Genomic DNA, 249,443 nt, shown 5'->3' on the forward strand with positions numbered 1-249,443 from the left:
CAATTCTTACTCTGATATCACATTTACACTCGGATTTAATTTATTCTGTTTATTGTTGATATTAAACTTAACATTAAACAAGGAATTAAAGCACAAACAACACCATAAACATAAATGTAAAAAATTCATTTAAATATGCTTTGTGACAAATATATTCACGACTGAATAATAGAATATTTTTTCGAAAAGACCTGTTTAAGGGTATCTTATTAACTAATAACATTAATGATCCCAACAAAACAAGTAATATAAAGTGTTTTTTTAATACAGGTTAGTGTTTATAAGTAAATATGTACTACATTAAATTTGTCAAGAACGGTGTTCTTTTTATAAAACTATCGATTTACTTGACTGATTAAATTTAGTTGATTTTCTAAAGTTTATGTATTCATTTGAAATACTACACTTTGATTGAAAACATAAGTATGTAAGTGTTTTGAAAGGGTTTTTATTACAATAAAATAACTATACATTGTATTTAAAATGAATCGTTACACATTTGGTATAAGTTCTTCTTCATTTAATTTAGTTAACATTAACAAAATAATCAAATTTGTCTACAGCGGCGTATGCAAGTCGGCTTTTAAACATTCCCTTACTATTAATCATTCAATAAATCGACTGTCTCACTGGATCTGTTTTCCCATTTAGCTGTGGCAAAGATGTTTTTATAAAGCGTGATCTGCATATCTTTTGATTACACACGTGTGACAGCATGGAGATATCTCAAGGCCAAGCGAAAATTCCATCCCATAAAAATGCTTAACAAGTGAAAACAGTAAAAGCACTTTAAATAATTAAGGTACAACGATGCATTGAAACCCGTATTTCAATATATTCCAATAAATGCAATCTATATCGCAAAACATATTGTGATACACTGATTATGACAGAATAACTAAACAAGCAAGCATTACACACACACACACACAACAGAAAATACATATAAAATGAGGGTGAAATAAACATAATATTCTCACTATATCAATATACTTTAAGTTTAAATTTCGTAATTAAAATGCTTGCGAGGTAAGAACTGATATTTCACATTAGAATTCAAGGATGTTTATCTAACCTTCTAGATTAGTAATGAGATAGCTCATTATATTTGGAACGTTACTCATCAGTGTATTGATTTATGCTCAACATTTTCACTTTGTTTCATTCATTTTAATTTGTTATGATCAAATATTAAAACTTCATCTATATCAGATATATTATCTTATATTTTTATCCCTTGTGTAAGAACAGGACTTCATGGAAAATGATGACAACGCATGGTCGGCAGAGTATTTTTCACAGGACCGAGTTTATATATGCACATAATATTCTTAATGTCTGGCTATTGGAATATGAAACAGGTAAACCATTAAATCATTATGTAGCATTGTAAGTTAAAGACCGTATGTATTTTCAAGGCATGATTCAAGAATAAAAACAATCATATTCCTAGTTTTGTTTATATGTGTGTGCGTGTACGTGTGCTTTCGCGCGCGTGCGTGCGTCCGTGTGTGTGTGTGTGTGTTGGTGTGTGTGCGTGTGTGCGTGTGTGTGTGTGTGTGTGTGTGTGTGCGTATGTGTGTTTGTATGTCGTGTTTTGACTGGCAATTATTGGAACGTGATTGATCATGGTTTATTGATTCTAAGCATTAAAACGCCAAAACAAAAACCGTTTCAGAGGTAAGTCAATATGATTGTCTTAGCCGGACACTCCAATATTGTTCTTTAGAGAACATCCCAGATGTGTTGCTATAGTTTTTTTTTATCATGGAGAAGATGGTACCCAGTTTTTTTATTATATGTTCCAATGTATTGTTTTTAGTTTGAGTTAGTCTAAAACACCGGATGAACGTGTGCTGATTTAATGATTACACCCGCCTCCTAAAATAATAATCTACTGCCCGAGTTGAAGGCTGGTTTTTAAGTTCATGCACTTCTTCATAACATATCAGAAGTAATTGAACTATTCTTAGCTTGTAACATTGCTTTAAAAATATCTTGAAAGCAAGACAAGTTCTCCCTATTCCTCAGGCATGACAACCCAATATTCCTATAATTTGTATAACAAATATTACAAAAAGGTCACAAATTCATTGTGTGTACTATTTATATCAAAACAAAAAATCGATCAGAAACTGAAATGCATACATACATAGAGGATATTGAATGAGTGTAGTTTTATACTAAATTTATTGAACGAGTTGAATATAATCATACTATGCGAGCATCTGGCGAGCATAATATTGTTTTATTCAACTCGTTCAATAAATTTAGTATAGAATCTACACGAATTTAATATTCTTTTTATCACATACATAACAAAGGAACGGTAAACTGTTAAAAAGTGTAATTTTTCAATGACGTGCCTACATTAGCTACGCTTACATTAGCGCGCTTTAACACTATATTTCTATATAGCGCAAATGACGTCACGTCAAAGTGTTATTACATTAATGTAATATCGTTTTTATTAAATGGCTTTATTACACTCCTGCGCTGCGGTTTATGTGATAAATTGCGTTAATTATATATACTGTGACTATGCAATAGTTTTTTCCATATTTTCATAATGTGTTTTATATCAATTTGCCTTATATAGCCTTTAGAATAAAGATAAAGACAAAATAATGCGATACCTCCTTCTGTGTAGCCATTTTTTAAAATGAACATGTGTAAGTGAACGATATTTGATAACCTTAAGTTAAATGTTACATTGTTTGAACCTATTATGGAATCAGGCTGGCCTTCATTCGGATAGACAGGTTAAACTGTCTGTATAGAAGTTTAATGACAAACTTTGAAACATTGGCTTGACCTGTTTTAAAACTGGAAAATGCAAATATTTTTTTACTGATATTGTGCTACATGTATAACACTCGAAGTAACCAATAGGTTTGCTCATTTTTCTCATAGGTAAAAACATAGCTCTGTTTTATCGAAATAGCAAAACAAGTTTTAAAAACATGACATGTTTATAAATTAAATTTATCTCATTATCATTATATTTTTTTGTGAGATAATTGACATGAGGATTAAAACGATTAACAAGCAAACAATGTTTATTAAAAGCCAAGGTACACATGTATCTCCGGATTTCTTATTCACACCGATATTTTACTGCAATAGACTAATAATTACACTGCCAAAATATAAAATCAATGTCACTCAGTTTTAACATCGAGGTACCTGGTCAAACACGTGCTCAACACTACTCCTGACTATGCGAATTTCAAAGACATGCTTAGAGGAAACAGGCTTAAATTAATTAAATGAATCAAACTATAAGTAGTTTTACTGTCATACAGTTTTAACAGTTTCAAAATGACGCAGTACAATGAATATTGATTCCTTCCAAAGCTAAATGAAGACAGAAGAAAAAAAATAAAGTTAAATAAAGACAAAACAAGAAATATTACAACTCGATAGCCATCTAGGAAAAACTAACAAGTTCAGCAACAAGAAAAAGATTGTATGGATATAAATTTTTTGTTTGTTTACATATTAAACAATTTTATTGATACTTTATATAAATCAAACAATAATTTGACAGCAGTGAATCAGATGACACTGAAAATGATATTAATTTGCGTTTAAAATTCATTACAGTACAAACAAAAGGCATTGTTTAATGCCATTTAAAATGTTATCTGATACTTTGTTTTGCAATAACACGACCGTAACTAATGTTTGTTTGTTTAATGGTTTAGTCGACAATATTTATACCGACATATGTCAAACTAAGGTCAAATAAATGTCAATCTGATAATTTTAACAATATGCCGTTTTTTGTTTGTTTGTTTGTTTGTTTCATTTTACGCCTTTTCCCAACAGTAGTTTAATAATATAGGCGGGTAGTTTCCTAACCATCGTTACTGGAGAGTTACACCAGTACTAGACTACCTTCCTCCGTGCTAAACTACCAAATCATCTCCCGGGGATAGAACCCACGCCAGAGAGGTTACTGGATTAGAAGTCATCGACTTAAACCCTCGACCACGGAGGCGGTATACATCAATGTTTTAAAAACCAGTAAGCAATATGAATTTGGAGTTGTTTTTATAGTTGGAAACTTAATAGAAGGCCAGTACAAGTTATATCTTTAACGATCATGGCGATTTCAGCACTGACGAATCAGTTTATAGAAAACGATGAGCAAAGACAAATAATTTACTCCATAATGGGTTCATTGCAGTTTTTTCTGAAATGAAATTACAACAAACACAATATTAGCATTGAGTAATTATGAAGATATCCATCAAAAGAAAAGGATGTAAAAAGAAGAGCACCGTGATGGCCATGAAATCGTTCACTTGAATGTGACAAGGTACAAATAACATTGTATAATATTATCACAAAGTACATATTGCGTTGTTTCATTTAGTACATTAAATAGGTGGATAAGGCAAATGGAAAATTTGATGTTTCCCATGACCCCCGTAGCGAACGGTCAGTTAAAGTTACTGACAAGTCCCACGTTGAAAAAGTTAGGGACCTATTGAATGAAGTTCAGCGATTAACATGCGAGGAGTTAGTTGAAAATCTTGGTATTTCAGTTGGGTCAATTAATACAATTCTGTTACGTCATTTGCTAATGCGCCGAGTTTATACAAGATGGGTGCAACATCACCTCATGCAGGACTAAATGACAGACCGGTAAGTGGTTGTAGAAAATCACTTTAAAAGATACGAAAATGAATGCGAACATTGTTAAAACTGCATTGTGGCAACAGATGAGACATTGCTTCGTAGCTGTGATCCTGAATTAGTCTCATTCTTCCGAATAACACACTCCAGGGTCGCCAAGGCCTGCAAAATTTCGACAAAAACAAGGGAACCTGAAACAACAAGCAATATTAGCCTTTTATAATGCCTGTGTGTTGGCGACGGATCGTGTTCCTCTTGGACATACAATTAATGGAAAGTATTATGAAACATTTTTTTACAGAGAAATTTAGACTAACTATCAGGAAAACACTACTAGCTCTGTTAAAAGCAAGAGTAACTTAAATTTGCAGTAACCACGAAGCTTCAACGCTTCAGACGTGGTTGCCTAGCCACGGGAATTGCCGATCTTCCGAACAGATGGAAAGCGGTTGTTAGAAACAAGGGTAGTTCCTTTGAAGGAATATAGATACGGTAGGTACGTATCACTTACAGTTTTGTTGCAATAAGGCCATTTTCAATTATTAGAACTTAACTTGAATGACCCTCGAACATATGGACAATAAATCCCCCCCCCCCCGGGCGGGACCAATTTTGACCGCATATCTTTTATTTTAACAAATTTTGTAGACACACACTGAAGAAGTTTCATCTTTGATATCTCTAGCTCTTTGCTTTTTAGTTTCTTTTTACAGTTGCCATGGCAAACAGAGTTCTGCTTGAAATAAAGTTTAATTGTTTTTGAACTTTTTTTAAATGTGACCAGCAAAGGAACATTCCTGCGTAGTTTGTATGGAATTGGCTTAACAGGTTAGAATGAGATGTCGTTTAAAGTAAAAGTTTACGGACGGGCAGACACCGGACGAAAAGCGGTCCCAAGAAATCACCGTGTCACTTTGTGGCAAGTGAGTTAAAAGTGTATAGAATATCTAAGTACTTTCGGATTATAATGCTTTAGTCAGGGTTGTATCACATGTATTAAATGCTGAACTAGAAAAGTGTCAGAACGACAATGATGCCCTTCGCTATATATAATACAACATAATTGATATTTCATCATTTTTAATATAAACCATTAAATACCTTTTTAAACTGCGGGACATATAGCTGATACTAAAACAGGTTTAATGCCTTGATTTTACAGTGAGAGAGCACATGTTTCTCAGTTTAGTATGTAATGGTGCATGAAAACAACAAAAGTAGTTTCTTTGTCAAAGAAATGTAAGCTTTGATTATCACATTTGCTAGCATAAGGGGTACTCATTATGCTTAGCATTTTGCAAACTTTTTTAACATTCAATTGACCGGAAAGATTTTGTAATTGTTGACCTTTTACAAAACTTGATCTAGTATCTAGAGCCTAGGTCTTATTTAACTCTGACCTCTTCGTGTGACCATGGCATTGGCGCTAGGGCACTACATCTTGCACAAACGTCACATCATGATAATTTTCCGTTGTGTTTAAGAGCAAAAAGACGTTAATATTGAAAGAAGACTTTGTAATTATTTGTATGGTAACCTTGAGCATGAAATACTGCTAGTGATGAACTGCCGCACCAAAAACTATCTCTTTCAATTACACATCCGTCATCATAATGTTTTTTGTTTTGAAAGAAAAAATTAAATTTTAAGGAGGAGATAACTCTGGAAACAGAGATGTTAGATTAATAAACTATTATTATATAATGATGTGTGAGTTTTAATTATATCATATTAATCAAATATAAAATGAAGAAGTTTGAGCAAAATTCTAGAAAAAAAGAAACAAAGTACAAGGTGTGCATAATTCTAGACTATATTGAACTTTCTCACAAATGATTTGAGTCATAATAAGAAAGCATATATTCGAAGTTCGAGCTATTAGGATCACTCTCCGCCCGTCGTCTGTCGTCCGTCGTACGTCGTCCGTCGTCCGTTGTCCGTACACTTTTTAAACGACATCTCCTTTGCCATGGCAACCAAAAGAAAAAACTTTAAATATCTTCTTCCTTAAAAAACACAAGGAGCTAGAGCTTAGATATTTGGCATGAAACATCTTCTAGTGAGTGTCTACCAAGATTGTTCAAATAAAAGCCCTGACGTCAAAATTGGCCCCGTTCCAGGGGGTCATTGATTTTCCCTATATGCATATAGTAAAAACTTTAAAAATCTTCTTTTAAAGAACCCAAAGAGCTAGAGCTAAGATATTTAGCATGAAACATTTTCTAATGGGTGTCTACCAAGTTTGTTCAAATAAAAGTCCTGGAGTCAAAATTGGCCCCGCCCCAGGGGGTCATTAATTTTCCCTATATGCATATAGTAAAAACTTGAAAAATCTTCTTTTAAGGAACCGTAAGAACTAGAGGTAAGATATTTAGCATGAAACATGTTCTAGTGGATGTCTACCAAGTTTGTTCAAATAAGAGCCCTGGGGTCGAAATTGGCCCCGCCCCGGGGTCATTGATTTTCCTTATATGTGTATAGCAAAACTTAAAAAATCTTCTTTGAAGAAAACCAAATAGCTAAAGTTTATATACAAAGCATGAAGCCTCTTCTAGTGAGTGTCTACCAAGTTTGTTCAAATAAAAACCCTGGGTTCAAAATTAGCCCCGCCCCGGGGGTTATTCATTTTCTTTATATGTGTATAACAAAAACTTAAAAAATCTTCTTTGAAAAAACTCAAATAGCTAGAGTTTAGATATTAAGCACGAAGCATCTTCTAGTAAGTGTCTTCAAAGGGTTTTCAAGTCATTGGGTCAAAATTGGCCCTGCCCCAGGTGTGTCATTGTTTTTAACTATATGTGTAAAGAAAAAACTTGACCAGCTAGACCTTAGATGTTTAGAGTGAAACATCTTCTAATGGGTGTCTACCAAGTTTGTTCAAATAAAAGCCCTTGGGTTTAAACTGGCCCCGCTCCGAGGGCCTATATACAGGTGAGCGACTTCAGGGGCATCATGGCCCTCTTGTTTTTGTATAGATTCAGTATTTGCAATTATATCTTATAAACTGTCAACTTGTCAAACTGTTATTAAACCTTATCTTTCTATTGTACAAAAAGTAATTTCAAACTCATATATTTGTTCATCAATGAATCTATTTAAGATATTTAAGAGATCATTGCAATTTAAATTTTATTTCAAAAAATATAACTGCCATAAAAAATATTTCAAGCAAATGACCAAGTGTGTTATTTTAATAATAAAAATCTATAAACATAGTTATGTATACGCGATTTCTTTAGTATTACCTTTATAAACCTCAAAACTTACCACTTTTTAAATTAACAATTTCCAATTTCGTAATCAGGGGCTTTCGAAATGAAAATGGAACAATTTCTGTCGGAGGACAGTAACGCTTGACTATTCGAAAAAGTTGTCACAAGGGTGTTTCATTGAGTATAATATTGCCCTGGGGTCAAAATTGGCCCGTTCCAGTTGGTCATTGATTTTCCCTATATCCATATAGTAAAAACTTTAAAAATCTTCTTTTTAAGAACCCAAAGAGCTAGAGCTAAGAAATTTAGCATGAAACATCTTCTAATGGGTGTCTACCAAGTTTGTTCAAATAAGAGCTTGTCAAACTTGTCAAACTGTTATTAAACCTTGTCTTTCTATTTGTACAAAAGTAATTTCAACTCATATATTTGTTCATCAATGAATCTATTTAAGATATTTAAGAGATCATTGCAATTTAAATTTTATTTCAAAAAATATTACTGCCATAAAAATATTTCAAGCAAATGACCAAGTGTGTTATTTTGATAATAAAAATCTATAAACATAGTTATGTATACGCGATTTCTTTAGTATTACCTTTATAACCTCAAAACTTACCATTTTTTTAATTAACAATTTCCAATTTCGTAATCAGGGGCTTTCGAAATGAAAATGGAAAAATTTCTGTCGGAGGACAGTAACGCTTGACTATTCGAAAACGTTGTCACAAGGGTGTTTCATTTAGTATAATATTGCCCTGGGGTCAAAATTGGCCCCGTTCCAGTTGGTCATTGATTTTCCCTATATCCATATAGTAAAAACTTTAAAAATCTTCTTTTAAAGAACCCAAAGAGCTAGAGCTAAGAAATTTAGCATGAAACATCTTCTAATGGGTGTCTACCAAGTTTGTTCAAATAAGAGCTTGTCAAACTTGTCAAACTGTTATTAAACCTTGTCTTTCTATTGTACAAAAAGTAATTTCAAACTCATATATTTGTTCATCAATGAATCTATTTAAGATATTTAAGAGATCATTGCAATTTAAATTTTATTTCAAAAAATATTACTGCCATAAAAATATTTCAAGCAAATGACCAAGTGTGTTATTTTGATAATAAAAATCTATAAACATAGTTATGTATACGCGATTTCTTTAGTATTACCTTTATAACCTCAAAACTTACCATTTTTTTAATTAACAATTTCAAATTTCGTAATCAGGGGCTTTCGAAATGAAAATGGGAACAATTTCTGTTCGGAGGACAGTAAACGCTTGAACTATTTCGAAAAAAGTTGTCACAAGGGTGTTTCATTGAGTATAATATTGCTTACCTATATGAATAGACACAATTGTCTGAAAAGGTACAAATGCTTGTTATTAAGATTTTTTATCGAGTAAATCATTGCTTATTATGAATGCATAAAATTGTCTCAAAAAACTCTTCAGTAGTAATGCAGATACCAGCTTACACGAGGAAACTAAACAAAGAATTTCTAAGATAAAAAGGGGCATACTTATGCAAAAAAGCAAATCAGAGTTATGAGACTTGTTCCAATGAAATTAAATGATCACAGAGAACATGTGTGAAGTTTAAATCCAATCCCCTCATTAGTTATAGGATTGGACGCTAAAACTTAACAAAGAATTTCTTAGTTGAAAAGAAGGCATAATTATGCAAAAAAAGTAAATCAGAGATATGAGACTTGTGCCAATCATGTAAGATACCGGTAATAACAGAGAAAAAGTGTGTTAAGTATCAATCTATTCCCTTCTGTAGTTATGGAGATACCAGCTTACACGCAAAAACTTAACCACATGGATGCCAACGCCGACAAATGGTCGACTGCATTATCGCGATTATTCTGCGAATAGTCGAGCTAACAACCAAGATATTAACGTATGTTGAACTTTGTAACACACCTTTCTGCCACTATCCGCCTCTATATATTTCATTACACATTTGGAAAGTTTTAACAAATTAAATATGCAGTTTACACTTTCAAGTCATTCAAGCATGTTTATAGATAAAGATATCTGCTAAGCCTCTTGACCGGATGACAGTATTTACTGTTTTGATAAGGGAGTACGTTACAACCAATGCATATATCCCTGACTTTTTTAATCATACAGGATAACAAGAAAAGCATTGATGCAAAGCATCAAAGGGCGTCCAAGCAAGAAATGCAGCAAGTGAAGATGAACTAGTAGACATATGATGACAAGATATTCTTATAATCTTTTCAATGGTTTTTACCAGAATTGTTATATTACTTATGAATGAGCGGACGAAAGACATTGTTCAATTATGAACTTTGATTTGGCATGCTAGAGATTAGAAACATTACTTGTTATTTCTTTATGACCGTGGCTATTTAATTAGCAACGGATTTTGTGTGTTTGCGTTTGTTTACCCTCGCCCACTGGAAAGAGACCATATGGGCGAGCAACGGATAAATGTAAACAATCATTTACAATCCATATGTGTAACGCATGATCAACACCACACTTGTGTAATTGTCCCTTATTAATGTTATCGCTATTAGCGAAGACCCCCTCTTTTAAAAGTATCTATTCACACTTAGTAAAAAATATGGCACTGGTTATATTACCATGTTGATCATGTTAAGCATAATTGTTTATTATACAATAATGTAATATATATTAATTTTGATAAAAAAATTACAGTTTTTATGAATATTGTTTCCTTTTCTTTTTTGTGTTTTATTCGCTTTTTTATGTTTACTTTACTTTTACTTAATTTGAATTGTAAAATAAATTTTAAGAATTCAATTGTCATATTTGACGGACGATTATAAGTCAAAAATTGGAAACTGGACAAAATCTTTCAGTAAAATTAATAATGGTTTAATCTTCAATATAATAATAGTTGTTTTAAATTATTCTTATCCTCTTAAACCCATGTACATTTGTTTTTTTCTTTATCATTTTTTAATTATCAACCAATTGAATAATTCATAAAATCTAAATTTGTAACTTTTGAATAATTCCCTCGGCATCTTTACTAAACCACGAATAACAAATTAAATAAAATGTTTTCAAAGTTGATAGTGTCGTATTATTACCATAAAATGTACCCTTTTTCTCAATTATTGTACATATTTATTGTTTTTATCTCATATAGATAAAATGAAACATGTATTGTTGTTGTTCTTGTTGTTTTGTTTTTGTTTTTCGAATTGTATGTTTATGTATAATAATTAAAATCAATAAATTTTAGAGTTGATCTGTGTTCATGAATTATTGTAACCAAATTAACTGACAACTTTCATTTTGGAAAAAAGCTTATTTTATCTGGTAAAATATTTGTTTTTTTTGGTGTTCTGTAACTATATCAACATCTACTCCAAAACGGGAGAGACCGGACAATAAACGGTCACTAGTAAATCCCGGTCAAAATAGACCGGGAGAGAGCGGGGAATTACCGATAGGAGCACATCCCTCTATAAATAGATTTTCGGAATATTTAGGTCATCAACTCATCATTCTATTTACAGCTTTCGGATAAATGTATAACAACAAGTAAAAAATTGCTGGGAACTGTAGCAATATGATTGTCGCGGCGAAAAACAACAACAAAAAAAACCAACCCCCACACAAAAAAAACAACAAAAAAACCCAGTTAAATATATTGATAAGGTATATCCAAATAGCATTGTTTTGAATTGACATGTTAACTTGTTCAGAAGGTTTTAAAATATCATAATCATGTAACTTGTTACAAGAGCCATGTTTATATATAGTAGAGCAGAATAATTATCATTCTTATGTACTGCATACCTCTCGAGTGAGATTTATCCACCTATGAAGGTTCATGTTGATATCTCAAAGGCCTTTGTAGTTATGCTATGGACAAATTAAGTATGAAAAAATAACAAAGGGCAATAACTGAAAAATAATGCACGGGTAGGTTAAATGTCTTGTGTGCTGCACTCCTCCTCAATGAGATCTATCCACCTAATAAGTTTCAAGTTGATACCTCTAACACCTTTTTGAGATTATTATTATTATTATTATTATTATTATTATTGTTATTATTATTATTGTTATTATTATTATTATTATTATTATTATATACCACATTTCTATAGCACTCTTTTCATAAATTATAAATGTTCAATAGTGCTTTACATAAATCCGATAAAAACATAACCATATATATATATATAAGACATAATGAACAACATTAATTAAGTAAACCTATTAAACAATAATGATAATCTAAAACCAGTAAAGGATGGTACGAAATACAGACACATTTAGTTTAAAATCAAGGCTCAATTAATTAATAATTGAGATAAGCTCCGGACAAAAAAGTATGAAAAATAACAAATGGGCAATTACTTACAAAATATAAAGGGTATTATTCTTTGCGCACAACATTCCTCCCCAATAAAGATCTATCCACCTATAAAGTTTTCATGTTGACATTTCAAATACTTTTCAGAGATATGCTCCACTCAGGTGAAAAATTTTAGTATGGAAAATAACAAAGGGCAATAACTCAAAAATTATGAAGGTAGAGTTATCACTCTTTTGCACTGCATACCTCCTGAGTAAGATCTATCCACCTATGAAGTTTCATGTTGAAATCTCAAATGCTTTGTAGTTATACCCTGGACAAAAAATAAGTATGAAAAATAACAAAGTTTGCAGTTAACTGAAAAAAACAATTACACGGTATGTTATCATTTCTAGTGTTGCTGCAATGCTTCCCAAAATAAGATTATCCACCTATGAAGTTTCAAGTTGTTATCCTCTAACATTTTTTTTTAGTTAAGCATCCTGGACAAAAAAGTTTGAAAAATAACAAATGGCAATAACTCAAACATTATAAAGGATATAAGTTATTCATTCTTTGGCACAACCATTCCTCCTCAAAAAGATCTATCACCTATGAAGTTTCATTGTTGACATTTTTTCCAAAGACTTTTCAGAGATATGCATTCCACTGAGGTTGAAAAATTAGTGTAATGAAAAATACAAAGGGCGAATAACTAAAAATTATAAGGGGTAGCCGTTATCACTGCTTTTGCACTTCATATCTCCTGAGTGAGAATCTGTCCACCTTTGAAGGTTCATGTAGATATCTCAAAGGCTTTGTTAGTTATACTCTGGACAAAATTAAGTATGAAAAAATAACAAAGGGCAATAACTGAAAAAATAATGCACGGTTTAGTTATCATTCTAGTGTGCTGCACTTCTCATCAAAAAGAGCTATCTACCTATGAAGTTCAAGTTGTTACCTCTACCACTTTTTTAGGATATTCTCCGGACAAAAAAGTAAGAAAATAACAAATGTCAATAACTATAAAATTATAAAGGTTAGAGTTTCATTCTTTCGCACAACATTCATCCTCAAAAAGATCTATCTACTATGAAGATCTCAAAGTTTGTTTTTTTAGTTAATTTATGCTCCACTCGGGTGAAAAATTAAGTATGAAAAATAACAAAGAGCAATAACTCAAAATTTAGAAATGGGTACAGTTATCACTCTTGCATTGCACACCTCCTGAGTGAGATCTATCCACATGAATTTTCATGTTGATATCTCAAAGGCTTTTTGCTGTGGACAAAAATTGAGTTTGAAGAATAACAAAGGGCAACAATGAAATAAATATGCAGCGCAGAGTTATCATTCTTGTGCACTGCACTTTTCCTAAATATGATTTATCAACAAATGAAGTTTCAAGTTGATACCTCCACCTATGAAGTTTCAAATTGATACTTTTTGAGATATGCTCCGGACAAAAATGTAGAGTGATGGACGGAAGGACAGACGGACGGATGGAGACTAATTCTATAGTCCGTCTTTTCGGCGGGGGGGTAATAAACATTTTCTTGTTCATATCTTAAAGGAAACTCAGAATTTTTTGCTCACAATAACGAGACATGAATTCTGAATGAAGTTTGATGTTGTGTGGTAAAAACTGAATTTAAGGACCAAATTAAGTTATTTTACAACCTGGTATGGTGAATGCTAATTGTGAAACGCATATAGAAAAAACCAAGTCTCATTTTAGAGAATTGCGCAAAAAAAATGAAATTATTAAACAAGAGGGCCATGATGGCCCTGAGTCGCTGAAAGGCAAAGAACTTGCTGAAAGGCAAGTCCAGCTCTTTCGGCAGTTCAGCTCGATCAACTTTAACTTGCCCCTTTAGTAATATACTTTCACAACACTGATTGTTTTAGCTTTGTTTCTTCATAATAAACAATAGGACCACTAAGATGGCCCTAGATGACTCATCTAACCCATCATTTCATTATTCACTATAAAAATTTTAATATTTTCCCTTATATTTTTGAAAGGATTTGTTAAAAATATGTATGTTGCAAGTGTGTTCCTATGAGGACTAGTATGTAGAATAAATGCAGAACAACTGACCACTAGAGCAGGATTAATTTTGATTGGACAATTTTTTTTAAAACATTTTTTGAATGAAAACACAAAATGTCACATGCAAAACATGTAAGGTGTAGTTGTTTTGAAGTTCACAGTTTGGGACAAATTTTTTAATAACTGTACCTCAAAAAAAGACAATAGGTCAAAACATTGTAAAAAATATGAAAAGTAGGCCAGTTAATATCAAAATTCATTCAGCATCAGAAATTACACCCCTAGTCCAAAATTCAAGTCTGTATGTCAAGAACACCAAGAATGAAAGTCAAATTATATCAAAAAATATCAAAAGTAGGTCAGTTGATATCAAAATTCATTTCGACATCAGAATTTACAAAACCTGGTCAACATTTAAAATCTGAATGTCAAAATACAAGACAGTAGGTCAAATGATGTCAGTAATACCCTAAAGTGGGTCAGCTGGTATCAAAATTGAAATTAACATCAAAAATTACACAAAATTACACCCATAGTCCAAATTTCAAGTCTGTACATAAAAGACAAAAAAGTAGGTAAAGCGATATCAAATATATCAAAAGTAAGCCAGTTCATATCAAAATTCAATTCATAAAACAGAAATTAAACCCCTTGTCCCTTGTTAATTCAACAACAAAAAATGAAAAAATTACAATTTTTTACAAAAATCAATAAGAGAATTGAGCAGATAAACTCATCTTTGATAGTAAAGTACGGGAGAAACAAATTTTATGTTTCTTTAGGCCTGTTTTTTTCCTGGTTAATGACCTACAACTGACCTTACAATGATGCAGTAGTCCGAATTCCAGAGCTGAAATATATTTACACATCATGCACAGATCATGACCCAAGCCAATGAAATTTATGAAATTCTTGCTGAAAATTTCTTATTTGGATAAAAGAATGAATATACTATGTACAGGAAACTGCATATGCTATTAGAGGCAATGTAAAGATGGTCTTTTTCTATAAAAAAAAAAGAAAAAAAAGTTTTTGTAATGACACTATCATTATATTTATACTGTGACCAACGAAATAGTGTTAAGAGTTTAAAACATAACATATCTACTTTGTGTGAAGTCAAAACACGTATATTTCATATTTATATTTATAAGGAGACTGTGTATCCATTAATTGTCAATATTTTTTTTTATATTAAAATTAGAGCTTAGAATATCTTTAAACTTTAATATAAAGAAATGCTAGTGCATTTAAGCTTTAGCTTTAACAGGACCAATCAAACTAATATGAGCAAACTTGATTAAAGACTACCCAAGAATGCTACAGACAAAGTTTGGTGATCATCCATCAATTGGTTCTGTAGAAGAAAATGTCTAAAGGTTTTCTATTTTAAGCCATAGTGACCCCTAAAAGGGCCAATCAAATTAATATGAGCACACTTGATAAAAGACTACCTAAGGATGCTACAGACAAAGTTTTGGTGATCATCCATCAATTAGTTCTGTAGAAGAAGACGTTTAAAAGTATTCTATTTTTAGCTATAGCAGCCCCTACAAGGGGCCAATCAAATTAATATGCGCAAACTTGATAAAAGACTACCCAAGAATGCTACAGACAAAGTTTGGTGATCATCCATCAATTGGTTCTGTAGAAGAATTGTCTAAAGGTTTTTCCATTTTTAGCCCTAGTGCCAATCAAATTAATATGAGCAAACTTGATAAAAGACTACCTAAGGATGCTACAGACAAAGTTTGGTGATCATCCATCCATTAGTTCTGTAGTAGAAGATGTTTAAAGGTTTTTCTATTTTTAGCTCTGCTGAACCTAAAAGGTGCCAATTGAAATGACATGAGCAAATTTAGTGTGACTATCACACAAGGATGCTACAGACCAAATTTTAGTTAAATCTGCCCAGCAGTTTCAGAGAAGAAGATGATTGTTGACGCATGACGACGGACGACGGACGCCGGAGTAACCCCCTTTGATACTAATAGCTCACCTGAGCCTTCGGCTCTGGTGAGCTAAAAAAAGAAGACAATTTTAAGTTCTTAATTGCAAATATAGAAACTTAGGAATGTAATGTTCAAAGACATTTTACACGTGAAAAGATTCACTCCGAGAGAGACATAGATCCGACATGAGAACACATTAGTCAAAATACGTCGTCCCTTCGTGTTTTCGCATTTTCGCATTTTGAGGCGAAGACGCGAAAATATTTGGATGGCGTTAATCAGCCACCATACATAATCCATTCAAGGCGAATTTTCTCAAGCATGTCGAAAGGATGTCCGGAAATGTGTTAATATAAAACGCTGATATTTCGTGTGTTGATAAAAATACTGTTTAGATTCTATATGGTTTTGAAAAAAAAAACTGTTTCTATGTAACTTTTCACGGAAATGGGCTGCACAATGATTACGTAATAACAATAAAATGTCGGCTGTAGAAATCGAAAGGCATTTTGTCACGTGACTTTTGCCCATGCTACCGAAAACTACCCATCACAATATCACGGCGTTGAGACGCCGTGAAATAACATTCCATAATAACCCCCTGTGTAAATAAAAAAACCGAAGAGCGCGATTAATTGACGGAAAAGGTTATTTCATTTGAAAGTTTTTGCAAGTTCGCTTTTCATTGAACCACGGATTAATTAATAATCAAGCACCTTCATACCGTTCGGAATGATCGGCTTTTATTATGACCGACTTAAAGGCTCGAGAAGTTGCTGTCGCCCTTTCACAAAATCTGATTTCATTCCATAAAGGGGCGCCGCGCTTCAGCGCAGAAGCCAATAATCCAATAAGAATTTAAACTACGACATAAATGTTAACAAACGAGCACATGTTTATGTTTGTGGTTTTTAAATTAAAGGCCACGGTAGGGATCTACCAATAATTTATGAAACGGACAAAAATTTATTCCGGCCTAGCTTGTAAGTTTTTATGCATCTTGAGACCGAGCTGGGAATGCCCTGAATCCGTGGCCTGAAGCCGCCACTGAAGTCATGTGTGTACTCTCTATATTGTCATCTTCCTATTTTTTAAGTTTCATAAAAATGTGTCAGTACTTTTTTGAGTAAAAAATTTTTATGTGTTCCCAAAGTTTTTGTATTTTTAGTCTTTTTGGGGGCTAAAGGGAACCACAGCTGCAACATAGGAAGGGAAAAAATAAAAAAACGGCATAATTCAAACTGCATTTTTTCCCAAAAATCCCTTTTCATAAAAATTTTGGTCAGTTTCATTTTTTTCGTTATCAAGGATCCCGGGTTTGTGGTCGGCCTCCGACGAGCATTCCTGTTTTATTCAGCGAGTCCAATAAGGTTAGTATTGGATCTACACACAAATTATATTCTTTTTTATCACATTTATAAAATAAAACGGTAAAGTGTCATTTTTCATTGATGCACCCGTTGTGTAATACTAGTATTAACGTGTCTCGACGTCATGTTTATATTATTAGTTATAAAAATTGTTGACAGGTTATATGGACCTATGTAAACGGCTGTTTGTAGATATAACCCGAGCCGCTAGGCACCCTCAAAGCACGACAAATACTTTTATGTGTTAATCGATAAGTATGGTATATTTACATAAAAGTAAGAAATATTACATATACACTTAACGATTAACGCAAATAAAAGCATATGTCGTGCTTATGTGTTCAAAAATGAGAGGGTACCTGTGATATAGAAATTCAAATGAAGAGAGGTATATAACCGGGATATCCTTCACACCCATGCACCCGAAATGTAGGATCTTTTTATGCATAAAAATCAACCGATTACTACCGATCTCTTCGACAGATTTGCACGTGCCTTACGGGTTCGAGCGGAAGAAGTTCGACAGTATATTTTTGTAATCAATTACAGCAAAAGTTGTTGCAAAATTTCCACTAGCACTCCAACTTTGATAAGAAAAAAATTATGCAGTAATTTTCCGAAATATGGAAATTGCTGTATGTCACGTGATGCTACATTGGATTTGATAGAGAAAGGAACAAGGTCGATAAACGGCATGAACCTTACGGTGACTCACGTGTCTTATTGAAGACTTACTTTCTATCGTCAAATCATTGTCATAGAACTTTATACGTTTCTATGACAAAACCTGATGCCTTTTAGAAATTGAAATACCCGTTGAAACATAGAGACGACACCCACCTCATTAAATTTAGATAAAGGTAGTGCATACTACCTCCTATTTTGCTGAAAACCATTACATGCATACCGATAGCATAGTTACTTAATGTTCTCTAAAACTGCCAGGAATAATGTATATATGACGAAATCATGATTCAAAGCGTATTTTTATCCTGTAAGTAAATGCTCTACATCAAGTATGTTTACAGTCATTCCAATAAAATAAAAAAAAAAACACACAAAGACCAAAAAAAAAACACAAAAAACACAAGAAACGGAGGTAAAAAAAATATATCTTGAGCTGAAAAAAAAAACGATCAAAACCAACGTTTTATAACCAAATATTTGTGCAAATGATAAGCGTTCTATGCTTCATAATGATTAACACACTTATTGTCTAATAAAATACGCTTAAAAGCGCCGTGATTAAGCACAAAAACATACTGGCAGTAACAAAAGTTATCATTAGAACTCCAGGACATATTTTGAGTTATCACAAGAACTCCGTAACATTTGAAAAATCGGGTATTCATTTATTAGCCCGGGCTTTATGTTTGCAACTCTCCACTATAATTAGGTGATTATGTATAGCAACGAAGAAGATCACAATTGAAAAGGTCAATATGTACGAATTAGCAAGTAATTTGGAAATTTTTCTCAAAAATTCCAGATTTTTTTAAACAGCGACGAAATATGGACTTAAAGATTTGTTCTGAAACATAATACAATATGTAGGGCAAGCTTAATTATCAAAGTTTAATTTAGCACATCAAACTCCCGATTTAAAGTTAAAAATAACCATTTTTTAGGCGAGTTCTCCAAGTATATAGAAAAGTTTTCCACAGAAATCCGTAACGTTTTCCAGGAACTCCGTGACAATTATCATTAGAACTCCAAACAAGTTATCATAAAAACTCCATCCTTCGTGTAACACTTCCTCCCCCGTGATACCCTAAGGTTGATTTAACAGTATTCAAGTGAGAAATACTGAAACTTATTTTTTTTTAAGTTTGAATTACCATCTACAATTATGTATTTTGTAAGCATTTAAAAAGGTTTGTTACTTTCGTTTTCTTGGATTGAAGTTTAACTGATATTGAGGTCATGTGAACACATTTCTTCTTGCCTGTACAGAAAGACACTAGATACTTCTTTGTGAAACATTGGCACCTGACTAGAACCACCGACCTTCCGTAAACTATTTGATAGATCCTTCTAATACAAAGAATCAAACGTCATGACGTGATTTTAATCACAACAGTAAAGATTTGAAGTCGGCGACATGGTGAATTTGCTTAGAACATTAATTAATATAAGTCATGTGGAAGGTTTTGGAATTTTTGTAACAAAAAAGTGATATGTAGCTTTATATCAAGAGTTTTGTTTTTGTTAATCTGGAAAATAAACAGTCAGTGGCAACGGCTAACAAATGCCCCCTCTAGCCTCTTTAAATTGGCGTTATGTTGATTGTTATTCAAAGTTGTATTATCAAAAAATGTTAATAATTTATGCTCGTTTGAGTGTGTTAATAAGGTTTGGGCTGTGCGGTCTCGTTTTTGACTCGAGGTAACCCATTAGATTTTGATCAAGAAATCGACAAAACAGCCTTCCTGACCAATATCAAGAATATTAAGATGAAAACAGTAGACTCTAGAGTTTTAACAAGGTATTTGAATATTTAAGCTGTGTGACCTAGGACTTGACCCTAAGTGACCCATATTCGACCTTGACCTAGAAATCATTAAAGGAACATTTTCTGAAAATTTTCCAGGATATTTGGATCAAAACAGTAGAATAGAGATTGTTAAAGTTTTTCCGTATTTTGGCTGTGTAGCCTAGTTTTTTTTGACACCAGGTGTTTAATATTAAAAATTTACCTAGAAGTCACCAAAACAACCGTTTGACCATTTTACAGGTTATCTATATCTAAACAGTAGCCTGTATAGTGTTAACAAAGTTATTTCATATTTTGGCTGCGTGGGTGACCTAGTGTCGCCAGATAACCAACATTCAAACTTGACCTAGAAACCACCAAAGCAATCATGCTGACTAGTTGTTTTATTATAATCCACCAAAAACTGTGACTGCTGGCGTGCTAATAAGAAAAATGTTGACGGTACACGTCCACGGACGCCGGACATAGCTCCATCTATGGAACAGAATTAATGCATTTATTCTATCTTGCTTGATGACATTGGAACTTGCATTATGCTTAATTCCATCTTGCTTGATGACATTGGAACTTGCATTATGCTTGATTCCATCTTGCTTGATGACATTGGAACTTGCATTATGCTTAATTCTATCTTGCTACATGACATTAGAACTTGCATTATGCTTGATTCCATCTTGCTTTATGATATTTAAACTTTGCATTATGCTGGTTTCCATTTTTCGTTATTTCATTCAAACATTTCGTAGTCACCAATTCTTTCATTGAGTGATAACTAATAAACTGGAACAAGCCATTGGGAATACTAAAATGTTAAAGTCATATACCTTTATGCATAAGCTACCTTTCTTCATGCTCTATACAAACCATTTACGGTTTAGTTTTTTTGTATTACTTTTATGTATAAGTCATTTAAAATTAACTATTTAATGTTCCCTGATGGATTTTTTAAAATATGACTTATAGCTCGCATGGCGTGATTACTATTAGCTTTCGCTTATATCCATTATGCAGTGTTTATGCTTAATAAAGCTCGGTGTCTGAGGCTTTATGGATAACGTTTGATCTATCTTACATTATGATAAGCAATTAAAACTATGTACTGTTAAGGGGCGAGAACTCTGTTATCGATGTCAACGGAATTTTTTCCACGATTCGCCCTATCATCGGAATTTTTCGTATAGATACTGCGTACATGTATATATAAATACGTTCTAAGCGTTTAATACATACATTGCAGTTGAAGGAATAATAAATACAAGTAGTAAAGGATTATGCAATATAATTTTATATATGTATACAGTCTAATAGAAAATAAAATGCTCGTAAAAAGTGATGCAATGGGGCAGTGATACGTCAGTCAGTGGCGGTTTCAGGCCTGCTTAAGGGCTGCACCTACCCCCAAATATACGTGGAATATATACGTGTCAGTTTCATGCACTAGTCTTCTTAGTGTACTCGTTACCCAAACATATTATCTGTCATCCAGTTGTCTAGCACCTGCTAGGTACTGCGAAGGTTCTTATCTAAATGAAACTTGGACATAAAAACAAAAACGATGGCCTTTAACTAATAAGTCTCAGAGCACTATAGTGGCAATAGGTATAAAGCATTAAATAGACTGTATAAAAGGAAAGAAGGAAGTTTTAGTTTTAACATGTGCATAGTCAATTAACAAATAGCCGCTCACACAAAACCAACATAATGCTTTGCCGACCAGCAGGATCAGCACCAGCCCTGCGCACCCGCAGTCTATCACGATCAGGCTGTCGCCTACCATTTCTCAATTGTAAAAGAGTTGGAAACGAACAGCAGATCCGATCAACTGTGCGGACGCCGCAGGCTGGTCAGATCCATTGGTCGCAAACCCAATATGTTGTTTGTCGGACGCGGCTCAAAATTTGGCATATGCTGAATAAGATCAACACCCGCAACACCACCCACATCAATACATTGCTATCACACTTTCGTAACATATTACATAGAAATTTATTGAAATCTATGACAACTACTAAATAAGTTTATTAAATAAAAACACATACACAAAATTGTATAGGAAAATCTGCTTTCCCTTAACGGGTCAAGTAAAACGTGGTCTGTCTAAAAGAAACTTCCCCATAATTTTTAAAACACACAACGTTTACGAAGATATCATACTGCCCACTACAGTGTAAAATGAAAGCACAAATTTTGTATGAAGCCAAATATATTATTTATTACAGAAAAATCAACGTTGCAACTGTACCAACACTAAAGTCGGGCCACGATTACTAAGATCGTTTAAGTCGTGGAACGGACTAACTGTCGTGCAGACGAATAACTAAATCCAATTACACCATATCTAAACCTTAGAAAATGTTGTTAAGATAACGTGCAACATTAATTTTTTGAAAATACTGCAGTGTTCACATTTGAACTTCGATACATTGTCTCAAGATATCAGCCATAAACCAACACAATTTGACTTGGTTATAGCCCTTGTGGAATAATCAGAAGAAATGTCATTGTACGTACACGCCTGTTAAACATTTAGAGTGACTAGTCCGTTATATTGGTAGGGACATGCCCATGACAGTAATATCCAGTGAGATTTAGGCACCAGGCAACAACATCGAACACTTCATTAAAACATGTTCTGATCGATGAATGATTAGAAAGAATAAGCGTAGTTATATAACCTAAAAAAGACATAGATAACATCTAATAATTTTAGGCAATTTGGTCAGAAATCTAGGGTCACAATGACGCTAAATCTTGACCAATCAATAACTTGTATGGAAATGGTACTTTCACGGACAGGAGGAAGTAGGGGCATCCTGTTAGGAAAATTCATATAAATAGTGTAATTTGATTGTTTATTTATCTCGTTTGCACGACTTAACTTTCTCTTGCCCACCCGCCGTGGCACCCTAAAACTTTCTCGTGGCCACGACAATAGTAATTTGTTCCAACGACTTATCCTCTCGTGGCCACCGACTTAGTCATCTCGTCCCATGACTTAATTATCTCGGGCCACGACTAAGTAAACTCGTGGCCACAATATCAGTTATCTCGTTCCCTACGGGACTTAACTATCTCGTGGTCACGACTTAGTAACCCGTGGCCCGACTACAAGTATCTCATCGTGCGCACGAAATAAATAAAAACACAACACTGCACCTTTGGTGCCACCGTAAGTTTTGAGCAATAGTATATCTTAAAATTCAATTTCACTATTGCTCATACGACTTCACACACGTTTTCCCAAAAAGAAATGTAAACAATTATATAAAGGTGAGTGATTGCCACTTAGTTTAGTAAGTTTTTAGAGAAATCTATACCTTTTTTCACATCTGCGAAAAACAAAACACCACTTTTCGGTCTTCGCATCGGTTCTCTTTGTTCCCAGAAATTCCCTTCATGTCATCTCAACTAAACTGTTCTTAATACCGCCCTGTATAAGGGACGTAACTTGTTTACTCCACTCCAAAATACGGATCACCGAAAATAACGGGATGTACGATAAAGCGACCCTGCTGTCAAATACGAACACAAATTATTGCAACTCGCATTATGCTTACTGCCAATTTCTTAGTGCGTACTGAATGCGACATAATACGCTATCTTTGTCTTTCGTTGTCGATCGCATGATCCTATATTGCTTTAAATTTTTGTAATCAGTAAAATTTTTGAATCAATGAACTAAACAATCAAATTCGCCAATTTTTTGATAAAAATTAATAATTTTTTGTGACATAATGTCCCACAATATAAGCAATTTAAAAGGTCTGACAGAACAACCATGTGACTTTTAGTTATAATCAAGAACAACGCAAAGAATGTTATCTTAAACAACAAAACATATACGTTGAATCTTTAAAAAAGATGCAATAAACATATAGCAATTTAAAATATGTGATTTGATGGTTAAGTAGGGAACACATAAGGGTTGCTTTTACAATAAACGTGATTCAGTACAATAAGGCATATTAAAATTTCAGCAAAACGCGGGGTTTTCATTTTCATAACGAATATAGAAGCAATCATAATGTAAGTCCAATATCATAAAGCAAGATGGAATAAATGCACTAATTCTGTTCCATATCCATCACTATAGCTCACTTTGATGACATCGTGTTCAAGGTGAGCTAAAAAAAATAGTTATAACAAACGAAGATCTAGTCGATAACCAGAATAATATAATCCTTTGTGTTAAAAGCCAGTTACTGGCTGACATTAAATTTTGCTATCATATCAATTTGAGTTGGGTGAGAAGAGCAAAGAAACCTTTCATGATCCTCTTGATATATGATATATAGTGAAAACAGCTTAAAGAAAATATTAGTTTCTTTTATGAAAGGATACAATCATAACACACATTTATTATGTAAAAAAAACACATCGTTATTAACCTCAGTGAGAGGATGGTATCAATGAGATAAGAAATTAATTTAAAAAATCCAAAAAAATATTTTATGTAACATTAATACATTTCTAACTGCTTTAACACTTTTTTAATAATACAATTTAAAAATTTTAAAATTATTTCCCCCTTAGATAACAATAAAATTTACCCCAACATGAACCCTATTTCCGACAGGTGTTTCAAATGGAACTTATTTTAGTTTTAAAATGTGACATGCAAGTTTTTTACAAATTATATCACGCTTCAATCCTTTTTTTTTAAATAAAATTTGTAAATTGATCTAGTAAAATTTTTTTTATTGTGCATCCAAACCCATCGTTTCTGGTGTCACAAGTGGCGTTTGAACACCACCCTGATAAGGTCAAGGCTTAGTTGTTTGTTAAAAACATCAAATAATAATTTTTGTCATATGTTACAGTTCAGTTTTTCAAAAATTCCGTCCCGAGGGGACCCCCCCCCCAGTTGGCGGCAACGAGGCTTGTTGGCAGTAACAAAACATATCATAAAAACTCGAGTTCATCTTTAGAGTTATAAGATTAACTGTATGATATTTGGAAACTCTTACATAAAATTTGTTTGCCGGGGCTTTATGTTTGCAACTTTCCAATATAATTAGGTTATTATGTATTTCAATATGTACAAATGAACAAAGATTTCGGAAATTTAACTCAAAACTTTTAGATTTGAAACATAACGCGATGACAATCAATTAATGTTTGACATAATACAATATGTAAGGCAAGCTTAATCATCGATCTTTGATCGAGCACCCAAAATATGTAAAAAATATAAAAATTAAACTTACCATTTTGACGAGTGTCTCTTTGCTATATATATAAGTTGCTCGACGAACACCGTGACAGTTATCACAAATACTCCTGACAAGTTATTATAAGAACTTTACCCCTGATGTGACAGTTTTTTTTCCTGTTTACAGGTCCGCTTCAATAACTGAGTTTTGTGTATATTAAACGCTTCCTTTTGTTCATTTACTCATGTATACAGCCGATTGTTATAAACAGACGTCCTTATCATTGTCAAACGTACAATCAATTTTAGTATCGTTTGGATTATTGGTCCGGAACGGTTAAGTAAAATATTGTATAGTTTTTTTTTCTTTAAAAGGTTCCGATTACCGATGTTTACAAACAAATATATCAATGTCAAACTGAACAAACTATATTGATCGGAGGATCAACGGACATTGAAGAGTATCGAATTTTTAATGACTAAACAATGCATTTTAAATAATTTTCGTATTGTTGATTAACGATTATAGATTTTGGACATTTTATACATGATTTGAACACTTATGTAAATGATATAATTTTTCAATGTTATTATCTACATTATAATGTGCATGCCAATTAATTGCTTGTTTATAACTAAAGAATGTCGACTATCAAAACAAAAACTAATTTTAAAATTAAAAAATCCTTTGTAATACAATGAGATATAGAGTCATTTTAACTGGATTGAACTATTTAATAATTATAATGTCCGCCAAATAGTCTTTCGGTAGAACATTTTGTCCGGAGTCTGATTCGAAACGAATTGGAGATCTTCATAATATGGTGGATAAATCTTATTTAGTTATTTAGAACATATACAATGCACACGAATAGTAACATTAACATTTATAAATTAAGTTATTGTTTATAAGCCTTCTTTTTGTTTAACAAATTATTTTCGGATAGCAACTTGAAACTATTTTATAACAATCGCAACTTGTCGGACATTTCCGTCAATCTCCCATTGTATAACGGTATCTCGATATTACCTGCACTAAAAACTAAACATGTGATCAAATAGTAATTAAATTCTTGCATTATCAAGCTAGTGTATTTCATTATCGCGTGTTAACATCCACTTAATTAAATAAAGTTATTGACAATTAGATTAATTAGTCATAGTTTAGTAAACAGAACTTGTCGAGTAGGCAAAGGAATTGTCCAACAATATTGACCTGGCATTTCATTAACTTTCTTTAAACACTGACCAGTATCTATCGAATATATTTACTAACTTCATTCGTCAGTGAGGTGTGGTGTATTAGTATAAATGTTGGACTACCGAGCTGAAGGTATCTGGTTCGATTCCATACCAACGCCACGTTATGATTTCTTTTAATTAACTAACAAGAATTAATGTGATATCGTTTTACTACATCTTGTTTAAGTATACCTCTTAAGTGATGTTTTATACACTTTTCTTAGAGTATGGCAATTTTAAAATTAAAACAAAACATAGAAAATTAATCGCTAAAATAGGATTCGATCGTATCAGTCTACTTCAACATTCTTCAAATGAAACCACTTTACCAACTGCGCTAAGAAGGATTTTTAATTTACACCATTTAAGCAATTGGATATTCCAATTCAAATCGATTAACAAGTAGATCGTAAAGTTTACGGAATATACCGACTACAGGGTCAAATGCAAGAGTGCAAGGTCAATGTTGTTGGACAATAAGATAATTATTTTGATATATGAATACATAACATATAAATAATATGTACAAATATTGAGGATGATAAAAAAAGTTTTCTTAAAATAAAAAACGGCACACTTTATCTTTATTGCTCTGCGCCCACAGGCGCGGAGCTATTTGTGTTTACTATTATTTTTTTTGTCCATGGGCCCGGATTTGAGCAATAAATCCTTTCGATTAACAGCTAAAAGTAAATCCGCATTCAAGAACTCCTTTCGATTTCTATATTGGTTTCCCCGTCGGTAATTCGCAGCATGTCATATTTATGAATGAGAACCGGAAAGCAGTTCTGCTGTTACATAAATTCGAAAGCTATAAATAGCTATAAATGTTTTGATGGTTATGAATTTGTTATTTCCCTTTTTAGTAGTACATGAAATTATAATTTGTTACATTTTGAAATACATTTACACACAGCATACCAAGTATACTATTAGTGATTGAATTTGTCAAGATAAAGAAGATTTTAGGCAAAAGATTTTAACAATTTTGCTTTTGATAATTATTTTTAATTTATATTTATTAAATTAAATGTTTAATAATAACATGTTGATATATTGGTTGTTCTGAAATAATTAAACTTTAGTATATAAGGTTACATTTCATTAGCGTCATTGGTACAGCATACCGCTTTGTGAAAAAGAAAAAAAGTTAATGGTGACTGGTGACATGTTCGAAGGGGTCCGTACTCGACAGCGAAAGCTGCATTTTTGAAGCCTTACGAGCGGATGGACCCTCAGTAAGGTGATTCCGCTTTGTCAGCCATGTTTGTTTTCACAAAGTCTGTCCAAAGTGAAAGTAGGCCAAAATTCATATAACAACAAAGCTCACATTGTTATATGATGAGCCATTTGCAAGTACACTTCCAATTCTATGTTATAAAGACTATTTTAAACAAAAATAAAAATGATAACAATAAAAATTTACCTTGAATGGGCTACATTTCTGAAGACCAAAAACATTCTGTTGCAATTTTTTATGCACATTTCATGGATGGCAAAATCCAGTTTAAAGTCTATTTAAGTGCAAACAAATGATATTTTTTGCAGAAAATATGCACCAATAGTCGTATATATCCCACATTGCAGAATTGTTAAAATAATGCAGGATTATGCAAAACCAGACATACTTGTGGAAATAAGTGCTGAAAACTTTTATCTTATGAAGCTATATAGTTCGGCAAATGTGTTAGGTATACCGAAAAGCAAACTATAAATAAAGGCTAAATGTGTGTTATTGTACTCATTAATATCGGCGAAACACAAACTTTAACATGTTTAACGCCAGAACAGTAGCCAGTTCGTTTTTCTCACAAATAATCTGGAATATATGTTATGAGGGTTCATACAGCCATATGCGCTAATTTTATTCTAGTAATTTGATCAAATGTACTTTAAAATATATATCAACCCTTTTTCCTATTCAAAGTGGTCAATATCCCCGATATAAATTTGCACAATTCAGCGTTATTTATCAAAATTTCTGCGATTACGGTGGATATTGTGTAATGCACGAGTTTCTCGACTTCACATTTCACTATTGTATAAAGAACAATAGAACAATTACAGGTCGGTATATATTTGCAGACCTGTTAAGCGGTCGGTAAGCGATTTACTAGACCGCTTTTAACAAAAGAGCCGGTAGGTAAGTATAACTACCGTACGAGGAATAGGTCTGCATAGTATTTACAGACCCCGGCCGGGTGGCGATTTGAAGACCGAGAGAGCGTAGCGATCGATGTTTTTAAAAGACTACCGGGTCTGTTAATACTATGAAGACCTATTCCGAGTGCGGTAACTATCTTACCTACATGCTCTTTTGTTTATTTATCCATACATCAGTTTTTAACTCTGTATTAATTAATATTACTCACAAGAAACATGTTATTTATGTACTTAATCATGTTTAAGAAAGCATTCCAAAGCCATGCAAAGATACCATCCGCTTCGTTCTTGTAATTCGTGCGTTCACAAATTAGGTGTTTCTTGTGTTTCTCGTGGGGTTTCATTATCATGTAAAAAGGTCACGTAATGTACTTGTTGAGTTGAGTCACAGAAAATGAAAAACAGAACTTGTCGAGTAAGCAAGGGTAAGATCATTTGTTTTGATATATGAATACATAACAATTTTTGATATATGAATACATAACATATTAGTAATATATACAAATATTGAGGAAGACAAAAAAAATTCTAATCATAAAAATGAAACACTTCATCTTTATGCGAGTATATGTTATAATCACTGAAAAGTGGAAATAAAGAGTATATAAGGAAAAGATTATAAGTTTATAACTATAAGTATAAACGTCTTGTTAGAATAAAGGTGTCATATTTGTCTTAATTGTTTAAAGAGAACTGATATTCGAAATGCGCGACCAGGTTCATGTAATAAAATGTATCATTCATTTGGAAAGCGCCACTATTACCTGCAAATACTATGCCATACTATGAGACACACACGAAACTATGTTATTTCTATAGTGTTTGATCCCTTACTAACAAACAATTCATTCAATAAGAAATGTTTTGATGAGTGTTATTAAAATTCTGAATCCATTTTTTTGGAAACGTGTCTGATTTTGTCTAATTTCCAAGATATGTTTATGACCTTTGTTCATCACATTTTATCAAAATTAAAAAGGCTTCTTAACTGTTGATAGTTAACTTAAAAGATAATTTAACACAATGAAAAGAAGGCGGAAGAAACGGTTCACAAATGTTTAAATAATTATTATTTGAAAGAGAATTAATTTTGGACAAATCGGATGTTTTTTGTAGTATATTTTCCGTCATGTTGAAAGTATGAAGCAATCTTACACTCACATTTCACATCTATCCGTGAATGCTTCTAGATTCAAAAATTACAATTTCATGTTTAAATGTTGAGTTCTTCTTAATCCGATGATTATGTGTTCTTTGTAGATTCCGGTATTTATCACTTTACAACACCAATTAACAATAAAAACAGATCTTTACCCCTGTGCACCCTATTGTTATAAGCGTTTTTTAAATTAATCAGTTACAATTACACACATATTCCACAATTCAAAACTTGATATATAAGTGGTGGTCATTTTGGATAAAATTTGAAACTCAATTACAGCTGTATATAAAAATGTATTGCATATTCAAGTATTTTAAAGCAAAATCACATTAAACCTAAAACAAAGTTATTTATTGATATATTTACAGAAATCTATGAGGAATTTGATATACATGTACTTGTACTCCAATAATCTGTGAATATTGTTTATGCATATACCTGGGTTGTCCCAATATTCTGTGACAAGATTGTTTAAAAGCTAAGTGAAATAGGTACGCATCTGATATTTTAACATGTTATAAACCTATATAATTGAAACATTTTCACAAATTTACATAGAAAAATATCAACAAACAACACAAATATGCCGTAAATACCGTGACAACTATTTGAATCGCGGCGCACGTCAAACGTCAAATCTTCTACCTCAAATATAATAGTGTATGGTGAAACAGGTGTGACAGCGCTCTCAGTAGATATAGAATCAAGATTAGTTTCTTTTGGGGCTGATATAATTGTCCCAAAGACGTTTAAACTAACGCAAACAATGTATTATTTTGCTCTTTATAGTAGTATTTTTTAAATACACAGCAAAGCAATAATTTAATGTGGATAACTTGTATTAGAGATATACTCGTCAAATGCGGCATGAACAAATATTTGGGACACACATCTTTTTCCAAATCAACAGTGGTTGACCGCAACAGTTAAACAAAAGCTAATAGACCTGTTTCTTAACAGCTGGTATTCAAACTTAGAACTTCCGGAAAGTTTAAATTAAAAACAAATTCGAATTTGAAAAGTATATCACAAATCACATCCTAATTTACTAGATATTTGATTAAATTTAGAACAAGAAACCATAGATTATCAGTAGAAACTGGATCGATTTTGGCATGGGATAGAACTTAATATGAGAAAATGTACATTATGTAATTCTTCAGTTGGAGATGAATTTCACTACCTTCTAGAATGTAAATATGTTGATTATCAAAGAAAAAAGTACTTAGGACCAAGTTATTACATTAGACGAAACATTTATTCTTTTGATAAACTTATGAATATAAACAACCATAGAAATTTTGAATAATTTTATAAGAAAATATGTATGTTTATTAGGGATATAGTTGAAAAATTTATATAATGAAAATTAAATGCATATAACACGTGTAAATTTATAACATGCACATGTTTTGTTTATTAAAAGTACCCACGGTACTCTTCCTTTGCATGTATTATATATGCTTATATTTTTTGTTTGTATTCTATTGAGCCTCGAAACTTTGTTAATATTTATTTACCTCATGTTGTCAATGTCTTGACCTGAGAGAAATAAAGATATTTGTATTTGTATACACATCACTTAAATTTCTTTGAAGTTTAATTACTTTTGAAGGGGGTTAATTACCAGGTAACAAGTGACAATTGAAAAACTTTATTTTCAACTTTCAGGTTACATGTGATAATTGCAATACTCAATCTTCGAAGAAAAAATGTAATTTGAATGTATATTTTGTATGTGCGCGGTCTATAACTACAGTCCATGGTATGAGTAATAAGAAAATAATTCTGAAGAGGATATATATAAATACATTGTAAATCTATTTTCTTTATTAACATTTATAAATAAAATTGAAAATATACAACTAAATTTGTATAGTCCTTTAAAAATATATTAAATACACTAATTAGTAGAATGGCATTGAGTTCGAATGATTTTAAGGACGAATTATTCTGATATTTTAGAAATATTAAAAATATGCCCGTTATATGAAATAATCGCTACGAATAAGTTGTTAAATCTAATCATTTAATTTTTATGTATTTTTTACTAATTTATAAAAGATCAATTCTCATTTTAAAAACAAGATAACATATTTGTTTACAATCTAACTAACCGACAATTTAGGTATCAAACCCATAATTTCATTAAAGAATCTAGATAGAAGAGAACAATCGTCACATTACCCCCGTCTCTCAAAAAATCATGCGTCCCGCATGATGTGTATTATTTAAACTATTATATTATAACTGTTACTCAATTAAATAATCAAGGACATATAAGGTGTTTTTCTATCTCATATTCTTAAAAACAAAACACTGTTCAAACTTAAAACGTTTAATTTTGAAACAACGAAAGTGTCTGTCTTTTCTTAACTAAGATAAAACAAAAATGTTCTGTTAAGATATTACTAATATGTTCATTTAAATATTAATGTCTTTATTCTCTTCCTGAGAATAAAATAATTAACTTCGTCTATAAAATTTATTTTACTGAAATGCATCTGACAACTTTATCTTACTTATTCCACTTTCATCTATTATGAAATTAATAACTGATGTCTGAATCAAACCACCTGTAATATAGTCTCCAAGATTAACAGATATACCTGAAATGTTTAATCATTTTGGCACATAGCACTTGTTTCATAACAAATTTCATCTCCACAAGCTTCTGTTTCTAAATATTTTAATCCTCACTTCTATTTAGTTCAATAGCATTAGGTTTATTCTGTTTCTTCTCTACCAAACTTGGTTGATCAATGTCTCATCTCATTTGTTTCTTTTAGAGAATATGAAACTTTTCTTTCATCTTCTTTTATTTTTGTTTCTTTATTCACTGTTTTATTAAATTTTGTCTTACCCTAGGCATACCTTCACTATATAAATCTATCATTTCATCTACTTTTCGTTTACCTGGCAATAGCGGCATTGTAGATTTTCTATACACTAGTCCACGAAGTACTTGGTCATTATTATTATCATCATAATCATTTTTAAGCACTAAACTTTTCTTTGTTTCAACGTTTTCTTTCTCAACTTCTTATGACCACTTTCCCTTTTATCATTATTTTATACTGCAGAAAGCATAACTTTATCACATATCTTACATGTTTTCTCCCATGTCATCTTCTTGTTACACTTTACAACATCAGTCTCAAATTTAACTCCTTGAAGTACAGATGTATTTCACTCTGGGCATATAGGCAACAACTGCTGACTTGAGCAAGCTGTTATTGTATTCTTTGGCATCTTAGAACTGAAATGATAAAATACATAATCATTAGCCCAATTTGATTTTCTACGTCTTCGTCCATAACATCACCACTTTTATCTTTATCATTATCATTTACTTGTTAATCTGTATTAATATCATTTACTTGTGAATCTTCATCATCATCTAAAGACATATTTTCATTACCCTTATCAGTTTCATTGTCATATCGGTCAGAATTAGTATCATATTCATCAAACATTAACTGACTTTTACATTTCCTAACTCTACAGACTTTTACATTTCCTAATTCTATCACTGTGACAGTGAATCACTTTGATAGCTTGATTTCTACCACAGTTAATTTTATACAAAACTTCGGACAATTTCTCAAGAAAAGTATAAGGACCCCTCCAGAAAGAAGTGAATTTTGAGAAAGTTCCTACTTTGATACATGGAAGAATACATAAAATATGGTTCGAAAGAATTACGCTCGTCATGTAATAGTTTTTGTCTATTTTTTGCTTGTTTTGTATGTAGTCTTACAAAGCATGTGCACTTCCTAACTTTTCACGTAATTCTCAGACCCATTCATGAGCTGGTATTGACTTTATACTTGAAGGCATTTAAAAAGTTAGATCTAAAGGAGTATGTTATGAATGTTCGGACTCATTCCTGTTGTTTCATGTTCCGAACTTCGGTATGCCATCATCACATATGGAATGTGCTCGTCCCAATTTTGAAGATGCTTATTTACAAACGTACTCAAGATTGTTGTTAGTGTTTTGTTAAATCGCTCGACCATACCATCTGATTGAGGTGATTGGGCGTTGTTCTCGTCATTGCTATTCCCAAAAGATGACACATTTCTCGAAATATGTTTCCCTCAAATTGTCTACCCTGGTCCGAATGTATTTGTGATGGTATGCCAAATCTCACCATAACTTCTTCTACTAAAATCTTTGCAACAGTACTAGCTTCCATATTTAACATCGGAAAACACTGTCCATTTAGTAAAGTAATCTGCTATCACAAGTATATATCGATTCCCTTGTTCTGTTATAGGTAACTTTCCAAGGATATCAATTGCTATTCTTTCAATTGGATAACCACTTCTTACAACTTGCATTGGTGCTTGTTTAGTTTTATTTGGTCCTTTTCTTTTCATACACTCTTCACAACCAGCTATATACAATCGAACATCACTTCGCAATCCTGGCCAATAATATTTTTGTTTGATTTTCGAGAGTGTCTTCCTTATTCCTAAATGTCCAGCAGATCATATATCATGCGCATTATTTAACACTTTTCTTCGGTGTGATCTCGGTACAAGAACTTGAAAACAGTTTTCTTCAATTTCATTATCTTTAATATTCCTTATCAAAAGATTATAATTAAGTTCCAAAAACTCAAACTGATTCCATAAAGATTTAACTGTATAACTCTCTGCTCCAATATCTTTAAAATATGGTTTCTTTCCCTCGGAAACCCAATCTATAACTATGTTGAGATCTTTATCTTGCTTTTGTACATCTTGAAGCAGATCTTCTTCTTTGTTTACTGAATAAACCCAAGACACATAATCGAAAGAAATAATGTTTGTACTTATTTTTTGTGTTTTCTTTTCATCAGTTAAACCACAATGTCTACAAGGTATTCTACTCACGCTATCACCCATTATTTTTGAAAATTGGGTCCGGGTTTTATGTTAAAAACTTTAAAATGATAGGGATGATAGCATCCCCAACCAGGGGAAGGCAACCTGTCTTCTGGATTTCTCTTTTTTCTTTAAACCATCTTAAAGTTTCCATGATCATTTTTCTTAATAGAAATTCACGTCCATAGAGATAATGGTGAAAATACTTTACAAAATACACTACAGCTAACATTTCTTTTCTCGTAACACAATATTTTCGCTCTGTTTTACTTATTGTTCTGCTTGCATAGGCCGCAACTTTTTCTTCTCCGTTGGTTTTCTGTGATAAGACTGACCCAATAGGAAAATCACATGCATCTGTATCTAATATGAATGGGATAGAAAACTCAGGGCTGTTGACAATATTGAAGCTTGTTGTTAATTTACCCTTAAAGATTCCTAAAAGCTTCGTCGCAATTAATATCCCATAAGAAATCGTGTGTTTTTCTCTGTTAGCTAAATCAAAGATCTTGCAAAATATGAATATCCCATGATGAATTTAAGATAAAAGCTGCAAAGACCCAAAAATGAACAAACTTCTGATACATTTTTAGGTGTTGGCAATTGCTTAATACACTCTATTTTTTCTTGGATCTATTTTTACACCATTTGCAGTTATGACATATCCTAGGAATTCCACTTCCTTTTTAAATAACTGACACTTCTTAGGTTACATATTTTATCAAGCCTTTTCAAACCTTTGTAATACTTGGTGTAAAGTCCTGATAACATTTTCAAATGTTTTACCAGCAATTATGATGTCATCTAAATATACAAGGCATATTTTCCAATGTAGACTAGCTAATACATATTCCATTAACCGTTCAAATGTTACTGGTGCATTGCATAAACCAAACGGCATTTTGTTGAACTTAAATAAGCCTCTTCTTGTAGCAAATACAATCTTAGGTTTATCATTTTTTGACATTTCAAACTTGCCAATAACCTGAGGCTAGATCTAAACAAGAAAATCATGAAGAACCTGCAAGTTGATCTAAACGATTCATCAATTTCTTGGTACTGGATAAGTATCCTTATGGTAACATCATTTAAACGTCGATAATCAATACAAAAATCGCCTTGATCAATCCTTTTTTCTCAAACCAGGAAAAGTTCCACTTGCCCAAGGATTTGTCGATGGTTGTTATGATATTATCCGTTGAACCATTGATCAATCTGCTTGTCATCTTTCTCCTTTAGGTGTACAGGAACTCTCCTTACTGGTTGTTTAATTGGTAGAGCATTGCAGTAGGTATTTGATGCTTTATAATTCCTGTCCTACCTACATCACTGTCAGACTTTGAAAATATGTGTGTATATCTTAAAAAAAGTTCCTCAACTTGTCTCTTTTTATTTAGATCCATGCCAGAGCAAGAACGTTTATATAAATCTTGAACATGATCTGGAAGTTTATTGCTTTTACATAATGTCTTTTTCTTCAAACTTTCTCCATTCTACATATGGTCGCTACATTTTTTTCCCGGATAAAATTGTTTAGTAACTCCCCCTTTGAAATTAGCAATATTCTCAAAGGAACCTCGTCATCAACTTTAATTAATGTTCTAGCAACAATACCTTGCCCAGATTCGCTAAAGCTTTTACTCATCTCTACAAGACCTAAAAACCTACTTTATTTATTCCTTTTTCACCAATCTTTCCTTTAGCCTTTATTTCTGACTCAGCAGGGGACAACAACTTGTTCCGATAGTACTATATCTAAAAGCAGCCTATCTTTCCTGAACAGAACAAGTCAAGTTCTTGATCATTTAAAGTCCCATCTTTTCATTTGCAACATCCAAAGTAACGTTATGGTCCCGCATTAAATCAAGACCTAATACAACATCTGAGTCAATTTCAGCAACAATAACTTTAAAAAAAATGTTTTACAACTTTTATATTTAAATAAAATGAATATTTCTGTTTGTCCTTTAACCTTAAAATAATTTCCACTGGAGACACAATATGTGACTTAAAAGATTGTAAAGAACATTGCTTAAGAGAATCACTCCAAAACCTTTCTGAAACTTTTTTTAAAGTAGCTTCCGTACCTACCAAACAGTCCACTTGAGTCCAATTAATATGTGCTAAAATATACAATCCTGATGATTGTGTTCCTGATTGCTTACATTCATGTGACGTTCTGGTACTTGCATCATTGTCTTATTTACTTGATGTTTCCGTATTATCCATTTTTAAAGAAGATCGGGGCTTCTGTTGAGTTGAGTTTTCTTTTCAGATCGCTTATAAACAGAAGTATTAATGTAAGGTCTTCGTTGCCTATTTTCATTGTAAGAACTATGTTGAAATTTCTTTTGTGGAAAATATTTTGCGGATCACGTCTTTGATCATATCTATTTGGTGTTCTAGCATAGTAATTATTTTATTTCCTTGACGCTGAATATTATCAACACTTTGTCTTAAAGACGATTCGTCCGTCCGTAAACTTTTACTTTAAATGACATCTCCTCATAAACCACTAAGCCAATTTCATCCAAACTTCACAGGAATGTTCCTTTGGTAGTCACCTTTTAAAAATTGTTCAAAGAATTTAATTCCATGCAGAACTCTGGTTGCCATGGCAACGGAAAGAAAAAACTTTAAATATCTTCTTTTAAAAAAACCCAAAGAGCTAGAGCTTAGATATTTGGCATGAAGCATCTTCTAGTGAGTGTCTAACAAGTTTGTTCAAATAAAAGCCCTGGGGTCAAAATTGGCCCCGCCCCAGGGGGTCATTGATTTTCCCTATATGCATATAGTAAAAATTTAAAAATCTTCTTTTAAAGGACCCAAAGAGCTAGAGCTAAGATATTTCGCATGAAACATCTTCTAATGAGTGTCTACCAAGTTTGTTCAAATAAAAGCCCCAGGGGTAAAATTATCCCCGCCCCAGGGATCCCCGCCCAGGGGGTTATTGATTTTCCCTATATGCATATACTAAAAACTTAAAAATCTTCTTTATAAAACCCAAAGAGCTAGAGCTAAGATATTTAGCATGAAACATGTTTCTAATGGGGGTGTCTACCAAGTTTGTTCAAATAAATGCCCTGGGGTCAAAATTGGCCCCGCCCCCGGGGGTCATTGATTTTCCTTATATGTGTATAGCAAAAACTTCAAAAATCTTCTATGAAAAAAAACCAAATAGCTAGAGTTTAGATATAAAGCATTGAAACATTTCTAGTGAGTGTCTACAAAGTTTGTTCAAATAAAAGCCCTGGGTCAAAATTGGCCCGCCCCCGTGTCATTGATTTTCCTTATATGTGTATATTAAGAACATAAAAATCTTCTTTTAAAAAAACCCAATGAGCTAGAGCTTGATATTTAGCATGAAACATCTTCTTATGGGTGTCTACCAAGTTTGGTCAAATAAAAGCCCTTGGGTTAAAATTGGCCCTGCCGGAGGGGGGGGGGGGGGGGCAGGTCATTGTTTTTCATTATATGTGTGAAGTAAAAACTAAACATCATGAAACATCTTCTAATGGGTGTCTTCCAAGTTTGTTCAAATAAAAGCCCTGGGGTTTAAACTGGTCCCGCTCCGGGGGCCTCTATACAGGTGAGCGACCTCAGGGCCATCATGGCCCTCTTGTTATTCTCAGCCATGTTTTTTTAAGTCTATGGTAAGTTAGCCTATCTAAAGCTAGAAGTGTCCCCCGTCAACACCTGTCCTAGATAAATAATTCGAAATCCTCCACAAGTGACAAACATCTAATCCGAAATTATTTCTGAATTAGCGGTAAGATACAAGTGACTTTTAGACTAATTACCAGAGATCAATTGTCACAAAGAAATGTTGCATTACTTGCTGTTCGAAAAGTGTCCCCTGGATTAAAATACACATTTTCTTAATATCTAGCGAAATGCAATATCTTGACTTTAACAGCCAAGATCAAATAAGGTCAAGATTAAGTTCAATTAAGATTCTTTAATGTCTTGCCCCAAAGATTGTTTTGCACAAGTGTGACGACAATTTATGCATTAATGACAAAGTATAGCCAATTTAAGCAACAATGAACCTATGAAATTAAAATAATTTGACCTTCATGGTAAAGATTATTTATCAGTAAATGTCAAATTGTGATTTAAATTTCAAGACATTGTCCTTAAATTCTTTTTTTTTTTTTTTTATATAATTTTTTTTTTTCTCAGTGATCATACAATAATACAGTGTACATAACATATAATAAACTTCTGTCCAGATAATACAAAAGCATGGTCACAAAGAGTTGTTTTTTTCACACCCAAACACACGCCCGCACACACATCCGCACCCACACACCCACATTTCCAATTCATAGATACCAACAGGTTTTATAACTATACATATTTCGAACATAACGCACACACAAAACAGCACACACAAAGCAGCACACATACATTTCGGGTACCATCGGCAATACGATACTCGTATTAGTGTAACCTAATATTTAAACAAAAAGAAAAAGGGAAAGTAAAGGGGGTGAAAAATTAAATATAAAAGAACAAGAAAAAAAAACAACAGAAGATACATCTACAGATTTTGACTGCTTTTAAACATAATTGTTTTTTATTTTATGTAAGTAAAGTATTTTCATATGTTATTATATTTGTATCTGGGAAAATTCTATTCCATTTTTGAAAATGAGTTTCCAGTTTATCTCGATTAAATGCAATACATTTTTCAATACATAGTCTGCTCCGAAAATAATGTAAAAAATAAGTTAAATTGTGGTGTGCGTTTTTCCCAATTTTGCAACTATATATGTAATATTTGCCACCAAAAGAATAAAGTTTTTTGAATCTTTTTGTGTATCTGTGCTTGTAATTAAGTGAGATATTGTTTTCAAATTAATTTCTATAATAATATTCCTTTTTTTGAAATATTCTATTAAATCTCTCCAAAAAAGTTGCGTGTAAGAACATTGCCAAAAGAGGTGTTCAATAGATTCAATATCCATTGTACAAAAAATCACAAAGACTCGAGGAAGAAATGTTTTGTTGTAGAAGACTTTTGTTTGTGTAGCAATTATTCTGTGAAGATATTTATATTGAAAATTTCTGAACTTAGTGTCAATCGTTGTTGATAGAATGTTTTTGTATGTTTTTTCCCAACATATATTTTCGTTTTCAAATATATTTTCCCACTTATTTTTCTGAAGTATTTTTTGATAATGTTATCTCGTTTTAACTGATGTTCATATAGAAATTTATTGGTTTCATTTGTTTTAATAAATGACGCTATAATATATCTGTTTGGGGTATTGATATTGACGTTGTCTAGATTGATACCTGTAATGACGTCAGGATGTATACTTCTTATTAAAGTCTGATATTTGAGGTAATCTGCATCAGGGATTTGATAAATTGTTTAAAATTTTCAAAAGTGTAAAATTGATCAATTCTAAAGTCAAACAGATGTTCCAAATACACAATACCCTTTTTCATACCAAGACTTATAGAAGAATGATTTTTCATTTGATGTTATTTTCATATTATTCCAAATTATTTGTTTATTTGGGTTATTACATTTTGGTATGACTTTTATTTGGTTCCAGGATGAAATTATATCTCTTAAAAATGGATAACTTTTTAAATTTGCTTTGTATAAATTTGTCATTTATTTCACATTCAAAAAGTAACTTGCCTCCGTATCTGTCTAATTGAGATAAGTATATAGATTTTATTAAAGATGTCGAATCATCATTTATAATTTTTTTTCACCCAGCTCGCCTTTATTGATAATATATATTTTCTCAAATCAATCATTTTTATTCCCCCATTTTCATATTTTTTCTTCAATGTATCCCTTTTTATCTTTTCTGGTTTATTATCCCAAATGAAATCAAACATACATTTTTCTAAAGTTTTTATAATTTTCAAGCTAGGTAAAGGTAATACAGATAAAGCATAGATCAGTTTTGGTAAAGCAAAAGATTTGATGACAGTAACTTTTCCAAGAAGTGTAAGTTTTCGGTGTTGCCATTTGTTTTAAACAATTTTTAAAAGCATCAATTTTAGGTTCTAAATTCTTTTGGAGAGTTAAAGTAGAGTTTGTACAAAATGTCATACCTAAAGATTTTTGCATTGTCAGAAGTCCATTGGAAATTTCGATTTCGGCAATATTTAGTTTCGGAGTTTCTTAATGAGCCTACTTTTAATACGTTACATTTCTTTTCATTTAATTTTAGGCCTGATATTTTATTGAAATCATCGAGTATTTCAATTAATGTTTCGAAAGATTCTTTGAACCATCAGTTACAAAAGTTGCATCATCCGCAAATAACACATTTTTAATCTCGATTCCATTTATGTTTATGCCTTTTTATTTTTTCATGTTTACATATACAGTTTGAAAGGAGTTCGATGCATACAATAAATATATACGGAGAAAGTGGACATCCTTGACGTACACCTCTATGTATTTTAAAGAAATCTGACATGTGTCCGTTATTGATAACACAGCTTTGTGGGTCATTGTATAAAAGTTTTATCCATTGGATTATTGTATTGCCAAAATTAAAAAATTCCAAAACTTGAAAAATAAAGTTATGGTTGATACTATCAAAGGCTTTTTCAAAGTCTGTAAAAAATAAAAGTGTAATCTTGGTCCTTTTTTTTCCATTTGTTCTAATACTTCAAATATCGTCCGTATATTTTTTCTCCAATGTATCTATCTTTAATGAACCCGGATTGATTTTGACTAATGATTAAAGGTAAAACTTTTTTCATTCTATTTGCTATAACTTTTGCTATTATTTTATAATCAATATTTAAAAGACTTATTGGACGCCAGTTTTTCTAAGAAAAAGAGTATCTTTGTTTGTTTTGGTAACAGAGTGATGATACTTTGTTTCTGAAGATCAGTCAAATTTTAATTTCAAATGAATGTTTAATTAGAGTTAATGTAGTAATAATTTTATATCCATTCCAAAAGATTTTATAAAATTCTTTGTTAATCCATCTGATCCAGGACTTTTATTATTATTCATATATTTTTTAGAGCTGTTGTAAATTCGAGTTCAGTAAGTTCGCTATCTAGAGATGTCCGTTCTATATCCACTTACTTTTGGTATAGTTGGATCCATAAAATTAAATTTAGTTGTTTTTGTTCAACCTCTTTATAAAGAATTTTATAGAAGCGTTTCTGCTCTTCTATTATTTCATTTTGTTTTGAGATTATTCGGCCACTAACTTCTATTTGAATCATAACCTTTTTTCAAAGTTTCTTTTTTCTAAATTTGCAAACAATTTACTATTTTTCTCATTATATTCAACATTTAACGCTTTTGATCTTAATATTATTCCATTTATCTTCTTATTCGTAGATTTCGTTTAACTCTTCTTTATTTTTTTCTATTTCTGACTTTATTTTATCAATATCATTGTTTAAGGACAAGAACTTAATGTCTGTTCTAAGTTAAATAATTTTAAATTTATTTCTTTTTCCCTTTTTTTCATCATCTTGTTGGTTTTACTTGCAAACTTAATAGTTTTTCGTTTTTCTAATATTTTCCTTTCATTATTTCCCACATTGTATTTGGATTTGCACCTGCATTTATCATAGCGGTTTCATCAATAATTTTTCGTATAACGTTTTTGGTATTCATGTTTAAGTAGTAAACTGTTATTAATTTTAAAGTTACCTTTTCCTTTTGTATGAATATGCGTGTTCATTGATAGTGTAACTCTAGAGTGGTCCGATTTATATCCATTTTCAATTTTACATAGGCAAACATTATTTAAAAGATTTTCTGAAATTAAAAAAAAATCAAGTCTACAGAATATAGCAGGTTTGTCATGTGAATGCCATGTGAACTGACGTTTATGTGGGTTTTTAGTTCTCCAAATATCAAAAACGCTATATTTTTCAATTATGTCCTTAAGTTTTTGTCTGCATTTTTTGTGGCCATCTTTTTCTACCATTCTTTTTGTCTATTTCTGTATCTAAAACTAGTGTTGATATCACCACCTATTATAATTTTTTTCTCTTCATGTTCAAAATAAATTTATCTAGCTGTTCAAAAATTGAGATATCATCATTATTTGGTCCATAAATATTTATTACTATATATGTGTTCATTGTCTGTTCAAACTCAATTGCTATTAATCTACCACAAACTATTTCTGTATATGTTATGTTTTTGCAATCGAATTTGCTGTTAATTAAGAAGCATACGCCGGCACTATTATTAGTATTTCCAATGAAATAAGCCCGTCCATCCCAATCTGATGTCCATTTAAGATATTGTTTTGTGTTTAAATGCGTTTCTTGTAAAAGACATATGTCATACATTTTTGTAAATTAAGCCAATTAAAAACCTGCTTCCTTTTCATATAATTTCCCAAACCTCTTACATTAAAAAGTAACAAATTTTTCATACTCATTTCAATTCAATGTGAAGCTTTACGTTCAAAAACAGTAGATGATCTTATATAAAAAAGCTTAAGAGACAAAAACATATTGTTGAGTTTACATGTAAAAAATCCATCATGTCGCAAAACATTATCAAACAAAACATCAAAAGCATGTATTTACTCACGCACGCACACACACAGACACACACGCACTCACATACACCCACACATATATATATGCATGTGTACAGATATTAAGTATTTACACATTAAGCACAAAAAAAATCTTTCTTCAAGGCGAAAGAAAATATCTGTACATTTTTCCGGATCTTATATAAAATATTTTTGGAGAATTGCTACGACTAGTTTTTCATTTTCGTTTTTTTGGTTTTCTAGTGCTTTTTCAAGCTCTTTAACCTCTAGTTTTAAAACTTCATTTTCAGTTTCCTTTTCAAATAATTTTCCTTCAAGAATGTCGATTCTTTTACTAACAGATGATAGCATTTCTTCTTTCAGTTGACTGAACATGTTTTTTATCATATCTCTTAAACTACCATCATCTTTTGTGTACACTTTTGAAAGCTTCAAGTTTATCTCTTTTAACTGTTTGTTAATTTTGTTTAGTTGTTGTGTATCAGTTTCTTGTATTAATGTGTCATCCTCAATATCTTGTTTACCTTTCTTCTTTTTCTTCTTTTTCTGTTTTTCTCCTATTGTACACATACCTGTACTAGTATCTAATGTGCTACTTACACTACTACATGCGTTTCTTTTCCTTTTTTTCTCATCGTTCATTTCATCATTTTCATCAGAACAAGAGTAATTTTTTTCTTTAATATTTGACATTTTAATCAATTTCTATATATTCAATATTGAACGGTTAGACACTGTGGTTTTCAAATATCTGCCTGGTTCCCATTTAGCAATAGGAAATATTTCATGACTTTTTCGTGCAGAATGATTTTTCAGTTACCTCAGTTCAATAATGCGCTATCTCTGTGCGAAACGATATAGCAGCTAGCTCGTTTTTGCGACATGATGAATTTGGCTATTTATAGAGACATAATGTACCAATATTTTTTAGTAGTTCAGAAACGTTTTTTATAGAAATTATAGTTACCAAAGTATATCCTCATACAAAAACTTATATCTATATATCGTTAAGACACATTTTATATAACACTTTGCACTTATTTATTGTTTATATATCCTTATATGTCCTTAAATTCGTTGTCGTAAAATATGAAGACAATCCATTCATATATACATAGTAACTGCCAAATATTGTAAACATCAAAACAAAATCATTGATTTTGCGTCCAAGGTCAGGTCATTGATGATTGAAGATAATAATAAATCAAGTTTACTTGAATGGTGTGTCCAAACATGTAGACAATCCATTTAATCAAAACTATCAAAGTTACAGCCAACTATCTCAAAAATCAAGCAAAAGTCAAACATTTGACCTTGAAGGTCAAGATCATTTCATGACAAATTAGGGTTGGTATATCTATACATAGGGTTGCTGTGTCTAAGTATAAAGACAATCCATTTCTGGACAGTCACGAAGCCTGACTGTACAATGTAGCAATAAGTCAAAAAATTTCTTCGCAATAGCCGATTTAAGAATGGGTTAGAAAATTATAATGATTTCTAAATGGAAAGAACCAAACACATGTTATTTCAGCATATTTATTATACAAAATGAAAACATAAATTGTATTCTGTGTAACCATTGACGATTTTGTGATACAAATGTACATAGGTTATCACTACATTTAAGAAAAAACAAAGAATTTCTATTTAATAAATATTATTAAATAGCATTGTATTCCATGTGTATTCCTCACATCAATTATAAAAACAAAGTAACTTATTTAAAAGTAAAAGTGTTCCAATATAATGTCCCTTTGAAAGTGTTTATTTTCTATTCATAGTGTTTTCAACAATGTTGAAACAAGATATGAAACTTTTTTATCAAGCACAGATATATAATTTGACAATGTGGTCAATACCGCTTTTAATGAACATAAACATGTACTACAGAAACACATGAAACAAGTGGGCCATCATGGCCCTGAAATCGCTCACCTGTATATAGGCCCCTAGGCCAAGGCCATTTTTAAACCAGGGGTTTATTTGAACAAACTTGGTTGACAACTATGTTTCATGATTTATATCTAAGCTCTAGCTCTTTGGGGTTTTTATGAGAAGGTTTCTTTAATTTTTTACTAAATACATATAGGGAAAAATAATACCCCCCTGGGTGGGGTCAATTTTGACCCCAGGGCTTTTATTTAAAGATACTTGGTAGGCACACACTAGAAGATATTTCATGCTTAGCATCTAAACTCTAGCACTATGGATTTTTTATAAGAATATTTTTTAAGTTTTTACTATACACATATAAGGAAAATCAAAGACCCCTGGGACGGGGCAAATTTTACCCAAGGGCCCTTACATGAACAAGCTTGGAAGACACCTGTTAGAAGATGTTTCATGCTGTATATTTTAGATCTATCACTTTTGGGTTTTTAAAAGAAGATTGTTTAAGTTATACTATATACATAAAGGGAAAAACAAAGACCCCCTGCGGCGAGGCCAATTTTTACCCTATGGCTTTTATTTGAACAAACTTGGTATACACCCACTAGAAGATGTTTCATGCTTTATATCTAAGCCCTAGTTACTAGTATTTGTGTTTTTTTTAAATAAGATTTTTAAAGTTTTTACTATGTACAAATAAGGAACATCAATGACCCCCGGGGCGGGGTCAATTTTGACCCAATGGCATTTATTTGATAAATATTGGTAGACACTGACTAGATGATGTTTCATGCCAAATATTTAAGCTCTAGCTCTTATGGTTTTCTAAAAGAAGATATTACGTTTTTTCTTTCGGTTGCCATGGCAACCAGAGTTCTGCTTGGAATTAAATTCTTTGAACATTTTTGAATTTGACTACCAAAAAAAACATTCCTGTGAAGTTTGAATGAAATTGGTTTAGCAGTTTATAGGATGACGTCGTTTAAAGTAAAAGTTTACGGACGGACAGACGAAAAGCGATCACAAAAGCTCACCATGTCACTTTGTGACAGGTGAGCTTAAAAGACTAACATGTTTTTAATCAAAAACAAAATTTCAATAACAGAAGTACCTTGCAAGGTTAAAACGATTTTATCTCCTTACTAGGGTTAATTGATCGAATATCATAATAAACATTTTTTATAGATAAGTATCTTTAATTAGAGACTACATCATTCAATTCACTATTACAGACTGTATGTATATAAAGTGTTACCATGATGGAACACATAAATAAAAGAAGACAAAAAATCAAACTTTTAAAACATTGATTACAAAAAGTTATGAAAGTAACCATCTGGGAAAAGAACAGAAAGTAAATCGGATATCATTATTTTCTTAGCACATTATCATTTGGACATTTACAGTGCATCAAACAAACAAATAGGTATTTGTTAAAATATGATGTTTTTATTTATTGTCTAACAATAATAAATTTATTAAGTTTATTTTACCATACGTGTACATGTCCCTGCTGTTATAAACCAAACCATGCCATCCATAACAATTTTTTTAACTCCAATTATGTGTCTTAATGAATAATTATGAATGCTTATTTCATGAATCGTTGTGAGGAGAGGCAAACAAGAATTAATGTAACCGAATGCATCAAACAAATAAATTGCTCTTTCCTTTAAAGCTGCATGCCTTGATTAATCGAGAAAAACAGTTAAAAAAAGATCAAACAACTTGAGAAAAAATGTACTAAAAAAGTAAAAACAATTTAAGAGTCAAGTGTGATAAATTACTCGTTTTACATAATTTATCACGTGACTAATGCAGTTAGTATTTTTGCATATTTTGACATTTTTAATGTGTAATTTACATGGATTGTAAGTGCTGTTTGCAAAGCATGAAAATGTATCTAATTGTAACGTATACCGTAGTGTACAAAGGAAGTAATTTTGCTTTGCAAACAGCACTTACAATCTAAAAAAATGGACAATATTGTTTTCAAAACAAACTTAAGACATCATTGACCACAAACACAGTTCGAGTTGAAAAAATATTGACTTCATTCTCTCATTAATATTCTGTTTAACATAAGAAGACAGTCATTTCATTAAAAGTGGAGAATTCTCTTATTATAAGGTACAAAGAAACATTAAGGGTCGCTCATTAGCTTTCCAGCTTTTTCAGTGAAAGGACTCCTTCAGACAGAAGGACGTTGTTGTACGAAGGTGCCTGCCTGTGCCTTTCTTTCATAAAACACGAAGGACATCTGAGAAAAATCACCTCAGTGTTGTTATACCTGGTGTTCCTTCTCCAAAATGAATTGACTTATTAATGTCATGTATTTATTTCTTCATTCTTATTTCATTTCATTTCCTTTGGGGGGCACACGTAGGTTTACTGTCTCACCAACACTGTATAGCTTCTAAGGCAACAATTCAGCTTTACTGGTAGAAGAAGACCACAGGTGGTTGTCCATGCATTATTTCTGGCACAAGCGTGCACCACAGACTGACCGGCGAACTTGCATGGCAAAGTGATTCCAGTATAGTCTCCTCCAAAATATGTGGGGGTATTATAGATTTTTACTTGTATTATGGCCGTGGTTTTAAACAAAATTGAAACCAAAATTTAAGTAATTCTGCAAAAATGCAAAGAAAAAATATATATTTAGATATCATAAGACATACTTTTATCCCTAAAGGCTTATCTTTCAGAACCAACATAAACTACATAAGCTAGCAAGTCACAAGCTTTTCATTTCTTCTTGCCTACAACTCTTAATGGTTCAGCTACACCTTTAGACAGAAGTCCACCATCACTACTATTATAAAGTGGAGGCCATACCAAAAAATCTATTGTTTGTCCAGATTGACTGTACACTGTATACATATTTGCATCAAACTTCTCGCCTTGTTTGACATCCATTTTCATCAACAAAGGAGGGTCATGCAGGGCCATAAGCCAGCAAATCTCAGCACATTTCTGTAAATAAGGTGTACACGCTTCTACGTGCTTCTTATCAAATTCCCTTTTGTCCCTTTTATCCCATGTCTTAGAGTCTGCAAGCAATGCCTACAATGAAATAAATTTTAAAAATATTTAAGCAATCTTCTCATTCAAATATTTTTTGTTAAAAAATCCAGTTAAAAGAAAACAAACTTTCTGTAGCAGAGAAAAGTGACTACGTGATTTTTTACTCTAGAGTTAATTTAAACTTGGTTAAAAAAAACTGGCTCAATGTCCACAATAGGGCATGCCAAATGTACATTATATAACAGTCTATCATCTTACATCTATCTTAGTGAAAACACAGTGACATTTGTAAGTTTATCAGCCACCTATAAAACTCATCAAAATGAATACTGAAAAACAATACATTAACTAGAAGGGTTTGTTGTCACAAAACATATGTCCCAAAAACAATGTATGGTACTGATCACTCCTGTGAATTTTGGTCAAATTCCCGCTAGCAGTTTGACCTTTGAAAGCCGGGCAAGATTTTTCTATTGATAGCTCTGACGGCCATGTTGTGCCTCAAACGGAACATGCCGGCGATATGCACAATTACGGATGTTACTGATCACTCCTGGGAAGTTTAATTTAAATCACACCAGCAGTTTGACCAGTGAAAGCTTGACAACATTTTTCAATTATAGCTCTGGTGGCCTTTCTGTGCAGTGAAGCAGAACGTTCCAGCCATAAGCACATATAGGGATGGTACTGATCACACCTGTATAGTTTCATTGAAAATTAACGGCGGCTCAACCTGTGAAAGCCGGACAAGGCTTTTCTATTTTTAACTCTGGCGACCTTTTTTGTGCAGCTGAGAGGAACGTGCCAGCGATATGCACAACTAGGAGTGGTACTGATCACTTCTGTGAAGTAACATTGAAATCCCACCAGCAGTTTGACCTGTGAAAGGGAAGGCAACATTTTTCTACTGAAAGCTCTAGCAGCCATTTTGTGCTGCTGAGTGGAATATCCTGGCGATATGCACATGTAGGGATAGTACTGATCTTTCCTATGAACTTTCATTAAAATTCCGCTGGCAGTTTGACCTTTAAAATCCAGACAAGAGTTTTCTATTTATCAATTTAACTATCTTTCTGTGAAAGCAGGATCAGCTGAATGCAGAAGGACGCGTAGGCGAAGGCAAAAAAGTATCTTTTTGGAGACATAATTCATGTGATTGATAAATGTAGTTAAACTTCAATTTCACAACAACGAGTCTGCCATGTTCATTTAATGTTGACATTACCTGTTTAACTTCCTCTATGACAGATGGTGATACTCCAACCCGATTACGTAAATCTTTAAGTGATAGCTGGTCCTTTGATGTAATTATGGGTCTCTCAGTCAGTCCCTGTAAAACATTTTAAGAACTGAGTTCACAATCATCCTTTTAGAACGTGGCAATGACTTTAAAATGGAGACCTGACCTCTATGCGCAACACTTCATCATGATGTCTCACAAATTCATGCATAATGTTTTTAAATCCATCCATCAAAATTGTTTACCAAACAAGAACATCTATACATTTTTAAAAGTCAGAGTGTGACCATTAGCTTTGAGCATCAGACCTCGATCTTGCACATGTCACGTTGCCAAAATATGTTTCATATTTATACAAAATTATCTTTATTTCTATCAACTTATGGCCGCAAATTTCGGATGGACAGGGGGACATACCAATTATAAAAAAAAATATGTAATGAAAGTGAGCCCAAGGGCGGGCCATTTTTGACAAACGTAGCTTGACTTATGTTAGTTTTGTAGTTATATTAGGCAATGCTACATGCCGAGCATCTGCAATTTCACAAACGAAGATTAACATCATTTTCCAATTTTCCTTTCCAATCTGTATAAACTGGATGGGTCTTTTGCAGAGGACAAAAATGTGATGCTTCATGTAAATTATCTAAACTCTTAGCATTGTTCTTTCAACAAAAACATTTTAAAGACAGATCTACACACATGTATCTACCTACATACTTTTATGTTGTTACCTTTCATAGTTCTCTCCTGGACACAATTCAAAGTGTTAAAATGAGCAAAAGGCAATAACACAAAATTAGAGGGTTACGGTTTTTCTGCACTTCTACTCAATGCGTTCTATCTACCTACAAGGTTTTAGATGATACCTTTAATAACCTCAGGTTATGTCCAGAACAAAGTTCAAAGTGTAAAAATGAACAAAGGTCAATAACTCGAAGATTAGGGAAGGCAGAAATATGTTTTTTCGCACTGTACTTCTACTTAATATGATCTATCTACTTACAAAGTTTATTGCTAATACCCCTTGTGGTTTTACAGTCATGTCCCAAACAAAATTTAATGTACAAAGGGCAATAACTCCAAAATATGGTAAGGCATAATTACGCTTCTTTGCAATGCAGTTATACTCAATGAAATCTATCAACCTACAAAGAGTCTTGTAAATACTCCTTTAGGTTTTACAGTTATGGCCCTAACAAAGTACAAAGTGTAAAAATATCTAAGGGCAATAAATTAAAAATTAGGTAGGATAGATTACTGTTCTTTCGAACTACACATCAATTCAGTATACTACATCTTTCATAGTTTTCAAGTTATGTCTAGGACATTTGCAAAGTACGAAAATGAACGAAGGCCAATAACCTAAAATAAGGTAAGGCAGAGTTATGGTTCTTTTGCACTGCACTTCTTCTGAATGAGATCGATCTTCCTACAAATTTCTTGTTAATACACCTTCTGGTTATGTCCTGGACAATGTTCAAAGTGTAAAATAACAAAGAACAATAACTCCAAATTATGCAAAGCATTATGGTTCATTTGCATTGCACTTCTTCTAAATGAGATCTATCTACCTACAAATTTTATTGTAAATACCCCTAGTGGTTTTTGAGTTATGTCCCGGACAAAGTTCAAAGTGTAAAAATAAACAAAAGTGCAATTACTCAAAACTAAATCAAGGCAGAGTTATGGAGCATGATTCTAGCTGATTTTACATTCTATGTTTCTAAGTTTTTGGCATTGTACTTTTAGACAAGAAGATTGTTAAGACAATTTAATATCATTTCTTTGTAAACTAGGTGACCCAAGGGCAGGGTCATTTTTGACCCAAGAGACATGTTTTACATAACTATTTCAAAGGACCATAAAATGATGCTTCTTTCAACTATCTTAGGTCTGGGCATTGTAGTTTTTGAGACGACTTTTAAAGATTTCATTTATAAAGTCTCTTTAAGCTTCTGTAATCTTATTATGCATTTGGGTGGAATATTTGTATAACTTTTATGAAGGACAACCTAAGGATCATTCCAATAAAATGGTCAAATTCCGTAGGTGGTTTAGGAAGAGATTTGTTTTGCAAGTGATGAAATACAAATTGCAATCACAAAAGCTCATCTCTGAGTTATTTTTGCTCAGGTATGCCTGTTATTTCCATATTTTAATTTTAAAGTTTGCTTAAGCTTGTGGTAAGGTGCATTTACCATTGTTATCCATGAATTAGCTCAAACAATAACAATTATAGAATTTATTGGTTTAGATTACTATGAGTATTTCCATATTTCTGTGTTTTGAATTCATTTACACATAATACACATAAATGGAAACTGTCCTTTAATTGAGTTATATGTAGCGATATAACTTATAATAATAAGTTTTAAAATAAGTTTTTAAAAACACCTACAGTTTTCTTTTGGTCAAGATTAGCCAGGTTCTGAGCGGGGTGTAGAAACACACTTTGTAAACTGTCCATTTGCGTTGCCATCATGTTATAGCAAAACTTCCAACATTCCTGAAAACCAGAGAGTGACATGCAAGACACATGCCTAGAAAATGCAAAGTTAAAGGTAACTAATATGCTGTTAGAAGCTGTTCTTAATAAATATATCAAATCACTACTTTTGACTTTATCATTTTGACCAAAAAGGAGTAAATCTGGATCAAGAGCAATACATGTGGTGTGGACACTTATCTGTAAAACATGCAAAAAGGGAATAACTCAGGCGGATTGGCACCTGCTGTTAAAAAGGGCACATTTTAGGGCAATGCTAAAGAAATGTAAGGGGTTAAAATTATACATTTTAGGGTACATAAAATAAATTTTAGGGCTTAAATTTTTTGATATTATAACTAATCTCTGGCCCCAAAAGACCACGATATGTGCTTACCTTTGCATATTTGACACACAAGTAACTTACAAATAATGCAGTTTAGATATAGCAAGGGAGTCTACCAGTGTTCCATAGTCATCAGGTGTTGTAGGCTGCGTCCTGAAGAAGTTACATCTTTGTCATCCAGTTTCAACCAACAACAACCTGAATAAATGGATTCACTGGTCAACTGCCTTTAACTGCCTACTCTAAATAATAAGACCTGAAAAACTACATTAAACATAAAAAGGAAAACATTTTCAAAGTAATAAGTTTTTTTATAACAAGATAAAAAATGTAATTTGATATAAAGAACGGACAGTTTTAGGCTTTCCCTTTTGAATTTCCCGTTTTTAAGGATTTTTAAGGAATTTTAGGGACGCTGAGCAGCTTGAATAACTCTAAATATATTGCTTAAGAAATTGTGCCTATTGTTTAAAATCTGCACTTTGTCATGATATACAAGTATAGTACTTTATGTTTCATGTTGATATAAGTACAATGTTTGAATAATGGGTAAACTCAAAGTCTTTCGTATGACGATGACGCTGATAATGACAAAATCAACAATATCATAATAGCTCCATTTTTCTTTAAAACAGACCGGCTGAAAAAATATTATAGGGATTATTATAAAAAAAAAACATTCAACATACACTGACTAGTGTTTTTTGCAACATTAATGATAAGAGTACTTGATAGAAAAATGTTTATACAAAAAATAGTATGCATTACTTGAAGAAGGCGTAGTAGAACATTTATGGCCTCTTTAACAGGTAAGGCTGGCTTCTTATCCGTCAAATTTTCAAAGGCATTAGTCCACTCATCATCGAATAACTGACCAAATTTTTCTGACAGCTTCATAGCTCTGTTAAGATCACTGAGATCTGCTATATCAGCATTCTTCTCCTGTGATTTATTACCAGTTAGCTTACTAAACCTGAGAACAAAAAGAAAAGAACACCAATGTTACTAAAATACATTCATGTTATAATAAGTATTTACTGATCTACATATAAAGGTATTTTATTCTTTTCTTGCACCTTCCTGGAATTGTAACCAAATTAACCCATAGCTACATGTTTATGAAATTATTTCTTTGAATAATTTCAGACATGCTCAAGAAACAGTTGAATAATAAAACAAAATATCAAAAGCAACAACAAGCAGGGGCCAGTCTCAACTTCTTATATCTAAAGGCAAAATCATCATAGATAGAACTTAATAGTAAAGAAACGTTCAAGACAAAGGATCATGATGGCCCTGAAACGTTCACATGAAACAACTTTTTTTCACTGATTTTAGAAATAATTTTTTCAAATAAACTTAATAAGTAAAAAGACAAGTCCAGCTCAACTTCAACTTACTTTTCTAGTTATAAAGTTTCCCGACACTGAGTGTTGTTTTTTTAATTCACAGTTAAAATGATAGGAACCTTTCACAAATGTCCCAGGTTCATTGTAACTGGTCATCTGGTAAGTAAAGCATATCGACTCACGCTACTTGATTTTTTCCATTTTCAGCTCAATGGGCCCCTTAAATAGGGCGGCAAATCAATTTAATTTGAGCAAACTTGATAAAAAAAATCTTTGGTGATCATTCATCCATTAATTTGTGGTAAAATTTGCCAATTATGTCTTTTGGAATAGCCATCTTTTATACTAATCTTAAAATCCGATAATGACATAATTTCAGTATTTAGATTAGAGTATTTACATGTACACTGTTTGTAAGGGTGACACCACGGGTAAATTAATATTTAAGACAACAAAGGTATACAAGTCAACTCGACCAGAAAGTTAATGTTTCAGGTAGAATTTTCTTTAAGTTACTTTCTAATAGAAAATGGGAAAAATTGTCTTTTTCACTACATAGAGGAAAACCGCAAAATGTTGTTTTGGTGAAATGTATTCAGTGAACAAGATAATTATCCTAATAAACCTACCTTTTTACTGGTTTAAAAGTGATATTGTATGAAACAATGCAAAATTATTACCAGGTTTGCAAAATGTGATTCTGAATAGAAAATATTGAAACTGATACTGAAATTGCATAAAGAATAAAAATAAAGACAAATTACCTTAAAACAAGCAAGAAAAACCGTTAAAAATGACATGAGTTCACTTAAACTTAAGTTATGTTCCGTAATGTAAAATGCTAGGTTACTAAAGATTATAAAGTAAAATAAGATAAAAAAAATAATTTTAGCCATCTCTATATCAATGAGAAAAGTTCAAGGTTATTAACGTTAAACTTAAATTTTGAGTGTTTATAATACAACAGACACTACAAATGAGACAATCACCTATCATTTACATAAACATTGACAAAGTCCCTGTTACCAATGATCTGATCTCATGATTTATAAATTTAAGCTTTTTAATTTATGCTATAGATAAAGAATGCCAAAAGATATGAAAGAAAATAATTTAATTCAATTTAGTAACAAAATGCCAAAATATTAAAACATATTTTCCTGAATTTCCCCCAGATGTTCCTTTCTTTTAAAGTTTTTATTATAACTGTGTTAATTACAGGTTCTGCATCCCTATTCTTGACACAAAGGGGCTGCAAATCTCAACAACCAATCCGTTAGAATGTGTTCAAAACTCAATATTATTTACATGAAATGCAATATTATTCAAGCTAAATATTGTTATATTGTAAATAATAAAACAGAACAAAAATCCTCTTTCCATCCTTTATTTAGCTTATCAATAACGATGTCTCTGTCCCAGTTAATAAGGGAACTTTAAAGATTTATCAAGATTATTACCCTTGATCATTAGTAGATATATACTAGATATTGATTTAAATAAATTACAAATGATACAAAATATGACATAATATTTACATAATGCAGCATAATCATTTGAACATATTCCTAACAGTTGATATCTTCAATTCGCATAAGAAATTATACATCTAGTCTGTACATTAAACAAGAGGGCTTAGATGGCCCTTGATCGCTCACCTGAACCATCCGATTTATTACTGAGACAAGCATCATGACCAAGTTTGATGACAATTGAGCCAAAAATATGACCACTAGTGTTACCAAGGTTTTTCATTACTTGGGCAGTGTGACCTAGTTTCTTTACCCCAGGTGACCAATATTTATTTGAATCATCAAAGCACACTTTCAGACCAATTTCCAGGATATTTGGATCAAAACAGGAGCCACTAGAGTGTTAACAAGATTTTTCTTTTTTAGCTCCTGTGACCTGGTTTTTTTATCCGAGATGACCCATGTTCAAATCCGTCCGAGCAATTAGTTAGACAAGACTTCTGACCAAGTTTGATGTTAATTGAGTCAAACATGTGACCAATAGAGTGTTAACAAGGTTTTTCCATGTTTGGGCAGTTTTAATCCCAGGTAACCCATATTCAAACTTGATCTAAAAATAATACAAAAATTTCTTCAGACCAATTTCCAGGATATTTTGATCAAAACAATAGCAACTTGAGAGTTAACAATATTTTTCTATTTTTTATGCCCGAAAGAATTTCGGGCATATTATGTTATACCCCCTGGCGTCCGTCCGTCTGTCTGTCTGTCCGAGCAAACATTTTGGGTTTAGGGGCTATATAACAGTAAAGAGAACAAAAGAGAACAATAGGTTCATTCCGTGATCAAAGGGTTTATGGGCTAGTAGCCCTTAAGAAAACAAAGAAAATAACAAAGAAAATAGCCCCTAAACCCAAAATGTTGGAACGTCCGTCCGTCCGTCTGTCCGAGCAACCAAATAGTGTTGGGGGGGGCATCTAACAGTAAGCAGAACAAAAGAGAACAATAGAGTTCATTCCGTAACAATAGAAAAAGGGGCCATGGCCCTCTATTAAACAAAAGAAAATAACAAAAGAAGTGACCCTTTAGTCCATTTAAGTGGCACGTCCGTCCGTCTATTAGCAATTTGGTTTCCGGAGCATAACTTCAGTTCCATTTTGCCCACAATATTCAATCTTCATAAGATGATTGTAGAAAACCCCTATTGATTTTGGGGTCACAAGGTCAAAGGTCATTATTACTTTAAAACTGAAAGCAGTTTCCGGAGCATAACTTAACTTCCATGTGGCTTACAATATTCAAACTTCATAGGATGATTGTCCATTTTGGGTAGAAGACCCCTATTGATTTGCGGCTCACAAAGTCAAAGGTGAATGTCACTATTACCTAAAAACTGAAAACAGTTTCCGGAACATATCTTAAGTTCCATTTGGCCCACAGTTTTCAAACTTCATAGGATGATTGTCCATATTCACGCTGTCAAAGGTATACGCATCATTTTTTTTCGCGTACCGTCGATAATTTATCATCCTGTGTGCAGTACTGTATCATTTTAGACAAAATAACCAATGAAACACAACATGCCTGTTGGAAAACGACCTGAAAGTCACACTTTTGAAGTAAGTGTATCCATAAAATTGTGTCTACGGAATATTATGATCATTGAAGCTAATGTTTTCACATAGTTTTTATCAAAGACTTGTACGATTTCTTTGTTTTTATGAGAACAGCTAGAGCTGGCTTGGGGAAAATGATCATTTGGAAAACTTTTAAAATGAGAAAATTATGTTGTCAATCAAAATATTTATTTGATATAACTGTAAGCATTAAAGATATCTATACACATAATATTGCACACAAACTAAAGCTGTTGCGTTCTTAAACAAGTCAGAAAAAGTGTCACATCTGACCGAGTTTTTGGTACCGTATTATCGGTCCGCACCAAAAATTGTGGCACCGTATACATTAGTGCTAGACTTGCACCGCATCATGCTGATTAGTCTAATGGTGAATAATCTTATTTGTATTTATTAATTGATGCCCATCTGGGCGAGGCCTGTACATGTATATTTTATTATTTATAAACCGGAGGAAAATGCATAAATACTATTCAGTTCTAGAAGCAAACCTGGTTCTTTTGTGTGCCCGGCGTAAACACATGGGACCAAGGTCATATGCGAAATAATTTGAGTCTATACTTTATTATTAAAATCAGTTCGGTGAAGACAATCAGAGTAAAAATTGCTAACTTTCTTGTACATGTAAAAAAGCAAGTTTATAGTGAAAATGTTATGTATATGTAACACAAATATGCATAATTATATAATTGTTACCATTTTATACATACTATTTGAGATAGTGCTTACGGGGGGAGTTTCTAAAAAAACTTTTCAAGCTTCCTACCCAATCCGTGCAATTTAATATTTGTCAATTATCATGTAAATGGTATGTTTATAAATAAAATATTGTATAAACTAAAGAATTTGAGTAAATACATTAGAAGAGTAAGAAATCGAACCCGTGACTTCTAGACTGAAACGTCCGACTTGGAATTCAGGCATCGCCTGTCGATGTGAGCCCATACCCCGCCAGCGACCATCCCATGTTTCTTAAGCAAAAAACTTACATTGTTGTGCTTTAAGTTATATATAAGTTTTGTAATAGTCTATCAATAACTGGAACTACAGGCCTTAGGGAAAATACAAGCATGCCGACACAGGAATGTTATTGATACAGTACGAGTTTTCCTTCAAAAGTGCCTTCCTACAGACATAAGAAGACAATTTTGAAGAAAATACAATTAACTGTAGCTGACTTATACGACGTTTAATTGCAAAGAACCGATAAATTAATAAACCGATTTAATTATGAATAGATCTATGTATGTTCAAGTTGAAAATATAAAACGATAGAAAATATGTGCATGGCCTTTAAGCTTTGGGCAGTGAAAGGTGAAGGAAAATTGTATTTGCACGGAACTTACGTATACTTATTTCAATCAGACACAATTCACTTTCATTCATGATAAACAATGTTAAAATGGCTGCCATCAATTAACAGAATGTCAAATTTACTTAAATCGATTATGTCAGTCAACATTGAAATCGTCTCTAACCTGTTTTGCGTCAGTGTTATATGGATTACGTTTTGGATCCCAAAAGTAAGTTTCCTTATTCACATGCTTACCTTAACGCAATGTTCAGCCGTTTATGCAGTTGATTTTTTTGTGTGTGTCGGGCGGTGGGTACAGTAAATGTCACGAGAATGTCAGGCGATATACAAAACATTAAAAAAGTATTGTACCATCTTCCCACAAACAACTGTAAGTTTTTTTCAATGCTAAAATCAACAGTTACTTTCTTCCATCCAATTTCTCGATAAACTGTTTTTTTTTCAGAAGATGCGCACTACTTTCATCGGTTGCTATAGTGTCCTGTTTGAGGCATTTAAAATGTCGCCTGTTAAGATTGACTACACACTGGCCATAGCTTTCGCAGAAGCGTTGGGTCCATCGCAGAGGCGGTGGAGTATTCGTCGCAGAAGCGGTTGATTAAATGTGGCCGTTCGCTGTTGTCGGTAAGTATTTGACTGAATTTTGTTTTATGTTTTAATGTTTTACTGGAAACACTTAGTGAGACTGGGGCCCACATATATACCCTTTCAACTTATTACACGCACACGGTGCAATTCATTGTCGCTAACGACGAACGTCAAACAGCGCGTTGTCGTTCGGCGTGTTGTCGCGATGTCACATTGTCGCTCGGTTCAAATCGAAAGATTGCCTTTAAAGTCAAGCTTCAGGGCGACATCGCGACAACGAGCCGTTTGGCATGCTTCGCTAGAGACAGAATGACAAGACAAGAGCGCGACAACGCGCCGTTTGGCGCATTGTCGTGGTGTCGCTAGCGACAAGACGAAAAGGCGATAACGCTACACTTGCGTTGTTGCTTTCGACAACGCAACACGCAATGCACCAAATCAGCCACAATATCTAACAAACGTAAGAAGACACTTTTTGAATAGCTCTGCTGGGGGTATAGTCGTATATTAATACAGGGAGGATAACTCAAGCACATAGTTGCCACCTTTCTTAAATTCAGTAGCATGTATACTGTAACCCAACGAATATTCGCGACCAATTAATATTCGCTTTATTCGCGGTTGGCCACGAAGCGCGAATATTTGTTTGCGCGAATAAGTCCGCACGATTTCGCGAGAAATTTTTATTTTAGACGTTGTTCATGCAAAGCTACTTGACCGGATATATTCGAATTTTACGGGCATTTGTTAGGAAGTAATGAATTGTTATGAATATTGCCATAAAGCAATAAAACACAAACTAAGTAAACTACTACAATGTTATGAATATCAAAAGAACTCTCTATCAATATAGCAATCAAAATAAACATCCACATTTTAATACAGTTTATGAAATAGTAGTAGGCCCATTGTCAATCACGTTCCGTGATCACAATTCACTTACCAATACAATATAAGGCTAGCGTATTGTTAATATCATTTAAGACACCAATAATGACCTCAATTATTGAAGATTTATAGTCGGCTAATGGATTTTACGGCCCCATCGGACTTTCCAATCCGCAAATATTTTTTTTCGGAAATCAAGAAAACGCGGAAATTAATATTCGCGAATATGTCCGACCTCGGCAAAACGCGAAAATTTGTATTCGCGAATATAAATTGGGTTACAGTAAGTTACGTGCCAAGTCAATTAGTTAAGTAACTAAAATTCAAATGTAAAAAAAGAAATATGTTAGAAATATGACTTTTGGCTTGCTTGTGTGTTGTATTAACAAATTTGAGTGTAAAAGTTCAATTACTGACATCAGCAAATTTTATGCCATTCCCGAGTCAACAGAAATAACAGATATAAAATGCAACTGCTACGAAAGCATAGAATTTTAATAAGAAATAATCTTTAAAAAAAAAGCTATAGATGTCCTGATTGCTTCCAGGCCTAGGTAATCAACTGCCCCGCTTACCACAACCGATAACCAACATCTTCCTTTTCTTGTCAATCCTACAATAAAAAATAACAATACCCCGCCCCCCTCCCCCAAAAAAACACAGTTAAACACATTTTAAAGTACATGTATGCAGTATAACCGCGCAAAAAGAAGCGCTGCCTTGGTTCTGTATGATGTGGAACCATGTTTCCAAACTTCATAGGATGATTGTCCATATTGGGTAGAATACCCCTATTGATGTTGTGGTCACAAGATCAAAGGTCAAGGTCACTATTACCTTTAAACTGAAAACAGTTTCCGGAACATAAATTTAGAATCATTTGGCCCACAGTCTTGAAACTTCATAGGATGATTGTCCATGTTTGGTAGAAGACCCCTATTGATTATGGGGTCACCAGGCCAAGGCCACTATTACTAAAAAACTGAAAACAGTTTCCGGAGCATAACTTAAGGTCTATTTGTTCCACTATATTCAAACCTCAAATGATGATTGTCCATATTAGGTAGAAGACCCCTCTTGATTTTGGGGTCCAAGGGTCAAAGGTCAAGGTCATTATTACTTTAAAACTGAAAACAGTTTCTGGAGCATAACGTAAGGTCTATTTGGCCTACAATGTTCAAATTTTGTAGGATGATTATCCATATTGGGTAGAATACCCCTATTGATTTTGGGATCACAAGGTCAAAGGTCAAGGCCACTTTATCTTTAAAACTGAAAACAGATTCCAGAACATAACCTAATATAACTTAATTTCTTTTTTGCCCATAGTATTGAAACTTCATAGGATGCTTGTCCATATTGGGTAGAATACTCCTATTGATTTTGGGGTCACACAGTCGAAGTTCAAGGTCACTATTATCTTTAAACTGAAAACAGTTTCCAGAGTATAACTTAAGTTCCATTTGGCCCGCAATATTAAAACTTTATAGAAGGTTTGCTATTTGAAGGAGGAAATACTTTATCTAAATTATGTAATGTCTTGCAAATGCTTCATCCTTACTAAAAAAACACTTTCGGGCATATAATGCTCCGCCTAGCGGTGCTCTTGTTAGATTCTGTGACCTAGTTTTTCATCCGAAATGACCCATGTTCGGACTCATTCGAGCAATTACTTTTGTCCATATTTTTGCAGTGTGACCTATATTTTGACCCCAGGAGACCCTTTTTGACCTAGAAATTTCCTGGATATTTGGATCTAAACAGTAGCTTTTATGTTTCAACAAGATTTTTCTATTCTTAGTTAACGTAACCTAGTTTTCATCTGAGATGATCCATGTTCGAACTCATCCGAGCAATTATCTAGACAAGCATTTAGACAAAATTTGATGATGATTGAGGTAAAAAAATGACCACTAGAGTGTAAAAGAAAAACATGTAGATGGACGACGGACGTTTAACGATCTTAGAAGCTCACACTGAGCTAGCTCAGGTGAGCTGGAAAAAAAAGTGAAATGAATTAAATAATTCCAATTACAGCTCAACTGATACCAAATTTCATTATTCACATGAAATCTCAGGTAAAACAGTGTGTCCAAACATTTATTAAGATGTGCTTTCTGTAAGTTTGAATCCAATCGAACAAAAGTTGAAAAAAATACCACAATTCTTAACAAAATTCAATTTAATGAAGAACCGGTTGAATCAGGTTGAATCAGGCTATAATTCCTTACGTAGGCAACAGAGTTCTTTTCACTGCTCATTATATATATATCTACCTACAAAGTTTCTTGTTCATATCTCTAATTGTGTCAGAGCTATGTCCCGGACAAAGTTCAAAAGGTAAATATGAACAAAGGGCAACAACTCCAAAGTAAGGCAAGGCAGAGTTACGGTTCTTGTGCACTGCACATCTACTCAATAAGATCTATCTACCTACAAGGTGTCTTGTTCATATCTATTATATGTTCAGAAGTTCAACGTGTAAAATGGACAAAGGGCATTATCTCCAAAGTTAAGCAAGGTAGAGTTATGGTTCTTTTGCACTGCACATTTACCTAATAAAACCTCCGTGGGTTCGATCCCCGGGAGATGCTTTGGTAGTTTAGCGCGGAGGAAAGTATTCTAGTACTGGTGTAACTCTCCAGGAACGATGGTTAGGAAACTACCCGCCTATATGACTGAAATACTGTTGGAAAAAGGCGTAAAATAAAACAAACAAACAAACAAACAAATAATAAAATCTCTTTCAGTTTTATGTTGATATTACTTCTAGTTTCAGAGTTATGTCCCGGACAAAGTTCGGTGTTAAAATGAATTAAGGACAATTTCTCCAAAATTAGGCAAGACAGAGTAATTGTATTTTGTACTGCACTTTTACCAAATAAGATATCTACCTACAAAGTTTAAAGTTGAAATCTCTTCTTGTTTAAGAGTTATGTCCCGAACAATATTTAAAAGGCAATAACTCCAAAATTTGGTAAGGCAGAGTTTTAATTATTTTACATTGCACCTTTACTCAATGAGATCTATCTATCTACAAAGTTTCATGTTGATATATCTTATAGTTTCAGCGTCATGTCCCGGACAAAGTTAAAAGTATTAAAATGAACAAAATGCAATAACTTTAAAACTGGGCAATTAAGTGTTTCGGTTTTTGTGCACTGCACATGTACTTAATAAGATATATCTACCTACAAATATCTCGTTGCTATCTATAAAAGATTCATGGTTATCTCTCGGCCAAGTATAAAAATAAAAAAAAGGCAATAACTCTTTCGTTTCGTGTTTCGGACTTTTTACACTGCACATTAACCACAATGAGATCCATGAGAGTTATGTTGTGTACAAAGTTCAAAGTATTAAAGGGCAAAATAAGGCAAGACGGATTTCTTGTGCACTGCATATTTACCTAATGAGATATATTTACCTACAATTTACCTATTCATGTTAATATCTCTTGTTGTAACAGAGTTATGACCCGGACAAGAAAAGCGTATGGACAGACAACCAGACGGACAGACGGACGGACGGACAATACGGCCATTATATGCTTACACTTCGGGTAGCAAAAAGTTTAGCATACAAACTCATCTTTGTAAGTAAGGTACATCTTTCTTAAGGCCTTATTTTATTTCCTGTGGAAAATTTTTTACCTAGCTTTTTTAACAAGTAATATACCAGAAATAGATTTTTTCTATACAATTGAACTTTGCCAATGCGCAGTAGTGTCTAGTGAGGTCTTTTCTAGCATGTCAAATGAAAGACGTGTTTACTGTTCAGATACTAAGGACCATTTTCATTTATTCAAAAGCAAACATGTTATGACATTAAGATTTCATAAAGAAATGTAATGGCCTGGAGCATTTTAGCTTTAGCGGCCCCTAAAACAGGCCAATGAAATTAATATGAGCAAACTTAATAAAAGCTTACCTAAGAATGCTGCAGACAAAGATTTGTGTTCATCCATAAAAAAGTTCTGTAAAAGTAGACATTTTAAGGAAGGTTTATCTATTTCTAGCTTTAGCGGACCTTAGACGCGGCTAATCAAATTCATATGAGCAAATTTGAGACTACCCAAGAATGCTACAGACAAGGTTTGATGATAATCCATCAATAAATTTAGTAGCAGAAGCTGTCAAAAGGGTTTTGCTTTTTTAGCTCTAAATACCCCTACAAGAACCAATTAAATAATTAGATAACAGACTATCTTAGAATGCTACATACAAACTTTGGTGATTATCCATCAATTAGTTCAGTACAAAAATGTTTCAATTTTTTTTTCTATTTAAGCTATAGCGGCCACTAAAAGAGGGTTAATCAAGTAAGTATGTCATTGAGCAAAATTGATAAAATGCTACCTAAAATGCAACAGAAAAAGTGTGGATATCATCCATCCATTAGTTCAATAGAATAATCCGATTAAGGTTTTCTTTTTATTTTTAGCTAAAGCGGACCCTTAAACGGTCCATTAAAAATAATATGAGCAAATCTGATAAAATACCACCAAAGAATGCTACAAACAAATATTGGTGATCATCAATCCATCAATTAATTTAGAAGTAGAAGATTTACCGACTGATTGAGCATGTAAGCGAAAGCAATCTCCTTCCAACTAATCAGTCGGCATATCGCCAGTTCCACTCATGCGAGTCTGCCCTTCTTAGACTTCTTAAAGAAGTAAATGCTATGATTGCTCTTGATCTGAGAGCGGCATTTGACACTGTCAACCACAGCATTTTACTTGATGTTCTGAAGTCCCAGTATAGCATATGTGACTCCCCTATCAGATAGGTGGAATTCGTTCATTCCAATTAGTCAACAGTAAGAGAGCTTGACTGTTGTGTCCCCCAGGGAAGTTATTTGGGGCCTTGGCTATATCTGACCTATGCTGGAACGATATTTGACATTGTGTCTCCTTCTATTCCCGTGTTTGGATTTGCCGGTGATAACACGGCTAACAAACGCTTTTAACCACCATTCGAAGAAGCGTCTACAATTCATGACCTCAAAAAATCCGACGTCGACATCAAAGAGTGGATGAACGGAAAGAAATTGAAAATGAATAACACAAAGACTAAGTTAATTCTTTATGGAAGCACTCAACAATTAGAGAAGTGTAACACAAAAGGAAATTGATATTTGTGCTACTAAGGTCGAATCGCAACATTATATAAGATATCTGTGTGCCTTCCAAGAATATTTAAATTTCAAAGAACAAATCACACTGCTATGCTTAACTATTTTAAAGTCAAGAGCATTCGGCAGTATTTGTCTTCTGATGACACAGAAACACTTATTTTATCTCTTGTTATATCTCACTTGGAATACTGTAACGTCATATTGTACGGTATTTTGCCAACTGAGTTATCTAAACTTCATCGTAATATCCAAAACATGTGTGCTAAACTTGTATTAAATAGATCAAAATTTGATGGATCCAAGTAAGCACTTTTCGATTTACATTGGCTGCCATTTTAGGCTCGTATGAGTTTTAAGATTCTAGTGTATATATACAATTTTCTGTAAGATATGCACCAACTTACTTAATTGATTTTTAATTAATTGACTCTTCAAACCCAAAAACGCTCTTTAAGATCATCGCAGTCAGCTGTTGGACACTATGGAATACCATTTAACAGAAGCAAGAGCTTTTCAGATAGAATATATAGTACAATAGGTCCGTCCAAAGTTATGGAATAAACTTCCCAGAGACCTTAAACAAAGCAAATCTGTAGAAATTTTCAAGACACAATTGAAAACTTTTTCTTTAAGGACTTCTCCTCCCTATTCAAAGCACGAAATTAACGGATAACATAGATATAAACTGTGATGGCCAAAAAACTGTAGCATTTAATCAAATTATCAAGTTTAAAGTTTGGATGTTTATAGGTTCTATTTTTTAGCTCAGTTTACTCCTAAAGGGCTTAATTGAAATGAAATGAGCAAATTTAAGTATTACTGTCACAAGGATACTACAGACCAAATTTGAGATAAATCTGCCCAGCAGTTTTACAGAAAAAGATGATTGTTGACGCATGACGATGGACGCCGGAGCATCCCCCAACATACTAATAGCTCACCCTGTACTATCGGTTCTGGTGAGCTAAATATATCACTTTCTTAAACAGAATTAAAAAATCAAATTTGACATGAGTACTAAAGTTATGACAATCTAAGCAAAAATTAAATGATTTGACATTGACTGGCAACAAGCCAAAGATAAGATCTTACGACATTGTAGTTTCTCAGGATAATTTTGATGTCTGCTTTCTATACAAGTAAACGTAAAATAAGTGCCCAAAGGACAGGGCTTATTTTCTGACACAAGAAACATTTTTTACATTACTTTTGAAAAGAACAAAAAAATTAACATTCATTAGCTATAGGTATAGAAGTTTCTGAATAGAAGTCTTTTAAAGTTAATTTTTTTAAATGTTTGGGTGAAATTGCAGTAGTTTCTGAGAATTAGTCCAGACATGCTTCTCTGTAGCTGGGAACACCAAAATTACCCATTAATTCAAGGTCTATTACTAAGCCAATACTCATTCAAGCGGGAAACCTGTGTAATATGCACAAGTCTTAAACCTACAAATCAATCCTGTAAAGTTTCAATGAAATTGCATAAGTGGTATACGAGAAGCTGACCGAACAAACTTTATTAACCACTTTATTCATTCAATGGCCTTAACTTTGAAAAAAAACATTCGTCTGGAAAACCTGTGTAATATGAGCAGGCACTTGATCTACCGATCATTCCTGTTAAGATTTTATTGAAATTTATAAGTGTTTTAAGGGGAGTAATCCAGACAAACTTTTAACAAAATGAAAATCATGGCCATAACTGTGACAAAAATCATTTAACTGCAAAATGCCGACTCAATGCACAACCAAACTTAAAACTGATTGTTCCTTTCAAGGGGACGTCCGTGGCCGAGTGGTTAAGGTAGTTGACTTCAAACCACTTGCCCCTCACCGCTGTGGGTTCGAATCCCGACAGGGACTTTGGCTTCTTTCATGTGAGGAAGCTATCCAGCTAGCTAACGGAACGTCGATGGTTCTACTAAGGTGCCCGTTTGTGTCTGAAGTAATGCACGGAAGGGCACCTGAGGTTTTCCTCCACCAGTAAAGCTGGAACGTCGCGATATGATGTATACACTATCGTATGACGTAAAGCCTAAACAAACAAACATTTCCTTTAAAGTTTGGATGAAATCGCATCTGTAGTTTCTGAGAAGTAGTCCGGACAAGAATATGTGTAGTTGGCAACACACAAAAACAACAATATATTAAAGGGCCATTATAAACTCAGTAAAAAATCATTCAACTTGAAAACCCGTGAAATAAGCGCAAGTACTTGATATACAGATCGATCCTGTAAAGTTTGATTGAAATTGCATAGGTGGTTTAAGAGAAGTAGTCCGGAAAATCTTTAAAAAATAAAAATAATTAAAGGGCCATAACTTTGACAAAATTCATTAAACAGGAAAATACTGACAATGAGCACAACTAGACTTGGTATTGATCATTCCTATCAAGTTTGGATGAAATAGCACAAGTAGTTTTTGAGAAGAAATTATGACTAGTTTTGTAACGGACAAACATACGGACATTTTTACAAAATGGTACTTATGAGACTTTTCTTTTCATCTTCATTGTTTTTCTAGTCACATAAGGCCTTAAATAAGGCACGCAAGTAAAATGGCAATGAATAGGATCCAAAAACATGTACCGTTACCTAATGTGTTCCTAGAAACTGATGAACCTCTATGTTTGTACGGACATACAGACAGACAGACAGACAGATGACGGAGAAGTGATCCCTTTATGTCGCTACTAATCTGTAGTAACAAAAACGTGCTGCTATTGATCCTAGATCTGAAAGAGTCTGAAACTTAAAAAAAAATATTAGAATTGTCTGAATACTTCTAACTTACCTGTCTCGTAAATCATCTCGTACTGCTAGGAGCTTTTTGTATTGGTCACCTGAGTCACTTTTCTCCTCTTTAAGAATATTTTGCATGTGTTCCATATCCTTTTTTGCCTGTTGATTTTTCTGTATATCAATATTTTTACATGCAGCTTCAAGATTTTTACATGCAGCTTCTAGTTCTGCTATTCTTTTTTGATCTTTCTCACGCTCATCAAAATGGTCATAGAGTTGTTTCTGAAGCCTCACAGCCATGTTCTCAGCAGACTTTAAATCATTTTCAACAGCTGTTCTTATCTTCTTTTCCTGCTGAAGACTATAAATATAACATTAAAAAAATATTTATTATTTGCTTGCTTTCAATCATGAAAAACAACAAAATAGCTGTATTTAAATGCTCTCTTATAATATGAGTTATAATTACTACTGTTGCTGCTGCTACTGCTACGGCTACTGCTACTGCTACTGTCACTTCTTCTTCTACTACACTACCACTACTACCTACTACTACTTCTACTACTACTACTACTACTACTACTACTACTTACTACTATTACTTACTACTACTACTTCTACAACCACATTTTTCAATTTAGAACAACCCTTTTCCTACGTTGATATCAGAGAAACCCTTTTTTTTTGAGTGTGTAAAAATATGATCATATGTATTATAAGAATCTTACACTGGCTGCCGGTACAGACCGGAATGTCTAGCCCAAAATTTGAGGCGGTAACGAGGCTCTGCCGAGTTGCCGCTAAACAGTTCTCCGAGAGCAAGATATTTCCGGATGTACCGACAGCGGGTGTTTGATTATTTTTCTCGTATATTACACATTCATTATTTTCAGAACAAAAATCACGAAAACTGATATTCTTATAACGCACTTTTTTCTTAAAGTAGCGTATGAAATTACATAGAGGATATTGAATGAGTGAAGGTTAAATACTAAATTTCTTGAACTAGTTGAATGATAGCCCCTATATATTTATAACATATATAAAATAAGAACAGTCAACTGTTGGCAAGAGTCATTTTCATTTTACGCGCTAACATCAGTGCTTTAACACTATGTTTATAGCGCAAATGACGTCACGTCAAAGTGTTAATACATTAGTCTAGTGAAATATCGTGTAGTGTATTATTATTTTTATTAAATGGCTTTTTATACTCCTACGGTTTATGTGATAAAACTTCATTCATAATAGTAAAATGACGTCTTCTTGAGAACGAAATTCATTCATAAATGGCGCGCGGCAATGACGTCATTTAAAGCGCGCAACTTGTCTTACATGGGGGCTGTAAGAAAGGCTTTTCTAGCATCGGTCTATACTTCGTATTTTAGATAAACTACTAAAGAAACACGTTTATTTTATGCTTTTCAGTGGATTACTGATTTATCCGTGAAAATTATATTTGATAATTTCACAGTGAAAATTATCAAAATATAATTTCACTTTTTTCAATGACGAAACTACTTTTTTAAGATTTTTCCCATGTGGTACCTCAATTTTATTTTTACTGACAATTCTGACAATATCAGGCTGTTAAAAAACTAGCAAAGCTGAAATAGATAAATAACTTAAATGTCAAAAGTAATAAAGAGAGAAAACTTACTTCTATAATAATTTCCTTCAAATTCCAATCACGAAATTTCGTCTCTTAATTTTTTTGTTTCGTTTTTACAGTCTGAAAAATACATTCCTTCCCCATGCTAAACTGCTCTTGATGACATTTGGGCATATTAAAGTATCCTACGAGCAATAACTGCCGTATGCTTTATGAAAAATTGAAAAGCATTGACAGCCATCACTCGTAAAATAAAATAAGTAAATCAACCCAGCGTTCCTTACAAAGCCTTAGCAAGCTTCCAAGTTTTCCATTTTCCTAGCTCCTTTTCTGAATGTTTTCACTTCTGTCAACACTTATTTTTTGTCTGTTACAATCCTCAAATAAGTTTTCTTTCTTTTAAAAAGGTGTATGACTAACAAATCCAAATTATATCCTTCTGAATCTTACACAATTATTTTCCTCCCATGAAATACACAACTTTAAAAAATGGCTGCCGCTTACATTTTACAAAGCCAGGTCTAATATAAATTCGCAGTAAGTAACAGAAATATGGATGGATGGTTGGACTTTTTCTCCTAAAAGAATTGTTTGTTTTTATTATTAAAACAAGCAATCATTCATATTTTTTTAATAAAATGAATAAATATCACCGTCATTTAACCTTGATTAGCGGACTTATTTTTCAGCTCAAGACTTCTTGTTTTTAATGAGAAATTCCCTCTAAATGGGGCTCTCAATGGGGGAAACAGATTTTAATATTAACGTTAAAATTATGGAAATTTCGTTTTAACTTGTTTTAAAGCATAAAATAAAAAGAAAATTTGTCTGTTTGTTGTGTAAGATGTAATTTTATTTCATCTCGTAAACTTTAAAAATCATTCATTCACGCCACTCGTGAGAATACTGTTTTTAAAGCCCACTCGATGAAATAAAATTTCATCTTACACACAAACAAACAAATATCCTCTATTTCTATGTCAAAGTAAGAGAAGTGTTGTACTCTATTGAAAAAAAAGTTCTGTCAAGTAAACCCTCATAATACACAATAATTGTATCGGGACAAAAGCACTGCGTTGCAATCAAATCACCGCCGTTTGCGTTGTACTCAATTTTTGTCAATTCTTTTATAAAAAAGGAAATAACAATTTTCAAATGTTAAAAATATGGTTGTTTTGTGCATTTATCATACATACCATGTAATGTTGGCGTATTTAGGAGTCATTTTGCACACATTTTTACATGTTTTAAGAAAAATTAGGCAAAAGTGGCATTCCCTCGTCAAACTGTACGGAAGTGATTGCACAAATTGCAATGAATTGCACCGTGTGCGTGTAATAAATTTGGAAAATACACATGTGGGCTCCAGTCTCACTAAGTGTTTCCATTAAAACATTAAAGTATAAAAGCAAACTTCAGTCATAAACTGCCATATTTTATTCACAGTGTCTGCGACGAAATCTCTTCCACATACCTCGACTGCGAAATGTATGGCCAGTGTGATTATCATGTTCTTGGTTTACAATTGTATAAATCATTCTACTTTAGGGTCTTAAGGTGATTTTTTAAACAATTTAACAGTCCCGTTCAAAATTGGTTATGCGTTATACAATGTATTTAATTTTTAAACAATGACAATTTTGTTCTTAGATGTATTATTCTTTTATTTTCATGCAGCAAAATTATATTAATATAAGACATATAAAGTTTATTGCATCTATGATTTTCTAGCAATCAAGTTACAGAAGGAAAGACGAAAATTTGCGTCGTAACAGGAGCTCATTTATAATCATACAGTATATAACAATACAGTATGATACCGACATGTACAGAGTATATATGTATACAGTTTCACAATCAACAACATGTGAGATACGTATTGGCCTACTTCGTAAATGAGTTAAGAGTTGCTCCGTTAAGACAATGTGCTTGTGACGTCGTTAACGTCAAGCTTCAAAGTTATACCGTCCGCCGGGTCGCTTTACATGCACATTACATTAACGGCATAACATTTTCATTATTATACGACTGTATGTCCTAAATATTTTAAAACCTATTTCCATTTTTTAGACATACATATACATTTTTAAGGAGGATAAAGCATATGCATTATTTACAAGTGACATTCACAGGGACGCTGTTCATTTCCACCTCACAATAGTCTAGTTTATAAAAAATTATAACGCCTTATCATAAATTCGTGCTTAATTTATAGGCGGGGCTTTGTATGCTAAGTGTTCTATCCCATGATTCAAATTATCGAATTAATATGTTTCAGTAGATCTATACAATAAATATTTTTAATTATACAATATATATTGTCAAATATTGAACATACATATAGAAAATTATCGCACACAAATATGTTTATGATGAACAACTGTTCAGCAGGATTGAATAAATATTATGGTATAGAATATAAAATTAGAGTTATACAATACAAATATTGGATATAGAACAAACATGCAATTTATTGAATGTTGCAACGTTTAACATGCCATAATATCTTAGCTCTAGCCAGTAGTTTGGAGGAGACGTTTTTTAGGTTTTACTTTTACACATCAATTGTATGGAAAACCATTGATTAATTATATAAGTTTAAACAAAATTAATTCCGTTGATATCGCTTGCACGCTGAGTAACCATGGTAGCCCGTTTGCAACATAGGTCAATTTATATATGTCTTAATGAAACAATAAAAATATCACTTGTATGAGGGGCAAACGAAAGAGCGTCACAGTTTGGTGTGCAGATAGTGTTATATCAAAGTTTAATGTAATTTTGATGTTGTGATTGAAAATTGAAAAACAGCAGCATTTATAATGCATAGTTTCCGATTTCACTAAAATAATTCGCTGGGCAGACGACTGACACAAAATAAATGGCGATCTGACGTGGATTATTGCACCACACATTGGGTACAGATTTGTAGTAAAACATGCAAACGTACCTTTTTTGTGCATACAGATTATTCGTAAAAATAATTCAGATATCTAAATTATACCTTTGCGCTAGATGTGTTAATTCAATCTCTAAATCTCTCTTTATAAACTCCGTTTCTTGGATTTGTTTCAAACTGTCATCAAGTTTGTGGCGTAGTTCTTCTACTTTCTGTTGCTCTTTTTCAAGTTCTTTCTCCAATGTTTGTCTAAATAACATAATTTAAACGACAGTTTATCCTCACAAATTCAACGTTATAAAATGTAACATAATTAAGAATAAATACACTATTCTTCATAAAAAGACGACTTTAATCAGCTCATGGTATCTTTTAAAACTTGTCTAACATATTTAAAGTAAAACGACAACAACTACCTTACGACTAACATGTCAAATATAAGAATAGAGCAAACAAATTTCCTTCACAATCCCACAATTCAGTACTTCAGGATTAAACCTTTATGGGTAGAACAAAAAACTTCAAAAAAAGCCTAAAAGTTTTATAGCTTTTTTAAATTCAACCTTGAATGACATGACTATAATATGTGTTATTATTATATCTATAAATTATTCTAATGTATAAACAAACTACCAGATTCAGCTGTCAGACTGAGGAAATTGATGTAACATCTACCATCATAATATCCTCATCCTTTTGACATATTCTTTTGATAATTATGATATTAATTTACTGGATTTTAAATAATTTTTCATGAATATTCTTTCATTAAATTAAATGAAGTGATATCCAAGGAAGGTTTGAAAGAAATATTCATGTTAACCTTAAATATTTAATTTATTTTAAGAATGATTTGTTTGTTATTATGTCCCTTAAATTGTCCAAAATAGATTTTCTCATGTATTGTTTAACTAGTTCTAAGACCAAGAAAAAATTCTTACACTAAACCAAGAGGGCCAAAATGGCTCTTATATTGCTCACCTGATTATAAAGGCGGTTAATGACAAGGAACAAATGATATTGTTTACTGTAACAGAAAAGCAAATATAAAGTCAATATTGCAAACTGATGTCATAGCTACATCTAAAATAGTGCCCATGTTAACTACTTGCAATTACCAAAAGAAATAAATAGTTACTATAGAATTCATTAATTGCTATTCGAAATAAACGGTTCTTGTATAAGTCAGTGGTTACTATGAAAGTCAATGGTAAATTCACACGTTGCTATGGAAAGTCAGTCGTTGCCATGGGAGTCAATGATTGCTCAAGAAATTTACAGTTTGTAATGGAAGTCAGTGGTTGCTATGGAAAGTCAATAATTCAAAATAAAATGTTCCTATTGACAGTCAACTGGTGCTATGAAAATCAATAGCTGCTTGGGAAAGACAGTGGCTGGTATGGATTCTAACGCTTTCTATGAAAAGACCTGTGAAATAACAGGTTGCTTAGTTCAGTCAATGGTTGCTTTGGAAGTCATTGGTTGATGTTGAAAGTAAATGGTTGCTATGGAAATTTACTGTTTGATATAGTAAGTCAATGGTTCCTATGGAAGTCAGTAACTGCTTTAAAAAAATTGTTCATACATGTATAAAAAGTCAAAGGTTGCTGTGAAAAGTCATATGCAGCTATTTAAGTTAATGGTTGCTTTTGAAACTAAATGGTTCCAACTGAAAGTAAATGAGTGTCATGTGAGTCAATGGTTGCAAATGAAAGCTTTTGGTTCCTATATAAGTCATTGGTAGTTGGGGAAAGTCACTGGTGGCTTTGAGTATAACCGGTTACAAGGAAAGTTAATGGTTGATAGTTATGTCATTCTTTACTATTGAAAGTCAATGTTTGCTATAGAAGTCAGCTGTTGCTATAGAAGTCACTAGTTGCCATGGAAGTCAATGGTTGTTATGAAAAGCTAATACTTATTGCTCTTCAATGTACTGGTTGCTATGGAAAGTCATTTCTTGCTATAGAAAGCCGCTGTTCATTACAGTATGGAACTCATTTGTTGCTTTACAAATTCAAAGGTTGCTATGGAAGTCACTTGTTTTATAGAATATCGATGATTCATATGGAAAGTCTATAACTGTTATGAAATAAAATTAGTCCTATTGAAAGACAATGGTTGCTTTGGATCGACTGATTGCTTTCGAATAGCAATTTTTGTAGAAAACACGGGCTGCCTTATTAAGTCAATGGTTGCTTTTGAAAGTCAGTGGTTCCCATCGGAGTTACTTAGGAAATTCAGTTGTTGCTTATTGGAGTCACTGGAAGCTATGGATAGTCAATGGTTGCTTTGGAGGATGGTAATTAATATATAACTGGTTGCTATAAAATTTTCTGTATGCAATGGAAGTCAAAGGTTACTACATACAGGAATGCTTAGGAATGAAAACGGTTGCTATGGAAGCAATTGGTTGCTACAGAAAGTTGATGATTGCTTTCAAAGTCACAGGCTGCTAAGGATAGTGAATATTTTCTATGAAAGATATTGCTTACTAAAGAACGCTAAAAGTTGTAATAATAGTGATTGTTTCGGGAAAAGTAAATTATTGTCCATTAAGCCACTAGTTGCTATAGAAAGTCAATGGTTGCTATGGAATTCACTGGCTGCTATATAAAGACAATGATATCTATGAAAAATACTTGTTACTATGGAAAGTAAATGGTTGCTATTTATGTCCCTAGAAGCTGTAGAAAGTCACTGGTTCAAATTGAAAGTCACTGGTTGCTATGAAAAAAAATAATGATAGTAATAAAACCTAAATGGTTGCTATGTAAGTCAATGGTTACTAAGGGCTTAGCAAGTTACTGTTTAGTGTTTGTATTTTCAATAATTGCTTGTAAAGTCACTGACGTGGAACCTCACTGATTGCAACTTGAGTCAGAAATTTCTATCAAAATGCAATGGTCTGAATGAATGTCGTCCGTTACTTTTCGGATGAGTTCACACATCTCGGATGAAAAACTAGGTCATACGAGCTAGAAATAAAAAAAACCTTGTTACACTCTAGTGGTCATATTTTTTAATCAATTGTGATCAAACTTGGTCAGGATCCTTGTCTTGGTAATTGCTCGGATGAGTTTGAACATGGGTTATCTCAGATGAAAAACAAGGTCACAGGGGCTTAGAATATACACTCCAGTGCCTACTGTTTTGATAGAAATATCCTGGAAATTGGTCTGAAAGTTTGCTTTGATGATTTCCCGGTCAAGTTCGAATATGGGTTACCTTGGGTCATAAACTAGGTCACACACCGCTTCAATATGGAAAATCCTTGTTAACACTCTAGTGGTCACATGTTTGAGTCAATTGTCATCAATCTTGGTCAGGATATTAGTCTAGATAATTTCTCGGATATATTAGAAAATGGGTCATCTCGAATGAAAAACTAGATCACAGGAGCTAATAATAGAAAAATGTTGTAGACCCTCTAGTGGCTGCTATTTTGATAAAAATATATTGGAAATTGGTATAAAAGTTTGATTCAAAATGATTTCTAGGTCAAATTTGAATATGGGTCACCTGGGGTAAACAACTAAGTCACACTGCTCAAATATGGATAATCCTTTGTAACACTCTAGTGGTCACATTTTTAACTCACCTGTCATGAAACTTGGTTCGATTGGTCAGATGAGCAATCTAGGGCCATCTTGGCCCTCTTGTTTCATATAAGCTTGAAACGACACATGTAATACATGACAGGGGCTTTCTTTCTACGATCATTAAATTGTAAACAAGTACAAAATCTGGGCATTCTTTTCTAAAATAAAAAATCATAAACCAGGTTACCAAACTACAAGAGTAATGCATTTACTAAATTCTGAACAAATCCTCGAATTCCAATTGAAACGGTAACTACTCCAGTTAACAAAATTGTTTAAGCTAATCGTCAAATAAAATGCCAACGCCTTTCATTATCCATTAGAATGTTGCCTTTTTAAAAAAGAAAGAAAACGATTCAATAAAAATGTATACCATCGGCGACCAAACATGTTTTTTTAAGTAGAAAATATTATGTATTAAAACAAATCTTTTGTCTGAATTTATCAACCTAAATTTATCAAATAAGATGTTTTCATGTCTCTGGTAAACACATAATCATGTATAAACAAACTGATCGTTGTAATACTCATATATTGCCAGCCATATCCAATAACCTCCCATAACCGACGTAACCGACTAGTCACAATGAGTGCTGGTATATATTTGTTATTTTGTACTGGTTTATTAGTAGAAGAAGAGAACGACGTACAAAAGAGACAGTAATAATTAATGCCTTGTGCTTACGTGATCTAAAATTGTGACAGATATTTGCCATTTTGCCGCTAAATAAAAATGATATTCAATAAAACATACCTACAGAGTGAGATGGGGCTGAATGAGATCAATAATAATTGTATCATAGTTTGGGGAAAGTTCTGTTGAAAATGTGTCAGATTTAAATCGTATGGATATACATTTACATGTGTTAACTGGTATGTAGGCATTAGTTACCTACATACCCACTGATAGTTGCTCATGTTTTCTCAGGCTAACTTATTGTGAAGACAGAGAAAGGGATAGGGATAGAAATATAATATTCAGATGCTCGTTCATTGGTTACTTTTTGTGGATTTTCATATTGCGACAACATTTTTGCCTATGATACAAAAGAACAAGAACATGAAAACACTCGGCTATCTCATTTATACACGGGGGCTACACCCATCGTACAAATCATTTAGCCTTGTGTTTCGATGTTCTTTCTAAATCTTAATTATTAGGTATCAAAATAATATGAATGTGACTTTTCGAGAAATACTTGATTCATAACAATAAAATACCTAATGGTGTTACATACCCTCGTGACATATGCTGATTGCTCATCATTTCTACCTTATGACTCTTCACAGTCCGGTTATGATGCGTTAAACATCTCCCACATATGTATCTACCAAACACGCCACAATTATAACAGAAGTATGATGCTGGCTGTAGCTTTCCATCGGTAGCACAATATGAGCAGACCTCAGTATCCTCTCCATTATCCCTAGCTTCGTCACTTCCACTTTCTTTACAACTATGTCCAAGTGACATTGCCATACTCTGAAAAATAAATTATCTATGATTGATAAACATTGTCTCTGTAGACATCAACACAATAATTTTTTTATCTTTTATTTTGTAAAAAAAAACACTTCATGCAATTTGTTTGTTTCTTCAATTTAATGCCAGTGAAATAAATTTTAATCGTTAACTTACCGAGGGTTTCCTCATACATTAAGTTAATTTTTCATTGTATACCTTTTGTTAAGAAAATGTTAATCTCTTTGTTAAAGACGGGTTAGGGAGAGGTGGCAGGTGAAAACACCTTTGTTAGGGAGAGGTGGCAGGTGAAAACACCTTTAAGTGAGATATTTTACATTCTACTATTTCCACTATTCCACTTGAATGTATCTCGGTAACAGGCTCATGCGGGTCTATAATTTTCATTGACATTAAAAGTGTCGCAACATTTTGTTCTCAAATGTTTTTGAACAAAATATTGAACTTGTCAGAAAAAACTTATTGAAGCTGCTATCAAGTAAATAATTGTAAGGACGATAACTTGGGATATCTGGCAAAAAATACAACATAATACAACAAACAAGAAAAAGCAATGGAAAATACAATGAGGTGATCATCAATGTACATAGTATAGTGTAATATGAACATTGGAAGACATTATTAAAGTTGTTAAAAGAGAGTGTCGTAGATCACCGGCTATATTACACTATATAATTACTATTACAATGTTAAATTTTTATGTACTGAATTGGCGTCTATATTTAAGTGCATGGTGGAGAAAGCATGCTCTAGTGTTAAATGGTGTCGCATCTGCTTTTCTTGGAAAAGATATAAATTTTTCAAGTGAAGGAATTTTCACTTATTCCTCTAGTAGAATGTTTTACGTATAGTATTAAAGTGAGTACAAATCAAGATAATGTGATATTCATCATCCATGTCCGTATAACAGAGAGAACAAATCCTTTGACCATATGGTTTATCATTAAAGAAGCCAGAGTTATTACCTACGGGTCGAGAACCGCCTCTAAATTTAAGAATTAAGTTACCGGAATTTTAAATTTTCAATTTGATCTAGGTATGATTCTCTATTAAATTCAATTTGAAAACATTGATAAAACACGAGTCTGCTAGATGAATCAATAGCCTCCCACCATGTTTGAATATTAATAACGCGCAATCTTCGAAATAATTCACGAAAAGTCAACGTGTCCTTACCCCTGGTTAAGCTAACAAACATAACCAAATTCATTTTTAAAAAGTACAGTCCGAATTTAAAATGCCTAGGAATCAATATTATTTTCTCCCCGCCGGTATTGGACTTGAAAGCATTATGTTAGTTTATTTAAATATTTTTTATAATTCTTAACCAGTATTTGATAGCTTAAGCAACTCTCCATATAATACTTGCTAGGTTTAATTCCAATGCATAGTTACAGAGCTTGTTATCTACTATGTGTATATATAACGCTTCATAAGAAAACCAAATTTCTGCGAGATAACGATCTTGAGGTTTTTGGTAGATATTTGGCTATAAGACTGCACAGACAAACATTATATATATATATAGTGTTATAACGCCTCCTAAAGCTGCCTTATCCTTTGTCTAATACAAAGTTTGCGTCACACAATTTTTCAAACCTGATCTACGAAACTCTCTAAATCACAAAGAACATTGGTACGAAGTTGTTTACAAGTTGAATTTTATCATTATTGACATTTCTGATTTAAATTAAGATTATTCATACACTTATTTCAAGTGTTCATATTTGTTTGATCCAGTATTGTAAAAACAATGTGTAAGTCGCTGTATAGCTAGATTATATCATTGTTATCATAAGCTGTATCAAAAAAGTCATACAGAGAATCGAGACCTATAATTAACTTTTCAATAGATTGTTGTTTATTATTTTCATACCATTTCAGTCGAGCATATAGATTCTTAGAGATATACTAAATACTTGTTCAGGAATATTATTTTCTAATTGCGATGCGCACTTTATCTTAACCGTCATGTGAAAAGATTACATTCGGTTTCAACATATTATCAGATAATGACATATCAGTCAGAATATAATCAATAAGACTCGAAGAATAATCAGTATGTTCAACAACCTTTGACATTCTGCCTCTACATATATGAAGCTTAGTAGCAATACAAAGCTGAAGCTATTTTTTGCCGAAATTATTTAAAGATTTACCATCAGGATTAGCTCTAGGTGGCAAAATAGTATCTTCAGTATAAAGAGTATCAATAATTTAATAATATAATAAAACTCACTACTCATTGCAATATAATTAGGTTTGTGGATGTACACGCATTGGTATCAACTAAGAAAAAATGGAAAGACCCGGATAGTCACTTTCGAAAATAGCAAACTCGTCAAACAGTGCCTCGTGTATTGACGAATTTTCTGGTAACATATACACAAAACCTTGAAAGAAAATTATGAAGGATATTAATTTTAGATCTAACAAGTAACAATAAAAATTTTGTTACTTGAAGGTCTCAGTTGTATAACTTCAGCATACTGAAATATGATATTTTTAACAAAAACAGATATTCCAACTGAATTTCGTTTTGCTTTTTTTTGTTATTGGTCTAATAACATCAAAACATGTATAACCAGTTATTAAAAACTCACCATAGTTTTAGCCCAAATTCAACCAAACTAATAATGCTCAATGACTTAATATTATCAACATAAACTGATAAATCACAAATATCGCTTTGTCCACTCAATTTTGATGATAAACCGAAAATATTTCAAACACCTTATTTCATACCAAGAATACATATGTCAAAAACAAATTTTTTAACATCATGTCGATAATTCAAATATGGCGGTTTATTGTTCAGACATTGTCCACTGTCCTATTTTTCAGGAACAATATCATCCTTGTCAAAGTCAGATATATAGGATACACTGTCCCTAATCAGCTTATCACATTTAATATACGATCTTTTGTTCAGCTTCTTAAAGATGTCGATATAATGAGTAACTTTGGATCTGATTTTTCTAGTATGCGAGGTAAAATCTTCAGATACTCGAATATCGTCATATACTAGTTAATTGCTGCTGTAGTTGTAGATTTTCTGAACAAGATCTTTATCTTTGAATTTGTTAAACTTAACAATTATGAGAGAGATAACTTTTCTTGTAAAGCGATGTGCACGTTCTAGCTCAATAGCGGATCTTCTATTTCAAGATTTTTCGATAAGTAATTTCTTACTTTAGCTTCAGACTCATCCCATAATTCATGGCATTCTTGTCCAACCCCAAGAAATGTTTTAAAAATGTATATGTAATTGTAATGTAACTTAGCAAAAATGATTGACGTTGTATATGTTATACGGTCTGAAAGAAATAAAGAAGTGATTGACAATGGAAAAAAGAAAAAACTTGACCGGATAAGATAGTAGAAGATAACTATCAAAACAAAAAGCAATAAAGAACCACAGCCAGGCAGGGAAAAATGTTCGATTTCTTATTTTTTCTAAACAAATCTTAAAAAGCAAATTAAAGAAAACATGAAGTTTTTTCCTTTTCCAATTTTTATAGGTCTGTCTAGTCACACTTGTTGGTTTTGTCCAAGGTTGAATCCTTTCCATAAATAAAGTTAAGAAAATATAATCAAAATTCTATCATTTGACTGTCAATGTCATGTAAAGGTCAATGTCATGTTTGTATTATTTCACATGTCTATTTGGTCACAAGTATTGTTTTGTCCATTTATGAATCAAATCCGTATAAAATAACAATATCATGACAACTTAATCAACAAGAGCACTGCTAGGCGGAGCATTGTATGCTCGAAAGTGTTTTTTTTTTTTGTTAGTAAGGATGAAGCATTTGTAAGACATGGAAATTAGTTGTTCATCCTATCAAATTTTACAGCTGTAGGTTGATTAATACTCAAGTTATAAATGAACTTAACCTTTGACTTTGTGACCCAAAATCAATAGAGGTCTTCTCTCCAATATGCACAATCATACTATGAAGTTTGAATATTGTGGGCCAAATGGTACTTAAGTTATGCTCTAGAAACTATTTTCAGTATTAAGGTAAAAGTGACTTTGACCTTGTGACCCCAAATCAATAGGGGTATTCTACCCAATATGGACAATCTACCAACGAATTTTGAATATAGTGGGCAAAATGGAACTTAAATAATGTTCTGGAGACTGTTTTTGGTTTAAAGGTAATTGTGACCTTGACCTTTGACCTAGTGATCCCAAAATCAATAGGGGTCTTTTGCCCAATATGGACAATCATCCTCTGAAGGTTGAATATTGTGGGCCAAATGGTACATAAGTTATACTTCGGAAAGTGTTTTCAGTTTTAAGGTAATAGTGACCTTGACCTTTGACCTTGTGACCCTAAATCAATAGGGGTCTCCTACCATATATGGACAATCATTCTATGAAGTTTGAATATTGTGGGTCAAATGAAACTAAAGATATGCTCCGGAAACTATTTTCAATTTTAAGGTAAAAGTGACTTTGACCTTTGACCTTTTGACCCAAAATCAAAAGGGGTCTTCTACCCAATATGGACAATCATCCTATGAAGTTTGAATATTGTGGGCCAAATGGAACTTAAGTTATGCTCCGGAAACTGTTTTCAGTAACAAGGTAATAGTGACCATGACCTTTGACCTTGTGACCCAAAAATCAATAGGGATTTTCTACATAACATGGACAATCATCCTTTGAAGTTTGAATATTGTGGGTCAAATGGAACTTAAGTTATGCTCCGGAAACTGTTTTCAGTTTTAAGGTAATAGTCACCTTGACCTTTGACCTTTCGACCCCAATAGGAGTCTTCTACCCAATATGGACAATCATCCTATGAAGTTTGAACATTGTGGGCCAAATGAAACTGAAGTTATACTCCTGAAACCAAATTTCTAACGGACGGAACTGTTTTCAGTTTTAATGTTATAGTGACCCCAAAATCAATAGGGGTCTTTTACTCAATATGGACAATCATCCTATGAAGTTTGATCATTGTGGACAAAATGGAACTTAAGTTATGCTTCGGAAACCAAATTGCTAACGGACGGACGGACGGACAAACAGACAGATGGACGCCAGGGGATATAACATAATATGCCCTTTCGGGCATATAAAAATCAAAGGTCATTGAAGGCGCATTGCCAAAGTCAGTTGTACCTTTCAGAATGTCTTGTCCGTAAGATTATTTTGTGCAATTATAAAAATAATCCATCGATTAATAACCAAGCTACTGTCAATTATAGCAAACAAGTGAAACTTCAATAATTTATCTTCGAGGTCAATGTTATATAAGAGCCAAGGTCAATTTGAATTCAATATACATAAAGGTCTTTTCCAAAAAAAGTTCTGTTATAATATTAAGTAAAACCAGTCAATAATAAAAACGTTATAGCAAGGTACATCAAAGGAATGAAAAAATCAATATATCGACCTTCAAGGTCAATGTCATTTACGAGTGAAGGTCAATGTCTACTTTGTTTACTTAAATGTCTATCCTAAATGATTATTATGTTAAAGATTGATGACAATCCATTTAAAAATAAAGAAAGTTATGGCCACTAATAGCAAAAATCAGCAAAACAGCAAACTTAAGACACTTGATATTAACGGTAAATGTATTCCATTTTATTTAGTTCCGCTCATTGTTTTCTCGTTTAGGGCACACGCTTTTTATTACTTGGGGACCATACGCCGCTTTTCATGGAATGGCACGGAAGTGTCACATTGAAGGTTCCATAATAACCGCCGTATGAACACATCTGCGGATGTTTCTAAATTCAAAATTTTACTATTTCACGTTTAAATGTTGAATTCTGCTTAAGCCGGTGCTAGGGGGCGTGGACGGTAACTTGCACTTTCCAGTACCGTCCATGAACAGGCTCAATCAAACCGAGCCTGCAACATTTATAATTTTGCCGTGTTGGGCTTTCTTTAGGGATTCTGTATTTATCTATTTTATGAATTAAGGTCAAAGTAAGTCTAGACTACGTAGGTATTGTACCAAGGGTTGTTGTGACCAAGTGTGAAGACAATACACTAAGAACTTAAAAGTTATGATTAAGGTACAAGGTTTTTGTTTGTTTATTGGTTTTATTTTCAAGTCTAGCTAAGTGAAAAAGCATGCTCAAGACATAAAATGCTCAGGTGAGATTAAAAAGAATACACTGGGTAAAAAAGTAAGTCATCTGATATCAAAGTTAAAATCTTCAACTGAAACTGTCGTTGTTAATTGAATTTTTTACAAAATAGTAAGTCACAGGGTCAATATATAAGTCTTGATCTGCATAAGAAATTTGGCACCAAATCCAAATTTTAAAGCTGTTGCTCAATTTACAAAAGTCGGTCACTAGGACAAAATGTCAAAATTAAATTGATATTTATGGCAATAATTAAACATTCGCAGTGAAAAATTGTTGTTTTATTTCACAAAGACAATAACTTTTGAAGTATAGAGTCATTTTTCTTTAGCTCTGTACTTATCCGCAGAGAGACCAATCATCTTATGAAGATTAGAGATGGTTTCCTTATATGATTCTGACAAAAAGGTAAACCTTGAAAAAATATTACGGCAAAAGTTTTTACTTGTTAACTGCACTCCACCATTATAAGATGTGAGTTTAAGATTGACAACTCAAATTTTGTTTACGAGTAATGATCCAGACAAAATTAAGCATAAGAAATTACAAAAGGCGATTATTCTAAATTTTGGAAGTATAATGTGATCACTGGTGCATAATGCACACCTCCTTTATGAAATCATTCGGTATACATCGCGCCTATTATACATTATATTCATGACGTAAAACGAATTCAAAATAACTCTAGCACGAAACTTTTAATGTAAACAATGACATGCTGTGAAATATTTGCATTATGTATAGCGAATGTATTTATTTTACATCCAAAGAAAATATTAAATTTATTTCGGTAATATTATAATTGAAAAATATGTCAATTACATGTATAACCATATTTGAACTATCATTAACAGGTTACCGTTTTTAGTTTTGTTCGTTTATAAAGAATATCATTTCAACAATTACTCATTGGAAATGGACTTTTACTCGCGATATAGACATTGATATGTTATCTGCACTCCAAGTCTCAAAATGTTTTAGATAAATTATAAATGGTAATTATCATTCACTGCACTCCTTCTAAATAAGATCAATTCGATGATGAAGTTATTCATAAGTTTATAACTTAAATTATTTCGAATTAGACTCCGGACGAAGTGTTAGACGGAAAATCAGACCGACTGACAGACAGGCAGACAGACAGATACAATAATGATTTATTAATACATTCTGGTTGAGATGACTAACTTTTTCCCACGAATAAACATTCAAGGTTGTTTATTATTTTGTCTTTTTACAGTTAGTTTCTGTTTCGATAACCGACATTCTAAAAGAGGAAAGTTATTCTTAATTGGTTTGTACAATATAATTTAGATAATGACATTGAACATTTTAACATTGAGACATGTATCTATCTATTATCTATTATCTTTTATACAACCATGAGAAAATAAGTTTCAATACCTTGGTTAGTGCATAGGCGGTTCAATAAGGAAGTAAATATCCATACACTTTGAACAATGCGCTTGATCATTCGATTAACCTAATAAGTCCCGTTCGATGCATATATATGTACATGTAAATATCCGTTTTATCTCGTTTAAACCTTATTTAAGACAGAAGACACCCCAACTGTTTGACATTTTTTTATTCAAACTATCGATTTTGTTCCGTATCATTTCCGCCATTGCAACTGTCCGGCCCTTTCCGTCAATCTCCGGATAAGTATATAGATAATATGATTTCCATTACCGTACATTCTATTTTTAATAGAGGCGAAAATATATTTGACAATGATAGTACGTCTATTCACACTCACAGGTGCTCGTCCAGTCTTGGTGTTCATATAAAAAAAAAATGAAATTAAAAAAAGAAACACACACAACTATTCTTGGTTGATTGAAAGAACAAAAAAAAAAGAAAAAAAGAAAAAAAATCATATATACAATTATACCATACATTCCTTTGTAGTAATGGTTTATAAAGGGAAACATTTTTTTTCTCTTTTTTTTGTCTTTCACTCAAACTAGAATATTTTTTTTCTTTTTAATTTCATTTTTGGGGGCGCATGCGCAATGCGCCCCCAATGGAATAACGACAATTCAGATTTACTATGGTTTGAACACAATTAGTCACCTACCTACGCTAAGCAAAATAGTTCCAAAACTTCGCAGTAACTCCCAAAATCATAGTTCCCTATCTATTTTAAAATTGACTGGCCAATTATGTACTAAATTTTGCAATCGCCATTTAAAATTGTATGTATATTTTTGCTTTACGCGATTTTAATATTACTACGCCAGCGGTCAGTCCAGGTACGTATATTAACGTTAATATACGTACCTGGTCAGTCATAGCAAAGGACTTGCATAAATATAGTACAAATTACATGTTGTCACAAGTTAATTAAGTGTCATATAACTCAAAAATTTAGCAAGTAATGGAATACGGATTTCAGATCAGCTAACTTTAAAGCTTATAGGGCCTAATGCTTCATTTATAAGTGTAAATTTAAGAAAAACATTGCATGCGTATGAATACGAACTATTTTCGCCCTAGCGTCGCAATCGCCATTGTTTACAAGTTCATCCGTGATTATTCTTTACAGTCTATTGTGTGTAGGCTAAATTTAGGAGACACTTGTGAAAATATGCAATGAAAAATGAATATTTACATTGAAAATACAGGAAATGAAAATGAACATTTTACTTTATCAATATTTCTTAATGTTTCATTGAAGAATGTAATAAATTAAAAGAAATATTGTATTAATTAGGAAAAGTTTTTATTTCAGGTGTGTGATTAAAGGCTTGTTTGTTAGATTTCAATTGTGGCACAGTTGGTTGTTTGCTGAGAAGCTGTGAAACATAATTATACAGGCCATTAAGGTAAAAACAGGTCATGTGTAACATAGCATTTCCTCGTCAAAATGCTTTTAGAAAATTAATTATAAAAACATTAATAATTTCAAAACTTAAAACATCTAATAGTCTAATTTTAATTTGGAAACATACAACATCTTAAGTCTTATCTAAAATTTTAAACGTATAACATCAAGTCTTAACTTAAAAAATAAATAAGTAAAACTAACTTAAGCAAAATTCAGGTACTAGCTGTAAAAATATATATGTAAACTATATAATTATTTTGTATTTAAAAACTTACAATTAACTATAAAAAAATAAATAAAATAACATCAACACTGAACTTTTGTGTTATAAAATACCATCATTTAACCAAAAAAAAACTGAATATACACCAGTATCCCACACACACCAACCAACTAAGGGTTTCCGTGTAGGGCGCTCACTACGCCAGCAAGTAGAAACTAGATTAACTGGTCCTTTATCTGAGCAGTACAGCATAGATGGTTTTCGTGTATTGTCTTCCAATTTGGGTCAGGCCTCACATGGGATAGCAATTTATTACAAGGAAAATATTAATGTCTGTCATTTTACTTGTTTTACTCATTTTGGCATTGAATGTGCTTTACTGTGTTTACAAGACATAGTTATTGGATTTGTTTATTGTCCTCCAAGGTGTGCTACTATTGCAAATTTTTCAGGGTTTCTATTCAATATTTTGGAAATTGTTTCAAAAGAGTTTAAAGTGACTGGAATTTTAAAAAAGCTTATTTTAATGGGAGATTTCAATTATGATTATACTGAAAACAAACCAGTTGCTAAAATTATACAGGAAGTACTCAGTTCAGTTCAACTCATTGATTCAGTAACTACTGATTATGGCAGCTGTCTTGATCATATTTATTGCGGCTTGCCTATGAATAAAGTGCAAAAATTTGGTACACTAGAATCTTATTATTCTGACCATAAACCTTTATACATTTTATATCATACTTGAATGCAAGTCTTTTGAATAAATTATTTCACACTAAGTGGAGTGATGAATATTGAATTCATAATTAGTTACAATTTCCATAAATTGTGTAAATAACATTTGCTCAATAGTACATATGAATTAACTGTATTGGTCAGTCATTTCTACATAAGTTCTGTTTGGAATGACTCAAAAAATTGCCTCTTCTCACTTTTTTAACATGCTTATTAGTCATAATTTCTTAAGATGTTATTTAACTGTTATTTTAGAATAAAAAGATTAAGGCCTTTACTATCTATTTTCAGTGGTACCAAAAAGATGGTAAATTGGTAGTGTTCAGTTCCGGGCAAACATTTTCTTCAAGTAAGACCATACATTATATATGTTAGAAAGTTAAAAAGGAAATGTTCATGGTTTGAAAATCTTTGTACATTTACAATTTTGACCAAATAGTTTCTCAAAGTATTTATTTGACATTTAAACTGACATAATTAGTGGCATATGTTTCTAACTTTTCTTTTTCAGGAGGTTTTTGTCAGATTGATGAATGTGAAATTAAGAGGACCCATTTTGAGAATGCATCAAGAGAGATAAAGTCTAAAATGTGATACTGTCAATGTGACTAACCTTGAAGTATTGACATGTTTAAAGGCCAACACAGGACTCAAGGCTTATTTAAAATCAGTAAGCTTGGCACTAAGAGCCAAATGTATATTAATTATTTCAATATCATTTCATCATGCAATCTGTTGTTAATTTATAGCAAAAACATTTTAGCCGTGTCATGACAAAACCGCAAGCTGGTCTGGATCCATGCTGGTCGCAAACCCATTATGTTGGTTTTGTCATGACACGGCTCATTTGTGACATGTAATTCACTTAAATTGTATTTTGAAATTCAAGTTTTCATTCCTTTCACCTCAAGGCATTTGACATTGAAATAGTGACTTCATGTAGTAAGCAGTCAGTAAAATCTAATCATCTCATCTTGACTTAGCTGTATATAGATTATCAGAATCACTCACATTTACAAATTTATATGACTTTGAAAAGTTGTGTTACTAAGCAAATAAATAGATTTAATTGGGGTGTCCATAGTCAAAGTAATGTACCTAAACCACTTACCTTTAAAGATATACTATGCTCATCAGTAAAATATTTTAATCATGAAAATTTATTGAATTCTATGCAATTCTTTTTGAATATGTCTAATTTGAATGAAATAATGAATTAACTATGCATTGGAAGCCATGTTCCTTCTTACGAGACAAAAAAATTTGGTCCTTTCTTAAAAAAACTGTCAGTTTCCTAACAACACTATATATTTATATTGTGACCACCTATAGCGTGTGGTGTTTTAACATTACATAGCTACTTTATGTAAACACAAAACATGCTTATTTTATGTTTACAAAGAGACTGTGTAGCAATTATCAATGTTCTATTATATTTAATATGGATTCTTTAATGTGAGAAAGCAATCCAGCTAGCTTTAAAAAAAGGCGGTGGTTCTACTCAGATGCTCGTTTGTGAAATAATGCACAGAGGGGTTGAGCTCTGGCATTGGTCGCGCATTTTTATGCCCCCGCCATGTAATGGCCGGGGCATATAGTGTTACCCTGTTCCGTCATTCCGTCCTTCCATCCTTCCGTCATTCTGTCATTCCGTCATCATCAGTTTCCGTTCATTATCTTAAGAACGGTTGCACACATTCAACTCAAATTTGACATATGGATATGTCATGAGAAAATACAGGTCAAGTTCGAATTTGGTCATGGTTCGATGATTTTTGGCAGAGTTATGCCCCTTTTACACTGAAAACAATATGAAATTTTCAGTTTCCGTTCATTATCTCCCCAACGGTACAACACATTCATCTCAAACTTGACATATGTATATGTCATGTGAAAATACAGGTCAAGTTCGAATTTGGTCATGGTTCAATGATTTTTGGCAAAGTTATGCCCCTTTTACTTTGAAAATAATATGAAATTTTCAGTTTCCGTTCATTATCTCCCCTGAGGTACAACACATTCATATGGATGTGTCATGAAAAAAATACAGGTCAAGTTTGAATTTGGTCATGGTTCAATGAGTTTTGGCAGAGTTATGCCCCTTTCACTTTGAGTAAGTAATATGAAATTTTCAGTTTCTGTTTATTATCTCCCCAATGGTACAACACATTCAACTCAAATTTGACATATGGATATGTTTTTGGAATGCCCAGGCCAAGTTCGAATTTGGTCATGGTTCAATGATTTTTGGCAGAGTAATGCCCCTTTCACTTTGAAAATAATATGAAATTTACAGTTTCTGTTCATTATCTACCCAACAGTGTTACATATTCAACTTAAATTTGACATATGGATATGTCAAAGGAATGGGCAGGTCAAGTTGGAATTTGGTCATGGTTTGATGATTTTTTGGCAGAGTTATGTCCCTTTCACTTTGAAAATAATATAGATACATCTTAGGAATAAGCAGTTTAAGTTTGAATTTGGTCGAGGTTCAATGATTTTAGACAAACTTATCTTTCCTGAATGTTGGAAAAATTTTGAACTTTCAGTTTCAGCTCTCATACTTTTAGCCATTATTTTGGCTACAAATATGCAATATGCTATTTTTAAAAGGTTAAGACTGAATCATTTCAGTGCCTTGAACATTGTATGAAAATGGTTTGTGTTAACATTGAAAAGTTTTAAGGGCTTTGAACTTAAAATGAAAAAAATAATTAATGCACCTGAAATTTTGGCTGCATGCGGGGGCATCCGTGGCATGATGACACATTTCTAGTTTGGTTTTATACCTTTATAAATCAGAGTAATTCTAACAGAAAAATGCTGAAAAAAAGTTAACATACAAGTATGGAATATCTCGGTCAGCAATAAACTTTTTCAAAACTCTATTTCAGAAAACAGAGATGCTTGTTTGACAGATACAGTAATAGTAGGAGTTATGAGGGAAGATAGATTGCAGTGATAACTATATTGAGGCACCACTTCATCACCAAGAACATGAGATGACTTATCAATGTTTTCAATGTGTTTGAACACCCATTTTAAATAATACAGCTCAGAGTGAATTTTTCAAAATAATTAATTCTGTTTTCAAAGTTTTTTATTTAGATGTTAGTTGATCTTGTCAAGTACTTTATTTTTTTAGGGATGGCAACAAATATTAAAATCAATACTCGAGTACTCGGTCATTTTTCAGATCGAGTATTCGGTTACTCTGATGATTTCCAATGATCTTTAAATTTTTATCACACAATATCAACACCGTCTGCATGCTATCTTCATTTTCTATTTTAATTCATAGAATTTGTAGCTATAAATAGGATTGCAAGAAATACATATAATAAATATAAACATAAGAAATGTCAATGACAGCATTTATTATATACCTATAAATTTTCTTCCTAAAACACAGGATAATCTTGAAGCGCAAATAGGCTTCAACGGTTAGAAAATTCTGTATTATGTTAGAGACAAATACAGTACCATATATGAAAGGACTGGACTATTTTTGACGTTGGTTCTGATCTTAGCTGTGTATACGAGGGTTGTTCAAAAAGTAATAGGACTGCAGCTCTACTGTTCACATTTTTTCATCTACGTACACGAGTTTACAAAAATCGAATATCGGAATTTGTTCTCTATATACAGTGAAAAAATCAATACAATATGTTTAAAAACAACAATTCTGTACAACTTACAAATGACAAGGGGTACGCGACCCGGCGCACGCTAATTGTTAACGTAGTATATGGAAACGGCAACCAAAAAAATAAAAGGTGTGGCTGGTTTTGCACAAATTAGGTATTCATCTGTCAGTCATAATTTATTTCTTGACAGCTACATTTCTTTTTCTGAAATTTCTTATATAAGTGAAGTATAATGAAAATCATTTATACTTCAAACGAAAAGGTATATTATAAAAGGAAAATTATGTTGTAGTAGCTTTCTGAGGCTATGCATTTTTCTACTTGCAATGTTGGAAAATTGATATCTAGCTCGCCCTTTGGTCTCGCTAGATATCAATTTCCCACCGCTGCTCGTAGCAAAATACAAAGCCCCAGAGAGCTACTACAATATAATACTCTGAATATATATTTTTTTATAATTAACAAGTTTGGGCTATCCTTGAATTTTTTTTATTCAATCAAGTGTGATTTTTTTAAAATATATTTATATGAATGCATGCAGCTTTGAAATAGTTTTTACCCATGTATATTTGGCAGCAATTTCACATGTAGCTCTTCGGAAAAAAAATCACTTGAGCAAAAAAATTATATAGGCATAAAGTGATACCCCGTTCTGTCATCAGTTTTTTTTTTGTATGGTTTTTGTGTCACCTCTACGGAGTAGTGGCGACATATAGGGATCACTTCTCCTTCGTCTGTCTGTCCGTCTGTCTGTCCGTCCGTCACAAAACTTGTCCGGACTACTCCTCATAAACTACTGGTGCAATTTCATCCAAACTTTACAGGAATGATCAGTACCAAGTATAGTCGTGCATATTGTCAGCATTTTCCGGTTCAATGATTATTGTCAGAGTTATGGCCCTTTAATAATTTTTATTTTTAAAGTTTGTCCGGACTACTTCTCTTATACCACTAATGCAATTTCAATGAAACTTTACAGGATTGATCTGTAGCTCAAGTCCTTGCGCATATTGCACGGGTTTTCTGGTTGAATGATTTTTGGCCGAGTTATGGCCCTTTGATAAAAAGGTGTTTTTTTCTGTGTGTTGCCAGATACACAAAAGCTTGTCCGGACTACTCCTCATAAACTACTGGTGCAATTTCATCCAAACTTTACAGGAATGATCAGTACCAAGTCTAGTTGTGCATATTGTCAGCATTTTCCGGTTCAATGATTTTTGTCAGAGTTATGGCCCTTTAATAATTTTTATTTTTAAAGTTTGTCTGGACTACTTCTCTTATACAACTAATGCAATTTCAATGAAACTTTACAGGATTGATCTATAGCTCAAGTCCTTGCGCATATTGCACGGGTTTTCTGGTTGAATGATTTTTGGCCGAGTTATGGCCCTTGATAAAAAGGTGTTTTTTTCTGTGTGTTGCCAGATACGCAAAAGCTTGTCCGGACTACTCCTCATTAACTACTGGTGCAATTTTATCCAAACTTTACAGGAATGATCAGTACCAAGTCTAGTTGTGCACTGTCCGTCTGTCTGTCCGTCTGTCACAAAATTTGACCCAACATGAAATTGTCCATCATGAGGCGACACATGTGATTACTGATCGCTCTTGTATTTAAGAAATATGTTGTTCCAGTTATTTACAGATGTTTGTATGATTATTGGAATAAATACAGTTAAAGTACACTGATTTTCGTGTTATACACTACAATCCATTGTATTATCTTGAAATGTTTTCCATGATATATACATATATATTTATATATGGAATAACTATATGGTCTCAACCATGACTTCGTGGTTTTTAGCTCGACTATTTGAAAAATATGAGAGCTATTGTAGTAACCCAGCGTCCGCGTCTGCGTTGGTTAAAGTTTATTATAAAGTCAAATATCTCGATTATTGCTCGAGATATTCAATTGAAACTTACAATAGTTATTTATAGTAACAATGTACATCAGATTGACAAGTTGAATAACTCTGCCTACAATATTAAAACTTCACATGCATTTAGGGTCATAATTGTACATGTAGGTTACTGACCAAGATCCATAATTTTATCTAGCATTTAGGCTGATTTTTCTCCCCTTTTTCAACTTAGAAATTAATGGTAAAGTTTTGCTTGTAAGCATGTTATCTCCATAACTACTGAAGGGTTTGTGCCTTTTTTGGGACAATTTTATGCATTCATGATAATAAAGCAGTGATTTACTTGATAAAACATCTTAATCCAAGCCTTTGTACCTTTTCGGTCAGTTTTATGTATTCATAGGTAAGCATTTTTATACTCAATTAACACCCTTGTGACAACTTTTTTCGAATAGTCGAGCCTTACTGTCCTCGGACAGTTCTTGTGTTAGTATAATATAAACACCCTTGTGACAACTTTTTTCGAATAGTCGAGCCTTACTGTCCTCAGACAGTTCTTGTGTTAGTATAATAATAACTGAACAAAAGTTTGAAGGAGTTATATTTCACAAGGTATGCAAACAATAGCTGTTGGTAGGACAGCACACTCAACTTTATGCTTAGTGCTTGACAATAGAAGAACCTTGGTTATTTAAAATATTCTAAGTTCACAAAAGGACCAAATTTTTTTTTAAAACCCATTCTACAGATATAAGCATTGGAGAGAGTCCTAGCTAGTATGCTCGCAAAGAAATGTATAAAATTTCAATTTATTTCAAAGCCAGATGTCTATGGAATACGAAAATATCTTGAAGCCATAGGCAATCTTTAACATATGGGTGCCTGATCGGGATCAAGTGTGCAAAGTTTTAATGCCATATGTCAATGGACTTCGGGAAAAATTGAGGTGATAGACGCCGACGTTCAGATGACTAGGATAATTCTACTTATTCTTATCGAATAATCGAGTAAAAATGTGTTTTCTGCTTTGAAAGTAGGAATGGCATCTGCTTGTAACAATAGACCACTATACAATCAACATAATGCGCCCCCAGCAGTGCTTTCAGCGCTTTGATTTATATGGGCACCAAGACTGGACGAGCACCTGTATATATGAATATATGAAAAAAGCCAATGTCGCCAATGAAGGACGTGTTTAATATAATTAGATAGCAGTATTTGAAGTTTGACTGTCAAATATAAAGTATATTTTATCAATTGTTTTTGCGGAAACGCTCGTGTTGTGGAACTCCGCGTATTTATCGAACAGCCCTCGTATTAACATTGCGTGTTTAGAACAATGTACACTGTTTCAAGTACGCAATATATTACATGGTGCAGAAATATGGGGAGCTGGAAATGTTTGATTTGTTAACGCGATTTCAGTTGCAATATCTCAAAATATTATGAAATGTTAGAAAATAAACTAATTGTGTGTTGGTTGGTGTTGAGTGAACTGCAAGCATTGGCGATAGAGTAAGTCTTATAGTTATGAAGGATTAAGTAATGAACGCAATCTTTTTCTGATTAAAATCGGATGAAAAATGTTGTAGTATGGGGTTCTTCAAGAATACATTTTTTCATGTCTAAAATTCTATTTAATATCGACAGTCGATGTCATTTACCGATCAAAATAGAAATTTAAAGCCAACATGTCGGTTTATCATAAATGCTTTTTATACTTAACGATACAGAAATGACTATTTTAGCAAGATTAAAAAAATCTCAATATGACCTCAAGGTAATTTTGAGGCAAAACTCAATCTTGAAAAAATCAAGCAGTCGGTTTTGCAGTACGTGATGTCTAGTCCGCACTGGAAATCACTTAGAACATTAAAACAATAAACAAGATAAATTGACCTTGATGGTAAGGGCTATTCAAATATCAATGTCATAGTTGAATGATTTACAGACACTTTACCCTTCAGGCACTTCACCCTATGCCATTGTTTTTGCAGACACTTCACAAAAAATATTTAATGACAGGTGAGTGTTTTGTTCCCATTTTGATAAGTAAACATGCCAGTTTTGACTTATGTGTTCTTTCATTTTATATCCTTAAATTAAGAAAGAAGTTATAAATTTCATAAAAATTAATTGACATGACCTGAACAGTCAAGGACATTAAAAGATCAATGTCATATTAATTATTTAAAACGAAGGTCTTGTCAAAAGTGTTCGAAAAATGATATGCATGATATAAATTAGAAAAAATCAATGATAAAAAGTTAATTTTAGAGTAAGTTTAAATCCTGCTGATGGTAACAGAGTAAACTGTATAAGTGGCATGAAGTGTATTTGAGAATTATTTGAACAATAGATGTACTATAAGCCAACTGTTAGTGAACACGTCACCACCTCAGTTAGTACATACGGGTACACTCGTACGCGAGTTTACACCTGATTACACGTTTCACCTTTTATCTATATCAATGCTTAAGAAACGGGAGCGAACTAAATCTTCCCCATGTGAGCAAACTAAAAAACTGAACCAACCAATTCATGAGGACGGCAGCTTCGTCGAAGAAACTGAAAGCTGGGAGGAAAGTTCTATCCATATTCTCCATACCCCGGAACTTGACCTCACAATGACGAAAATATTAAGTCGTGAAGACCTAAAAGAACTTGTGTCAGTATTAGATAGAACTTAAACCTGCTCTTATTGAGTCAATCAAAACCGAATTAAATGCTGAAATAAAATCAGAACTTAGATATGAAATTATAAAAGAAGTCCAAGAAGCAGTAAACAGTGAAAATATATCTCTCCAAAACGAGTTATCTAGCCTTAAAAAAACACATGCTGAATTGCAACAGGCATCGCTCGACAACTTTTTGGCAACTGATGAGGTCGAGCAATACAGTAGAAGGTTTAACCTTGACATATCCGGAATTTCGGGGGATAGCAACGAGCCTAACAAGAATGTCACAGGGAAAATTCTAAGCCACTTCAAGAACTCGGATTCAAGTGAAGGTACCACTCTTGAAATTGACCCCTCAGATATACTTGTTTCTCACAGAAAAGGCAAGTAAAAGGAGTGCTTCAGCGTCAATCGCAAGTGTGTTGTTAAATTTTCAAACCATGCCGCATGCCAACACGTGTACAATGCTAGGAAAGATCTCGGGTCAGGTATATTTGTGCAACAAAATATTACAACGTATCGAGAAAAATTGTCTTATGAGGCTCGCCAACTCATTCGTGTCAAAACTCTCCAAAAAACTTGGATATCTGGATTTAAAGTCTTTGCGTAACTTCCGACGACGACGAACCCTATGACTGGTAAATCAACAAGGAGTGAAGGTACCCACATTAAGAGTATGAGAAATATTGAAGCAATCAAAGACGGGTCAATATTCAAATCATAAATTAAACTTCACTGTTTTCAAATATATTTGTAAATTCCTAGTAGTTCGAAATATATGTCGTCATCAATTAATTCTCGTATTTAGAATAACTAAAGATCGACATATGAACTTGTTATATTAAACACAGCATTATAAAATCTAACTAAAGCTGTCGTTTTCAACCCCATTTGCACAACAATTCATGTTTTAATATCATTAGCAAAATTTAATTATTTGACCTACAATTGTGTAATATTTTTTGTGTTTGTATAGTTTTTTACTTTCAAAAAACATTTTCATATTCTCTTATAAACCTGTGATTTATAATTTTGTACAATTTAAAGTTAAACTTTTAACGGTTTATCAAAATTGAATGAATTTGATTTTAACAGTCGTTGAACAGATTGAATAGTATTGTCAATTTAATTCTATTTAAAACTCTGAATACAACTTGCTACATCTTTTATCAATTTCGGCGCAATTATATATTTATATATTTAAAATATCTTCCTTTCCTCATTCATCACTCTATTCACGACTGTGCGTGTTGCCTCTAACTTAACCTGTCGAAAGCGAGTGTGTAAAACTAAATGTTCTCAAATAGTATTGTAAACTTAATTCACGAGGAACTAAAATCCAGATCGTTGAAAAAAAGAACAACAACAAATACAAGAAAAGAAAAAATGCCTTTTCCAGGAATCGAACAAAGGTCTTTACACTTACGACGCCAACAACTCAACCACTACGCTTTTACGCTGAATTGTTAAAAATGAGTATTATTTAGGTGGTTAAAAAATTTAGGCGATAAATAATATGCTTGTAAATAAGAATTATCAACACCCCTATTTGTCAATATTGATGTAAACAGATAATGAAAGGAATAGCGAATTCGAGCTTTACTTTTTATATTATGTAACCTTTGTAATAGAGTGTATGCTCTACATCCATCCGCACGAGATTTTTATGCACTAACTTATCGTTATAGTAAAAATGACCCATCAACTATAACGCTAGCATGCAGCCGCGCTCACAGACACTTTGAGTATAGACTCCGTCCTTCTTCACCCCTGAATATAAATAAAAAACTATTACAAGAATTAGTTTTAATTTTTTGCTTATTTTAGAAACGATTAAGTGTCTAACACGTGAACAAGTTTGAATAGAATTTCATAAAAACTTAAAAAGTCAATTTTTTACCAACGCTTTAATTTCCTGAAGATACCAAGCTTCGAAATGTAAACACAACTGACCTACATATATTTCAAGTATTTATGTAATCGCGTGCCATTTATTTCTAACGTAGTGTAAAGCAGTCGATAATAAATAAATGTATGTTATTATCCGATCGTACCTTTCTTCCAAGCTTTGCACATTTAATTACATTATTCTAACCGTATCTTATGCTTCTTTACGAATTCATGACGACTGGAATGTTTACCGTAAATTACAGCGGAAAAATCGCTTGGAAAAAGAAATTCAATCGCAACTACTCAGTCTTTTCGATAAGGGGAAGTAACCGCTGCGGGGTTTTTGGTTCTCAGGCATGAATGCCGAAACTCATTCCAGTCGACTCACATCAAAGGAAAGCGTGCGTTGTTATCTTTATGAAGGGACTTTTTTAAACGCTGTTAACAAGTTTTATGACCAGGTCGTAATAATATGTTTTGACGATAAAAATAGAGTGCGGATCAAGAAGGGGAGCCACGCATATAACCCCAAGTGTCTGTGGCCGCGTTGTGATAGTAACTCTTGTTACCTTGTTCAAATTAATTTCCAAATAGTCAATATGACATTTTAATTAACAAAGTCGATTCAGTCAAATCTGTCCTATATCTGTTATTCGAGTTGCTGTTTTGGTCTGATATACCACGGATTTATATTGCAATATAAATCCGTGGATATACACATGCTCATTACAATATGACATTTTGTTGTTAGTACAAAGTATATATCATCAGATTAAATTGTGTGTTACCTACATGCATAAATGTATACTGTCAAGTAAAATGTAAGTTTGACATACCATTGATAGACCTATACATGCATCTTTGAAAGTTTGTATATGTAATATTCTGTTGATAATGCATATAATGTTAGTGCACAGTTTTTTGTAATACCCTTTCTATGCTACGGTTAGTGAATATTTGTAAATCTTGTTTGCATCATTATTGATAATACTATTTTATTTTCTCCCTCACTTACGTTGTCCGAAAATAAAACAATAATGTGCTAGACTTTGCAAGGAAAAACAAAGACAATATCGGGTTAGAAGGCGGTTTGCTACTTTTATCTCTAAAAGTCGACAAATATTTTCACATAACAATACAAGAGAAATAACGTATTTTATCATGTAATAAAGACAAAATATATCTCCAAAAGACAAGTATTCAATTAACATAATTATACAGATAATTGAGCCATTGGACAGTTTTGTTACAACATGAAGCAACAATCTCACTTGTTTAGACTTTAAATTAACTGAACAAAAGTAATGTTACTTGTACAGTGGCAAACCTCGAATGACTATATAGCCGCGAAATACGCACGAGAAAAACGAGAACTATTCATACCAAAGACTTCTAAATACTACAAAGCAAAAATTAGAAAGTACCGAAAACAATATTTATTATTTTCTCCCTCACATACGTTCGTCCGAAAATAAAACAATTATTTGCTATACTTGACAAGGAAAAACAAAGACAATATCGAGTTAGAAGGCGGTTTGCTACTTTTCGAATACAAAGATGAGAAAACTACAAGCCTAGACTTTTAGTAACGGAAAGTTGATTCTCAAGACTGTAATGAATATAACCATCGGCAGAAGAAGGAGATTTCCAACGACCGTGTTTATTTACTAATCTAGCATCTAAGTTCGGATCGCTGTTTGCCGCAGCAGACGCTCCGCCGCTTCGCAAACTATGTAAGTCAAATTTCGAACCGCATTCCCCAATTTTATTTAAAGCCTCTATAAGAATTTCCCGTGTTCTAGTATACGACAGAGGTGAACCGGTATCGCAAAGAACGTATTTACCTTTACTTTTCAGAAGGCGGACCTTTGAAAATAATTATTCGCCCGAGGCCAAAGTGAGATTAGCTGCTTTAATATATTTCAATAACCACGTCACGTCACCGGCGGACATAATGCAGTATTAGTTCTAGCTATATTTATCAAAGTACCATGTTTAAACTGATCATTTTAAATTCAATCTGGAAACAGTTAATTAATAATTATCTACTACACAAACTTTTCTATCTCCAACGTTTCGAGGGGTTAAACCCCTCTTTTTCAAGGAGTATCTGTTTATTTTTATATAAATCACATATTAATCTTCTTACATGTCTTATCTTAAACTTTGTTATGCATACAGGAAAAATCAGAAAACCTTGAAAAAGAGGGGTTTAACCCCTCGAAACGTTGGAGATAGAAAAGTTTGTGTAGTAGATAATTATTAAACTGATCAGTTTTACTTTTTCTTATTCTAATAGAAACATGATCATTATTGTCTGACATTTGAATCAATGAAATTTCACTGTAATGTAAAAATCCTGAAAATACAAGAATACAAATCAAACACAATCCTAATTTTTTTAAATTCATAACATCATTTACAGAGTACACATCGATAATTCTTTATAAAATGTCAATGTTAATCGGTTGTTTTTCTTTGATTGACACGAGAGTTCCTTCCTTCAACCATCATACGTCAGCTTCAAAAGTCTGTGGTCACATGGGTTATCAAACAAATGAAAATCGTTTTTCCATTTAATAGCATAGAAATAAGAATCTACAACAGCACTACTAACTTTCTCAGAGAATAAATCACTAAAGAAAATACACACTGTAGATACATTGGCTGATAACGATTCAAGAGAATGACAGACCACTCTTAAAACTTCACAAAATATTGATCATACTTTTTGTTTGTGTTCTTGGATTTTGAGGATCGCATTATGTCCAGTAACTGGTGAACGGCTTCACATAAACGAGGATTACAGGAAAAGTCCAATACATCACTCCAAACCCCGTTGCGAGGAAACTGCAACAATAACAAAAATTTAATCATAATGGGTCGATGTTACACATTTTCACTTTCTTATATTAAAACAATCTAATAATAACTAATCAAAGATTGTTCCTCCCTGGTCACTGGAGCAGGGGCTTCATAAACACTTTCAAAACTTCAACAAAAACAGATACGATAATCAAAGATTATCCTTCCCTGGTCACTGCAGCAGGGGCTTCGAACATTTGATAACGTAAAATGTATTATACATGTAGTATTTACACTGTAAATTCGTATATCCTTACAAGTAATAAAGTCACTATATAAATATAAAGTCACTATCTTCTTACAATAAAGTCACTATAAAATCACTATCTCTTTACAATAAAGTCACTGTCTCCTTACAACAAGGTAATATCATCACACGAAATTAATAGTTCTAAACTCTAATCCCTTGTTTTAAATCATATAAATAACTCAAGGAAAACGAATTTTTAATGCGAGAACGTTTCCATTAAAAGGCGAAATAGCAAACCCACTATGTTTGCATGATCCTGGAATGAAAAACCGACTAGGTTTACAATACTCTATGAAATCTGTCACAAAGTTTTGAAACTCTGTGGTATGTATATTGACAGGTAACGGCCAGAAAATTGCAGACTCCCACTTCGGAACTATCAAAGTTCCCTCTGCCTTACAAACAAACATATGCTGTAAAACTCTAGGAACAAAATTTACTGGAGGAACAATCCAATTATTTTGATTTTCCCAGTTATATGCAAATGCATCAACCCCAGACGTACCAGGGCACCAGAATTTTGAATACAAAACGTTCAATTTATTGTTTATATTGTTTACGAACCAGTCGACTGTGAAGGGACCCCATTTAGCATTAAGAAACTCAAAAAAAGTTCCGATAGGCACCTGTCTTCCCAATCAAAAATCTTACTCGCGTCCTCTGCTTCAAAATTCAAAATTTTAGGAACCCAGGCGATTTCAAACAGGAAACTGCGCTGAACACATAAATCGAAAAGTTTTGTAGCAATAGCTTGCAAAGGACCCTTTGTACTATCTGATCAACTATTCTAATAACGTTTTGGTTATCAGAGTATATTTTCACGAACCTATAATATAACTGATCAGAAAACGTTTCGATTGCAAATTCTAAAGCTTTCATTTCCCTCCAAGTTGAACTCATAATACGATCATCCACTTTAAACATATAATGAGCAACTTGATTGGTGAAATCTAGTAAAATACCTGCTCCTGCAAAATCACTAGCGTCTACAAAAAGAATACGCTCTGGAATTCTGTAAATAGGCATTACTGATCTAAATGTTAAATTTGACAAATTATTGAGCCAAAATTTCAATTCATTAACAGAATCTTGATCAAGATATATACGACTGTCCCACGTTAACCTGTTTACAATTGGTACATGTAGATGTCTGGTCATGATATTACAAATATTACCAAAACTAAAGGACATTGAAATAATATTTCCTACTACTTTTGCTAAACAACGTGCAGTAATAATAGTATCAGATTTGACGCAGTAAATCAATAACTGTTTCAATTTATCAATTTTCCTCGAGGGTATCTCAACGGTACCTTTATACATGTTCCAAATAAACCCTTGCCATTCTTAATTCAAGTAGGTGACCAAATACTTTTCTTCTCATTTAAAAGAAGACCTACCTTGTGTAAATCAGAAAAAAACCGCTCGCTAACCCACTGACAGACTTCTGGAGAATCAGTACCCCACCCGTCATCTAGATAGACTATGATTTTATCCCGAGGGTCCTCCAATACTTAACAAGCGGCCTTAATAATTAAGTAACAAAAACCCGGTTTGAGCCGGGTGATGCTCCCCGAATAGGTTTTGGACACAGGAAAGTAGTATGTCCCTGGAAAAAAGTTTAAAGTGCAATTATTCCAAAATTAGGCAAGGCGGAGTTACTGTTCTTTGCACTGCACTTCTAATCAATGCGATCTATCAACCTACACATTTTCTTGTTGATAGCTCTTATGGTTTCCGAGTAATGTCCCGGACAAAGTTCAAAATGTAAAAATGAACAAAGGGCAATAACAACAAAATTTGGCAAGGCGGAGTTCAAGCTCTTAAGCACTGTACCTCTACCCATTGAGATTCATCTACCTACAAAGTTTCATGTTGATATCTCTTATAGTTATTTCGCTTACAAGATTTTTTACAAGGGGAGATAATTCAAAAATAGGAAAAAACAGAGTTATGTTTTTTGTACTGCACTTTTACTCATTGAGATGTATCTACCAACAAAGTTTCATGTTTATATCTCTTATAATTTTAGAGTAATGTCCCAGACAAAATTCAAAAAGTGAAATTAAAAAAGGGCAATAACTCCAAAATTAGGCAAAAAAGATTTATAATTCTTGTACACTGTATATCTACCCATTGAGATATATCTACCTACAATGTTTCATGTTGATATCTCTTATAGTTTTACAGCTATGTCCTGGACAAGATTTTTCTTAAACGGGAGATAATTAAAAAATGAGGCTTAACAGAGTTAGGTTTTTTTGCACTGCACTTCTACTCATTGAGATCTACTTACCTACAAAGTTTCATGTTGATATCTCTTATAGTTTTAGAGATATGTCCTGGACAAGATTTTTCTAAAAAGGGAGATATTTCGAAAACCGAGCAAAATAGAGTTATGGTTCTTTGACACTGCACTCCCCCTCAATGCCCTCTACCACTGTATGAAGTTTAAACAAATTATCTCCGAGGATTGTCAAGTTATGCTCCGGACAAGACAACGGACGGACGGACGGACAGACAGACGGACTGACGTTCTTACCAGAGCTACATTATGGGGTTTTCTTTTGTTATTTTCTTTTTGTTCTTTTTAACCCCACAATGCAGAAAATAACCACACAAGAGAAACGGAATGAATGACATCAAAGACATCTATTGTTATTAGAACAATAGACTAAACCCCATAATGTAGCTCTGGTTTGTATGGACAGACGGACGGACGGACAAGGTGGCGACTATATGCTCTCCCTTCGGAAAGCATAAAAATATAAGGCCCCGAACTTAAACCAAATGGTAGAATAGTGTAGACGTAATACTTGCGACACCGCTATCTTCCCACGAAAAACCTAAGAACTTGTGAAAGTATTCATTAATGCTAACGTGATGATAACCCTATCTTAAATCAAATTTGAACATGAGATTGCCTTTTTTACAAAAATGTAATGCTTCTTTGCAACCCTCGAATCATGTACGAATAAATTTACATGTCTTAAATCTAAAATTAATCTTCTTTGCCGGTTGAGTTAACAGACACGGTTAACGGATTTTCACAGTAAGGGGCATAGTGCGTTTCTTTAATGCATTTTTAACCAAAAGTTCTGAAATAGCTTGACTCACGAATTTAGAGTGTTTTAAAGCTGACGCGTTATCTTTAAGAAAAACGGGAGAAGCTTCTGTATCAAAAGGTATCTTATAGCCATTTCTTATAATATCTTCAATAAAACAATAAAACTTTTATCCCATTAACCCAGAAATCTACCTTATTTCTAAGACTAACATGTGGATGTAACACGTTTTGTTCACAAGAGTTATCAACATGTTTTGTACAAAAATACTCAACTGTATTACTTATCCGGCTTACTTCCGGCTGTACTTGATGACCTTGGTTGACCGTCGTAGCCCGAGAACCGGGGAGGAACTGCACTTTTCTGGACGTAAAGGCAGTCTTTGGCGTAATGTCCGAGGTGGCAGATGAAACAAGACCCGAGCTGGAATCGCTGTTGCTGGCTCGAACCTCCGACATAACCCCTTGCCATAACTGTCGCATTTCCTGGCGTAAACCAACGAAAGAACTGCTGATTTTAAGCAGGCGGTTGAAAGGGCTGCTCAGATGAGAACTGTCGCTGCTGTTTCGACCCTGAGGGGGCGTAAGGAGAATACCTACGCGTCTGGGTAGCACATGAGATGGCCCCGCGCAGTTTAGTAGCATCATTATCGTTATCAGCCAGTGGACTGGCATCATACTCTTTAACAGTAAGCCAACCATGTCTGTCGGCTATCTTTCGCAACTAATTACGATGCTGAATGTCTTTAATGTCTTGTTTAACAAGTTCTTGAATTGATTCGAAGTTAGGTAGATTGCAGAAACTGTCAATTTTTTGCAAAGTGTCTATTCTTTCAATGTTAAAATCAAACTGAATTTGCAAACCTTCACTTTTGAACTGGAATTTATCGGCTTGCGATTTCTTTGCTGGTGTCCCAATTCTAGCTTCAATTTGGTCCAAAATGATATCACGATGTCTGTCTTAATAAGCCCTCTCTAAAGTTGTATTAAACAATGAAATTTGCTCCGAACTGGACAAATCGATACTTCTGCCTGGCCTCGTGGGCGATTTTTCAATGTCATCCATTATTAAAATAACTGAACAGAAGTAATGTTACTTGTACAGTAGCAAACCTCGAATGACTATTTAGCCGCGAAATACGCACGAGTAAAACGAGAACTATTCATACCAAAGACTTCTAAATACTACAAAGTACCGAAAACAATATTTATTAATATAAGAAAGCGCAGCTGATTGCAAAACCAAGCAGATCAAGGGACGTAAATCTTAAGCATTAATGAATCCGTGTTACTTGATTTACCTGCCTGTTTGCTTTGCAAAATAGTTTTGTAGTTGGTCATTGTTTTTCGGGGTTTTTCCCCCAGTTTCATAGTCTGACAAAATGAATTGTCTTTGTGTCTACACAAATATATGTATTGAATTTTACTGAAACATTCATTACGTAAGTAATTAATTACATATCATACTCAATTAATGACTTATTCTGAATTAGATATCACTATTTTTCTATCGCGTGACTAGTGCAGATTGGGATATATTTGCATTTTGTGATTTATTTATTTCGGTAAACTACGTGACTAGTAAGTGTCGTTTCTTTGTTCGGTTTATTTTTTTACCATTTAATACATTTTCTTTTACGAAGATTAGAAACTGGAGGCATGCCGCTTGAACCACCTGATTATATTATTAATTTTACTAGAGCATGAAACATTGTACTGTGTGTTACGCCTATTTTCATGTATACATAACATAATCAAGGATAGTACATATACTCTATTTTGACAGAACTATAGTTTCATGTGTATTTCCATTTAGAGTAACTTCAAAATCTATCAATCAATAGTTCTTTGGTAATAAGCGACCGTTCTTACACAATACCGTAGAATGTTTCAACATCCCATGTGTGCCATCGAAATCGAGAATATTCATCAGTCCCGTCTCTACTTATCTTTATTTATTACTCAATCCTTTTTTTATTTATATATTTTTTTGATATACTTCTTCAGTTTTTCAGTTTTTCTTTAAATCGTGTCATCTGTTATTTTCCCTTTATAATTTTTATCATACAGTTTCATATCATACAGCTACTGAATAGATTAAATGTTGATTGTCAAACCACTTAAATGTTTGTAGCGTTCTGTCATGTTCTTGCACTGTGAGATGTTGTGTCGTGCCAATACAGAACTCTATACTATATCTCTTGACGTTATTACATGAAGTTATGTTTACTGCGCGACACTTGGCGACATTTATCATAAATTTTAACGTTCACTTAATGCACTATAGGTCTCTTCACAAGTTCCTCGTCGTCCGTATATCAATTCTTCCCCTGTTCTTATTGTATTTTATTTTACTACTTTTATTTCTGGCTCAGTTCATCCAAACCCAGGTCCGGAACCAGGCTCGCAAAACTCAAATTGAAGCACAACCATATGACATTATAGTATTCACCGACACCTTGATTTTCTCTGATTTAAAAAGTGAAGATATTAAAATTCCAAACTTTGATAGTCCATTTCGTTACGTCTGCCCAAATAGAACAGGTGGAGGTTTAGAAATTTACTTACGAAATGGTATTTTCGGCAAAATAAGAAATGACCTTTCATTTCCTGATCTCGAGGCTATTTGGCTTGAAATAACACATTATTCAAAATCGTTCTTATCTGGTGCGTTATACCGTACCCGAGTGCAAATAATCACTACTGGACTCTTCTCGAAGAAAGTTTCGATATGGCATACAACATAAATTATCAAAACATCATTATCACAGGTGATTTCAACTGCAATTTACTTAACCCTGAAGAACACAAACTTAATAGTCTATTGTCATCATAAAATATGCACCAAATTATCGCAAAGCCGACACACTTTACAGAATCATCTTGTACCCTTATTGATTTATTTATAGTTAAAAATCCCAACTCGATATTAACAAGTTTTGTTTCTGATCCGGTTATTCCAGACCAAGTTAGATATCACTGTCCTACAGTTACTATACTTAAACAAACTAAACCGAAACACCCGTCATTTAACAGGCACATATGGAAATACGATGAAGGTAATTATACTAAGTTTAATAATATACTGTCGAATACCAATTTGAACAATATCCTTTCAATAGAAAATCTTGACATTGCAACATCATTATTAACAGATACTATTTTAAATGCAGCAAACGAATCGATTCCCAATAAAAACGTCACAATCCGCCCAAATGATGTCCCTTGGTTTAATTCAAATATTCGGAAGCTAATTCGCTCTCGTAAAACAATACACGGTATAGGTAAAAAGAAAAACACCGAATATTATTGGGACAAATCTCGTAGAAAACGTAACGAAGTAACACTTGAAATAAAGAAAGCCAAAGCTGAGCATCATAATAACATAATTAAAAAAACTTAATAACAATACATTAAATCCGAAACAATGGTTCAAAATAGCAAACAAAAGCAGATGTCTTCATACCTCTTTTAATCACTCAAAACCAATATGCAAATACCGATAATGAAAAAGCAAACCTATTTAATGACTATTTCTCTCAACAATCTACAGTTGATTATAACAACATGGATCCTTCAACATTACACACTCATCCAACAACATCCTTTACTAATATTATCCTCACACCACAGGAAGTAAAGGATTCAATTGCTAATATAAATCCTTCGAAATCGTCTGGACCTGATTTTATAAGTCCCCGTCTTCTAAAAGAAGATATGAACGTTCTTGCGGCACCATTTTTTTTAACAAACTTCTTTCATCTTCATATTTTCCGACCGACTGGAAAAAGGCATATGTAACCCCAGTCTATAAAAAATCTGACCCTTCTTCCCCCGCGAATTATAGACCTATATTACTTTTAAGCTGCATAGGTAAACTCATGAAACGTTGTATCCATAAACATATATACAATTTTGAGTCGTCAAACAATATTCTTTCTGAATTTCAATCTGGGTTCTTAAAAGGTGACTCCACCACCAACCAACCGATATTCATTTATAACGATATTTGTAAAGCCCTTGATGATGACAAAGAAATTAGAATGGTCTTTTGAGATATCTCGAAGGCGTTTGACCTTGTTTGGCACCGTGGCCTTCTTAGTAAATTATCGTCAATAGGTATATCCGGTCAACTCCATCAATGGTTCACTTCATATTTGTTAAATCGTCAGCAAAGTTATTAGAAATTCAATGTCAAACTGGAGTAAAATATTAGCTGATGTGTCACAAGGGTCAATCTTAGGACCTCTGTTATTTCTGATTTATATAAATGATATTGTCAGTAAAGTAAAATAAAAAATCAGACTTTTGCCGACGACACTAGCCTTTATCTTATTGTTGACTTACCTGACTCTGCCTCTTCTATTCTTAACAATGACTTGCAAAATATACATTATTAGGCAAAATCTTGGTTTATCGATTTCAATCCCAATAAAACAGAAGCCATGATATTCTCGCGCAAAAAACAAACCTTTACACCCTGACTTAAAAATGAACGACACCACAATTAAAAATTTCGATGAACATAAACATTTAGGCATAACTTTTCAAAGCGATGGAAAATGGCACTCTCATATCTCGTCAGTTGTATCCCGGGCTTGGAAACGTATTGGAATATTAAGAGAATTTAAATTCATTCTTAATACAGTCTGTCTTACAAAACGTTATTTTACTTCCATACGACCACTTTTAGAATATAGTGATGTTGTCTGGGATAACTGCAATAATAACGAAAAACAAAAGATCGAATCTGTTTAAAAAGAAGCAGCGCGTATTACCACGGGCGCGACTAAACTTTGCAGCATTGAAAAAAAATTATAACCAAACTGTGGGAAACCTTAGCAACTCGCAGGAAAGAAAAACATAAACTGATCACATTTTACAAAAAGAAAAACCACATTGCAACAAAATACTTATCAAACATAATTCCTGAACAAAGACAAAATAGATACCAATTACGTAACTTCAATAACATACCAATTGTAAACTCCGGAACTCAACTATATCAAGATTCCTTTCTTCCCTCTGTCATCCGTGACTGGAACAACTTATCCGATGAAATTAAATCAAGTGCAACCTTAGAAATCAAATCAAAATTTGATGGCAAACTTAAAAAGCCCCATACCCCCCTCCCTCCCTTATACTTTCTCACTGGTGATAGGAAAGAACAAATACTTCACACTTGTTTACGTCTAGGCTGACGTTCGTTAAATCACGATCTTTTTTGCAAATCTATTGTTAACGACTCGCACTGTTCTTGTGGTAACATTGAAACTATAGAACATTATATTCTTTCTTGTCCAAACTTTCAAGTTCAAAGAAATACTTTCTTTTTAAACCTTCAATGTCCTTGAACTGTTCAAATTTTACTATATTGCTCTGAACATCTCAACTTTGAACTTAAGACAAATATCTTTAGTTGCGTTCAAAAATACATAGTCGCCACCAAACGTTTCACATCATAGTGCTTGCGCATGTTACAGAACAACTACATAAGCAGGATTTAAACATTATACTTAGTTAACTGTTTAACTGTTTAACTAAGGAAATGAATTTACATAAGTCTTGGACTTGTTTTCAAATCCTCTTCCGAATTAAATTAAATTAATAATTTCATTAGCATTGTATATCATCAACTAATATCTTCAGTCTTCATGCTTCTGATTAATTAATGTCTTCTGGTTGTAATGTATACTTATGTTTTGTAAATTCTAAAAATATATTTTTTAAACTAAACTAAATTAGAAATGAATAATAAAGTTACTATTAAAGTAGTATTAAATAGTTTGATTATTACAGTCAATGTCATTTGAAGATCACGGTCATATCTGAATTATTCAAAATAGCAGTGGTGCTATAATACAAATAAACGTAAAGAAATACCAAGCCTATTAGAAATTTAGCAAAATTCAAATTGACATTCATGACAATTGAAGTCATAGAACAGGTCAATATCAAATCAGAATCTGTTAGGTCAAATGTCTTTTTTTGTCCAAGTATGTTTTTAGTCGGTATTAAGATAACGAAATAATAGAAATTGAAGCTCAAAGCAATCATTTAAAATTCACAGTAAAATGTCATTTAAAGGTCAAGGATTAACCTGAATTATAAAACATGTCGAGTTTTTAAGTGTTTTTTTAATGTTAAGGTAAAAAGGGTTAAGTTTAGTTCAATGTTCTTAAATGTCCTGTTTCAAATGCTGTAATTCTTAATTATGACATCAATGTATTTAATAATTACAAAGTAAAAGACAAGAATATGGGGGAAAAAAACAAGAGGGCCATGATGGCCCCCATATCACTCACTTGATTATGAAGTCTCAATCCAATTGGATTTGGGCTGTTTGACCTAGTTTTTTCCCAAAGACCATATTCAAAGTTTCCTAGAAATCACTAAAACAACCTTTCTGTCATTTTCCAGGATATTTCTATCAAAACAGTGGCCTATACAGTGTTAACAAGTTTTTCTTCCATATTTGGGCTGTGTGACCTTGTTTTTGACTCCAAGTGATCTATATTCAAAACTGACCTAGACATCATCAAAACATCTTTCAGACTATTTCCAGAATATTTGGATCAAAAAGGTAGCCTCTAGAGTGTTGATTAATATTTTCCATATTTGGGCTGTGTGACCTAGTTTTTTAACCAACGTTATTCTAATTTGACGTAGAAATAATCATTACATCATTTCAGACCAAGTTCAAGGATATTTGGACGGGAACAGTAGCCCCTATGGTGTTAACAAGGTTTTTCTATATTTGGATTGTTTGATCTAGTTTCTTGACCCCAGGTAACCCATATTCAAACTTGACCTAAAAGTTATCAAAGCAACCTTTCTGGCCAATTTTCAGGATATTTAAACTGGATCAGTAGCCCCTGGGTGTTAACAAGGGTCTTATTTCAATAGGCTGTTTGACCTAGTGTTTGACCCCAGGTGACCTATATTCAAAACTTACCTAGAAATTAACAAAACAGTCTTTTTGACTAATTTCCAGGATTTTGATAATAAGTGTATAATTTATTTTAAAGATGAATTAAAGAAAAATCGAAAAATTCAAAGTTTAAGGAGGAAATAATTCTTGAAATATGGATGCTAGATTTATAAATCTTGTCATATTATTTTGATGTGGGAGTTTGAAATAAATGCTATTAAAATGAAGAAATTTTAGTAAAAAATAATAAGTTCAAGGAAGATATAATTCTGGAAATGGTCTTGGTAAAGTATTGAACATATAGTGACAATAAAAAACATGTATATGAAGTAGATACATTAGGAAATAAGGAAGTTATAAAAAACTTTTTTTTTTCATGAAAATCCTTTGTTCAAGGGGGGTGGAAGCGGTAATTCTGATAATTTTTTCTAGAGTTGTGAACCTTGTCACATATGATGTGGTTGATGATCAGAAACATTGATCAGAAACATATAGTTGAAATAAATCACTCAAGAAATAAAGAACTTCAAGTGAAAAAGCGTAAAACTGGAATAAGAAATCTTGACGAGGTCGACGACGCTTGGTAAGTAGGACAGCTCTAAATATTCTTCCTTTAGTCAAAAATGAAATAATGTATATAATCTCCACACTGCAATCAATCCATACTTTAAGTTTCATAAAAATGTTTTTAGTACTGTTTGAGTAATCACAAATATTGTTATATTGGTATTATTTTAAGCCCATTTGTTGCCAAAGCAACCATTCTTTTCAACATAGAAAGAAAAAAAAAGATGTACATAATATTCAGACTGCAATCTACCACTATTTCAAGTTTCATTAAAATTTAACTTTCTTATCTTATAACAGGATCCAGTTCTATGCACGGACGGACAGACGGACGGAGGGTAGACCTTAACAACATTTTCCTTGAATGTCAAGGTCATAAAAAGATTTTCAATACTGTTGTGTAATTATTGGATCTAGTTTATGAGTTAAATCTGCCATGTTTTCAGTCTATTTGTTGTCATAACAACCACAGTTTTCAACATAGGAAGAAAAGATAAAGACATGCATAATCTACAGACTGCCATCTATCCATATATTAAGTTTCCTTAAAATTTCATTACTTTTTTATCTTATCACGTGATCAAGTTCTATGGAGGACGGATTGACAGACGACGGACGGACAAGGTCATTTATAAGTCAGGATCAAGTTTGGTCTGGGCCACTTGAAGGAAACGTTTATTGTGTTATTGTGTTGTGAAGGCAAAACATTTAGAAAAACATTTAAAAAAAGTACAAATGTTGCTGCAATGCAGCAATTGAGAAGCTCCGCGCAAATATACGCTCCTTACAGATACCTTACCAGATCATTCCTACTCACAAGTCATGTTCTATTCAGATTAAGTACTTTTGTACATTATTCCAGATGTTTTGTAAATCATTTATTGCATAATTATACTTATCGTATGCACTGTCCATGAGAGAGGGGCCAGATATTAAATTTAAAAAATGCTTTCACTGATGCCTACCTGGTAAGGAAAGTGATTTCAATACAAACAAGACTTACAAGACTTGTAAATGTAATGCGACATGCCAGTAGTGCAATATTGTTGTTTGTGTCACTATGTAGTCAGTAATATAAGATGATAGAAAATATCAAAGCACGTAAATTTTCTATTTCATATATAATGCTTTTCATTTTCTACACAAATTTTCTATTGCACATATAATGCTTTTCATTTTCTACAAATAGCAACAACTAATCATGGTAAGAAATATAAAAATCCATATGTAAATAAGCCAAAACAAAAACTTTCATCGACTTCATTTTCCATGCATTTTTTTCATGTCGAATTAAAAGAAAATTGTTTTAATAATACCTGGGACTTCAGATACAGTAGCTACATTTTAAGTCCCAGATAAATACTGATAGTAATACACACACTGGAATGAAAAATTTTCGATGAACTTCAAAAGGACCAACTTCATGACTTTTTTTGTTTTTCATTTTATATGGTGCAACATTATTTATCAATATACTTGAGTAATGGAAGACTGTTATCTGAACTTTAGACATTATGAGGAAATTCACTTACATCATGTTCGTGTGAGTCAAAGATATAAAGCTACTTGACATTGGTGATAAATAAAGGGTAATTGTTAATTGGTTTATTGGTAGATCAATCTACTATTTTGTTGAATTGCTTCAAAATCCTCCTCTGACCCACCAGCGTGTTTACATTCCTATCAAAAAGCCCGTTACATCTCATATTAAAACTGCAGACGAACATTTCACTCAAATCACCATAAACCCGATTGCCTTCAAACAAAATAGAATCAACTTCTTACAGCAAGAATTCGGGAAATTAGGGTTGATTTAAATACTCAAGGTTAAATGTGCCAGTAGTGTAATCAGGACCGTAAAAATGAAACAGCTATAAATTTAGCGGAAACAACCTACGGTAATTACAATTTCAAAATGATAATACTATGATATAACAATTCGTAAAAATTTCCTACCTAACTTTTTTCGATAAATTTATAAAGAGTGCAATTTATTGTTGAATATGTTTGCATTTCATGTCCTGCAAAAATTCTCCAGTTCGTTATTTAGTACCATAGCGCGACACGCTTGATCGTTTCCTTTAGTTTCAGACTCAAAACTAAAATAAAGTTTCCTTTTAAAAGGAAAGGCTTGCTCAGTTGTGCCATCATCCCATCCCTTTAAAATTGTTTTTTTTTTTGTTTCAATTTATTATCACATTTTTTTTAATTACGGTATTTGTATATCATAAAGGGTTTATTTAGATTTTTTTTTCTTTTTTTTTCTCTCTAAAAAAGGTTTCACTTTTAAAGGGATAGATAGGGTAAGCCCAAGACTGGACGAGCACCTGTGCCCATTTATATGAGCACCAGTGTTATGCATGCAAATTTCGACAAAAGAAGGATAAAAGTCCACTGATTATAACTGAAAGGAACATGCTGACGATAACAGTAACAACTTTTTTTGTAAAAACGAATATTTTTTTTTTGTCAAAAACGATTTAAAATCTATTTTCTATTGTATAAAACTAATAAAGAAAATAATCAATCGTAAAAATACTAACATTGGCTATCCCACGTGGAGATCTATCTAACATACTGAAGGGAAACAAGTGTGCACATTTCATTTCCACTTGGCAGTTGTAATTTCATTTATATAGCAGCTTTATAGACAAGTAAATGCACTAAAAGACTTCGTTACGTGGTGCCAATTAATAAGGATGTATCAATTATATTACACCTAAAATATCTATGATCACAGATATACCGACAACACAGGATGCGCTATCTGTAGATCAGCACGAGGTAAGATCAATGATATGCATGGGCTATTTTTAGATTACCTCACCAAGACGTTTAACCTCTACGATAGAATTGCGTTTAAATAAAAGACTCAGTAGATCTAAATATATAAATTCTGTGTGATTTGGTCACGATCTTTTGGTAAGCAGGACCGCCATTTGGGGACAGAATACTACTACAGTAACCATTCTCTATTGTATAAAACTAATATTATAAAAGAAACTAACTTTTGCGTCTTAGTTTAAACATAGTTTATTTCAAACAATGATACAAGTACATCATGTTGTTAATACATTTATAGCTTTCGAATTCATGTACAGTAATAAAATGAATACATATTCGACTATGTACTACAAATTAATAAGAAATTTCATACAGATTATACAAATGTAAGAAATAAATTACCGAATTTAAGTGTCTGCCTTGTTATACTACCTTCCCAGCGGTTGAGGCGTAAAATTAGTTGCCGTTCTAATTCATTAATATCACATGCTGCGGATCACAGAAGGGGGAACCAATATGTGACTTTACATAATAGAAATCGGAAGGAATTATTGATTCAAAATTTATTTTAAGCCGTAAATCGAAGGGATTCATTGATAAAAATCGGGTATGGACCTATGTATGAGGTTGATAGACAAAACATTTTGCACTCACTTGGATATCTTCTTTAAAACTCAATTGGCTTTGGGGAATAATGGTTAAATCGATCAGTTTCCCCCCAAAAGTCCCGTTTTAAAATAGAATTAAAGATCAGTATAAAGCTGAAACGATGAACTAAACAATTCTAGTGGAAGTTTTTCTGGAGAAAAAGAAGGTTATTTGAAGTTTAACTGAAAAATCTTAAGCATTTCCTTTATCAGGTGGTGTTCCAATGAGGCTTGTATGGTATTCTATTATTACTATTATGTATACATATCAAAGTAATCACCCCTCCGGGCTTTGCCTTGTGCCCTGTCCTGTTTTTGTTTGGGGTCTTGCTGGGTTCCTTGCCGGTGGTCCTATGTGATTCGGTGGTATGGGGGTAACGTTTATTGAACGCAACCCTTTTTGTTGATCTTGTTTTTCATATTTTGTGAAAAAAATAATTGAATAAAATGGAAGCACACGTAAAAATCCGCTACCAGATCATATTTACCATCATTTCTCTCTAATTTCATAACCAATTTTAAAACAGACTGAAGCAGTGTACTACCTTGCACAAAACTTGAATGTGGCATCATGAACTGAAATAGCGTTTACATTTGCAACACTCTGATTGGAACAGGGCGGTGAAACTGGATTTTATTTCATTTGGTTGAAGCAGTACACAGTTTTGCACCGATGGTGACTTTGAAAATGTCAAAGCAGTGAGTCTTTTAATACCTGAACACGAAACAAATGCTAGCTTTAATGAATCACAAGTATCTCAATGCTGTCAGACTCCCCCGGTGGATACGATGTAATTGTTTTTTCGCATAGCACAATTGACATTCATTTTTTTCTTTGACAAAATGAGCTAATATTTTTTCTTCTGTTCTTTCGGTATGTGATATAATAACGATAGGGTCATGATGGTCCTATTTTGCTCTCCTCGCTGCAATATATAGGGAACAAACTCTTCAATCAACCCTGACTCGGCTATAATCAGGCAACACAAGTGATCACTGGTCGCATTTGTTTGTCATTGAAATGCGATCCAAAAAGTGTTCATTTAATAATATATCTAAAACAAATTTTGAAATAATAAGCATTTGATGGTTGTTGTTTCTTTTTTTCTTTTTGTGTTTACCAAAAGTCTTGCTGTTTAGTTCAGTAGACATAATCTGAGCAAGTTTTTTTCCAAGGTAACTGTAAATGTGATGTATGTTTTCTGGTTGGGAATGTATTCCTACTTGAATTCTTATCGTCCCGTCCCTATGATATGCTTTGACAACCTATCTGTGCCATGCAGGCTTTGCAACATCTGATCCACTTTCAAAATTTCCATTTTTTTGAGCATCACAGAGCATCGCATCACATTCTTTTACTTTGAGATTATACGTCACTTTTCATGGAGAGGCACAAACGTGCCACATTGAAGGTTCAATAGTTACCTCCGTGTGAATAAAAAAAGTCTTTTTCAGCTTCTTCAATGCAATTTTTCTGAATTATGTTTTTTTCTCTTACAAAAACCTTGCCAGTGAAGGCGTTGCCTTTAGTTCGTTTGGTTTTTACACCGATTTTAACATTATTAAGCGGTTGTCCTGGATAAATTATCCGTAATGACTAAGTCTTCCTCAACAAGAGACAAACCTCTAATCTTAAATTATTTTTAAATTAGCGATAAGATACAAGTGACTTTTAGACTTATAGTCAGAGGGCAAGTATAACAAAGAAAGTTTGCATCACCTGCGGTTCGACAAGCGATTCCTGGATTAAAAGACCTATTTTCTTTAAATATAGCGAAATTCAATAACTTGAGTCAAGATAAAATTAAGGTCAAGACCAAGTTCAATCAAATCATCTTTAAATAATGTCTTGTCTCATAGATTATTGTGCACAAGTATGAGTCAAAGTCAATTGTAGAAACAAGAGCCTATGAAATAATAATCATTTTACCTCCCAGGTGAATGTTATTTATATGTCAAGGTCATATTGTGATTTTATTTTCAAAATACTGTCCTTAAGTTAGTTTACTTGAATGCCTTGTAAAATTAATTGTTGTGAAATATGAAAACAATCCATTTTATCAAAACTATCAAAGTAACAGATAACTTTCTCAGAAATCAAGCAAATTTTTGAAGGTAAAGATCGTTTAATGACAAATTCAGTTTGGTATACTTGTACACAGGGTTGTTGTGTCAAGTTAAAAGACAACCTATTAAATAATTTTTTAAAAATTGCCAATGTTAAATTTTCTTGACATTAATGAAGCATGACTGTACAGTGCAGCAATAGGTCAAAAAATTATCTAAAATTAATGATTTCTAAATGGAAAGAACCAGACACATGTTATTTCAGCATATTTATTATACAAATAGAAAACATAAATTGATATTAACCATTGATGATTTTGTTATACATTGCTTATCACTAAATTTTAGAAAAAGCATAAAATCAAACTTTTTAATGTTACGGGTATAATTAAATAGTATAGTATTCCTCACATTAATTATACATACAATGTACTTGAACTAATTTAAAAAGTAAATGTAAGTGTGCCTTGATTGTGTTCCTTTGAAAAAAATGTGGTTATTCATAGTGATCTCAACAATGTTCGAACAAGATCTGAAACATTTTAGCGAGCACAGATTAGATTAGAAATTTAATTAGAGAGACCATCAATCTATTCACTTTTACTGACTCTATTCACTTTTACTTACTTTGTGTTTACAAAGTATTACCAAGATGAAAAATAAAAATAAAACAAGACTAAATTTCTTTTAACTTCTGATAAAATGACTGCAAAAAGTTATGAAAGCAGCAATTTGCCAAAAGAATCCACAAAGTAAATTAATTTTATTAATTGCTATAAGAAGCGCATAGCACATTTTATTTATCATTTGGACCTTAACAGTGAATCAAACAAACAAAAATGTATATGTTAATATGATCATTTTATTTATCGTCAAACAGATACACCTATATAAAGTTCATTTCTAACATATACATAGAATATGATGCTGTTGTAAACCAAATCATACCATCAATAACAATCTTTAAAATACCAATAAAAAGAATATGTTTTTATGAATAACTATGAATGCTCATTACATGGATTGTTGTGACCTGATGCAAACATATACAAGAATCAATGAAGCCAAATGCATTAAACAAGTACAAAACTGTTTCCTTTGAAGCTGCATGCCTCCACATGAGCCAAATATTTTTCTTTAAATTTAAATATCAAACTCGAGACAAAAATGTACTAAGAAAAGTAAAAAAAATTCAAATAGCAACTACATGTGTGAAAGATTATTGATTTTACAGTTTTTTATCACGTGACTGATGCAGTAAGGGTTATTATTTAATATTTACACCTCTTTGTTTTGTAATTTACATGGATTTGTACTGTTTGCAAAATAAAATACTTTCTTTGTACACTAGTCTACACTACGCTATACTTCACAATTACATACATTTCAAAATTTTCATAAATATGCTACTTTAACATTATCTTTACTTACAACTAAATAGTGGTGAATAAAATACAATTGGACAATATTATTTTCAAAACAAGCTTAAGACATCATGGACCACAAAAACAGTTCGAGTTGAAAAAATTATTGATTTCATTCTCTCATTAATATTCTGCTGAACGTAGGAATACATTCATTTCTTTAAAAGTGGGGAACGGCAGCTTTCCAGCTTTTCAAGTGAAAGGAGACCTTCAGACGAAAGGTCGTTGTTGTACGAATGTGCCCGCCTGTGCCTTCCTTTCATAAACATAAAGGGGCATTAAGAAAAATCACTTTCTTGTTGTCATGCTTTGTGTTCCTTTTCTAAAATAATTTCATTCCCTTTGGGGGAACCACGGGTTGGTTTAATGTCTCACTTAACAGTATAGCTAATAAGGCAACTATTCAGGTTTACTTATGCAGGAAGACCACAGGTGGTTTTCAATGCATTATTTCTGGCACAAATTGGCACCTAAGTAAAATTACCAATATACCTTAAACTGCTTCCTCGCATAAAAAAAATCCAAAATGAAAATAATGCGATGAGGGGCAAGTGGTTTGAAGTCAATGGCTTTTACCTCAAGTTCACTAACACCTCACCAATTTATTAAAAAAAATTGTTGTAAGGAGAATTTTTACATGTAATGGTTAATGGGCAAATGACAAAAATCTGCAAACCTTGCAATACAGCAACTCACTAATCATAATATAACACACATAAAACCTATTGTGAAGCAATTTCTGTTTGTTTGTGAAGGTGCTGCAAGTGTCTTGTCTTACTTTGATACAAAGTCAATACAAGTGTTTTAAAGCTGCACGCCTCCAGATGAGCCAAAATATTTCAAGAAAATCAAACATGAGAAAAAAATGTGCTCAAACTTTAGGAAAAGAAAAAAGATTTAAGATGTAGTTTACATGTTATGTGCAATTAATGTCTGATTTTGCAGTATTTGTCACCATTTTTCTAATGCCTGACTAACACAGAAAGGGCTGGTTTTTTTAAAACTTTTGACCTCTGTTAATTTAAGTGGATTGTAAGTGTTATGTGCAATGTGTAAATTATTTTCTTTGTTCACAACATGATACATTTACATACATTTTAAAATGGCATGAATCTTGAGGCACCTGAATTCTTTCTTTGAACATTGCAATATGTCAATCATAAATAACAATGTTTATTTATCATCATTACAAATGTTTTATATATATATATCATTATATACAGCAATATACAATTTATGTGACATCTACTTACTAGAGCTGTCACAGGACTGAAAAATACCCCCACCTTACTTCTATGACAGAAGATATTATGCAATGAATTTATTATTATTATTAAAAGAAAACATTTCCGCAGAGACTGGAAAAAATTATTTGAAAGAGATAGAATCTTTAGTGCAGACACAAAATGTAAAACTTTTGACCTTCAATGGTAAATATGACCTTGGGTATGCACAGCAGTATCATAGGTTCTGCACATTGCCTAGTGGAGGATAACATTTTAGATAAATTTGAAAAAAAAATCCTTTAACTGGTTTATTAAGTGGACACAAATTGTCTGACCTTTGACCTTCAATGGTGACCTTGAGCTTGTACAATTGCATCATAGATTCTGCACAATTCCTAATTGAAATAATAGCTGAGCTAGGTTTAAAGAAAATCCTTCAAGGGTATATAATTTATAGAGTAGACACTAAAATGTCTGACTTTTTACCGATAACATTTAAGGGTGACACTGACCTTGAACCAAAACAGCGGTCACGTGGGTTCTGCAAATTGCTCAAGATGAGGTGAGAATTTGAGTTTAAAAGGGTAAAGGAATTACAAAGTGGAAACAATGGATCCATGGACTGACTGACCGACAACTTGCATGATAAAGTGATTCCAAAATATGTGGTGTGGGCATAATAATTTATATACTTGTATTATGGTCCTGATATTAAATAAAATGTGCAACCAAAATTTATGAAAATTTTGCAAAACTGCAAAGAAAACAAATTATATTAGGATATCATTAGAAATACTCTATCCCTTATCATGCAGAACATTCATAAACTACATAAGCTAAATACAAGTCAAAAGTTATTCATTTCTTCTTGCCTACAACTCTTATTGGTTCAGCTACACCTTTAGACATAAGTCCACCATCTTTACCATAATAAAGTGGTGGCCATACCAAAAAATCAATTGTTTGTCCAGATCGACTGTACACTGTATAGATATTTGTATCAAACTTCTCGCCTTGTTTGACATCCATTTTCATCAACAAAGGAGGGTCATTCAGAGCCATAAGCCAGCAAATCTCCGCACATTTCTGTATATAAGGTGTACATATTTCTATATGCTTTTTATCAAACTCCTTTTTCTCCCTTTTATCCCATGTTTTAGAGTCTACAAGCAATGCCTATAACGAAATAAAATTTCAAGAACATTTAAGCATCTTCTCATTCAAATATTATTTAAAAATCAACAGAAAAGAAAAAAATATGTAGAAGAAAAATATGGCTACATGATTTTTAAGGCTAGAGGTAATAAACTTGCTCACTGTCCACAATAGGGCATGCCAAATATACATTTTAAAACATCATCAGATATCTATCTAAGAGGAAACACAATGACAATTGGAAGTTGATCAGCCAACTGGCTGATAGACACTATGTAGTTTCAAAAATTGCAAATGTATAAACAAAAACCTTTAATAAATGTGGAAATAACGATTCGGCATTTAGTACATCTTGTTTCATCTTTTAGACTGACGGACACTGTAAAAGTCATATGGACATTCCAGCTTAACTGATGGTTGATGAACTCATGTATCGCTTTGTGCGTTATTTCAGGAACTTGAGTAGAACCACTAATCCTCTGTAAGCTACCTTGACATCTTCCTAACAAGAAAACAATCCAAAGTCTCTGATTAGACTCCAACCCACAGTATTAAGGGGCAAGTGATTTGAAGTCCGAGTAACCACTTTGCCATCGATGCCAATTTCATGTCTTTTAAGGATTAAGGGAGATTTTAATTATTAGACTTCAACAATTATTTCAATTTATCATTTCAGTCACATTAAACCTCTCCAAATAAATAATTAAAAACAACACAATACATTGACTGGAAGGGGATTATGTCATGTATGGTTCTGATCACTCCTGTGAATTTTGGTCAAAATCCTACACGCAGTTTGACCTGTGAAAGCCAGACAAGATATTTCTATTTATAGCTCTGGAGGCCATTTTGTGCAGTGAAGCAGGACGTCCCGGCCATATGCACATCTAGGGAGGGTTCTGATTACACCTGTGTAGTTTCACTGAAATCCCACAGGCAGTTCAACCTGTGAAAGCCGGACAAGATTTTTCTATTTATAAGTCTTGCGACCATTTTGTGCAGAGGAGGGGAACATGCCCACAAAATGTACAACTAGGGCTGATACTGATCATTCCTGTGAATTTTCATTGAAATCCCACAAGTAGTTTGACCTATGAAAGCCGGACAAGACCTTTCTATTTATAGCTCTGACGTCCATTTTGTGCAGCAAAGCCAAAAATGCCTGCAATATGCTCAACTAGGGATGGAACTGATCACTCCTGTGTAGTTTCATTGTAAAAGACGGACAATACTTTTTCTATCTATAGCTCTGGCGGCAATTTTGTGCAGCGGAGCGGAACATGTGGGCAATATGCACAACTTTGGATGGTACTGATCACTCCTGTGAAGTTTCATGGACCTTTACAGTGTTTACAGTTTTATGTAAATTGGCTAACTTGTTATTCAATTGCTGCACTGAGATAATACGTAGTTACTAGTTGATCTGGTTTGCACAAAAGAACACGTGGTTATGATTGTGATACTGTTTTTGAGCAGTTGACCTAGCAATGAATGGAAAAGTTGTTGCTAAATGTTCCGCTACGGAAAGGTCTACTGAAATCCCGCCAGCAGTTTGACCTGTGGAAAACTGAAACACTATCTTTTAATTTATAGCTTGCTAGCCTATTTGTGCAGCGGAGCGGAACATATGGACGAAATACACAAGAAAGGACAGTACTGATTAATCTGTCAAGTTTCATTGAAATCCTGCAAGCGGTTTGACCTGTGAAATCCGGACAAGATTTTACTTTTTATAATTCTTGCGACCATTTTGTGCAGTGAGGAGGAACGTTCCAACGATATGCACAACTATGGATGGTATTGATTTCTCCTGTGAAGTTTCACTGAAATCCGGCCCGCAGTTTGACCTGTGAAAGCCGAACAGGGTCAATGCAGACAGACAGACGGACGGCAAAGGAAATAACAACATATTTTAGGAGACATCATTTGCGGAGACATAATTCATGTGATGGATTAATTCAGTTAAACTTCAATTTTATAGCAACTTATCTGAATAGTTCATTAAATAGACTACCAAATATATTTGTTGACATTACCTGTTTAACTTCCTCTATGACGGATGGTGATACTCCAACCCTTTTACGTAGATCGTTAAGTGATGGCTGATCATTTGATGCAATTCTAGGTCTGTCAGTCAGTCCCTGTAAAGATTTCAAGAATTCAATAGTATTTTTCTATACTAGTCTATGTAAAGTAAGTGACATCTGGGGTGGAGCTAATATTTACCTCAGGGGGGAATGATTTATATCAATGTTGTAGAAATTCACAAGACAATGCTTCATTCCAAATATTTAACCTCTGAACAGAGTAGTTTCATGCAAAAAGACTTAAGTATGTTTTCCTATATAAAATGTTTTCCTGTATAAGCTTGTACCAGTAAGGCTGCATATTTTTCTCACCCTGTGACAATAGGAGTCAGCACGTTTTTCAATTTAATGACCAAGTGTAACCTTGACTTGAGGAAGCCCAAACATACCAAATATAAATGACATCAGTCAATGAAAAACGGGTACTGAAGCAAAAGTTTGATATACATTTTAATACTGCTGATTTTGATCTAAGAGCCCAAAGATAGAGGACCACACAAACTATTTTTCTAGTTAATTCAAAATTACTACTATGTAGATTTATATAAACTAAGTGACCTCCAGGGAATGATTTACATAACTTTTATAGAGGACCATGAGGTGATGCAAAATATCTAAACTCTGTGCATTGTACATGCAGAGAAGAAATTTTTAAGACATTTAATTAAATTAGTCTTTGTGAAGTAAATGATCCCCAGGGTGTTGCCATTTTTTTACCTCTTGGGCATGACTTATGTTACTTTTGTAGAAGCAATGCTTGTAACATTACAAAAGTCTCAGCTCTTGACATTTGTTTCACAAAAGAAAACTTAAATGTAATTTCCTGTACAAGTCTTTATAAACTAAGTGACCCCAAGGGTTTATAAAACTTTTGTAGAGGATATCAAGGTGATTTTACATGCCAAATATCATATCTCTTGGCATTGTACTTTCAAATAAGATGATCTTTTTATGACAGTTTTAAAAGAAAAATATAAGTAATTAAATTTAATCCGAGGGCAGGGTTTTTTTCGACCCAAGGAGCATTACTTTTTAGATATATATGGCCACACGCTAAGTATCCACAATTTCACGAAAGAAGATTTAAATCATTTTCATAAACAAGTCTATATAAACTGAGTGGTGTCTATTTTAAACCCTGGGGCATGATTTATCAAACTTATATAGAGGACAACAATGTGATTTACAAGTCAAATATTTTAACTTTTGGCATTGTTCTTTCAGAGACAGTTTTTCTTTACAAGTCTATGAAAAGTAAATGAACCCCCAGATAGGGGTCATTTTTTTTACCTGAGAGGCTGGACTTACATTTTATTTGTATATGTCTACTAGGAAATGCTACATTAAATCAAGTGACCCCCAGGGAAAGAACCAATTTGACCCCTGGATCATGATTTGAGGTTATTCTACGTTCTAAGTATCTAAGCTCTCTGAGCAATTTACTCTTGGAGATAGTTCACTATACATTTCTATATAAACAAGGCAGTCTAAAGGACATCTAAATCTCATTCCATAGCGGACTTGAATGTGTCCTTCTTGACCTTTAACTAACCATGACTTTGATGTTGTGGTATGCATGTCATAAGCACATAGTCTCATGATGTTGATTATTTGTGCCAAATTATATAAAATCTTCCATAAAGTCAAAAAGTTAAAGAGAACATATAACCTTGATCTTGGGAGAAGCAAGCACAGAACGTGTCATGGTGGGGATCCTTTGTGTCAAGTAATTTTAAAACCTTTGAATTGTAAGTAAGTTATAGAGCGGACATGAAAAATTGATGTTTTTTTGCAATGGATCTTTAAGTATGGCCCTGACCTTCAGTGTTATGACTTGATTCTTGTGCTCTGCCCATGGTGTTATAATGGTGATCATTTCTGCCAAGTTATCTTAAAAACATTGCAGCCGTTTAAATGTTATTGAAAGACAGTAATGTAGACTTTCTAACATTTTACCTGTAAGTGTGACCTTGACTTTGAGGGTAGCAACCCAAAACCTTTAAATGTGACCTTGACTTTGGGGTAGCAACCCAATTATTTAGCTCTGCACGTCGTCTCATTATGGTGATCAGTTGTGCTGAGTAAATTAAAAAAAATCAACACTTTTAAAGTTACGGAGCTGACACAAAATGTAGACTTTATAACACTTGACCTTTATCTCTGATCTTGACTTTGGGGGTAGCAACCCAATTATTGAGCTCTGCACATTGTCTCATTATGGTAATCACTTGTGCAAAGCTATCTAAAAACTCAGCCGTTTAAAAGTTACGGGGCAGACATGGAAAGTAGATTTTAAAAACTGACCTTGCCGTGGGGAGTCATCCCCAAATTTTTTGCTTTGCTTTTGTCGATAATGGTGATAAGTGTGCCCGCAATTTCATGTTTTATTGGTTAAAAAGTTATAAAGCAAAAAAATGTGACGTGTTAAAGTAACCCTATGTTGTTGAAACCCAATGGTTTGCCCTCCCCAAAATTGTCTATAAAATAATATTTTTTACAAGTTATTTAAAAAAAAATTTAGTGGTATCAATTTTTGGGGTGGTCAGCTTTTTGCTTCTGTGAAAATTTGCGTTAACGGGGCTGTTTAATAGTTTTTTAGGGTACTAAGTCATTTCCCGAGTAATTTGATCAAAAAACCCAGTTTGTTTGGTAATATTTGTTTTAAAAACATGTAGATGATACAAAAAGGGGAAAGACTGTCACAAAAAGTCACTCTGAGCATTTTTTGGCCCGTTTAGTCTGAACTAATTATTTCCATTTTTAAATTTTAGATTTTGCTTAAGCTATTGTTGACATGCACTTAAAATTGTCATCCAATAATTAGCTTAATTAATTTCAATCATATAGAATTAAGCGGTTTTGGATTACTTTTGGTATTTCGAATCCATATTTCTGTGTTTTGAATTTGTTAACTCATTTCATACAAAATGGAAACTGCCCATTTATTAACAATTATCATTTAACTTTTTTCAAAAGTTATTTTTTGAAAACACCTACAGTTTTCTTTTGGTCAAAGTGACCAAGGTTCTGAGCAGGATGTAGAAATACATTTTGTAAACTTTCCATTTGCGCTGCCATCAGTTTATTGCAAAACGTCCAACATTCCTGAAAACACATTAATTGTTGTCTAAATTGAGGGTCAGTTGTAGTCATGCCAGACATCTGTCTTAACTATGCACAGATAAATACATATAATATGAATATTAAATGATGTATACATTTTTTTATTTAAATAAATAAAGTCAAATCAACTTTCAGGTCAACTTTTGCCTCTATCATTGTGACCAAAAAAAGAGTCGGTCTATATCAGTTAAACGAGCAACGCAACGTAATGTTAACACTCGTCTGTTAAAATATTTAAGTTAAAAACAGGCATAACTCCAACAAAATTGCTTTAAGACTTATGCTGCTTGTCTAAAATTTTGACCTTGTCGTGTAAAGCATTACTCTAAGTTTCAATGATAATGACAACAAAAATGTCACAGCGATCATAAAAGCTCACATTTTTATTCGAAACAGACAGGCTAAGCTAAAATGATTTTATGGATAAAGCGATAAAACCAAAGTATACCAACTATTGTTGTTCAGAAAAAATCTTGCTTTGATGCATAAATTAGAACAGCATTTTATAGAACAATGTTTTTACAAATAGTATTATACATTACTTGAAGAAAGCGAAGTAGAACATTTATGGCCTCTTTTAATGGTAAGCCTGGCTTCTTATCAGTCAAACTTTCAAAGGCATTAGTCCATTCATAATCGTATAACTCGCCAAACTTCTCTGACAGCTTCATTGCTCTGTTTGGATCACTGAGGTCTGGTATATCAGCATTCTGCTCCTGTAGTTTCTTAACAGCTAGCTTAATTAACCTGAGTACAAAACGAAAAACCACTAAATATATATGTATTTATAAACTTTTATTACTTCCTATGACATTTTGAAGTAATGGCTGCGAAGAATGCTTAGAAAGTGGTCGGACATAAATGACAGATTAAATTGCAACATGTTAGAACTATTCTTTTAGATATGAAGCTTCCTTTCAATGCAATTTTATCATGCCAGAGATTCTTCATAATTTTAAAAGAGCACCTTGTGTGTGATTTGGGGATGGGTATGAAAGAGAAAATAACTTTATACAGCTGAGGGTAGAGGGTCCTTTGTGTCTAGGACAATACAGCAGAGTAAAGTCCTGGAAACTCCACAGGTTTTGCATTTTAACCCTAAACAAATTGTGTTTTTTAAACAAAAATGCTTCCGGCTCAGATTCTTGTCTGAGTAACAATTTTGCAAGAAAGGTTTACCCATTCACTTTATTATGGACAGAATATTTGCCAAAAAGAATGTTAACACAGTTATATAACTTTATATGAGTCATGGTGTTTGGTAATAATTGTGAAAATATAACTTGGCAAGACATTGCTATAACATGTGATGAAGTTGAAAAATATTCAAATTACATTGGTAAATAAATACAAAGGTTTTTCACAAAAAAATGGTAAAAAATCTATTGTAAGCACACGTGACCATGACCTTGCAACTTCAAACAATAGACCATCTAAGGTATGTGTCTTCCAAAAATGAAAACATCAAGTAAAAGTGTAGAAAAATATTTTAGCACATGTGACCTTGATCCAGCTGACCCCTTACACAATGCAAAGGAAAAACACCATTGTCAAACATGAAAACATCAGGCAAAAAAATAAATGCTGCTTAATCAAATGTGCAGAAATCTATTATTGGCACCCTTGACATTGACCCACTGACCCATAACTCAAACAATAGAACGAATTATATGCAAGTTATCTTCCTAACAAAAATAAGAGACATCTGTCAAAAAATAAAGGTTGTATGAGTAAAAGTGTAAAAATCTATTTCAGCACTGGTCACCTTGTGTCAACTGACCCCTTACTCCATTCAAAGGAAGATTTCTCAATTTTACGTTTCTACCAAATATAAGTCAATAGAATAAGGATACACCTGTGAAAAGTATACAAGTTTTTTAAGTGACCTTTAACTGTGATCTTCTAGGCCTATCCGTATTAATAATTAAAGACATCAATTTAAAAATAAAGAGTGTTAAAAATTATTAATTTTTTTTTACCCAAATGAACCTTGACCCCCAGTGACCCCTTACTCCGCAAAAAGTTATCCACAAAAAGAGGACTATTGAAAGTATCCATCGACTAAATATTAAAGATATCATTCAATAAATGAAGTAATTATGAGAAATTTAAGATAAACCCAACTTGCCAGAATAGGTTAACCATATTACGCCATTTTTTCAAAGCGATAAAAAGGGAACTAAATGGGAAAATGGATGACACAGTTATATAAGTAAGTATAAAAATTATGAAGCCATTAGTATTGATAGAACTTAAGATATAAAGATATATCCATTGCTTGCGAGTTTATGTTAAGCATTATTTATTTTCAAAGTGCTGAAAAGAGCAATAACTTGGCAAAAAATGGAAGTCATAGTTATGTTATTTGCCGAGAAATTTGCTTTGTATTGATTTATGTGTGTCATTATGAAGCCAGTACAGGTACAGGTAGAACCTTAGAAAAAACCAACTTACTGTTTTAGGTTAACCTGGTAAGGACAGACGGACGGACTGACATGTAAAGGAAATCAGATAAAGGGCCATTTCTAGTTCTCTTTTCTTTCGTTAAATATAGAGGGCCATGGCCACTTCCTCTACTGTTAGAGAATGAACTCTATTGTTCTTTTTTGTTTTGTTTCCAATTAGATAGCCCTCTATCCCTATTATGTAGTGCGGATGGTTCAATTGCTATATGCCCCGGGGCATAAAAAATGATTGAAGTGCCATAACTCTGACAAAACATCAGTTATTTGGAAAATTTTGAAGATACGTGCAAATAGACTTGGTGCTGAGCATTTATGTCAAGTTTGGATAAAATTGCATATTAGTTTTTGAAGAGAAGTAAAAACAAAGTTTGTGATTGATGAAAACGATGTGCACAACTTGACTTGGTACTAACCATTCCTGTAAAGTTTGGATAAAATTGTTCAAAAAGTGTTTGAGAAGAAGTCTGACAAATTGTGTTAATGACAGTATGCAGGCGTCTGTGAGATGATATGTTTATGTAGAAATTACTCTGTAGAAGGAAACAAAAAAAGACAGTTCGGGCATGGTTTATATAGTACATTTGTATTTATTGAATTTGTAGGTGCATGGTTTAAAGGATCCGAGTTTTGCTACATTACTGAAGCTCCCCTGAGCATTGCAATATTACGAACAAATGATTTTTAAAGATTAAAATATTTTCAAATTTTTGACTAAGTTGATTATATGAATAAAAACAAGCCATACACCTTTTTGTACATGTAGAGAACTATTCTTGTAGTTTGGTTACAATTAACCATGCAGTGTATGTTGATTTTTAAAAGTAACTATGGGTAACAACAGGCAAAAATCAACAGACATTATAGTGACATTATTAAAACTCATATATGAATTTTCATTTTTAAAATTGAAAGTTTGGCAAGTTTAATAATATATTGTAAACTCATTATGGTGCATTAAATGTTAAGTTTGGACTTCTATGGAAGAGGAAGCGATTCATGTTGTAAGTAAGTTTTTTTTTCTTAGAATTTCATAGGGTGTTACGGACATAAAGCAGATACAAGAATGATGTGTTTAAGGTTGTAACAGACAAATTTCACTTGAAATACGTCATGTATGCAATATATCCAGTTGAAGGTTGGTGTTCCTAAACAAAGGTCTTATCCACCTATAAAATTGGGAAGTGACCATATGACAAATTACATTGTGCTTTCAAACCAGGAAATTAACCTTCATTTAAAATGTTTGATGGAATTTCCAGTGTTCAAAGTCTTTTAGGTGTTAGAAAAATTTACATACCAAAAATAAAGACAATTTGAATTGAAAAAGAACCATTTAGCATTGACGCGTCTATAGCATAACATTTAGCGCCCCTAAAGGCTATTTTAGTATAACACAAATGATGTCTTTTTAAAAGAATATGCACGGCAATGCAATACCATTCTAAAAGAGTCATTAAGACAGCACTGGTACGTGATAAATTCCTATATTTTCAATGGCTTCAAATGGCAATAACTTACCGGTCTCTTAAATCATCTCGTTCTGCTATAAGTTTTTTGTACTGGTCATCAGATGTCCTTTTCTCGTCTTTAAAATAACCTTCCATGTACTTTGCATCTTGTTCAACCTGATTCTTTTCCTTTGCAAGAGTCTTACATGCACTCTCTAATTCTTTTACTCTAGCTTTTAGCAGCATATTCTCAGCATAATTATCATTTACTTGTCTCTCAAGCCTCATAGCTAATTCCTCCTTTACCTTTAAATGTCTTTCAACATTCACTCTTTTCATATTCTCCTCTTTTTCTCTGTAAATATTAAATAAAATACAAAACTAAAGTATTTAATGTCAACATACATTTCCAGGAATAGAAAGCAACGGCTTTTATTCATTGGTCATCTGGTCAACCTTACACAATATTAGTTTACAAAAAGTATAAATATTATATAGTAGAATTGATATCAGTCATATGATAAGATTCATTTGATTAACCCTGCTATTTTACATAAATCTCCCTTTTTGATGGTATGTTAGCAAAAACAAGTAAAATGTCTTCAAACATGCATAGCAGCCTTACCTTCCTGATAGTCAACAAATATTTCAAGTTTGGAGTGAAAATCTATGAAAGTTTTTTTATTAAAATGCAAATATTCTTAGACAAAAAGGAAAACAATTCAGCAACTAGATACCCAAAGGCAACATTTCGAGCCCACTGTAAAATCTGACCTTGAGTTTTGACCTTTAGCTTTGACTTAGCCGAACATCTTTGCATGCGACACGCTGTTTCATGATGTTTTACATTTGCGCCAAGTTATTTGAAATTCAACCAGCTAGTGATAGAATTACGGTGCAGACAAGCTGTTTGATACCATATTTTTGCATTTGACCTAAAGTAAGACCTTAACATTTAATCTAGCCAAATGATTCTTGCGAACCACAAGCCATGTCATGATGTTGAACATTTGTACCGGGTTATTTGAAATTCCACAAGCTAGTTATAAAGTTATGTTGTGGACAAGCTGGTGACCATTTTTGCATTTTACTTTACATTATGACTTTGATCTTTGACCTAACCGCACGGTTCTTGCACACGAGAGGCCGTCTCATTATTGTGAACATTTGTTATTTGAAATTCTGCCATCTAACGACAGAGTCAAACAAACCAGGGTAAACATAATCTGGACGGATGCAGGTACCAACAAACATTAATTGAACCGTCATTATTACAACTATGTCGAGCTATCTGCAAGCAGTCTATATAAAAATGGGGCTTTCTAGGATGCTGGCTCTTTAGAAATGTATTTCAAGTTTCGCCCCATTAAAGCAAAAAGGTACCAAGCGACATTTTGGCCAAAAATGACTTTTTAACATTTTTCATTATTTTTTAATGTTATCTTAAATCTGTAGAAATATCTCTGTAGTATCATGTTTATTTACAGATATAGAAGGTTATGCAAACAGGTACCATATGCATATCTGTTTGAGCAAAAAGGTACCAAGCGTCACATAGTACCTTATTGCATTGTATGACTTTACAAGTTTTTAGCATTTATTTTAATGCAAAAAGGAACCATGTGTCACACGGTCCCTTTTTGCACACAAAGAATTTACGATCCTTAAGATTATTTTATATTCCAAATTGTTTTCTTGGTACCTTTTAGCTTTTTAATGAATACACAATCTAGATCTAGGACATCAAATATAACCAAAAAAAACACCAGAGTATTGTTTCTGTTTTAAATTGAGGAATGATAACAGTGTAAAGATAATGATAGTGTATAAATGACTTCTTCACAAAACTGTGGACGTAAAAAGAAAAGTAAATCTTGCTAACAAAATACATGGGGTATATGGAAGGAGAAGCATGACACGGAAGCGCACATTTGCAAATAAACTAAATTATGATATAGTTAAATTGGTGAAACAGCATATTTCCTTAAATGAAATCTCATTATACAAGAAAAAAAACTGAAAGAAACAATACCTATCTCATGACTATGACTTAAACATTAAAAAAAAACGGAAACTGTAAACTATTGAAAGTGAAAAGAAGGAAATAAAACCTGTTAAGCAACATACATATAGGAAGGCAGTAGGCACACTAGATGGCACGATCAAGGAACAATATATTGAACATCAAAAACAGAAAGAAAATTCACAAGAAGAAAAGATTTAAAGTAAAGTTGGAGCAAAAGGTGAACCATGCGTTTATGTTGCATGTTTTGATCTCAAGGCCTTTGTAACAACCCCTTGCTCATAAGTGAGTGAGCTTTACAATTTAAGAAAACTCTGTTGCTACACAAATTGACAGTATATTCCTTATGAGACAAAAATGTTGCTGTCATGTATGGGATAAAACCAACGCTGCAAAGAGAGGTGAAATAGCTTCCTGCTTAATAAAAACCCCTTTTCTACTTGCCAAAGTGGTTATGTCAAATAAGTCATATATTTTTCAGATTCATACGGGGGACAAAACAGTAATTGATTCATTGCTGCGTCTCTTTTTTATATTATTACAAGTTCCAAGTTTAAGAGTGATCACAAATTTCTTGTATCGGGTTACTCACAGATGGAGTGACAACTTGACTCTTGAAGGGGCAAAGAAAAAAATTCCTGTATAATTATGTATCATTCAATTGTGTTCTCTTATATCACTGGCCAGAAAATCACGGCCATACATTGCTGTGTCAATGAAATATAACCATGTTTTTGATTCCAAATACTTCATTAAAAAACAGTGTCTGAGACTCAAAATTCTGGAAACAAAGTGATCCCTCGGAAGCATTAATCACAACAAAATAACATAAGAATTGCAGATTCGGTTTGATTGAGTCTGTGAATGAGGGATAATGAATAAGTGCAACATCCCTCACGCCCCCTAGCACCGGCTTGAGCGGTACTCAATTCTCAACACTTTATAGTGTTGGCATCAATGATCCCGAAGGACCAGAAAATATAACAACACTGAAGTGAAGTAAATCCATTGACGGACAAAGAGTAAACTGGCTACAAGTGGAAGGTACCAAAGGAAAGCCCAAAGTCAGCCATTTGTAAATTAGAGCTTCAATGCTGAAGATGTTATGGAAATAGAAGTTCAGAATACAGAATCTAAAGTATTAGTGGACAAATGGTGAATAATATATGAAGTTATGATACAAAACCTCCAGTTTCTATTCAAAAGAAAAATGACTTGGTTACTTTGTGTGCAAAGAAAATTATCCAAAAAGAGTTCCATAATTATAATGCCACTTAACCAACATAAAAGAAAGAAAAGGATTATGTCACAATGGAATCTGATGAGAATGATTCTGATTTTGACTAACAATGTAAGAGATTTTGACAAAGGCATTGAGATTGATCACAAAGGAAGACTTTCAAAACATGCAGTGTGATAGTTGTATAAGACATTTACTGAAAACACAAGAATTTCATATTATTATTTGTATCATTGTAGAATAAACTGTAACCAAATGATGCTTTTTGTTAATATTGTTGGGACAAAAAGGTGCCAACTGCCATATGGTACCTTTTTTTATATATTCGACAGCAAATGTTAAAAATCATACAATGCAAAAAGGGGCCAAGCGATCATATGGTGCCTTCTTGCATTTGTCGGTCAAAATTTTTATTAGTGCAAAAAGGAACCATTTCCTTTAATTGATTAATTATCACTTATTAGTAATATATAAGCTTTCCAACTTTTTGAGCATGTACATTCAAACATTTTCTAAATATATGTAAAGTTTCTTTGCCATGTTGTAAAAACCTGATTTGATATGGAACTTCAAATCTTTAAACGCGATTTTCTCGAAAACATGAAAATGTCACTTGGTACCTTTTTGCTTTAATGGGGCGATTTGTTAGTGAACAAGTATTTCAAGTCTTAACTCAATATCTGTGATACTTTTGCAAAATGTACCTGAACAGAGAAGATAAATAAGAAATTCAAGGTCAAAATGGGGACAAAACTGAGAATTGCTTTTCTTTATTAAGTACCTTGGCAAATAAAAATGCATTCCAATTTGAATATTTAACAAGTATTTAGGCTAGATATTATTAACTTTGACAGTTTTTGAGAAATTGAAATTTCAGTGCGTACTCATCGTGCAAGATAAGCAAGTTTACCTCATTTCATTGAGATATCAATACACTACACAGACCAAATAATCTCATGCAGTTGTATCATGCATGCAAGGGCGACTTAAACAGCGATTTCCAGTTTTACTCAAATAATCTGATGTCATATTTAATAAAATGTCCTACACAGAAACTTTGCTCTTCTTCCACTTAAAAAAACATTATCGTTAAATCTTTAGACTTTTAGCAGCCATGCCATGGCTCTCTGAAAATCAATGTAATCAGGTTATTGGGATGATTCAAGCAGCGCAAAAGTTATGAACGTTGCACAGCATTTTTGCTGCTTTAGGCAAGCAATTAATAATCTTAATACATGTTTCAGTAATACTGAATCTATGTATGATTGTCCGAGATTTGGTGCACTCGTATGACGTCACTATAGGATGGCCTTGTCATTACCTAAATCACCTTCACAGCCGGTTTTTGCCTGCTACAGCTACTGCTCCGCAGCTACATTTACCCAAACTATCCTTAATGGCCTTGTACAATCCAACATTTCAATTCGTGCCGCAGACCACATACTTGTCAGATACTGAGACCCCACCATAGGCTAGACATAGCGTCACTTACCCTTGGCACATAACCAGAGGGGTCCGGCTATTTTCAAGGAGAACTCTTGCCTAAGAGTAAGTCATGCTGACTGAAGGGTACGAATCTCTCGTCACCACAGAAATGAACGTTTCACGCAATGTTGCATCTGGGAAAGGAATAGGTTTGGTGGGGGGAGTGAGACGGTGGGAGGGATAATGGAGGACGGAAAAACAGCTTGTGGTTGCGCCGTGCTCTTACAGCACAGGATTGTGTTCTGGCAAACACTCTTTTACCTTTCATGCAGGTTCATGGTCCTAGGTTACATATCAAGCAAGCCAAGGCAATACCACACTCTGCTTGTTTAACAGCAAATTTTCTAGCTGCAACCATGTTAACGTCTTTTTCCTAGACCCCCTGTCTACCCAGATATGAATCCCTTTGAATTTATCTGGGATAAACTTGGGTGAAGAGTGAGCACAAATCACCAGATAGACAATGTTAATGACTTCGCAAGGGCACTACATGTGGAATTGCGGACCTGTCTAATGTCTTAATCAGGTGTTACGTTCACTCCATGAGGAGGAGAATTCGAGTGTTTTTTGACAGTTTCGGGGGCCACACATGTTACTAAGTTGTTCTGATAACTATATTTGTTTTAATTCCAAGATTCAGAATCTCAAAAGTCTTGTTTACTAACGCCTGTCATTCTTGGATTTTTTATTTGGACCCCTAGGTCAGACGGGTCATGGATCGCTCACCTGAGAATTAGGTCAAAAGGTCAAAGTGTAGCCCCTTTTCACCCCAAAATCCCAATTTGAAAACAAGTGACAGCTAAATCTGAAAAAAATTGCACACATTCACCCAAGAAATTTTTGCGTAAACATATTTCAAAACTGAACCAGAGGTTAAGATGTTGAGATGTTTTTATTTTCTAATTTTAACTCTAGCATCCATTTTATTAAACAGTTCAGTCTGTCACTAAGTTACAGGTGAGCTGATAAAAAGATGAAAGAAAAATAGCGGGAAAACAAACATTTGACCTGGCTACCTGGCTGGGGATCGAACTGCAGGGCCAATTTTGATCCTAGGGGTTTTATTTCAACAAACATGGTAAACATACACTAGAACATGTTTTATGTCTCTCTCTCTCTCTCTCTCTCTCTCTCTCTCTCTCTCTCTCTCTCTCTCTCCCTCTCTCTCTCTCTCTCTCTCTCTCTCTCTCTCTCTCTCTCTCTCTCTCTCTCTCTCTCTCTCTCCCGCTCTCTCTCTCTCTGTCTCTCTCCCTCTATGTCTCTCTCTCTGTCTCTCTCTCTCTCACTCTCTCTCTCTCTCTCTATATATATATATATATATATATTGGTATTCCTTATAATTATGTTTATATTAAAAACCAAAACAATCTTCTTGTGGCAATCCATATATATATATATATATATATATATGGATTGCCACAAGAAGATTGTTTTGGTTTTTAATATAAACATAATTATAAGGAATACCAATGACCCCTGGGGCAGGCCAATTTTGACCATAGGGCATTTATTTGAACAAACTTGGGAGACATACACTAGAAAATGTTTCATGCTAAAAATCTTATCTATAATGCTTTTGGATTGTCAAAAGAAGATTTTTTAGGTTTTTGCTTTATACATTTAAGGAAAATCAATGACCCCTGGGGCGGGGAAAATTTGGACCCTAGGGCAATTATTTGAACCAAATCGATAGACATCCACTAGGAGATTTTTCCTGCTAAAAATCTTATCTATAGTGCTTTTGGACTGTCACAAGATTTTTTTTTTAGGTTTAACTAAATACATATAAGGGTAATCAATGACCCCCTGGGGCGGGGTCCATTTTGACCCAGGGATTCTATTTGAACAAAGTTGGTAGACATCTATAAGAAAATGTTTCATGCCAAATATCTTAGCTCTACCTCTTTCGGAATTTCACATGAAATTTTTTTAAGTTTTTACTTTATACATATTGTATAAGGATAAATAGAACTCCGCGAGTCGGATGTGCCGCCTTGTGAACAATATAGTTTAGCAGAAATGGCCAGGACAAAAATGAAATATGAAAACTAACAAAGGGCAATAACTCAAAAAATAATAAGTGCAGAGTAGCAGTTACTGTGCACTGCACTTCTTAACAATAAGATCTATCATTCTATGAAGTTTCCAGTCCATATCTTTCAAAATTTATGAGAAATAGCCTGGACAAAAATGAAGTTTGAAAATTAATAAAGGTTAATAGCTCACAAATAAGAAGTGCAGTGTACTGGTTCTTGTATACTGCACTTTTTCTTAATGAGATCTATCATCCTATGAAGTTTCATGTCAATAGCTTTCATACTTGAGGAGAAATGACCAGGACAAAAATAAAGTATGAAAATTAAACAAGAGGGACATGATGGCCCTGAGTCGCTCACCAGAAACAACTGCTTTTCAGTGTTGAAATGTCAATATATTCTCAAATTAATCTTGAGAATATGTTTAAACAATAATTTGAAGAAATGCCATGACCTGGGGCATTTAAGCTTTAGCTTAAACAGGGCTAATCAAATTAATATTAGCAAACTTGATAAAAGACTACCTAAGAATGCTACAAAGTTTGGTGATCATCTATCAATTATTTCAGTAGGAAATGATGTTCGAAGTTTTTTCTATTTTTAGCTTTAGTGGTCCCTAAAGGGGCTAATCAAATTAATATAATTAAACTTGATAAAAGAGTACCCAAGAATGCTACAGACAAAGTTTGTTGATCATCCATCAATTTATTCTGAAGAAGGATATGTTTAAAGCTTTATCTATTTTAGCCCTAGAGACCCCTAAAAGGGGCCAATCAAATTTATGTGAGCAAACTTGATAAAAGATTACCCAAGAATGCTACAGACAAAGTTTGGTGATCATCCATCAATTAGTTCTGCAGAAATAGATGTTTAAAGGTATTTCTATTTTTAGCTCTGCTGACCCCTAAAAGGGGCCAATCAAAATAATATTGGCAAACTTGATAAAACATTACCCAAAAATGCTACAGACAAAGTTTAGTGATCATCCATCAATTAGTTCTCTAGAAATAGACATTTAACTTTATTTCTACTTTTAGCTTTAGAGGCCCATAAAGGGGCCAATCAAATTAATATGAGCAAACTTGATAAAACACTACCCGAGAATGCTTCCGACAATATATTTGGTGATCATCCATCAATTGGTTCTGTAGAAATAGACATTTAAAGGTATTTCTATTTTTAGCTTTTGCGGCCCCTAAAAGGGGCCAATCAAAATAACATTAGCAAACTTGATAAAACACTACCCAAAAATGCTACAGACAAAGTTTGGTGATCATCCATCAATTAGTTCTCTAGAAATAGACATTTAACAGTATTTCTATTTTTAGCTTTAGAGGCCCCTTAAAGGGGCAAATCAAAATAATATGAGCAAACTTTATAAAACACTACCCAAAATGCTACAGACAAAGTTTGGTGATCATCCATCCATTAGTTCTGTAGAAGAAGATGTTTAAAGGTATTTCTATTTTTAGCCCTAGAGACCCCTAAAAGGGGCCAATCAAATTAATATGAGCAAACTTGATAAAACACTACCCAAGAATGCTACAGACAGAGTTTGGTGATAATCCATCAATTAGTTCTGTAGAAGAAGATGTTTTAAGGTTTTTCTTTTTTTAGCTCTGCTGACCCCTAAAAGGGGCCAATTGGAATTACATGAGCAACTTGAAGTGTGACTGTCACAAGGATGCTACAGACCAAATTTGAAGTAAATCTGCCCAGTAGTTTCAGAGGAGAAGACGATTGTTGACGCATGACGACGGACGATGGACGCCGGAGCATCCCCCTTTGATACTAATAGCTCACCCTGAGCCTTCGGCTCTGGTGAGCTAAAAGGGCAATAACTCAAAAATAAGAAATGCAGAGTACCGGTTCTTGTGCACTGCACTTCTTCTTAATAAGATCTATCATCCTCTGAAGTTTCAAGTCCATAGCTTTTATACTTAAGGAGAAATGGCCCGGACAAAATTAAAGTATGAAAATTAACATAGGGGCAATAACTCAAAAAATAAGAAGTGCAGAGTACCGGTTCTTGTGCACTGCACTTTTTCTAAATGAGATCTATCATCCTAAGAAGTTTCAAGTCCATGGCTTTTATACATTAGGAGAAATGGCCAGGACAAAAATAAAGTATGAAATTAACAAAGGGCAATAACTCAAAAATAAGGAAGTGCAGAGTACCAGTTCTTGTGCACTGCACTTCTTCTTAGTGAGATCTATCATCCTATGAAGTTTCAAGTCCATTGCTTGTGTAGTTGAAGAGAAATGGCCCGGACAAAATTAAAGTATGAAAATTAACAAAGGGCAATAACTCAAAAAATAAGAATTGCAGAGTACCGGTTCTTATGCACTGCACTTTGGGTTATTGAAAGAAGCATGCATACCAAGTTTGAAGTCAATCAGACTTATAGTAACTGAGTTATGCTCCGGACAAGCTTAAGGGGACGCCGACACCGACGCCGACAACAACGCCGACGCCGCCGACATCGCCGACAAAAAAACCCCTATATGTCGCCTTATTAGGGCGACACAATAAATGACCCCTGGGGCGGGGTTCATTTTGACCCTAAGGATTTTATTTGTCATGAACAAACTTGGTAGACATCTATTAGAAAATGCTTCATGCCAAAAATCTTAGATTTACCTCTTTTATAATTTCACATCGTTGGCTTAATTCTACAAACCCATTTTTGTCATTTTTACGAGTAGAAAATCGCTTTTGAACTGCAATAACTTTTAAATGGTAAACCGTTTAAAAATAAAATTTCCTGTAAATTTAGGAATCTGTATGATATACATATATACCAAATTTCATTACTGTGCATACAATTTTATAGCTAAAGTCTCAAATAATTTATTTCAATTTTTCATAAGAAATAAGAAAACACATACATATTATGAATTCTTAAACCCCACACAGCAAATACAGCAGACATTTTCACAAAAAAACTTACGACAATTTTTACCGTAAGAAAAATCTTACGATAAATCTCCTTTTCACAAAAAATCTTAAGCAAAACTTAGGTGCAAAATCTATCGTTACTTTACGATAGGTGTTCCCCGTTCGAAAGTGTGATATTTTTTCTCTGAAGAGTAAAATATCATGTATCTTTTATTTAAACAAACAAAAAATGGACATATATATATTTAATAAGCAAACAGTGTTATAACTGACACAAATTAAGTTAAAATTTGAACGTAACATTTCTGACGTCATGACTTGATGACGTCATGGTGGAAAGGGTTCTGAATAGTTTATATATGTGATCTGTATAGAATTATTTTTGATAACTAATATTTTGGATAATTTGGTGGGTTCGACATCATTGCCGGCATTTACTAGTGGCACCTTTTTATTTATAATTTTATACCTTAGCAATAATGTATCAGACTTTGTCTCTAGAATCAGTTAGGTCTATACAATTATTTTCAATCAAGATAGAAAATATATCAGTTTGAAAAACTGTTTTCTTTTTGTGTTCAATACATATTTCAACCTATTTATTACTTGATTTTAAACCGGAAACAAATATAGAGCATGTACGTCAATATCAAATGACAGGTTGCTAGGAATGTTTTTATCGTAAGTGAATTTTTTATCTTAAGATAAATTTTAACTTACGAGTGGCTTTGTGATAATGACTTAAAATTTAACTTACGATTATCGTAAGTCAATAACTTAAGATAAATCGTAAGATATTTTTTTAAAATGTCTGCTGGGTATTTGAAAAATATTCAGTTCATTCGAACACCATTAAAGCGACATACGGGGTTCTAAGTGAAACATTTGAAGCAAAATTGACTAAGTGTAATACTATTCGGCTATAAAATGTAGCAAAAATTCAATTTAAAAATATAATTAACTTCTCCTACTGTGTAAAATATTACATGTTTATTTGAAATATCAACAAGATCAATGCCACTATCAAAAGATATTTATATCAATTTTACTTAAGTTTATTTGTATTGACATGTTGTATATAAATACATATGCTAGTTTTGTACTATATATCACTAGAATCTGAAAACTGCTAGTTCTGCCTCAATATTAAGAATGAATCTTCAATAATGTTTCTTTGCATAAATTATGCATATAAAACGAAATCTTACAATATCGAGGCCAGAAAAAATTCAGCATGAAGAATGAAAATGATTAATCCATTCATCAATTACCAGGTTCACCTAATTATAGCAAAAATCAGGGCTAATTAAGGTCAAAGTCACATCAAAATTATTCAATATGTTTGTTTGGTAGCGAGTCTTGTTTTGACAAATCCGTACAAAAATAGCAAAATTATAATACTTAAACCAAATTCAATATTTTGAACGTAATGGTTAAGGTCATTGAATGCTAAAAGGCTAGGTCATTTCAATCTTGTAGCAAAACTTGTCCAAATGTTTCTTTTGTATGAAGGTTATCAATTGATTATTTACCAAGTTTCAGTAAACAATAGCAAAAATCAGTTAAAATTCCGTAATTATAAATAAATCATCAGTAAGTCAAGGTCAATTTGAGTTTGATATACATAAAGGTCTTATTATGAAGAATGTTGTATCTTAATATGAAGTCAATCCTTCATTAATTAAATACAGCAAAATAATGAAAACTTCAATAATGTGACCTTCAATGTCAAGGTCATTTATGAGTATTTAACACAGGTGTACTTTAAAAAAAAGTCTCATAGATTAAGAAGAAAACATATGTTCTGAGTGTAAATATCTGATTTGATTAAGGAAGGGACAAAATAAAGAGAAAAACAACTTCATTTATAGATAGACATAATTATCTTTATTATTTTGATGCTTTCTCCTGATGACTTGACATACACTTTATAAAATGATAAATAAAAATAACGTGTTGTTGTTTATTTAGCCTTTTCTATCAATTATAAAAAATGTGTCAAGCTTTTATTAAAAGCAATGATTTCCATAACCCCTAGGTCTTGAAGTGTTCATGCAAGTCACTACAGTTGTACAAAACATGTATTTTTAATGCAAGTCCTAGCACTTCTCTTTATATTTTTGGTTCGTTATGGGCAGTGATCAACACTTTTATAATCATGTAAGATGGATGTCAGATATCTAAAAGACTTACCTTTTTGATAGATGTTCTGCTTCATCTCCTAACACTTTCAATTGACCATCTTTCTCTCTGATAACTTTTTCTAGGTCTTTGATTTGTTTCTCTCTGTCATCCAAAAAATGGGACTTTTCTTTCACAGCCTTCTTCTCAATTTCAAGTTCTGTTTGCAATGTTTGCCTTTAAATAGATAATTGAAAAACAATTATAGTATAACAAAAAGCAACTGAACCTATTCACTTATTCACCCGAAACTAATGTGCACACATTGTAAAAAGACTATTATCAGCTCATGTTCATACACACACTTTTCAGTTGTCAGGCAAACAAGTTTTAGATCCAACCACAAAACAGTTACCATTTGACATAACAACACACTTTAGAAAATTCTTATTTTTACATGTAATTTTATATGCCCTGATTGTAAATGGGCTTATCATTATAAGTTAACAGAACACTAGCATTATAAAGAGTATAACTATCTCCACTTGAGGTTAAAATTTTCCAAAATGATAGACATACCATGTGTTTAAATTGTATGCATAACTATTGTACTTTTTTGGATTGTATAGTTTAATTAAAAAGTATTCTAGTTATTTTAAGCTCGCAATTGCACACATTCTTCATTGTTCTGCAAATTGCTTGAAATACATAATAACATTCATCTTTTCAGAAATCTTGTATAGTAGTGTTATTCTATTATAAAAGGGTTATACAGGCAAATTTTCCATTTCTTCAATTTGTTTTTTTAACTTATTATTCTGTAAATGTCCTCAAAATGAATACACAAGACAGTCACAGGAACAAATCTCTTCTCCTTATAAAGAATAAAATGGTGGTATCCTAACATGACCGACGTGGGTCAGGTTAGAGCGTTAGATTTCACAATTATAGCTGTCACAGTTAACTCAAGGGACGTTTAAGAACATGGCAAATGAATGATTACGCTTTGTTCAATCAAACAATATCCATAATATTGCTTCACACTTTGATGAGGCATCACATACACATGTGTATGAAAATTGTTTTGTACCATCAAATTGTTTAGAAAAAATATTCAACAGACCATACACTTCAGCACAAAGATGCATAGCTACACGACAGTACGATCAATTTACAAAAGTTTTAAGGAATCTTATCTGTTATTGAAAGAAGAGGAGTGTTTAAAAATTTGTACACAAATCATTTAGTACCATCCAATTTGAAGAAGAAGAACATTAAAAGGCCATTGTCCTCTCCATAAAAGGAATTTTTTTTCCGATAATGCATAGTTAAAATAAGTTTAAAGAAGTCCATCTTGTAGTACATACAAGATTACAAGAACTAATGAACAGAGAACAGAGAACAGGTAGCCGGACATTTGCCCTCGGGTGTTTGCCCTCCTTTATGCAGTAGCGGACATTTGCCCCCTAAAATTTCTTAAGTGCTGATCTTTTGCTCTTTTGTTTAAAACATTTCAAAAATATCTTATTGTTTGTTACCGAAATTCACCGCGGGTTGTCGAAATTCAAAAGTGCAACATACACAAAAAACTAATTGTAAAACCAAAAAGCATCCGTGAATAAATGAAATATAATGTTTACATCGTTTAATAACATTCATAAAATTTACAAACGAGATGACCTTTGACAAGTGACAAGTCGCCTCTTAAAAAATCCGCTAATCTTGATGAAGTGCGATATTGCACTTTCTCATAATTCCTCACTCATGTACAGACACAATCAAACCTAGTCTGCAATTTTTCATATTATTTTACTGATAATAATGCTTTCGAGGAATCAGTTTCTGTTCAGATATTCATACGCTTTTTAGAAACCCTAACTTTTTGGAAAATAAGTGGTCTGAAACAAACTTTTAACTAGACCTATTATTTATGAAATTTCATCTGTGTACTAATGATTAATACATGTCCAATTAATTAGCTATTATTTAAAAAATCATGTTTTCTATTCTTAGAATCAGTGTCCATGACCTTGAACCTAGGGGTTCCAAAACCTATAAAAAGCTAAGATCCATAAGCGTACTTACGAGTAATGCCAATTTTCATTACAATAGCTCATTTCTTGCTTTTGATATCGTTCAGAAACCATTTTTATATTTTTCGTACAAGCGACGTTGAACTTGCAAATAAGGTCTCTACATAAGCTGTTAAATACTAAGTCTGATTACAATATCTCATTGCTAACCCTAGTTATTATCCTGAAACTATTTTTCTATTTTTAGTAACAGTGACCTTTACTCATGGAGGTCCAAATCAATCCCGGCCAGGGTCTTCATATAATCTTCCTTTATACCAAGGTTGATTACAATATCTCATTCTTAAGTCTATTTTCTTTCGGAAACAACGTTTCTATGCTTAGTAACAGTGATCTTGACCTTGATCAATACCAATCGGGATCTTCTCCTCTTTATGGTACCACTACGTGGTGAGGGGGAGTAACATGTGTCCGTTATGGGGGTGCGCTTTTGTGCGCCTGTATAAGGATAAATGGCCAACAACTTGACAACCTAGAAAAGAGGGTCCTGGTAGTTGAAGGATACCAAGGAATCTTCAGTACTCCTAACACACTGCTTTGGCCTCTGATTGAGGGTAGACGGGTGACCAAGTCAGCCCGGCTTTTTCGTCAATCGGCTGGTCGCGCCTTGGCCTTGGATATTTATTTCTCAAAAACTTGAAGATTTTATTGAACTTACACGGTCCCGAAATGAATACAATTCAATGCACATACATTGTAAAAAATCATTGAGTTTAAATTTTGATTCCTACTTGTGATTCCATTATACCTTAAATTTCTACTAAAACTGTAATGATGGGTGCCGTTATGTTAAAACAATCCTTCATTTATGCATTATAAATACAGTATAACATATCCAAGAAGGCGATGGCTAATGAGCTAATTGTGTAACTTGTAAATATTTGCAATCTATACGAGTATATCTCTCTCGTATCCTTGTTGTGTGGAGACTGGATATCCGTCTCCATCACGTATCTCCATGTTGGAGTCCGAGGTGGCTGGGGAACTCGGGAGACAAATTTTCATATTTTTATCAAGGATAATCAAACAAAAAATTTGCCAGACGATTCAAGTTGTAACACTCAGTTGATGAAAGTTTTCCGTTTTCTTATAATCAAATCAAACAGCTCAAAATAACTTACTAAACTTAGCCCCTTCATTATAGAAAAAACTTTCAGCTTTAACTACGCCTTAATCTGTCAAGAAACTCCGCAATTGTAGACTCCTGATAGAGGAAAACCGGAAACAACAAGCAGATATTATTCTGAAATGTACCAGCTTCCTTAACATGATACAACTGCCACACCACACCAGTCTCTGAACTCCAGAAAGGGCGTTCTGGCCTTGGGGGAATTATACAGACAGATATTGCTGAAGAGTTAAAATCGCAGCAGGTTTCAAATATCAAGTGCATTTATTCTACAAGAGATGGGAAGCCAGTGCCAACAAATAGTTTAATTGTAACATTCTCCACACCCATTCTTCCACCATTAATTCGGGTAGGTTACCTTAACGTTTGCGCTGCGGTTTAGATTACAAACCAAATGCAATGTTACAAATGCTTTAAATTTGGTCATCATGAATCGAATTGCGTAAAGCAGACTATTTGCCACAGAGCAAAGCATGACAATAATAAAACTTGAAACGTTCCTGTTAAATGTGCAAACTGTGGAGGAGAGCATAACACCACTTTCAGGTCATACCCCTTGTGGTTAATGGAAAAAGAAATTCTTCGTCAAACGTATTCACAAAATATTTCCTTTCAACATGCACGAAAGCTTGTTGAATCACAAGGACAGAACCAACTGTCGTATTCCGCTGCAGTTACAATGTATGTTAAGATGGTTGACTCTGCAGTGCAGGTCAACTTATGTCAATGCCTCTCCACTTAAGTTACCATTACCGAAAAAGCAAACATCTTAACCAAGTAAACAGTCTACTTCTGTGTAGACTCAGTCACCATCAAAGTCTTCTCCAAAGAAGCAAACTCCAAACCTTCAAACAGCATCGTCTGAGATGGTCTATCATCAACAATTGCCTAAAGAGCGAATCGTCATTACAGATCGGCTAAAAAAAGCAATGCGGAACCAATTTCAACACAGAAAATCGGTTTGGCCTACTTCACGACACCGGATTAATGGAGGATGAGGATTTTAACCACTCCCCTCCTAGAACACCGAATACCAAAAGGTCAATTAAGTTTCCTACTTAATATACATGTACATATCTTTTAAAATGTATGATAGAAGTAATTTTATCCTTCAATTGAATTGTAGTGGTCTAAAAACAAATTATAATGATCTACTTCTACTTTTATCAAAATTCTCTCCCAAAGTGTTACGTCTTCAGGAGACTATGTTGTCTCCTTAAGATAATATCTCTAAAAGGTTATACACTTTATAACTCTGTATGCACTAGTAACACCAGAACATTAAGTGGTACAATCATTGTTATCGCAAAATGCGTTCCTCAAAAATAACTAAAACTTAAACAAGATTACAAGCTAAAGCGGTACAGGTGCCCTTACATCTCCCTGTAACAAATCGTTCTCTATACCTTCCTCCAAATGTAACGGTAACAAGTGATGAACTTGAGAGTATTGTTCGACAATTACCATCACCTTTCATTTTCTTAGGTGACTTTAATGCTCAGAATCCTATGTGGGGCAGTATATCTACAAATAACAAGGGTGATACAACTTTATTTAACAATCGGTCAACTACATATTTACATCCAGCTACAGGTACATTTTCTTGCATCTACCTCTCGACAGTTCACTCTGCTATATAATTGGACTTCGATTGGAAAGTTTTAGAACACTAGTACGGCATTTATCATTGTCCATTGTTACTAACATCAAATGACTCTATACCAGATGAAAGACGTCATTTTCTTAATTTAAGAAAGCAGATTGAGACACGTTTACTTGGTTCTGTTCTATTGATCTAACAAAAAATGAATTTAATTACACTTCTGCTGATATTGTTGAAACTTTCTCTTTAACATTACAAACGATTGCTTACATAGTTATTTCATTAACAAAAATTATAAAAATAGCAGAATTAAAAAAATGGTTTAACGGTGAATGTCAAAAAGCCGTTCGTATACGTAAACAGAAAACCTTGAAAATTATAGAATTTTTAGAGCCAAAGCAAGAGATCAATTTGTCAATCTAAACACCAATCATGGCAATCATATGTTTCAAATATTAATTCAAATACTCCTATTGAGAAAGTCTGAGATGTACTACGAAAATTAAGTAAGGAGTCCAACTGTTCACTAAAAAAACTGATGATGGCCAATATGCCAAAACAAAAATGGATATTGCAGAAACTTTGGCTAAAACTTTTGAAAAGAACTCTTCTTCAAATAATTATTCAAATCAATTTCAACAATATAAATGTAAAGCTAAGAAAGAGCATATTATTTTTACTTCCACAAACGATAAAGACTATAATTCTCTTTTCTCTATTGATGACTTAATTTATTCAATCAAAACTGCAAAAGATAGTGATGCAGGCCCGGACGAAATTAACTACTAGCTTCTTAAATATTTACCAACTAAATCTCTTGAATTGCTTCTTGGGTATCTGATAAATTTCCTTACACTTGGAAAAATGCGTATGTTATTTCCTATCCCTAAATCTTGAAAAGATAGGTCTGACCCTACAAATTATCGTTCAATTTCACTAACAAGTTGCCTCAGCAAAACATTCGAGATAATGATAATCGCTTAGTTTGGTGTCTAGAATCTAATGGAATTATCACTAATTTTCAGTCAGGTTTTCGTAAACACCGAAGAACAAACGATCATCTTGTACGATTTGAAACTTTTATTTAGAGAAGCCTTTGTAAATAAACAACACCTGATATCAATTTTCTCTGATCTTGAGAAGGCTTACGATACTACTTGGACATATGGTATCCTAAAAGATCTAAAGGATGCTGGACTTAAAGGCAGACTTCCTCTTTTCATTTCTAGATTTCGCAACGATAGACACTTTAAAGTAAGGCTTGGTTCAACCTTTTCTGAGGACAACCGACAAGAACAAGATGTTCCTCAAGGAAGCATACTTTCAGTTACACTTTTTGGCCTTAAAATAAACAATATTGCTAGCGCTCTTACACCAGTAATAGATTGTTCTCTATATGTAGACGGTTTTCTTATCTGCTATCGACCAAAACATATGAGAACAATTGAAAGGCAACTTCAACAAAATGTAGATAAAATTCAAAAGTTGGTAATAAAAAAAGGTTTTAAATTTTAAGTCAAATTCTTTATGTGTTCATTTTTCTCGATTGCGGAAACATCATAATGACCCTGAACTTTTCATATCTGGTTCTAAAATTCCAGTAGCTTACTCAGCTAAGTTTTTACGAGTTATATTTGATAAAAAAAAACTTTCTTTTATACCACATATTAAACACTTGAAAACTAAATGTCTAAAAGTTTTAATTTACTCAATGTTGTATCAAGTACAAATTGAGGATCAAATTCTTTCACTTTACTAAAATTATATAGAAGTTTTATCCGATCAAAATAAGATTATGGTTCTGTAGTATATGGGTCTGCAAGAAAATCATAACTTCAAATGCTAGATACCAAACATCACCCCGGGTTAACGATTAGCTTTAGGTGCATTTCGAACCTCACCTGTAGAAAGTCTATATGCGGAAGCTGGGGAATCGTCGCTTCATCTTCGATGAAGAAAAGCTATCACTTCAATACGAAACTAGAATAGCAATATTCCAGCTAAAAATATTATTTACAAACAAAGTTATACTGAAAATTTTGTTAATCAACCAAAGCAAATTAAACCATAAGCCTTCGTTTAAAACATGATTTAGATTAACTAAAGATTAACCCAGACAGTATCCTTCAAAATGACGATGCGGGATGTTCCACCTTTGACTTATAATTCCCCTAAAATAGATATTAACCTTTCAAGTTTAAAAAAGTCATCAAATTCACCTGAAAATTTTAAAGAGAGGTTTCTAGAAATTAGGAAAATCATAACGATTTAATACATATTTATACATACAGTTCAAAAGAAGGTTGCAAAGAAGGTTCAGATATGCTTGGAAATAATTTTACATTTAGTATGAGGTTACCACATAATGCATCAATCTTTAGTGTTGAGGCTAAAGCTATAGATTTAGCATTGTCATACATAGCACAGCATACCCATGATAAATTTGTGATATTTTCTGACTTGTTTTCTGTTTTAATATCCATTAAAAATATAAAATTTGACAATATCATGATTCAGAAACTTCTTTTATGATTTCATGATATATTAAAAACAAAATCTGTTAAATTGTATTGGATTTCAAGCCATGTAGGTATACGAGGAAATGAAAAAGTAGATGCTTTAGCTAAACAATCATTAAGTTTTCAACAAACTGATTTATTGTTACCTGCTTGTGATTTAGACCGGCTATAAATAAACTCATATCTTCTGAATGGAAAGCAAAATGGGACAATGCCATTTTTAATAAACTTAACGATATAATCCCATCTCTTGATGTGTCACCATCTCTATCTCATCTCCTCATGAATGACAATGCCCCTTTCTGTGTAGCTTGTCAACAAAATTTACTGCCAAAAATTTTCTTCTTCAATGTCATGATTTTTCACAGGCCCAAAATATATTTTATCGTGTATAGTCACTCAAAGAACTATTTAATACAATTTCATAAAAAAACATCATCGATTATTTGAAAGAGATAAACTGGTATTCTAGGATATGTTTGACTCATTTTAATTGTCATTTACAACGCTTTACATAACATTTTGAGCCTATTATAACATTCGGAACGATATAGCCAGTTATATGTTGAGTGCCGTAAAAATCCAAACAAACAAACAATCGGCGTCTCTTTATAAGATTGCTAAATACCGAGTTTTATTACAATTTTTCATTATAAACTCTAGTCATCATCCGATAACCATGAAGTTGACCGATTGACATGGTGACTCCTTTATACCCCCTACACTTCGTTTATGGGGATATATTAACTTAATGTTTTCACCATCTCCATCATATTAAGTACACCATTTTTTCTTTTAATTTTCTTTTCTTTTAGATATAAAGACAAATATATATCTACTTTTATACACTTTCAGATTGGATAATGAGATTTTATTGAAATTAATTAATTTGCTGATTATTATGTGGTGTTTAATATGTGTATGATAATATCAATGCAGTTACAAAGAATGACTTCTTTGGAGTTATTATTATTTATCTTCTTTTTTACTAGTTATAAACAATCTTTTTCTGGTAATAGTTTGACTTAAGCATATCGATACGATTGATTTTATCATTTGAAATCAAGTTTCGACTCTGTAATATTCATTTTAAACTGTTTTTATTAATTTGCTAATTTTATTATTCTTTAAGAAGTTGTTGTGCATTGCTTCAATTTAAAGCACGTCATCATAGAAAATGTAAAAAAAACCCTAATTTTCAATCATTTTTTTAATAATAACCTTGGATTTATAAATACATATCCTTGGACATCTTTCATTGTACTGGTATTAATCTAAGTAATCAATTATTTCGATTTGTCTTATTTATAATGCAAAGTATATGTTCATGTGCTAATATCAGTTATCGCATGATGCGTTGTTCCTGAGCTGTTATAATGCAAGTAACATGCTTTATTGACAACAGTTTACAGTGCAATATCTCAGATAACTAACACTTCTTTAAAAAAAAGTGTGCGTTATTTCAAATAAAGCACAGTTCTTTGAGCACATTTGGATCATATTAAACTGTGATTGTAGACAGAAACACAAGAGTCACTGGACTGTACCATTAGTCAGGCGTAAAGAAAAATGATTATTTTAGATAGGAGATATGTAATGGGGTACTGGAAATATGGCTTTTAGTTAAGAAAAGGTTTTTGTCTAGACCATGATTTTACATGTCCATAAATCTTTAAATTCTTTTTCCTGAATGTTATTTGATTGATTTTCTTTAGACCGGGCGGTCAAGAATAACCTAAGAAAGTGCAAGCATTTTTTTAGGTCAGATTACTGTATTATTAAATGACCAGCGTTTAAATGCAAAAGTGCAAGGCAACCTGTAAGATTGAATTGGACATCAGGTGATTGTATGATAATCTGATGTTTTCAAGACTATGGAACTTATTTAAGAAACTACACTGCATTGATTCTTCAGAAAATGAATGTTTTTCAAAAATATCTATGATTTTTCATTTGGATATTTGCATGTTTAAAAAGAATATATCAGTTCTGTGATCAGCAGAAAATTTCGCTGAAAATGGGGGTGATCATCTTTGGGGACATTTTGTGTAAAACTTGGTCAGTCAATCCTATGTAAAAAGTTTATATTAAATGACATTGTCATAGAAACATCACAGCTACAGAATGAATACTCAATTTTAAGGTAGGTTTAAGTGGGGGAAAATACTGTTGTCTTACCTTTAAAGAGAGTATTAGAAACAATTGACTAGAAATGGGTCCATAGGACACGGGTGCCACCACACTCCACTGTTTTGTTAATGTTATGAGTCTAGGTCAAATATTTTTGGGCTACATGAGCCACAAGTTAAAAACTAAAAATCTTTTACCAAGTAAAGGGCAAGAACTTTACAAATACTGAATAAATCCACATGCTGACCAACATTCTTGTAAACTTCCGGGCCTACAGGTCAAATACTATTAGAGCTATGCATGAACAAGTTGAAAATTGCAAGTTTATACTAAGTCAAGGGAAATTACTCTAACAAAACTCGGAAAAAAACCAGACAAAGTCCCAGGTGCATAGCTTCACATTGATGTTGATTATTATTCCTGAAGAGTTGGTTGACTCTAACTCAAGCACTCAAGGAACAAATAACACAACATAATGAAACGGTTTTTACTAAGTCAAGGACAATAACTCTACGAATACTGGACAAATCCACAAGCGAAACCCAGGGTGCACCACTACACATGCTGACCAACCTTCCTATTAAGTTTCATGACTCTAGGTTATATACGCCAGACACAAATTGAAATTGCAAATTTTTACTTAGTCAAGGGCAAAAATCTGACAAAACATATAAATTCACAAGCGTATCTCCAGGTGCAGAATTTCACATGCTGAGCAACATTCCTGTAAGGTTTCATGACTCTAGGTCAAATACTTAAAGTTACGTGTGACACCATTTGAAATTTGCAATTCTTTACTTAGTCAAGGGCAAAAATAACTATAAAAATAATTAATAAATGCACACGAAAATACTAAGGTGCACAACTACATATGCTGGTCAACATTCCTGTAAAGTTTCATGACTCCAGATTAAATACTTTTTGAGCTACGTGCTCTACAAAATGGGAACAGGCGGACAGACAGACAGACGGACATGGGTAAATCTTACCTCCCCCCGCACAAAAATCAAGGACATCATGGGAAGTAACTCACGCCGTACGTTGCGGAAAATGGCGGATGTCAATCCATGCCGCAGGGCAGTGTGTTTTAAATTTGACTTTCTTTAAGATTTACAGGAATGAACTGAATATTTGTAAAAATTTCATTGGTCATTTTAAAATAACAATCTGAAATCTCGGAATCTGACTGGCAATTGTAAAATTAGTAAAATAACATACCGGTAAAGGATTTTTGTGACATGGCTACGCGTCTATTTTTTTATTTACGTAAAGGAGTCTTGAAACGCACTATCTACGTTCATTTCATTAGTTCGTTTACAACCAAGTTAAATTTCAGATTCTTAAGTTCTGATTTACCATGCCTTTTCCACACATTATAAGTTCTATATTACTTTGGTTCCTCCTACAAATTATTTTACGCTGCTCTAACGGGTTATAAATTTTGTCAAACATTAACGAAACATTACCTACAAGTACGTCTACTATCCCGTTAAATTTTCATGAAGTTTACATATTTATGAAGTAAGTATATAACCGCTGACGAGTGAATGGTTTGTTTAAGATAAATGTTTGAATGTCAAAGTATTTTAGATTTGAAAGCTTTATAACTGTTTTTTTTCCGGATTTTAGTTTTCTTTCTGTATTTCCAAAGGTGTTGCAAATCTGAAGATTCTGGTATTTCATAGCAACAAAACATTGTCATTTACAAACTTTCTATTAAAATTTCGATATGAATCAACTTCAATTAATTAAATATTTTCCTTCGAGCACAAACGGCATTTGCAGAAATAACATGTCAAAAAAAGGAACCGAGACGAAAACAATGAGTACAAAATATACTGTTTGTTTGTAGTTCTTATATATTTACTTTTTCTTTACTTTAAAAGGATTTACGTCAAAGTTTTATTTTGTTTCAGAAATCTATTAAAATACTTGCTAACATATGTATAATTATGATTTTAATATTTCAAATAATTTAAAAGCAAAAATCAAAAATAGGCTCAATATTTTAATCCTTATTATTATATTCCATGTTTTTAAGATACGATATGCAAATCAACCAGTTTTAGTTCGGCCGAGTATCTTTTTTAAAGATTTTCTCGTAAATATGACCCATTATTTAAACAAGCAGATGATTTTGAATTGGATCATATTTTTAAAGACAACCCATTCAAAATATATGGAAATATATTCAAAGGTCGGACAAACAAAAGTACTAGGTATGATCAAAATGTTCTCGGCCCAATATATTTCTAGCTACTACACTGACATGAGCACACGAAACGTCGATACCGATATGTAATTGAAGATTACTGACCTAGTTACACGCGGTTTCACACTAATTAAATAACATAATCATACTTTGATCAGAAGAATGGTGTGTTATTTAAACCAAATGGAGAAAATTGAAATTTAAGCCGGCATTAAGTAACTCTGTAAGAAAGGGATTTCCCCTAAGAAATCAATAAAGACTGCATGGATACACTTTGGAAGCATTCCCCTTCCTATAACACTGTGACAAAATTGGCTGCCGAATTTAAGAGGGGCAGGGAGAGCATTGGAGATGATGAGCGGCCTGCGCGGCCAAAAGAGGCCACCAACGATGAAACTGCCGAACCTGATCACAATCTGGTCATGTGCGACAGAATGTAAGACCTGCAAAGCATTGCTAGAAGTTTTGGTTCAGTTTAGGCAATTCTGACCGATGTCTATGGCATGTCAACGGTTTCCGCTTGGTGGGTCCTCAGACAATTGACTGACGACGAGAAACGGGCCAGGCTTTACATTTTAAGATATCTTTTGTCTCGCTACGAGGATGAACCTGATTTTATCTACCGGATCGTAATTCAGGATGAAACATGAGTACATCACTCCGATCTAGAATTAAAAAAAACATGCAATCGAAGCACCCTTGCTAACCCCCTCCGGAAAATTTCAAGAGGGTGCAAACAGCAGGAAAGATGAAGGCTCCAATTTTATGGGAAAGTCAGGGGATAATTATGATTGACTTTCTTGAGCCAGGTCGTACCATAAACGGTTTGTACTTTGCAATTGTACGAATTGAGGCTTCTGCGTCAAGAAGTCGCGCGTAAAAGGAGGGGCAAACTGACTCAAGGCGTTTTGCGGTCAATGAGTTATTTGAGGACCAAAATAGAGAGTTCTATTTGGTTGGGTTAAACATGTTTGAGAACAGGTGGGCGAAGTGCATTGATGTAGAGGGCGATTATATTGAAAAGTAAGACCTTAAGTTAAATATCCAAAAGGTGTCTTAACTTATACTATAAAATATTATTTCACTATTACCTGTATTATAAATATTTTTCGATTTGTTTCATACTGTCATCATATTTGTGGCGTAGTTCGTCTACATTATTTCGCTCTTTTTCAAGTTCTCTCTCCAATGTTTGTCTAAATTTCAATTTTGAAACGGCAGTTCATCTTCTCAAAACAAATTGATAAAATGGTCTATATTTAGATAAAAATTAAATAATTTCACGATCAGCTCATAATAACTATTTAACTTGTATGACTTACTTGTTTAACATAAAACTGCAACGCCAAAGACTACCTTTCAAACAACATGCTAAATATAAAAATACAGCAAACAAATTACCTCTCATGCCTCCTTATTCAGTTCTTAACGATTAAACTTCTGATGGGTATAATAAAAAAACTTACAAAAGCTTTAAATTTTTATAGCTTTTTACATTTATTGTGATTATTTATTAATAAATCGTATTAATAAATCATACAAATGCGCATACAGATCTGCGTAATAACGATTCAGCTGCCTAAATAATTACATGTACTTACTATAATAGTACTAATTGCTATACAAATCAATTGTTTTTGTAGAAGTCAGATTTTTCTATGAAAGTCAATGGTAGATTCACTCGTTGCTATGGAAGTCAATGGTTGTAATGTAAGTCAATGATTTCTATGGAACTTTACTGTTTGCAATGAAAGTACCTACCTGTATTTGAAAGACACTGGTTGATATGGATTCTAACGCTTGCTAAGGAAAAACTTGTGTAATACAGATTGCTAAATCAGTCAAAAGTTGCTTAAGAAGTCATTGGTTGATGTTGAAATTTACTATTTGCTATGGAAAGTCTTTATGGTTCTATTGAAGTCAGTGAATGTCAAAAAAAAACAATTGTTCATACGGAAAGTCAATGGTTTCTTTTGAAAGTCGATGGTTGCTCTTGAAATTTAATATAAATTGCGATGAAATTTAATTGTTGCTATGGAAAGTCATTGGTTGCTGTGGAAAGTCAATGGCTGTTATTAAGTTACTTGTTGCTATGGAAAGTAACTGATTGCAATGGAAAGTCATTGATTGCTATGAGAGTCAAAGGTTGCAAAGGACTGCTTTTGGTTGCTATGTAAATCATTGGTAGCTGGGGAGAATCACTTGTTGAAATGAAACTTATATATGGTTATGGGTATAACCGGTTACAAGGAAAGTATTTGGTTTATGTCACTCTTTGTTATTGAAAGTCAATGTTTGTTATATATGTCACTGGTTGGTATGGGAAGTCACTTGTTGCAATGAAAGTCTCTGGTTAGAATATAAGTCAATAAAAATTGCTCTTCAATTTTACTGGTTGCTATGGAAAGTCATTGCTTGCTAGAGAATGTCGCTGCTTGCCGTCAAAATCAATGGTTGCTATGGATTCTACTGTTTGCTAAGGAAAGGAATTCTTGTTGAAATCACGGGTTGACTTATTAAGTCAATATTTGCTTACAAAAGTCAGTGGTAGTTGTGGGAGGCAATGGTTGCTTTAGGAAATTCAATTGTTCCTGTTAAAAGTCACTGTAGTATGGATAGTCATTGGTTGCTATGAAGGTTGGTAGTTGCTATATAACGTCACGGGTTGCTATAGAATTCACTGTATGCAATGGAAGTAAATCGTTACTACATAAATGGATGCTCTGGAAGGTAAACAACTACTTTGGCAGCCATTGGTTGCTGCGGAAAAATTATGGTTGCTTTTGAAATCTGTAGTTGCTAAAGATAGTCAATGTTATCTGTGAAAGACATTGCTTGCTATAGAAAACTCATAGTTGCTATTAAAAGTCAATGATATCTATGCAAACTAGTGGTTGCTGGGAAAAAATTGTTACTATTTAAGTCACTGGTTGCTATAGAAAGTAAATGGTTGCTATGGATATCATTGCTGCTTAATAAAGACAGTGATTATTATGAGAAGATAACAGTTACTATGGAAAGCAAATATTTGCTTTGGGTTTCCCTTGTAACTAAGGAAAGACACGTGTCAAAATTAAAAGTCACTGGTTGCTATGAAAACCAATGATTGAAATTAAAAGTGACGTGTTGCTATGTAAGTCGATAATTGCTTAGTGGTAAGTTACTGATTGTATTATGGTCAATGATTGCTTTTAAAGTCACTGGGGTGAAAAGTCACGTATAGCTACTGAAGTCAAAAATTGCTATCGAAATGCAACGGTTAATATTGTTGGAATGAAAAGTCTATGGTTGCTATGGAATTATATGAATGCTGTGGAAAGTTGCCATGTATGTCACTGCTTGCTGAAGGTATTAACTTATAAACTTATAAAAATGCATTGAATGAAATGAAAGGTAAATAGTTGCTATTGAAGCCACTGGTTGCTTTTGAAAGGCGATGCTTGCTTAGGATTCTATGTTTGCTAGTGGAAGTCATTGATTGTTATGGAAATCACTGGTTTCAATGAAAGTCATGAGAAATTAATGACCCTCGGGATAGGCAAAGGCCAATGATGACCCAGCGGCTATAATTCAAACAAACTCTGTAGACGCCACTAGAAATGTTTTATAGCAATTTTCTAACATCTAGCTCCTGTGATTTATTGTTTATCCTAAATACATATGAGGGAAGGGTCCAGTTAAAATCAAAGCGCTTATTTAGAATAAATCGGAAGTGGTCCACAATGTTTCACGCGACATATCTAAGCTTAATAGCTTTAGAAGAAAAAAAAAGTTTTTACTACGTATAATTAAACCAATGACACCGGGGCAGTGCAAATTAACGCTCCGCTCAGTGCTAAAATTTGAAATTGGTAGACACCCAATAGACAATGCTTCATACTAAATATCTTTATATATATATAGATAGATATATATGTATATATATCCATATTTAGCCTATATGAGTTAAGATTTTTTCCAGATTTTGCTATATTCAAAAGGAACCTCGGGGCGTGTCCAATTTTGACCAACGGTTTAATTTGAATTAATTTGGTAGATCCCACAAGACAATGTTTCTTGCCAAATGTCTTAGCTGTTGTCCTGTCAACATTTCTCATACTTGCTTTATGTTTTTGGACCCGGTTAAAACGACACCTGTGATATCCAATAGCCGACAACACTTTCGGTCCCGATACACCTTATTGTTCTGAAATGCCCCTTGCTTGTCCGGCCCATTAAACAAAAATATAATGCCAGTATGTATGTTATAAGTAAACAGATACATTAGAATATCTTTTCCATAAATGAAAAAATTAATTATCAAGATTATTTAACCTTATATAAGATACTGGAATTATACCAGAATAATTAACTATTGGTATAATTAACCCAATTTGTAAAATAAAGGTGAAAACCTCAAAATTATAGACCTAAAACATTCTTAAGTTGTATATGTAAAGGGTTTACTTGTTGTTGTTTTTTTTAATTAAAAAATAACGGAATATTTGGAATCAAATGAAATAATTAGCAATGTACAGGCAGGTTTTAGGAAAGAATTCCTACCTCAGATCACGTTTTTGTGTTGCAACACGTAATTCAGTTTCTACACTTACGTTTCCTTTATTGATCTAACACAAACATTTGAAACAGTAAAGTTGTGAATTGAAAAACGTAATGCACTCTATGATGATGATACGGCTATAACATCAGAATCAGCTAAAATCTACAAAAAGCATTATGAAAGATACTTGAAAACTTAGGGTAAAAACGTGATAGGTTTTCTATAGGTAGACAAAAAATGTATAACTCTACTTTCAAAACGAATTTACTAAGGTAGTTATACGGTACATTTTTTGTAAAACTGGTTTTTATATAAACTATAGATAATCAAATCGCAAACCCAGCTACATATATATGAAAGCTGTGTAAGTCCTAATAACAAAATTATAACCGTCGAGCTTTTCAACAAAACATTAAAATAGATAAATACAGAATCCCTAAAGAAAGCTCAACACGGCAAAATTAAAAATGTTGCCGGCTCGGTTTGATTGAGCCTGTTCATGGACGGTACTGTCAAGTGCAAACTACCGTCCACGCCCCCTAGCATTGGCTTAAGCAGAATTCAACATTTAAAAATGAAATAGTAAAGTTTAAAATTTAGAAACATCCGCAGATGTGTTCATACGGCGGTTCATTTAAACCGATTTTACTGTCCGATGTTGAATGAGCGAGCATAATTAGGATTTTTACGATTATTTTAAAGATCAAGATTTCAACACCAGACTGTTATGTATATGGAAAAAATGGCTTTATTCTCTATCTATTGGCATATAATATTGGCTATGATCAAAATTAGATAAAAATGAAAGTGAAACTGTTAATTACAAGTTGTCAATTATTGTCTTTAAGAACTCACTACTCTCAACAGATAGTGAAAATCTGCTTGAAATAAACATACAATGGCTTTTAAATGTCAAAACTGTTTAAGTCAAATGCGATATATCACAAGTGTGATTGACAGCACTGTTACAAATTATGAGAAGTTAAGAAAAAATTAAGATTCTTTCTTACACAAGTGGTGTTCTCATTTTAAAATTCGAGAGTAACAGTTTTAATAGTGTTTAAAAGGCATCTGTATTAGAAAATGTTTGCATACATAGATAGTTCATTTCTTTTTTTTTTTCTTTACTTAATTCACTTCAAGAAAAGATGTTTGTTGTTGTTATTTAAAACTATCAAATACATGTATCATGTGCGCTAAAACAAGACTTTAGTCTGAAAATCTCTGAATGGCTCAAGTATTTTAAATTTATTAAATTATAGATTTGCATGTTTTCTTGATTTTTGAAATGTTTTCATTTCATTCTTTGTAAACCTTGCATATCTATATAATTCATTGTAAATTACTCATATTTGCATTTTGACATGTATCAGAGAAAAAATAAGATTATGTTATGTCATGCTATGTAAGAGGTGTTCTTTTCTAGTTTGAGTCAATGTGAACATTTTTAAAAATATAGATCAAAGAAAAAAAGGCGTATAATAGCAACCAAAATTGCTTTGCCAAGAAAGGATCATGGTTGATTGAACCCTACACGTCATTCGCCAAAATAATGTACATACCCTCGGGACATTGACTGATTGCTTATCATTTCTACCCTATGGGTCTTCACAATGCGGTTATGATGTGTTAAACATTTGCCACATATGTATCTTCCAAACACTCCACAATTATAACAGAAGTATAACGCTCGCTGAAGTTTTTCATCGGTAGCACAATGTGAGCAGACCTCAGTATCATCTTCAGTATCCCTAGCTTCGTCACTTCCACTTTCTTTAATACTATGTTTAAGTGACATTGCCATATTCTGAAAAATAAATCATTTAAGCTTGATAAACATTGTCTTTTTAGACATAAACAAAATAATGTTTTTTTTTAATCTTTTATTATGTAAAAACCACTTCATGAAATGTGTAAGTGTCTTCAGTTTAATCCTAGTGAAAGAAATTTAATCGTTCACTTACCGAGGGTTTCCTCATACATAAAGTTCATTTTCAATTGTATCCCTTTTGTTATGAAAATGTTAATCTCTTTGTTAAGGAAGGATTAGGGAGGGGTGGCAGGTGAAAACACCTTCAGGTGAGATATTCTATATTCTACTATTTCCACTATTCCACTTGTCTCTCGTATACAGACTCAAGCAGATCTATATTTTTCATTGACATTTAAAGCGTCATGACATTTTGTTTTAAAATGTGTTTGAACAAAATATTGAACTTGTTGGAAAAATGTTATTGAACCTGCTTTCAAGTAAATAATTGTAAAGACGATAACTTGGGATATATAGGTATATAGGTAAGTCAAACAAGACATAGCAATGAAAAATACAATGAGGTGAACATAAATGTACATAGTATATTGTAATATGAACATTGGTAAACATTATATAAAAGAGATTAAAAATAATGCCGTAGATATATTACACTATACAATCACTATAATTATAATGTTAAATTTGTATGTACTGAATTGGCGTCCATATTTAAGTGCATGGTAGGGAAATGTCGCATTTGTATTTCTTGGAACAGATTTAAATTTTTCACGTGAAGGATTTTTCACTAATTCATCTGATAGAATGTTGTTCGTACAGAATTAAAGTGAGTACAAATCAAGATAGTGTGATATTCATCATCTACGTACGTATAAACAGAGAGGATTTGTCACTGGTAGGATTTTATCTGGTAGGATGCTTTAACGTATAGAATTAAAGTGATTACAAATCAAGATAGTGTGATATATTTATACTTGTCCGTATAACAGAAGACATATCCTTTGACCATTTGGTATATTGAAGAAGTCAGAGTTATAACCTACCGTAGAGAACCGACTCAGAATTTAAGAATGATTGACCGGAAATTTGAATTTTCAATTTGATCTAGGTATGATTCTCTTTTAAAGTCAATTTGAAAACATTAATGAAACACAGATCTGCTAGATGAGTCATACAAGTCTCCTTGATAAATCAAGAGCCTCCCACCATGTTTGAACCTCAATAACGCGCCGCAACCTTCGAAATAATTCACGAAAGTCAATATGTCCTTCCCCTGGTTAAGCCAAACATGATCAAATTCATTTATAAGAAGTACAGGCCGAATTAGAAAATGCCTAACAATCAATATTATTTTTTACCCGCCGGTATTGGACTCGAAAGTATAATGTTAGTCTATTTTCATTATTTTTTTAGAATCCTTAACCAGTATTGATAGCTTAAGCAACTCTCAAAAGACATACTTATTAGGAGTTGTCCAGTTTAATTCCAATGCATAGTTACAGACCTTGCTATCTATTATGTCTATATATTTAGCTTCATAAGAAAACCAAATTTCTGAGCGATATGCCAATATAGATTGAATTTTTGAGTCAAACAATTCCAATCATCACATTAAACCTTAAACATATTAATCATTGACTGCAGCTCTATTTCTGTTTCGGCAATTAGAACTAAATCGACCGCGTAAAGTAAAGTGAATATACGTTTTAGTTATAATAAGACACCATACCATGGTAACCAGCACTAACAAAAATTATTGAGCTCATTTAAGAATAAAGAAAGTAAAAATGGTGAAAGCGTACACTCCTGCCTGATACCAAATGGGCATTTAAAATTCTCAATTAGTCCAGATGGGGATTTTATGTCATGATATAAAGATTTGATCATTTTAGAAAAACTTTTAACTAACATTATTAGTGCATTATTTACTATATAGAGCATGTCTATTAATTCGATCAAATGCTTTTTCGAAATCAACAGATAAAGCATAAAACGATCTTAAGGTTTTTATAGATATTTGGTTATTAGACTGCACAAACAAGAAAATGTATATATAGTGTTATAAAGCTGCCTTATCCTTTACCTAATACAAAGTTTGAGTCACATAAATTTTCAAACCTGCTATTTAAAATAGGTTTTACTCAGGACAGCTGATCCCGCGATAATTATTGGATCATTTAGTTTACAGATAAGATAAGTGAGATTGACCAATTGTCGGGAAATTTATCGTTATTGGGATGAGTCTTTCCGAGGCTAGTAAATTAAACTCAGCTGTGATACCATCACTTCCAGCTGCTTTACCATATTTGAGTTAAGCTACTGTCCAACTGACCTTCGACAGAGAAATTGCAGCATCTAGTGTTAAATATTACAATGACGTTTGTGGCATCATAAAACTCAATGTTAACAACGGAATAAGATAAACTATTAAGATAATTATATCACTCTTCAGTTGTTAAATTAACACGATTAAGCCCTGTTATTGTCTTTTACTTTAAATAATTCCAAAAATATTTCGCGCAGCAGCGACAAGTTTTGATCTTTCATTAGCTTCATATGTTAGTTTACAGTTAAGATATGTTTCGCGATATTCGGATTTGACTAATTTGTAGTGATCTACAAAATTCTCTGAAAGAAGAACTATACAATTATTGACATTTCTGATTTGTATTAAGATTATTAATACACTTATTTCTAGTGTTCATATTTGTTCCATCCAGCATTATTTTAACAATGTGTTAGTCGCTGTATAGCTAGATTATATCATTATTATCTTAAGCTGTATCAAAAACGTCTTACAAACAATCGAGACCTATAATTATCTTTTCAATATATCATTTATATGGTTGTTTATTATTTTCTAGCATATAGAATCTCAGATATAAACTAAGTACTTGTTCAGGAATATTATCTTCTAATTGCGATGCGCACTTAATCTTAACGGGCATGTGAAAAGATTCAATTCGGTTTTCAACATCAAAATCTCAGCCATAAACAGATTATGACAAATTAGACGGAATATAATCAATAAGACTCGAAGAATAATCAGTATGTTCAACAACCGTTACTATTTCTGCCATTACATATATGAAGATTAGTAGCAATACAAAGCTGAAGCAAGTTTTTGCCGTAATTATTTATAGATTTACCATCAGGATTAGCTCTAGGTGAAAAATAGCAAAATAGTATCTTCATAATAAAAAGTATCATTAATTGAAAGTCACCATTCATTGCAATAAACTTAGGTTTGTGGACGTACACGCATTAAAATCAACTAAGACAAATTTTCAAAAATAGCAATCTCGTCAAACAGTGCGTCATGTACTGACGAATTTTCTGGTAACATATAAACATATCCTAATAGAAAATTATGAAGGATATTAACTTTAGATCTAACAAGTAACAATAAAATATTGTTACTAGCAGGTCTCAGTTGTATAACTTCAGCTTACTGAAATACGATATTTTTAACAAAAACAGATACTACAACTGAATTTTTACTTTTTTTGTTATTGGTCTAATAACATCAAAACATCTTGTATAACAAATAAATAAAAATCTCACCAAAGTTTCTACCAAACGAATAATGCTTAATGACTTAATATTTTTTAATCACAAATATCGCTTTGTCCAGTCAATTTTGATGATAAGCTAAAAATATTTCAAACACGTAATTCTATAGCATGAATACATATGTCAGAAACAAAATTTGTAACATCATGTCGAATTTTCAAATATGGCAGTTTATTATTTAGACCTTGTCCACTGTCTTATTTCTCAGGAACAATAGTCAAATATATAGGATTCACGGTCCCTATTTAATGTTCGATCTTTTGTTCAGCTTCTTAAAGATGTCGATATAATGAGTAACTTTCCTAGTATGCGAGGTAATATCTTCAGGTACTTGAATATCGTCCTATTCTAGCTGATCGCTGCTGTGTGCTTTAGATTTTATGAACAAGATATCTATATCTCAAAACTTTTCGATATGTAATTTCTTACTTTAGCTTCAGACTCATCCCATATTTCATGGCTTTCTTGTCGAAACCCCCCAAAAAAGTTTGAAAAATGTATATGTCATTATAATGTAAGTTGCAAAAATAATTGACGGATACGGTCTGAAAGAAAGAATGATTGACAATGGTCAAAAAACTTGACCGTATAAAATAGTCAAAGATACGGGAAACTATAAAAACAAAAAGCAATTAAGAACCACAGCCGGACGGGGACAATGCTCGACTTTTTATTTTTTCTAAACAAATTTTTAAAAAGCAAATTAAAGAAAAAATGAAGTTTTTCCTTATTTAAATTTTCATAGGTCTGTTTAGTCACACTTGTTGGTTTTGTCCAATGATGAATCTTTTCCATAAATAATTGACAAAGTTAAGAAAATATAATCAAAATTCAATCATGTGACGCTCAATTTCATATAAAGGTCAAGGTCATGTCTTTATTATTTCACGTGTCTATTTGGTCATAAGTGTTGTTTCGTCAATTAATGAATCATATCCGTATAAAGACAATATCATGACAACTTAATCAAAATTCAAAGGTCATTTAAGGCTCATTGCCAAAGTCAGTTGTACCTTTCAGAATGTCTTGTCCTTAAGATAACTTTTTGCAATTAAAAAAATAAAAAATCGATAAATTACCAAGGTACTGTCAATTATAGCAAAACAAATGAAAATTCAATAATTTAACTTTCAAAGTTAGATTTCAAAGTTCAAAGTTATAAAAATGACAAGGTCAATTTGAGTTCAATTTATATAAAGGTCTTATCTAAAAAAAGTTCTGTTATTATATGAAGTAAATCCAGTCAATAATAAAAACTTTATGCAAACGAATGAAAAAAAAATAATTTGACCTTCAAGGTCAATGTCATTTACGAGTTAAGGTCAATGTCTATTTTGTTAGCTTAAAGAATTATTATGTTCAAGATTGATGACAATCCATTTAAAAATCAAACAAAGTTGTGACCACTTATAGCAAAAATCTGCAAAACAGCAAAATTTAGACACTTGATCTTGATGGTGAATGTCATTCATGAATTAAGGTCAATGTTAGTATAGACGAAAAGGTATTGTCCCAAGGGCTGTTGTGACCAAGTGTGAAGACACTACACTAAGAACTTAAAAAGTAATGATCAAGGTAAAAGTTTTTTGTTGTTTTTTTTTGTTTTTTTTTTTTTTCGTTTTTTTCAAGTCGAACTAAGTAAAAACGACTGCTCAAGACATAAAATGCTCAGGTTAGCATAAAAGTAATACACTTGATAAAAAAGTAAGCCATCTGATATCAATGACTGAAAATATCGTTATAAATAGAATTTCATACAAAATGGTAGGTCACCGGGTCAATAGATAAGTCCTTATCTGCATATGAAACTTTGCACCAAATCCAAAAATCAAATAATTATGTAGCTCTATTTATTAATAGAGGTCAAAGGGACAAAATGTCACAATTAAATTGATATGTCTGGAAATAATTAAATATTCGCATAGAAAAGTTGTTGTTTTATTTTAGAAGGACAATAACTTCTGAAGTGTAGAGTCATTTTTCTAAAGCTCTGTACTTATCTGCAGAGAGACCTATTATATTATAAAGATTGAAGTTGGTTTCCTAATATGATTCGGACCAAAATTGTGTTGATGGCAAAACTTGAAAAAAATATTTCGGTAAAAGTTGTTACTTGTTAACTGCACTCATCCTTTACAAGATAAGAGTTAAAGATTGACAGCTCAAATATTTTACGAGATATGATCCAGACAAAATTAAGCATAAGAAATTACAAAAGACGATAATTCTAAATTCTAAAAGTGTAAAGTAATCACTGGTGCATAATGCACAGTTGCACACCTCCTTTATGAAATCATTCGTATTTCATTGTTTTTGCAGACATTCAGGTTACCGTTTTTAGTTTTGTTCGTTTATAAAGAATATCATTTCGACAATTACTCATTGGAAATGGATTTTTACACGCGACATAGACATAGATATGTTATCAAAATGTTTTAGATAAATTATAAATGGTAATTATCATTCACTGCACTCCTTCTAAATAAGATCAATTCGCTGATGAAGTTATTCATAAGTTTATAACTTAAATTCTTTTCGAATTAGACTCCGGACGAAATGTTAGGCCGACAGACAGGCAGACAGACTGATACCATAATGGTGAATTAATACATTCCGGTTAAGATGACTAACTTTTTCCCACGAATAAACAGCTATTCAAGGTTGTTTATTATTTTGTCTTTTTACAGTTAGTTTCTGTTTCGAAAACCGACATTCTAAAGGAGGAAAGTAATTCTTAATTGGTGTGTATAATATAATTTAGATAATGACATTGAAAATTATAACATTGAGACATGTATAAAAATCTATTATCATTTATACAAGCATGAGAAAGTAAGTTTCAATACCTTGGATAGTGCATAGGCGGTTCAATAAGGAAGTAAATATCCATACACTTTGAACAATGCGCTTTATCATTCGATTAACCTAATAAGTCCCGTACATATATATGTACGTGTAAATGTTTAAACCTTATTTACGACAGAACACACCCCAACTGTTTGACATTTTTTTATTCAAACTATCGATTTTTTATTAACCGTTCCATATCATTTCCGCCATTGCAACTGCTCGGCCCTTTCCGTCAATCTTCGGATAAGGATATAGATTAGGATTTCCATTGCCGTACATTTTATTTTTAATAGAGGCGAAAATATATTTGACAGAAAATATATTTGACAACGATAGTACGTCTATTTACACTCACAGGTGCTCTTCCAGTCTTGGTGTTCATATAAAAAAAAAATGAAAAAAAAAAAAAAAACACACAACTATTTTTGGTTGATTGAAAAAAAAAATGAAAAAAAAAATCCTGTATACAATTATACCATATATTCCTTCGTAGTAATGGTATATAGGGGAAACAAAATATTTTTTTCCTTTTTTGTCTTTCACTCAACCCAGAATAGTTTTTTTTTAAATTTCATTTAATTTCATTTTTTATATGGGTATCAAGACTGGATGAGCACCTGTGTTTACACTCGTCTGTATACATGTATATGAAAAAAGCGAATGCCAATGAAGGAAGTGTTTAATATAATTAGATAGCAGTAATTGAAGTTTGACTGTCAAAGATAAAGTATATTTTATCAATTGTTTATGTGGAAACGCTCGTGTTTGTGGAACTCAAGCTACGGAATCAGTTGCGTTAGACTGTGCTGTTTAAAGGCTTATGCTATATATTAGCATTGAGTGTTTCGTACAGTGTACAGTGTTTCATGTACGCAATATTACATGGTGCAGAAATATGGGGAGCTGGAAGTATTTAAATTTTTTTAGCGATTTCAGTTGAAATATCTCAAAATATTATAATGTTAGAAAATAAACTAATTGTGTGTTGGTGTTCAGTAAACTGCACGCATTGGCGATAGAGTAAGCCTTAGTTATGAAGGATTGAGTATTGACCTCGGTCTTTTTCTGATTAAAATCGGATGAAAAATGTTATAGTAAGGGGATCTTCAGGAATACTTTTTTTCATGTCTAAAATTCTATTTAATATCGACAGTCGATGTCATTTACCGATCAAAATAGAAATTTGAAAGCCAACATGTCGGTTTATCATAAATATGAATCCTAAATGATTTTTATTATTAACGACAAAGTTATGACTAGTTTAGCAAGATTTAAAAAATCTCAATATGACCGCCAAGGTAATTTTGAGGCCAAACTCAAACTTGAAAAATTCTACCAGTCGGTTCTCAAGTACGTGTTGTCTAGTCCGCACTGGAAATCACTTAGAACAATAAAACAATGAACAAGATAAATTGACCTTGATCGTAAGGGCTATTCAAATATCAATGTCATAGTTGAATGATTTACAGATACATACTTCACCCTTCAGGCACTTCACCCTATGCCATTGTTTTTGCAGACACCCCCCCCCCCCCAAAAAAAAATTAATGAGGGGTGAAGTGTTTTGTTCCCATTTCGATTAACTAACATGCCGATTTTGATCTAAGTGTTCTTTCATTTTATTTTATGTCCTTAAATTAAGAAAGAAGTTATAAGTTTCATAAACATTAATTGATATGACCAGAACAGTCAATGTTATTTAAAGATCAATGTAATATTTGATTATTTAAAACGAAAGTGTTATCAACATGATCAAAAATGTTCGAAAAAATGATATAAATTATATAAATTAGAAATGAATAACAAAGTTACTATTAAAGTAGTATTAAGTAGTTTGATTTTGAGAGAAAATGTAATTTGAAGATCACTGTCATATCTGAATTATTCAAATTGTCAGTGGTGTTATTAAACAAAGAAACGTAAAGAAATATCAAGCCTATTAAAATTAGGCAAAATTCAATAAATTGACATTCATGACAATCGAAAAAAGATTTGATCTCTCGGAGGCATTAATCACAACAAAACTACATAAGACTTGCAGAATCGGTTTTATTGAGTCTGTACATGAGGGATTATGATTCAGTGCAACATCCCTCACGCCCCCTAGCACCGGCTTGAGCGATGCTCAATTCTCAACATCAATGATCCCGAAGGACCAGAAAAATATAACAAACTAAAGTGAAGTACAAGGCAACATTTTACAGCTGCCACACAGCACTTGACATCTGCTGTTACGAAGTATAAAAATCTGGAAACAAAGTGATCCCTCGGAAGCATTAATCACAACAAAATTACAAAAGAATAGCAGACCCGGTTTGATTGAGTCTGTACATGAGGGATAGTGATTAAGTGAAACATCCCTCACCCCCCTAGCACCGGCTTGAGCGGTACTCAATTCTCAACACTCATAGTCATAGAAAAGGTCAATATCAAATCTGAATCTGTTAAGTCAAATGGGTTTTTTGTCCAAGTATGTTTTTAATCGGTATTTAGATAACAAATAATAGTAATTGAAGCAAAATGCAATCATTTAAAATTCACATTAAAATGTCATATAAAAGTCAAGGTTAAACCTTAATTATTCAACATGTCTCGTTTTTAAGTATTCTTTTAATGTTAAGGTAAAAAGGGGTTAAGTTTAGTTTAATGTTCTTTAATGTCTTGTTTCAAATGCTGTATTTATTAATTATGACATCAATATGTTTAAATATAAAAAATAGCTACAAAGTAATAGACAAGAATAGGGGAAAAAAACAAGAGGGCCATGATGGCCCTCATATAACTCAATTGATTATGAAGTCTCAATCTAATTTGATTTAGGCTGTGTGACCTATTTTTTTTTACCAAAGATGACCCATATTCAAAAGTTACCTAGAAATCACTAAGGCAACCTTTCTGACCAATTTACAGGATATTTCGAACTGAATCTGTAGCCTTTACAGATTTAACAATTTGTTTCCATATTTGGGCTGTGTGACCTTGTTTTTGACTCCATGTGATCTATTATAAAAACTGACCAAGACATCATCAAAAAAATCTTTCTGACAATTTCCAGGATATTTGGATCAAAACAGTAGCCCCTAGATTGTTTATAAATTTTACCTATATTTGGGCTGTGTGACCTAGTTTTTAAACCCTAATTACCCATATTCTAATTTGACATAGAAATCATCATTACATCTTTCAGACAAATTTCCAGGATATCTGGACGGGAACAATAGCCCCTAGGGTGTTAACAAGGTTCTTTCTATATTTGGACTGTGTGATCTAGTTTATGACCCCAGGTAACCCATATTCTAACTTGATCTAAAAGTCATCAAAGCAACCTTTCTGGCCAATTTCCAGGATATTTAAACTGGATCAGTAGCCCCTAGGGTGATAACAAGGGTTTTCTTTCAATAGGCTGTGTGACCTAGTGTTTGACCCCAGTTGACCTATATTAAAAATTTACATAGAAATTCACAAAACAGCTTTTTTGACTAATTTCCAGGATTTTGATAATGAATGTATAATTTTTTTTAAAAATGAAGTAAAGAAGAATCTTAAAATTTAAAGTTTAATTAAGGAGGAGATAATTCTTGAAATATGGATGATAAATTTATAAACCTTGTTATATTATTTTGATGTGGGAGTTTGAAGTAAATGCTATAAAAATGAAGAAATTTAAGTAAAAAAAAAATTTTTTTAGAAAAAATCTAAGTTCAAGGGGGATATAATTCTGGAAATAGTCAAGGTAAAGTATTCAACATAAAGTGAAAATAAAAAGCATGTTTATGAAGTCTAAAGTAGATACATTAGGAAATAAAGAAGTTATAAAAAAACAAACATTTCTTTTTTCATGAAAATTCTTTATATTTTTTGTCCAAAGGGGGGGGGGGTAATCCCATAAAAAAAAATTCTCGAGTTGTGAACCTTGTCACATATGATGTTGTTGATGACCAGAAACATTGATCAGAAACATATAGTTGAAGTAAATCACTCAAGAAATAAAGAACTTAAAGTGGAAAAGCGTAAAAACTGGAATCAGAAATATTGACGAGGTAGCCGACGCTTGGCGAGTAGGACAGCTCTCAATATTCTCCCTTTAGTCAAAATTGAAATGATGAATATAATCTTCACACTGCAATCAATCCATACTTTAAGTTTCATAAAAATGTTTTCAGTACTGTTTGAGTAATCAGAAATATTATTATATTGGTATCTTTTTTTTAAATATGGAAGCAAAATAATCCATCGGAAGCATTAATCACAACAAAGTTACAAGAGAATTGCAGACTCGGTTTGATTGAGTCTGTACATGAGGGATAATGAATATGTGCAACATCCCATTAAGCCCATTTGTTGTCAAAGCAAAGATTCTTTTAAACTAAGGGAGTACAGAAAAATGATGACTGCAATCTACCCATTTATTAATTTTCGTTAAAATTTCATTACTTTTTTTATCTTATCAGGGGATCCAGTTCTTTGCATTTTCCTTTAATGTCGAGGTGATATAAATATTTTCACTACTGTTGTGTTATCATTTGATCCAGTTTATGTCTTAAATCAGCCATGTTTTCAGTCTATTTGTAACCATAATAACAACAGTTTTCAACATAGGAAGAAAAAATAAAGGCATGCATAAACTACAGACTGTCATCTATCCATATACCAAGTTTCATTAAATCTCATTACTTTTTTTATCACGGGATCCAGTTCTATGAACGGACGGATGAACAGACGGGAGAGCGGTGGTTACACCTAAGCAAGGTTTTCCTTGAATCTTAAGGTAATTTATAAGTCAGGATCAAGTTTGGTCTGGGCCACTTGAAGGAAATGTTCATTGTATTATTGTGTTGTGAAGGCAAAGCATTAAGAAAAACATTAAAAAGTACAAATGTTGCTGCAATGCAGCAATTCAGAAGCTCCACGCAAAAATACGCTCCTTACAGATACCAAATCGTTTCTATTCAGATTAAGTAATTTTGTACATTATTCCAGATGTTTTGTAAATATTTTTTTGCTTAATTATACTTACCGTATGCACTGTCCATGAGAGAGGGGCCAGATATTAAGTTAAAAAGTAACATTCTTTAAATGATGCCTATCTGGTAAGGAAAGTAATTCCAATACAAACAAGACTTACAAGACTTGTAAATGTAATGTAATATGCCGGTAGTGCAATATTGTTGTTTCTGTCACTACTATAGTCAGTAATATAAGATAATAGAAAATATCTTAGCAAGTAAATTTTCTATTTCACATAAAATGCTTTTAATTTTCTACAAATAGCAAAAACTTATCATGGTAAGAAATATAAAAATCCATATGTAAATAAGCTAAAACAAAAACTTTCAACGACTTCATTTTCCGTGCATTATTTTCGTGTCGAATTAAAAGAAAATGGTTTCTAATAAAACCTGGGACTTGAGATACAGTAGTATATTTTAAGTCCCAGATAAACACTGATAGTAATACACACACTGGAATGACAAATTTGGGATGAACTTCAAAAAGACTAAATTCAGGACTTTTTAGTTTTACATGTTATATGGTGAAAAACTATTTATCAATATATGGAAGACTGTTACATGAATTTTAGACAGTACGAGGAAATTCAGTATCATGTTTGTGTGAGTCAAAGATATAAAACGTTTTGATATTGGTGATAAATAAAGGGTTAATTATTGTTAATTGGTTTATTGGTAGATCAATCTACTTTTTTGTTGAATTGCTTCAAAATCCTCCTCTGACCCACAAACGTGTTTACATTCCAATAAAAAAAACCGTTACACCTTATATTAAAACTGCAGACGAACATTCCACTCAAACCACCATTAAACAAATTGCCTTCAAACAAAATAGAAGCAAAAATTCGGGAAATCAGGATCGGTTCAAATATTCATGGTAAAATTTGTCTGTAGTGTAATCAAGGCCGTAAAAATGAAAGAGCTATTTAGCGGAAACAACCTACGGAGTAGACAATTTCAAAATGATAATACTTTGATATAACAATTCGTAACAATTGTCTACTTAACTTTTTTCGATAAATTTGTAAGGAGTGCAATTTATTGTTGAATATGTTTGCATTTCATTTCCTGCAAAGTTCTTCAGTTTGTTAATTATTACTATATCGCGACACAAATGACCGTTTCCTTTAGTTTCAGACTAATTCTATAAATAGATTTTCGGACTTTCACAATGTTAAGCTAGGTCATCTATTTATAGCTTTCGAATTCATGTACAGTAATGAAAAAATTACATAGCCAACTATGTACTACAAAATAGTAAGTAATTTCATAAAGAAGATACAATTGTAAGACATACATTACCGAATTTAAGTTTATTTTTTTGTTTTGTCTTCTATACTGCCTTACCAGCGGCAATTAGTTCCCGTTCTAATGCATTAATATCACATGCTGCGAATCACAGACGGGGAAACCAATTTATGACTATCGGAAGGAATTCTCGATTCCGAATTCATTTTAAGGCATAAATCGAAGAGATTAATTGATAAAAGTCGGGTCCATGGACAAGAAAAGTAAACACAAATAGCAACAAGACCCGTCTTAACGATTTCCGATAGCAACGGTAGGGGGGGGAGTCATGCTTATAAAGAAATGAAATATGTATTATGTATGGATCTATATATGAGGTTGAAAGTCAAAACGTTTTGCACTCAATTGGATATCTTCTTAAAAACTCAACTGGCTTTGGGGAATAATGGTTAAATCGATCAGTTTTTCCCTAAAAATCATTTAAAAAAAATAGAATTAAAGATCGAAAGAGAAGTTTATTCGAAGACTTATTTGAACAATCTAAGCATTTCCTTTATCTGGGTGGTGTTCGAATGAGGCTTGTAGTTTATTCAAATATTTCATATTATGCATATATATTAAAGTAATCACCCCGTCCGTGCTTTGCCTTGTGCCCTGTCCTGTTTTTATTTGGGGTCTTGCTTGGTTCCTTACGGTTTAGCTGTGTTATTGGGTCGTATGGGGGTTGCATTCATTGAACGCAGCCCTTTTTGTTGATCTTGCTTTTCATATTTTGTGGAAAAAAAATAATTGAGTATAATGGTAGCACACGTAAAAATCCACTAACAGATCATATTTACCAACATTTCTTTTTAATTTCAAAACCAATTTTAAAACAGATTGAAGCAATGTATGTTTACTACCTTGTACAAAACTTGAATGTGGTATCTTGAACTGAAATAGCGTTCACATTCGCAACACTCTGATTGGAACAGGGCGGTGAAACTTGATTTTATTTCTTTTGTTTAAAGCAGTACACAATTTTGCACCGATGGTAACTTTGAAAATGTCAAAGCAGTGAGTCTTTTAATACTTGAACTCGAAACAATGCTAGTTTTCAATGAATCACAAGTATCCCAATGCTGTCAGACTTCCCCGGTGGATACGATATGTAATTGTTTTTTCACATAGCACAAGTGACATTCATTTCTTCCTTTGACAAAATAAGCTAATATTTTTTCTTCTGTTCTTTCGGTATGTGATATAATAACGATAGGGTCATGATGGTCCTATTTTGCTCTCCTCGCTGCAATATATTGGGAACAAACTCTTCAATCAACCCTGACTCGGATATCATCGGGCAACACAAGTGATCACTGCTCGTTCTTGTTTGTCATTGAAATACGATACAAAAAGTGTTCATTTAATAAAATATCTAAAGCAAATTTTGAAATAATAAACATTTGATGGTGGTTGTTTCTTTTTGTGTTTACCAAAACATAATCTGGGTGAGTTTTTTTTCCAAGGTAATTGTAATTCAATGTGATGTATGTTTCCAGCTTCAGTGGTGTATTCCTACTTGAATACTAATCGTCCCTATGATATGTATTCTGCTTTGACAACCTATCTGTGCCATGCATCTGATCCACTTTCAAAATTTCCTGCTTTTTTTCAAGCATCACAGAGCATCACATTCTTTTACTTTGGGACCAGATGTCACTTTTCATGGAATGACACAAACGTTTCAGCTTCTTCAATGCAATTTTTCTGAATTATGTTTTTTTCTTACAAAAACCTTGCCAGTGATTTAAGGCGTTGCCTTTAGTTTGTTTGGTTTTTACACCGATTTTAACATTACTAAGCGGTTGTCCTGGATAAATTTTCCGTAATAAATTAATCTTCCTCCACAAGAGACAAACGTCTAATCTTAAATTATTTTTGAATTAGTGGTAAGATACAAGTGACTTTTAGACTTATAGTCAGAGGCCAATTATAACAAAGAAATTTTGCATCACTTACGTTTCGACAACCGATTCCTGGATTAAAAGACATATTTTCTTTATATCTAGCGAAATTCAATAACATGACTTTAACAGTCAAGATAAAATTAAGGTCAAGACCAAGTTCAATCAAATCATCTTTAATGTCTTGTCCCATAGATTATTGAGCACAAGTATGAGACAATTTATGCATTAATTGCAAATTAAAGTGAATTGTAGAAACAAGAGCCTATAATATTATTTTACCTTCAAGGTGAACGTTATTTATATGTCAAGGTTATATTGAGATTTTTATTTTCAAAATACTGTCCTTAAATTAGTTTACTTGAATGCCTTGCAAAATTAATTGTTGTGTTCAAATATGAAAACAATCCATTTTATTAAAACTATCAAAGTTACAGATGACTTTCTCAGAAATCAAGCATGTTTTTGAAGGTCAAGATCATGTAATGACAAATTCAGTTTGGGTTACTTGTACACAGGGTTGTTGTGTCAAGTTAAAAGACAACCCATTAAGAAATATAAAAAAATGGCCAATGTTAATTTTTCTGGACAGTAAGGCAGCCTGACTGTACAGTGTAGCAATAGGTAATATTTTTTAATCTAAAATGGGTAAGACAAATATAATTATTTCTTAATGGAAAGAACCAAACACATGTTATTTCAGCATATTTATTATACAAATAGAAAACATAAATTGTATTCTGTGTAACCATTGATAATTTTGTTATACATTGGTTATCACTTAATTTTAAAAAAAAAACATAAAATCAAACAACTTTTTAACGTTATGGATATTACTAAATAGCATTCCTCACATTAATTATACATACAATGTACTTGAACTAATTTAAAATCAAATGTAAGTGTTCCTTGATTGTGTTCCTTGGAAAAAGTTTTTGTTATTCATAGTGATCTCAACAATGTTACAACAAGATCTGAAACATTTTTAGAGAGCACAGATTAGAAATTTAAGTAGAGAGACGATCAATTTATTCACTATTACTGACTATGTGTTTACAAAGATGATACAGCAAAATAAATTTCTAAGACTTAGACAAAGACTAAATTTCTTTCAACTTTTAAAAAAATGATTGCAAAAAGTTATGAAAGCAGCCATCTGCCAAAAGAATCCACAAAGTAAATTATTCTCATTAATTGCTATAAGAAGAGCATAGCACATTTCATTTATCATTTGGACCTTAACAGTGCATCAAACAAACAAAAATGTATTTGTTAATGTGATCATTTTATTTATCGTCAAACAGATATACATATACAAAGTTCATTTCTAACATACACATAGAATATGATGCTGTTGTAAATCAAATCATACCATTAATAACAATCTTTAAAATACCAATAATTTAATAATAAAAAAGAATATGTTTTTATGAATAACTATGAATGCTTATTACATGGATGGTTGTGACCTGATGCAAACATGTACAAGAATCAATTAAGCCAAATGCATCAAACAAGTATAACACTGTTTCCATTGAAGCTGCATGCCTCAACATGAGCCAAATATTTTTATTTTAAAAATCAAACTGGAGAAAAAAATGTACTTAGAAAAATAAAAACAGTTCAAGTGTCAAGTAACAACTACATGTGTCATAAATTACTGATTTTACAGTATTTATCACGTGACTGATGCAGTAAGGGCTATTTTTGAATATTTTGACCTCTTTGTTTTGTAATTTACATGGATTTCAGTGATGTTTGCAAAGTGGATTACTTTCTTTGTATACTACCCGATACTTCACAACTACATACATTTTTAAAAAATTCATGAATATGCTACTTTAACATAATCTTTACTTTCAACTAAATAATGAATAAAATACAATTGGACAATATTGTTTTCAAGACAAGCTTAAGACATCATGGACAACAAACACAGTTCCGAGTTGAAAAAAAAATATTGACTTCATTCTTTCATTAATATTTTGCTTAACCTAGGAAGACAAGGGCATTCATTTCATTAAAAGTGGGGAATTATGTTATCATCATGGTTTTTGTCGAACATTTCTAGTGAAAAAAAGACCTAAAGTCGGAAGGTTGTGGTTGTTCGAAGGTGCCTGCATGTGACTTCCTTTCATTAAACTCGAAAGAACATCCGAGTAAAACAACTTCCTTGTTGCCATACCTAGGTTTCCTTTTCTAAAATAAATTTATTAAATTAATTTTATGTATCTATTTTTTATCACTATTTTATTTCATTTCCCTTTGGGGGGACCATGGGTAGGTTTAATGACTCATCAAACAGTATAGCTCATAAGGCAACAATTCAGCTTTACTGGTGTGGGAAGACAACAAGGGTTTTCCATGCAATATTTCTGGCACAAGCCGGCGCCTAAGTAAAATTACCAACATACCTTAAACTAGCTGGAACTAGCTGGAGGGCTTCCTCGCATGCAAAAAAAAACAATACAAAATGAACCTAATGCGGTGAGGGGCAAGTAATTTTAAATCAATGATTTTTACCTCAAGGTCACTGACACCTCACCTATTTATTTAAAAAAAAAACGATTTTGTTGTAAGAAAAATGTGGACATGTAATGGTAAATGGGGCAAACCATGACAAAAACCTGCAAACCTTACAATACAGCAAATCATCATAATATAACACACATAAAACCTACTGTGAAGCAATTTGTGTTTGTAAAGATGCTGTCAGTGTCTTGTCTTACTTTGATACAAAGTCAATACAAGTGTTTTAAAGTTGCAGGTCTCCAGATGAGCCAAAATATGTCAAGAAAATCAATCTCAAGAAAAAAGATGTGCTCAAACTTTAGGAAAAAAATACGATTTAATTTACTAGTACATGTTGTGTGCAATTAATGATTGATTTTTCAGTATTTTTCACCATTTTTCTAATGCCCGACTAACACAGAAAGGGCTATACTAACACAGAAAGGGCTATTTTTTAACTTTTGACCTCTGCTAATTTAAGTGGATTGTAAGTGTTATGTGTAACTTATTTTTTTGTTCACAACATGATACATTTACATACATTTTAAATTTGCATGAATCTGGTGGCATCTGAACTCTATCTTTGAACATTGTAATATGTAAATCATAAAGAACAATGTTTATTTAACATCATTACAAATGTTTTATAAATACAAGGGCTGTCCGGAAAGTTCGTAGACGAGGCTATAAAATTATCACAATCAGTCATATCAATATGTTGATTGAATATTTTGCTAAAGTATTTATCTGCTACATATTTCTAAATTCAAAAACATGATAAAAGAAATATTCACAAAGCGCCAATCACCATGACAACATGATCTAAGAATCACGGAGCACTTTGATTTCATGACGACAGCTAGTCGAATAATAAGTTGCTAAAAAGTGTAATTTCGTTTTAAATTTGTGACATCAAAGGATACAATTGCATATTTAGTGAAAATTATGACGTCATAAGCAAATAAACAGCTTGTTAATGACAGTTTTATGCAATAAAGTTACATAAATTTTGTGTTGCAAAAATGACGTCAAGTTCAAGGACGGAGCAACGTAATGTTATTTATCTTCATAGCAAAGTTAATTTGGCACCAACTTAAAGGCAACTTGTGTTTAAATGTCAAACAAGATTAAGAAGTGGTGATGGCAATATCGTATAAGAAACGCTCCAGATGCCAAAATTAGCATGGATTGCGTTACAACAATCTTTATAAAAGATAGACATCTCACACACTGTATGGGAACCAGTGACTTTGTTTTTGTTTGTTTGTTTTAGGTTGTACGTCACACCGACACAGTATAGGTCATTTGCCGGCGTTCCAGCTTTATTGGTGGAGGAAGACCTCCGGTGCCCTTCCGTGCATTATTTCAGGCACGAACGGGCACCTGAGTAGAACCACCGACGTTCCGTAAGCTAGCTGGATAAGCTTCCACACATGAAAGAATTCAATGTCCCTGTCAGGATCCAAACCCACAGTGGTGAGGGTCAAGTGGTTTGAAGTCAATGACCTTAACCACTCGGCCACGGACGCCCCAGGGAACCAGTGACAACTTTGTTTTTAAATAAATTGTAGTATATGAAATTCATAAAGTAATAGCAAAGGAATATAACATGTGTTAAGTATACGCCAGACATGTACCATGGCAGTTGTAATCGGAAGAAATTGAATAGTGGGCAAACGTGACTTTCATTTGACGCCGTTGACGTTGTCAAAGTGCTCCATGACGATGTATATATGTTGTATGTAACTACTGTTAGAATACAAACTTAAGTCACAGCTCAATAATGTTCACTAGATATGTATACTTTTGCTGACAAAAGTTGAACAAGGTATGTATTGTTATAGAATAAAAAATCAAGAAGTATATTGACTTTCCGGACATCTCTCGTATATATATTATATACAGCAATATACAATTCATGTGACATCTACTTACTAAGCTGCCACAGGACTGAAAAATACCCCCACCTTACTTCTAAGACAGAAGATATTATGCAGTGAATTTATCATTATTATAAAAAGAAAACATTTCAGCTGAGACTGGAAAAAATTATTTGAAAGGGATAGAATCTTTAGTGCAGACACAAAATGTAAAACTTTCGACCTTCAATGGTAAATATGACCTTGGATATGCACAGCAGTATCATAGGTTCTGCACATTGCCTAGTGGAGTATAACATTTTAGATAAATTTGAAGTAAAAATCCTTCAACTGGTTTATAAAGTGGACAGAAATTGTCTGACCTTTGACCTTCAATAAGACCTTGAGCTTGAGCTAAGTTTAAAGAAAATCCTTCAAGGGTACATGATTTATAGAGCAGACACTAAAATGTCTGATTTTTTTACCGATGACATTTAAGGGTGACACTGGCCTTGAACAAACACAGCAGTCACATTGGTATTGTTGGTATTGCAAAAATTGTTCAAGATGAGGTGAGAACTTGAGCCTAGTTTAAAAGGGTAATGGATTTATAAAGTGGTAACAATGGACCCATGGACTGACTGACCGACAAACTTGCATGATGAATTGTTTCCAAAATATGTGGTGGGGTATAATTATTTATATACTTGTATTATGGTCCTGATTTTAAACAAAATGTGCAACCAAAATTTTAGAAAGTTCTGCAAAACTACAAAGAAAAAAAAATGTATAAGGATATCAATTAGATATATATTCTATCCCTTATCTTTCAGAAAATACATAAACTACATCAGCTAAATACAAGTCAAAAGTTATTCATTTCTTCTTGCTTACAACTCTTATTGGTTCGGCTACACCTTTAGACAGAAGTCCACCATCTTTACCATTATAAAGTGGTGGCCATACCAAAAAATCAATTGATTGTCCAGACTGGCTGTACACTGTATAGATATTTGTATCAAACTTCTCGCCTTGTTTGACATCCATTTTCATCAACAAAGGAGGGTCATGCAGAGCCATAAGCCAGCAAATCTCAGCACATTTCTGTATATAAGGTGTACACGCTTCTATATGCTTTTTATCAAATTCCTTTTTCTCCCTTTTATCCCATGTTTTAGAGTCTGCAAGCAATGCCTATAACGAAATAAAATTTCAAGAACGTTTTAGCATCTTCTCATTCAAATATTGTTTACAAATCCACTGAAAAGAAAACAAACAGTCTGTAGCAGAAAATTATGGCTACATGATTTTTAACGCTAGAGGTAATCTAAACTTGCTCATGTCCAAAATTGGGCATGCCAGATGTACATTTTAAAACAACCTGTCATCAGACATCTATCTAAGAGGAAACACAATGACATTTGGAAGTTGATCAGCCAACTGGCTGATAGACACTATGTAGTTTCAAAAATTGCAAATGTTATCTTTTAGACTGACGGACACTGTAAAGGTCACATGGACATTCCAGGTCAACTGATGGTTGAAGAACTCATGTGTCCCTTTGTGCTTTATTTCAGGCACCTGAGTAGAACCACTAATCTTCTGTATGCTAGCTGGACATCTTCCTAACAAGAAACAATCCAAAGTCTCCGATGAGATTCCAACCCACAGTATTAAAGGGCAAGTGATTTTAAGTCCGAGTAACCACTTTGCTACTGATGCCAATTTCATGTCTTTTAAGGATTAAGGGAGATTATAATTATTAGACTTCAAAAATTATTTCAATTTATCATTTCAGTCACATAAAACCTCTCCAAATGAATAATTAAAAAAAACAATATAATAACTGGAAGGGGATTATGTCACAAAAACATGTCTCCCAAAGCAATGTATGGTACTGCTCACTCCTGTGAATTTTGGTCAAAATCCTACCGACAGTTTGACCTCTGAAAGCCAGACAAAATATTCTAATCATAACTCTGGATGCCATTTTGTGCAGTGAAGCAAAGCGTGCCATGTACATCTAGGGAGGGTACTGATCACAGCTTTGTAGTTTCATTGAAATCCCACAGGCAATTCAACCTGTAAAAGCCGGACAAGATTTTTCTATTTATAACTCTTGCGACCATTTTGTGCAGAGGAGGGGAACATGCCCACAATATGTACAACTAGGGATGGTACTGATCACTCCTGTGAAGTTTCAATGAAATCCCACTAGCAGTTTGACCTGTGAAAGCCGGACAAGATCTTTCTATTCATAGCTCTGGCATCCATTTTGTGCAGCAAAGCCAAACATACCTGCTATATGCACAATTAGGGATGGTACTGATCAATTCTGTGTAGTTTCATTGTGAAAGCCAGACAAGACTTTTCTATTTATAGCTCTGGTGGCAATATTGTGCAGGGGAATGGAACATGTGGACGATATGCACAACTTGAGATGGTACTGATCACTCCTGTGAAGTTTCATTGAAATCCTGCCAGCAATTTGACAAGTGAAATCCGGACAAGTTTTTTCTATTGATCATTCTTGCGCCATTCTTTGCAGTGAAGCGGTACGTGCCAGCGAAATGCACAACTAAGGATGGTACTGATTTCTCCTGTGAAGTTTCACTGAAATCCGGCCAGCAGTTTGACTTGTGAAAGCCGAACAAGGGGAATGCAGACAGAGAGACAGCAATAACATTATGTTTTGGAAGACAGCATTTGCGGAGACATAATTCATGTGATGGATCAATTCAGTTAAACTTCAATTTCACAGCAACAAATCTGAATTGTACACTTAATGGACTATTAAATGGCGCTGTTGACATTACCTGTTTAACCTCCTCTATGACAGATGGTGATACTCCAACCCTTTTACGTAGATCGTTAAGTGATGGCTGGTCCTTTGATGTAATTCTAGGTCTGTCAGTCAGTCCCTGTAAAGATTTCAAGAATTCAATAGTATTTTTCTATAAAAGTCTATATAAAGTAAGTGACCCCTGAGGTGGAGCCAATATTGACCTCAGGGGCATGCTTTATATCAACGTTGTAGAACTTCACAAGACATGCTACAAGCCAAATATTTAACCTTTGAACATTGTAGTTTCATGCAAAAAGATTAATTATGTTTTCCTATATAATACGTTTTACTGTATAAGCCTTGTCCTGGTAAGGCTGAATATCTCTCAACCTGTGACAATAGGAATCAGCACATGAAATTTTTAATTTAATGACCAAGTGTGACCTTGACTTGAGGAAGCCCAAACCTACAAAATATAAATGACATCAGTCAATGAATAAAGGGTACTAATTTAAAAGCAAAAGTTTGATATACATTTTGATACTATTGACCTTGATCTAAGAGACTCCTATCTCCATCCAAAGATAGAGGACCACACAAAATATTTTTCAAGTAAATTCGAAATTGTATGTAGGTTTATATAAACTGAGTGACCTCCAGGGCATGATTTACATAACTTTTATAGAGGACTATGAGGGGATGCAAAATATCTAAACTCTGTGCATTGTACATGCAGAGGAGCAATTTTTAAGACATTCAATTAAACAAGTGTATGTGAAGTAAATGATCCCCAGGATTTTGCCATTTTTACTTCTGGGGCATGACTTATGTTAATTTTGTAGAAGCAATGCTTGTAACATTACAAAGGTCTGAGCTCTTGGCATTTGTTTCACAAAAAAAATTAAATGTAATTTCCTGTACAAGTCTTTATAAACTAAGTGACCACAAGGGTTTATAAAACATTTGTAGAGGATATCATCACAAATATCTTATCTCTTGGCATTGTACTTTCAAAGAAGATGATTTTTATGACAGTTTTAAAACAAAAATCTAGGTACATGTTATTAAATTTAATCCCAGGGCAGGGCTATTTATGATCCAAGGAGCATTCCTTTTTTAGATATATCATGACACATGCCAAGTATCCACAATTTCACAAAAGAAGATTTAAATCATTTTCAAAAACAAGTCTATATAAACTGGGTGGTGTTTATTTTTAACCCTTGGGCATGATTTATAAAACTTATATAGAGGACATCAACATGATTTTACATGTCAAATATTTTAACTCTTGGCACTGTTCTTTCAGAGAAGAAGATTTAAAGACAGTTTTTCTTTACAAGTCTATGAAAAGTAAATGAACTCCAGGGAGGGGTCATTCTTTACCTGAGAGGCTGGACTTACATTATATTTGTAGATATCTACTAGGCAAGGCTACATTAAATTAAGTGACCCCAGGGCAAGAACCAATTTGACCCCAGGAGCATGATTTAAGGTTATTTTACATTCTAAGTCAGTAATTTACTCTTGGAGATATTTCACTATACATTTTTTTATTTAAATAAGGCAGTCTGAAGGACAGCTTAACCCCCTTTCACAGCGGACATGAATGTGTACTTCTTGACCTATAACCAACCATGACGTTGATGTTGTGGTATGCATATCATAAGCACATAGTCTCACAATGGTGATTATTTGAGCCAAGATATTTAAAATCTTCCATAAAGTTTACAAAGCAGTCTGTAGGACAGCTGCAGTGAACATGAATGTGTACTTCTTGACCTTTTACCAACCATGACCTTGATGTTGTGCCATGCATATCATAAGCACATAGTCTCACAATGGTGATTATTTGTGCCAAGTTATTTAAAATATTCCATAAAGTCGAAAAATTATGGAGAACATATAACCTTGACCTTGGGGGTAGCAACCTGGATGTTGAGTTCTGCAGATTGTGTCATGTAAGTGATCATTTGTGCCAGGTAATTTTAAAACATTTGAATTGTCAGTAACTTGTAGAGCGGAAATGAAAAATATATGTTTATACACTTGACCTTAAGTATGACCCTGACCTTCAGTGTTATGACTTGATTATTGTGCTCCGCTATGGTGTCATAATGGTGATAATTTCTGCCAAGTTTGCCAAGTTATCTTAAAAACATTGCAGCGGTTTAAATGTTATGATCCGACACGAAATGTAGACTTTCTTACATTTACCTGTAAGTGTGACCTTGACCTTGGGGGTAGCAATTTAGTTATTGCATTCTGCACTTCGTCTCATAATGGTCATCACCTGTGTCAAGTTGTTTTAAAACTTTTCAGCGGTTTTAAAGTTATGGAGCCGATAGAAATGTAGAGTTTTAACACTTGACCGTTAAGTATGACCTTGACCTTTGGGGCAGCAACTCAATTATTGTGCTTTGCACATCGTCTCATTATGGTGATCAGTTGTGTTAAGTTAATTCAAAAACATTTCAGCAATTTAAAAGTTATTGAGCTGACACAAAATGTAGACTTTTTTACACTTGACTTTAAAATGTGACCTTGACCTTGGGAATTGCAACCCAATGATTGCGCTCTGCACATGGTGTTATCATGGTATTCACTGTGCCAAGTAATTTCAAACCTTAACAGCAATTTAAAAATATTGTATGGAGTGGACACAAAATGTCAACTTTTTAACACTTGATGTTTGACTGTGACCTTGACCTTGGGGGAAGCAACCCAATTATTGAGCTCTGCACATTGTCTCATAATGGTACATGTATAACTTGTGCAAAGTTACCTTAAAAATTCAGCAGTTTAAAAGTTACGGAGCAGACATGAAATGTAGACTTTTTAATAAGTTTGACCTTGACCGTGGGGTAATAACCCAGTTATTGCGCTCTGCACTTTGTCGCATAATGGTGATCAAGTGTACCAGCTATTTCAATTTTCTTTTAGTGTTTAAAAAGCAACATGAAATGTAGACTTTTAACAAGTGACCATTAAGTGTTACCTTGATCTTGGGGGTAGCAACCCAATCACATTGCACTCTGCACATTGTCTCATAATGGTGATCACTTGTGCAAGTTATTTCAAAAAAGTTTCAGAAATTTAAAATTTGTGGAGTGGACAACATTTTAGCTTCTGTGACATAATTATGCGTTGGATTGGGACTATTTACATAACTTTTCAAGAGGACTACCTAAAGATTGTTCCTGATTAATTTGGTCAAAATCCATCAGTAGTTTAGGATCAGATGATGTAGACGATGACATGCAACGGATGAAAGACACTGCCATCAAAAAAGCTCATCCCTGAGCACTTTTTTTCAGTTGAGCCTGAACTTATTATCTCCATATTTAAATTTTAGATTTTGCCTAAGCTATTGTTGAGGTGCATTAAAAATTGTCATCTAAGAATTAGCTCAATTAATATCAATCATATACAATTTAGCGGATTACTATAGGTATTTCGAATCCATATTTCTATGTTTTGAATTTGTTAACTATATCCACAATAAATGCATGAGTGCACTTTAAGATCTACAAAAAGTTCAGACCTAGCTGTTTCACAACCTAAGAAAGAATTTTTTCAGAAAATTCCCTAGTATACTCTGGCCCTAAATTATGGAATAATATCCCTCTTAACATAAGAAAATCTGTCAGTGAAACAGTTCAGGAATTTCAACCTGGTATTTCTCATCATTCAATCAATCATTTTATAAAAGATTTCAGTGTTATTACTTGATGTAACACCTACTTTGTTCAATTTAATATGTACTAAATTGACAAGTGTTATGCTATGTATGGATTGTAAATATTAACATGTATTTCTTGTTCTGACAATTCCAATGTAAATTGTACCACATTGTTGTTTCCATATTATTGTAGTTGTATATATTGGTATATATTGTAAATTATGATTTTCTTAGAGGAAACCAAATGTGCAGCCTCGATAAATAAACCTACCTACCTACCCACCAACCCACCAACCTACCTACCTACACACAAAATGGAAACTGCATATTTATTAACAGTGATAATTTAACAATTTTCAAAAATTATTATATAAAAACACTCACAGTTTTCTTTTGGTCAAAATTAGCCAAGTTCTGAGCAGGATGTAGAAATACACTATGTAAACTTTCCATTTGTGTTGCCATCAGTTTATTGCAAAACGTCCAACATTCCTGAAAACATATTAATCATTGTCTAAATTTAGGGTCAGTTGCATACATGTCAGACATCTGTCTTAACAATGCAAAGATTATAAGAATCTTACACTGGCTGCCGGTACAGACCGAAATATCTAGCTTGAGGGTAACTGTTTACGGCAGTAACGAGGCTCTGCCGAGTTGCCGCTAAACAGTTACCCGAGAGCTAGTATTCCTGTATGTACCAACAGCCGGTGTTTCATTCTTTTTCTTGCATATTACATATCAATTATTTTTCAGAACAGAAATTACGCAAAAACCGATATTCTCATTACGCACTTTTTTCTTATAATAGCATATGAGCTTACAACTTCATTCATAACTGTTAAATGACATCATCCGAAGAACACAATTCATTCATAAAAGGCGCGGTGCAATGAAGTCATTTAAAGCACACGACTTGTCTAACATTTGGGAGTGTAAGACAGAGTTTTCTAGCACCGATGTAAACGGTAAATAATCCTGTCTGACATGCAAGAAAAATATATATAATATGAATAGTATATGCTGCTTAAATCTTTTTCAAATAAAAAAAAGTTAAATAAACTGTCAGAAAGTTAAATAAACTGTCAGCTCAACTTTTGACTTATCAATGTGACAAAAAAAAGATTCAAGTCTGTAACAGTTACAAGAGCAACGCATGTGGTGTTGACACTCGTCTGTTAAAAATTCTAAGTTAAAAAGAGGCATATTGCTTTAAGAATTATGCTGCTTGTCTAAAATCTGCACCTTGTCATGAGAAGCATTTACTCTAAGTTTCAACGATAATGACAACAACAATAATGCCACAGCGATCATAATAGCTCATATTTGTCTTCCAAACAGACAGGCTTAACAATCATTTTACAGATTATGTAAAACAATTTCAATGTATACCAATTAGTGTTGTTTCAAACAATTCTGGTGTGGATGAATTATTGAGAATAGTATTTTATTGAACAATGGTTATACAAATAGTATTTAACATTACTTGAAGAAGGCGTAGTAGAACATTTATGGCATCTTTTAATGGTAAGCCTGACTTCTTATCGGTCAAACTTTCAAAGGCATTAGTCCATTCATCATCATATAACTGACCAAACTTCTCTGACAGCTTCATTGCTCTGTTTGGATCACTGAGGTCTGCTATATCAGCATTCTGCTCCTGTAATTTCTTACCAGCTAGCTTACTAAACCTGAGTACAAAAAGAACAAGAAGGCCATGATGGCCCTGAGTCGCTCACCAGAATCAACTGTTTTTCAGTGTTGAACTTGCTGAAAGGTAAGTCCAGCTAAACTTTAACTTGCCCCTCTAGTTATATACTTTAACAACACTTGATTGTATTTTTTTCCCTTCATAATAAACAATAGGACCAAGATGGCCCTAGATCACTCATTTGACCCATCATTTCATTTTATATTGGTGCGACTTATTATTTATTTCATACAAGCATTTTGAAAGTTTTTTTTTAATTCAAACATTAATTTTTGCATCAGATATATAGCTTTCCACACTTTAACAAGATTGCATTTGTGAAACAAGAGGGCCCAAGGGTCCTGGCTTGCTAACCTGAGAAATAGGTCAAAAGGTCAAACTGGAGCCCAGTTTTAGAGGGGAGCTAATAAAAAGATGAGAAGGAAAACAAACATTGACCTGGCTGGGGATTTAGTTACTGTGGACTTCGATTCCCTCGGACCAGTTTAATTTTTGAACAAACATGGTAGACATACACTAGAACATGTTTCATGTTAAATATCTAAGCTCTACCTCTTTTGGGTTTTCATAAGAAGATTTTTTAAGTTTTTACTATATACCCCGGTACATGTATATATAAGGAAAATCATTTACCCCCTGGGGATGGGCCAATTTTGACCCTAGGGCTTTATTTGAACACAATTTGTATACATCCCCTAAAAGATGTTTAATGCCAAATATCTAAGCTCTACCTGCTTTGGATTTTCAGAAGAAGATTCTTTTTAGTTTTTACTATATAAATATGAGAAATGACAATGACCCCTGGGGCGGGGCCAATTTTGACCCAAGAGCATTTATTTTAACAAACTTGTTAGACATACACTAGAAGATGTTTCATGCAAAATGTCTAAGCTCTACCTCTTTTGGATTTTCACAAGAAGATTGTACTTATAATAATATACATATAAGATAAATCAATGACCCAAATGGGCGGGGCCAATTTTCACCCTAGGGCTTTTATTTGAACAAACTTGGTAGACATCAACTAGACGATGTTTCATGCTAAATATCTAAGTTCTAGCTCTTTTGGTTTTTACAAGAGAATTGTTTTAGTTTTCACTATACACAATGTAAATATAAGAAAAATCAATGACCCCTGGAGCATGGCCATTTTTCACCCTAAGGCTTTTATTGGAACAAACTAGGTAGACATCCACTAAAAGATGTTTCCATGCCAAATATCTAAGCTCTAGCTCTTTTGGATTTTTACAAGAAGATTTTTTTAAGTTTTATACTATATACATATAAGGAAAATCAATGACCCCCGGGCGGGGCCAATTTTGACCCTAGGGCTTTTATTTGAACAAACTTGGTAGACATCCACTAGAAGATGTTTCATGCCAAATATCTAAGCTCTAGCTCTTTCGGTTTTTTACAAGAAGATTTTTTAAGATTTTTGTAAAAAAAAAATTTTCGGTTGCCATGGCAACCAGAGTTCTTTATGGAATTTAATTCTTTGAACAACTTTGGTAGAGCTTCATGCAAGGAACATCCCTGCAAAGTTTCAACAAATTTGGCCAAGTGGTTTAGGAGGAGAAGTTGTTTAAAGAAATTGTTGACGCATGGACGCACACACGGACATGGATGGACGACGGACAATGGGCCATCACAAAAGCTCACCTTGAGGACATTGTCCTCAGGTGAGCTAAAAAAAGTCACACAACACTATCGTACCTATTAAATATTTTTTACTATACCAAAAGTGCATGTCTTTTGAGTTTTGGGGTCAGGGTATCATTTTAGCATGTCAAACGAAGAACAATTTGCAGATATGTTTACTGATCAGCTACAAATCACATAGTGTAAAAGTAAAAGTATTCCAACTTGATAAAAAATTAAGCATTTACTGTATTACGTAGCTGTATAGTATCTTTTCAATGAGGTATTACCTTTTCCTGAAAACATTTATGATTTAAAATCATCATTATAAAGTTTTTAATGTTACAGGGTGTTGTTTATCATTATGTTTTTATAATCTGCTTAAGTTATTTCATCAATATCATATCTCTTGCTAGAGCCTAGGTCATAACTTCAAATAACTTCATCAGCAAACAGGTCATTACTCCAAGCTATTGAGTTGCATACCAGGTTCAAATGTATGAAAGATATTTCAACATGAGTTGTTTCCCTTTCATTTAACTATGTTTTGAAGAAATACCATGGCCTGTGGCATTTCAGCTTAAGTGGACCTTTAAAGGGGCCAAACAAATTAATATGAGCAAATTTGATAAATGACCTCGTAAGAATTCTACAGCCAAAGTTTGGTGATCATCAATCATTTACTTCAGTACAAAATAATGTTTAATGTTTTTTCCTATATATAGCTCTAGAGGCCCCTTAAAGTGGCCAATCAAATTAATATGTGCAAATTTGATCAAAGACTACCTAAGAATGCTACAGACAAAGTTTGGCAATCATCCACCAATTTGTTCAGTAGAAAAAGATGTCTAAAGGTTTTTCTATTTTTAGCTCTAGAGACACCTAAAAGGGGCCAATCAAATTACTATGAGCAAATTTGACAAAGACTACCTAAGAATGCTTCAAGCATAGTTTGGTGATCATCCATCAATTAGTTCTGTAGAAAAAGATTTCTACAGGTTTTTCTATTATTAGCTTTAGCGGTCCCCTAAAGGGGGCTAATCAAAGTAATTTGATCAAATTTCATAACAGACTATCTAAGAATGCTACAGACAAAGTTTGGTGGTTATCCATCTATAAGTTCAGTACAAATATGTTTTAAGGGCTTTCTATTTTTTAGCTTTAGCGGCCTCTAAAAGGGAAAAGTCAAATTAATATGGGCAAATTTGATAAAGGACTACCTAGCAATGCTACAGACAAAGTTTAATGATCATCCATCATCTTATTTAGCAGTAGAAGATGTTTCAAGGTGTTTCTATTTTTAGCCCTGCTGACCCCTAAAAGGGGCCAATTGAAATGACATGAGCAAATTTAAGTGTGACTGTCACAAGGATTCTACAGACCAAATTTGAGGTAAATCTTCCCAGCAGTTTCAGAGAAGAAGACGATTGTTGACGCATGAAGACGTGGTTGCCGGACCATCGCCCTTTGATACTAATAGCTTACCCTGAACCTTCAGTTCTTGTGAGCTAAATACAACTTAATATATGTAAATGTATTTATAAACTTTTATTACTTCCCATGCTTTTTTGAAGTAATGGTTGCGAAGAATGCTAAGGAATTCTGGTCTGACATAAATTACAGAAAAAAATTGCAACATGTTAGAAATGTTCTTTTAGAAATGAAGCTTTCTTCCAATGCAATTTAATCATGCCAGAGATTCTTTACAAATAATTTTAAAGGACCACCTTGGGTGTGATTGGGAGATGGGTACGAAAGAGGAAATAACTTTATACAGCTGAGGGTATGAGGGCCCTTTGTGTCTAGGGCAATATAGCAGAGCAATGCCCTGGAAACTCCACAGGTTTTGCATTTTAAAGAAGAATGTGTTTGTTAAACAATAATGCTTCTGGCTCAGATTCAAGAAAGGTTTACCCATTCACTTTGTTATGGACAGAAAAATTGCAAAAAGAATGTAAATAAAGTTCCATCTCTTTATATGACAGAGTCATGGTGATTTAAAAATATAACTTGGCAAGACATTGCTATGACTTGTGATGAAGTTTAAAAAATATTCAAGTTACATTGGTAAAAAAATACAAAGGCTTTTTACAAAAATTGTAAGCACAAGTCACTTTGACCTTGCAACTCAAAGTTATGGAGTGGACAAGAAATGTAGACTTTTAAACATTATTCCTAAAAGTGAGACCTTGACCTTGGGGTAGAAAGCCAATAAATGGGCTCTGCACGTCGTCTTATAATGGTGATCAGTTGTGACAAGTTATTTCAAAAAAATTTCAGCGGTTTAAAAGTTATTGAGCGGTCACGAAATGTAGACTTTTAATATGAAATGAAGACTTTTTAACATTTGACCTTTAAGTGTGACCTTGAACTTGGGGGTAGCAACCCAATTTTTGCTCTCTGCACATCGTCTCATTATGGTGATAACTTGTGCCAAGTTATTTCAAAAATTTTTTAAGCAGTTAAAAAGTGATGGAATGGACACGAATGTGTTGGACAAACGGACAGACAGACAGACGTGCTTACGAAATGGTGCTTATGTGACTTTTCCTTTGATCTTTTTAGCCATTTTTAGTCACACAAGGCTTAAAACAAGAGCTGTCTCAGAACGTGACAAATGCCCTTGAAGGATTCTAGTTATAAACCACCTATTACATGTTTAGTGTTGTGGTCAAAATGACAAAGTTCGAACCCCAGCAGTGACCTTTAAGTCAGACAAAGAAACCTGGGTCTTGTACTCAACACATTGTCCATCTATGGTGACTTTATATATTTAAACAAGCAAATTCATTGAATTCATATCCCCCGCCGAGTACTGGTTATTATTAACACAACAACTGAAGACATAAGGCTTACTTTATATAATAATCATGGCATAAACAGTAATATTCTTTGAACCTGATAAATATTTAGGGAAATAACAGAGCCATACCTTTGTGTTAAATAGTAATATCTGGAAATGCCAATGAGATGTATGCATACTACATAACTATTCAAGGGCCATAAATCTGAGTTATAAGTATCTGACCGGAACAAGGCGACTATATGCACATCTCCTCTTAGTATCCCATAAAGTTTCATTGAATTCCAGAGAAGTAGCGCGGTAACGATTTTTTCTCTATATGCATTATGCATAACTAATCAAGGGCCATAACTCTGGGTTAAAGTGTCTGACCGGAAAAAGCCGACAATATGCGCATCTCCTCTTGGTATTGAAGGTTCCCATAAAGTTTTGTTGAATTCCAGCCAGTAGTTGCAGAGAACTACTCCGGAAACGATTTTTACTCCATATTCATACTACATAACTAATCAAGGGCCATAACTCTGAGTTAAAAGGTCTGACCGGAACAAGCCGACGATATGCGCATCTCCTCTTGATATTGATGATTCCCATAAAGTTTTGTTGAATTCCAGCCAGTAGTTGCAGAGAACTACTCCGGAAACCAAATTCGGATGGACGGAAGGACGGACGTTCCAATTTTTCAGGTTTATGAGCTATTTCTATTGTTCTTTTCTTTTGTTTCCTTGTGGGCTAACTATTGTTTCCTTATGAGCTAACTATTATTTACGGAATGAAGTCCTTTGTTATCTTTTGTCCCAGTGTACCGTTAGTTAGCTCATATACCTAAAATGTTTGTGCGGACAGACAGAAGGACGGACGGACGGACAACGCCAAAACTATATCCCCCTCCCGATTCCATCGGCGGGGGATAATAAAAATTGAAACTTTTATGTATATGGAAGTTACAGAGCAGACACAACAACCACAATTTATATGTATATTAAATAAATATTGAAAAAGTTTAAACCCCAGCAGTGACCTTTAACTAAGACGTAGGAACATGGGTCTTAAATGCAACACTCATACATTAATGATAATTTCATATGTGAAAATAAAAAATATAATCCTTTCATGCATATTAGTTTCAGAGCAGACACGACCATCTCTGCCTATATGTATATTAGCATCAAAATTGAAAAAGGTTGAACCCACAATGACCTTGACCTTATCCATAGAAACCCTGAGTCTTATTCGCGACACACAATACATCTATGGTAAATTCATATGTGAAAGAAAAATTAAAATCAGAGCAGACATTAACACCACCTTCTATATTTATATAACATAAAAATTTAAAATGACAAAGTATGAACCCCCAGAGTGGCCTTTACCTTAGTCAAAAAAAACCCAGGCCTTGTTTGCGACTTACCATTGTAACATCTATGGTTATTTCATATGTGAAATAAATATTAAAATCCTTTCATGCATACTGAAGTTTCAGAGTGGACACGACCACCACCATCTATATTTATATAACATAAAAAATGACAAAAGTTTGAACGCCCAGAGCGACCTTGACCTTAGTCGTAGAAACCTGAGTCTTGTTTGCCCACACCATACATCTATTGTTATTTCATATACAATGAATGAAAGAAAAATTAAAATCCTTTCATGCATACTGAAGTTTCAGAGCAGAAACAACCACCACCATCTATATTTATATAATATAAAAAATGACAAAGTTTGAACGCCCACAGTGACCTTAAACTTAGTGGTATAAACCCGAGTCTTGATGGCGACATATCATACATCTATTGTTATTTCATATATGAAGATAAAATTAAAATCCTTTCATGCATACTTAAGTTTCAGAGGGGACAGAGCCAACACTATCTATATTTATATAAAATAAAAAATGACAAAGTTTGAACCCCCACAGTGACCTTAACCTTAGTCTTAGGAACCCGAGTCTTGTTTGCGACACACCATACATCTATGGTTATTTCATATTTGAAAGAAAAATTACAATCCTTCCATGCATACTGAAGTTTCAGAGCAGACACAACCACCACTTTCTATATCTATATAACATAAAAAATGACCAAGTTTGAACTCCCACAGTGACCTCGACCTTAGTCGTAGGAACCCAAGTCTTGTTCGCGACACACCATACATCTATGGTTATTTCTTATATGAAAGAAAAATTAAAATCCTTTCATACATACTAAAGTTTCAGAGCAGACAGGACCACCACTGTCTATATGTATAAAGCGGGACGGATGTCCGTCAGTCCGGGGTCCGTCCGGACTGACAGACGGACGGTATGATTTTAATATGCCATCCTTCGGGGACATAAAAAGAAACACAAGTAAAAATAGAATGAATAGGATCAAAGAGAATTTACTATAACCAATTGTTTTCCAAGTCACACAAGTACCTCTGGGTTTGTACGGACAGACGGAATGACAGACGAAGGCCATTCCTGTAATCTCCTTTCCGCTATGCGGAAGGGGATTAAACTAGAACTATCACTAAATGTGATTAATACCCCCACAAGTCTGCTTCGGAAATGAGGATGTTACTAGTAACAGAATACCTTGTAAAAGAATTGAAACATAGAGTTATGGTTGTGGGCAATTAAAGATAATTGTGGTTCATGTATGTTGCATTTCCTTTCAATGTGGTTGGCCATTGATGAAGTTTAATTGAATTACTCTGTAAAAAGTCCAGAAAGACAAAGAAAAAGAACAAAGGGCAATAACTCTATAAATACTGAAGATAGAGTTATAGTTCTTGTGCACTGCACTTCCTCTTATTGTGCTTGACCATTGTATGAAGTTGTTTTGGATTCCAACCAGTACGTTTTAAGTTATGCTCCGGACAAGGAAAAGTATCAAAGGGCAGTAACTCTGAATTTTGTCAAAATGGAGTTATGGCTCTTGTGCACTGCACTTCCTTTGAATGTCCTTGACAACTGTATGAAGTTGTACTGAATTCCAAACAGTAGTTTTCAAGTTATGCTCTGGACAAGGAAAAGTAACAAAGGGCAGTAACTCTGTAATTAGTCAAGATAGAGTTATGGTTCTTATGCACTGCACTTCCTCTCAATGTGCTTGACCATTGTATGAAGTTATAATGAATTCCAACAATAAGTTTTCCAGTTATGGTCCGGACAAAAGAAAGCAATGGAAAAGTAACAAAGGGCAATAACTCTGTAATTAGTCAAGATGGAGTTATGGTTCTTGTGCACTGCACTTCCCCTTATTCAGCTTGACCATTGTATGAAATTGTTTTGAATTCCAACCAGCAGTTTTAAAGTCATGCTCTGGACAAGGAAAAGAAACAAAGGGCAGTAACTCTGTAATAAGTCAAAATGGAGTTATGGTTCTTGTGCACTGCACTTCCTCTCAATGTGCTGGACCATTGTATGAAGTTATAATGAATTCCAACAATTAGTCTTCAAGTTATGGTCCGGACAAAAAAAGCAATGGAAAAGTAATAAAGGGCAATAACTCTGTAATTACTTTAGATAGAGTTATGGTTCTTATGCACTGCACTTCCTCTCAATGTGCTTGACCATTGTATGTAGTTATATTGAATTCCAACCATAAGTCTTCAAGTTATGGTCCGGACAAAAAAAAGAAGGCAATGGAAAAGCAACAAAGGGCAATAACTCTGTAATTACTTTAGATAGAGTTATGGTTCTTGTGCACTGCACTTCCCCTTATTGTGTTTGACAATTGTATGAAGTTGTTTTGAATTCCAACCAGTAGTTTTCAAGTTATGCCACGGACAAGGAAAAGTAACAAAGGGCAATAACTCTGTAATAAGTCAAGATAGAGTTATGTTTCTTACGCACTGCACTTCCTCTCAATGTGCTTGACCATTGTATGTAGTTATATTGAATTCCAACCATTAGTCTTCAAGTTATGCTCCGGACAAGGAAAATGCAACGGACAAAAAAAAAGCAATGGAAAAGCAACAAAGGGCAATAACTCTGTAATTACTTTAGATAGAGTTATGGTTCTTGTGCACTGCACTTCCCCTTATTGTGTTTGACAATTGTATGAAGTTGTTTTGAATTCCAACCAGTAGTTTTCAAGTTATGCCCCGGACAAGGAAAAGTAACAAAGGGCAATAACTCTGTAATTAGTCATGATTGAGTTATGGTTCTTGTGCACTGCACTTCCTCTCAATGTGCTTGACCATTGTATGTAGTTATATTGAATTCCAACCATTAGTTTTCAAGTTATGCTCCGGACAAGGAAAATGCAACGGACGTCTGGACCGACCGACCACCGGGTGACTCCTATATACCCCCCCAAACTTCGTTTTTGGGGGTATAAAAACAACAGACATTATTAAAGCTCATCTATGAGTAACATTTTTAAAATTGAAAGGTTGGCAAGTGTTTCAATTTCAGCGGATCAATGTCAAAATATATTGGACACTCATTATTGTGCATTAAATGTTTTGTTTGGACTTCTTTGGCAGAGGAAGCGATTCATATTGTAAGTATGTGTTTTGTTTTATTTTCTTAGAATTGCATAGGATGTTACGGACATAAAGCAGATACAAGATGAGTGTTTAAGGTTGTAACAGACAAATTTCACTTTAAATACTTCATGTATGCAAGCTATCCAGCTGAAGGTTGGTGTTCCCAAACAAGGGTCTTCTGAAGTGACCATATGACAAAATTACATTGTGCTTTTAAACCAGGAAGTAAATCTTCATTTAAAATGTTTGATGGAATTTTCAGTGTTCAAAATCTATTTAGTGTTAGAAAAATTTCCATACCAAAAATAAAGACTGTTTGAAGTGAAGAAGAACCATTTATCATTGACGCGTCTATAGTAAATGTTAACAATGTTTGTATAACACAAATATATGCACAATCATGGTACCATTTTAAGGAGTCACAAAGGCAGCACTGATATGGGATAAATTCCTATATTTTGAATGGCTTCAAATGGCACTAACTTACCGGTCTCTTAAATCATCTCGTTCTGCTAAAAGTTTTTTGTACTCGTCATCATATTTCCTTTTCTCGTCTTTAAAATAACCTTCCAAGTGTTCTATACTTTTCTTTGCATTGTGTTCAACCTGATTCTTTTCCTTTGCAAGGGTCTTATGTGCACTCTCTAATTCTTTAACTCTAGCTTTTAGCTGCTGATTCTCAACATAATTATCATGTGCTCGTCTCTCATGCATCATAACTAATTCCTCCTTCTCGTTTAAATGTCTTTCAACATCTGTTCTTTTCATATTCTCCTCATTCACTCTGTAAATATTGAATCAAATACAAAACTAATGTATTTAATGTCAACATACATTCCAGGGATAGAAAGCAACAGCTTTTATTCACTGGTCATCTGGTCAACCTTACACAATATAAGTATACAAAAAGTATAAATATTATATTGCCATTTGTAGAATTGATATCAGTCATATGATAAACTTCATTTCATTAATCCTGCTGTTTTTACATAATTCTCCCTTTTTGAGAATTTGTTAGCAAAAACAAGTAAAAATTCTACAAACATGCATAGCAGCCTTACCTTCTTGAAAGTCAACAAATATTTCAAGGTTGAAGTGAAAATCTATGACAGTTTTTTTTATTGAAATGCAAATATTTTTAGTAAAAAAGGGAAACAATTCAGCAACTAGATGCCCAAGGGCAACATGGCAAGCCCACTGTCACATCTGACCTTGAGGTATGACCTTGAGCTTTGACCTAGCCAAACGGTTTTTGCATTTGACCTAGCCAAACGGTTTTTGCATTTGATACACTGTTTCATGATGTTTAATATTTGTGCCAAGTTATTTTAAATTCAACCAGCTAATGATAAAGTTAAGGTGTGGACAAGCTGTTGGATACCATTTTTTTTGCATTATACTTTGAATTATGACTTTGATCTAGCCACACGGTTCTTGCCTATGACAGGTCGTCTCATTATTGTGATCATTTGTGCAGAGTTATTTGAAATTCTACCATCTCTATGACAGAGTCACGACCCAGACAAACATAATCCGGACGGATGCAGGCACTCACACACATACACTGAATGGCCATTATGACAACTATGTCAAGCTCTTGCAAGCAGCCTCGATAAAAATGGGGCTTTCTGGGTTGCCTGCTCCTTAGAAATGCATTAGTGAACAAGTAGTGAACAAGTCTTAACTCAATATCTGTGATACTTTCAGAAAAGATAAACAAGAAATTCAAAGTCAAAAAGGGGGCATAACTGAGAATGTTTTCCTATTAAGTTGCTTAGCACATAAAAATGCATTCAAATTTTAATATTTAACAAGTATTTATGTTAGATATGATTAACTTTGACAGTTTTTTAGAAATTTAAATTTCAGTGCATACTCATCATGCAAGATAAGCAAGTCTACCTTATTTCATTGAGATATTGATACACTACACAAACCAGATAATCTCATGCAGTTGTATCATGCAAGGGCAACTTGAACAGGGATTTCCAGTTTTACTCAAATAATCTCATGTCATACTAGTATTTAGAAAAACTTCCTACACAGAAACTTTTGCTCTTCTTAACAATTTTGAACACTCTACAGTTTAATCTTACAATTTCAGGAGCCATGCCATGGCTCTCTGAAAATCAATGTAATCAGGCTGTTGGGATGCTGCAAGCGGGTGCTAGGGTAATGGACATGTACAGCATTTTGGCTGCTCTAGGCAAACAATTCATAATCTTAATACACGGTTTGGTAATACTGAATCTGTTCATGATTGTCCAAGATCTGGTGCACTCGTATGACGTCACTAAGGGACAACCACGTCATTAGGCTGAATCACCTCCACAGCCAGTTTTTGCCTGCTACTGCTTGGCAGCTACATTTGCCCAAACTATCCTAAATCGCCTTGTGCAATCCAACATTCCAAGTCGTTCCCGCAGACCTACACTGGTCAGATACTTAAAGACCCCGCCAGGTTGGCCTAGGCACAGCGTCACTTACCCTTGACACGAAACCAGTGGGGTCGGGTTATTTTCAGCCAGGAATCTTGCTTTAGAGTAAGTCATGCTGACTGCAGGCTATGAATCTCTCGTCACAGAAATGCATGTTTCACACAATGTTGTATCCGGGAAGGGAATAGGTTTGGTAGCCCGGGATAAGTGTGGTGCTATTGTAAGGAATAATGGGAGACCGAAAGACAGAGCTTGTGGTTGCATCGGGACCTTACAGCACAGGATTGTGTTCTGACAAACTCTTTTACCATTCATGCAGGCTCATGGTCCTGGGTTACATTTCCAGCAAGCCAAGGCAAGACCACACTCTGCCTGTTTAACAGCCAATTTTCTAGCTCGCAACTATATTAATGTCTTACCCTGGCCCCCTGTCTACCCAGATATGAATCCAACTGAACATATTTAGGATGAACTTGGGTGAAGAGTGAGGAGAAATCACCAGACAGACAATGTTAATGACCTTGCAGGGGCACTGCATGTGGAATTGAGGACCCTGCCTAATGTCTTGATCAGGTGTTATGTTTACTCCATGAGGAGTAGAATTCGAGTGTGTATTGCTAGTTCCGAATCTTTTAATTAAAACAAATATTGTTTATCAGAACAACTTTGTAACATGTGTGGCCCCCGGAACTAGCAAAATTCTATCATCTGACTGTCAAGGTCATTAAAGGTCAAGGTCATATCTAAATATATCTAAATTATTTAACATGTCCATTTGGTCATAAGAGTTGTTCAGTCCATGTATGAATCAAATTTATGACAATTAACTTAATCAAAATTCATTAATATGAACTTGATGGTCAAGGTCACTTAAAGGTTAAGGTCAGTTGATCCTTCCTAAAGGTTGCATGAAGTATGAAAATGATTAATCCATTTATCAATTACCAGGTTTCACCTAATTATAGCAACAAGAGGACCATGATGGCCCTAAGGTCCCTCACCTGTATATAGGCCCCCCCCACCCCCGGGCCAATTTTTACCCAAGGGCTTTTATTTGTTTATTTGAACAGACTTGGTAGACACCCATAAGAAGATGTTTCATGCTAAACATCTAAGTTCTAGCTCATTGGGTTTTTTAAAAGAAGATTTTTAAAGTTTTTACTATACACATATAGTTAAAAACAATGACACCCCTGGGGCAGGGCCAGTTTTGACCCCCGGGCTTTTATTTGAACATTTTTGTAGATATTTACTTAAAGATGTTTCATGCTTAATATCTTAACTCTAGCTATTTGGGTTTTTTCAAAGAAGATTTTTAAGTTTTTGCTATACACATTTAAGGAAAATCAATGCCCCCCCCCCCCCCCGGGGCCAGTTTTGACCTCAGGGCTTTTATTTGAACATACTTGGTAGACACCCATTAGAACATGTTTCATGCTAAATATCTTAGCTCTAGCTTATTGAGTTCTTTAAAAGAAGATTTTTTAAGTTTTTACTATATGCATATAGGGAAAATCAATGACCCCCTGGGGCGGGGCCAATTTTGACCCCAGGGCTTTTATTTGAACAAACTTGGTAGACACTCATTAGAAGATGTTTCATGCTAAATATCTTAGCTCTAGCTCTTTGGGTTCTTTAAAAGAAGATTTTTTAAGTTTTTACTATATGCATATAGGGAAAATCTATGACCCCCTGGGGCAGGGTCAATTTTGACCCCAGGGCTTTTATTTGAACAAACTTGGTAGACACTTATTAGAAGATGTTTCATGCCAAATATCTAAGCTCTAGCTCTTATGGTTCTTTAAAAGAAGATTTTTTGAGTTTATACTATATGCATATAGGGAAAATCAATGACCCCCGAGGCGGGGCCAATTTTGACCCCAGGGCTTTAATTTGAACAAACTTGGTAGACACTCACTAGAAGATGTTTCATGCTTAATATCTTAGCTCTAGCTCTTTGGGTTCTTTAAAAGAAGATTTTTTAAGTTTTTACTATATGCATATAGGGAAAATCTATGACCCCCTGGGGCGGGGCCAATTTTGACCCCAGGGCTTTTATTTGAACAAACTTGGTAGACATTCACTAGAAGATGTTTCATGCTTAATATCTAAGCTCTAGCTCTTACGGTTCTTTAAAAGAAGATTTTTTAAGTTTTTACTATATGCATATAGGAAAATCAATGACCCCCCGGGGCGGGGCCAGTTTTGACCCCAGGGCTTTTATTTGAACAAACTTTGTAGACACTCATTAGAAGATGTTTCATGCCAAATATCTTAGCTCTAGCTGTTTTGGTTCTTTAAAAGAAGATTTTTTAAGTTTTTACTATATGCATATAGGGAAAATCAATGACCCCCTGGGGCGGGGCCAATTTTGACCCCAGGGCTTTTATTTGAACAAACTTGGTAGAAACTCACTAGAAGATGTTTCATGCCAAATATCTAAGCTCTAGCTCTTAGGGTTGTTTAAAAGAAGATATTTAAAGATTTTTCTTTCGGTTGCCATGGCAACCAGAGTTCTGCATGGAATTAAATTCTTTGAACAATTTTTAAAGGTGACCACCAAAGGAACATTCCTGTGAAGTTTGGATGAAATTGGCTCAGTGGTTTATGAGGAGATGTCATTTAAAGCAAAAGTTTACGGACGGACGACGGACGGACGGACGACGGACGGACGCCGGACGAAAAGCGATCACAAAAGCTCACACAGGTGAGCTAAAAATCAGGGCTAATAAAGGTCAAAGTCACATCTAAATTATTCAATATGTTTGTTTAGTAGCGAGTCTTGCTTTGTCAAATCCTTACATAAATAGCAAAATTATAACAATTTAACCAAAATTCAATAATTTGACCTTAATGGTTAAGGTCATTGAATGCCCAAGGCAAGGTCAGTTCAATCTTGTTGCAAGTATTGTCCAAATGTTTCTGAATGTTGTATGAAGATTATCCATTGATTATTTACCAAGTTTCAGTAAATAATAGCAAAATCAGTTATATTCAGTAATTATAAATAAATCATATATAAGTCAAGGTTAATTTGAGTTTGATATACATAAAGATCTTATTCTGAAGCATGTTGTGTCTTTATATGAAGTCAATCCTTCATAAATTAAATACAGCAAAACAATGAAAACTTCAATAATTTGACCTTCAATGTCAAGGTCATTTAGGAGTATTTAACACAGGTGTAATTTAAAAAAAAAAGTCTCATAGATTATAGAAGAAAACATATGTTCTGATTGTAAATATCTGATTTGATTAAGAAAGGGACAAAAGCAAGAGAAAAACATCTTCATTTATAGATGGACATTATAAGGTTCACAAGCATGTCTTCACTTGAGACAAGTGATTCCTCTATTTAACTGTTTACACCATATCAGTTATATCTACAATATTTGTCCATTAGAATTTTTGGAATTGGAGACAGACAATTTTAAACACATGTAATTAAAGTAAAGTGCATTTCTTTATTATTTTGATGCTTTCTGCTGATTACTTGACATACACTTTACAAATTGATAAATATAAATATAGTTCTGTTATTTATTTGGCATTTTCTATTATAAAAAAATGTTTCTTGTTTTAATTAAAGGCATTATGATTTCCATAACCCCTATCATTTTTAAGACATGATGAGTCTAATTTAAATAATCAAAAGTATGTTATCAAGGTCCTATATTTTTATTAGTTAAAAGAACCCCAGCAACATTCTGATGGGCCATTGGCCATTCAATTTTACCAGTGAATGAATAACATGAATGAACTTAAATTTTTTGAGTTCTAAGTTTGTCTATATCACAGTAATGTGTCAAGTTTCCCTGCCTAGTAAGGAAATTATGTTTATACAACCTTGTCATATTATTACGATGTGGGATTTTAAAGTAAATCCTATAAGGAATGAAGAAGTTGGAGTAAAAAATACCAATTTCTCGAAAAAAATCTAAGTTTAAGGGGGACATAATTCTGGAAATAGTCTTGCTAGAGTATTTAACCTTCTCAAAAATGTTGAGTGATAATAAGAAACATATATAATTATGAAGTTTGAAGTAGATACATTAGGAAATAAAGAAGTTATTTAAAAAATTCTAAGTTCAAGGGAGGTAATACTGATAATTTTTGTGCTAGAGTTGTAAACCTTGTCAATATGATGTGGTTGATGACCAGAAACTTATATTCAAAGTTTGAAGTAAACACCTTAAGAAATAAAGAACTTATAGTGAAAAAAGCTGAAAATTTTAAATCAGAAATCTTGAAATTCAGGCTATTTCTTGCCATAGCAACCAGAATTTTCAACATAGGAAGAAAAGAAAAAGATGTGCATAATCTCCAGACTGCCATCTACCCATATTTCAAGTTTCATAAAAATATTTTCAGTACTTTTTGAGTTATCACTGGATCCAGTTTATGTGCTAAATTTGCCATATTTTCAGACTATTTGTTGCCATAGCAACTAAAATTTTCAACATAGGAAGAACAGAAAAAGATGCGCATAATATCCAGACTGCCATCTACCCATATTTCAAGTTTCATAAAATTATTTTCAGTACTTTTTGAGTTATCACTGGATCCAGTTTATGTGTTAAATTTGCCATATTTTCAGACTATTTGTTGCCATAGCAACAAGAATTTTCAACATAGGAACAAAAGAAAAAGATGTGCATAATCTCCATACTGCCATCTATCCATATATACTTTCGACGGCCATCCGCTTTACCCGTAGGACGGCCAAAGCATAAGAAAACGTATCGAATTTTTACATTTCTGAAAGCCAGTCTTATTTTACGACAGACGTCCATAACGTAGTTAAACGTATCAAAAATATACCTTTCTAGAAACCATAGCGTAAATCAGCGTAAAACTTGAATTTTGTGTCATGCAAACCCGTAAAAACCTCGTTTTCGTACATTCTGGTTTTTTAATGTGTTTATGAAAAATCAAAATATTACGCTATGGCTGTTCAACGGCATACAATAAACAACAAAGCCATACCGTATAACACTGTTAATATTACGTTCCACTGCAATAAACAGACTCACAATCCTTGTTTTTTAAAACAAGTTCTGAATGTTTTAAAACGGTAAATTTTACGTTATTTACCTATATAGCCCATTAGAATACCATGTTGAGTAAAACGTCCACAACAATTTAAAACGTAATTATATCAAAATCAATGAAAATCAATTTTTCTCAGGAAGGGTGATTGATACTATGCTTTTCAACGTGAATTTTGTAAGTTCAACTCATTTTTGTTTCAAATAAGAGAACTGCTTACAGAAACTCCGTTTGATGTATCAATAAATGCATTTTAAAGTACTATACCATTTAGAAGATTTTCTTCAATTTATTTGGATATCAATTTGATTACCACATTAATTAACAAGAGCCACCGCCGGGCGGGGGCAACGCTCGACTTTTTACTTTCTCTAAAAGCAAACAAAGGAATGTTTGAACAAAGTCTAAACATTTCCTTTTTATAAAATTAATCATTCTGTCTTGTCACATTAGTTTTGTCTATGTATTTTTTATATATAAATATACTAATTTATATATATGTATATATATATAGAGAGACACGCAATTCTATAAATAGAAAATTATATAAATAGAATTACAGACAATTCTATAAATAGAAAATTATATAAATATATACACGTGGTGAGACACGTGGTGGAGACACATGGTGAAGTCACGTGGTGGTGTCACGTGGTGGTGTCACCTGGTGGAATCACGTTGTGGTAGAAGTCAGGTGGTGGAGTCACTTGGTGGAAGTCACGTGGTGGAAGTCACGTGGTGGAGACACGTGGTGGAGACACGTGGTGGAGTCACATGGTGGAGTCACGTGGTTGAGTCACGTGGTGGAGTCACATGGTCGAGTCACGTGGTGGAGAACGTGGTGGAGACACGTGGTGGAGTCACGTGGTGGAGTCACGTGGTGGAGTCTCGTGGTGGAGTGTCACGTGGTGGAGACGCGTGGTAGAGACACGTGGTGGAGTCACGTGGAGGAGTCACGTGGTGGAGTCACGTGGTGGAGACACGTGGTGGAGACACGTGGTGTAGTTACGTGGTGGAGACACGTAATGGAGTCACATGGTGGAGTCACGTGGTTCAGTCACGTGGTGGAGTCAAGTGGTGGAGTCACGTGGTGGAGTCACGTGGTGAAGTCATGTGGTGGAGTCACGTGGTGGAGACACGTGGTGCAGTCATGTGGTGTAGTCTTGTGGTGCAGTCACGTGGTGCAGTCACATGGTGGACTCACGTGGTGCACTCACGTGGTGCACTCACGTGGTGGACTCACATGGTGGAGTCACGTGGTGGAGTCACATGATGAAGTCACGTGATGAAGTCACGATAAACAACAAGGTCTTGTCCTTAAGTATGTTCTGTTACAATATGAGGTTGATCCCTTCAATCATAGCAAAGTTACAGCCAGTTACAGCCAAAACAAAGTCAAGGTCATTAATGAGTGAAGGTCAAGGTCTGTCGGGTTATTTTTAAGGGTTATCCTTGAAGATTATTATGTTCAAGTTTGAAGACAATCCATTCAAAAATAACAAAGTTACAGTCAATAATAGCCAAAAACATGAAATTTCAATAATTTGACCTTCAAAGTCAAGGTCTTTTATGAGGGAAGGTCAAGTTCTGTCAGGTTATTTTTAAGGGTTATCCTTGAAGATTAATATGTTCAAGTTTGAAGACAATCCATTCAAAAATAACAAAGTTACAGCCAATAATAGCCAAAAACATGAAAATTTCAATAATTTGACCTTCAAAGTCAAGGTCATTTATGAGTGAAGGTCAAGGTCTGTAAAGTTATTTTTAAGGGTTATCCTTGAAGATTATTATGTTCAAGTTTGAAGACAATCCATTCAAAAATAACAAAGTCACAGCCAATAATAGCCCAAAACATGAAAATTTCAATAATTTGACCTTCAAGTCAAGGTCATTTATGAGTGAAGGTTAAGGTCTGTCAGGTTATTTTTAAGGGATATCCTTGAAGATTATCATGTTCAAGTTTGAAGACAATTCATTCAAAAATAACAAAGTTACAGCCAATAATAGCCAAAAACATGAAAATTTCAATAATTTGACCTTCAAAGTCAAGGTCATTTATGAGTGAAGGTCAAGTTCTATCGGGCTATTTTTAAGGGTTATCCTTGAAGATTATTATGTTCAAGTTTGAAGACAATCCATTCAAAAATAACAAAGTAACAGCCAATAATAGCCAAAAACATGAAAATTTCAATAAGATGACCTTCAAAGTCAAGGTCATTTATGAGTGAAGGTCAAGGTCTGTCAGGTAATTTTTAAGGGTTATCCTTGAAGATTATTATGTTCAAGTTTGAAGACAATCCATTCAAAAATAACAAAGTCACAGCCAATAATAGCCAAAAACATGAAAATTTCAATAATTTGACCTTCAAAGTCAAGGTCATTTATGAGTGAAGGTCAAGGTCTGTCAGGTTATTTTTAAGGAATATCCTTGAAGATTATTATGTTCAAGTTTGAAGACAATCCATTCAAAAATAACAAAGTTACAGCCAATTACAGCATGAACAAGCAAAATTTAGACTTTTAACCTTGAAGGTCAAGGTCATTTATGGATGAAGGTCAAGGTTAGTGTGGTCTACTGAAAGGTCTTGTCCCAAGGGTTGTTGTGGCCAAGTATGAAGACAAAACACCAAGAAATAAAAAAGTTATGATCCAGGTACAAGTTTGCAGACGGCAACGGCAACGCCGCCGCAACTATAACAATACCTCTATTTTTTTTTCAAAAAAAAAAAAAGTCGAGCTAAAAAGTGTACTGTATATCTAAACATTTACTATATCTGTCAATAAAGGGCAGAATACAATTAACATATTTGGTGTTTTTATTTGAACAACATTTAACAGAATGAAAGAAATGAAAGGTAAACTTCAAGAATTTAGTCATTCAAAACTAAATTTTGGTGGCCTTCCTACGACAAACAGTAGTGGCTTTCAGGAAGCCAAAATTTTATACCGGTTTATTACGTTATAGCCTTCTTATGACTATAGCGCCCGGCTTTTGGGAAGTCGATTTTTCGGTACGTTTTATTACGCTATGGCCGTCGCAAAGGATATCAAGTTTCATAAAAATATTTTTAGTACTTTTTGCGTTACGCGGGATCCAGTTTTGTGGACGGACTGACGGACGTTCTAACAGGAGAGTAATAATGTGGCTACTCTATTGTTCTCTCTATTGTTCTTTTCAGCCACACAAAAGAAAATAGCCACATAAAAGCATTACGGAATGAATGGTTTAAACATATTTATTTAAGCTCGATTGCGAAACAAGTTCTTGCAACTTATATTAATCACTTTCGAGTCCGCTTCCTGGAACCAACCAGTACTGGTGTCATATGGAGAAACATGGTCGTGACCAGAGTAGGGCTCGAACCCATGATCTCTGGGTTGAGAGGCAGACACCTTAACCACTAGGCCACCGCTCCCCTTCAGCACTCCTTGAAGGGCGTTTCCCAGCACTCCATTCTCCATTCGAGCCAAGTCTAACAAAGCTTGTCCATAACAGAAGTAGGCATCTGCACATTCTTTAGCAGTTTCACCGTAGGCTTTTGAGAGTATGGCACAAGCCTCTTGAAACTGGTTCACTGCAGTTGGTATCTCCCCACATACCATATTTCTTTTGCCCTGGGCAAGAATGTTGACAGCTGATGGAATGAATAACATCAAAGAGAAAGAACAGTTACCTATTGTCCCTCTAGCCACATAATTACTGTCCTGTGAGTGCGGACTGACTGACAGACAGACGGACAGACAGACGGAAGTTCTCACAGGACAGTAATTATGTGGCTACTCTATTGTTCTCTCTATTGTTCTTTTTAGCCACACAAAAGAAAATAGCCACATAAAAGCATTTCGGAATGAATGACATCAAAGAGAAAGAACAGTTACCTATTGTCCCTCTAGCCACATAATTACTCTCCTGTGAGTGCGGACGGACAGACGGACGGACAGACGGACGGAGGGTAAACCTAAAGTCCTCTCCGGTTAAACCGGTAGGGGACTAAAAAGATTGCAAGTTTATAGGAACTTTACCGCTTTTAATGACACTGTATTATATTTTATGCTGGAGACATAAATTGACTAGGTTGTCTAAGAATGCATCACTGTAGTTTTTTGGACAAAGACATTTTTAAATTTGCATTTTTTTAAATTTCTGTTTTGGGTCTGTGACCTACTTATGCGACAGACTGTAACCATTTGGACAATTTTGAACCATCCAAGGATCTTTTCTGTTAAGTTTGGTTAATTTGCATTCATTGGCTTCAGTGATTTTGATTAAAGAAATTATTGAATTATTGAACACACAACAACAGCTGGAAAGGGATCACACAATTTTGCCATGAGCACATTGTACTCAGGTGAGCTTATATTTATGAGTTTAATTTTTAATGTGTCAGTCTATATGGTGTCTGTCTAGAATACTTAAGGTTAATTTTACCATTAATAAGTTGTAGCCCTTTGATTACTTTGACACTTTTGATCTTGAGATATTTTCCACACCTTTTCTGGCCACTATGAAGATAGTCGATCAACATGTCAGTAAATTGAACCCAATATATATGTCAAAGTCTCAATGTCTTGAAGTATTCATGCAAGTCAGTAAGTTCTACAGAATATGTATTCTTACTTTCGTAAGTCCTAGCATTTCTCTATATTTTTTTGGTTTGTTAAGGGCAGTAATCAACATTTTTTATTATCATGTAAGATAGATGTTAGATATCTAAAAGACTACCTTTTTGATAGATGTTCTGCATCCTCTTCTGCCACTTTCAATTTACCATCTTTCTCACCGATAACCTTTTTTAGGCCTTTAATTTGTTTCTCTTTGTCATCCAATAAATGGGACTTGTCTTTTACAGTCTTCCTCTCAGTTTCAAGTTCTGTCTTCAATCTTTCGCTTTTTAAACAGAAAATTTAAAAACACTTATACTTTTATCAATAGTAACAGAACCTATTCGCTAATTTACTCCTACTAAAGTGAACTCATTGTGAAAAAGTCTTTTATCAGCTCATTATAAATACCAGCATTTGTCAGGCAACAAATTTGAGAGGATCCAACCATGAAACAGTAAATATGTGACATTACTACACACAAGTAAGAATTCTTATTTTCTTACATCTAACTTAATTTATATGCTTTGATTATACTTATATTATCATTGTGTTAACTGAGATTTAAATCATAATAAGCAAACAGAACACAAGCATTATAAAGAGTACAACTGTCTCCTTTTGAGGTTAAAACATTTCCAAATGACTGGCATACTGTATGATAACACTGTATGCATAATTATTGTGCTTGTTTGTAATGTACAGCTTAATTAGAATTTATTTTAGTTCTTTGTAGCTTGCAATGGCAAACACTTATTGTTTGGAAAACTGATTGAAACATTTTACTACATTCAACTTTGAGAAAATTTTGTAAACTATTAATAATACCACTGCCATAATAGTTCAGCCAGGGTTCATTATAACTGAATGAACCTACTGTATAATTTGCCGTTCTGAGCATTAATTTGATTAGACATATATAATTGCATAAAACACAATCAGTCATGCATCTTAATGTTCCAAGTACATTTCATATTCATAAGTCCTAAGTCTATTGGCAACATACATGTATAGCACAAGTTGTATGAAAATTGTTTCGTACCATCTTATATTGCAGAAAAAAATGTTCAACAGGCCATAATCGTCAGCACAAGGATGCATAGAGCTCTACATGACAGTATAATCACATTAGTTTTAGGAAACATAATCTTGGTTTGGAGGAAAGTTGTTAATAAATTTGTCCACAAATCATTTCGTACCATCCAATATTGCAGAAAAAAAATATCCATAAAGGCCATTAAATTTCTAGATAACATGGAAGAATTAAAATTTTCAAAGAATGCATAGCTACAATAACATGCTAGTAAAAACAGTTATTCTAACACGACCCGCATTTTTCCCTATTGAACATAGAAGAACCGAAAGTGTGTGTTATTATGCAACAGAGTCACAGTAATTATTATTCTATATTTAGACATGTGACGTAATCATTATACACGTGACGTAACCACAAAACTAGAAATGTGTCCATAGGACACGGGTGCCCCCACCGCGCCACTGTTCTGTCAATCTTTTTACTAAGTCAAGGGAAATTACTCTACAAATACTGGATAAATCCACAAGCAAAATCCCAGGTGCAAATCTAAAATATGCTGAGCAACCTGCCTATAAGGTTAAATGACTATGTCAAATCCTTTTTGAGAAACTTGCGACACAAAGTTGAAAATTGCAAAAAATTTTCTAAGTGAAGGGCAATAACTCTAAAAATACTAAATAAATCCAGACGAAAATACCTGGTGCACAACTGCACATGCTAATCAATATTCCTGTAAAGTTACATGACTGTAGGTCAAATACTTTTTGAGTTACCTGCGACACATGTTGGAATTGCAAAATTTTACTAAGTCAAGGGCAATAACTCTAAAATACTAAAAATATCCAGACGAAAATACCCAGGTGCACAACTACACATGCTGATCAACATTCCTGTAAAGTTTCATGACTCTAGGTCAAATACTTTTTGACTTACGTGCGACACAAGTTGAAAATTGCAAAATTTTACTAAGTCAAGGGCAATAACTCTGAAAATACTAAATATATCCAGACAAAAATACCCAGGTGCACAACTACACATGCTGATCAACATTCCTGTAAAGTTTCATGACTCTAGGTCAAATACTTTTTGAGTTACATGCGACACAAGTTGAAAATTGCAAAATTTTACTAAGTCAAGGGCAATAACTCTGAAAATACTTAAAATATCCAGACGAAAATACCCAGGTGCACAACTACACATGCTGATCAACATTCCTGTAAAGTTTCATGACTCTAGGTCAAATACTTTTTGAGTTACATGCGACACAAGTTGAAAATTGCAAAATTTAACTAAGTCAAGGGCAATAACTCTGAAAATACTAAAAATATCCAGACGAAAATACCCAGGTGCACAACTACACATGCTGATCAACATTCCTGTAAAGTTTCATGACTCTAGGTCAAATACTTTTTGAGTTACGTGCGACACAAAAGTGAACGGACGGACGGACGGACGTTCTCACAGGACAGTAATTATGTGGCTACTCTATTGTTCTCTCTATTGTTCTTTTTAGCCACGCAAAAGAAAATAGCCACATAAAAGCATTACGGAATGAATGACATCAAAGAGAACCTATTGTCCCTCTAGCCACATAATTACTCTCCTGTGAGTGCGGAAGGACGGACGGACGGACGGACAAGGGTAAATCTAAATGCCCGCCACTAACGTGGGGGCACAAAAATCCAACGCGCTGAAAATAAGTACGGAAACAAATCAGGCGCAATTTTGCTTAATATCAGGAACGGCAGCATTTATTTGTTGATGTCGTGTTAGAATCGAAATAATATATCCAAATCGGTGATTTTATCGCTTGATAACATCACTGTTTGTTGTTCGGATGCGCATCATTATATCACTCGGGCTACGCCCTCGTGATATAATTCCTCGCATCCCAACTCCAAATGTCATACTAAAATTTGATAAATAACCCAAAGAACCATAAACTTACTTTAACAATCTGCTCTTTAATACAATCTTTAACTTACATTTCCTTCTGAAGCTTTGTAATTTCACCTTCTTTCTCATTGTTTGCTTTACGTGCTGCAGATGGTGAATGGTTGCTTTTTGTGGGACTGAAAATATATTACAAATAATTTATCAGATTCCTACATATTACCAAAATATGAAATCTATAATTAATTTCTACACAGTCTCTATGTACTTGAAAAATAAACATGTTTTAGGTACACACAGAGTATATAATTATGCCAAATTTAAAACATTACACACAATAACAGGCTCCATACTTTCTGGTGCCTGAAAGAAGGATGGACCATCATACAAACATACATTACACACTTTAGGTAAATACAGTATGAAAACATAATGTCATTAAAATAACTGGGGCCTAGGCAGTTTTTTAAAAAAAAAAGAAAGTACTACCTTAGCATGACTTGTAATACTGGGAACCCTACTACCAATGCATACTTTGTGCACTCTCTTATTCAAATTAGACAAATTCATTAATCAAGATCCTAGATTTCAATAAATTTCTGCCATAAAATTATTTTACTCAAAGGTACATGTAAGCATAGTATATTATAAAAATCATCATTCATTGTTATGCTCTTATAATTATATATATTTACAGGATCTTAATTTTTTAAAGATTTTACATTAATGAAGAGTCATAAATAGTTATTTTTTGATCAATTTGTTTGGATTTTTTGGATTGCTCTTCTCTTTCATTATGGATTATAAATGTACATGAATGTGTATTAACAAAATGTGGTTGGGGGGAGGGGGGCAGCTGACAAAATCCTATACACCTATTCTATTTCCATTGATTGAAAGAAAAATACGTCAGAGACAGAAAAGGCCGGGTTGCAATTGTATACCAAATATCATAATGATGTGATGTTACAAAAAAAATTTACTATTGACCATTAAAGTCGAAAATTTAACTAAGTCAATAAGCATGAAGTGGAAGAGCGACAGACCTGAAATCAAATCTCACAGTATGGGACCATGTGTCAATGCTGTATGCCAAATATCAAGAGGCTGTGATTAGTAGTTGCTGAGAAAACTGTTACGAAAATGTCCTACCATTCACCATTAATGTCGAAAATTTAACTAATTCGGTTAACAGGAAGTGGATAAGAGACAGACCTGAAATCAAATCCCACAGTATGGGACCATGTGTCTCTGCTGTATGCCAAATATCAAGAGGCTGTGATTAGCAGTTGCTGAAAAAATTGTTACGAAAATTTCCTACCATTTACCATCAATATCGAAAATTTAACTAAGTCAGTTAACAGGAAGTGGATCTGAAAGAAGGATGGACCCTAATTAGGCCTAGAATACATACATACATTACACACTATAGGTAAAAACAGCATGAAATTTAAACATAATGTCATTAAAATAACTGGCAGTTGTTTTTTTTTAAAAGAAAAGACTACCATAGCATGACTTGTAATAGGGAACCCTGCTTCCCATGCTTTCTTATTCAAATTAAACATATTCATTAATTAAGATCCTTATAATGATAAGATCCAATAAATTTCTGCCATTAAATTATATTACTCGAAGGTAAGCATAGTATATTATAACAAGAGGTTGCCCCCGAAAAGGTTTCTTAAGCATGTAGGTTTTATGAAAAGAAAAGAGAATGAAAGTAACTAATTGCTTAATATTGTTCTTGTAAAATGAAGTGCTATTTATACCAAACTTAACACCTTGGGACAAGGGTCTTGGATGTGACACAACATCTTGATGCGGTAGACATTTATGCAAAGTTATTTTAAAATCCTTCAATGCATGACAATGTTACAGTTCGGAAACTAATGTGTACCTTCAAACTCTTCTTATGAGCATAAGTACCATCAAACTAAATTAGAGTGACCTTGACCTAGGTAGGAACACGGGTCTTACACAAAACACTTCATCTTGATGTGGTAGACATTTATGCCAAGTTATTCTAAAATACTTCGATGCATGACAAAGTTACAGTCCAGACACAAATGTGTGTACCTATAAACTGTTATTGTGATAAAGTGAAGCTTCAAAATGGTATTGTGACCTTGACCTTTGAGGTAGGGACGTAATTCTTGAACGCAACACATCTTGATGTTGTAGACATTTATGTCTAGCTATTTTGAACTTCTTTGATGCATGACAAAGTTACAGCCTGGACACGATTGTGTGTACCTATTAACTCTATTTGTGATAATGTGAAACTTCAAAATGTAAGTGTGACCTTGACCTTAGAGGTAGGGATGTGGTTCTTGGAAGCGACACATTGTCTTGATGTGGTAGACATTTGTGCCAAGCTATTTCAAAATCCCTCAATGTATGACAAAGTTACAGTCCGGACACAAATGAAATGGGGATGCACAGACAGACAGACAGACGGACATACTTACAAAATGGTACTTGTGTGACTTTTCCTTTGTTCTTTTTTAGCCAATTTTAGTCAAACAAGGCTTAAAAAATTGGTCAAAGACAGAAAAGGCCGTGTTGCATTTGTATACCAAAAATCATGATGCTGTGATGTTAAGAAAAAAATTTACCACTGACCATTAATGTCGAAAATTTAACTAAGTCAGTAAACAGAAAGTGGATGAGCAACAGACCTGAAATAAAATCCAAAGGTATGGAACTATGTGTCAATGCTGTATGCCAAATATCAAGAGGCTGCGATAAGTAGTTGCTCAGAAAACTATTTCGAAAATTTCCTACCATTGACCTTAATGTCGAAAATTTAACTAAGTTGATAAAAAGGAAGTAGATAAGCGACAGATCTTAAATCAAATCCCACAGTATGGGACCACCTGTCAATGCTGGCAGTCAACAGGAAGTGGATGAGCAACAGACCTGAAATCGAATCCCACATTATGGGACCATGTGTCAATGCTGTATGCAAAATATGAAAAGGCTGTGATTAGTAGTTGCTGAGAAAACTGTTACGAAAATTACCTACCAATGACCATAAATGTCGAAAATTGAACTACGTCAGTAAAAGGAAGTGGATAAGCACAGACCTGACATCAGATCTCATGGTATGGGACCATATGTAAATGCTGTATGCCAAATATCAAGAGGCTGTCATTAGTAGTTGCTGAGAAAACTGTTATGAAAATTTCCTACCATTGACCATTAATGTCAGAAATTTAACTAAGTTGATAAACAGGAAGTGGATGAGCAACAAACCTGAAATCGAATCCCACAGTATGGGACCACCTGTCAATGCTGTATGCCAAATATCAACAGGCTGTGATTAGAAGTCAGCCTGAGAAAAACTGTTATGAAAATTTCCTACCACTGACCATTAATGTCGAAAATTTAACCAAGTTGAAAAATAGGAAGTGGATAAGCGAGTAAAGGGACAGACCTGAAATCGAATCCTACGGTATGGGACCACTTGTCAGTGCTGTATGCCAAATATCAAGAGGCTGTGATAAGTAGTTGCTGAGAAAACTGTTATGAAAATTTCCTACCATTGACCATTAATGTCGAAAATTTAACTTTTAATGGTCAAAAATTTAACTAAGTCGATAAACAGGAAGTGTATAAGTGACAGACCTGAAATCAAATCCCACGGTATGGGACCACCTGTCAATGCTGTATGCCAAATATCAAGAGGCTGTGATTAGTACTTGCTGAGAAAACTGTTACTAAAATTTCCTACCATTGACCATTAATGTCGAAAATTTAACTAAGTTGATAAACAGGAAGTGGATGAGCAACAGACCTGAAATCGTATCCCACAGTATGGGACCACCAGTGTCAATGCTGTATGCCAAATATCAACAGGCTGTGTAAGGCCAGTTTAGTTATTGCTACTCTTGATTTATTTTTGTTACAATTAGATTTAGTTTACAAATTAAGATCATCACAGTATTTGTTCGGGATAATAAAATAAATAACACATGGGTTTGTGGGTAACAGTAAAAATATCATCCCTTGTAAAAATACTGTTACCCTCGGCTAATTGCCTCGGGTAACAATACTTTCCTTGGGATGATATTTTAACTGTTACCCACAAACCCATGTATTTTTTATATATTATTTTCATTGATTGATAGAAAAACAAGTGGCTGAATAATAAAAGATTTTTTCTATTTTTCCATTGAGGAATAATTTTGAATAATATGCTACCAGTTATGGATCTTGGTATGTGACTTACAATTATGATCCATATTTTGTGATTTAAAGCAAATTTCATTTGAAATTCTGCAAATAAATCTTGCACACAAAAACTTAACAAGGAAGTATTCACAATGAAATATGGTTCAACCTGTAAGAAATGATTAACTTAATAATTATGAATCCATTAAGAAGTTGAAAAGAATAGTTAAGAAACATTAGCCAAATTTTCTTTGAATAGTCAACCAAAATTGTACACATAAATTTCATTAACTTACCTTACGTTAATAGTAGAAGAAAACTTTTGATTGCTGAAAAAAGTTTTCAAATTTACAGGGAATTACTTTGAATTTATTTTTTATAAATAGGCATTTCAAATAGTTAGTTTAAACAATATTTATTTCCAGAATTTACAAATCATAAATAAACATTACAACCAGAAGACATGGTATAATAAGAAAAATGAAAGACTGATGAAATAAGTTAATGATATACAATGCTAAAGAAATTATTAACTTAATTAAATTCAGAAGAGGATTTGAAAACAAGTCCAAGACTTATGTAAATTCATTTCCTCCAATAGTTACGTGTGATATACTTGAGAAAATATTGAGAAAGTTATAACTAAGTGTATAATTATTATATGCAAGCATTATAATAATTGATTATTAAAGCATTTTAGTCTAATATGCAAGCATTATAATAATTGATTATTAAAGCATTTTTGTCTAATTATCATAAAATTATAACATATATAACATACACAGGTGCAGGCCCCGAATCTAATCCTGGACTTTCACTGCGGCTATGTTTTGCAGATCTGAAATAATTACTGATCACTGTTCAAACACATTCTAAACTGAATACTAGCAAATTCGTTGAATTAATATCCTCCACCGAGTACTAGTTATTACTAACACAGCAACTGGAGACATAAGACTTTATTCATATATTTATCATAACATAAAAAAAGTAATATTCTTGTACATGATAAAAATTCAGGCCAATAACAGTGGCCATAACTCCGTATTAAATACATGTAGTAATTATCTGAACTTGCCAATGAGATAGAAATTGCCTTTTTGTATTAATGGTTCCCATAATGTTTTGTTGAAATCAGTCCAGCAGTTGCAAAGAAAAAGCAATATTGCTCTATATGCATAACACTGTGTTGAAGGGTCTGACTGGAACAATTAAGGCAAGGATATACGCATCTCCTCTTAGTAGTGATTGTTTCTATAAACTTTTCTTGAATTCCAGCCGATAGTTGCAGAAAAATAGCGAAAAATCTATTATTGCTCAGCCTCTATATGCAAACTACATTACTAATCAAGGCCCATAACTTTGTGTTGAAGGGTCCCACCTAAACAAGGCAATAATATGTGCATCGTATCTTGGTATTGATGGTTCCCATAAAGTTTCATTGAATCAAGCCAGTAGTTGCAGAGAAGTAACACAGTAACAATTATTGCCCTATATGCATAATGAAGGGCCATAACTCTGTGTTGAATGGCTGGACCAAAAAAAGGTGATGTTATGCACATCATCTTGATGGTTCCCATAAAATTTCGTTAAATTTCAGCCAGTAGTTGCAGAGAAGTAGTGCGGAAACGATTATTGCTCTATAATATGCATAATGCATAACTAATAAAGGGCCATAACTCTGTGATGAAGGGTCTGACAGGACCAAGGCAACAACATGTGCATCTCCTCTTGGTACTGCAGATTGCATAACTAATTAAAGGCCATAACACTTTGTGAAGGGTCGGAAGAGAACAAGGCGACGATATGCGCAATATGACGATATTGAATTCAAGCCAGTAGTTGCAGAGAAGTAGCATGGAAACCATTATTGCTCTATATACATATTGCATAACTAATCAAGGGCGATAACTCTGATTTATAAGGTCTGACCAGAACATGGCAAGGGTATGCCAATCTCCTCTTGATATTGATGGTTCCTATAAAGTTTCGTTGAATTCCAGCCAGATTTTGCAGAGAAATAGCACGGAAATTATTATTGCTCTATATGCATACTGCATAACTAACCAAGGGCCATAACTCTGAGTTAAGGGTCTGACCGGAAGAAGCGGACGGTATGCACATCTCCTCTTGATATTAAAGGTTCCCATAAAGTTTCAGATTGAATTCCAGCTAGTAGTTGCAGAGAACTAGCGCGGAAACAAATTCGGACGGACGGACATACGGAAGGACAGATGGACAATGCCAAAACAATATCCCCTTCCTGATTCCATCGGCTAGGGATAATAATATCTATGTTATAAAAAATAAACAAGAGGGCCATAATGGCCCTGAAATCGCTAACCTGCGGCTTTTATTTAAACAAACTTGGTAGACACCTATTAGAAGATGTTTCAAGATAAATATCTAGGCTCTAGCTCTTTGGGGTTCTTATAAGAAGATTTTTTAAGTTTTTACTATATACGAGGGATGTCCGGAAAGTTCATATACTTCTTCAGTTTTTATTGTATAACAATACATACATTGAACAAATTTTGTCAGCAGAAACATACATATCTAGCAAACAAATTTATAAAAAATTACTGAACTGTGACTTAAACGTTTGTATTTTAACAGTAATTACATACAACATATATACATCATCATGGAGCACTTTGACAACGTCAACGGCGTCAAATTAACTTCATGTTTATCCGCTATTCAATTTCTTCCGATTTCAACAGCCATGGTACATGTCTGGCTTATACAAATATATGTTGTGTTGCTTTTACTTTATGAATTTCATATTTAAAATTATTATTTAAAAACAAAAATGTCACTGGTTCCCATACTGTGTTGTGAGATGTCTGTCTATTTCAAGGTTGTTGTAACGCAATATACGAAATTTCGCCCATGCTACCTTAGGCGTCTGGGGCGTTTCTTATACGATATACTGTCATCGCCGCTTCTTAGTCTTGTTTGCCATTTAAACACAAGTTGCCTTTAACATTTTTGGTTGGTTTTGTTTTTGTAGTAAAGATTAAAATCTCAGCTGGTGCCATATTAGCGTTGCTATGAAGGTAAATATCATTACGTTGCTCCGTCCGTAAATTTGAAGTCATTTTTTCAATTAGAATTTACGCACCTTCATTGTCTATAATCGTCGTTAACAAGCTGTTTATTTGCGTATGACGTCATAATTTTCACTAAATATCATGTAATAGTATCTCATGATGTCACAAAATTAAAACGAGAGTTTGTGTTAAAATTACAACTTTTAGCAACTTATTACTCAAGTAGCTATCGTGATGAAATCAAAGTGCTCCGTGATTCGTTGATCATGTTGCCATGGTGATCGGCGCTTTGCAAATATTACTGTTATGATGTTTTTTAATTAATAATTTGTAGCAAATAAATACATTAGCAAAATATTCAATCTTCATATTGATAATGACTGTTTATAGTAATTTAATAGTCTTGTCTACGAACTTTCCGGACAACCCTCGTACAAATAGGGAAAAACAATGACCCCCCCCCCCCCCAGGAGGGGCCAATTTGACCCCAGGGTGTTTATTTGAACAAACTTGGTAGACACTCACTAGAATATATAACATGCTTAGTATCTAAACTCTAGCTCTTTGGGCTTTTTATAAGAATTTTTTTTAAGTTTTTACTATACACGTATAAGGAAAATCAAAGACCCCTGGGGCACAGTGCTCTTTGGGCTTTTTATCAAGAGATTTTTAATTTTTTACTATATACAATTAAGGAAAATCAATGAACCCCTGAGGTGGGCCAATTTTTACCCCAGGGTTTTTATTTGAACAAACTTTGCAGACACTCACTAGAAGATATTTCATGCTTAGTATCTAAACTCTAGCTCTTTGGGCTTTTTATAAGAATTTTTTTTAAGTTTTTACTATACACGTATAAGGAAAATCAAAGACCCCTGGGGCACAGTGCTCTTTGGGCTTTTTATCAAGAGATTTTTAATTTTTTACTATATACAATTAAGGAAAATCAATGAACCCCTGAGGTGGGCCAATTTTTACCCCAGGGTTTTTATTTGAACAAACTTTGCAGACACTCACTAGAAGATATTTCATGCTTAGTATCTAAACTCTAGCTCTTTATATAAGAATTATAGGGCTTTTTATAAGAATTTTTTTAAAGTTTTTACTATACACGTATAAGGAAAATCAAAGACCCCTGGGGCAGTGCCAATTTTAACCCAAGGGCCCTTATTTGAACAAACTTGGTAGACACCCATTAGAAGATGTTTCATGCTAAATATCTTAGCTCTTGCTCTTTGGGGAGAAAAATGATGACCCCCTGAACTTTTATCCCAGGTTTTTTTTAAACAAACTCTGTAGACACTGACACTAGAAGATGTAGCTTTATATCTAAGCTCTAGCTATTTTGGTTTTTTGAAAGAAGATTTTTTTAAGTTTTTACTATATACAAATAAGGAAAATCAATGACCCCCTGGGACAGTGCCAATTTTTACCCCAGGGCTTTTATTTGAATAGACTTGGCAGAAAACCACAAGAAGATGTTTCATGCTTAATATCTAATTTCTAGCTATTTTGGGTTTTTGAAAAGAAGACTTTTTAAGTTTTTACTATATACAAATAAGGAAAATCAATGACCCCCCCACCCCCAATTTTTTACCCAAGGGCATTTATTTGTACAAACTTGGTAGACACTGAGTAGATGCTGTTTCATGCCAAATATTTTTGATTTTCTAAAAGAAGATATTTTAAGTTTTTTCTTTCGGTTGCCATGGCAACCAGAGATCTGCTTGGAATTAAATTCTTTGAATAATTTTTAAAGTTGACTACCAAAATTAATGAACATTCCTGTGAAGTTTGGATGAAATTGGCTTAGCTGTTTATGAGGAGATGTCGTTTAAAGTAAAGGTTTACAGACGGATGCCGGACAGACACCGGACGGACACTGGATGAAAAGCGATTGCAAAAGCTCACCATGTCACTTTGTGACAGGTAAGCTAAACAAGAACCGGTTGAACCGGGTGATGCTCCCCGAGAAGGTTCTGGACACAGGAAAGTATAAAAAAAATGAACAAAGGGCAAAAACTCCAAAATTAGGCAAAGCGGAGTTATGTTTTTTTGCACTGCACTTCTATTCAATGAGATCTATCTATCTATAAAGTTTCCTGATGATATCAGAATTATGTCTCGGGTAAAAGTCAGTGTAAAATGAACAAAGGGCAATAACTCCAAAATTAGACCAGGCTTTGTTTAGGTTCTTTAAGCATTGCAATTCTATCCAATTATATCTAGCTACCTACAAAGTTTCATGTTGATATCTCTAATAGTTTTAAAGTATTATCCAGGACAAAAGTCAAAAAGTAAAAATAAACAAAGGGCAATCACTTCAAAATAAGGCAAGGCAGAGTAATGATTCTTAAGCACTGCACTTCCACCCAATGAGACCTATCTATCTACAAAGTTTCATGTTGATATCTCTTATAATTTTAGAGTAATGTCCCAGACAAAGTCAAAGTGTCAAAATGAACAAAGGGCAATAACTCCAAAAGTAGGCCAGGCAGAGTTATGGTTCTTGTGCACTGCACACCTACTCAATAAGATCTATCTACCTACAAAGTTTCATGTTGATACCTCTTATACTTTTAGAGTTATGTCCCGGACAAAGTTCAAAGTGTAAAATAAACAAAGGGGGATAATTCAAAAATAAGGCAAGGCAGAGTTACGGTTCTTGTGCACTGCACACCTACTCAATGAGATATATCTAACTGCAAAGTTTCATGTTGATACCTCTTATACTTTTTAGAGTTATGTCCCGGACAAATTTCAAAGTGTAAAATAAACAAAGGGGGATAATTAAAAAATTAGGCAAGGCAGAGTTACGGTTCTTGTGCACTGCACACACCTACTCAATGAGATCTATCTACCTACAAAATTTCATGTTGATACCTCTTATACTTTTAGAGTTATGTCCCGGACAAAGTTCAAAGTGTAAAATAAACAAAGGGGATAATTCAAAAATAAGACAAGGCAGAGTTACGGTTCTTGTGCACTGCACACCTACTCAATGAGATCTATCTACCTACAAAGTTTCATGTTGATACCTCTAATACTTTAAGAGTTATGTCCCGGACAAATTTCAAAGTGTAAAATAAACAAAGGGGGGTAATTCAAAAATTAGGCAAGGCAGAGTTACGGTTCTTTTGCACTGCACACCTACTCAATGAGATCTATCTACCTACAAAGTTTCATGTTGATACCTCTAATACTTTAAGAGTTATGTCCCGGACAAAGTTCAAAGTGTAAAATAAACAAAGGGGGATAATTCAAAAATTAGGCAATGCAGAGTTATGGTTCTTGTGCACTGCACACCGACTCAATGAGATCTATCTACCTACAAAGTTTCATGTTGATACCTCTTATACTGTTAGAGTTATGTCCCGGACAAAGTTCAAAGTGTAAAAATAAACAAAGGGGAATAATTCAAAAATTAGGCAAGGCAGAGTTACGGTTCTTATGCACTGCACACCTACTCAATGAGATCTATCTACCTACAAAGTTTCATGTTGATACCTCTTGTTGTTTCAAAGTTATGTCCCGGACAAGAAAAGGGGACGGACGGACGGACGGAAAGACGGACGGACGGATGGACGGACGGACAAGGCGGCGACTATATGCTCCCCCGAAATTTTTTCGGGGAGCATAAAAATGAAGTATGATGTCAACTTTTAACATGGAAAATCGGCTTTCGCATACTGGAAATGGCAACATCCAAGGAAGACATTTTTTCTTTTCTTTAAATCATTTAAGGTCAGGGTTTTGATTTTGATTTGAGACAGCCAGAGAAATCCTGTTTGTTTTGAGTTACTGTTCTATCTCAGTATTAAAAAAACACATATGTATAATAATTTTTTTTCATAATACCAAAGTCATTTTCAATTATTTCACACTGTATAAAATGTAACTAATGAAATTCTAGTATTTTCACCACATGATGTTTCAATATCAATATTATTGGATCCTGATCGATCTGCCTTGTTTTCATTCCCACAGAGTCCAAAAAAAATTGTATGAAATTTAATGCAACTTGTACTCAATCTAACCTCATTTTCATTTTTCGAGTAAAATCAATATCAAACCCTTATTGTACTCTATTTAGCCTTGTTTTCAATTCCTAAGTCCAAAAGTTTTATATCAATTCAATATTGTACTTAAAGTGACTGTATCTTTAAACAAGAAATGTCGAACGACACATATGCCCCCCTTTCTAGCACTTAATTCACATTATTGGTAATTTTGTTATAGAGACTTGCCATAAATGGGTACATGGAAGTGTTCATTTATGGAAAAAAAGAAAACTATTGCACTCAAAGTGTGTACAGTGTATAATTATCTCAATCAATAAAACATAATATTTTCACAACAATCATAAATAACATTAGATGCAACAAATATTTCAAAGAATATTAAAATTTATTAACTATGCAATATACATATATAATAATTATGAAACTTGAATATATTAATCATATTACATACAACTGAAATAATACAATATGAATATTGGAAATAGAACAAAAATTGCAATGTTTGACATTAATACATATTTTATGCGTAAATGCCTCTAAGACAATTATTAATATGCAATGATATATAAGCAAGGGAGGTAAATCTACAATACACTAACATAAAATGAGCTGCAGAGTTATCCCTCTTTGTGTTAAGTCTTATAAGAATTTTTTTTTATTGTTGTTTATACTATCAAAGATTTTATGCTTATAATAAGCATTTTATTAATTGAGATCATTCGACAATCATCCTTTAAAGTTGTGTACCTGTAAGCTGCAACGGTCTTCAACATTTCTGATTTAATTAAGCTAATATAAAGCAGCATAACTTACATTATTATGTACAATGCTATTGCTTGCCAGTTAACACAATATTAAACAATGCATATACATGCCATTTATCCGCTAAAATCTACTACAGTAATCTATGAGATATCAAAATAAAATTACTAATTTGATATAAAAATTTTCACTTACGTTGGAGGTGTATTTCCTTCTCCTTGTTTCTAAAAAAGAATTTTTTCATTTACATTTCTTCTCAAAAAAGCACTCAATACAAAATAATAGTAAAAAACAGAACCAGAGATATACAATGTAGTATGTACAATATAGTGTAAAATGGGAATTTGTTAAAAAAAATAATACTTGTTGAAAACATAAATACCCTGAAATTGAGCAACTTCAGCAATTCCTTGACATTTGCCCCTTTACATTGACGTGCAGGACATATGTCCTCATGTATATTTTGAAAGGGCAGAAATTGTGCCAACTTCTTAAAATTTTGAAGGGCAGACTTTTGCCTCTCTTGGCTTAATAATTTCTCTTTTTTTTGCTGATCAAGTATTAAAGTTGCATATCCAAAGATGTATTGAATTTTCAATTTCTGTTCCCCAATTTCCCTACTTCAATGCGTTTGCAATTTTTTGCACTTTTTTACTCCTTTTATTGATTAATAGAGAGCAACAATGTTCTGTCTTTCACAGGACCACATAATGGTTGTTACCAAAGTTATTTGACTTAATACACAGCTTGTTTTGGTTTTCCTAAAACTGTCATCTTTATATCAATGTTCTCTAAAGTAGACTAACATTACAGAGCATAATTATGTTCAGTGTTCAATCTAGAATGAATTCCCAGGGGGGGGGGGGGGGGGGGGGGGGGAGGGCCTTTGGGCCCATCAACTCATCAACAGGGTGTCACTTGAGAAAAAAGGGGGCCAACACCTAAAGTGAACATAAAATTCAAATAAGGTGTAATATTATACCTTTTATCTTACATGTACTTGTTCCCACAACTGATAATACGTACCATATATTGACAAAAAATGGTTACAAAAAATTGACTCCACTAACAAATATTTATCTTATTTGGACCTTGTTTTTTAGAGTTCTGTTAGCGGTGATTCAGGCTCATTTTTAAGAACCGATTAGTCGAGAAACAAAGACATAGTGTTTCGAGTATAAAACTATCAAAAAGGATCGAATATAAATGTTGCTAGGAATTTTGATAATAATGTTCATTTTTTAAATATTTTTGCGGCAGATCAAATTTTGCAATTAGCAAAAAACATTTCACTATGTTGATGAAGAATATAAACTTACACAGTCACTAAAAATATTTACCCCTCTCAATATATCCACCCGGAAAGCAAAGTATCAACAGGTGCAAAAACAATGTACATTGACATATACCAGTCCATTTGATCTTTTGTCAGGGCAGCAGCTTCTTACGTCACGCTTTAGATGTTTGTATTGATTAATGATATGCATAATGTTTTAGCCCCGACCAACCGAAGACCAATCAAAATTAATTTATTCAATTATCAGACACTCCCTAGCCAATCGTGTTTGATTAGGTCCATCCCATAGACTTTTTAATTGGATGAAGGCGTGTTCCTAATATTTTATATAAATGCACACTGTTTCGTAAATCTGAAAGCTATCACACAAGTCTTTGTTTTGACCAATACAAAAATATAATTACACGCACTTATTGGATTATCTTTAACAATTTGTTTTGTTTATAATAATAAATTTATATAAACTGTGACATAAAAGTTAAGTAATAGTTAAGTAATAGTTAAGTAATAGTTACCATACAAGAAATAGGTCTGCATAGTATTTACAGACCTGGTGGCGATATAAAGACCGAGAGAGCGTAGCACTCGAGGTTTTAAAGGGTTACTGTGTGCGGTAACTATCTTACCTACATGCTCTTTTGTTTTTCTATCCAAACTTTAGTTTTAATTCAGCATTAATTAATATTATTCACAAAAAGCCTATTATTTTCTGAGTGGGATTGTTGGGCCAAAGTTGAATTTGTTTTGTGCCAGCAGTCTTTTTAGGGGGTCAATGGCGGAATGGCGCGCTCTAGATTCAGAACACTGTATGTCCCATTATTTTCTGAATACTCAAACTAAATATCATACAAAATAAATACCTTATCAACAGGATTGTTTTCCTCAGTAGATAATGCAGAGATATCCTGCTTAATGTCCTTGGGCAGTATGTCAAAAATTTCGCTCCTCCTTATGTTTGATACCAATGACTTTCCCATTTCACTTTGACGTAGTTCAGTCTCAGAAAACCCCTGCAACAATTCATGGTATTAAGTGCTTAAGTATAATCATATTATTAAGTAAATTTCTTTTTCAAACTTGTATTTTATACAGATTTTTTTATCAATCTTAGTATCCAGTCTCCATCACTATATAAAAAGGATATTTCCTCAAAAACTGAACACAACTATAGTGTTGAAAAGTAGGCAAAAATTGCATAGTTTGTTCAATAACTACTAACAGTCTTCAACCATTGTTTTGGACTTAATTTTGCTTGACACATTTACACAGGCACATTTTTACTGTGACCTTCAAATACCTTTTCTATTATTTTTTATAGAAAATAATATTGCATTTCATTAATTTATTCAAAACAAATTCATGAAATAAATCCTGTGTATATAGCAATAGGAATACATTTGAGCAGATTTTTATCACTGAAAATAAGTACATATAGAAAGATACATGTAATTAAAATATTATGTAAGATGGAGGTAAATGTTTCTTTTGCAGTGCACACCCTCATACTGTTATCTATATATATTTAAGCTCACTGGAATCTCTCTAATACATTATAGTTATTCTCTTGACAAGGAAAATAAAGACTATATCAAGCTTTGACCTCTTAAGTGTGACCTTGACCTTGGTGGAAGATGTCTGGGTGATGTGCATGACATGTTTTTATATGATGAATATCTTGTACATAAATTATTTTAAAATCCTTTGATGAATGTAAAAGTCGTGGAAAGTCTCAAACAAGAGCACCGCTAGGCAGAGAATTATATGCCCGACAATGTATTTCTTTAGTAAGGATGAAGCATTTGTAAGACATGGGAATTAAATAAAGTATTACTTCCTTCAAAAAGCAATCCCCCTTTATTGCTGAAGAACCTTCACATATATACAGTTGCTGTTTCAAAAGCACCACCATCAAGTTGTTATCTTGTAAGTACAAGAGCGATCAGTAATCACATGTGTCGCCTCATGATGGCCAATTTCATGTTGGGACAAAGTTTGTGACAGACGGACAGACAGACGGACAGTGCACAACTAGACTTGGTACTGATCATTCCTGTAAAGTTTGGATAAAATTGCACCAGTAGTTTATGAGGAGTAGTCCGGACAAGCTTTTGCGTATCTGGCAACACACAGAAAAAAAAACTTTTTATCAAAGGGCCATAACTCGGCCAAAAATCATTCAACCGGAAAACCCGTGCAATATGCGCAAGGACTTGAGCTACAGATCAATCCTGTAAAGTTTCATTGAAATTGCATTAGTGGTATAAGAGAAGTAGTCCGGACAAACTTTAAAATTAAAAATTATTAAAGGGCCATAACTCTGCCAAAAATCATTGAACCGGAAAATGCTGACAATATGCACAACTAGACTTGGTACTGATCATTCCTGTAAAGTTTGGATGAAATTGCACCAGTAGTTTATGAGGAGTAGTCCGGACAAGTTTTGTGACGGACAGACGGACAGATAGACGGACAGACGGACGGACAGACGACGGAGAAGTGATCCCTATATGTCGCCACTACTCCGTAGAGGCGACACAAAAATGCTATGATGGATGGACGGAAAGACGCCAGAAGTATAACATAATAAGCAAGTTTTTTAGGGCATATAATTAATGTACTTAATATAAGTGATCATCCTATGATGAAGTTTGACAGTTGTAAAACTATTAACAACATTAAGGTCATTTGATATTGACCTTTGTCCTTTTGGCCCCGATATAGATCTTTTATTCAATATAGGCAATCATCCTATGAAGTTTGAACACTGTAAGCCAAATGGAACTTGTGTTATGCTCCAGAAACCACAATTTTCAGTGTTAAGGTCATTGTGACCCTGACCTTTGATCTTATGACCCTAAAATCAATAGGGGTCATGTATTGGACATGGAAATGTTCATCCTATAAAATTTTACAGCTGTAGATTGATTAATACTGAAGTTGGAAATTGTGCATGACACCTTGTCATATTATAATGAGAACCTGTGCCAAGTTATTTTAATATTCCTTGACCGATGAAATGTTATGGGTGGGACACAACTTAAACACTTCACAGACTATGTTAACCTTTCACCAAGAGTGAAATTAACCTTGGTTGTTGTGCATATGGCAGTATAATGGCACTGCATCTAGTGAACATAATTTTTATTAACAAAAGTTTTAAAAAGTTTTTTCATGCTCCTGTAAAATTTGCTTAAATTGAGTTACAACCGTTTTGCGCTAAGCCCGCGATATGTGCCAAGTAATTTTTAAATAGAACAAGAGTGCCCAGAGGGAGTTATTTATAAATAGAACAAGAGGGCCCTGGATCGCTCACTTGAGAAGTAAGTCAAAAGGTCATAGTGTAGCCCATTTTCACCCCAGAAGCACAATTTGAAAACAAGGGACGGCTAAATCTGAAAACATTTTGTACACTTTCACCAAGGAAATTTTTGTGTAAAATTATTTCAAAACTGAACCAGTGGTTAAGATGTTGTTTTTTCTTTTTTTAACACTGGCAGCCAATTTATTAAACAGTTCAGCCTGTCACTAAGTGAGAGGGGAGCTAATAAAAAGATAACAGAAAAAGAGAGAGAAAACAAACGTTTTAATTGGCTGGGGATTGAACTGTCAGCCTCGATCCCCAGGGGTGGGGCCAATTTTGACCCTAGGGGTTTTATTTCAATAAACATGGTAGATATACACTAGAATATGTTTCATGCCAAAACTTAACCCTTTCCCTCATGAGCATATTGTGAAAAATGGCCGTAATCATTGAAAAGGCAACTCAAACTTGCCAAAAATCACTATTTGCGTTGATTTTTTCCATCAAAATTGATTTCAAAGTGCTGCAACTTCTCAATAGATTCAGATAGAGTCAGCGTTGATTACACATTACCTTATGATCGACCTGGGGTGATTTTTAGCCTCTCACATGTCAAAAATTTTCTTGGTTATGAGGGGGACTACCGCCCCCCCTTCAAAACCCCCAAACTGTCAGAAGGGGACACATCCCCCTTCTGGCAACCCCCTGATGTAAGTTTTGGATGGGGGCAGCGCCGAAAAAGAGCTCACTTTTTTATCAACATTTCTCAAACGAAAAGATGTGTTTGGGGCCCAAACAGGACATTTTTTCTTCACTATTTGAGGCCTAAAAGAGGGGGGGGGGGGGTGTCGAAAGTGCGTTGATTAGCTGATTAGCATATATATGAGGTAAAGGGTTAAGAATTTTCAGAAGAAGATTTTTTTAAGTTTTTTCTATATACATGTATATATAAGGAAAATCAATAACACCTGGGGCGAGGTCAATTTTGACCCTAGGTCTTTTATTTGAACACAAACAAAGATTTTTGTTTTTTGTTTTCACTATATACATATAAAGAAAATCAATAAACCCTAGGGCTGGCAAATTTTGATCCTAGGACATTTATTTGAACAACCTTGGTAGACTGTAAAAATTTGAGACATCCACTGGAAGATGTTTCATGCCAAATATCTAATCTATAGTGGTTTTGAATTGTCATAAGAAGATTTTTTATGTTTTTTCTATATGCATATAAGAACAAGATTGCATTTGTGAAAAATGCTATGCCACCGCATTAATACAACACTAAATAGTAATGTAGGAACATAATTTTTTTGTTTCTATACAAATGAAGATTGCCATAATGCATAGATCACTGACCTATCTTAAATTCTTATTATTAGATTAGTGGTTAAATCTATTGTTATTCAAATAAAAGATCAGAGTAGGAATCTATCAATGCAGTAGAGTCTAGTGAATTTGGTGGTGAAGGTCATATTCCACATGGCCAAAATTCCATGACTGTACATCAAAGGACAAAACAGTAAGACACTTTGTCAAAATCTAGGTGAGCTGATATCAAAGTTCACTTTACATCTTAACCCTTTCGCTGCCATAGGGTTATTGTTTTATTGATCACCTATTTGCCAGAGGGTTTTCTAAGAAGTTACTATATTATTAATTAATATATTTATTATTACTTGTTATTAGTATTATAATAATCATATATGTTTCCAAATCTGTGAGTATAATAATAATTATTGTCAATGGTATAATTTTCTTTATATTTATTATTATTTTTATTATTATTAATTTATTATTATTACTATTATTATTATAGAAACGGCTAAAGCCGTCCATATGGCAAATACGCCGAAAATAACAGGGACGTCATAAGCCGTCCCTATGGTAGTAAAAGGGTTAATCTGTGCACATGGTTCAAATTTCATAGCTGCACATTAAAGGACAAAAAAGTAGGTCACATCATCAAAATCTAGGTCACCTGATATCAAAGTTCAATTTTACCAATAAAAATGTGCACATAGTCCAAATTGCATGGCTGTACATCAAAGGACAACAAGAGCCACCGCCGGGCGGGGGCAACGCTCGACTTTTTACTTTTTCTAAACGCAAACATAGAAAGGTTTGAACATATCTTAATGTTTCCTTTTTATAAATTTAGTTGGTCTGTCTTGTCACATAAGTTTTGTTTATATATTTTGTATATATATATGAATAGAAACATTAAGCAAATTTCTAAAAATAGCAACATTACGCAATTTCTTAAAATAGCAACATGACGCAATTTCTTAAAATAGCAACATGACGCAATTTCTAAAAATAGCAACAATGACGCAAATTCTGAAAATAGCAACAATGATGCAATTTCTAAAAATAGCAACAATGACGCAATTTCTAAACGCAATTTCTAAAAATAGCTACAATGACGCAATTTCTAAAAAAAGCAACAATGACGAAATTTCTAAAAATAGCAACAATGATGCAATTTCTAAAAATAGCAACAATGACGCAATTTCTAAAAATAGAAAAAATGACACAATTTCTAAAAATAGAAAAAATGACACAATTTCTAAAAATAGCAACAATGATGCAATTTCTAAAAATAGAAAAAATGACGCAATTTCTAAAAATAGAAACAATGACGCAATTTCTAAAAATAGCAACAATGATGCAATTTCTTAAAATAGAAAAAATGACGCAATTTCTAAAAATAAAAAAAAATGACGCAATTTCTAAAAATACAAAAATGACGCAATTTCTAAAAATAGAAACAATGACGCAATTTCTAAAAATAGCAACAATGACGCAATTTCTAAAAATAGAAACAATGATGCAATTTCTATAAATAGAAAGAATGACGCAATTCTATAAATAGAAACAATGACCCAATTCTTTAAATAGAAACAATGACGCAATTCTATAAATAGAAACAATGACGCAATTCTAGTTGTTGTTGTTGTTGTAAATATATATATAAATAGACACACACACACACCAATAAATATATAATTATGGTCATTTAATGCACAAATCTGAGAAAATTCAGTAATTTAACCTTCAAGGTCAAGGTCATTAAAGAGCCCAAGCAAATTTGGGTTTGATAAACAACAAGGTCTGGTCCTTAAGAATGTTCTCTTATAATATGAAGTTGATCCCTTCAATAATAGCAAAGTTACAGTCAGTTACCGCCAAAACAATGAAAATTTCAATAATTTGACCTTCGTTTGTTTGTTTGTTTCATTTTACGCCTTTTCCAACACTATTTCAGTCATATAGGTGGGTCGTTTCCGAACCATCGTTCCAGGAGAGTTACACCAGTACTAGACTACCTTCCTCCGTGCATAACTACCAAAGCATCTCCCGGGGATCAAACCCACGCCAGAGAGGTAACTGGATTAGAAGTCATCGACTCTAACCCCTCGACCACGGAGGCGGTAATTTCAAAGACAATGTCATTAATGAGTGAAGGTCAAGGTCTTTCGGTATATTTTTAACAGTAATCTTTGAAGATTATTATGTTCAAGTTTCAAGACAATCCATTCAAAAATAACAAAGTTACAGCCAATAAAAGCCAAAAAAATGAAAATTTCAATAATTTGACCTTCAAAGTCAAGGTCATTTATGAGGGAAGATTATTATGTTCAAGTTTGAAGACAATCCATTCAAAATTAACAAAGTTACAGCCAATAACAGCATGAACAAGCAAAAATTGGACTTTTAACCTTGAAGGTCAAGGTCATTTATGGATGAAGGTTAAGGTTAGTGTGCTCTACTGAAAGGTCTTGTCCAAAGGGTTGTTGTGGCCAAGTATGAAGACAATACACCCAGAAATAAAAAAGTTATGATCCAGGTACAAGTTTGCGGACGGCAACGGCAACGCCGACCTGACTATAACAATACCTCTACTCTTTTTTTTAAAAAAAAAAAAGTCGAGCTAATAAAGTAGGTCAATGTCCCCTTGGGCAAGGCAAAATTTTGACCCAAGGGTTAAATTCAAACAATCTTGATACAGGTCCACCAAACAACATTTTGTGTCAAATATCTATAGCAGTAGCTTTCTCAAATTCAGAAAACATTTGTTTAAGTTTCTGTTTTTACTATGTGTACATAATGAAAATCAATGCCCCCAGGCAGGGCCAATTTTGACACCAGGGGCAAAATTTGAACAACTTTGGTAGTGGACCTATGGATTATATTATAAAGCAAACTTCAAAGCTCTAAGCCTTGTACCTTCAGACAATAAGATTATTAATTTTTTACTATAATGTACATAGTGAAAATCAATGACCCCCGGGGAGGGGCCAATTTTGACCCCAGTGCTATAATTTGAACAATCTTGGTAGAGGTTCACTACACATAGTCTCATGCCAAATATCTAACCTCTACCCTTTGTCAATTCAGAGAAGAAGATTTTTCAAGTTTTTAAAATGGTAGCAAAATTTCAGACCCTGATGCTGTTAATTGCAAATGCCGAAAGTAGTCCGCTTTTTTTAAGTGGTTACTTCCCCTTATATGTACACTAACGCCGAAAAATTCAGGGGAGATCACTGCGTAAAGATGGTCATTAATTTTCAAGCAAAATAGTTGCCGGATGGTAGAAGATTTCTAATATTGTTTTATTCTTTATAGATACACATGCTTATAGTAAGCTCCATGATTATTTACATCTGTGTTAAACGATAGTAAGTGTCGTTACAAACCCTAATTTAGAATAATATGGTTTTCTTCAGGCTGTTAACATATAACTTCACCGCGGCCGAGGGGTTTTCCTGCTCGCTTGCTTAGGAAGCGAGAGGTCTGGAGTTCAAATCCCAGTTAAGGCAACTCATTTTTTTTTCCAAATTATTTAAGTCAAATAAACATTGAATTGAATATCAGTGTTGCAATTAGTCTTATAGCCAATTACTACAATTTTAACGCTGGAAAGCATTGGTGGCACTATACAAAAACAAATTGGTTTATAATCTCACAACCTTCACTTTTCTGACATTCTGAGACCCGAACAAATTCAGCGCCTTCTGTGCTTTGATTATTATATACATATAAGGAAAACTATCGCCTATGGGACAGGGCAATTTTGTCACTAGAGGCATAATTTAAACAACTTTGGTAGAGGACTCATAGATGATATTATATACAAAATATCAAAGCTCTAAGCCTTCTACCTTCAGGCAAAAAGATTTTAAGTTTTTAATATATGTACATTATAAGTGACTGAAAATCAATTACCCCCTGGGCAGGGCCAATTTCGACCCCAGGGCTATAATTTGAACAATCATGTGAGAGGTTCACTACACAATGTTTCATGCAAAATATCTAACCTCTAGCCTTTGTCAATTTAGAGGAGAAGATTTTTTTAAAGTTTTTACTATATACATATAAGAAAAACCTATGACCCCCGAGGCGGGGCTAATTTTGACACTAGAGGCAAAATTTTAACACCTTTGGTAGAGTACTTATAGATGATATCATATACCAAATATCAAAGCTCTAAGCCTTGTACCTTCAGACAATAAGATTTTTTATTTTTTTACTATATGTACATTATAAGTGAAAATCAATGACCCCAGGGCGGGGCCAATTTTGACCCCAGCCCAGGGCTATAATTTGAACAATCTTGGTAGAGGTTCACTACACAATGTTTTATGCAAATTATCTAACCTCTGGCCTTTCGCGGGCTTAGCGCAAAACGGTTGTAACTCAATTTCAGCAAATTTTACAGGAGCATGAAAAAACTTTTTAAAACTTTTGTAAATGAATCAGAATGAAAATGTTTTATTATATACTTATAAATGAAATATTGAGAAATATTGATGAAATAAAATGCGTATTTTCATTTTCCGTATTTTCACTGTAAAAATTTATTTTTCACTGCAGTGAAACATATTTTCCGTATTTTCACTGGTGTCTTGCCGGACTACTTTCTTTTAAATTCTACCAGTACACAAAATTTAAGGGAAAGTTTTTCAAATTTTATCGCAAAAAAGAGAAAAATGTACATAATAAACAGAAAATTCAAGTTTTTTCTATAAATACATGATTTATTTTCATCTTGTGGCATGAAAATTACCATATTTCACTCGTGGCTACCGCCACTCATGAAATATTTATTTTCATACCACTCGATGAAAATAAATCATGTTTTTATAGAAAAAACTTGAATATCCTCTATTTATTTTAGGAAAATGTATACATTTTAGTTAAGGAATTAGAAACAAAATAAGAAAAAAGAAGCAAATTATTTTTGAAAAAAGATATTTGAATAAGTTCAAGTTACAACCGTTTTACAAATAAAATTTTGATAATTTGTTACATATTTTTTTGTGCAAAAGGGTAGTATCTCAAGTTACAACTGTTTTCCGCACAAATTTTGAGCAAATTTAATTATTTTCTTAGTATCTCAAACTCATATCTTTTTTATAGGATTAAATAATTGGATAAAATAAAACATTACTTCTAAATCACATAAAATATATGTAGCCATTATAAAATAAGATTATAATATGTGCAAGTCGTGTTTTGAATGATGAAAATAATGAAAGTAAGAATAATCAGTAATAAGTTTGAAGAGAATGAATGTCCTCAATAGAGAATAATATAGCCTATACCACTTTATTTAAAAATATATTATATATAAGCTAAAATTATTTTTGATGGTAATTATAAATTTATATGCTATTCTATAGAATGGTATAAATGCTATCTTAGACACATGTACATGTATTTCAAAATAAAAAGTAAGGTTTAGCCACCCTTTCAGCTGCTGGGCATTTAATCCTTACCCCAATTGATATTATAAAATTATGGACTTCAATTTTAGCGAAATCATTCAAAATCTTTTAGATTTCAAAATGTTTTAAAGGATAATTACGCTGGCTCTAATCTTTACTGGTTGCATGATAGAATGTGTGACACCATTAGCAGGTTTAGAGTTTAAGCTGTAACATTTGAAAAATATTTGTTTGGAAATATGACAGAGACACCATAACAACTGTGAATACAAGGTCCTCATAATGATGTGTCTTGACTTAAAGCTACAGTCTCACTGACATCCTGGCAGGGCCCTGGCAGACGTCCGGGGTGATCAGGGGCTCTACCGGGAACAACCAGGGTACATCCGTAACTCTGCCGGCAACATTTGGGATGATCTGGGAACATCCGGCATTGGACCCTGGATGGAATAAAATATTTAATATCACCAGGGTGGTCTGGGAAGTAAAGCTTTGCAGGCTTCATCCTAAGCTTTGCCGGGAATGACCAGGGTTACACCGGGGAAGCACTGTAGCTCTGCCGGCACAAACCGGGGATGATCTGGGGTATGATATAGCCAGTAGAGCTACGGTAGAGCCCCGGTGAATGCTGGCAGAGCCCCGGTAAATGCCGGCAGAGCCCCGGAGGATGCCGGCAGAGCCCCGGAGGATGAAAATGGAGCTACGGTTGATCAAGGTAGAGCCCCGGCAAAGCCCAGTTCATTTCAAAAGAATCACAACAATTTGCTATGATTGCACTTGTTTGTTTTAAAACCCTTCCCATTTCCCTTCTATCCAGTATTGCATCATGAATTACTGCTCTGGAACACTAGATATTACATTAAATAAAAATTACGTATCAATGTTATCATTTTCGCACGTTTTCAATCTACCAGGGGTACTGGGCTCTGCCTGGTTGGTCCGGAGCGCATCCTGGTTGGTTAGTTGGGAATTACTGTAGTGCTGCCAGGGTTAGTGTGACCGCAACAATAATTTTACCCCGGATTGTCCCGGATCATCCTGGTAACTTACCGGGTTGGTCCTGGGCTCTGACGGCAGTAAGTGAGACCACAGCTTAAAATTGATGGGTGCTGATAAATCAATTTCTACTTGTTTCAGTTATAATATCAATTAAATGTACTTTGTCCTTCTGAAAGTTCATAAAATCTTAGAATACCTTTAAATTACCTCAACCCACTGACCAGTTCACATTAAATTTGCAGAAGTTGTACATTCTATATGTAAAAATTTTCTTTTACTTCTGGGCATATTGTGGTTGGTAATATTGTCCAACAATATTGTCCTTGATCTTCATTAACTTTCATAAAGGTCATTGAATAAACACTTGTATCAAACGAATATATCTTCACATGTCAGTAAGGTGGTATATTTGTATAGATGCCAGGCTACAGATCTGAAGGTCTCTGGTTTGATTCCTAACCAACACTGCGTTATGAAGTCACACTTCTTGTGTTTTTGTTTTTTTACTTAATTATTGCAAGAATTGAATTAATTTGAAATTGTTTAAATATATCTACTTTTAGGATAACTTAAGTAGTCTGGTGTTTCCTTTTGTCTTATCAAGATGTTTTCGTAAGGACTCAGACATACGGACTTTGGACAATCGCAAGTTTTTCTCTAGAACGCATATTTTTCAATGGTTTCTTGGTGACATTATGCAAATGTATATGGTTTAGCGCATACACACTACAGATGTAGTTAATATAAAAGTACACAGATAGTATACACAAAAAAAAAAATGATTTGCACGAGTTATAAGAGAAGGGCAATTTTAAATTAAAAGAAATAAAATGGCTGAACCAGGATTCGAACCTACAAGTTTAAAATGTCTATAATGTCTTGAAGCAATGTCTTAATTACTGCTTGCGCTAAGAGGGATTCTTAATTAAGATCATTTAACAACTGGTTATATTATTAATTATAAAGATTGTTGAGAGGTTATATGGCCCTATATAAACCGCTGTTTGTAAATATAACCCCAGCCGCCAGGGGAGGGTTATATTGCAAACATCCATTTATATACGGCCATATCAACAATGTCAACATGTCAACAATCTTTATAACAATTTCTTAATACAGTAAGCATTATTTTTTAGAGAAATAAGTAAGATGTTTTTATGAATCGACAGCAGCTGTGTATATAATTAACAAATAATACATGGCCTTGAGGGCAATATGCAAGTTTACGGACTGATTGGTCAGACTGAGGAAGGTATATGGCTCGAAGCGCAGCTGAGGGAAATATACCTTCCGAGGTCTGACCAACCAGTCCGTAAACTTGCATTTTGCCCGAAAGGCCATGTTTTATTTGTTATATTATACCGAATCTAAATTATTTCATCCCTTTTGTTGCTGACATTAACACTATAATTTGCTTTCTAATAATAATTTATTTGTTCAGTGTGTGAAATATCTCAAACCCTAGTCGGATTTATTATTATTATTTTCATGCGATACAGCAAAAAAAAAATCATGCTCTTCTTTTGTTATTCATTTTTTGTTTATCAGATAAAACAGGCAAAAAACCCGAACTTTAAGATTTTGAATGACATCATCCAGTCCATATAAGAATTATGGACCGCCCCCGGTCTGTATGCGGTTTATGGACCGGATAACGTAATATTAAATATAGAATGACGTATGCAAATGAGGTATAATATAACTATATAAACGTCACGATTATCCAATGAAAAGCGACGTTACAAACATTCAGTATTATAAAAATTCATAAAGATTTAAAAGTAGATCAAAAGTTTACGAATTTACTGGCTATAGGGTCAAATGAAGAGTGCATGGTCAATATTGTTGGAAAAAAAACCTACCCCTGTCTGTCTGTTAGTGAACAATTTGTTTTTTATAAAAATAAACTGCTGAATCTCTGTAATGGATTAGCCCTGCTTTGTTTTTGGAATAGTCAATCAAATCAATCAATCAATCAATAATTGAGCCGTCCACAGTACAGAACTTGAACTAACAGGTTTTCAGGCTGGCCTGGATCTATACTTGTGGCAAGAACTGATCATTTTCTGTTCCAACATGTGAAGGGTTAAATACTTTATAGATTGTCATAACAAACTAATTACGGAATTAAAACTGGATGTTTTAATATTTAAACATGGTCCTCTTCAAATCTGGTCTTACCCTATATTTGTGATATAGAGTTTAATATGGACTTCTTTTAGGCATTTTAAAAGGCTTCATATTATAAACTCTAAAGCTATGTTTTTGCTATTTTTATGTTTCAAGGCAGTGTCATTCTATGGTTCCTTTTTTAGTTTGTCATTTGCTTCAATGGTTTGTTTGGGGATTTTAACAATAGTCTTGGTTCCTGCCACTTTGTCCATTCCCTTTTCAGTTATTCCTCATTGTATTTCAAAGTGTGTCTTTAGTCTGTAAAGCTGGAGATTAAAACCCCACTCTCCCTCCTTTCAATTTGGTCCCATATCCCCGTCCGTTCTTTTATCTTTAATTATTAGTCGCCGGTAGAAACCGGCGACTATATTTGTAATAGTTTAATATTATACCTATGGTAGGAGAAGCCCTTAAAATCTGAAAATAAAAGCATATCAAACATTGAACAGTTAAAGACAACAATTATTTTTCAGTAATCACAAAAAATCAAACATATGATAACTTTGCTCAGTGGAATGAAATATGCACATATTGACGTCTTAAAAAGCAACATTACAATTTTCATAAAATGAATCAATAACGTATCCCCAAGGATCAGTCATTGAATATTAGAGATACTTTTACTTTTTTCTGTGTGTCAAGCATTGCTATTTTATAATATATAAATCATGAATGATATTTGAAATGACACTTTAGAATTATTTGGTTGTTTATTTTTTATGAGACCTTTTATATTACATTGTTTTATCTAATTATAAACAAATGCTCCCTGGTCTTTCGTAAGAATCACGTGACTACATGTTTATATATGTTGTACATGTATATCGTTATAAAATCTATTAATAGTTACAGATTGCTGATAAGAGAGGTATCTTGTCTGGTAACTGATAAGATGTAAATCATTGTAATTTTGTACAGATAATTACATAAGTTATTTTTCATTAATCAGGTTCATACTTTATATCATTAGAGAAACCTGTTTACATTAAAAATACATTTTCAAAACCTTTTCCTTTCTTCTTGGTAAAGGGTTTAACTTGGCCCTTTCTGTCAAACATTCGACAAAAAAAGTTCAATTGTTTAGTTTAGGTTGAACATCCCAAAATAATGGTATGCTTAAGAGGCACATTATTGAAATATATAATGGTAATCGTTGATTTCGGTATATTCCGTCGGTTTCCGTCACGCAGGTTTCCAAAACGGTATGACGTCAGGGGTCCGGAATCGTATTAGATACATAGAAAAAAATAATAAACTATCTTTGTGTTGATAGTTTATCGCACTGAAAGGCAATTAAACGTTAATTTTATATATCGTATGTAACGATTGGAATACGTGTATTGATTTCAACTAAATTATATATTTTTTCTATAGCACATAACAATGATGTACAACACTTTTACAATAAAATTGTATTGTTTCATGTAATAATTAAACATATATATTTTCATCGTCACTTTGCAAATATTCGATGATCGGTAATCATTTGTCAGTAATTATTATCTGAATCTGAACTAGTAACCTATACGGATTTCAATGTATAACAGTATATGTATAAAGTAAAATTACAAGAAGAATTACCAGCATAGCACTTGCCTTACAAGCCTCAGTGGCAAACATTACTCAACTCATTGTTCCTCTTATTTTTATACTTGAACCATTAAACTTATATTTTCTTATATTTATGATAATACAATCATTTTTCTATCCGGCGACTTGATGCTTTAGCATCAAAATCTCTACTTGTACCTTTATGATATACTATAGCAGTTTTCTAAGCCATTCACAATAATAATATGGTTTTTGAGAATGTAAGATGCTTGTACCATGAAGAAAATGGTGATAAAAGTAATATAATTTGTCATAAAAGTAGCAAAATGTAATCAAAGCACTGGTAGTATTGACTTCCACAAAGAATACTAATTCACTGTACATAACTGTACTTCTTTCAAAATTGCATAAGATGAAAAAGATTGTTCAGGTAATTTGCCATGAGTAACTTTCTTGATAAGAACACTAAGATTTAGAAACTTTTGAGAAATAAAAATAAAAGCATTTCTGAAGCATTATGGGTCTGAGCTAGGTGGCCTTGACATACCTTCCATGAACAGACTTAATGTGCCTACAACAATTTAAGTTTGCTACTATGAGCATAAACTGAAGATATTCTGAATTAGATCTACTTGATGTACTTGCATTATTTTTCAAAATATGGAAACATTTGTCTGCCCTGTAAAAAGTCTAGCGCTAATTTTCAATCCATAAGGGGGCTAAATCTGTCCACCTTGTCATTTTATAAACTGTATGTGTTGTTATTGGGGTAGGTGAGGGGGGGGGGGGTGGGGGGGGGAGAAATATGGACATTTGTCCTTCAATATTTGAAAGTTATTTCATTTACTTAATATCAAACAATTGCTTATTGTGGCAGCTAGTGGATCTTTTTCATTCATTGGAATTAATTTATAAGATTGAAACTATTTATAGTGTAATATACATTTAAATATATTTCATGAAGATAATAATTATAAAATCAAAATTCAGTTGTTTTTTTTTACCAATATTTCAGGTTTAATTAGGATATATCAAAACAAAAACCTTTTCTACTGTCTTTATATCCTCCTTTTCATGTGATGATTCAAATAAGACAAACAGAATGCTAATTTACTTCCATTGCACTATCAGAATTTTCAGCGCAAAAAGGTTGTAACTTGAGATACAACCATTTTGCCCTGAAAATTAAGAGCAATTTGAGTTACAACCTTTTGACAAATATTGATTTAACTTGTTAATTTTCAGAATCCATTTAAAATACTTACTGAGGATATGCATAACCACAAAATACATTGAAAATGTCAAAAATGTTATTTTGTGGAAAAAAGTGAGTTACAACCGTTTTGCGCTAAGCCCACGCTTTGTCAATTTCGAGGAGATGATTTTTTAAGTTTTAACTATATACATATAAAGGTAAACCTATGACCCCCAGGGCGTGGCTAATTTTGATGCAAGAGGCAAAATTTGAACAACTTTGGTAGAGTACCTATAGATGATATACATATACCAAATATCAAAGCTCTAAGCCTTGTACCTTCAGACAAGAAGGTATTTTAGTTTTTACTATATGTACATATAGTGAAAATCAATGACCCCCGGGGCTGGGCCAATTTTGACTCCAGGGCTATAATTTGAACAATCTTGGTAGAGGCCTACCAGACAATGCCTTATGCAAAATATCTATGCTCTAGGCCTTGTGGGTCTTTACAAGAAGATTTTTTAAATTTATTCTTACAATTCATTTTGGTTGCCATGGCAACCAGATTTCTGCATGGAATGAAATTCTTTGAACAACTTTGGAAGCCCTTCACCCAAGGATCAATCCTGCCAAGTTTGGTTGAAATTGGACTAGTGGTTTTTCACAAGAAGATTTTTTAAGTTCAATATAAATTATAATCTATATAACACACACACACACTCACGCACGCGCACACACACACGCACACACACACACAGGTGAATCGCTAAATGCCACCGCATTGCAGATGCTGCGGTGGCATAAAAATCAATGACATCCTGGGGCAGGGGTCAATTTTGACCCTAGGTGTTTCTTTTGAACAAACTTGGTAGACATCCACTAGAAGATGTGTCATGCCAAATATTTAAGCTCTACCTTTTTTTTTGATTCTCACAAGTAGATTTTTTAAGTTTTTACTATATACATATTAGGAAAATCAATGACCCCTGGGGCGGGCTAATTTTGACCCTAAGGCTTTTATTAAAACAAACTTCGCAGACATCTACTAATAGATTTTTTCTGCCACATATCTAAGCTCTAGCTCTTTTGGATTGTCACAAGAATATTTTTTTTAGTTTTTGCTATATATATATAAGGAAAATCAATGATCCCTGGGGCAGGGCCAATTTTGACCCTAGGGCATTTATTTGAACAAACTTGGTAAGATTATCCACTAGAAGATGTTTCATGCCAAATACCTAATCTATAGCGGTTTTGAATAAATGCCACAAGAAAATTTTTTTAAGTTTTTACTATATGCATAATTATAAGGAAAATCAATGACACCCTGGCACTTACAAACTTGCTTGCATGATTTCAGTCGGCCATATTCCCTAGCCATGAAAGATAACTCCCTGTTTTCCCTGTCTAAAATCCAACCAAATTATTCCCCTTTCAAATGAACTTAAAGAAGGGACCTTTTAAAAAGACTTTGTATTTATTTATTCGATTTTTTGTTCAGAAACGGACAATTTTTTCTTTACCTTTGTTTAATTTGCTTTCTATCTATATATGGTTCCTATGGTAAACATATGAGTTTTGATGGTAAACAAATGAATTTTCTGAACCGAAAGTAATCTAACACACAGCGTTGCTGTCATCACATGTAAAAAATACATTAAATCGGTAAGAATATTGAGATATTTGTTTGACTATCAGTTATTAATATAGAAAAAACTATATGTAGTTTTTGTGTATTGTTTTAATGTGTTTGTCTGATATTTTAGTTGTAAAAGCCATGTACGCTTAGTGTCGCTTCATAGCAACCGAGTTTAAAACGTGAGCGGTAACTGAACGAGATATGGCAAAGCGCATGCTCGCGCACTGACTTCCGCTCTATCGAAATACTGCATATACGTATAGCGAAAGTTCGTAAGTGCCTGGGGCGGGAGTCCATTTTGACCCTAGGGGTTTCATTTGAACAAACTTGGTGGACATCCACTATAAGATGTTTCATGCAAAAAATCTAAACTCTACCTTGTCTGGATTTTCACAAGAAAAGTTTTTAAGTTTTTACTATAATATTAGGAAAATCATTAACACCTGCGGCAGGGCAAATCTTTACCCTAATGCTTTTATTTGAACAAGCTTGTTAGATATCCACTAGAAGATGTTTCATGCTCAATATCTTATCTATAGTGCTTTTGGATTGTCAGAAGAATATTTTTTTAGGTTTTTACTTAATATACATATAATGAAAATCAATGACCCCTGGGGCAGGGTCAATTTTGACCCTAGGGCATTTATTTAAACAAACTTGGTAGACATCTATTAGAAGATGTTTCATGGCAAATATCTAAGCTCTACCTCTTAAGAAGATTTTTTTAAGTTTTAGCTATATTGTAACATATAAGAAAATCAATGACCCCTGGGGTGGGGCCAATTTTGACCCTAGGGCTTTTATTAGAACAAACTTGGTAGACATCCACTAGAAAATGTTTAATGCCAAATATCTAAGCTATAGCTCTTTTGTTTTTTTAAAAGAAGACTTTTTAAGATTTTTGTAAAAAAATCTTTTGGTTGCGGAATTTAATTCTTTGCACAACTTTGGGAGAACTTCATGCAAGAAACATCCCTGCAAAGTTTCAACAAATGGCCAAGTGCTTTAGGAGGAGAGGTTGTTTAAAGAAATTGTTGATGCACGGACGGATGAAGATGGACGATGGACAATGGGCCATCACAATTGTCCTCAGGTTAGCTAATAAAAAATGTTGCCAAGTTATTTTTATACATTAAAAATCAGTCTATGGATAGTTACAAACCTTGACAGAACAGATTACATTGTTTTTGATGCTGCTCTTATACTTGACTTCCTAATTTATATTTGACAAGGAATATATTAGCATCATTTCTGGTTTTTATATTCAAATTTCATGGGGGCGTTTTCTGGACCTTTTTCATTTTGAATAAAATTAGGAACATGTAAGAAATGTGAATATGTTTCTTTTTTTTTTTTTTTTTTTTTTTCCTTTTTTTTAAAGAAATAGAATTTTGCAGCATTTTCTCTATGGTTTTCAAAATTACTGATTTTCCCAGATAGGAGCCAGGGGTGTAGCTAAACTGAAATTCACATGATGCACACTCACCCGGGGAAAAGAGATAGACCGACTGTCAGACAGACAGACAGACTGAGGGAGCCCATTTCTTTATCCCCATTTTTACTTTAAAGGGAAACACAGGCAAATTTTTCATTTCTTTGTTTTGAATTTTTCATTCATTATTCTGTAAATTTTCTCAAAATGAATACACTAGACACTCATTTGAAAAAAAAAAATGTCCATATAAAGAATAAAATGGTGGTTTCTTAACTTGACCCACATGAGTCAGGTTAGAGTGTTAAGATTTCACAATAGCTGTCACAGTGAACTCTAGAAAGGTTAAGGAACATGTCAAATGAATGGCTTAGACTTGTTTCAATCATACAATATCCACAATATCTGTTATTGTAACTTCAAGAGTTTATTCAAGTCACGTGACTAGTTTTAAAACTACTCAGTGCAGTGTTTTTTTTCTCTTCTTTGGGAATGGTGCCGGTACCAGACTGATTGTGGGAATTTTGAACAGCCATTTTGGGAATTTAAACATTGAAAATTGGGAATTTTAATGTCTATTTTCTATTGGGATCAGTACAGTTTTAGGGTAGTAATTATATAAAGAAAAAAAACACTGCAGTGATTCTGTCGGTGTCTAGATTTTGGTCAACATATATAGATGTATTTAGGCTTAAAACCCAAATTATATAGAATTTATACAGAAATTCATCCTTAGACTTTCCAAATTGTCATTTTAGCGAGATTTGAGTACATAAGATCATTTTAATATTTTTGTCATTAATTTGCTTGAGTATCCCTTTAAAAAGGTGAGATGGCAACAGCAACAGCAATAGCAATGACAACATGAAAATTAATATATATTTTTTTATAAAGTGTTATCAAAACTATTTTGAGTAACATTTTTAACTTCATCAAACCTTTTTCAAAATGTCATGCAGATCAGAAAATGTCTTCCACACGTTTTTGTCTTTTCGAATTGTCTTACAAAGCTCATCTGTTTTGTTCTGTTTCAAATCCTCGTCAACTTTTTCAAAAAATACTTTCAGATTTTTGACCCTGCTTTTCCCTTTTGCTTGTGCTGCCATTCTTGCAGTTTACCTTCAAGAACAAAAATGACTTTTAAGAAATTAAAACATGAACTTCATTTATATTTTTCAATATAGATCAATTGTAAATTAAAGTAAAATGGTCTGTATTAAATCGAAGATTTGTAGTATAATAAATAAGTTGATAATAAGATTAGTATCTTGTATCAGACATAACAATGAGCCACAAAATAATCACATATGCAAGTTGTTGACAAATTTGAGATACATAATCCAATAATACATAATCTATAATTAGCATAAAATAAATTGTTCTACAACAATATATTACATTCATTGTATTAATGTCATGATACTAAATGTCTCTGACTTTATCAACAGTTTTTATTTGTTTGGGTCGTCAGAAGTGATGGAAATCGGATGAAATTTGTCCCAATCGATCATCCGTTCGATCGGATGGGCCATAATCGATAACTTTTTAATAAATTAGGTCGCGTTACAAAGAAATAGGGAAGAAACATTTCTTGATTATATTCAGTAACATGAACTTCATTAAGCACATTTTACTCACAGTTTTCACCTTATAAAGTCATACTTTTATGAAAAAGATTTTATTTTTCAATGGATGTCAAAAAATAACATTCACATCACATTATATTACTATTGTTTACATCACGTATTGATCTTCTTCAACTCCAAATTGTCTCCGAGATAATTTTTTTGCATTTGGCAAAGAAAATTACCGTGAGAATTAATTCCCTTTGATACTATTACACATTTTTGACGATGTCGCAGAACAAATTTTTGTGAATTGATTATTGTAGCTTTACACAGGGCTGCCAACAGCAAATTGCAAAATCAGAGGAAAATACACCGGGGGTCAAGGGGGCTGCGCAAGCCCCCTTTGCGGGTCCAGGGGCAGAGCCCTAGTGGCGGCCCCGGGTGCGTAGCCCACAGAACCTCCTGGATTCTGATGATTTGGTATGACCTAAAATCAATTTCCTGGACTCTAAATTTGACTTCCTTGGTTGCCTTTAAGCCATTCAGAGACACTTTAGTTGGACTTCAGGTTTTCATCAGCCCCCAAAACAAATATCCGACATTTTGACGCATTTTGACAACAGACAAGAGAGACAATGTAAACTGTAATTTGATTGGTTATTCTAAAATAGAATGCCGTAAAAGACTCGATTTGACCAATGAGAAAAGCGCTTACAGACGTACCATAGGCGGCTAGCGTAACGATAAAAGCCGAAGCGTGCCGGTTTTTGGGTACAGTATAAAATATGACGAATGAATTTATTGTCTTTGTCGTTTTTACATCGATCTCAAAAATGACCCAGGAGCTAACGAAATCCGCGGATTTGCGGAAATCGGCAGCCCTGTTTACACAACAGTAACTGATTATCGGCGACTTGCGACAATCACAACATCACAAGTCGTCAGACCAAACAAATAATGATAGAGAAATTTCAGACCCCGATGTGCTTATTTGCAAATACCGAAAGTAGTCCAAACTCCTCGAAGCCTTTACTTCCCTTTATAAGTACACTAACGCCGAAAATTAAGGGGAAATCACTGCATAAAGATTGTCAAATGACAGGCGCATTAATTTTCAAGCCATTCTTGGGGAAGAAAAAGTAGTTCCCAATTGGTCGAAGATTTCTAATATTGTGTTATTCTTTACAGATAAACATGCTTATATTAAGCTCCATGATTATTTACATCAGTGTTAAACAACAGGTTTACTGTAAAATTAATAAGGTTTACAAGCTCTTATTTAGAATAAAGTGCTTTTCTTCAAGCAGTTGTATTATAACTTCACACGCTCTGTTAGGAAGCGAGAGGTCTGGACTTCAAATCCCAGATAAGGCAACTTTTTTTTTTTTAATTGTTTAAGCCAAATAAACATTGAATTGAATATCAGTGTTGCAATTAGCCTTATAGCCAATTTGCTACAATTATAACACTGGAAACAGCATTGGTGGCACTTAATACAAAAACAATTAATTGGTTTATAATCTCACAACCTTCACCTTTCTGACATTCTGAGACCCAAACAAATTCAGCACCTTTTGTGCTTTGATTTTTTTAAAGGAGTATCTTAAGTAAAATATCCTAATGGTACATTTCTATTGCTTTAATTAATATTTGAAATACTTGAAAATGAGCCCATTGTAGACCTATCCACTTCAATACAAGTTTTTAAACACATCGGGACAATATGTTTTCACTGACTTACCCTTAGAATAAGAAAAAACATTTACAGTATACGATTCAACAGATGTTTGAATGCAAATCTAAGCCCAATATTAGAATATAACAACCTACATGACAATTATTTATATAAAAGAAAATTACATTGTATTTAATGCCTAACCTAATTACTGTGATAAGGCATTACATAACTTTAAGATATGATCATTTACATGGAAATAAAAACTTTTCTACTTAGCAAAATGCTTTTTGAACCTTTCCGAATCATAATAAATTAGCTAGATTTTTATAGAAATTCCCTATAATGTTTCTTCATTTTTGACATACTAGGTCAAGACATGAAACTGTGACCTTGACCATCTTGATCATCATCATGTTGATTGTCCGTTACCCATAAATGACAAGTTAAAGTTTTAAATCAGGGAATTGACAAGTTAGTTGACCCAGGATCTTTCAAAAAGAATGGTCTGGAAACGCGCTAAGTAAACACTTCCCGCTACAATTAAACTTGTGTCAGTATAACTTGGTATAGTTTGCTGTACGCAAATTATGTTAGTGTTCAAGAAAAGGGTGAAAATTAAATAAAATAGCAAAAATTAAAATTCTAACGACATGATGTTCCTTAAAAATCTTTCAATTCATCGAAAAAATGATAATTATTTCAGAAAATAATGTTTTAAAAAACATATATGTTGAAAAACGTAGATTGCTTGTTCACAATATTTGTCGATAAATGGCGCCATTTTGAAAAAGAGTCAATTAAACATGAAACATTTGTTACTAAAATTGTGAAATATTTACTTTTTACATGATAAGATAATTAAATAACATTTTTCTCTGTAAAATCTATTTCTATTTTATCATTGAACAATGCATAAATTTAAAAAATACTTATGAAACTCAGACCTATTTTCAAATATGAGCTGTAAAAAAATAGATTTTTACTTTGACACTTGGAATGAAAAATTCCTAATTTCATCGCAAAATAAAAATTGTTACTTTTTTAAAGTAAAAACTCAGATAATGTAATGAAGCCAGGATAAATTTTCAGTAATTTTTTGATTGACTTAACAAAACATTATCTTATAATTTGATTTTTTGAATGGTGGTGTACTATGCCAGATCACAGTCAGCAGAGATAACCTTATGTTGTGGTTCAACTGAGACATCTTTTTTCGTAAAATTGATCCAACTCCAGACCATTCTGTTTGAACAGATACACTTTAATCACAACTTTGGACATATGCATGTGACCTTGACCTTTAAACTGGAGTGCTGGAGACCAGTGGACTAAATCTAACCTTATTGCAAATTTGGACTATCATGGTTTTATGTGGGGCCAATATTGAGATCACTTACTGTCCAATCTTCAATCTTAACAAAGACACTGACAGGAAATTCTTATTATAAATAGGTAATCATATATCAATATTGTTTTCCTCACAAAAAAATGCAGTTGTTAATTTTATGTGTGAGACATTTTGATGATTTTACAGATCCCCCACCAAACCTTCTCCAAATACCGATGTTCAATAGGGATGTCAAAAAAAATGTTATTGATCTAAATTGTTGGTATTTGCTTACTATATGTTTTCAAATTGTTTTTTTTTTTAGTTGTAGATTATCCCAAGAATATGAAATTGAATATTTTCTCCTGTGTTCCTGTCAGTTCTTGATTTGCCGTTAAGAAAATGTAACCATGGTACAAATATAGGTCACACAGGATATATTGCAGTAATTGTTAATGTTTTAATCTTTAACATTTTCCCTGATTATGTAATTTTGTGTAAATTTCAAGTTTATATGGTTCAAACTAGTCAAATCGGCCCCAAGTCAGATCGGCCCCAAGTCGAAATGGCCCCAAAATTAGTCAAATCGGCCACAAAATGAGTCAAGTCGGCCACACAACAATTTCAAAAAGTCAAATCGGCCCCAAAACTAGTCAAATGGGCCTCAAAACAAGTCAAATCGGCCACTTAAGTTTTTTTTTGTGAAACGTCATATTTTGGTTAAAACACAGATTTATATAACATAATAATATAAATCTGTGGTTAAAATAAAGTTATTTACTGAAATTGCATAATTCACATAAACATACCCAATTAAAAATAATTCATTTAAAAAATTGAAACAGCTTTGATGCTAGTGATAATTGTTATTAATGTAATTATAAAAGTGTGGTATGGTTGTTGATTGATTTCTATATTTATTTGCAATACATGATGTCTTTAATCAATTCAGCCATTGTCTCAAATTACCATGCATTGAATTCGGTGATTTTAACAATCTTTACATGTATGTAGGTTGTGCATTGATATTTTCCTTTTTTTGAAAATCATTTACATTGATGGACTTAATTGTAAAAATTGTTATTTGTTCTTTTTAATAACTTTGTCAAATTAATAAATTGTAAAAAGTGTTAGTTATTGAAAATGACTGATAATTGTATAGACTGTAGAAGTGTTTTGCGGAAACGGCAGGAGGCACTGCCGCAATCACTTGTGATGCTTGTGACAGATGGCAACATATAGGAAGTGTAATACTGGTAAGTTTCTTTAATTGACAAAACTTATTGATCAGGGTGAATTATTTTCCATAGGAAAAAAAAACAACACATTTTTATTTATTAATTCAATTTTTTATAAGAGTTTTTTTTAATTTAAATTATAGTTTATTGATAAAAAAATAAATATAGATGCACTGCTACTGGATTTTCGAATGCGTGATGCAAATTAACAGTAATTAAGTATGAACAACATGCTATCTGATTAAACGTGTCGGCACATAATTAACTTAATTTGACTTTAGCACATGAGTGGACATAGAACACACAGACAATATTGATATATACAACAACAACAACAACATTTATTTAGCAATTAAGCATTACAATGCTTTTAGCCATAATATACAATTGACATTATTGATATATATTATATATATGAATGTATAATTATAATGAGTTTTAGAAGGTGAATTTCATAAGTAATATATTTGAACAGTGGCTAGTATTATGATGATTGGCTGATAATTGATCATGAAAAATGTATGATACAATATAGATATGATTTATATTATTTTCTAATTTGTATTTCATTTAAATTACATCTATATTATAATTGTTGACTCTTTAATACTTTTATTCAATTTTTCTGCTTGTAGCTATCGTGAGAAACAACTATCAGCAACGGCACTGTTGAACCAGGGGTGTTGGGACAAGAAGCAGAGTAATGTACAGTGTCTGTGATAAGAAGTGACAATAATTCGTATGAAAAACCTAAATATGCCTCAAACAGTTACATGTTTACTGTTTCATGTGTTTATGCTGCATTGAAGATAAATGTAAAAATTGTTATACTCAGACAATAAATAGATTGATTATCATATGATTTGTTCTTTTTTTCTTTGTAATCCATGGTTTGTGATATGGTATACCCATCCACACAATTGGTTTTTATCAATATGCTTGCAACATTAAATAAAAAAAGAAAAATGAATAAAGAAAAAATGGGACCGATTTGACTTGAGGCCGATTTCATTTGGGGCCGATTTGACTATTTTGGGGATGAATCGACTTGGGGCGGATATGACTTGGGGCCGATTTGACTGTAAATCTTATAAGGTACTTATAATAAAGTAATGCATGGTAGAGCACAAGGGCTAGTGAGGTCTTCCTCCACCAGTAAAGCTGGAATGTATGCCATATATTATGACCTATAATTTATGTGTTGGTGTCACAAAAAAAATATTAATTAGAAAGTAAATTATCTTCAGATATAATTTATATACAGTAATGTTAACTGAGTTATCATTTAAAGTTTGGGAGGAGTTTGCAATAATACAATATCAGTATAAGACATAGACTTAACATAATGTTATCATAAAACTTACAAGTACTGTACTGTATACATAGAGAATGTGTGTGTGCTTGCATGTAGATAATAAACTTTTAAAATATCTTTCAATA

At 33.2% G+C, this 249,443-nt stretch overlaps 4 protein-coding genes and 1 long non-coding RNA gene across 5 annotated transcripts; 1 reads left to right on the top strand and 4 right to left on the bottom strand.

Annotated features, from left to right (window-relative positions):
• Positions 1 to 44,665: 44,665 nt before the first annotated feature.
• Positions 44,666 to 84,607, bottom strand: LOC132727996 (uncharacterized). The gene is made up of 8 exons (XM_060713597.1): positions 84,377 to 84,607; positions 76,614 to 76,858; positions 71,882 to 72,025; positions 67,318 to 67,626; positions 52,903 to 53,107; positions 51,702 to 51,809; positions 49,286 to 49,390; positions 44,666 to 48,099 (listed from the first exon to the last, which is right to left on the bottom strand). The coding sequence occupies exons 2-8, from the start codon at positions 76,853 to 76,855 to the stop codon at positions 47,782 to 47,784; spliced, it is 1,431 nt and encodes a 476-aa protein (XP_060569580.1). The 5' UTR covers positions 76,856 to 76,858; positions 84,377 to 84,607; the 3' UTR covers positions 44,666 to 47,781.
• Positions 84,608 to 85,540: 933 nt separating this feature from the next.
• On the top strand, positions 85,541 to 87,378 carry LOC132727997 (uncharacterized). Its single transcript, XR_009625422.1, has 3 exons — positions 85,541 to 85,800; positions 87,055 to 87,112; positions 87,275 to 87,378. It is a non-coding gene; the product is annotated as an uncharacterized LOC132727997 (long non-coding RNA).
• A 29,327-nt stretch (positions 87,379 to 116,705) lies between these two features.
• Positions 116,706 to 165,402, bottom strand: LOC132727998 (uncharacterized). Its single transcript, XM_060713598.1, has 8 exons — positions 165,173 to 165,402; positions 158,545 to 158,789; positions 140,829 to 140,993; positions 129,023 to 129,307; positions 125,582 to 125,786; positions 124,914 to 125,021; positions 121,866 to 121,970; positions 116,706 to 119,850 (listed from the first exon to the last, which is right to left on the bottom strand). The coding sequence occupies exons 2-8, from the start codon at positions 158,784 to 158,786 to the stop codon at positions 119,533 to 119,535; spliced, it is 1,428 nt and encodes a 475-aa protein (XP_060569581.1). The 5' UTR covers positions 158,787 to 158,789; positions 165,173 to 165,402; the 3' UTR covers positions 116,706 to 119,532.
• Positions 165,403 to 177,336: 11,934 nt separating this feature from the next.
• On the bottom strand, positions 177,337 to 212,965 carry LOC132727999 (myosin-9-like). The gene is made up of 8 exons (XM_060713600.1): positions 212,949 to 212,965; positions 209,952 to 210,038; positions 207,052 to 207,216; positions 195,329 to 195,625; positions 185,700 to 185,904; positions 184,598 to 184,705; positions 180,563 to 180,667; positions 177,337 to 178,940 (listed from the first exon to the last, which is right to left on the bottom strand). Exons 1-8 carry the CDS (start codon positions 212,963 to 212,965, stop codon positions 178,623 to 178,625), a joined length of 1,302 nt encoding a protein of 433 aa, XP_060569583.1. The 3' UTR covers positions 177,337 to 178,622.
• An 825-nt stretch (positions 212,966 to 213,790) lies between these two features.
• Positions 213,791 to 243,307, bottom strand: LOC132728000 (uncharacterized). Its single transcript, XM_060713601.1, has 4 exons — positions 243,131 to 243,307; positions 224,030 to 224,179; positions 222,068 to 222,096; positions 213,791 to 214,873 (listed from the first exon to the last, which is right to left on the bottom strand). The coding sequence occupies exons 1-4, from the start codon at positions 243,296 to 243,298 to the stop codon at positions 214,789 to 214,791; spliced, it is 432 nt and encodes a 143-aa protein (XP_060569584.1). The 5' UTR covers positions 243,299 to 243,307; the 3' UTR covers positions 213,791 to 214,788.
• Positions 243,308 to 249,443: the final 6,136 nt, after the last annotated feature.

The sequence above is a fragment of the Ruditapes philippinarum genome, unplaced genomic scaffold (assembly GCF_026571515.1).
Source record: "Ruditapes philippinarum isolate M1 unplaced genomic scaffold, ASM2657151v2 ctg769_1_1_1_1, whole genome shotgun sequence".
Classification (NCBI taxonomy): Eukaryota; Metazoa; Mollusca; class Bivalvia; order Venerida; family Veneridae; genus Ruditapes; species Ruditapes philippinarum.

Excerpts from the sequence above, each read along its gene's own strand:
- LOC132727996 (XM_060713597.1), bottom strand. The coding sequence starts at position 76,855 with ATGGCAATGTCACTTGGACATAGTTGTAAAGAAAGTGGAAGTGACGAA. Across the intron at positions 67,627-71,881 it reads TTAACACATCTAGCGCAAAG|TCTTCAGCAGGAAAAGAAGA; the intron begins GTATAATTTAGA and ends TTATATTTATAG. Across the intron at positions 53,108-67,317 it reads CGAGATGATTTACGAGACAG|GTTTAGTAAGCTAACTGGTA; the intron begins GTAAGTTAGAAG and ends TTTTGTTCTCAG.
- LOC132727999 (XM_060713600.1), bottom strand. Across the intron at positions 184,706-185,699 it reads TTCTACTACGCCTTCTTCAA|GAATGTTGGACGTTTTGCAA; the intron begins GTAATGTTAAAT and ends ATATGTTTTCAG. Across the intron at positions 180,668-184,597 it reads ATTTTGACCAAAAGAAAACT|GGACTGACTGACAGACCTAG; the intron begins GTGAGTGTTTTT and ends AAATCTTTACAG.
- LOC132728000 (XM_060713601.1), bottom strand. The coding sequence starts at position 243,298 with ATGGCAGCACAAGCAAAAGGGAAAAGCAGGGTCAAAAATCTGAAAGTA. Across the intron at positions 224,180-243,130 it reads TGCATGACATTTTGAAAAAG|GGGTTTTCTGAGACTGAACT; the intron begins GTTTGATGAAGT and ends GAATTGTTGCAG. Across the intron at positions 222,097-224,029 it reads AAAACAATCCTGTTGATAAG|AAACAAGGAGAAGGAAATAC; the intron begins GTATTTATTTTG and ends ATTCTTTTTTAG.
- LOC132727998 (XM_060713598.1), bottom strand. The coding sequence starts at position 158,786 with ATGGCAATGTCACTTAAACATAGTATTAAAGAAAGTGGAAGTGACGAA. Across the intron at positions 129,308-140,828 it reads GCAGAACATCTATCAAAAAG|AGAAAAAGAGGAGAATATGA; the intron begins GTAAGTCTTTTA and ends TAATATTTACAG. Across the intron at positions 121,971-124,913 it reads ACTTTGACCAAAAGAAAACT|GGACTGACTGACAGACCTAG; the intron begins GTAGGTGTTTTC and ends AAATCTTTACAG.